This window comes from Narcine bancroftii, chromosome 8, assembly GCF_036971445.1.
Source record: "Narcine bancroftii isolate sNarBan1 chromosome 8, sNarBan1.hap1, whole genome shotgun sequence".
NCBI classification, from domain to species: Eukaryota; Metazoa; Chordata; class Chondrichthyes; order Torpediniformes; family Narcinidae; genus Narcine; species Narcine bancroftii.
In genome coordinates, this window is record NC_091476.1 from 141,505,514 (window position 1) to 141,793,871 (window position 288,358).

At 44.1% G+C, this 288,358-nt stretch overlaps 2 protein-coding genes across 9 annotated transcripts; one reads left to right on the forward strand and one right to left on the reverse strand.

Moving 5' to 3' along the window:
• The first annotated feature begins 9,055 nt into the window (after nucleotides 1-9,055).
• Nucleotides 9,056-224,071, forward strand: LOC138741282 (proto-oncogene tyrosine-protein kinase Yrk-like). Of its 8 annotated transcripts, XM_069895097.1 has the most exons (14): nucleotides 57,513-57,612; nucleotides 62,143-62,214; nucleotides 107,624-107,684; nucleotides 178,600-178,857; nucleotides 187,102-187,201; nucleotides 191,523-191,621; nucleotides 191,880-191,983; nucleotides 196,963-197,112; nucleotides 201,907-202,071; nucleotides 208,459-208,638; nucleotides 213,035-213,111; nucleotides 216,038-216,191; nucleotides 221,173-221,304; nucleotides 222,287-224,071. In XM_069895097.1, exons 4-14 carry the CDS (start codon nucleotides 178,611-178,613, stop codon nucleotides 222,493-222,495), a joined length of 1,617 nt encoding a protein of 538 aa, XP_069751198.1. In that variant the 5' UTR covers nucleotides 57,513-57,612; nucleotides 62,143-62,214; nucleotides 107,624-107,684; nucleotides 178,600-178,610; the 3' UTR covers nucleotides 222,496-224,071. The 8 variants fall into 8 exon arrangements, with proteins under 8 accessions (XP_069751204.1, XP_069751202.1, XP_069751198.1 ...); XM_069895103.1 differs by lacking the exons at nucleotides 57,513-57,612; nucleotides 107,624-107,684 and adding an exon at nucleotides 9,056-9,171; XM_069895101.1 differs by lacking the exon at nucleotides 107,624-107,684 and having other exon boundaries at nucleotides 57,512-57,612.
• Nucleotides 224,072-244,794: 20,723 nt separating this feature from the next.
• Nucleotides 244,795-246,653, reverse strand: LOC138742125 (probable G-protein coupled receptor 139). Its single transcript, XM_069896311.1, has 3 exons — nucleotides 246,614-246,653; nucleotides 246,467-246,544; nucleotides 244,795-245,768 (listed from the first exon to the last, which is right to left on the reverse strand). Exons 1-3 carry the CDS (start codon nucleotides 246,651-246,653, stop codon nucleotides 244,795-244,797), a joined length of 1,092 nt encoding a protein of 363 aa, XP_069752412.1.
• Between the last annotated feature and the right edge of the window lie 41,705 nt (nucleotides 246,654-288,358).

Below are 288,358 nucleotides of genomic sequence, written 5' to 3' on the forward strand. Positions count from 1 at the left end.
TCACAGTTAGGCAGGCAGCAAACTCCTTTGAAGAAGACCGCAGAGCCCACCTCACTGACAAAAGACAAAGGAGGAAAAACCTAACACCCAACCACAACCAACCAATTTTCCCTTGCAACCGCTGCAACCGTGTCTGCCTGTCCCACATCGGACTTGTCAGCCACAAACGAGCCTGCAGCTGACGTGGACATTACCCCTCCATAAATCTTCGTCCGCGAAGCCAAGCAAAAGAAAAGAGAATTAAACGAATAGCATATAGAACCATAGAACATTACAGCATAGAAACAGGCCCTTCTCGTCTGTGCCAAACCATTTTTTGCCCCTTTTCACTGACTTGCACCTAGTCCATAGTCATCCATACACCTCCCATCCAGATACCTGTCCAAATTCTCCTTAAATTTTAAAATTGAGCCTGCACTCACCACTTAAGCTGGCAGCTCGTTCTACACTCTCTGTGAGAAGAAATTTCCTCCTCACTTTCTCCCTAAACTTTCTCCCCTTTCACCCTGAACTCGCGTCCTCTGGTTTGTATCTCACCTACCCTTAGAGGAAAAAAATCTTATCTCCTTTTCTCTGAAATATTTTTAAATACCTCTATCAAATTTCCCCCTCATTCTGCCACTTTCCAGAAAATGAAGTCCTAACCTTTTTAACCCTTACCTGTAAAGAGAACTTTTGCCATATTGACCTTCATAAATCCAAGTATTGAGTCTAGAAGTTGGGATGTTGTATAAGACATTGTTCAGGCCAAATTTGGAGTATTTTGTGCAGTTTTGGTCACCTAACTATAGGAAGGATATCAATAAGATAGAAAGAGTGCAGAGAAGATTTACTAGGATGTCGCCTGGACTTCAGGACTGAGTTACCAGACAATATTGAGGTAAGGAAAATCAAACCAAATCAAACTTCAATTAAATCAGAATTAGGAATTATTTTCATGATCCATATGTCATGAAATTCGTTGTTTTGCAGCAGCATCAAAAATCTAAATAAATTAGTGCAAAAGAAGAGAGAAAGTGAGATAGTACCTATGGTTCATTGCCCATTCAGCAATCTAATAGTGGAGGGGAAGAAGCTGTTTTTTATAAAGTTGGGTTTTCATCCTCAGGCGAGCTTGACGGTAGCAGTGAGAAGAGGGGATGGCCTGGGTGGTGATGGTCCTTGTTGATAGAGGCTGCTTTCTTGAGACACCACCTCTTGTAGATGTCCTGAATGGAGTGAAGACTGATGCCTGTGATGGTGCTGGCTGACTTCACCACTCTCTGTAGTTGTTTCCTGTCCTGTGCATTGGCACCTCCATACCAGACAATGATGCAACCAGTCAGAATATTCTCCATGGTGCACCTATAAAAATTTGCAAGAGTCTTTAGTGATATCAAATCTCCTCAAACTCCTCACAGAGTATTGCCACTGGCGAGCCTTATTTGTTAGTATATAGACAAGAGGGCCCCAGGATAGATCTTCAGAGATGTTGACACCCAGGAAATGAAGCCACTGCTGACCCTTCAGCAAGGACTGGTTTGTGATATCCTGGATTCCCCCTCGTGAAGTCTCCAATCACGTCCTTACTTTTGCTTATGTTAAGTACAAGGTTGGTGTTGTGTCACCACTCTGTCTCTTTCCTGCATGATTCCTCATTGTGATACTGCCAACGATTCGTGATAATCCAAACTGCGCTATAATGTTAGACATGTTTTAAAATTCTTACTTGTTGGACTGACATAAAATTTGAAGGAATACACAGAAAACTTACCAGAGTTCAGAAAATTAAAACAGGAGGTGAAATGATTGGTTCTCCCAAGAAAAGAAAACAGCAAATATTGGAAACACTCAGCAGTAATTTTGGAGAGAGAAACAGAATTAATGTTTCACCCAATAACTCTTGATCAGCATTGAATGTCAAGCTGAGATCAGACAGGAAATTAATTGTATCCTGGCCCATGGATATGCACTCTTCAACAATGGAAAGGAGCTTCTCCAGTAGTTGGCAGATGTGAACAATTCCTTGGTGGCAATTCATGTAGATTCAGGAAAATGACTGGAGGTCACGGGTGAAAGAATAAGCTGGCTATGCACTGCCTCAATGATGTTCGGATTTAACATTTGGAACAAGAAATACAAATTTGAAAGGATAAAGTTGATCACACGTGCAGAAGCCTTCCTGCTACGTTTAACACATTGCAAAGTTGGATGTGAGCAAACTTCACTTCTTGAATGATTTCAACAGTTGATCTACCCGGAACGGGAATAGGATTGATTTGTCAAGGATGGTGCGCTTGCACTGGAGAAATGTGAGCACCAGTGATGTGCCAACTTTGGTTTGGAAGGACGAACACTCAGCTCTGAGACAGAAGGGCGAAGATAGCAGCTGTACTTCAGGGACTGCAGGACATGATCCTGGGTGACACACCAGACATATTGCTGAAGATGTTGTCGGGGTGATCAACCATTTCATCAAGGACCATTCAGGAAGATTGGCAGAGCTTAGCTTTTACACAGAATGCCGGCTCCTGATGGTCTCAGCAGTAAGAAGAGGGAGGCATTTTAAAGGGGATCTGAGGTGGGGGGGGGGGATTTTTCACATAAAGAGCAGGCAGTATCTGGAATGATCTGCTGGGTGGTTGAGGCAGGAACAGTAACAATATTTCCAAGGCATCTGGACAGATGGTTGAAGGATCATGGGTGGAGGGATATGGGATTAATTCAGCAAGAGTGCTTCTTATGGAGAGCATGGTTCCAGATTCATTAATTTATTGACAAGATTTGGTTTATAGCACCAATTGTGGTGAAGAACTTCTTTTTTATATTTCCAGAGGACACACGAGAAGTTGCAGAGGCTGGACTCGGGAGCAAAGTACACTTTGCTGGAGGAACTCAGCAGGTCGACCAACGTCAAGGGGAGAAAAAGAACAGCCGACGTTTGAGGTTGGAACCCTTCATCCAAACTGTTCAGACTTGATGAAAGGTTCTGGCCCAAAACGTCAACCTCTATTTTATGTTTCTCCCATTGATACTGCTCGACCCACTGAGTTTCTTCTAATTTAAATTTAAAATTTATATTGTAAAAAATTTAGACATAGAACACAGTAACAGGCCCTTTCGGCCCACGGTCCTGTGCCGCTCAATTGCACCCAATTAATCTGCACTCGCGGTACATTTTTGAATGGTGGGAAGAAACTGGAGACCCCAGGGAAAACCCATGCAGGCATGTGGAGAGTGTAGAAACTCCTCACAGACAGTGCTGGATTTGAACCCCAGTCGCTGGCGCTGTAACAGCGTTGTGCTAACCAAAACGAAAACCGTGCCATCCCTATCCTCCAGCGAAGTGTGTTTTTATTTACAGGTCTGATTCCAGTGTACCAGAACATTAAAATACTTTGTAGTGCCCAGTTACATAAAAGTAGTGCTACATGGCTTCATTCTTGGGGCCAAAGAGTTCCACTATTTATAGCAACAACATCACATGCAGAATTCTCCCCAAAATGTTTTGAAACATAAATACTTCAGGCAGACCAAGGTACCCAACAGAGGGCAGTGCAACATTGTGTTAAAGTGTAGTTACAAAGTCTTCCTGCTTTACACTAGCCATTCTCAATCTTCTTTCTGCTTTGGCATCCCGAGGACTCTGCACAAAGTTTAAGGGCCCCTTTCTTTGTGAAGAAGTCAAGTTGTCGTTTCTTCTGTACTCCTCTCGTATTGACTGCATTAAAAAGTTTTTTTTAAAATAATGCAACGCGCGGAGGAAAGAAAACAAGGCTTTACTTAAATGTGCTGTGGCCCCTGTTGAGAGTGGCTGATCTACACTCCATTCTCAGAGCAGCAAAAGCCATCTGTGATGAAACCTCAGTCAAACATTTTGAATGTTGAAAGGCAAGGACAGGATTATTTCCCCATGATGGGAGAGTCCAGGACAAGAGGACACAAGAGGATTGAAGGGCATCCGCTTAAAAGTGATGCAGAGGAATTTCTTCAACAGAGGGTGGTAAATTGTGTGGTTGGCTTTGAGCTGTAATAGCCCAAGTGCACAAAAACAATGCAGAAGCTTTAAGGCAGCAGTTCACTACCATGCTGGGACAATTAGCGGGAAACCTTGTCCACAAAAACAACTACATGGGGAAGGTTATCGTGACATGAGTCCAGAATTTGTGCTTTTGGCCAAAGGTGACAGCTTCATTAATTTCTGAGATTTTATTTATTAATTTTAATGATATGGCATGAGAGAAGGCCCTCCCAGCTCATGAAAGCTATCGCACTCAATTCATCTACCAACCCCATATGTTTTGGAGGATGGGAGGGAGGAAAGCCTCAGGGAGAATCTACAAACTCCTTAGAGACAGCACTGGATTCAAACCTAGGTTGCTGGCTGTGTAATACTGTTGCGCTAACCGCTACACTATACCATGCCATCTTGTTCCACTGGAGAAAATCACCCTCGGTCACGGATAGGAGGGAGCAGAATCTGACCCACTGCAAAGATGATGGGGGAGGAGGTTCATCTGAGCAGTTTTAGTGCAGAAATCCCAAATGAAACCTACATTTCACCATTCACACAGAAAACTGAAAGAACTGATGAGGGACTTCAAAATATCATTTCAATATACTTTAAAAAATTCAAACAAGCCTTGACTTATTGCAATATAAAATGTTGCATCAAATGATTCATCACATCCCATTATTTCTGGGTAGGGACAGTACAGGCAGGCAGAGTATTCATGTCATCAACTGCAGCAAAGAGTGAGTCAGATTAATTGCAAGCCTCCATTCTCACTTTTAATTCATCTCAGCTGTTAATCTATCCCATACCTATACGGATGTTGAACCATCCCCGATGAAACAAAATAAGAGAGCAACCATTTCTAAAAGGTTCACAACTTCAGGAACAAAGGGAACCCATTTAAACAGAGATGTGGAGGAATTTCTTTAGCCAGAGAGTGGTGAACCTCTGGAATTTGCTGCCACGAGCAACTGTGGAGGCCAGGTCTTTGGGTGTATTTAAGGCAGAGATTGATAGGTATCTCAATCCTCAGGGTTATGTGGAGAAGGCAGTTGACTGGGAGAATGGATCAGCTCATGATGGAATGGCCTACTTCCGCCCCTATGTCTTATGGTCTTGTTTATTCTGACATTTTATATGCCTCTTTAACATTTTATCCAGTTGTGGATATCGAGGTAGTAAATACTTACTTTGGCATATTGTTCTGTTTGCATAGTAGATTGCTTGCAAAGATTAGCATTTTTACAGTGTCTCTGTATGTGACAATAAACAAACTTCTCATACCCCAATACCCACAGATGCTCTGTGGCAAAGACTCACAAAGTGCTTTGGTGAGCCAGGACCTTTAGAAGACAGCATCACAAACCCATATTGCCTCATGTCTGGGCTCCAATGGGAGGACCCTGGAACATGGAGTGATCTGCTAGAGGAACTTGGTCTGTTTGGCAGTATGTCATCTCGTGTCTCCAAAGGGCAGATCTCCAATGGGATGAATGGCATTTTTTTGACGACGAGAATTTTCTGATGAAAGTTCATGCTTAGAGTGCATCCTGGTCAGAAGCAATAACAAGTCTGTTTTGGGCTGGAGGAATCTTGAGAGTAGAGTCTTACGCCTACCTATATTTTGCTCACACTTTGATGAAGGGCTCAAGCCCAAAACATTGATTATATATCTTTATCTTTGCTACACAAAGTTCACTGTTTGACCTGCTGAGTTTTTATCTCGTCTCTTCCCCAGCTTCTTCTACCTCTTGTTAAATAGACCTTGCCTCTTGATAAACAGTTCCAACCCAAAACATTGACTGACCATTTCTCTCCACGGACGTGGCCTTAGCTGTTGACTCTCTCTCCAGCCTCACGGTTTCCACACAATTTTTACAGGGACCTGGAGATTTTAAAGCGGGCAGGAAATATACAACCTCTGCGGACCCTGGTTCCACCCCCCACTATTGTTCCGTTATCCAACCTCAGCCTCACCCACAGTCCAGACCCCAGACCTGGATGCACTCTGCACCCCCAGCTCACATGCTGCACCAATCAGTGTTTCTGAACAATGGGATACTGGATGGTGAAGTTCACTGTGATAATTTCCTCCCTTCTTTCATGAGATAGTTTTATTTCCCTAGAATGTGTCAGATACTATCTAACCTTTATAAACTTGGGAGGCATGTGTCCAACAAGGCCTTTTTGGGCCCAAGAGGTCCACTGGAACCTGGCAGTATTTTGTCATAATCTGCATTTAAAATAATTTATCATTTGAAAACAGTTCTGGATGGAGAGCAATATTTGATGGACCTCTGAGAGTTATTTGTAATGATTCTGAACACTGAAATGGAAGATCAATAAGATGCTTCATTGTGTCTGTGTCCCTCAGAAGAATTGTTTGGCTTAAATTACTGAACTAACCTAACATTTATTTCTGGGATCTCCAGTTTTTAACATTTTAAATATTTTGTTTTGTTCGGGGAGGGGTGGGTGAGGAAGGTTGAGTGGACCAAGGAGCCCCAGAGTGGACCCTGCGGAAGGTGGAAAGGGACGAGAGGTCAATAGCAGGATTCCATTGCAGCCTGCAGAAATGATGAAGGCAGATGAAGGTTGACAGTGGGAAGGGTGAGCAGGAGGGAAACTCTTTTCATGGTGGGAGCAGAGGTCTGAGAACAAGAGGACTTGCAAGAGGGGATCCAACAACCAGAGCCAGGCTACTAATGGGAAGGAGCAGTACAATCACAGGGGAATGTCAGGTCTGGGTTAATGAATGGAGTTTCTTCTCTGCCACTGATGTATGAAGCAATAACCATCTTCAATAAGAGAGGATTTGTCCTTGGATTAGCAATACCGGGTCCCACACATCTTGGCTGTGACTGTTGAGCAGAAATTCACCTGGAGCAGCGGCATCAATCCCTGGGCTGCAAGATTCAATTAGAGACTAGGCATTCGGCAGAGAGGGTTTCACCTCCCACACCTTAACACCTGTTCACTCTCCATGAGGCACAGGTCAGGAGTGCGTAAGACACTCTCCTTTTGCCTGGATGGTGGTAAAATCTTCCAAGGGTCAGCCCAGGTGGGATGAACCTTTTGGTCAAGTTTATTGTCATCTATTGCACATACAATCTGATGAAACAGTGTTCTCCAGTCCTTGAAGCGAACCACGCACACAACCAGACAGAGCACACCTCCAGAGGAACAATACATACATACATTTTAAGATGTTGGTTGTTTTTCCTATACAGTGGGACACATAATCCCAGGAGCTAGGACCATGCTCTCGTATAGTGTTGTCCCCTCCCCTGTATGGGGTCTGGCTCGGGCACCTGCTGCTGTCTCCACCATCTGTGTTGGTCTCACCCCAGGACCCATTCTCCCCCCTACCACCCCAGGTACCAACTGGACACCAAGAATGGACTCTTGGGTCGCAATGGCTCCTGTCCCCACTGGGTCCCCTGAAACCCTGCTCTGGACCTCAGGTCCCATCCACCCCAATCCCCGCTGGATCCCCATTCCAAGCCTCCTGGGTCCCATTCTCCTCACCCCCCACCAGACCATCACTCTGGACTCCCCCAGACCCCTTCCACCCCAATCCCCCCAGACCCCTTCCACCCCAGTCCCCCCAGACCCCTTCCACCCCAGTCCCCCCAGACCCTTCCACCCCAGTCCCCTTCCACCCCAGTCCTCCCAGACCCCTTCCATCCCAGTCCCCCCAGACCCCTTCCACCCCAGTCCCCCAGACCCCTTCCACCCCAGTCCTGCCAGACCCCTTCCACCCCAGTCCCCCTTCTACCCCAGTCCCCTTCCACCCCAGTCCCCCAGACCCCTTCCATCCCAGTCTCCCCAGACCCCTTCCACCCCAGTCCCCCAGACCCCTTCCACCTCAGTCCCCCCAGACCCCTTCCACTCCAGTCCCCCCAGACCCCTTCCACCCCAGTCCCGCCAGACCCCTTCCACCCCAGTCCCCCCAGACCCCTTCCACCCCAGTCCCCCCAGACCCCTTCCACCCCAGTCCCCCCAGACCCCTTCCACCCCAGTCCCCTTCCACCCCAGTCCCCCCAGACCCCTTCCATCCCAGTCCCCCACTCCAGACCTCCTGAGTCCCGTCCACCCTATACCCCCACTCCAGACCCCCCCTGGTCCCGAACTCCTGGTTCCAAACCCAAAGCCCCTCCTACACGGAGTCCAATCCCTGCCATAACTGTTCCACTTGAGCCCTACCTGGAGCACCCCACATGGAACCCTGAAGCCCAGTTCCTATCTGGAGACCACCCCCCCACCGCCCGCCCACTGGGAGTGCTTAGAGACCTCCCCCAACTCCCCCAGAATCCCGTTCTTGTCCTCCTCTGGCTCCCCCACTTGGAGTCCCCATCACCCTCATAAGCCCCTTTCCCCCCCCCCCCCCACCAGAACACCCCTTCCGGACCCCTGCCTCAGGCAGGCCCCCACCCACTCTCCTTCTTCCCCCAGTTCGCCCCTCAATTCCCTCCCAGGTGCCCCCTCCCTCCCTCCCCCCATGCCCTTTCCCCCCATGCCCTTTCCCCCCAATGCCTCCCCCCCAAGGTGCCCCCACCTACTCCCTACCCTCCACACACCACCCAGATTTTCCCCTCCCTCCACCACCCCCCTCCCTCGCCATAGGATGCTCCTTCCCAGTAGTTCCCCCCCCCCCCCTCACCCTCCCGGCCCCCGGGAGTCATTCACCTTTACCCCTAATTCACCCCGAGCCTCCCGTCTCTCCCAAAGGAACATCCCAGACCCTCAACTACACCACCCCTCCCTGGACATCCCCCTCCTCTACCTAGACCCCCGCACCTGGGAGCCTCCCCCCACCCCTATCATCCAAACCCATCTCCTCCCCCAACCTGACCCCATCCTCAATCCCCGCTCCCCCGGACTCCTCCCTCCCCAGATCGCCATCCCCCCACCCCCGGACCCCCACCCCCACCCCCACCCCCACCCCCCACACTGAGTGTGCCGAGCGGTGCCCGGGCCACAGCTCCTCGCCCGCCCGCAGGTGCCAGCCCCCGGCGCCCCGCTGCCCGGGGAAAGGAAGAGGTAGACGCCGTGCGGCCCCGGAGACCGGGGGAGCAGTGCCGGCCCGGGGCCGTGGGCTGCACCGCGTGAGAAGGGAACATCGCTGCGACGAGCCGCCGCCGCCTCGACCCCGGCCGGACACAGGACTCGAAAAGGTACGGCAGAGCCGGGCTGAAGGCAGGCCGGTGATGAGGGAACCCGACTGGTCACGCCGCACGGCTGGGCATGTCGGGGCGGAGGGACCGGGGACCCGGAGGGGCTGGGAGGACCAGATCCGAGGGGCTGGGGGACTAGGTCCGGGGACCCGGAGGGGCTGGGACCGGGGGCTGGATGGACCAGATCCGAGGGGCTGGGGGGACTAGGTCCGGGGACCCGGAGGGGCTGGGACCGGGGGCTGGATGGACCAGATCCGAGGGGCTGGGGGACTAGGTCCGGGGACCCGGAGGGGCTGGGACCGGGTGCTGGATGGACCAGATCCGAGGGGCTGGGGGGACTAGGTCCGGGGACCCGGAGGGGCTGGGACCGGGGGCTGGATGGACCAGATCCGAGGGGCTGGGGGACTAGGTCCGGGGACCCGGAGGGGCTGGGACCGGGGGCTGGATGGACCAGATCCGAGGGGCTGGGGGACTAGGTCCGGGGACCCGGAGGGGCTGGGACCGGGGGCTGGATGGACCAGATCCGAGGGGCTGGGGGGACTAGGTCCGGGGACCCGGAGGGGCTGGTGAAACGGGGACCACGCTTTCCTGTCTCTTCCTTTGGGAACATTTTCGGATCAGAACCGGCCAAGTTCTCCAGCTAGGACGGCGCGTCCGGTCCCCTATTCCTCCGGGCACTGGACAGCGAGGGCATCCCTCCACCGGCCGAGACATCCCACCAGCAACGCCCGTGCCATTCACATTGTCGCTGCTCACAGCGGAGATGTACAAAGACAACACTCAGCCCATCTAGCTTATGCTAACTGCCAGAGCATATCACCCCTATTCCTGTTCTGTCGCCTATCAGCTCCCACGCCCCCGACACCCCCTTCCATCCAGTCACCCCCCACCTCCCCTGACACTCCCTTCCATCCAGTCACCCCGCACCTTCCCCGACACCCCCTTTCGTACAGCCACTCCTCACCTCCCTCGACACCCCCCTTTCCATCCAGTCACCCCCACCTCCCCTGACACCCTTCCATCCAGTCACCTCGCACCTTCCCCGACACCCCCTTCCATCTAGTCACCCCTCACCTTCCCCGACAACCCCCTTCCATCCTGTCACCTCTCTCCCCTAGTCAAAACACCCAACTAGTCACACCCCTCAGCCCCATCGCACCCCCAGTCACTCAACTTCCCACTCCTGTCACCACCTCCCCATCACTCCCCTTTGCCCCATCACCTTCCCATCCCCAGTCATCCCCTACCCCTGTTACCATCTCCCCCAATCACCCCCTCCACCCTGGAACCCCCACCCCCCAGTCACCCAGCCCTCCCCACCCACCAGGCACCCACCCCAGTCCTGCTCCAGCAGATAAGGAGTCCTTCCCTGGATCCCTGCATGGATCATGGGGAGGTGAGGGAGCAGCTCTGCAGACTACACTGTGTGGCACAGGCTGCTATAAGATGGACAGGCTGTTGATTAGCCAGGTTTTGGGGAGAAGGGCTGAGTGGGAAAATGGATCAGCTCATGATTAAATGGTAGGGAAGACTTGATGGGCTGAATGGCCTATTTCTGCTCCTATGTCTTATAGTCTTAACCCAGAATTCCAATGCATCTGCACATTGCAGTGATGTACATGACAATACACACCTCACTTCTGGCTGAAGGGATTTTGCTTCCTCTCCAGTTCTATGACTTCCCTTGCAAATGATCACCTATACAGGTGGGTAGGGCGTGATTTGACGGACAGGTGAGCAGAGTGATGTGGCTGGTAGGTGGGCAGGACCTTGGTAATGGGCTGGTGGGCAAGGATTTGGCAGTGGGTGGGAACTTTGTGACAGGTTGTTGTGGATGGGGTGTGATGTGACAGGCTGATGGGCAGAGTATGGTGTAATGGACAGGTGGGCTGGGCACGATGTAAAGGACAGATGGGAGGGGCATGGTGCGACAAACAGGTGGATGGTTTGGGACGGGTCTTGCTCCTCTTCTTGGCTTTGCTTGCCTGTGCCAAGCTCCTGTTGGAACTCAACTCCCTCCTTGATGTTCCTTCCCAATGTTGAGTCACGTGGAGCAGTGTCCTTCTGTAGTGGGAGAGTATCAGACCAGGTGGCACAATGAAAGGACTCCCCTTGAGAACACAGATGTGTAAACATTTTTTTTTGCCAGAGGGGAGTGAATCTGTGGAATTCATTGCCACAGGTGGCTCTGGAAGCCAGGTCTTTGGGTAAATTAAGTCATCCATGATTGGCTTCGATGGGCTGAATGGCCTAATATTGCTCCTACATCTTCTGTTCTAGGGCGGTGCAATGGTTAACAATGTTCCCTTACAGTTCCAGCAATCCAGGTTCAATACTGCCATTGTGGTGTTTGCATGTTCTCTTTGTGACTGCATGGGGTAGTCCACATCCCACAGATGTGCTGGAAGGTGAGCTAGTACTACTATTGACCTGTCATCTTGAGTAGTGGCAAAGAGTGTTAAAAGGAAGTCGATAAGCATGTGTTGAAGAGTACATTGTAGAGTGCAAAGAAATATGGAGAGGGGGAATAAGATTGGTAGCTTTATTCAGTGGGAGCTTTATTCATGTTGGGCCACATGGTTGCAAGATGTGTTCTTCCTTTTTTCAAGTGGACTTTGAGAATGTTCTGGAAGTATATTCTTTGCACTTCTGGAAGTTTATTTCCATGATGGAGCATAGGGATCTAAGGAGGATATAGACAGAGCAGTACAGTATGGAAACAGGCCCTTTGGCCCATCTTGTCCATGCCAGATTTTTTGCCCAGTTACACTCATCTCTGCATTAGCTCCGTACTCTCACATGCCTCGCCGGCTCAAGTGGTTGTCTAAAATGTCTCTAACTTTCCTTGCTCTTGACAACACCACCAATTGTCACGTCATCCAGACTTACTAATTAATGTTCCCACATTCTGATACCAGTGTTAACATGTATCACAAACTACAAAGGTTCCAGTGGAGCACTTTTTTTTTTGCCTCCTGTCACCAATAAGCCAATTTTGGGATTCCTTTAGCCACCTTGCTTTGGATCCTGGTGGTTTCAACCTATATGTGGGACCTTTTCAAATATTTTATTGAAGTTAGTAAAGCCTTTTGTGTTGGGGATGCTGACCTGGGCTGCTGTCGTCAGTTTGTGTATTCTGCCAGCTCATTGGAAGGTGATGTGGTGATACTTTAGATGGCATCTCCCTCGTGCTTTATGATGTTTATGGTTCAGAATCAGTTAGCGGTAGGGCCTTTGGTGTCTGGTCATCTGTGACTTCCCTGCTGTATCTGTTTTGCTCTTTGAACCCCTACTCTCATACGGCTAAAGACTGTGCTGGTGTTGATCATCAGTATCAATGCCTACCTTCCCAAGACAACGTCAGTGAATTTTACACATGAAAACAGGCCCTTGGCCCAATTTGTCCACACTGACTGCCATGTCTACCTATTTACAATACATAGAATGTGATCCAAATGTTTCCAAATCTTAACTCTTCTGCAACAGGGGTTGATGGAGCATCTATTGGAGTTGGAGTCTGTGTAAGATTGGGGTATGTATATCTTCACGAAACAGGCTAAGCTTAATCATGAAATTCTAAGGGTGACCAGGCTTGAGAAGAATTTTCCATGTCCCTTTGGTTAACTGCATCATACTCTTTTATGAGTTGGAGAAAGACCCATCTCTGCATGTATCCTGAACGTGCCATATGATGGAAATTGTCTCTGTTGTATCGTCTGGATGGGCCAAATCCAACCTGATCCTGAGAAAGGCAGCAAACTATCTGCCTGAGGAACTTGGCCTCAGTGGGAGAAAAAGAATGGCAAATATTTTGGGCCAGAATCTTACATCAAGAAGAGTCTGTAGAAAAAGTCACTGTATATGTGTGAAAAAGAAAAAGTGTATATCATGGCTAACGTGATTTATGGTGTGAAAAATAAAAAAATTTAAAAAAAAAACAAAAAAAACTTTTTCGGTCTGGAGATTTTAGGTTCCAGTCTTCTTCCTCAAATGCTATCATCTGCTGCTCTAGTTCCTTAAGGTCTTTATTGATCAGTTCTTTGGCATGGGAGTCGACTAACTCTGTGACATCATTTTCACTGATGTCTAACTGCAGATGATTACCAATATCAACCACAGCTTGCCTGGCTTAGGCAATGTCTTCAGCTGTAAACCCCTGAAAAGAATGCACAAATTTGGGGCACAATTTGTTCACACTCTGTAATGTTTCTTCTATTACAATAAAGAAACTGGTTCTTTAAATAAATTTAAAAAAAAAGAAGAGTCTGTAGCTTGCTGTTAATTGGTGGAATTGTGGTCAAAGGTTAGGTATGAGGAAGTATCCAAGAGCTGGTACCTGGGTTTTACAGGTAGAGGTCAGTCTGCCAGTCCACTGGGGGACCTGCCTTGGTCTTGATGACCCATAACATCGACTATTCTTTCCTCTCAGCCACGCTGCTTCACCTGCTGAATTCCTCCAATGGTTGGATTTTGGCTCCAGATTCCAGCATCTGCAGTGTTCTATGTGTCCCCTGATTCTGGGAGGAAGTCTTTGGCCACAAGGAGGAAGTTGTTTCTGAGAAGCTATGCAATGTTTTCCCCTGCAGCAGAATAACACTGAAGGCATCTGGTGACTGGGAAAATAACAAAGAGATAGGGATCAGATCATCTTGAGCGATTACATCTCCCTTAGATGCAACAGCAACATGATTATCTTACTGTGTAACGGTGGCGTGGCAATCATCTCTCATCATGGAGCCCCTTGTTAATTCAGTAATGTGATTGGATATCCATCAAAAAGATTCCTGAAGGGGTGAAACCCTGATGAGAGCGCTTTGTTAACAACTGTAAGATCTTACTTCCAGATACAAGAGCCAAATTCTGTGCTGGTGTTGGACATCAATATGAATGCCTACCTTCACTAAATGTTTTCTCAAAACAATGAGTCAGTGAATTTTACACAAAAACAGGCCCTTTGGCCTAACGTGCCCACACTGACTGAAATGTCTACTCTGGTGGCACAGTGGATGCAGCAGTTAGTGCAACACCTTTACAGCACCAGGGATTGGAACAGAATCTCGGTTCGAATCCCGTGCTGTCGTAAGGTGTTTGTACATTCTCCCTGTGTCTGTGTCGGTTTTCTCTGGGGGCTCCAGTTTCTTCCCATCCTTCAAAAACATACTGGGGGTGTAATTTGGCCAAATTGCCCTGTTACCGTGCTGTATGTTTAATTTTTTAAAAATTGAAAAATTAACAATAAGAAGAATGGGATCCAAATGTTTCAGAACCTTAATTGTTCTGTAGCAGGGAGAGGTTGATGGACAAGTAGCAGAATGTATAAACTCTACTTGTAAAATCCATCTCTGTCTTCAGCAAATTGTCTCTGGGATCTCTGGGGGTCAGATACTAATTATAGAGGGGAAGGGTAGTAGTGTGGCTGATGTGCTGTTTAATTCCACTGATTCACAGGAAATGTCAGAGCATCCTGTCATAAGTGAGATAATGCCAAACCAGAAACGTGTTAAAAATGCTGACAGCTTCAGCGATGAGATGAAGTTTGGGAGACCGCATGGTCAGTGAGGCTTGGGTGTCTCATTTCTGACATGCATGGAGTACTTGGAGTATTGTGTTCAGTTCTGGTCACCTCATTATAGGAAGGATGTGGAAACTATGTAGAGGGTGCAGAGGAAATTTACCAGGATATTGCCTGGATTGGAGACGTGTCGTATGAGGCTAAGTTAGCAGAGCTGGGACATTTCTCTTTGGAGTGAAGAAGGATGAGATGTGACTTAACAGAGGTCTACAAGTTTCTGAGGCATATGTAAGGTAGACAGCCAGCACCTTTTTCACAGAGTGGGATAAGCAAACACCAGAGGACACCTGTACAAAAAGAAGGGAGGAAAGTTTAGGGGAGACATCAGGGGTAAATGAATAGTGGGTGCCTTGAATGCATTGCTAGAGGTGTTGGTGAAGGCTGCAACATTATGGACATTTATAAGACTCTAGGACAGGGACATGGATGAAAGAAAAATAGAGAATTAAGGGGTAGGGAGGGTTTAGTACTTTTTTTTAAAGAATATGTAGCTTGGCACAAAATTGAGGACTGAAGGGCCTGAAATGCACTGTAGTGTTCCATATTCTATGCGTACCTCAGCAGAGGGAATATACCTCGTCTGAAGAACAGACAATGCTGAAATTACAGGTGAGGAAGATCCATTGGAGAGAAAAATGGTTGACATTTGAATGGGGCTCTTTTTAAAATATTATCTCCCTCTCTGCCCCCTCTCTCTGCCCACCCCTCTGCCCACCTCGCTCCCCCCTCCCCCATTCCCTCTCCCCCCCTCCCCTCCCTCTGTGTGTGTGTGTGTGCCCTCCCCTCTCTCTGTGTCTCTGCATGTACGTCTGCCTTTCTGTTTCTGTGTCTCTCTATCTGAATCTCTCTACCTCACTCACTCTCTCTGGTTTTGCTCCCCACCCCACACCCAAATTTCTGATGGTTTCTACTTGAATAAAGAGCAAAGAATAAACATAATGAACACATATTCATGTTCTGTCTTTATGGAAGAAGGCACAAATAATTCCTGAAATGTCAGTTGAATGAAAAAGATTTAAAGGAAATGAGTGATAAAAGAGCCACTGAGGAGGTTACTAGCACACCAAAGTGCAGCTGAAGCAACACACATCTCCAGGTCTTGCAAATTGGTATCCCAGAATGTTAAAAGAGAGCTGAGTGAATGTGGATACATTAGATGAGCATCTTCCAGATTTCTATAGATTACAGAATTGTTCCTTCAAATTGGAGGATGGCAAATATAACTTAACAACAAAAGGAGTGGAACATCCAGGAAGTACAGAGCAGTTTGACCAACATCCAGTGGCTTTTGTAAAGGATAAGATAACAGGACATTTATGAAACATCAATATAATTAGACAAAATAAATATGCTTTTACTAAAGAGAAGGTCTGTTTGACAGACCTAGAGGAGTTGGTGACATTGATGTGGGAGATCTGGGGGATACTGCTGCATCTTGATTTTCATAAGGTCTTTGACAAGAGGTTAATGTGCAAAATTTAAACAGTGGGAACTGGTGTTGGTTGAATGTTAGTTGACAGTGTTGGTGGGAATCAATGGGCCTCTTTTGGGGTGGCAGGAAGTGATGTGCAGAATGCAGAACTGAATGAGGGGATTAACCCTGGTCAAACTGAATGGTACCACCTGCTCGAACATGTCCTCATTATTCTCAACTTAGGTGGGAGTCTTTCCAATTTGTGAAGTGTCTGGCTATTTTTGGTAGAATTTGACTATGGTTCTAAACTTAAATTTATACATTGGGTTTCACAGGATTGTGGACCGGAAGAGCCTGTAACCGGACCTAGAAGGGCTGTAATAGGCCCTTCTGGCTCACGAGCCTGTGCTGCCCATTAATCTACAACCCTCATACATTTTTAAAAGGTGGGAGGAAACTAAGGGGCTGATTGTTGACGTCAGGAAGGGAAAGCCTGAAGTGTACGATCCAGTGATCATTGGGGTCAGAGGTGGAGAGGGTGAGTAAGTTTAAGTTCTTGGGAATCATTATCTTGGAGAATCTTTCCTGGACTCAACACACTGATGGCAGCGTGAAGAATGCATGTCAGTGCCTCTACTTCCACAGGAGTTTGCGGAGGTTTGGTATGACACCAGAAACCATGGCAAATTTCTACAGCGGTATGGTGGAAAGTGTGCTGACCAGCTGCATCACTGTCTGGTATGGGATCACCAATATCCCTGAGCATAAAGCCCTCGAAAAGCTAGTGGACACAACCAGGACATCACAGGCAAAACCCTCCCCACAACTGAGAACATCTACAGGGAACACTGCCATTGGAGAGCAGCAGCTATAATCAAGGATCTACACCACCCAGCACACACACACATTGTTCTTGCTGCTGCCATCAGGAAAGAGGTCTAGGTGTCACAAAACTTGCACTACCAGGCTCAGGGACAGGTGCTACCCCTCCACCATCAGCCTCCTCAACAACAAACTCTATCGCAGACTCATTTAAGGACTCTTACTTGTGCACTTTATTGATTTTCTTTTGTTCTCTCTGTATTGCATAGTTTATTTACATTTGTTATCTGTTGACAGTTCCTTTATTTGTTTACTTGTTTATGCTGTGTACAGTTTACTTTTTTGCACTACTAATTAGTAGTAATTCTGGTGCGCTTGCAGGATAAAAGAATCTCAGGGTTGTATGTGATGTCATGTATGTACTCTGACCATAAGTCTGAAACCATAGGAAGCCCACGAGAACACGTGAAGAGAGCACCAACTCCTTACAGACAGTGCTGGATTCGAACCTGTGTCACTGCCGTTGTAATGGCATTGTGCTAACTGCTACGCTAATCGTGCTGCCAAAGCAAAAGGATTTTATTAGGTTCAAGACCCATGGGAGTGACTAGGGACTCTGGCTCCAGTGAAGAACAGAGGGTGATACTGCGGTGGAGATGATTCCTGGTTGCTGGAGGAGGGGCTAAATCAGAACCTCCAGGGCAGAAATGGATAATCCTGGCTCCAATCAAGAAAGAGCCGGGGAATAGTTGCTGATTTCCTTAACCTTCACTCAGGACACTGGAGTAAATGATCTCAGAAAGTCATGGAGTTGCACAGCATGGAAACGCACCCTTTCACCCAATGTCCAGGCTGGCCAGGTTGTCCACCGAGGCTCGTCCTGTGTTTGTCCCACATCCTTTTGAATCTGCCCACTCCACACTGCAGATTGTGGGCGGCACGGTTAGCAAAGTGGTTAGCACAGTGCTGTTACAGTGCCAGCGACCCGGGTTTAAATCCATCACTGTCTGCAAGGAGCTTGTACATTCTCTTGGGTCTGCTTGGGTTTCCGTCCACTCTTCAAAAACATAACTGGGGGTTGTAGGTCAATTGGGTGTAATTGGGCATAGCCCTGTATGTCTGAAAATAATGATAAAACTGCATGACAACTGTGGCTGCACCATTTAGTGGTGGTGAAGCAGTTTGCCAAGGAGATCCTGTAAATTGCTTTGTAATGAATGCCATAAGCCTAGTGTTGAATCATGATTTGGATATCTTGTTTCGCTCATTGTTACAGTGGGATGCATGGATTAAACAAGTTCAGGATCCTCGGTACGTGAACATCAATACAGGTTTTATATTGGATTTTGGAAGTTGTTCCAGCATGCTGTTTTAAGCTGAATTGGGTTTAAGTGAATTGTTCCTGGTTTGTTAAAAGACCTTGCAGTTCTCTGAATTTCTCATGTTGGGGTTAATTATCGGAGAGTTTGGCTCATTTCTTACTTTGGGTGGAGTTTTTTTGGAGTAAGTTCCTCGTATATTTGTGAAGGGCTGACTTTGATACTATTTATGATTTTTATTTTGCAGAAAACTTCTTGTATTATTATCAAATCACGCAGTATCTTCAAACATCAACAAAACTTGAATATAGCAACGTCTGTTTTCTCAACCTGCAGACATTATTTTCATTTTTAGAATAGATTTCCCTTCAATTAGATGCACTTTTCAAGGATTTTTAAACGTAATCTTCCCAGAATAGAGCTGAAGAGATTTATTTGGACATCAATATTTGGACACTTATTTTATAATGGAAACAATGAAACCTGACCAATTTTGAGGAATTATTCATGCAATGGTTGTGAAGATGACGTTTCATTTCATTCCTGGTTTAATTCAGCGTGGTGCAGTTTGGAAGTAAAATATTTAAAAGCTATGTATGTCATCGTCAAGGCAAATTTTCATTGCCCTTGAGAGTTTGTTGGAAAGCATCTCTCTTGAGCCACTAAAGAAGGGCAGGTTACCCAGTGAAAGAGTGGGGCACATCAAGGACAACAGGAGGAAATGTGTCCATGGATTGAGAAGTTAATGGCTTTCATGGGTATTCACTGTGGAAATGACCTTTGTAGTTGAAGGGGAAGATGAAGTTCTGGTGCATCTCTATCGAGAGGAAGTACTTGATGCCTTGGTGCATTTAAAGGTGCATAAATCCCCAGAGCAAATGACATCCAATCCAGGCTGCTACAGGAAACCAGGAAAGAAGTTGCTGGGATGAGGTTGACATTCAAAACGTGCCGGGGATTAATTGGGTGTAAATTGGTCAGCATGAACTCATGGGTGAAATGGCCTGTTGTCGTGCTGTATGTCTAAATTAAAAAAAGAGGTTGCTGAGATTTTAATTCTTCATTGGGCACAGATGAGATGCCGGATGGCTGGAGGTCAGTGAGTATGGTCCATGTGTTTAAGATGCACCAGGGATACACCTGGGAATTCTGAACCTGTGAGTCGGGAGATTATTGGAAAAAGTCTGAGGGACAGGATTAATGATTTCTTAGAAAGGTAGGGACTGATCAGAGGTTAGTCAAAGATAGGTCCCATATGACCAATCGTAGAAGCATTTTAAACGCTGAAAGGCCTGGACAGAGATCTGGCCCCATGGTAGGGGAGCCTAGGACAAGAGGGCACAACTTCAGGATAAAAGGGCATTAATTTAAAACAGATGTGGAAAGATTTCTTTTGGCAGAGGATCATGAATCTGTGGAACCTGTTGCCACAGAAGGCTGTGGAAGTGAGATTGTTGGGTGTATTTAAGGCAGAGATTGACAGGTATTTGATTAGTTAGGGCATCAAGGATTTCAGGGAAAAGGCCAGGGAGTGGGGCTGAGTGGGAGGGTGGATCAGAAGCTAATGGTTAGAATGGTGGGCCAATGACCCTACTTGTGCTCCTATATCTTGTGAATCTGTTTGAAATCTTCGAGGAGGTAACAATGTATGTTAATGAGGACAGAGCAGTTGATGTAATCTCCATGGACTTCAGTAAGGCCTTCGACAAGGTCCTGCAGGAGAAACTAGACCAGAATGCAGGACCAATGGGATCCGGGGAAGGTTGGTGAAGACTGATTTAAATGTTATTGTTTTCTTGTAACCAGGAAAGATCATGTTTGGTGCAGGAAAACTTCCATCATCCGTTTTCACTTCAAGTCCCTTGATAACAAAAAGGTCACTTATTGTTATCCGTCTTGAAGACATCTGTTGACCATTCGTGTTTTATATAATGAAATTTAACTTTTTTAATTTATGGGGCCCTTCCCTTGATTTTTATTTTCATAATTTTATTGTTGAATCCCATTTTATGGTTTGGTTGCTCTTTCTTTCATGCATTAATCGAATATTTGTGTTTAATTATAACTTCACAAGGGAGGGGTTAGATCATTAGAATAGTTTTTGCTTTATATACAGTTTGTTTTTTTGTCTCTTTCATTGGTTGCTTACAGCTATTTGTTAATATATGTTTACATTGTTTGATATATATTCTTATTATTACCTATGCATGAACATAAAATCTCAATAAATTATTGGAAAGAGAACATTACAGCACAGTACAGGCCCTTCAACCCATGACATTGTACCAATCTATATATACCTAAAATAACACTAATCCATTTCTACCTCATAACCTTCTATTAATCCTCCATTCAAGTGCCTGTCTAAGAGTCTTTTAAATCCCCCTAATGTTTCAGCCTCCACCACCATCCATACCAAGGCATTCCAGGCACCTACAGCTCTCTGTGTAAAAAAAAACTTACTCCTGTCGTCTCTACTAAATCATCTTCCTTTTACCATATACAGATGTCCCCTGGTGTTTGCTACTCCCACTCTGTGAAAAAGGCACTGGCTGTCTACCTTATCTATGCCTCTCATAATCTTGTAGACCTCCGTTCAGTCTCCTCTCATATTTCTTTGCTCTGAAGAGAAAAGCCTTAGCCTTGCTAACCTTGTCTCATAAGGCTTATTTTCCAATCCAAGCAACATCCTGGTAAATCTCTTCTTCACCCTCTCCATAGCTTCCACATTCTTCCTGTAATAAATGGCTGGATAGGCTGGGACTGTTTCCCTAGAGTGCAGAGTGGAGATAGCATGTAATGAGCTACCAGTGGTGGAGATGGGTACGGTTGATGTAGTAGTTAGCACATCGCCGTTATAGCAGCAGCAATAGGGACTGAGGCTCAAATCCCATGCTATCTGTAAGGAGTTTGTATGTTCTCTCTATGTCTGCATGGGTTTCCCCTGGGGTCTCCGGTGTCCTCCCAGTGTTCAAAACCTACCGGGGGTGTAGGCTAATTGGGTGTAAATTGGTCGACACAAACTCATTGACAAAAATGGCCAATTACCATGCTGTATGTCTAAATTTAAAAAAAAAGAAATAAAATTTAAATTAAAAAAGACATGGCATTTAGATAAGCACAAATGCAGGCAAATGGCATGAGCTCAAGTTGGCAACCTGGCCATCATAGACGATGGGCAGAAGGGCCTGTTTTGTGCTGTACAATGTTGTGACTAATAACTTCAGGAAGGTTGTGCTGCATGAAGTGAATGTGAATGATTGAAAGCAGTGTGATCCCTGTGTACGTGCAGGGTCCTTGTGGGAGGACTGCAGCAGGAGGGAGTTAAAATGCTCAATAGCTGCCAAGTCCAACCTCAAAGCTTCCCAAGTGAAGTTTGGTTTGTGCCAAAGAAACATGACAAAACTATGGATGAATTTTTGATGCCAGAGAGTCATACCGCATAAAACAGGCTCTTTAGCCCAACACCTCTCTGCTTACCAAGTTGGCATTCCGGGCTAGTCCCATTTTCCTGCATTTGGTCCATATTCTTCTGAACCCTTCCCATCCATAAATCTGTCCAAATATCTTCTGAACTTTAGTATCATCCTTCTTCTACAGCTCATTGCAAATACGAACCCCCCCTCTGTGGGGGTAAAAAAAAATCCCCACAAGTCCCTCGTAAATCTTTCCTCCATCACCTTCAGCTGATTCTCTGTAGTTCTAGAACCCTGGGAAAAGGGCAGTGTGGGGAGAGAGCACTCATTACAGTACAAGGCTGGGGAAGACAGGGACTGTCATCAATACAAACTGGTCCTAAAGGTTTGGTGGAACCCTCATCCCATGGAGTGAGATTTGTTTCCACGTGCAGTTGCAGGCAAGCTTCGGCGCAGAGCATGGGAGACATGAGGAGGAAAATAAAGTCAAGGCAGAGTTTGAGTGAAGGGTGTCTGGTTGTTGGTCAGAACACAGTTTGCTCTCTGGGTCCTGAGCAGTCAGGAAACTTTGCTCGAGTAAAACCAACGAGCAGAACAATGCAGCTGTGGTGGGGTACGGTATGGCTGAGAGCAGAAATAATGTCTGACAGGAAGGCAAAGTGAGACGTCTCGGCTAATCACACCAGGCTGTTGGACAAGCTTTCTGTAATTCTGTTGTATCTTGCCTTCATGCTGGTTATTTTAATGATTCTGAAATACTGAATGTAAACCTCATATTACCATGGGAGTCAAGTTGAGAAAATCATCTGACTTTTATTTAATCCTCAATTTATAATTTGCTGCACAAAATTTGTGGAATAATAATCTTTCAAAACCTAAAGCCACCTGGATATAAAGTTGTTTTCAATCCTTTGATCTTGTTCCTAGTCTCTGTAATCTCCAGTTGTTTCCATCATCTCTGCAATTCTCTGATCTCTTCGTCACCCCAGTGTTTATGCTGCCGCACTCACTGGTGGTTGTGTCTTCAGGGACAAAGCTCTGTGGAGTTCCCTCCTGAAACCTTTCCACTTCTCTATAAAAACAGGCATTGTGGCTCCTCTCCTATAAAATTTTGCAGGCTAATCATTCTGGGGAAGTGACTGGATTGTTTCAGGGGGGATCAGAATCAAAATTTATTGTCATGAACTGTTAGGAAAGTATTTGTTTTGTGGCGGCATTGCAAGTTAAAATATTGCTATAATTTACACTAAAAAATTAGTGCAAAGAGAAAAAAAATGTTGCTTCCATCTACCCCCCCCCCCCCCCCCACCCCATCCCGGGCACTTTCCCTATGACTGCAGGAAGTGCCACTCTTGTGTCCACAACTTTTTCCTTACCACCATTTGAGGGCCCCAAACAGTCCTTTCAAGTGTGGCAACACTTCACTTGTCATCTGCTGCATCCCATGCTCCCCTTGTGGCCTTCTCTACATTGGAGAGACTAGGCGCAGACTAGGAGATCACTTTGCTGAGCACCTTCACTCTGTCTGCATCAGTGACAGGGATCTCCCAGTGGCCAACCACTTCAATTCTGCACACCACTCCCATGCTCATATAACTGCCCATGGCCTCATCTACTAAGACCAGTCGTAAATTGGAGGAACAACACTTGATTTTCCGGCTGGGCACTCTCCAACTGGATGGCATTAACATTGACCTCCGGTTTCTGCTAGCCCACTCTCCTTTCTTCCTCCCTTCCCCATCCCCCTGTCTCCTTTCCTCCAGCTCTCCGCCACTCTTCCCTCTCGATTCACAGAGCCGTCCCCCCTCCCCCTGTTTGCTGGTGTGCCCTCCCTCCCTTATCCACCTAATACCTCCCTGCCTGTGGGACTGTACTCCTCCCCCTGCCCTCCCCACCCCCCCCACCACTTTATTTGGGCACCTGCTGACATTTTTTTTACCTTGATGGAGGGCTCAAGCCTGAAACGTTGGTTATGTATCTTTATCTTTGACATATAAAGCAGAGGTTGACAGCATCGAGTCCACGCTGCTGAAGATCCAGCTGCGCTGGGTGGGTCACGTCTCCAGAATGGAGGACCATCACCTTCCCAAGATCGTGTTATATGGCGAGCTCTCCACTGGCCACCGTGACAGAGGTGCACCAAAGAAAAGGTACAAGGACTGCCTAAAGAAATCTCTTGGTGCCTGCCACTTTGACCACCGCCAGTGGGCTGATATCACCTCAAACCGTGCATCTTGGCGCCTCACAGTTTGGCGGGCAGCAACCTCCTTTGAAGAAGACCGCAGAGCCCACCTCACTGACGAAAGGCAAAGGAGGAAAAACCCAACACCCAACCAACCAATTTTCCCCTGCAACCGTGTCTGCCTGTCCCGCATCGGACTTGTCAGCCACAAACGAGCCTGCAGCTGACGTGGACTTTTACCCCCTCCATAAATCTTCATCCGCGAAGCCAAGCCAAAGAAGAAGAGAAGATAAAGCATTAATTAGTGAGTGATAGAATGTGAGGAAACTTTGTGGGACAAACCTATGTGGTTGGTTTGATAGCAGTGACTACATGCAGTGTGATTTGTTCACAACGAGCTCCAACGTCATGGTACGTGACAACGGCCAGATTTAGTCATTTTGATTGGAATAGCAGAACTAAAATATTGTCAGGGACTCTTAAGTTCAGCTGAGGGAACAGACAGGGCCTCAGTTTAATGTCCCATTTGGAGCATTCTCCCACACCCCCCAACCTGCCTTCAATCTTGTGTTCTGTGCCACTACGTTACCACGTTTGATCTCAAGGAAATTTCTGTTGCTGCTGTACTCTTGGCTTTCTTGAAGTCCCTCCAGGCTGATGAAGATGTGGTTTTCAGATCGCTAGTCTGTCACTGACTTTTGTGAAAGAAACAAGAAAATGAAGCCACATGGATGGGGTTTCATCTGACACTGCAAGCAGTGGTTTAGAAGTGAGTGTAATAACTAGGGTTGCTTTTCCTTATTGTTGCTCTTCATTTGCAGGCAGCAGGTCTAATGTGATGGTTCACACTCCTGCCTGCATTTGTACTGAACTATTTTATTTTCTTAGTGTTATGTTGTTACACCCTCCATTTACTCTCTGAAGCCATGTGGGATGTAACGTGTAATAAATGGGTGGTCATTATCATTTAAATTGCATCCACTAACAAATGTCAAAAAAGGATGTTTAATTCTAAATTCTAATCCCATCGCAAGCCAGCAGTGTCCAAAGGACTGAAGTAACTGGGAAACTTGTTTGGCTTTCTCTTTTATTCATTAAAAAAAAGATGGCATGGTTAGTACAACACTGTCACAGCGCCAGCGACCGCTGTCTGTAAGGAGTTTGTACGTTCTCCCCGTGTCTGTGTCGGTTTTCGCTGGGGGCTCCGGTTTTCTCCCACAGTTCGAAATGTACTGGGGGTTGTAGGTTAATTGGATGTAATGGGCTTGTGGGCCGGAAGGGCCTGTAACTGTGCTGTTTGAGGAAATTTAAAAAAATTAAACTGAACAAGAGGATTATTTCTGCAGAGTTTTCCTCTGTGAGCTGATGTTATAAAATTAATCTTTAGTTTTTCTTTCAGCTTATGGCCAATGGGTTTATTTTAACAATGAATTGCTGGAGAGACTCAGCAAGGCAGGCAGTATTCATGGGTAGAAATGGTCCATCAGTATCTTGGGTTGAGGCCTTCATTACATTTCCATAGAGTGACCATTTCTCCCCACGGTTGCTGACTGAATCCTTTTGGCTTCTCAAGATTCCAATGTCTGCTGTTGTTGTGTTTCCCTGGAAATGGGAGATCTGGATTGAGAGTTCCTGAACTGCGAGCCAACCTTCCAATACAAAACACATAATCATTGATTCCTGCATCATCTGCTAAGTACTATTTCACTGCAAGATTGAATTTCTTGTACCGAAACCACGCACCCTCTCGTATCGCTGCTGTTTATTTCCCCCACACTGCAGTGGGTGAGAAAACATGCTGTGTTTTTAGAATCTGTATGTGAGCGTAGAATAAACATCAAGAGCAATAGTGGTGTGAGTTGTACGTGGCATCCGCAACACCATGTTTCCAAGCTGCGAGGTTCAGATGAGAATTGGTTGCAGTTTCATAAACTTCAATCCATACAAAACTACTTGACCATGACCTCTGGTCAGTTTGTGGTCAACTCTGTCGTCCCCATTCATGTTTAGGATAAAAAATGTGTACCTTTTTTGTGGATGTTGCTCCCAAATTTGTGTGGTCCTTAATTAGATAATTCCCTTCAATACATCAATGAGAAAGAGACGCCCGTGTGAATTTTGGTTTTCACGTAGCAAGTATAGATCAGCTCTGTCCCATCCCTGGTTCTGTTATGATGCCAAAAAGATTTTTTTTAAGTGCAAACTATGACTCCATTCTCCTTGCATTTGTCCTCACCAGCAACTGTGAACAAAGCTCTTTGATTTCAGATTTTGGATCCACTATTTACTCCTTCCCATAGTGAGTGTTGCTGGCACAGCTGGCATTCATTGTCCATCACTGCTTGCCCTGAACTTTGTGGGCTTTATTCAAGGTTCTTCCATGTTACAGTGGGTTAGGAGTGTCTTATGGACTGCTGAGGGCGAGAACAATGTATTTTTTTCCTGCAAGAGGTGGGGAACAACCTGTGCTTTTCTCGGGATTTGATAGTTCAATGACCATTGTTACTTTTAATTGCAGAATGCTCAATTATACATGTGTAATAGTTGAGTTTTTTGAACAAATTTTTTTGGGTCAAATTTGGGCGGTGGTTGACTTTTACAGGGTCATACTTTTGACTGTGGTAAGTACTTGTGCCATTCAAGGTGTTGGGTGCTTGGATGGCCAGGACCAGATGGTGAGTCTACATTCGGGGCATCAGTAGCTCGGATGGACAGATGACCGGAGAGAGGGTCCCCATTCGGGCATTGGAAGCATGGATGTATTGTAGGTGGCAGGGTGAGGGTCCATGGTCGGGGGATTGGAGCTCGGATGGGTGGGTGTTCGGGGCCAAAAATGAGGGGGTTGACTTTGACATGGGATTGACCATTACCCAACTATGTATAGTATCTATCATTCAGTCCAGGATACTAGTTCAGTACCGTACAACCAATTAAACCTGATAACTATCTGAGCTTGTGTAGGTGCAACTGGTAGAAATGAATTGTTTATCCTTCTCTGTGATAGATTGGTGTGGGCAATGGAGAAGCTTTTATATCATTTGCACAAAGGTGCAAAATACCATGTTCCTCAACACTAATCGGTTGGTTGCACTTAGCACAGGAAACAATTGCTACGGGTTATATTATTTTATATATATAAATATGTCTTTAAGAGAGAGATTGTGGGAATTCATTATAGGTCACTTCACAGACAGAGTAACAAAACACATCTCATTTGAAATGTAAGAGCTTTGCTGAAGCTAGATGTTCGGGCACCAGTGACTTTGCAAAAACAATGGAACTGCTTTGGAAGCAATTTCAAAGCAGGTGCAAATGAAAAAGTCTGGGCTCAAGTGCTGATGAAGAACTTTCAAAGATTGGGTTTGAAGCCTTGGCAGGGGGATTTGGTTTTTACAAGCAGAGAGAGAGAGAGGAAAGAAAAACAGGATTCTTCTTTTAGATAGCTTTTGAGGCTGCAACAAGCTGGCAGGCTTGTTCAGAACTCCCTTTCGAAGACAGGTTGTGAGTTCAGAGTTCAGCCTGTTGAAAACCCTTGTAGTCCTTTCAAGAAGAAATAGCTGACTCGAGTGTTTCTCCTGAAAAAACGGAAATTAGGAACTCTGTGGTGACCTGGAAGAAGAAGTTATCATTTGGAAAACCCATGATGGGGCAAGTTTCTTCAGGAAGATACTGAAATGATTGATCAGAAGAAATCAGTTTGTGTGTCCAACGAGCAACAAGTATCTCTCTGAAACCAACAAGAACCTTTCTGAGTGGTTACCATTTACCTTTAAGCACCGGAGCCAGGTAAAAATTCATAAAAGTTGAATTCTGTGCACAGTATAAGAATTGCCTGATACCGGTGAACTTGGAGAAGTGGGAAATGAATGATTGGGCTATTAAAGCAAAGAACTTCCTTGAACATATACACATTACATCTATATGCGCTTAGAATTACAAGGGAGTTAAGTTGGTAGTAATAAGTTTGATCCTGTTTATATGTTTAAAGAAAATTAAAAGCAACTTTTGTTTAAGTAACTATTTGTCTTGGTGATTTGCTGATGTGTTTTGGGGTCCTCTGGGCTCGTAACACTGACATAGGGCAGATTTGTTCCAATGTAGCATGTTAGGACCCTTGAAATAAGAAACCACACAGACTGTTGGTGAAATGAATTGCATGTGATTTTATAAAATCTGCTCCATTGTACTTTATGCGAGTGTAAATAGAGAAATCAAACGGATTTCAAACTGTACCTTCTGTACAGTTTATGTTCCAAGGGTAACATAGTATTTTGTGTAGATGGTGACTGGGTTATATCTTACTTGAGCTTGTTCAGCTTGTGAGCTTGTGAGCTCTTGTGACCACATCATTAGCCTGGCAACTCTGTGCATGTAAATCTTACGCAGCATTGTCTCAAAATGGCTGAAAAGCTACTCAGTCATACCAAAACCAATGTACTCTGCTGGACCACCATCACCTTGCAGTGGTCTCGAGGTGACCCACCACCTTCCCAAGGGCAGCTAGAGATGAATGATACATGCCAGCCTTGCTTGTGAAGCCCAGATCCCACAATGGAGTCATTAGTATAGTTTTTCCAAGTAGATTTACAGTGGGCATTGCATTGGAAACCTAGCTAGAGACTGGTCTAGATGTGGTCACGCGGTCTGGTTTGTGCTCATCTACAGTGCTAGTTGGATCCTGTAGAATTGCTGAGAAAACCAGATGATGCAGTGTCTTTAGTAGAATTCCCTTTGACTGCTTCCAAGAGAAGGATTCCAGTTCACTCAAAATTGGGATTTTTTTCTTTTGCGTAAAATCTTGTAAGGGAATGGCTGTAGGGGATAAAAGTTCTGAAACCCAAATGCCAAAACTTCAAGGCTGTGGTGGCACACATCGCGATGCAAGCGAACCAGCTCCGTGTTTGTTACGGCCGTGGTAGCGAAGCAGCTGTGTAAAGATGGCGCCGCCGGGTTTGGGCTCCATCGTGGGCAGAAGGACTACGCTCTCGGCTGCGTCGTCGCATGACAGCAGACGTGGGGGCATGTCTTGATGGCCGCCTTATAAGGTGCAGCATGGATTTTTGAAATAAAACAGTCAGAAACTAAACTGATTCCAGCATGTAATCTCTGTTCTCGTTTCCTCTTTATAGCTACCGCTACAATTTGTGACCCTGACGAGCCCAGACGATTCTGGACTCTATAACATGGGCACTGCAGCAATTAACACAGTGGCAATGAAACTGCCACCTTTCTGGATGCTTCGCCCATGCACTCGGTTTGGGCAAGCGGAAGCACAATTCCACCTCTGGCAGATCACCTCCGACTCGATGATGTTCTACCAGAGTGGATGTCCTGATTCATGACCCCGCCCCCCCCCCCCCCTACGGAGAAAGGTAAATACCTGGCTCTCAAGAAGCTCCTCTTAAGTACTTTCAGCCTGCCCAGGTGCCACCGCGCCACCAGGCTCATGCACCTAGATGACCTGGGAGACTGAGAACCATGCACCCTCATGGATGAAATGCTCGTGCTAGCATAGGGCCACAAGCTATGCCCCTGTTTGAACAGGCTTTCCTGGAGCAGATGCCAGATGATATTCAGCTGCTATTAGTGGATGAGGATTTCTTGGACCCATGCAAGGTTGTGGTCAGAGCGGATATCCTGTGGCGCTCAAAACGAGAAAACGAGTCAGCCATGAACAAGGTATCACGTCCCAACTCCAAATGGGCACAACCACAGCCCAGTAACCCAGCAGAGGCATCAAACACTATCTGGTACTTTTAACACAATGCTGGGGGGCATAGGCACGTAAACTCAGGCAACCCTGCTCGACTCAGAAAACGGCCAGGCCAGCCACTGCTAATGGCTACGACGACTGGCCACCTGAATAGCCTTTTGCATGACACAGATAGAGCGAGTGGCCGACGGTTCCTGGTTGACACAGTTGCCGAACTCAGTGTCATCCCACCAACTGCACTGGAGATGCGAACGCGACCATGAGGCCCCAGTCTCCGGGTGGAGAACAACACCACCATCAAAAGGTTTCGGCACTAGCAACGTGCAGATTCAGCTCGGCAATGAGAAGTTCCGGTGGAACTTCATTCTAGCACCTGTGGGCACATTGCTCATCGGTGCTGATTTCCTTTGGGCACATAGCCTGCTGGTAAACATGAAAGCCAAGCACCTAGTGCACAGCCGGACTTTCAAAATCGTCTGACTTGAGGCTACCATCGCCCGTGACCCAGGCATGACCATGGTGAGCACCCCTAAGGATGAGTATAGCCACATCCTTGATGAATTCCTGGCTATCCTCAGACTGCAGTTCACTTTCACCATACCACAGCACGAGGTGCTACACCACATACCGACCCAGGGCCCCCCGCTCCACACCAAAGCCAAGAGGCTTCCCCCAGACAAACTTCAGTTGGCCAAAAAGGAATTCTCCCAGATGCAAGAGTTGGGTATAGACCGCAGGTCCAACAGCCCTTGGGCATCCCCACTACACCTGGTCCCCAAATCCTCAGGTGGTTGGTGGCCATGTGGAGATTACCGCTGCCGTAATGACTCCACCACACCCAACCACTAAACAATCCCACACATACAGGTCTTCACGTTCAACCTTCACGGTGCAAAGGTGTTCTCCATGGTCGTCATGGTATGTGGCTATCACCAAATCCCAGTCCACCGGATGAAATTGGCAAAACAGCTATTATCACCCCCTTTGGACTCTTCAAATTCCTCTGCATGCCTTTTGGTCTCAAGAACGTGGCGCAAACCTTTCAGTGCTTGATGGATGCGATGGGCAGAGACTTGGATGACATACTCATTGCCAGCAGGGACCATGGCCCAACTCCACAGACTTTTTGCTCGCCTGTCAGATTTCGGGCTCATGGTCAACATGGTGAAGTGCCAATTCCGGAAATACTCCATGCAGTTCTTGGGCCACACCATCTCCGCAAATGCAGCGGCACCATTGGCACACGGTGCCATACGCCAGTTTGCCGACCCCAACACTCTCAAAGGCCTCCAGGAATTCACCGAGATGGTCAACTTCGACAGCAGATTCATCCCGGCGGCGGCTCGCATCATGAGACCACTGTTCGCCATGATATCAGCCAAAAGCAAGACCCTAGTGTGGACGGAGGAGGCTGAATCAGCTTTCACTGCGACAAAGAATGCCCTGGCCAGCGCCACCTTGCTGGTCCATCCCAGATCCAACATACCCACAGCACATCTGGACCTCAGCCAGCCAATCGTACCAGCACAGCCCAAGTGCCGGGGGTGACTGCCTAAGGGCACGATCCCACAGCGCTCAAGGGCAGCAGGACTCTAGAGCCAGTTCTGGGGAGGGGGGTTGTGTGGCGGCGCACATCGCGACACAGGCGAACTGGTTCCGTGTTTGTTACGGCCGCAGTAGTGGAGCAGCCGCGTCAAGATGGCGCCACCGGGTTTCAGCTCCCTCGTGGGCAGAGGGAACATGCATACGCTCTCGGCTGCGTCATCGCATCACAGCCATTATGGAGGTGGGACTTGACGTCCGCCTTATAAGGCAAAGCGCGGTATTTTGAAATAAAACAGTCGGAAAATAAACTGACATGGCATATGCTTGAAGGAGAGAGGTAATTGGAGGATAGCAGGGGTGAGACATGACCATGCGGAGGTGTATTTCCATCGAGTATCATCGGTTCAAAGAAACCACTCCTGTCACTTCCACCCAGTGGAAACAAATCAGCTCTGATCGTGAGGAAGGAGATAAGAAGCAGAAAGATCTGACTTGACAGATAGTGACCTGACTTCATTATAGGAAGGATGTGGAAACTATGGAGAGGGTGCAGAGGAGATTTACCAGGATGTTGCCTGGATTGGAAATTATCTTATGAAGTAAAGTTAGTAGAGCTGGGCTTTTCTCTTGCCACAAAGAAGGATGAAAGGAGACTTAATAGAGGACTACAAGATTCTGAGAAGCATAGAAAGGGTGGACAGCCAGCACCCTTTTTCCAGGGCGGGATTATCAAGCACCAGAGGACATCTGTACAAAGTGAAGGGAGGGACGTTTAGGGGAGGTATCAGTAGTAAGTGTTTTACACAGAGAATAGTGAATGCATTGCTAGGGGTGGTAATGGAGACTGAAACATTAGAGGCATTTAAGAAACTTGTAGGCATATGGATGAAAAAAAAAATAGAGGGTTATGGGGTAGGAAGGGTTTAGTGTTTTTTATGGTAGGAATATATCGGTCGGCACAACATCGAGAGTCAAAGGGCCTGTACTATGTAGCAGTGTTCTGTGACATAGTTTTGCGATTTTGATATAGGGATACCTTACCAGGGAGAACACCCCTGCATTTTCTTGATTGGAAGGCTAAGTACTTTGTTTTATCATCCCTGGCAAATGATGTTCTCGCTCTAGTTACAAGAACTTTAAACTTTGTTTTCAAGTGTCTGGAGAGAGACTTGAACTTTTGAACCTGATTGCCCTGATTCACAGCGCCTGCACCCACACGTGCAGGGTGGAGTGGGTGCATCATGGCCTGGCAGGGAGGAAATGTGCAGTTTTGTTTGAAGTCCGTTCCATTGCATTCAATGGAAACAGTAGCCAAATGTTCAGCAGGCAGCTGATGTCGTGCTTGCTCATGTACTCTTGCACCTCTGGGTTCACTGCACTGTCACAAGTGCCTGGAATCAGGCTGTTAATGACTTCTCAGTAATGAAGTATTTTGTTGGACTGATGGAAGCAGCAAAACATTATAAAGTCATTTCAGTTTAAACTGAATTTGTGTTCTAACTGCTTGAGCAATGGATCTTGATTCTCTCTAAAAGGCAGAAGCATGATCAACTCTTGGTCAAGTGTGAAAGTTTTTGCGACTTTTCTTTTGAAAAGGCGTGGATTCACAGGGTAACAAATTTATTTTTAAGCCCCAATTTATTAAGTTTACTTGTCCATAAGTTTAATAGATGCTTCAATATTGGGACATCATAAGTTCATAATAAATTTTTATTCCATCAAAACAAAAACTCATGAGAAAATTTTTCTGAAATAACCGCCATTTCTATCTTTGCCCAACTGGGCGGATCATCCATATTCATTAATGCACTAAGAAATTTAAATTGAGCTGCTTCATAATAATGTTGAAAATTCAGTAATCTTAAACCTCCAAATTGAAAATCCCACATCAACTTTCTCATCTCTACCCTCGGAAATTTTCCCTTCCATAAAAAGTCTCTAATTGCTTTATATAAATCCTTAAAAAAACTTTTATTTAAAAAACAAGGAATTGATTGAAACAAATATTGTATTCGGGGGAAAAATATTCATTTTTATAGTATTAATCCTCCCTAATAGACCCAAAGGCAAATCCTTCCACTTAATCAAATCTAATTTAATCCTTTTTATTAAAGGAAGATAATTAATTGAATATAAATCCTGAAATTCCATATTAACATTAATTCCTAAATATTTAATTTATGTGGTCCACTTCAAATTTGTAAACTTTTATACATTGAATAATCATTTTCACAAATTGTTAAAATTTCACTTTTGGTCCAATTTACTTGATAACCAGATAATTGACCATAAATTTCTAAACATTCTTGAATTGCTGGTAAAGAAATACCCGGATCCACCAAATATAATAAAACATCATCAGCAAATAGATTAATCTTGTATTCCTCATTCAAAACTCTCATGCCTTTAACATTTTCATTTTGACGTATTAATTGTGCCAAAGGCTCAATAACTATAGCAAATAAAGCAGGTGACAATGGGCATCCTTGTCTAGTAGACCTTGTTAAATTAAAAGATTCTGAAATCTGCCCATTGCCAGCAATTCTAGCCTTTGGACTATTATATAAAGCCTTTATCAATCCAATAAATGAAGAACCAAAACAACATTTCTTAAGTACTTTAAACAAAAACTTCCATTCCACTCTATCAAAAGCCTTTTCTGCATCCAGCGAAACCACTATTGGATAATTCGTCTGAGATTTAGATTTATTTATCAAAGTTATTAAATGCAAAATATTATCTGACGCATATCTATTTTTTACAAATCCCGTTTGATCACTATGTATTATTTTAGGCAAATATTGAGCTAATCGATTAGCCATAGCTTTTGCTACAATTTTATAATCTACATTTAACAGCGATATTGGTCTATAAGAAGAAACCTGTAAAGGAACTTTATCTTTTTTTGGTATAACTGTAATTATTGCATTGGAACAAGACTCGGGTAATCGAAAAGTATCATAAATTTGTTGTAGAACATCCTTATATATAGGAAATATATCAGCATAAAAAGTTTTATAAAACTCTATAGAAAATCCATCTTCACCAGGTGCCTTTCCATTTGGCATATCTCTTATCGCCGTTTCTATTTCCTTTTCTGTAAAGGATTTATCTAATTCCTGTCTATCTTCTTGATTCAATTGTGGCAATTTATAATTTTTCAAAAAAAAATCTATAGCATCCTCAGTTACATCTTTACATTCCGAAGTATATATATTTTTTATAAAAATCACAAAATTCCTCATTAATTTCCTTTTGACTAAAAGTAATACCCAATTTCTTTCTAATTACTGGTATAATTCTAGATAATTGTTCCTTTTTTAACTGCCATGACAGAACTTTATGAGCTTTCTCACCCCATTCATAAAATTTATGTTTAGTTCGATTCATTAAACATTCAAACCGATAAGTTTGTAATTCATTATATTTAAATTTTTTTGAAATTCTTTTTCAGTAACAGTTAACTTTTTCTCTAAATCTTCAATCTCTTTAATTCTCTCTTTCTTTACTTTAGAAACATAACTAATAATTTGACCTCATAAAAAAGCTTTCATTGCATCCCATAAAACAAAATGACTAGAAACAGAATTACTATTATTACTAATAAAAACCTCAATTTGTTGTTTTAAATAACTAATAAATTCCGGTTTTTGCAGTAACATAGTGTTGAATCTCCATCTTGGAGCTCTCTGAACCTCCTGTGAACTCTAATATTCTAATAATAATAATGAATGGTCCGAAACCAGTCTTGCCTTATAATCCACAGATGTAACCCTATCCTGCTAATGTGTTGAAATTAAAAAATAATCAATTCAAGAAAAATAATTATGTCGTGACGAATAAAAAGAAAAATCTTTCTCTGTAGGATTAAGTCTTCGCCAAATATCAACTAAATTCAAATCTGACATCATATTAATTACTTGAACTGCCATCTCCGATTTCTTAATTACTCTTGGATACTTGTCCAATAAAGGCTCCAACACCACATTCAAATCACCCCCAATCATCACATTAGAATTTGATTGTCCAAGTAATAAAGACATATCCACAACAAAAGCTGTATCCTCAACATTAGGAGCATAAACATCAAGCAAAGTCCAAGCTTCATTAAAAATTGTACAGTTCAATTTTAATAATCTTCCACCATTTTTCTTTTCATTTTGTAACTGAAATGGTAAATTCTTGTGCACCAAAATTGCCACTCCTTTTGCTTTTGAATTAAATGAAGAATAAAAAACTTGTCCAACCCAGTCATGTTTAAGTTTCAAATGTTCCTTATCTGTCAAATGAGTTTCCTGTAAAAAAACCACATCAACTTTTAATTTTTTTAAGTAAGCAGGTACTCTCTTACGCTTAATGGGATTATTTAAACCCTGAACATTAAAAGAAGCAAACTTCAATTTAGACATTCCTTACAACAACTCAACAACTCAACACAAGAAAAAAAAGAAAAGAAAGAAGGAAATAAACCCAAAAGAAAGAAAAAAACCCTTCCTCTTATTCCCTTTTAAAACTACAATCAAAAACAAATAAAAAAAAGAGAAAAAAAAATTTTATTTAAAAGAAAGTAATAAAAAAAAAACTTCACTCCTTAACCCAAAAATTAAGAAAAAAAACCAGACAGGAGGTTACTACTACCCCTTCCTGTTTAAACCGCACAATGCGGTAACTCTCACAAAATACTGGGTGTGAGATAACTTGCACGTAGCTGACGACTTCTGGAAAATAGTGCCCATCCAGTTCCCTCTCCCAACTCCCATTTCATATTAAGCTATCATCAATAATTAAGATCTTCCAAAAAATGTATTTTTTTAAAATCAATTTTATCACTTCGACCACCATTGTTTCCATTTCTTCTTGGAATCTGATTCCCATCTTGTATCTCCACTCTCTTTGGAGACCGAGGAGGACTACGTCGTTCTTGAAATTGCGTGATCGGTAAAGATTGAGCAAAGTCCATAGCTTCTTTAGGATTATCAAAAAACTTTGGCTGATATCCATCCTGAAAAATCTTCAATACCACAGGGTACCTAAAAGTTGCCTTGTATCCTTTTTTCCACAACAACTCTTTCACAGAATTAAATTCACGTCGTTGAAACATAATTTCTTGACTCAGATCCGAATAAAAAAAACACACGATTATTCTGGACCATCAAAGGAGATCTATTTTGCTGAGCGTTTCTAATAGACACATGTAAAATTGTCTTTCTATCACAATAATTTAAACAATGGACCAGAACAGGTCTCGGATTCTGTCCTGAAAAAGGTTTCCTTCTTAAAGCTCTATGATCACATTCCAATATTAAACCTTCAGGGAACTTATCTTGCCCTAACACTCGTGGAATCCATTCGGTAAAGAATTTTCTTGGATCTGGCCCTTCTATATCTTCTAGCAAGCCAACAATTTTTACATTGTTCCGTCTAGATTGGTTCTCCAAATAATCAACTTTTTTTGCTAGATTTTTATTCTGAATCTGCAATGCTTCAATTGTTTTGTTTACATCTTGCAGTTGATCTTGTACATCAACTAACCCTTGATCACACATATCAAGTCTTTCAGTGGTTTCAAGTTTAAATGCTCCATAATCAGCCATCTGTTGAGTATTGATATTCACCAATTCATTAAACTTAGAATGGACGTGAGTTATAGAGCTACCTAGCTGTTTCATTGAAGAATACATCTTAAATTCAAGATTCTTAGCAATCATATCAGCAAAAGTAGATTCAGACATAGTAGGATCCTGCTGTTTCTGAGAAACCAAAGGGTCTTCTGTCCCTTCCTTTGGTTTAGCAGCCTTTCTTGCAGTATGGCTCCATGTAGAAACTCCTGCCACAGCCCCCTCAGCAACATCAGGAGGCTGATAGTCAGGGTTATCCTTATCCTTAAGCCATATGTCATCAAAAGCTTCCATTATATCCATACCTGGGGAAAATGTCATGACTGGTGGTGCATTTCGCAGCGCCACCGCTATATCAATCGGAGATCGGCTCTTTAACTCTCCAGCTGGCGGTGCCCCAGCTGATTCAGCTGTCAAAGTCTCGGTGACAGTGCTCACAGCGGTTGCTGTTTGAAATACACGCACCCGGCCAGCCCTTTGTTCTAAAGGCTGCCGAGTGCCATCTTTAGAGAGCCCTACCGGTACAGAACGGAGCTCTAATGCCGAATCCTGCATTTCTTCTCCTGGATCCATTCCACGCTGCGTCCTGGCCTCTTGTAAACAGGTAGGCTCAGATAATTTCGGGAAATGTAATTTTTTAACAATCTGTTGGTGTTTTCTTTTACTTTTTTTTAAACAAATGTACCATTAGGCATCAATTCAACTTCTCTTACTATTTTTAAACTTTTTAAAGAATTTTAACGGGCACTTTGAAACAAAACAATAAATCAGAGTCAGGAGAGGACTGGAAGGCACGTCTGTTCCTTACGCCATCTTGCCACGCCCCCCAGAAAAATGTTTATAAATGATTTACATGAAGGCATGAGGGTGTGGACCCACTGGGAGAGGAATCACAGCGCTACCACCCAGTCCTACCACCGACGGCTCTGTACAGGCTGTAAAAGGCTTGTTAAAGGAGCCGACAGTGTTTTAAAGTCCTGCGACTGTGGGGTCTTGGCCAAAGATGGTAGGACCTATGTTCAGCGGCAGCCACAAAGGGTTGCAGATTCCAGGAAAGCAGAGAACTGGCACAGGGCACCAGAAAATATGGAGATGATCCTCCTTCACCACCTCCCCACCTCTGTTGAGAGGGAGATGCAGAGGAGACGACACACGAGATGGTGACCATGGTGGCAGATAAGTGAGGGGCTCTGCGGCTGAAGGACACACAGGTGGTGGGCTTTTGGTGGCTTGAGGTGATGAACCCACACAGGCTGCAGGCTGCTGGTGACTGCGGTCAAAGGACTCACACCAAGCTGCGTACTGCTGGAGACTGGCTGAAGGCCTATCAGGTTTTGGAACCAGGATGCGAGAAGGTGCCGAGGGTGCTGAAGGCTTCCTGATCGTGGTGGAGGTTTGGATCTGGATCTTGAGTTGCTGATAACTTGGTCTGGACTCTGTGTGGCTGCGGGAGACAAATCCACAAACGCTCAGCAAGTAATTAGGAAAGCTACCAGGATTTTTTTGAGGGAAAATGAATAGAAGAGAGCTGATGTGTTGGTGAGACCTCACATGGAGAATTATATGGTGTTAGTCTCCTCTGGATGTAAGGAAGGACATTAACATGTCAGAAATGGTCATTGACATACTTGGGCTGTGGGGAGCCTAAACATGTATCCACTGATGTGCAGACTATAAGACATGAGCAGAAATAGGCCATTCAGCCCATCAAGTCTGTCCCATCATTTAATCAAGAGTGGGATCCATTTTCCCACTCAGCCCCACTGCCCGCTTCTCCCCCCCCCCCCCCCATAACCTTTGATGCCCTGGCTAATCAAGAACCTATCAATCTCTGCCTTAAATACCCCCAGTGACCTGGCCTCTACAACATCCTGTGCCAACACATTCTACAGATTCACCACCCTCTGGCTGAAGAAATTCCTCTGCATCACTGCTCTAAGCGGATGCCCTTCAATCCTGAAGTTGTGCCCTCTTAGAACATAGAACACTACAGCACAGTACAGGCCCTTTTGATCCTCAATGTTGTGCCTACCCATATATTCCTCTGCACTCTTCCTGCCTCTTGTCCTCAACTCTCCCATCAAGGGAAAAACCTACCTCTACCTCTACTCTTGTCTATGCCTTTCAACATTTGACATTTCTCAATGAGATCCCCCCATCATTTTCCTAATGAGGTGTGAGAGTTGACTTGATTGAAACATTGAAGATCATGGGAAAACTGGTCTGAGAGAACACTCATGTGGGGCAATCTGGAACTATTTCACCAATAAGAGATAGCCTCCATAGGAGGACAATGAAGTGAAATGTCAGAGAGTCTGGAATTTTTGGAACGCTTCCTTGATGGATGGATAAAGAGTCCTTTATTAAAGCAGAAGTGGATAGATTCTTGATGAGCAAGAAGGATAAAGGTTATTGGGGATGGGGAGGAATGTGGAGTTGAAGTTACAATCAGGTGGGCCATATCTTATGAAATGACAGTATGCTGACTGTGTGGAAAGGCTTCTCCCAATTTCTGATTGTTGTTGGTATCAAACTCTGATTCCCTTGGCTGTTAGTTCCCTTCCCTTCTGATCTAAGCAGCTAAGAATGTGGAGTTATTAGCAAGATTGTCAGTGGTAGAACTGTATTCTTGTGCACACATCCTCGCGCTCTTCCAGCTGGATTGTATAAACCATAGATTCTCAAGGTGGGGTATTCACCCCACTAGTGGGGTGTGGGAATATTTTGGTAAGGTGTGGGGCTTAAGAATATTTTAGTGGGGCCTCGGAATATTTTGGAAAATGATCTTTACAATCATGTCTCCATCCATACCCCTTTACTTTTTCAGTTCAATAGTGAGAAAGACCTGTATCTGTGTGTATCTTTGTGCACTAGTGTATTGATGGGGGAGGATCTGCCCCGAGGGGGACGCCAAAATCGGAAAAAAAATAGGGACCCCAGAAAGTAAAGCACGAGACTAGTGCAGTTTTGATGCACTCTCTGAGAGAAAAAGTGTCAGAAACCATGCTAATGTTTTTTTTCATGTTTTTTAGGGTCAGTATTCTTTCTTTTGATCCAATCATTACTTTTATTACATTTTTCAATTCGAAGACATAATAAAATATTGATTAATCTGTTTCAGGGAGCTCGCGCTGTTGTATTAATCTGTTTCAGGAAGCTCGTGCTGTTTTATATTCAAAATGAGTAGACCAAGCAAGCAAGAGGTTCATCAGTATTCAGTGGAGTTCTTGACGTTTGGGCTTATACCTGCTGTACATGACGAACGTGCACCTTTTTGCCTATTATGCCAACAGACTTTGACAAATGAATCAATGAAAGCAGGCTGTCTTGAAGCTCATTTGAAGGTAAAACATCCTAACCATGTCAATTTGAAATTGAAATATTTTAAATCACTGAATGAGAAGTTTGAAAATAGATCAAAAATCACTTTATTATTTGCTGCGCGAACTACAGGCCTGAATCGTACCCTTGAAGCTCGGTATGAAATTTCTCTGCTGATAGCAAAACATGGGAAGAATCATTCGACAAGGGAGGAACTTATTAAACCCGCAATGTCATTGTTTCTCAAAAAAAATTCTGCAAAAGGATGACACAGATCTCTGACCAATGCCATTGAGTAATAGTACTGTCTGCAGCAGAATAGATGACTTGGGTCAAGCTGTTGAAAAACAGATAGAGAAGTTGAAATCACAAAAGTTCTCAATACAACTGGATGAATCTACCGTACGGGACAGTGAGGCTCTGTTATTGACATATGTGAGATATATTGATAAGAGTTTCAAGAAGAGATGTTTTGTGAATCATTATAAACAACCATCACTGCAGTTGATATCTACAGTAAGCTGAAAAATTATTTGGATGAAAATGAAATACCGAAATGAAACATTATATCTTGTGCTGCAGATGGTGCACCTGCTGTGATGGGTATAAAAAACCAGGATGTTTAAAATTAATGAAGGATAAAGATCCAATTGTGTTATCCACCGAGAAAACGTAGTTGCCAAGAATGTTTCCCCTGTTCTACATGAGATACTGCATTCTGTGATCAAGTGTATCACTGACATCAAAGCTAATGCTAAATGAGAACGTCTATTTAAACAGTTTTGTGTCGATAAAAATGCAGAACACATGAGATTATTGCTTCATACTGAAGTAAGGTGGTTGTCAAAGGGAAACTGCTTCAAAAGGTTTATGGAAGTGTTGATCTCCTCAGCGAGTTTTTGAAGGATAAACCTGAAATGAAGCTCTTGCTAACAACAGATGGCAAAGTTGATGTTGACAGATATTTTTGAGAAACTAAGTACATTGAACAAGCAACTCCAAGAACAGGAAACTTTGCTTCCAGAAGATGAGGAGAAACTGGCTGATCCTTTCAACAGCCAGATTCACTGCTCTCAGAGCTGCTGTCAACATCTGGGAAACCTTTCTCCAGACTAAGCCTCTGGTGAAGAAACAAATGTCCTATGTTCAGATAGTTTAGGGGATGGTGGGTGCGAGGAATGAGCTGCCAGAGGAAATGGTTTAAGCGGGTACAACTGTAATGTTTAAAAGGCATTCAGACAGGTACTTGGGAAGGAAAGATTGTCACAGATAGGGGTCAAATGCAGGTTAATGGAACTAGTTTGGACAAGATGGGCTGAAGGGTTTGTTTCCATGCTGTAGACCTCTGACTATACTTCCCATAAATCCATGCAGTTTAATGGTATGTGAATTAGTTGACTCATGATTTTGGCTGCATCACACTGTGGTACGGTTGCTGCAGAGAAATGGATCGGAGGTCAATCCACAGGACTGTAAGAGTGCAGAGAAGATCACTGGAGTCTCCCTCCTCCTCCATCGATGTGATCTACCGGGTTCAATGTGTGTGTTTATACTAAGGACACCTCGCATCACCCCGCATCACCTCGCATCACTGGAATTTTTTTTTGCCCCTCGCATCACCGTGCATTTTAGGACTACCCTAACTGTTTCTACTGAGCGATGAATACGCGGTGATGCGAGGAATGCGAGGTGATGCAGGGCAATGCGAGGTGACCAGGAAGTCCGATGAGCAATTGAAAACCGCGGGTGAAAAATCGCGACTTCCGGTGAATCACCCGCGGTGTTTCCACTGCGAGGTCGTCCCTCGCATCACCCTGCATCGACCACCTAAAAAGTAGGACGCCAGAGCACCTCGAATCGCCACACATCGACCACAACCGGATGTGTTTACAGTGCAGCCAGATTCGAGGTGTCACCACGCATCACCGCGCTTCACCTCGCATTACCTCACATCACCACGCTTTTTGCGGCTCAGTAGAAACACCCCCATTGGCTGAAGAGGGAATTTGCATGACTGCACTTGAGTTTCACAGATTCTGCTGCAGACAGGAGGCCCTCCGTGACGCATCTCCCGTTGTCTGTGGAAGGACCTGGCGTTGGTTACATAACCATATATGAGGGGTAAGGGATTATGAGGGAAGATGGAGCTGCTTCCTTGCACGGCAGACACTGGGACCTTGCTTAAGTTGTGTTCCACATCAATAGCTTGGCTGAAAATCACTGAAGAACTGCCTTGCATGGTATCCAGGACATTTTTTAATGTTTCCCTATTTTTAAGAATACAGTAAAATCCCCATGATCCTAAATTCAAGCAACCAGTAAAGCAATCGCGGAAAATAAATCGGTAAAAAATACAAAAGTTTAAAATTGGCACCCTTAGCAGACAGTTCATCAGTCACGCAGCATGCAGTCTCAAGCAACCAGCAAATTCCGGCATCTACCAATCTCCATTGGAGCCGGATACCGGGGATTTTTAAAAATTGTATATCAGTGTCTTCATGCTGTGTGGGATTTGAGCATCGACAGAGGGACTGCAGTGGGAAGCCTTACGGCAGGCTTGCCTGTGGGAGGGACCATTTGTTGAGGTCTCACCAATGTGGGGAGGTGGGGGGAAGGGAAGACAGCATGTTCTGTAATAGGGACCTGGCGCTCATGATGTGACCTGTGCCCAGGTAAAGCTTCACACATCTATTATGAAGAAAGGTTTTGACCTGAAATGTTGGCTCTTTTTCTTCCATTGATGCTGCTGAGGTTCCTCCAGTCGATCGTGTGTTGCCCCAGATTTCAGTGTCTACTCTTTCTTATGCCTCCTGTCTGAATCTTCCACCAATGGTTTATGGACAAAACTACACCTTCTGCATATTCATGGGATTTAAGTTTTCCTCACCACATTGGAGAGCTGAATGGGTTCTCCTGGACTCAGAGCTCAGAGCAAGATTTTGGTCATTGTAGTAAAACACAAAAGTCTGCAGACTCCATGATAGTAATAAAAACACAATGCTGGAGAAACTTAGGAGGTCAAACAGTGTAATTTAAATAGAAAAACTATAGGCCCGAAACATGGTTATATACCTTTATCTCTGCTATATAAACTACACAGCTTTAATTTGCTTGTACCTTGATGAAGGGCTCAAGCCAGAAATGTCGGTTATGTATCTTTATCTTTGCTATATAACGTACACGGCAGCTGTGTCCATTTTGCTCATATCTTGATGAAGGACTTAAGCCTGAAACAATGGTAATGTATCTATCTTTGCTATATTAAGTACACTGTTTGACCTGGTGAGTTTCTACAGCATTATGGGTTGTTATACTGTCAGAAGGAAGACTTCTAGGTAAGACATCAATCCAAGTGCATATATATTCTCTCAGATGGATGTGAAAGGCCTCAAGTTGTTGCTTGATCAGGATCTATGACCAGCATCTCATCCAAGTTAATTCCTCAATATTATGTACTCCACATGCAGTGGAAATAAGCCACAACATCCTGGACAAGTCATGCACTATTACCAACAGGCGCTTATTGACCCATTTGCACCAAAACGTAAGCCAATCTCATTTGATGATCTGGTCACTTTCTCACCGCCATCCATGGAGCTTCCTCCCCACAATGTGTCTGCTGTGTTTTCAACATTACAACTGGAATGGCTCTCATTGGCTGTGGGCAATGAGGAAATGTCTATCTTCTTGACACAGTCTGACATGTGATGGTCACCACCTGATGCAACATTTCACAATTCAGGCCAAGTCAACTCCGAGAATCTTCCCGATTTCTCACTGGATCCTCTGTGTTCTAACCTCCAATATCCACATGTTCAAAGAGGTTTGAATTATAAAAATCTGAATGAATTTGTGTAAGCTGTAGTGAATCATGTTGATTGTATTTTTAGTGCTACTACATTGTAGGCAAGGAGTATTATCTTATTTGCATGTGACTTTTGTTCCTGTGAAACTTCGTTCTGCTGGTCAAGTTTTGTTTTGATACTTATCATCTGTTGCATGAGATTCAGTCATCATCTGCAAAGATTTCCCATTATTTCTGACCTACTGCTGCACTGTTCTCATGTCCAGTTTGATTGTTTGGTTCTCCTGAGGCAGCCTAAAAGCGTTGTGAGTTTGGATCCAATCCTGGTAAGGTGCTGGAATGATGGAGGGGCTCTACTAACTTTTCTGCATCAGAATTCAGTCGATAAATATAATACATCCTCTTAAATATTCTAAGAATTTTGTCAATTGAAATATAGCAATGTTTCTACTCTCTGTATTTTATTGGAAGAGTCTGCTGAATATAGATGGGAAAATTCAGCTGCTGCATCTCTAGTATGTTTATTAGTTTTGTTTGTAATGGGTGTTCATTGATGGTATGGAAGGCGCTCATTGATATTATTGTTGACGCCAGGTTTGTTCTTGTGCAAGTTTGGTGTAGAGCTCTTCGAGTGTGTGAGTGAATCAGATGAATGTTAACAGCAGGCTGATCATGTCGTGTTCTCCACCATTGATACCATCTTTTAACTTCAAGTTACCGATGGAATGGAAGCTTAATTCCTCAGCTGCTATGGAGGAAATTGAATTCTTGTTACTTGAGCCCAAACCACTGGGTTATGAATCCAGTAATCCAGTGTTGGTCTCATTGAACGATCGCTGTAGATTTCAAAGCAGTGGTTAAGGAGTTGTCACTACTTTATTGATGAACTTATTTATAAATCCAGTCAATTTATTTGTTTTTATATGACACCTGACATGAGTCAGAAGCAGTACGTAAGTTTTTAATGTTTATTTGTCATATTATACCAAGTGAGAAGGATTCTTCTGCAAGAAGGCTAACAGGTTATGTCGATTTAGATGTAGAACTACACCATGGTATCAGGCTCCTTTGGCCCACAAGTCTGTTCCGCCCAATTACACCCAATTGACCTACAACTCCCAGTGTGTTTTGAAGGGTGGGAGGAAATTGAAGCACCCAGAGGAAAGACACAGGTATGGGGAGAACATACAAACTCCTTGCAGACAGTGCCAGATTTGAACCCAGGTTCCAGTTGCAGGTAGAATTATAGCGTTGTACTAACCGCTATGCCTAACTGTGCTGCTCTAAATCAAGCTTGTGGAAAAATGCCATTTTGAAGATGGGTTTTGAGTTCTTAGGTCAGCCTGGTCAAAGCCCTTGTGCTCCATACAAGAGGAGATGGCTGGCTGCATAATATTTCACTTGAAATAAGGGAAACAAAATGAACTCTTTGGTGACCTGAAGGAAAGAGGTTATTATTTGGAAAATCCTGATGGGGCAAGTTTCTTCGGCAAGACACTGAAGTGGCTGATCTGAAGAAATCAGTTGTGATTCCTGAAAACCAACAAGAACCTTCTGGAGCGGTAACCATTTACCTTTCAAGCACCAAAGCCTGGTGAAATTCATAAATGTTAAATTCGATGCACAGTATAACAATTGCCTGCAACCAATAAACGTGGAGGAGATTGGACTGTGATTAAAGAACTTTTCTGAACTTATACACACATTAGAAGGGGGTTAAGTTAATAGTAATAAGTTAAAGTTTGATCCTGTTTTTATGTTTAAAGATAATTAAAAGTAACTTTTGTTTAAGTAACAATTTGTCTCGGAGAATTTCTATTGCTGCTGGGTTTTGGGGTCCTCTGGGCTCATAACAGTATCTACTGGGTGTGGTCTCTTTCCCCGCTCCCTCTTTAGTTCCACTCGCTTGACACCATGCCACTAGACTTTGAATCTCTGTTTTGTGAACTTTTTGTGTTCCCATAAGACATGAGAGCAGAAATAAGCTATTCAACCCATCGAGTCTGCCTTGTATTTAATCATGAGCTGATCCAATTTCCCACTCAGCTCCCCTACATGGCCTTCTGCCCATAACCTTTAATGCCCTGGCTAATCAAGAAACTGTCAGTCTCTGCCTTAAATCCACCTAATGACCTGGCATCCTCAACTGCCTGTGGCAACAAATTCCACCGAGTCACCATGCTCTGGCTGAAGGAATTCCTCCACATCTCTGTTCTAAATGGATGCATTTCAATCCTGAAGTTGTGCCCTTTTGTCCCAAACTCTCTCACCATGGGAAACAATCTTTCTACATCTACTCTGTCCACGCCTTTCAACATTTAATGCTTTTCAATGAGAACCCCCTCCTCTCCCCATTTCCCTAAATTCCAATGAGTTCAGGCCAAAAGCTGTCAAATGCTTCTCACCCTCGTGAACCTCCTCTGACCTCTCTCCAACATCAGCATATCCTTTCTTAAATGAAGAGCCTAAAACTGCTTACAATGAACAGCAATGGATTAAAAGTGTATGAAGTAAAATATTAAACTTTATCTGTTTGCATGATTGCTGAGTTGTGGAAGCATAACAGGAAAATTTGGAGGTGAGGATTGTAATTGACCCTTCTCTTTTGAAGGCTAATGCATTGACTTTGACATCATGGAAGCAGAGCCTTTGGCCCAAATGGCACATGCTGACCAAACTGGTCTCATTTCTCTGTTTGCCACAGCTAGGAGGTAGGAATGCTAGTGCAATGGGAAAACTACCTGCATTAACCTTTGAAGAGTTGTCATCAACAGGGCCCTGGATTGAGAGATGGAGAGGATCAGAAACCTTTTAGGTAGCATGGATATGATTGGCCACCTTCTTTGCCATCAATCATGTGATTTGATACATGCTGCACTCCATAGGTTAAATGGGGAACTTTTCTCTCCCCAGGTTGGATTTTGGCCATCAGTGTTCCACAGACTGACCCAAGGCTTGTGGTCATACAATTCTGGGCCACTCTCTCTCATGGGTTGTGTAATTGATGGAGGAATTGGTGAATCTGGCCTGAGAACTGGCATGATGTTACTTTTAAGTATGCAGTTTTTTTTCTTATAGAGATTCAGTCTGTCAAGTCTTTGATAATGCGCATGGAGCTTCTTAATACCAGTCCTTGTGTCGGCTCTGCTGCTCCACTACTGTGCAGCACTGGTGGTATTTCCTCTGTTGCTGTGCAGACTGAATCTTCTGCATTTGCCTGTTCCTGCTTTCAGCAGGCTCTTTTGATTCCTCCTCAGAATTTGACCCCCTTCTCTTCTGACTGTGTAGGATCTTGGATTTACTTCCACCAGAACAGTAACCTTTCTGTCCCAAGTGTTGGAATCTCTAAGTCTCACTGTGTCATGTTGTGCCAATGGCCCTAAGCTTCTTGCTGACTTATTATAGTTTGCTTTTTGTCTCTATTTCAAGACACTTTTGTTTTCTTTTGACATCTTTGACATCTCTGTTCTTGTTTGGGTCTGCAGAGTTGTGAAGTGTGGTGTGTAGTTTACACCCCATCAGAAGCTCAGTGGGTGATGTGCCATGTTCAAGTCTCAATAGAGCTATGATCGAATCTGAATCACAGGGTCATGTTTTCTTGAGCAACTGTTTAACTATGTGAACTCCTTTCTCTGATTTACTGTTTGATGCAGAGGACTTGCCAAAATCATACTCTTTTGCAAAGTTCTGGAATTTTCTAGAGCTGTAGAGAATTGTCATTGTAGACAATTTGAGGAATTCCATGTCTTGCAAAAACTAATTTCATATATTTGATCACACAAGCCACAGACATATTAGGAAGCAGTGCAATCTTTGGTTAGTTTGATAGTTATTAACCAGCAAGTAATTCTTTCTATCCATGTGGAACAGATCAGTCCCAACTTTCTGCCACGGTTCTGCAGGTAAGTAGGTTATTATCATGGGTTCCTTTATCTGCTTTGGGTGATGTTTCAAACAGATCTCATAGCTTGAAACCATCCTGTCAATGTCATTGTTTATCCCTGACCAATAAACAGCAGTTCTGGCCCTTCTCTTACATTTTTCCATTCCAAGGTTCCCCTTGTGTTCCCTTTTCAGCACCTCTTGTTGCAGTGATTGAGGAATGATAATTCTGCTCTGTCTGAGTAGAAGCCCATTGACATCACTCAGCTCAGCTCTGATGTTGTAGTATGGCTGACATTCACCTCTAGGCCACCCTTCATTCAGATTCTTGATGACATTCTGTAGAATGGCGTCCTTTTCTGTTTCAGCTATGATCTGCTTGGATTTCATGTCAGATATAGGAAGAGATTCAGTGATCAGGTTCATTCACATCTGTTTCTGTGGAACTCTCATTGTGTGCTTCACTCTGCATTGTTGGCCTGGATAATGCATCAGCTAACACAATAAGTTTTTCTGGTGTGTACACTCTCTTGAATGGGCTTAAGTTTTCCCATGCTTTGTCACCAAGCATGAGCATGGTATTGCAGTAAGATTCTAAACCAACAGACACTCAACATGTCCATCTGGGACTACTGTGAACCTGAGATGGTGCTCTTTATCTTTAACTTTCACCTTGAGTTTACATGTACCTTTTGTGTTGATGCTCTGTCCATTGTAGGCTTTGAACTGTACAGGACTTGTATGGATGTATGGCTTTATCTTCATTGCCTTCATGTCACGTTCACAGATCAAATTGACCTTTTCCCCTGTTATCAGTTGAAAGGAATATTTTTTCCATTTGTATGTAATGACACAGTTCACTTTTCCTGCTTGATTCTGTTCACACTTGGCTATTGAGTGTCTGTTGGTTTAGAATCTTTCTGCAATACCATGCCCATGAAAAGTATATCACTGAGAGCAATTTCTTTGATAGTGTGTATATTGTCTTCTATAGTGTGCACATCTTTAGTTTTGGTTCCTTTTGGAAAAACATTGCTTTGCATAGTGATTCTGCCCTTTGCACTTATTACGTACTTTTCCACAGATGGGCATTGTTTCAATGCATGTTTGCACTTGAATGTTCTGCCATCTTTTTGTTGTTTCCTATATTTCATTTTTTGTGTGTGTGTGTGTGTGTGTGTGTGTGTGTGTGTGTGTGTGTGTGTGTGTGTGTGTGTGTGTGTGTGTGTGTGTGTGTGTGTGTGTACTCACAATGTGGCTATATCTATCCTTCGTTTTCACTGGCTTTTGCACTCTCACGCAGAGCTAATACACTGGTGTGGCATATCTTCACAGCTCCAGCTAAGGTAAGCTCTTGTCTCTAGCAGCATCTCTCTCTTTCACTTTCTTATCAATAATCCTGAGCACAATTTGATCATGGGTCCTTGAATCTTGCAGTGATTGAAAATAGCACATTCTTAATTTTAGTTTTAAGTCCGTTAAGAAATTATCAAAGCTTTCTCCCTGCAGTTGCATGTGCGAGGGAAATATGTAAATATTTTTTCATCTTGGCTGGCACATTATTTTTATGTGACTTCCCAAATGAAATATTTCTCAAGCCAATTCTAAATGCACACTCCTATCAATTCCTGACACATTTTTGGTTTGGGTTCGCAGACTGTAACTGAGATGAGCTTCACCGCTGTGATATCTTGGCTACTTGATTTTTCCTTAGTGAACAGTGTTCATCAAACACCTCCAGAATCTTGCTCTGGTCTTCTGCCTTGTCAAAAACAAATGTATTGAAAGCCTCTAGGGCTTGAGTTCCTGCCACAGTAAGTAGCAGTGCAATCTTCCATGCATCAGGTTTGCTGTCGAGTCCAATAGCTTGCAGGTACAGTATGAACAACCTCATAGCCGACATTTCCAGTCTAATTTCCAACATCAGGAGTCTTCACATTTTCCATTTCCCTGCTGATAACGATTAATGCACACTCCTGATATCATGTGATGTTTCTTATTGTAATAAAGAAACTTGGGTTATTTTAAAACAACTAACTCATGACTGTGTGGAGGCATCCAACCTATGCTGCAAACAAATTAGTCTCCAACTCCCTCTAGTGGTCTGGAGGATCACTAGTACTCTATCATTACACCATTTCACTGTGACTTGGTCACAGTACAGATTCTGGTGAGGCCTCTCCTTTCACTGTAAGCTTCACTAGCCAAGTTGGAAAGGATTTCAGTGTTTGAAATGAGGGGCACTCTTGTTTGCCCCTTTCCCAGCCTAATCAGTATCTCTTCCTTATCAACAGCACTGCTGGCCATTTTCCTAATGTTATTAAAATTAGCTTATAAATAAGTACCTTTATGACACCATGTTTGATCTTTTGAATAAAAATAACCTTAACTATTGCAATCTCACCCATCTGGAAAAGTGCGTGTATCCTGTCATGGGAAGAGTTCCTGTATACTTGACAACTAAGTAAGTGTTTACAAAGACCAGATTTGATTTCACTGAGTTTCAAGAGGAGATAAATATTTTTTCATCTTGGCTGGCACATAATTTTTATGTGACTTCCCAAATGAAATATTTCTCAAGCCAATTCTAAATGCACAGTCCTATCAATTCCTGACACATTTTTGGTTTGGGTTCACAGACTGTAACTGAGATGAGCTTCACCGCTGTGATGTATAACCATATAACCATATCTTGACTTCTTTATCGTCACGAATGTTTCATGAAGTTCGATGTAGCAGCATCAAGGTGCAAATATTACTATAAATTACATTTAAAAATAAATATATTAGTATAAAAGAAGAAAAAAGCAAGGTAGTGTGTGAGGTTTATTGTCCATTCAGGACTCTGATGGTGGAGGGGAAGAAACTGTTTTTGTAGTGTTGGGTGTTCATCTTCAGCCACCTGTTCCTCTGACTTGATGGTAGAAGAGTGAAGAGGGCATGGCCTGGGTGGTGAGGGTCCTTGAGGATAGAGGCTGCTTTCTTGAGACATCACCTCTTATAGATGCTCGTGATGGTGCTGGCCAAGTTTACAACTCTCTGTGGCCTTTTCCTGGATGCACACTAACGTTTTCAATGGCTGCAGGTGCTGTGATTGTAGTAAAAACACAAAAAATGCTGGAGGAACTCAGCCAGTCGTAGCATCCTTAGGAGGTACCTGGTTTTTGCTCATACCTTGAAGGGCTCAGGCCTGAAATGTTGGTCTTTCTGCGGATGCTGCGAGACCTGTTGAGTTCCTCCATCACTTCTGTGTTTTTTATGTGTTCAATTGCTGGGGTTTGATGTGTACCTCACCACCCATGGAAGGTAAATCTCACTGATCTGTTTAAAGGAGCGGAAAACAGTTAATCGGGTGGAGGGGGGCTTTGTGGTGGTGAAGGGATGGAGTGAGATAATGGTGGAGTGAGCTGTAAATAAAACTACGGGTTTGGGTGTGTGGACCATTAAATCCTGCAAGAGCAGATGCAATCCCAGAATCTTTTTGATGTAGTAACATTTGGTGAGGTGTTATCAAGTGTTAAATCAGGAACCCCACAAATGGCAAAATTGGTGATCCACGAAAGTGGAAGAAAAGATCATGGGGTCTGCCCTGGGAGAAGTGCTGAATCAGAACCTCTGGGGTCCAGAGGGAGCAGGCTTTCAGCGTGGTTCTCTCAGGACTGGCATGCAGCTTGCACTCCACAATTCCCCAATGCAGCAGGAGTGGTGGGAGGAGGAGACGGGAGAGGGTGGAGAAGCATGGGAGAGGGCCAATGCTGTTCTCCGCATTTCCCCAAGATATAGGAGCAGAAAGAAGCGATTCAACCCATCATTTCAATCATGAGCTGATCCTTATTCCCACTCAGCCCTACTCTCTGGCCTTCTCCGCATAATCTTTAATGCCCTGGCTCATCACGAACCAGCTCTGCAGCATCTACTTCCCTGCAGGTTTGTTAGCCAGGCTCTCCCCTCACCTGTACTGTCTCTGGCCCACTCACAAAGACAATGGCTGTCATTATCAGATGGTAACAGCTTCTGGGAATCATTTCCATTTGTTTCAGTCCCGAGAATGGGTGTGAGCAGCCACGGGTCAACAAAGTGATGCATAACTTGACCCATGACTGCTTGATGAAGGTTGTTTGAAGATGCAAGGGTCTGGTTGATTTTCTAATCCATAACAAAGTCACAAACTGCCAGGGGAGGATCTGGTTGTCCACAGCTGATGGCTGTTTTCCTGACCTGCAAGCTCCAAGCCATCAAAAGGGCTCAAAACATAGATGCCCAGTGAAGAGTATCATTCACCTGCAAACTCCAATGTTGTGATTAATCCAAAATGGTCACTAATACTTTTGACTGCAGGCAGTATTGATTTTGCATAACGTGGCACTGAAAAGAACAGTGCCAAGGGCTCCCATTTCTGAGTTGCGTCTCCCATGAGGGAGGTCATGTCACCTGTCTGACCAAGTGTGCTGCTGCTACTGTCATGGATAAATGGCAAGGAAATGTTTTTAAGGCCACCGAGAATGGGAGGGGTGGGGTGGGGGGAGGGGGGGGTGCAAGAGGAACCAGTGAATGTGTGTGGTGGAGATCTGGCATGGACACTATGGGCTGAATGTCCTCACCTGTGGTGTTGTTCGATGATCTGAGTAGCTTTCACCAGAAAGCGAGCTTCTCCTCTTTGAGGGTTTTTCAATCGTGAAAGTCTATGTTCCTTTGGCAATGCTGTGGGGTCTGGCGATATTAACAGCACCATAGAAAATTGAAGTTGTTGTTCTTGACTGATGTCCTCAGAAATTTCCAGAGCATCTGGATACAGAAGGGGAGATTAGGGATCTGACTTGTTTTGTAGCTCCTGCTTAGGTGATATCTCAGGGTTGTGACTTTCTTCCAACTCCCAGTCATGTGCAATATGCACATGCACGCACACAACATGCACACATATCCACGTGCACCGTTCCTGGGCTTGCACATGCATATCTCCACTTGTAAGATATGTAAATCTGTACACGTCCACCTGTGCACAATCCATGCGAGTTTGCACACGTTCACTGTGTACTGTTCAGGTGTGCATGCACACATTAACTCAGGCACCATCCCTTCGCTTATTCCCCTCCCTCCACGGGGACCAAGGACTCCTGATTAATTGGTGCCTGTAAACAGCCACAGAGTCCCGCTGTAGCAGGCCTGAAAGCTAGTGGTTGTACGTGTGGGAGAGGACATATCTTACAAGCGCGATGGCGTTGCCGTGGCAGCAGCTGCGTTGAGAGCGTGGGTGTGTGCAGCCCTGAGATTACTGGAATCACTGAAGAGTGACGCGAGGCTCAGCAAGCTGTGCATCAGTGAATGGCTGCCCCCGATGTGCTGTCACGTGATGTGCAGATTAATGAGACTCCCCACTCCAGTTTGTTATCCTTGGGGGAAGGGACAACTGCTTACGTCAAAACGGATGCATGTGGTAAACAATTTCACCCGAACATCTTCAACTCTCTTCATTTGTGAGTTGTGATTCCAGTGTTATAATTCCACTAACGTGGATTGTCAAAGGCACTGCATCATCCAGCATAATGTGTGCAAGGTTTACTGTCTTTAAGTCCGTATTATCAATTTACTCATTCGACAAACATGATCATCAGGCTGGACCACACGCCAACAATAAACAGAAATAGAAAATATTGCCAACCATTTTTCCTGAACAAAGATGATAACATCACTTGTTTGTGACTTCAGAGAGATTTTGCACATTATTTATGACAGACTTCAGAGAGTGATTTTTTAAAAAAATATTGAACTTATGGAAACCATTGTGACGATGGCAGTGGAGCCTCCCTGTGCCCTGAAGAGTCTCCCTTCATCACTGGTGTGACAGAGGGATGTATTTTCGGACTGGAAGTCTGTGACCAGCGCTGTACCACAGGCATCAGTTCCGCAACCCTTGTTGCTTGTGGTCATGTATTAATGGCTTGAATGTGAAGGAGGAAGTGTGACAATTAAGTCTGCAGACGATGCAAAAATTGGTAATTCAGATTTAAAGGGTTTGGGGCTGTAGCAGGATATGGGTCAGATGGAAAATTGGCCGAGTGTTGGCAAGTCCTGACAAGTGCAGCTGATAGAGTCACTTCAGCTCAACTCATCCATGCGGCCCAAGTCATCATACTGGCCTCCTCTTATTTGCCTGCATTTTCCTTCCTATCTATATATCTATCTTTAAGCATTGTGTCCGCCTCTACAGTTTCCACTGAGACAGACTCCTTTGAAGTTGTACATTTTGGAAATGTTGGGGTGTGAAGGAATGTTGATGGGGTTCATGTTCACGATCCCCTGAAAGTGGCATCACGAAGTGGTGAGGACACCTTGTGTCATGCTTGCCTTCAGAGGTGGGTCAAATGCAAAAGGGTAGGGAGGTCATGTTGTAGCTTTCCCAAACAGGTTGCTCTGGGAGGACTGGCTTCTGTTCTGGTCACTGTATCGTGGAAGGATATGGATGAATTGGAGAGAGCACAGAGGAGAGAGAGGCCAACATAACATTGTGTGCCAAAGGGCCTGTACTGTGCTCTTCTATGTTCAATGTCGAATGCAGAAGTTGATGATTTTGTGTGTAATTTTAATGGCCTGACTTGGCTCCTTGGATATCCCTTTACACTGCAAGACTCTTGTCTACAAACAGATGCAGGCCCTTCAGCCTGGTTACTGTGTGCTGCAGGCAGACACACTCCTCATTCCTCATACACAGGTGGTGAGCTATTATCAAGTTGCGGCCAAGGAACCAACACAGGCTGCTGGAGACTGGCTCATGGGAACCAGGTATCGGAACTGGGATTCGAGAAGATGCTGTGGGCAAGGCAGGATCCCAAAGGGCCATGGGCACTAAAGGCTTCCTCATCATGTTGGAGGTTTGGATCTGGGCTCAGGCTGCTGATGGTTTGAACTGAACTGGAGTCTGTGTGGCTGCAGAGGCTGTGTGAGCGGCGAAGGTGAATCTAGCTTCTCTTCTTCTAACTGCAATGGGTGCCAGATAATGCTGATGCTTTAACTGAAAATCTTTGCTTGCTGCATGGCAGACGAAAGGCAATTTCACGTAATGTTACATTATTACATGACAATAAATAGCATCTGTGTTCATGTGAGTTTGCTCCATCAGTCGGTAACTGTGGCAGTAATGGCACTGAGGGAGCATTGAAGATCAGATGGAGGGGTTGGGGCCTCTTCTGGCTTGCCATTGCCTTTTCTGAACTCTTTGATTGTTTCAGGAGGTCTCGCACTGGAGGATCCTGAAACGTGGGCTTGGTACTGAGGGTCAGCAGCGTCAGGTGGAAAGCACATGGTGTTACAGCAGTCCGATCTTTACATCTCCCCATCTCCCGCCTGCTGTTAACTCTTCATTCCACTTTTGTGCACCAGAACTTCTGCTCACTCTGCATGTTCCTTTCCTAACGGCTTGTATGATCTGGGCAAGTGAAAGGGAAAGATGGTTTCAGTCGTGCGGTCAGGATATGGCCTCCAGCCCTTTTTCAAATACCAGTTTATCATCCAGTTATACTGTGCTTCAGGTCTGGGACTGGCATCAGTGAGCTGTAATTCACAACCGGCAAGACTCATTTTGTACAGGGTCAGTGTTCGTCTTCATTGGGAGAGAACTCAGCCTGTTAACGTGGGCCTGCTTGCTGGCAGCCATCCTTGATTAGGACTTTGAGGTACTTGAAGCGACTGGTGATCCACGGGAGAGGGAGTTGCTGAAAACTGAGGGGACTGCCATGGTGCAACCCCTCGAAGGGGGTGTCACTCAGCCTCATAACAGCTGTCTGCCCATTCAGTGATACTACTTTACACAAACTCTATTGCATTATCACCACAGTCCCATTGCATTGTTTTATTGATCACAGGAATTAATTATTGTACTGGACAAACAAAATCTATTTGGAAACAAGAGCTGGTTTGTATAACTATCCAATATAAATTAATCTGTAGATTTGTTTATTGACTTGCTGAGTTTCTAACTACACCTCATCAACAGCCTGGTATAAAACCTTCCTAATTAATCTGTGGGGAGAGCTTTAACAAGCCAGTAGAAATTATTCTGGACATTGTGAATCACAATGGAAGCTATGACTCGGAAACCTGCTCTCTCTTTTGAATTTTTTGTTTTCATTCATATTGTTGTCTGAATGTTCATGTTGATAAGTAACCTAATTTTTAAAGAAACATACAGTGTGTTGCATTAAAGGGCACTCATTTGCGCCTCCTCCCCATGTTATGTCTCGGCATGAGGTCCAAAGTGGGGTTCTTTAAGCTGTTTGTTTTGTGATCTACATCTGTGTTTGATTTTCTCTTTCTCAGCTCCTTCTTTTCCCTCTCCCTTCCTCCTCTATCTCTCTCTTTTCCCCTTCTAGTTCTCTTTCCCCCCCTCTCTCTCTGTCCCCCTCTCTCCAACACCCTCCCTCCGTCCCTCTTCCCTCATCTCACCCTCTCTGCCCCCCTCTATCTGTCCCATCCATCACCCTCTCTCTCTCCGACCCTTCTCCCTCTCCGACCCCTCTCCCTCTCCGATCCCTCTCCGACCCCTCTCCCTCTCCGACCCCTCTCCCTCTCCGACCCCTCTCCCTCTCCGACCCCTCTCCCTCTCCGACCCCTCTCCCTCTCCGACCCCTCTCCCTCTCCGACCCCTCTCCCTCTCCGACCCCTCTCCCTCTCCGACCCCTCTCCCTCTCCGACCTCTCTCCCCCTCTCTCCATCTCTTTCCCCTTCTCTCCCAACTCCCTCTCCCCCTCTCTCCCCCTCCCTCCCCCTCTCTCCCCCTCTCTCCCCCTCTCTCCCCCTCTCTCCCCCTCTCTCCCCCTCTCTCACTCTCTCTCTCCCTCTCTCCCCCTCTCTCCCCTCTCTCTCTCCTCTCTCTCCCCTCTCTCTCCCCTCTCTTTCCCCTCTCCCTCTCTCCCCCTCTCTCCCCCTCTCTCCCCCTCTCTCCCCCTCTCTCCCCCTCTCTCCCCCTCTCTCCCTCTCTGTCCCCCTCTCTCCCCTCTCTCCTCCTCTCTCCCCCTCTCTCCCCCTCTCTCCCCCTCTCTCACTCTCTCTCACTCTCTCTCTCTCCCTCTCTCCCCCTCTCTCCCCCTCTCTCCCCCTCTCTCCCCTCTCTCCCCTCTCTCCCCTCTCTCCCCTCTCTCTCCCCTCTCTTTCCCCTCTCTCCCTCTCTCTCCCTCTCTCTCCCTCTCTCCCCCTCTCTCCCTCTCTGTCTCCCTCTCTCCCCCTCTCTCTCCCTCTCTCTCTCCCTCTCTCCCCCTCTCTCTCCCTCTCTCCCCCTCTCTCTCCTCTCTCCTCTCTCTCTCTCTCCCCCTCTCTCCCCCTCTCTGTCTCCCTCTCTCCCTCTCTCTCTCCCTCTCTCTCTCCCTCTCTCTCTCCCTCTCTCTCTCCCTCTCTCCCCCTCTCCTCCTCCCTCTCTCTCTCTCTCTCTCTCTCTCTCTCTCTCTCCCCCTCCCTCTTTCATTCTTTCTTCTGTTTCCTGCAATGACTATTTTACAAAATAAATACAGAAATTTTAAAAAATCCAGTCATAACAGTTTAAATTTCTCTTCAATGTGTGATAAGAAATCATTAACCATTTTTTGGAGCTATATTTCAATGGTGATCTGCAGGAAGTTGTGCCTCTAATAGCGAGCATTCGATCAGCTGGAGCACTGGTGTTATTTCCAAAATTATTACATGCAGAAACAGCGAGACCTCACCGTGAGTTGCTGCCTTGGTTCGCGTTGTCTCCGGTGTAAATGAGACCATCTGAGCGTGATATTTGACAATGAGGCCGTTAAGCTGTATGTGTGTCTTCTAAAGAGGCTGAAATTACTGAAACCTCGGGCATGGGCTTAAGGTAAGAGGACAAGGATTTAAAGAAGAACTGAGGGCAACATTTTCACACAGGAGATAGTAGATGCGTGGAAGGAGCTGCCAGATAAAGTGGTAGGGGAAGTACAATTACAACATTCATACGGCATTTGGACAGGATTAGGATTGGTTCAAAGTGCTGTGGGCCTCATATGGGCAAATGAGACAAGCTGAGGAGTGCATCTCAGTCAGGATGGACATTAGGCTGAAGGACCTTTTTCCATGCAGTATGACACCTGTGACTCTATGACTTGGTTAGGTGAACCATGGCATTTGCTAATGCCACCAACCTAAGTAAGTTTTTTTAAATTGATGATTGATCTTTTATTTTGACCTGTTCAGACTGCATCTTCATATGCAACAAACTCCAAAGACTGGAGCTGCTTTTCAGATTACTGAAGCAAAACTCCATGGTTAAAACACAATCTTAAAAGAGAACAAGCACATTTGAAAGATTTGTGCTGGAAGGCAAAGTGGAAGACGTTGCTGTTGGTAACAGATTGTTGTAAACATTGCTCAGTTCAAAATGAGTAGAGTTGTTGATGTCATCGAATTGGGTTTTTAGACCAGATAAAACCAGCCAAGGATGGACAAAAGCAAGGGATAATCTCACAGTCCTATGCACCATAACTCGCGCGGGTTTCTGCTACAGGGGCAGTTAACCCTTTGTTCAGTGAAGAAGCTGCTGCAGCCAAATGACGAGCGGTTTCTTTGCTGTGGAGGCTACATGTTGTGGAGTGGTGAGCAGTAACTGCTGAAACCTAATTCTTTTTTTAAAAATCCTGGTTCCTCAGCTCAGGATCTTGTACTGGTTACAAAAGCAAGGTTCTCAGAATCAGAATTTATTGCCATAAACATGTCACAAAATTTGTTGTTTTGTGGCAAATATTGCAATGAATTGTGTTTAAAAATAAATAAATTAGTGCAAAAGAAGAGGAAAGGTGATGTAGTGTCTGTGGTTCATTGTCCATTCAGAAATCGGATGCCGGAGGGGGAAGAAGTTGTTTTTGAACCATTGGGTATCAGCTTCAGGCTCTTGTACCTCTTTCTTGATGGTAGCAGTGTGAAGAGGGAATGGCCTGGGTGCTGAGGGTTCTTCAGGATAAAAACTGGTTTCTTAAGACAGCCCCCCTCTTGTAGATGTCCTCAATGGAATGAAGACCGATGTCCGTGATGTCACAGGCTGAATTTACAACATTCTGTCATTTTTACATGTCCTATGCATTGGCCCCTCCATAACAGACAATGACGCAAGGCAGTCAGAATGCTCTCCACGGTACATTTGTAGACATTTGCAAGAGTGTTTGCTGACAGACCAAACCTCCTCAAACTCCTCACAAAGTCTAGCTGCTAGTCAGCCTTCTTCATGATTGCATCAACCTGAAGGCCCCAGGACAGATCTTCAGATATGTCAACACCCAGGAACTTGAAGTTCTTAACCATTTCCACTCCTGATCCCTCGATGAGGACTGGTTCTGTTTTCCTGATTTCCCCCTCCTGAAGTCCAATGTTTTACCAACATTGAGTGTAAGGTTGTTGTTGTGACACCACTCAACTACTCACTCATCTATCTCCTTCTTGTACACGTCCTCATTGCCGTCAGTGATTCTGCTGACAACTGCGGTGTCATCGGAAGTTTGTACTCGCACAGTCATGGGTGTAGATTAAGTAGAGCAGTGGGCTAAGCACTCGTCCTTGAGGTGTTTCGGTGTTGATTGTCAGTGAGGAGGGGATGTTGTTTCCAATTTGTACTGACTGGTCTTCTGATGAGGAAGTCCAGAATCCAGTTGCAGAGGGAGGTGCAGGGGCCCAGAGTTTGGATCTTGTTGACCAGCACTGAGGGTTTGATGGTGTTGAAAGCTGAGCTTTAGTTGATGAAGGGATAGCCTAGTGTATGTGTTGCTGCAGTCAAGGTGATCTAGATCTGAGTGGAGAGCCAGTGAGATTGCATCTGCTGTGGAAAGATTGTGGCAGTCGGCAGATTGCAGTGGGTCCAGATCCTTACTTAGATACGAGTTAATTCTGGCCATGAGCAACCTCTCAAAGCATTTCATCACAGTGAATATGAATGGGACTAGACAACCATCATTGAGACAGCTCACCCTGTGCTTCTTGGGCATCAGGATGATTGATTCCCTTTTGAAGCAGGTGGGAACCTCTGACTGTAGCAGTGAGAGATTGTAATGGCCACACAGCATTCTGCACAGGTAACCAACACATGCTTATGTACTGGTTACAAACTAGATTTGAGAGTCTCAGCTGGTGAAGGGTGGGTTGTAAACACAGAACAACTGCACTCAAAGCAGGCTGTGGCTAGCAGCTCTAGATTGTCTGCAGATGAACATTCTAGCCCATTGTAGTCAATGGTGAGGCTGATCATTATCCACTACTGAGCACAGGCTGCAGTGAGAGAGATACATCAATGCATGGAGTAAAGTTAGCAGAAGACCCTTGTACATTTCCTGTTGGTTGTACAGTGTGTACTGGTGTCTTTTCACCTTGTGGTTTCTGACTCAACATGTTTTTCATGATTTAATATGAATTCAGTTTTTTAATATTGTCCTGGGCACCTGAAACTTATAATTCAACCCATTTCAATTCCACGCCTATTCCCATTCACATTCTCCTGTCCTCAGCCTCCTCTGGTGAGCAACATCACCTCATGTTCTGTTGGGTTGCAGGAGCGTTCAGCTTCAGGCAAATCACAGCTCTTGTGTTTCCCCATCCCCTACCTCTCCTCCAACCCACACAGGTCCTCTCACACACACCCTTCTTTCCAACCACCCCTCCCCCGTTATCTCTGGAGAAATGATAATTGGTGAATGATGGCTCAGTGTCAAGTGCAGATTGTGGAGGATCGGGTGCCCTGTTCCTTCCCCAAACTCCACCATTTTGTTCTATCTGTCTGTGGCTCTACCCACAGGGCCTCCAATCCCCTCCCCCACTGTTCCCAACTCCCCCATCCCTTCCATCATGGGATCCACATCACCTTCAAGCCTCTGTTGGAATCTTCACCTTGACGACCTGCCAATCACCTGGATCCACTCATCGCCCCATGCCCCACCCACATCCCTCCCTTCTCCTCAACTCCTTACACCAGCCATGTGCTCTCCAGTGGTCATTGAATCGAGTCGAAGCTGGGCTATTTCAAGGAGAAGATGATGGTTCTACAGTTTAGCCCAAACTGGGTAAGGAAGGCAGATTTCCTTCTCTCAAGAATTTTGGAGAGTTTGATGGTTTTTTTTTCCTGACTGTCTCATTCATGGAAACCTATCTGAGGGCCAGCTTTTTATTTCTTGCATTTAAATTCCTTGTCTGCTCTGGTGGGAATAGTCCACCAGTCTGAGTTACTAGAAAAATGATATAATCACTGCTTCGTTTCAAGATTATTTTGTTGTCACGTAATAAAACAGAAAATATGATATTTTACCAAATTGAATTTAGCCTATCGTAAGGCAGACAAAGATCTGCCATCAGCATAAATTGCCCGGCGACCCTTATAGTCAAGGAAAGAAAAGCAAAAGAGAATTTCTTCCTCCCTCACCAGAATCACTGAGAGTCCATAGATTTGCCTCCAGCTTTCTCACAACCTCTGCAGCCATACAGACTTCCGTCCAAACCATTGGCAACCTGAGCTTCAAATCCAAACCTCCGATCAGGAAGCCCTCTGTGATCTCAGCATCTCAGTTCCGATACCTGGTACCTCTTCAGCCAGTCTCAAGTCAGTCTCCAGCAATTTGTAGCCTGATTGTGAGTCCCTTGACTGCATTAACCAACAGCCCGACACCTGTGTGTTATTCAGCTGCAGGGCCCCTCATTGGTCTGCCACCAGAGTCACCTCCTGTGCTTCTCCTTCTCAAACAAGGGGCGGTCTCCATGTTTTTTTTTGGTGCTCTGCACCAATGCTCTGGTTCCCCAGAGTCTGGAACCCCTCATGGCAGCTGCCATTTTGGGCCAAGACCCCTGCTATTGCCTTGGTAATCCAATAATGCCTTGGTTTCCATCTTGCTGGAGGTAAGATGATAAACTTTCATCAGATGATGGGACTCCTGTGTGTGGCACGATCAATGGCCACTTGCAGACATGAAGCAGGTAGTCAAAGGCTTTATTGATCAGAAGACCCAGATATGCCTCAACATGCTGCTGGCTTGCATCCAAGGCAGGTATGAGAGAGGAGACTAGAGCTCTCAGCCTTTATTAGGGGATCTTATGGGTAGGGGCTACAGGTACAGAAGGTGGGCCAGCCTGCCCAGCCCAGTGAGGACATGGCCGCAGTACTCTATTCCACCACAATGTGCGAGGAGGTTCCTGCAGACATGGTGGCTGTCTTTTGGTAAATTGAACTGTGAAATGTTGGCATTTTATAAAACAAATGTGCTATCAGTTCACATCTCAGCACCGTGACTGGTTGTCCGAAATTCCTCCATGTGTCTCACCATTCAAAAACGTGACAGCTGATGGTTTTATCTGCATTTCATGCTTTTGATTTCTTTATTCGGATCTGATTCTTTTCCAGAGGCACCGATTGTTTCGGAGAGAGGAGCGGCTCGGCACCACCTTAGGTCAGGAGACCGTTCACCATGTAACTGTGAGTATTGGCAGCCAAGCTGACTTTGTGAACAAGAAAGATGGGAGCAGGAGCGGAGTTAAACAGGGGAGTCTGTCAAAGCTGGGGTCTGGTGTAGCACACAGACGTGTTGGAGAATCTCAGTGGGTCATCCAGCAGAAGTGAAGGATAACCAGCGAAATGGGCCTGGGGCCTCAGTCAGGTTGGAGCAGGAGTAGGTTAACTAGCCCTTCCTAGTCTGACCAGGACTGACTGAGCTCAGACAGTCCATGATTGCAGGGAGAGACAATGCTGGAATAACATCCCTCCCTCCTGTATTCTTTCTAAACTGTTTAATACTTACACTTGGACAAACTGCTCCTTGTAAACTCAAATGTTGTATCTCATTTACAGGCCTCAAGAGAGATATTTCCTCCTGTTCCACTATAATAGTATTTCTGTAATAATTAGAAGGTAGTAATAAAAATAAGAAAAAAAAGTCTTGATTTGCACAGGGGAAATGTTTCAGCCAAATTGCTTCCATTGTAAATGTTTGTGGGGAAGCCCTTCACCTGAGAGGTGTGATTGGTGGAGAGGTGGACAGTGTCTGGGATGACCACTGGCCATCACCTTTCTCTATAGTGGGTGGGGTGTGGGTGCAGTGAGTCAGGCCTCGAGGTTCAGGATTACTGGGCACCTGATCCTCCACAATCTGCACTTGACACTGAGCCATCATTCACCAATTACCATTTCTCCAGAGATAATTAGCTTATTACTTTGTTTACTGTGACTTGATGACTGTGCATTGAAAACAGAAAAAATAACTATAAGTTTGTAGGATGTTTGTGAAATTGCAGAAAGTTATGGAGCTCAGAAGCAGCTTGGAGGTCAATTTCTCACTGGCATTTACACCAGCCTCCCACCAACACCAGCACCCATTCTCTCGCTCCCACCCTAGCACCTGGTCCCCCTCCAACACCAGCATCCATTACCCTACCCACATCTGCACCCATTCCCCCTCCCATGCCAGAGCCCGTTCTCCTCCCACACCAGTGCCCATTACCCCACCCATTCCCCCTCCTACACCAGCACCCATTCCTCATCCCATACCAGCACCCATTCCCCTCCCACACCAGCACCCATTACCCCACCCATACCAGCATCCGTTCGCAGTCTCCCTCCCACACCAGCACCCATTCCTCGTCTCCCTCCCACACCAGTACCATCAAGCCCAGAATCAAGCATACCCTTTGTTTATTGCTTCTATGACATTTTAATTTGGCCTGTTGGTGAGGGAGTGAGTTGCTTATGAATTGACTTCAGGATTCACCTGGGCTGCGTTGGGTGTGAGGTTTGTATGTTGGAATATGAATGGAGTCATTCTGCTCCAGAGAATTGTTTGGAGATCGATTCTGCAGTTATTGAGCTGGTAGCAACAGCTCAGTGAGATCTGAGTTAATGAAATGTTGTCAAGTTCTTGTCAACTCATGTGGGAGAGGCAGTGAAAATGTTATTGTGACAAAGAACTGACAATTGATCCAATTTATTCACTGTTCAACCATGAATGATGATAGTTGCTTATCTCTTTGAAAAACCATTTAGCTATTTAATGATTGGTTTTCCTCTCCACTTACATTTTTGGGTTCATTGCTTCTCATCCTACCTACGGCTCTGAGTTGGCACAGGTAATGCTGCACTAAAGTCCCACTCAGGCCTTCCAACAGCTTCCAGTTAGGCGATGTGTCTTGTCCATGAGGCCCGTCTGGTGAGGAGAAGGGGTTAAAGAGATCAGGAAACACAGCGTCTGGTCCATCTTGGGCAAAGGCCCCAGCTCCACCCCCACCCCAGCAAGAAGGGCCATCAGTGGTCACCTGTGGGACAGGCTTGTTCATTGTTGTTCCCTGTGTCAACCTTTTGCTGCCCTACGACTTCTTGTCCCATTTCTCATATGTGTTGGGGACAAATGTATGACTAGGTCTCCACACATCAGACCCAGGTGTTTAAACCTTCCAGTAGTAATGTGGTGGAGGTGCCTCAAGAACCACTTGACCACTTTCTTTGTGCTTGTCAGAATCATTCTCACAGAAAATCCTGGGAAGAAAAAGTATCCAGAAACCTACTGGATATGCATTGGCCCCACTGTCCAGCACTGATGTTCATTGTTGGTTGTGGGAATTATGGAGCACTTTAAGTTCAAGTTCGTTTATTTATCATTCAGTTGTACAAATAAACCCAATGAAACAGCATTCTCCTGTCCTCAGTGAAACACACTGCAAATACACATGCAGACCATAACACTAAGCATATGCACAGGACGTACATACAAATATTAAAATAAAGAACTATTTTTGTTCAATGAATAGTAGAGTCTCAGAAGGTTATTGTGTGCAGTTTATCAGTTGTTCAGCATTCTTCTCACTGCCCATGGGAAGAAGCTGTTCCTCAGTCTGGTGGTGCTGGCTCTGATCCTCCTGTATCTCTTCCCCAACAGGGCAGCTGAAAGATGCTGTGTGCAGGGTGGAAAGAGTCTTCTCTGATTTTGCACACCCTCTTCAGACAATGATCCTGGTAGATCATGTCGATGGAGGGAGGAAACTCCATTGATCTTCTCTACCACTCTTATAGTCCTGCGGATTGACCTCCAATTCATTTCCCTGCAGCAACCATACCACACTGTAATGCAGCCGGCCAGGACGCTCTCGAAAGAGCTTCTGTAGAAAGTTAATATAATGGTGGCCAGTAGCCTTGCCTGCTTCAGTCTTCTCTGGAAGTGCAGTCACCATTGTGCCTTCCTGACAAGTGTGATGTGGGTAATTCATGTTTCAAACAGTGCTGCAAACAGTCTTTGATCTGTTGAGCTCTGGTGTAAGGAAAGTCTGGAGTAGGTTTAATTGTGGGGTACAGACTAGTGTGTCAGGCCTGGGGGGATTGACAACTGATCCTTGGATGACCTTTAGCACTTGTTAGCTGGATGCACAGTTTAAATCAACGCTGGAATCTCTGCATAGGACAGTCTACACAGGGGAGATTTTCTTTGAGCTAGCCTCTCACAGGCTGTTAAACAGGACTGTCGGCCAACACTGTGATTGTAGTGCAATGCAAAAAAAAGTGCTGGAGAAATTCAGCAGGTCACACAGTGTCTATAGGAAGCAAAGGTATGGAACCAATGTTTCAGGAGATGGGGAGCTTGTGGAGGCCCTGGAATTGGAGCTTCCCACCCACTTCGCTCTCCATTCAGAGAGTTACCCCCTCCCCCTGTAACTACTCATCCCCTTCTGTCCTCCTGTCCTTCTGGTTTCTGCTCAGACCTTGACTCGTGGATAGAAGGGTTTGTTTGAACGGCATGGGCTGGTGGTTCCTGCCTTTGAAATAGAGGAAGCCTGTTGTCAGTGACTGGCTAAGCAGTAGCTAGAAGGTTAATCGTCCTGTGGCACCCAGTCACATCTGTACCATGGGCCTCTCTGGTTCTCAAACCTGGTGTAACAAAACGAATCAGATCTGAGACACCTGTCTCTTTTTTTACTCATACCTTGAGGAGAAGTTCAGGCCCAAAATGTTGGTAATTTATCTTTACCTCCTATGGACTCTACAAGTCCAGCTGAGTTCCTCCAGCATTTCTGTGTTTTAACTGGAGACAAACCGGGCATGTTGGGAAATAGGGGCAATTTTAACAGAGACAGACGCTCAACCCCATTCCTTCAAATTCATCAGAACACTCAAAAAGAAAGTAAATTAGTTTTTGTTCCTCACACCTTTGTGTCTGCTTCTTGCACTTGCTTCTGGTGAGGCACGAACTCCATTTCAAATTTCTCACCCTCAGTTGCAAACACCTCTTTGGTTTTGCTAACCCCCCCCCCCCCCCCGTCTATAACTTCCTCCACTGTGTGCACAAGCCCAACCATCCATGCTCCAGTGGTTCTGGCCTCTGGATGTCCCTCAGTCAGTGACTATGCCCTTAGATGAAGGTGTGGTAAATTCTGGAACTCCTCTCTCTTCTTCTGACTCATTTGTTCATCTTCTCAGACCATTTTACACCAATTTCTTGTTGGCTGGATGTTCAGTGTTTGTGTATTATTTCTAGGAATGTTGCTGCAGTAAACTACACCTTCACTTGAGCCTCGGTGTCTGCACACCCTGACACGATGACATGCACGCTCTTGCGCTGTTCTCAACAGCTCTTCATACAGAGTCAGAGACAGTCTTCTTGTGATCGGGCTGAGAGGTGTCCCTGATAAAACTCCAGCCGCAACACCATTTGATTCTAAGCTGTGACTTATTGCACACACTGAAGGAGACCATCCTGCCTATCCTATCAATGTTCGCAACCAAATAAGGGCACAAGATCAATCCCTTCCCCAGCTCTAGGCCTGTGGCCTTGATGTCTCTGTCTGAACTGTTTATCCAGGGATGTGATGGTTTTTGTCTCCACTTGCTCCACTCATTGCTGAATAAATAATTTTTTATCTCAACTCATTTTTAATCTTTAAATCTCTGACCAATAATTATTCAGCCCTCTGTTGAAAGAAATAAATCCTTCCTGTTTCCCCCTTTCTGGTCCTCATAATTTTTGCACAATAGTGTTTGACGTTTGATTCTCTGTGTTCAACCGTAGTTCTATATTTCAGCATGCTTGGTGCAGCGGTTAGACAACGTTTTTACACCACCAGCAACATGGGTTTGAATTTGCCACTGTCTAAGGAGTTGGTACATTCTCTCTGTTTCTGTGAAGGTTTCCTCAAGGAGCTCTGGTTTCCTCCTGCATTCCAAAGATGTGCAGGTTTGATGGTGAATTGGTCGGCGGTGTGTGCTCGTGGGACAGAATGGACAGCTACTGAGCTGCACCTCTAAATTGGGGAAAAATAAACTTCAGGGATTAAACTCCATCTGTTGGTTCCCTGCTCACTTTCCAATTGATCGATATCTTGCTGTAACCTTCCTCATTTACCACAACTCCATCAATTTTAGTGTCATCAGGAAACTTGTGAATCAGACCACCTACATTTTCATTCAAATCATTTCTGGGACTTCCTAGAATTTTCCTGGTCACTCTGGTTTCAAGTGAGACGTTGAGCTTCTTTGCTCCCTTCTGGATGTAAAAGGTCCAATGAGTCTATTTTGAAAAGGAGCAAAAGAATTCTTCTTGGTGGGTGCCCAGATCAATATTTGTTCCTCAGCCAATATTACATGGCTCTGTGGGATCTTGCTGTGCAGGTATACATTTCTAGAAAGTAGTTGGTTCACGAACATGACTGAATTCCTTGAGTCTTTGAGACACTTTTGTTCTCAATTTGCACGTAGACCATTTCATTTGGAATAAAAATGAGTGCCGCTTGTCTGAGATCAAAATGGACCTTTGCTGATGGTGTAGATAGGCTGCATATTCTCAGCGCAACTTGAGATGTTTGATGAAGCAGAATGCTCGTGAATCAAAGCAGAATAAGTCTTATGAAAAAGTTGAACTCCATTTCCGGCCTACTCAAGTGTGAAATCTATCTCCAGTAAGCACGAGATCAGAGATCATTGTTTAAACATAGTACACAGTACATGTCACTGTAAAATGGTCTAAGAGGACAAAAGCTTCACTCAACTGCATCTCTCCACTGTACAAAGCTCTCTGTCAGGGTTTCAGAAACTAAGTTTCCAGAATTCGAATCAATGTGTAAGTAAAACCATTGAGTATATTTCCTCTTTTTTTTATTGTTTTTGCAAAATATATTTGATTTTTAGTAGCACAACTGGTTAATAATTTCAGCTGTGTTCATTTGGACAATACAGTGACTTAATGAGTAATATTCTTGCCTCTGAGTCAAGGATTTGTGGGTTTATCCATTGCAGGGTCATCTTGGTGATGCTGGAATGGGTCTGAAGACTTGCTAAGGTGATGTGATATCTTGGGATTCCCTGGAAAGGGAGCAATGATTAGCCTTGGTGTTGGGGCTGATACTTTACTCTCACAATCATTACCATTCAAGCTGATAATCCTTCTGGAAGGTTCCTCCACCGTATCCCTGACTGCTGTGGTATTGATTTGAAAGCATTCACCATTGATGAGAGTTGGATGACCTGTATCTGGATTGTACGTCTCCCCACAACCCTGGAGTCCTCACAGGCTCTGCAGCTAATTTTGGCATCTTGAATGACAGAACCTGTTCTCTGCTGGGTGTCAGGATGTTCTCATAAGATTTTGATGCTATGGGGTGGTGGAAGATCATAAAAAAGTTAGAGTCCTCCTCATCCAACCTGTACTTCCTGCTGTAGTTAGCAGAACTTTGTCATGGTCATAGCAACAGGGGTATAAGTTAAGAGCCCATGGTATATTAGGAAACATATTAGCATGGGTAGAGCATTGGTTAATTCAGGGATCGTATTTTAGATGGCTGCCAGTTGCTAGTTATATTCCACAGGGGTCAGTGTTAGGACCACCTCTTATCTAAAGAACATCGAACATTACAGCACAGTACAGCCTTTCGGCCCTCAAAGTTGTCCTGACCTATATATTTATACCAAAAAAAACCTAAATTATTCCTACCTTGAAACCCTCTATTTTTATTTCATCCACATGCTTGTCTAAGAGTCTCATAAATGTCCTTATTATTCTTGCCTTCACCATCACCCCGGTAATACATTCCACGCACCTACAACTCTGTGTATAAAAAAAAATACCTCTGATATCTCTTTCTTCCCTTCACTCTGTACAGATGCCCTCTCATGTTTGCTATTCCTGCCCTGGGGAAAAAAGATGCTGGCTGTCTACCCTAACTATGCTTCTCACAATCTTGTAGACCTCTAAGTCTCCTCTCATCCTTCTACGCTCCAAAGAGAAAAGTCCCAGCTCACTAAACTTGCCTCAAAAGACTTATTTTCCAATCCAGGTAACATCCTGGTAAATCTCCTCTGTACCCTCTCTGTAGCTTCCACATCCTTCCACATCCTTCCTGTAATGAGGTGACCAGAACTGAACCAGAGATTTGTAGAGTTGTAACATAATCTCTCTTCTCTTGAAATCAATCCCCTGATTAATAAAGCCCAGTATACCATAGGCCTTCTTAACTATCCTATCAACCTGTGTGGCATCCTTGAGAAATGTATGGATTTGGATCCCAAGGTTCTTCCTCACTGTTAAGTATACTTCCATTAACCATTTACTCTGCTTTCAAATTTTGACCTTCCAAAATGCATCACCTCACACTTATCATTATTGAACTCCATCTGCCACTTTTCCACCCAACTCTGTCTATATCCTCTTGCAACCGAAGACAACTTTCAACACTATTTACAACACCTCCAATTTTCGTATCATCTGAAAACTTACTGACTTACCCTTCTACTTCTTCGTCAAGGGTCATTTATAAAAACCACTAGAACAGACCCCTGTGGAACTCCACTAGACACTGATCATCAGGCAGAATACTTTCCCTCCACTTCTACTCTCTGCTTTCTTCAAGTAAACAAATTTTTTATCCACACAGCCATGCCTCATCACTTTCTGAATGAGTCTCTCATGGGGGACCTTGTCAAATGCCTTACTACAATCCAAGAAGACCACATCTACTGTCATATGTTCATCAATTTCTTTTGTTACCTCCTCAAAACACCCTATTAGGCTCATGAGGAACAAACTTCCCTTCACAAAGCCACGCTGACTATCTCTGAGTAGACTGTACTTCTCTAAATGCTCATAAATTCTGTCGTTAAGAATCCTCTCCATTAGTTTGCCCACCACTGACGTAATTCCCAGGATTCTCCCTATTACCTTTTGTAAACAAGGGGACACATTTGCCTTTGACCCCTGTGACCAAGGAGGATGCAAAGATCATTGCCAATGCCCCAACAATTCCTTCCTTCTCTTCCCATTGCATCCTGGGATATATCTCATCTGGTCCTAGGTACTTACCTATCCTAACATTTTTAAGAAGATCCACCACCTCTTCTTTCTTCATCTCAACACAGTCCGGCACATAAGCTCATTCTATTCTGACCTCACCTTGACCAAGGCTTTTTTTCCTAGTGAATACTGAAACAAAGTATTAATTTAGGACCTCCTCAACCTCCTTCGCCTCCAGGTACATGTCTCCTTTATCCTTAAGTGGCTCTCACCATTCTTCTGCTCTTCACATAGGCCTTAGGGTTTTCCTTAATCTGACATGTCAAGGCCTTTTCAAAAGAAAAAAAAAGAACCATTTAGTCAAAACCTCTTCCATTTAGCAAGGTTAGAAAAAAGCCTAACGTGGATATCAAATGATGACAACTTGGAAACTGACAACACAGCATCAAAGTTTAGATCAGTCTTAAAACTTTAAATTATGGTGATGATCCATAAAAGGAACCCATGTCTTCAAGAAATGAGTACAGTATTTGAATCTTTAATCTTTTATCTAATTTTTTTCTAAACTTAAACAGGACATAACATCATTAAACCATTACATACATATGTGTAGTGGAGTGTTATCCTTCCATTTGATCAATATTGCATGTCTGGCTATCAATGAAGTAAAGATAAAATTTGGCTTTGAGAGGAAGTCAATAAAACCACCATCATCGGTTATTCCAAACAGCAATTAAAGAGCAAGATTCCAATTTAACCTTGAAAACCACTGACAGTATGTGAAAAATACCTTTCCAAAATGTTTCTAGAGAAGTTCTTCTCTCAGAGGGTTTTGAATCTTTGGAATTCCTAACCCCAGAGCACTCGTGAAGATGGAGATGGACGAGTATTTGAATCACAAGCAGTCAAGGACAATAGGGGAGGACAAGCGAATGTTGAGGCCCAGATTGGATTAGGCATGATCTTGGTGAATGATGGAACAGGCTCAGAGGGGCGACGTGGCCTGTTCCTTATGTTCTTATTTTATGGTGTAATTTTCATTTGCATAGAATTACTCTGACATTTTGAAAATCACTTCAATATTGAAAAGAAAACTTGCCACTTGCAATTGGCACGATGCCCTTCTGCCGTTGGTTGAAGGAGGTGAAGAACGATGAAGCTTGGAGAACCAGTGAAGGAGAAAGGTCCATGAGAGAAGCCTGTGGTTCCTGCTGCTTGGTGACCAAATGGACTCTCACTCACCTGGTGAACACTGGCTGGAGATTAAATGAATAACATTCGAAGTCCTCACCAATATACAATTGTTTTTCTGCTCACACAACAGTGGTCACAATAGAGGAGCTTGAACAGATGCCACAAGAAGTTGTGAGTGGACACTGGCAGCCTGCAGGGACGGATGTTGTGGTATTTAGTTGGGGGACACACTTAGGGTATCTTAGAACATTATAGCACAGAAATAGACCCTTTGGCCCTTCTAGTCTGCTGAAATAGTTCTACCTAGTCCCACTGACCTGCACTCAGTCCATAGCCCTCCATATTCCTCCCATCCATGTACTTGTCCAAATGTTTCTTATATGTTAAAATTGAGCCTGCATTCACCACTTCAGCCGTGTCCTCTAGTTTGCCTACCCTCAGTGGGAAAATGCCTATCGACATTTAGTCCGTCTACCCCTATCAAATCTCCCCTCGTTCTTCTACGCTCCAGGGAATAAAATCCTAACCTGTTTAACCTTTCCCTGTAACTCAGATCCTCAAGTCCCGGCAACATCCTAGTAAATCTTCTCTGCCCTCTTTCCTGTAGTTAGGTGACCAGAACTGCAAGAGGGAGAGAAAGGGAGCAGGAGGAGCCTTTGAACTGATGTGAGGAATCTGAAATGAGATGCCTGCCACAAACAACTGGAATACTAAACAGGCCTGAGGGTGATCAGTGTTTCAAACTGACTTCAGAACAGATTTTCTTTCACAGTTTATTCACTACACATCTTTCTTTTCTTTGGCTTGGCTTCGCGGACGAAGATTTATGGAGGGGGTAAAAAGTCCACGTCAGCTGCAGGCTCGTTTGTGGCTGACCAGTCCGATGCGGGACAGGCAGACACGATTGCAGCGGTTGCAAGGGAAAATTGGTTGGTTGGGGTTGGGTGTTGGGTTTTTCCTCCTTTGCCTTTTGTCAGTGAGGTGGGCTCTGCGGTCTTCTTCAAAGGAGGCTGCTGCCCGCCAAACTGTGAGGCGCCAAGATGCACGGTTTGAGGCGTTATCAGCCCACTGGCGGTGGTCAATGTGGCAGGCACCAAGAGATTTCTTTAGGCAGTCCTTGTACCTTTTCTTTGGTGCACCTCTGTCACGGTGGCCAGTGGAGAGCTCGCCATATAATACGATCTTGGGAAGGCGATGGTCCTCCATTCTGGAGACGTGACCCATCCAGCGCAGCTGGATCTTCAGCAGCGTGGACTCGATGCTGTCGACCTCTGCCATCTCGAGTACCTCGACGTTAGGGGTGTGAGCGCTCCAATGGATGTTGAGGATGGAGCGGAGACAACGCTGGTGGAAGCGTTCTAGGAGCCGTAGGTGGTGCCGGTAGAGGACCCATGATTCGGAGCCGAACAGGAGTGTGGGTATGACAACGGCTCTGTATACGCTTATCTTTGTGAGGTTTTTCAGTTGGTTGTTTTTCCAGACTCTTTTGTGTAGTCTTCCAAAGGCGCTATTTGCCTTGGCGAGTCTGTTGTCTATCTCATTGTCGATCCTTGCATCTGATGAAATGGTGCAGCCGAGATAGGTAAACTGGTTGACCGTTTTGAGTTTTGTGTGCCCGATGGAGATGTGGGGGGGCTGGTAGTCATGGTGGGGAGCTGGCTGATGGAGGACCTCAGTTTTCTTCAGGCTGACTTCCAGGCCAAACATTTTGGCAGTTTCCGCAAAGCAGCACGTCAAGCGCTGAAGAGCTGGCTCTGAATGGGCAACTAAAGCGGCATCATCTGCAAAGAGTAGTTCACGGACAAGTTTCTCTTGTGTCTTGGTGTGAGCTTGCAGGCGCCTCAGATTGAAGAGACTGCCATCCGTGCGGTACCGGATGTAAACAGCGTCTTCATTGTTGGGGTCTTTCATGGCTTGGTTCAGCATCATGCTGAAGAAGATTGAAAAGAGGGTTGGTGCGAGAACACAGCCTTGCTTCACGCCATTGTTAATGGAGAAGGGTTCAGAGAGCTCATTGCTGTATCTGACCCGACCTTGTTGGTTTTCGTGCAGTTGGATAATCATGTTGAGGAACTTTGGGGGACATCCGATGCGCTCTAGTATTTGCCAAAGCCCTTTCCTGCTCACGGTGTCGAAGGCTTTGGTGAGGTCAACAAAGGTGATGTAGAGTCCTTTGTTTTGTTCTCTGCACTTTTCTTGGAGCTGTCTGAGGGCAAAGACCATGTCAGTGGTTCCTCTGTTTGCGCGAAAGCCGCACTGTGATTCTGGGAGAATATTCTCAGCGACACTAGGTATTATTCTATTTAGTAGAATCCTAGCGAAGATTTTGCCTGCAATGGAGAGCAACGTGATTCCCCTGTAGTTTGAGCAGTCTGATTTCTCGCCTTTGTTTTTGTACAGGGTGATGATGGTGGCATCACGAAGATCCTGAGGCAGTTTACCTTGGTCCCAACAAAGCTTGAAAAACTCATGCAGTTTGGCATATTGTGCATTTAAAACATCATAATCCAGAGGATCAATGGGATAATTCAGTTTCAGGATGAATCTGGTGTTTTCCTGTTCCAGACCTGCGCAGATGCTGTGGACGCCCACATCATCCATGAGTCACACACTTCCAAACTGACAAAACAATGCCTGAGCTGTCTCATAAGAATTAATTAGCCAAAGGATCCCTGGGCAAAGCCCTGTGCTAATCCTGTAGAACGTTGATCCTTACTGTAGCGATCAGAGGTCACGGTTCATGTAATTGGAATAGCCATCTCTTTGTTCATTTTACAACATACAGAATAAACTGGGTCTTTGTAAATGAATTTCGTAGGCAGATGCAGGGATTAAGCATACCATGCGCGTGAATCAATGGTGCGAGTTAGGGGGAGAAGCTGTCATTTTTCTTGACATTGCTTTAAATCTATGACGTGCCCAATTGAGCACAGGCATCCATTTCAAAAATAAAACAGACAATGGTGAAAATTCTCCTTGGGTCAAACAGCATCGTTAGAGTTAACGTTTGTGAAGTTAAAAGCACAATGCAGGAGAAACACAGCAGGCCAAACAGTGTACTTTATATGGCAAAGATAAAGATACATAACCGGTGTTTCGGTTTTGAGCCCTTCATCAAAGTATAAACAAAATGTAGCCAGGCAGCTGAACATTTCACATTTGTAAATCTTTTTGTCTCCCCACAGATGCTGTCTGACTTGCTAACATTTTCCAGAACTATCTACTTTTATTTCAGATTTCTTATGTTTGCAATAATTTATTTTCTGACCCAGAGCTTGGTTTTAATTTAAAACTGCCTTGCCAGTAAGGTTTTTGTTTTGTTGCAACCTTACAGAGCCTCAATTTTAGGCTCCATGCTTTGAAGGCCTGGCCTTGCATTCCCTGTAGTCGTCCGGAGATGTTCAAGTTGAAGACAGCAATGTGCAGCTCGGAGATTTTGAGATAATGAACCTGGTACTTTTGGGGGAACCTTTCAGAGGGTGGGGCTCTCGATTGTTCCAGTGGGCACATATTTCCTCCGGAGTTCCTGAGAATGTGGCCCTGTGCAACCAGAGAGGGAGCAGTTCATTACCCTCCATATCTCGTCCCCTCTCCCAGAGGCCAATTAATGAGCAGCTGGAAATCTATGGTTCTTCTGTTGCTGATGTGTGAACCTACAGGAAGGAAGAAAAATCCAAGAGAAAGCCAGCTTCGTTCTTCTTTGGATTGACTTCGTGGATGAAGATTAATGGAGGGGTGTGTCCACGTCTGGTAGGCTCATTGGTGGCTGACAAGTCCGATGCGGGACAGGCAGGAACGGTTGCAGCGGTTGCAAGGGGAAAATTGGTTGTTTGGGGTTGGGTGTTGGGTTTTTCCTCCTTTGTCTTTTGTCAGTGAGGTGGGCTCTGCGGTCTTCTTCAAAGGAGGTTGCTGCCCGCCGAACTGTGAGGCGCCAAGATGCATGGTTGGAGGCGAGATCAGCCCACTGGCGGTGGTCAATGGGGCAGGCACCAAGAGCTTTCTTTAGGCAGTCCTTGGTCCTCTTCTTTGGTGCACCTCTGTCTCGGTGGCCAGTGGAGAGCTCGCCCTAGAACACGATCTTGGGAAGGCGATGGTCCTCCTTTCTGGAGACGTGACCTGCCCAGCGCAATTGGGTCTTCTACAGCGTGGATTCGATGCTGTCAGCCTCTGCCATCTCGAGTACTTCGATGTTGGTGATGAAGTCGCTCCAATGAATGTTGAGGATGAAGCGGAGACAACGCTGGTAGAAGCGTTCTAGGAGCCGTAGGTGATGCCGGTAGAGGACCCATGATTCGGAGCCGAACAGGAGCGTGGGTATGACAACGGCCAGCTTTGTACTCACTCAGAAAATATCTGGTGTAAAAAAAACAAATGAAGTGATTTGAGCTCATGAGCCTACACTGTTCAGTAGGACACCGGAAGATCCTGAGCCTCAAACTTAATGGCATAATCTCTGAAATTTTTTTTAGTAGGAATATGTAGGTGGTTAAAACATAGAACACCACAGCACATTACTGGGCCAAAGTGCGTGTAATGTGCTGATGCATTCTATGTTTTGATGGCCAGGCACTGATTCGAGTCCTCTGGATCAGAATCAGAATTAGGATTTATTGTCATGAACAAGGCATGAAATTCAGTGTTTTGTGGCAACGTCCTAGTGCAAACATTCATATTACAACTATCTTGACGAAAAGTAAGGCAGTGTTTTTGGTTCATTTATTATTCAGGAATCTGATGGCAGTGGGGAAGAAGCTGTCCTTGTGCCACCGAGTGCTTGTCTTTAGGATCCTGTACTTTTTTTCCCCAGTGGTAGCAGAGTGAAGAGGGCATGACCTGGGTGGTGGGGTCTTTGAGGATAGAGGCTGCTTTTTTTAAGATTCCGCCTCCTGTAGATGTCCAGATGGAGTGAAGTCTGGTGCCTGGTGAACTTGCAGGCTGGTGAACTCGCAGGCTGGTGAACTCTCAGGCTGGTGAACTCGCAGGCTGGTGAACTCGCAGGCTGGTGAACTCGCAGGCTGGTGAACTCGCAGGCTGGTGAACTCGCAGGCTGGTGAACTCGCAGGCTGGTGAACTCGCAGGCTGGTGAACTCGCAGGCTGGTGAACTCGCAGGCTGGTGAACTCGCAGGCTGGTGAACTCGCAGGCTGGTGAACTCGCAGGCTGGTGAACTCGCAGGCTGGTGAACTCGCAGGCTGGTGAACTCGCAGGCTGGTGAACTCGCAGGCTGGTGAACTCGCAGGCTGGTGAACTCGCAGGCTGGTGAACTCGCAGGCTGGTGAACTCGCAGGCTGGTGAACTCGCAGGCTGAGTTCACAACCCTCTGGAGTTTATTCTTGTCCTGAGAGTTGTCGCCTCCATACCAGGCAGTGATGCAACCAGCCAAAATGCTCTCTATGGTACACCTGTAGAAGTTTACAAGAGTCTTCAGTGACATACTGATCCACTTCAGGCACCTCACAAAGGGAACCTTAAGCACTCTGTACTTATGAAACACCCCCCCACTATCAACCTGCTGACCCCTTTCTGAATGATAAGTTGAACCATTGAGAAAGACCCATGGTTCACACTCATCAATTCCCCGATCATATCAAAGGCAAAAGTCCTTTAAGATTCTGAAGAGAAACCTGGCTCACTGGAACCATTTTACCTGGATCCCTTGTGTGGCTTTATTCTGCAGGAGAGATGTGGGCAGGGTTCAACTGTCTTTCTGAGGGTAGGGAGAGTTTACAGATGGTTTGCACTTGGTGCTGGGAGAAGGAGATGTAGGTGCCATCTCATGGTGTACCTGTCTGGGCTGTGGAGATAGTTTTAGCTCTATGCCTAGTCTAGACAGTTCATGCCAGCTCCATTAACTTACTAATTGCTGTACCACTGACCCTACGGAGCTCCCGGATGGCAATTGCACTTCCTCAACTGATCTGGGCATTGCAAGCAAAGCCATTGTTTGCTGTCATCCCCAATTGCCAACTTTCCTGAACCTCTGCCATCCTTCTGGTGAAGTGCTGTCAGGGAGGGAGTACCAGGATTCAGACCCAACAACCATAAAGGAACAGCCATGTGTTTCTATGGCCGAAAGGTGTGCCACTGGAGGAGAGTCGGTGTTTTCAGGCACCTGCCTGCCTGGTTCTGTGCTGGAGGTGGCTACTTTGGGCTTTGTCCATGAAACAGCTGAGGCATATAACTGTGGTGAACGTTGTTGCTGCTGTACTGAAGGGTAACTGGGGAGCATTTCATCACATTCCTGAGGTGCCCCTTGGAGATGGTTGGAAGGAGTGTCAGGATCTACGTTTCTTGCCCATGGGACCCAGCCTGTGTGGAACCTCACTTGAGACACTTATTTCTGCACTTTATTGATTTTTATTCTCTATGTATTCCACAGTCAGTTTGCTTACATTCATTATCTATTTACGGTTCTTTATTTGTTTACGTGTAAACGTTGTGTAGTTTTTTTTGCACTAATTCTGCCACACCCACAGAAGAAGAATCTCAGGGTTGTATGTGATGTCATGTAGGTACTGGACAATCAATCTGAAATGCAACACAGGCACAGACATTTTCCTATCTTGTCAATGTGACAAAGCATAAGGAAATCCATTTCTGCAAATATTTCCTGTTTTTGGAACTGGCTAGATATAATTGCAAAGGAAGTGAACACAGTTGAAGTTGTAAATAGGACCTTGTGTTAAACCTAGGAGAAAGCTGAGCCCTTTAAGCAACGACTACCTAGCATCAAACAATAATGGCATTCAGGTTGATTTGGGATTGGGACATTTCATGTTTAATTCCTCTATCCCGACTGTGGGAAAGCTCTGTCAAGTCAAGTCACTTTTATTTATCATTTATACCATGCTTGCACGATAAAGATGCAATAGCCAGGACCACGGAGCATGTTTACATAAACCTAAGTTAGAATAAAATTTAAACTCATTAAAATATTAGAATATTAAGATGTATAGAGTAACAGTCCTTGGTCTCTATCCAAAAATGTTCTGGGAGTTCAGGAATCAATTGGCTTGGGGGAAAAAGCTGTTGCCTAATCTGGATGTAAGGGCCCAAGTGCTGCAGTACTTCCTACCAGATGGCAGAAGGGAGAACAGTTTACATGAGTGGTTTGTGGAGTCCTTCACAATGTTTATTGCCTTTCACCTGCATCAAGTGTTGTAGGTGTTCGTCATAGTAGGAAGAGAACCCCCAATGATCTTTTCCATTGACATCACTATCATCTGCAGGGCTTGGAGGTACAGCTTCAAAACCAGCTAGTGATGCAGTTGCACAGGATGCTCTCAATACATCCTCTGTAGAATGTAGCAAGGATAGAGCGTGGGAGATGAACTTTCCTCAGCCTTTGCAGGAAGTAGAGGCGCTGCTGGGCTTTCTTGGATATGGAGCTGGTGTTAAGGGTCCAGGTGAGATTCCGAGCTAAGTGCACTCCAAGGGACTTGATACTCTTGATGACCTCAACGGTTGAGCCATCAATGGTCAGCAGAGTGTGGACCCCCCTCGGGCCCTTTTGAGGTTGACAACCATCTCTTTTGTTTTTATTAAATGTTCAGATACAGGTGGTTGAATCTGCACCAGTCCATTAGGGCATGTCATTGTCTGTATGCTGGCTCATCATTCTTACTGATCAGGCCCACCATGGTTGTGACATCAGAAAACTTGATGATGCGGTTCGAGCTATGTTTAGCTGCACAGTTGTGGGCCAGCAGAGTGAACAGCAGTGGACTCAGCACACAACCCCAGGGTCTCACCAAAGATTTATAGAGATGCAACATGACCTCTCTACTCTTGAATTCAATCCCCCTATTAATGAAGCCCAGCATCTCATAGGCCTTCTTAACTTCCCTATCAACCTGTGTGGTGACTTTGATGTCAATATCCTCTTGTAACTTTCAACAACCATTGGGTGGCAAGGTTGGCATAACGACTAGTGTAACGCCTTTACAGCGCCAGTGATCGGGACAGGACCAAGATTCGAATCTCCATGCTCTCTGTTGAACATTCTTTCCACGTCTGTGTGGGTTTTCTTCGGTGGTTCCAGTTTCTTCCCACTGTTGAAATCATACCGGGGTGTAGTTAATGGGGTGTAAATTGGACGGCACAGACTTGTAGGCTGAATGGCTTATTACCATGCTGTATGTCCAAAAAAAAACAAAAAAGCCTTCAGCTCCATCCACAACTCCTCCAACCTTTGTATCATTTGCAAACTTACTGACCCATCTTTCTGCCTCTTCATCCAGATCATTTATAAAAATAACAAAGGTTAGGGGTCCCAGCTCTCCACTAGTCACAAACCTCCAGGTAGAATAGTTTCCTTCCACTACTAGTCTCTGCTTTCTACCTGCCAGCTAATTCTTTATCCACATAACCAAAGTTCTGTCGATTCCATGCCTTTCCATGATTTTCTGGATGTCTCTCATGGGGGGACCCTTGATAAAATCCATGCAGACTACATCTACCTCACTCCCCTTATCAATTTCTTTTGTTACCTTCTCAAAAAAATCTCCATTAGGCTTGTGAGGCACGAGCTTCCCTTCAGAGAGCCATGCTGACTATTCTTGAGTAGACTGTTCTTCTCCAAATGCTTATAAATCCATCCACCATTATTCTAACTTTATCTAGATTCTGTTGTAAACTTAGACACCTTCTTAACAAAGAGGTCCAAGATATTGGAGAATAAGAAATTAAAATGGGCAAATAATCTGGTGGGAAGCATTATGAAAAAGCATCAGTTGATTTCTTAAAGGTGAAGGTCAAGACAGAGGTGCCTCACTTCCCAAGGAGGTTGAGGAGGTCAAGGCTACTGGCCCCCATAATGACAACAATTTACAGGATTGAGAGTGTCCTGTCTGGCTATATCATAGTAGCTGGAAACCAACAGCCTGGAGGTAAATACAGTGGATCATTGAAATGGCTGAGAAGAATACTGAGATCTCCCTTTCTTCCATTGACAACATTCACTGGAAGCGATGTCTAAATAGGGCTCAAAGAATTATTGAGGACCTTTTCCATCTTGCACACAGTATCTTTGACTCACCACCATCAGGAAAGAGGTAGAGGGGCATCAAAATCAGGACTTCCAGTCTAGGAAATATCTTCTTCCCACAGGCTGTGGGATTGACTAAATACTATGCTGTAACTGAGTAAATCATCCCAAAATATTTTAAATTGTAGCTGCATGTGTATATGTGAGCACACTGTGCACCGTGTATTGTGTGTGCAGTGTGGTCTGGCGAAATGTGGTTTAATCTGGTTTTCTATATCCATAAAGCAGGTTGTGACATGTCTGTCCATGGTCTCATGCACTGCCAAACTGAGGCTACCTGCAAATTGGAAGAACGATACCTTCTATTCCATCTGGGCACTCTTCAACCAAACGGCATTAACATCGACTTCTCCATTTTCCATGAACCCCTCTCCCGAGTCTTTCTTTCTCCCTATCTCCTTTTCTCCATCTCCCACCCCTTCCCTTTCCTTTCCTATCAGAGATCTACCCTCTCCCTATCACTTTTCAGCTTATCTCTCTATTTCCATCTGTATCTGCTATGACCTGTTAGCCTGTGCCCCTCCCCTTCCCTTCCCCTTCCCCTTCCTCCCTCCTCTCCTCTTCGCCACTCCCCCCCCCACCTTTTTATTCAAGCACCTGCCTATTTTTGCTTGTACCTCGATGAAGGGCCCAGACCCGAAACTTTGGTTACACTTTACTTCCTGTGGATGCTGCGTGACCCTCTGAGTTTCTCCAGCACATTGGTGTACAGTGTTCAATCAAATGATAATAAACTTCAACTTGATATGGGTCACCTGCTGTTGGGGTGTGAGAATTTATTGCAGAGAATAAGGAAATGGCAAAATATTTAAAAAAATACTTTGTGTCTATTTTCAAAACACACAAAACTTTCAGAAATACTGGACAATCAAAGGCTTAAAAAGAATAAGGAAATTAGTATGATTAAAAATCTAGAAATACACAGTGTGGTGCGAGTGAAGGCCAATGAATTCCCAGAGCCCCATGAACTTGCCGCAGGGTTTCAAAAGAGCTGATGCTCTGGTTTTCATTGTTCAAAGTTCTGCTAATTCAGAAATGCTTCCTGCATAATTGGAAGGTGATAACTGTGACCCAACTGTTTGGAAAGGAGGGGAGAATAACCATGGGCAGCAACCCAGTGATACTGGTGGGCCATTTGCTGGGTTCTGTAAGGAAGGATGCATTATCAGAATGCCTTCTAGAAAACAAGGGGTGAAAGCAGAGTTGACCACTTGACTGCATTTCTTTCCAGATAGTGCGGGGAGGGGAATGAATTAGCGTAGCTTCTCCTGCTAATGCTGCCCGACCTGCAGAGTTCCTCCAGCTGGTTGTTTCTTGCTATGGGCTATTGTGTAGAGCTTTGGTTTCATAACAGGGAGAAGGATCTGCTTGCCACAGAGGAAGTGCTGCAAAGAGCCACGAGCAGTTTGATAGATGACTTCTCCGGTTTCTGCTGGCCTACTCCCCTTCTCCCTCCCTTCCCCATCCTTCTGTCTCCTTTTCTCCAGCTCTGCTCCCCCTTCCCTCTCCATTCAAGAGCTATCCCTCCTCCCTCTATTTGCTGATGTGCCCTCCCTCCCTTATCCCCTTATTACCTTCTGCCTTTGGGACTGTGCTCCTCCTCCTTCCATTTTATTCATGTGTCTGTCTGCATTTTGTTATACCTTCATGAAAGCCTGATATGTTGGTTTTGCAACTTTATCTTTGCTATGTAAGATATACCGTTTGACCTGCTGAAATTTCTCCAGCATTGTGTTTTTACTTCAATCGCACAGAGAGATTGAGTCAGTTCCAGACCTCAGAAAAGAGATCTCAGTGCATCTTAACCAGTTTCTTGCTGGGTTCAAAAGAGTAGACCCAAGGGGACCACCCCCAGCTGCAGAGATCACAGAGTCAGAACTGGAGATGAACAATTTAAGAGTGAGATGGGGAGACACTTCTTCGCAAGGAGGTTTGTCAATTCTTTCTCGAAGTGGGCTGTGGAAGCTCAGACATTGAGTTTATTCTGGATGTTAAGGGAATGAGGGCATGGGAGGATAGGGCAGGAAAATAATGAAGATATACAATGCCTGTCGTGACTGTGGAGTACAATGGAGCAGGCTTGAAGGATTGCGTGACCAATTCTTTTCATATCAATGTTACATGTGTGCAAAATATGTTCTGTGCCCTTGTACTTTCGCTCTGGTTTAATGTGTGGGGGCGCGATGGATTGTCATTGAGAAGAGGTTTTCTTACCTCTGTTTGACATGATACTATGAGAGTTGATGAGTAATCCTTCATCCTCCTCCCTCAGCCCCACCACTGTCAAACCCCTTCTGTTGCGTTACTCCTGCTCGAAGGCACAATGTCCCAGGGATTGAGATGGAGGTGTCTGCATGTTGGTTGTAAAGTAGGATTCTGATGGTATAACATGGTTAGGTATTGGTTTGTCTGGTGCAGGTGGGAACTCTCCCATCGCAGGCACCAGGGCCCAGATTTCTGCAGGGTTCACTGGGCTGGAAGTAATGTTGATCCGCGTGGCTGCATGCAGTTTTATTCTTTCTTGTTCCAAAGCAACAGTTAAGGTGGAATTTAAAGCAGCCATTCTCAACAGGGGCCATATGCATCCCCCCCAATATCTGCGGCGGTCACAGCACATTTAATGGAGGCCATGAACTGAAATCATAAAATATTTTTGATTTTTTTAAATGTAAGTCATAGGTGAGAAATGTGAAAGAAACCAACTAAACTTCACTGGGAAGGGGGACCATAATCGTTGAGCAGAGGCCTAAGGGGCCCATAGCTGAAAAAAAGGTTGAAAATAGCTGAGATAGAGGCTTGTTAAGGCAAGGCCATCACAGGCTCAGACCTTCCATCCATTTCAGACATCCATGTGAGATGCTGCCTCAAGAAGGCAGCCAACTTCATAAAGGACCCCCATCACCCTGGTCACAACCTCTTCTCACTGCTACCTTCAGGCACAAGGTACAGAAAGCCTGAAGGCCAGCACCTCTCGGTTTGGAAACAGTGTTTTACCCAACAGCTATCAGTTTAGCTCAGGGAGGTTTCATGGAGCAGACTTGATGGGCCAAATGGCCTGCTTCTTTTCCTTTTTCTTGTGATCTTGTGAACCTCCCCATACAACCCTAATCCTAAACTACTTCTCAACCTCCAAAAGATCTGTCTGCACTGTTGAAATCTCAATTTTATTTCTTTTTTCTTTTTAAGATATTTTTAATAAAGTTTACAAATAATGCAAAAATTAAACAGTATAATTATTTAATCAATTACAAATTACAAAAAAAAACAGAACCCCATAAATTTAAAACCCCTACCACTATACAAGGTTGGGGGAAAATAAAACTAATGTGTGGTTATCAAATGACAACAACTTGGAAACAGACTGCACAGCATCGGAGGGTATTGACAACCCTAAAACTTTAGATTATGGTAATGGTCCATAAAAGGGCCCCAAGTCTTTATGAAAGTAATATTTGAATCTTTAATGACATATTATTTAACCATTGTGTGTGTGTAGATGGAGTATTATCATGACACAGCTTATTGCAATTTAAAGTGGTCCATAGAGTACCTATGTCTTAAGTTAAATTATCTCGTTTTTACTCTGGTAGAAACCATCTATGAGATAAATGTAAAATTGCTGAGGTTTCTTTGAATCACATGTTTTGGATTTGCCTTAGTTTAGAAAAATTTTGGAAAGATTTTTTTCAAACATTATCAGTCATTCTTAAGGTTAAATTGCAACCTTGCCCTTTAATTGCTCTTTTTGGATCATTTCAAGTCAAAATCAAATTTTCTCTTTTACTTCATTGATACCCAGACGTGCAATTTTGATTAAATGGAAAGATAATACTCCACCTACACACACACAATGGTTAAATTTTATTTCTTGTGCCAACTGCAACTCTGAATATTTATTTATCTATCCTTTTATAATTATGACCTATTTTTCTGAATTAGCATATTTGCACTGTGCATCTTGTGTACCTGTGTGGCTGCAGCAAGTAAGAATGTCAGTGCTTCTGTGGATTGTACTTGTGTGTATGACAATAAATTCATATAGCATCGCTCATCTTTACAAGCCAGATTGGATAGGTGATAGCAGATTTCCTGATGAACGTTAGCGAACCACTTGGGAGGCCAGTAGTTTTATGACCACCAGGATTACCAATGACTAGTTTTTTTAAAAAAATCTGATTCGTCGACTTAACTGAAAATTAAATGTGTCTGCGGTGGGATTCGAACTTTGGACTCTGTATTTTAGTCCAGATCACTGGTTTGCTCTGTATAAGTAGCAGATGTGAAATATGCTAAATTATTTTTATTAATTTGTTTATTCATAATTTACAAGGCATTTGTTGTCCAATCAAAATTGGGTTTATTGTCCTGAATGTGGCAGCAGTATAGTGTAGAACCAGGCGCAAAATTATTATAAATTACAATTCCTTAAATACAAGATTTTAAAAAATAAATAACAATTCCAAAAAAAATGAGAAAAAGTGATCTCGTGGTTCTGAAGCAATGTAAACATTGGAACCTCAGTTGCACAGGCATCCATGGTCTCTGGGTTCAGTCAGGAAGTGATGTGGTGGCTGAGATGGGTACTGGTACTGAGGGTGGAGTGTAGATAGGACGGGCATTAGGAGCAATGGATGGCACTGGGATGGGGGGAGAGGGGTTGACTGTTGAATTCAGGGCAGTGGAATGTCATCCTCTATGCAAACTGATATATATGCTGTGTGCTTGCATTTGCATCAAGTGCTTTGTTCCCTAAACTGGGGGCTATTCAAATCATTGGAAGGGCTCTGAGCCTGGGTGACATTAGGTGCAGAGATTTTGACGTTCCCTGGTTCATATTTGCAAATGAGAAGGAGGTGCTCTTCTGTCTCCAGAACATAGAACATTACAGGACAGTACCGGCCCTTCAGCTCTCAATGTTATGCCAACCCAATAAAAAAAATACTAAATCTTCTCCACCTCATGACCCTCTATTTTTCTTTCATAAAAACATCTTTGTTCAATGCAGACCAGGCTGCTTGCCTCCTATTCACGGGGTGAGAGCAGGGGGCTTTGATGGGGAGAGGGGAGAGTTTAAAATGTATAGCTGCAATGGCCCAGAGCTTGTGTGAACAATGGCAATTTCAGTTGTCCTAAAATTTGGCTCCTCATAAATATCTAGCCAATTCCGTTGATCAAATTTCCCTTTTTCCATGGTTGAATGTTGGAGACATTCAAAAGACTCTTAGATGGGCACATAGACACAAGAAATAGAGAGGGTTATAAATGTGAGGTGGGAAAGGTTTAGATTATTCAGTAGGTTCATAAAGGGTCAGCACAAGATCATGGGCCGAAGGGCATGCCTTATGCTTTAATGTGCTATGTTCCATCTCAGGCACCAATCACATTAAACTTTCTAAGGGAACAATCAAATTGCAGAATTCTTGCAGTTTGCAAGCAAGGATGGAATTGAAATAAACATCGCCACATAAAGGTTGTAATATAACCTTCATGTATGGTTAAATTAAAAGTTGAATTATCACAAACTTCAGTGATTAAAACTCCATTAATCTCTGACTTTGAAATTTTTATGTAAAGCAATTGCATTTCACTAAGGAGTGTCATTTTGGGCCAAGTAAATTAGTAGGCAGGAAGGTGTGTGTTCTGTAAAACTGTTCTGCATCTGAGTACAAGATTTGCAAGGTATTTGCAATGGGATTGGTCTGTAGAAATCTTAAATTTATGCTAGCTTGAGTAATCTCACCTCAGTTACAAAGAGGCAGCTGTAACCAGAGCAACCTGTGACGGTGCCCTGGATCATCAACCACAGCTTCCTGAGGGCAGAAATCCCTCTGTCCGCAGCACAGAATGACACTGGTGAGTTCTATTACTGTGGATCTCCAGTGTGTAGCTCTCGGCCACGTCAGAAAGATCTCTCTCTCTCTATGTTTGTTGTGCCATCACATCAATACATTTTCCACCCATACATGCACTTTGTCCACCTGACCCTCTCTCATATAACCACCTCATCTTCCTTGCTCAGATTGAGGCAAGCTGCAGTGGTGATGGGCATATGCACTCACCCATAGTCTCCTGAGGCTGGAACCTGAGAGGGACAATTGGAACTCAGTGGGCAATTGTAAAGCCATGTTGAATTTTCACTGCTTAGCCTGTGTTAAACATGAGCCTTCAGTAATTTTTTGAAAGATAATTTGCTATTTTATTTTCACAATTTGATAGGTCTAATATTTAAAACCAAACACACCTGTATTAAATTGCAGCTCCCTCCCAATGGTTCTTAATTCATCTGCCCTATTTTTACTGTTGCGAGGTGATAACAGTGCAATTTAATCTCCCATTCATGGCGAGGATATGTTTTATCAAAGCAAATTGAGGAGGGATTTAATTTGCTTTTTCTGTGCTTCATTCCTTTATTTCAATGGATTTTTAATGTTGTGAATGTTGTAGAAATGTGTTAATTAGCATGGAATTATCAGACAGATGTACCAATAGAAGGAGGTAAGGTGTGTGAGAGAGACATTGCTGGTGATCTGAAAACAGATGATTTATGATTGCAGTTGTTTTGGCCTTTTCTTTTACATTTCCTACACTTACATGATAGACAGCTTTTAATTCAGGATCAGAAGATGAAATGTTCTTTCTGGAGCCTCATTAGAGCAGTAGACTCATGCAGTGGGTCCCAGGTGAGTTTGATGTGATGTTCCTTCGTTGGCTGTTCTTGTAAACTTGGATAATGTTTGCATTAAAATGTAGAGACAACAGGACATCAGAAATAGAAGCAAGAGTTAAACATTTGGCCCCTTGAACCAGCTGCACCATTCAATAGAACATAGAACAGTACGGGCTCTTCGGCCCACGATGTTGTGTTGACCCATATATACCTACCAAACAAAAACTAAACCTGCCTTAGATCATAATCCTCTATTTTTCTGTTATCTATGTGTCTAAGAATCTCTTAAATGCCCCTACTGTTACAGCCTCCACCACCACCCTTGTCAATGCATTCAAAACTGTCTGTATATATATATATTAAAAAAAAACACCCCTGATGTCTTGCCTAAACTTTCCTCCCATCATTTTGTTCAGACGTCCTCTGGTGTTTGCTACTTCTGCCTTGAGAAAAAGGCACTGGCTCATCTATGCCTTTCATAATCTTATAGATCTCTGTTAAGACTCCGCTTGTCCTTCTTCGCTCCAAAGAGAAAAGACCCAGCTCCTCTAATCTTGCCTGATAAGATGAGCTCTTCAATCCAGGCAGGGGTGCAGAGCTAATTTTTTAGGTGCCAGAAAGAAGAAGGATTTGTGAGTCCTGGCCTTGGTGACCGCCATGTTGTATTTGGTAGGACGAAGAAGGAGGACGTGAAAGGTACAGGTTGCTTGTATGTCTGGAATAGCAATCAGCGGGGTGGGAGGAGGTGAGATGCCGGAGTGGCCCCATGAGGAGTCAGAGTGGAGCTCCAGGAACACTGCACCCCTGAATTCAGGCCTCATCCTGGTAAATCTCCTCTGCACCCTCCCAATAGCTTCTAATAAGACTGTGGCTGATCTCATCATGATCTTGGCTCCACTTTCCTGTCTTTTCTGCATGACCCTTGAGTCTCCTGCAGACCAAAAGTCTGCCATGAATATCTTCCTTCTCTCCTCCAAGATGGACAGAACTTTTTTTCTGAAGAAATTTCCCTAATTTCTGATTTTCCCCAACAGTGACAGAGGACTACTTCTGCCTTGTTACACCTCCCTGCATGAGACTGCCGGCAGCAAGTGCCATAATATTGCCTTTCGTTCAAAAACCTGGAAATACTTGATTGTATTTTCAGTGGGGGATTTTGGAGTCTATTTTGGGAAAGGATGTAATGATATGTGGCTGCCGCAGATTGGTTATCACTTCATCAGCTACCAGTTCTGTGCTTGGGTTGTTAACATCCACAATATCATCATGGCAGAATTTGGATCTATCACCATTTCCCTGACAGCCAGAATAGAGGCAGTAAATTCATTCAATGAGAGATAGCAATCAGAATCCCTTGCACTTTTGGAATAAAAATGCTCCAACACATTATCCATCCTGATCTGATTTATCATTCGAAATAGGAGACTCTCATGGATCAGAATCAGAATTTATTGTCATGAACAAGTCATGAAATTCGGTGTTTCACAGCAGCGTCACAGTTCAAACTCTCATAACCTTCTTACAACATTACAATTAAAAAAAATAGTGCATGAAAAGTAAGGCAGTGTCTTTGGTTCATTGGTTATTCAGGAATCAGCTGTCATCTGATGATAAATCAGAATCAGGTTTATTGTCAGGAACGTGCGTCACAATAGTCATCATTTTGTGGCAGCGTTACAGGTACAAAGTTTATATAAATCACATTTTTATAAAATAGGTAACAATGCAAGAGAAGAGAAGGTGAGGATGTGTCTATGATTCATTGACCATTCAGAAATTTGATATCTGAGGGGAAGAAACTGTGTTTGTGCCATTGGATGTCATCAGGCTCCTGTCCCTCCTTCCTGATGATAGCAGAGTGAAGAGGGCATGACCTGGGTGATGAAGGCCCTTGAGGATAGAGGCTGCTTTTTTGAGCCACCGCCTCTTGTAGATGAAATAAAGTCTGATGCCCATGATGCCACTGGCTGAGCTCACACGTCTCTGCAGCCTATTCCTCTCCTGTGCATTGGCACCAGTCAGAATGCTTCTCCATGGTACGCACGTAGAAATTTGCAAGTCTTTGCTGGCATACCAAATCTTCTCAAACTCCAAATGAAGTAAAGTCTCTGGCAAGCCTTCTTCATGATTCCATTGATAAGAGGGCTGGAGGATAGATCTTCAGAGATGCCAACACCCACGATTTTGAAGTTCCTTACCCCTTCCCCTGCTGATCCCTCGATGAGGACTGGTTTGTCTTCCCCTTCCTGCAGATCAGTCTGACGAAAGTCCCACACATGTGAATACACAAAAGTGCTGAAGGAACTCAACAGGCACTGCAGAGTCCACAGGAGGCAAAGATATTTAACTAACATTTCAGCGCTTGATGAAAGGCTCAGGGTTGAAACGTTGGTTAAATATCTTTGCTTCCTATGAACACTAAGGATCTGCTGAGTTTATTCGGCACTTTTGTGTATCAACTACCATCACAGCTTCTTCACATTTTTTTGTTTCACTCCCATGTATGGCCCTTTCCCATCTACAGCTGTCATTTGACTGGAATATTTTGGCATCAACAAAATCCCTGTTGCTATTTCCAGCAATTGTTCAGATGAAACATAGATGCAGCTGAGGTAAAGAGATCAAAGCTCCTGGCCCTTACTCTAACAGGTCAGTAATGACTACAGGAACCCACAAGATGAGTATCATTTCTGCTCAACCAGCTTTTCACTGGTTATTCCGGTCACCTGAATGTCTGAAGAATCAATTTTGGCCTCTGCACATTTTTGTTTCAATCCTGTTAACTAGAGATATTTAAATCTTCATTTGATTTAATGTTAATGCATAAAGGCTTGAATTTTCGTTATTGTCGACATCTGAAGTAAAAACACAATGCTGGAGAAACTGAACAGGTCAAACAGTGTACTTTATGTAGCAAAGATAAAGAGGCATAACCAACATTTCAGGCCTGAGTCCTTCGTCGAGGTATGGGCAAAATGTAGACAGGCGTTTGAATAAAATTACATCTAAATGTGTTTATTGAATGATTTTGTTGGGTATTGACACACCCACTATTCATCATTTTATTTGTAGTTAAATTATGCTTAATCAAATTCTCCTCCAAGAAATTACAGTGCATGCAGTTTGAGTGAACAGCAGGGCAGGCTCTGAACCCTGGGGTACTGTATTTGCAAAGTTTTTGACCAAAGTACACCCGTGAATGCCATTTGGAGGCTGTAGTCTCTCAGCAATGAGCTGAAATTATTACCTTGAGATATGAGAGAGGGAATCTGAACTGAGGACAGGCTTTTTCAGTCTGTGATTTGTGATTTAGTTCAGTAGAATGTTTATAAACCTTCACCACAGGCAAGACACGGAAGAGCATTGGATCTTGTGGGTCGTTCTTCTACCAAGCTGTTGCCTGATAATTTCCAGTGTGTGAAGAGCAACATTTAGTTAAGGTTTTCCTTTAGCAGGTTGAAATGCCCTTTTTCTCAGCTTTTCCTTCTTGCCAAGCAGTATGAAACAAATGGGAACATATGAGTCATTGCGTGAATGCAGTTTCTATTTTGGAAGCAAGTTTGCCTTTCAGCTGTGGGGCAGGGTTATCTCACAGAAGGCAGTCTAACACTAAAAGGCAATATTCTCTCTTTTCTTTTTTATATATTTTTAATCAGTTTAACATAATAATAAGTATACCTAATAAACGTCAATTACATAATGAATCAATGGTATACAGGTAAATACATACCGAAGGGAAAGAAAAAAACTATAATGATTAAATAATAAAATATCCATAACTACATTAATAGTTACTTGTAATAACAATCTAGTAATAAAGATAATATATGCACCCATCTCAGACCCATTTATTCGACTGTTATATTAAAATAATAAAAAGAAAAAAAAAACTAAAAGACTAAACTAAACTAATCTGATCCCCTCCCTCTAATCAAGATGACCTTTTTGGAGAAGAAAAATAAATTAATAATGATTTGGAATCACTGGTGACCCCTGAAAAACAGACAAATTACAGGAACATATAATTCTTATTGACTCTTCCAATTATATAAAAATATTCTAAGAATGGGCCCTTTAACTTCATAAATTGAAACTTTCTATCTTTAATATTATATCTAATTTTCTCTAAACCTAAACCTACATTATTATAGCCACTGCATATGAGTAGGGGATGAATTTCCTTTCCATTTCAATAAAATAGCTCGTCTGGCAATCATCATGGTAAAATCTAAGACTTTTTCTTGAGATCCTGATGTAAGTTCATCTGAGTGGCGAGGAACACCAAACAGAGCAATTAATGGACAGGGTTCTATTTTAATCTTGAAAATTATTGATAGTGTTTGAAAAATCTCTTTCCAAAATCTCTCTGAATTTGGCCATTCCCAAAACATATGAATCAGAGATGCTTCAAAAATTTTACATTTCTCACAAAAAGGATCAATATCTGCATAAAAACAGGTTAAACTGTTTAGACATAGGAGTTGTGTGCACCACCTTAAATTGTAATACACAATGTCTTGCCCAAAAATGTGGAATCATGAATCAAACTGAGAGTAGAGTAGCAATCTTAATCTGAAAATATTATATTTAAGCCTCTTTCCCAATCTTTTTTAATCCCAGCCAGTGGACCAAATTTAAGTCTAGTAAATTATTATAAATACATGCTATTAATCCACCATGAAAATAAAATAATGCATCTAAAAACAAATCAGGAGCCTTAGAATTAGAAATAAGCAGAAAATCAGCCAGTGATGCAGTTGTACAGGATGCTCTCGATACATCCTCTGCAGAACATAGAGAGGAAGGAAGGAGGGAGATGAACTTTCCTCAACTTTCGCAGGAAGTAGAGGCGCTGCTGGGCTTTCTTGGCTTTGGAGCTTGTGTTAAGGGACCAGGTGAGATTCTCTGCCAAGTGCACTTCAATGAACTTAATACTCTTGATGACCTCAACGGTCGAGCTGTAAGTGGTCAGCAGAGTGTGGTTCCCTCTCTTTTGCTTTTATTAACATTTCGATACAGGTTGTTGGCTCTGCACTGGTCCATTAGTGACTGCACCTCATCTCTGTATGCTGAGTTGTCATTCTTACCAAAAGGCCCACCATGGTCATGCCATCAGAGAACTTGATGATGTGGTTTGAGCTGTATTTAGATGCACAGCCGTGGGTCAGCAGTGGACTAAGCACGCAGCCCGGGGGCCCCCGTGCTCAATGTGATGGTCTTGGATGTGCTGTTACCAATCCGGACTGCTTGAAGTTTCCCCAACAGAAAGTCAAGAATCCAATTGCAGAGGGAGGTGTTTAGACCCAGCAGGCTCAACTTCCTTGTCAGATACTGAGGTATGATTGTGTTGAATACTGAACTGAAGTCGATAAACAACATTCGAACATATGAGTCCTTATTTTCCAGGTGGGTGAGGGCTAGGTGGAGGCTGGTGGCGATGGTATTGCCTGAAGAGTGACTGGATCTGTATGCGAACTGTGGGGGTCCAGTGATGGGGGCAGCAGGAGCTTGATGTGGCCCATCATGATGGGCGTGAGTGCGACAGGCGATAGTCATTGAGGCAGGATGCAGATGACTTCTTCGGCATGGGGTCAATAGTAACAACTTTCAAGAACGTTGTGACCACAGCATTTCGCAGGGAGATGTTAAAGACATCAGTGAGAACATTTGCTAGCTGAGCTGCACATCCCCGAGCACTCTGCTGGGAATGTTATCTGGTCCAGCAGCTTTCCGTGGGTTGACCTTGCCTAATTCTCTCTTCACATGGGCCACTGCAAGGCACTGCACCAGATGATTTGGAGGAGAGGCGGTCTTCTTCACCACCATATCATTTTTTGCCTCAAAACACAGATAGAAGTGCCTCTGGAAGGGAGGCATCACCAGCACAGGCAGATGGTGTAGGCTTGTGGTTGGTGATATCTTGGATGCCCTTCCACATGCGTCACGTGTCCTTGCTGTCCAGGAAGTGACTATGAATGCGTTGGGCATGTGCACGCTGTGCTTCCCTGATGGCCTAGGACAGCTTGGCTCTTGCAATAGCTTGGTCTACCTTGTCACCCATGTCATGGTTCCTGAGCAGCACAGGCACTTCTGCTGTCATCCATGGCTTTGGATTAGAGCATGTAATGATGGTCTCAGGCACAGTGATGTCGTCAGTACACTTACTAATGTAGCTGTTCACGGATGGTGCATACTCCTCCAGATTGATGTAGACACCATTGGTTGCAGCTTCCTTGAACATGTGCCAGTCAGTTCACTTAAAGCAGTCTTGAAGTGCATGAATGGTCCCCGCCGGCCAGGGTTTAACATGTTTCAGAACTGGTCTGAAGCATTTGATGAGTGGTCATCGGCAAACTTACTGATCCATCCTGCTGTCTCTTCATCCAGGACACTCCACCAATCACCGAGCTCGAGACAGAATACTTTCCTTCCACTTCTACTCTCTGCTTTCTACCTGCAAGCCAATTTTTTATCCACACAGCCAAGGTTCCATGGATTCCATGTTTCAAGACTTTCTGAACGAATCTCTCATGGGGAACCTTGTCAAATGCCTTATTAAAATCTGTATAGACCACATCTAACCCCTACCATCATCAATTTCTTTTGTTACATTCTCAAAAAACTCAATTAGGCTTGTAAGGCATGACCTTCCCTTCACAAAGCCATGCTGACTATTCTTGAGTAGAATGTACTTCTCTAAATGCTCATAGACCCTAACCTTAAGATAACTCTCCAATAGTTTGCACACCACTGATGTAAGACTCAATGGTCTATAATTCCCAGGATTCTCTCTATTACCTTTTTGTTAAACAAGGGGACAACATTTACCATTCTCCAATCCTCCAGCACCTTCCCTGTGGCCAAAGAGGACCAACACTGAGATCAAAGCATCTCTTCCCTCACTTCCCATTGCAACCTGCGGTATATTGTATCTGGCCCTGGGGATTTATCTATCTAATGTTTTTAAGAAGATCCAACACTTCCTCTTCCTTAATCTCAACACTGTCCAGCACACAAGCCTATTCTGTTCCGATCTCACCCTGATCTAGGTCCTTTTCACTTGTGATTACTGAAGCAAAGTATTTATATAAGAACTACCAACCTCCTCTGCCTCCAAGTTGCCTCCTTTATCCTCTAGCGCCCCCACCTTCATTCTCATCATCCTTTTGTTCTTCGCATACACATAGAACACTTTGGGATTCTCCTTAATTCTACATGCCAAATTCTTCTCATGGCCCCTTCGATCTCTTTTAAGTCCTTTCTTAAGTTCCTTCCTGGCTACCATATGATCACTTCCTGTTTCCTGCTTTCTATATCTAATATATGCTTTCTTCTTCCTCTTGTCTAGCTGCCTCACCTGTTACATCAACCATGGTTCCTTTTTCCTACCATCTTTTCCTTGTCCCAGTGGAGCAGCTAGAGTAGGTTGTGACCAGGGTGATGAGGGTCCTTTATGATATTGGCTACCTTCTTGAGGGAGCGCCTTAATGGACAGGAGGATGGGGGCTGTGATGGAGCTCTGGCTGTGCTTGCCACTTTCCAAGCCAGGCTGTGATGCTACCCAGTCAGTGTATTTTCCACTGTGAACCTGTAGATGCTTGAGTGTATTCGACAACACACCACATCTCCTCACACCTGAGGAAGTAGAGGAATTGGTGTGCCTTCTTTATGGTTGCCTCAATGTGCTGGCAATCCACAACTGCATTTTCAGCAAGATCTGCAGAACATCAGGTATTTTCAATTCTGATGATCAACATCTATCTCCAGCGACAGCAGAGCCCTGCTCTACACGCCCCATTCAGTGTCATTGAAACTCTTTGTTTAAAATTCAACCATAATAAGATCATTGAAGCTGCATATCTCATAAACTTATGAGATCCAACAGATTTCTAACTGACACTGTACTCTGAGGATTGACTATCTGAACAAAATAATTTCTTTTTTTTTTAAGCACGTTAACAGGCCCTTCTGTCCCAAATACCAGAATCAACCTACAAGTCCTGTATGTTGGGAAGGGTGGGAGGAAACCAGAGCACCTGGAGGAAACTCATGCAGACATGGGGAGAATGTACAAACTCCTTATAGACAGTGCCGATTCATACTTGCGCTAATCACTACACCATCCATGCCACCCCATAGTATGTCACTGGAGTTAGATAAGGGTGCCTGTGGGATTATTTGAAGAACTCTGGGTCATTCACAGTTACTCTGGTTTCATACCATTTTGCCCTCGTTGTCAGAATCCTGTCAAAAGTCCAGGGACAGTGGGAGATTCCTGAATACCATCAGTGGAAATTGCTCGAATCAGAGCTCCTTCTTCTTCAAGAGCTGGATGCTTCCAGTTCAGATCAATCTGAATTTTTACCAAGACACAGCCATTGGTGCTGAAATAATGATCAAATGAATTTTTTCAAAAAAGCTTTTCATCTCAGTGAAGCCGTCAGTAATTAACAGGCAACTGTATCAGGGACTGTCAGTGAGCTGTTGGTGATACAAAGCTACCCTGCTCCGGAGCCGACCGAGATAAATGAAGATGACTTACAGACTGAAGATTTCAAACTGCAGGCAATATTTAATTAGGTCAAAGTGTGTGTTAGTTTTGGAAGAAAACGGGAAAGTGAGATTGTGAGAAATTGTTACCTCCCTATGCTATAATGTTTATATTGTTTCTTCATTGAAGTAATTTTTTTTTCCTTCAACGTTCAATTAACTTGTGGCATATTGACTTATGGTCCCATTTATTGATGTAAAGTGGTGTGTCATTGAAAGAAAAGTACTTCTATTTTTCATTTTATCAATTCTAAGCACAGACGAAGCATTGACTAGTGAGATCATGTGCAGACTAGGGAGGCCGAGCGCGGTCTGTTGTGGCCAAGCACGGATGGGCGATGGCTAGCACGGACTAGTGAGGCCAAGCACAGAAGGGCGAGACGGATTGCAAACTGGCGAGGCCATGCGCAAACTAAAGAGGCCAAGCGCAGACAGGTGAGGCCAAGCACGGATGGACGAGGCCAAGCGCAGTCGGGCGAGGCCAAGCACGGATGGACAAGGCCAAGCATGAACTAGTGAGGACAAGCGCAGACTGGTGAGGCCAGGTGCAGACAGGCAAAACCAAGCGTGAATTGGTGAAGCCAAGTATGAACTGGCAAAGCCAAGCACAGACAAGCAAGGCCAAGCACGAACTAAAGAGATCAAGCACAGACTGGCGAGACGAAATGCAAATGAGATGACCACTTTCCCTTGCACCCGCCCACGTGCCGGCCAGCTGGAGCTCCTAGTTTCCAGTCATTTTAATTCCCTTCGTAAGGCTAAATGCAGATCTGAGAAACAGCTCCTCATGTTCTCCCAGTTTATCAGCCATTATTGACTTGGAGAATTAATCATAAAGCTTTGAAGATCAAGTCAAGTCACGTTTATTGTCGTCTGATTGCACAAGTCCAACCCGACGAACATGCATTCTCCAGCCCTCAGTGCAAAAACATGCAGATACACAACCGGACACAGTCAAACAATACATATACAGGACAAGTATTATATCTATAAAAATAAATATTATTTTGTGCAAATGAGAATCTTGGATGGTTAGTGTGAGCAGTTCCTTTGGTCGTTCAGTATCCTTACTGATATTTGATATCAGTTTAAAATTCCTTCCAGGCCACAATCTAACCTCTTCACACTTGAGTAAGTTGGAGAATAATGTTAACTAGTCATTGCTGAATAACTAAACCACAGAATTCATTTGAGCAGTCATAATGAAATTTTGAAAATTAAAACAAACAGTACAAAATGTTTAAAATTGGAAAAAGAAAGAAATATTGGGCATTGTCATCTGTTCATTAATTGGGTAAATTGGCAGATCACAGAGCATTAGAGAATGTTGAAATGTAACGTTCATTATTTTGCAATGTTTGTGTCACGTAAATGTCTCGAGACCACAGCTGGTTTCTGTGTTAAAAATCGTAATGCTTATATACCAACTTGGAGATGTACAAATTGGAATGGTTTAATTGCTTCTGAATTAATTAATTTCACTTTAAATTGACTCAAGCATCACAGCTGCTCGGTTCTGAAGCAAGCTATTAACAAAGCCCTGCCATAGTGCATAATAGGATTCATTCAGACAGCGTGTGATTGGACCAGTTTTAACTAGGTCAGAAGTCGAGCTGAATAGCTTCACTTTGGATCTGAGAGAATGAGTTTTGCTCTTGGGCCACACGCAGAGAATGCTATTGTCATTCGACAGCTGGGAGCTTCTGTGTAGGGAGAGTGGCTGTAGTTGGATCAAACCAAGGAAACGAAGGTGAACAGTGTATGAGCTTGGTGCAGTAATAACACTGGACGTTGCCCGCAAACAGAAATCCATTGACAATGCTGGACTTGCGCACACACTAAATTTGACCTCAGCCGGAACTCCGATGATGCTGGCTTCAATATCCTGAGATTAAAAGCATTTTGAATGCTGTAATGCCTGGAGAGAGTAGATGTGGCAAGGTTGTTTCCCATGGTAGGGGAGTCTCGGACAAGAGGCCACTACTTCAGGATGAGAGAACATCAATTTAAATCGGAAACACAGAAAAATTTCCTTAGCTGGACATTCGTGAATCTTTGGAACTTGGTGCAGCAGGCGGCTGTGCAGGCAGGTTGTTGGGTTTATTTAAGGCAGAGAATGACAGTTATTTGATTAGTCAGGTAATCAAGGGTTACGGGGAGAAAACCGGGGAATGGAGCTGAGTGGGAGGATGGATCAGTTCATGATTAGAATGGCAGAGCAGACTTGATGGGTCAAGGGGCCTACTGCTTCTACAATGTGATTTGTTTGAGATATACAGCATGGTAACAGGCCCTTTTGGCCTAAGAGTCTATGCCGCCTAATTATACCCAATTGACCTACACTCCCATGGTTTTTGAAGGGTGGGAGTAAACCGGAGCCTCCGGGGAAAACCCACACAGACATGGGGAGAATGTACAAACTCCTTATAGACAGCGTGGGGTTTGAATCCCGGTCCCGATCGCTGGCGCTGTAACAGCTGTATTGTACTTACTGCTGTGCTAGCTGTGCCACCGATCTTGTAAAGAGAGGACATTTTTTGTCTGCCATAGGATTTGTGTCTGTCTGAAGGCCGTGGGATCAAATCTCACTACAGATATTAGAATGCAATTTTTAAGAATCTAGGCCATCCTTACAGCTGATTACTCAGGGAGTGATGCACGGTTGTAAATGGCTTTTGGGTGACATGCTAAAGTAACTTCCTCTCCATATGTATATATTGTCTCTTCTAATTTAACTCACTTTCTCTTTATAAGCACCTGTTGGTTGCAGTAAGTAAGAATTTCAATGCTGTGTACATTGTACAATGTGTATGAAAATAAATTTATCATCATAATTCAAACAATGTATACAAATCCCCATAGCAATTAACTTGTTACCACCGTGATTGGCCTTCTATCGCAGCCATTCTCAACCTTTTTCACTAATGGCTCCTCAGGACTGTGCTCAAAGTTTATGAGCACCCTTCTCTGTGAAGCAGGCAAGTTTAGTTGGTTTCTTCCAGACTTCTCTCCTACGGATTACACACAAAAACAAAACAAAGACTATTTTATGATTTTTGGCCTCTGCGGAGGCTGTATGGTGCCCGTTGAGAAAGGCTGGAAAACAACACTTCATTGATTGCAAATTGCTTTGAGGCAAAAAACTGCAATAGAAAAATAAGTGATTGTAATTTCTTTGGTCATGTGCTCTGAGATGAAGATCCCTTGGTGAAGTAGATCTCCAAGAAACATGAAACTCTACTGTCCTTGTCCCATTTCACTTCAAACATCCTTGGACATGAAGGGTAAATTTTTTAAATAGGGATATTTGGATATGAAATTACCTTGTCTTGAGCAAAGTATATTTGGTTTTTCTGTTCAGTTAAAACCAAGGAAAGATTTCTCATCCTGTTTTGTAATAGAATTGTGAAATTTCTTTTGTAAAGCAGAGAGAAAATTTCTTCACAGACCAGACTGTCTGCATAATCCAACACTGCACCACATCCACAGACCAGACTGTCTGTGTAATCCAACACTGCATCACATCCACATACCAGACTGTCTGTGTAATCCAACACTGCACCACATCCACAGACTAAACTGTCTGTGTAATCCAACGCTGCACCACATCCACAGACCAGACTGTCTGTGTAATCCAACGCTGCACCACATCCACAGACCAGACTGTCTGTGTAATCCAACACTGCACCTCATCCACAGACCAGACTGGTTATATGGTTATATGGTTATGGTTATATCTGTGTAATCCAACTCTGCATCACATCCACAGACCAAACTGTCTGTGTAATCCAACGCTGCACCACATCCACAGACTAAACTGTCTGTGTAATCCAATGCTGCACCACATCCACAGACCAGACTGTCTGTGTAATCCAACGCTGCACCACATCCACAGACCAGACTGGTTATATGGTTATATGGTTATGGTTATATCTGTGTAATCCAACTCTGCATCACATCCACAGACCAGACTGTTCTGTGTAATCCAACACTGCATCACATCCACATACCAGACTGTCTGTGTAATCCAACGCTGCACCACATCCACAGACTAAACTGTCTGTGTAATCCAACGCTGCACCACATCCACAGACCAGACTGTCTGTGTAATCCAACGCTGCACCACATCCACAGACCAGACTGGTTATATGGTTATGGTTATATCTGTATAATCCAACACTGCACCACATCCACAGACCAGACTGTTCTGTGTAATCCAACACTGCACCACATCCACAGACCAGACTGTTCTGTGTAATCCAACACTGCACCACATCCACAGACCAGACTGTTCTGTGTAATCCAACAGTGCATCACATCCACGGACCAGACTGTTCTGTGTAATCCAACACTGCACCACATCCACAGACCAGACTGTTCTGTGTAATCCAACACTACATCACATCCACATACCAGACTGTCTGTGTAATCAAACGCAGCACCACATCCACAGACTAAACTGTCTGTGTAATCCAACGCTGCACCACATCCACAGACCAGACTGTTCTGTGTAATCCAACACTGCATCACATCCACAGACCAGACTGTTCTGTGTAATCCAACACTGCATCACATCCACATACCAGACTGTCTGTGTAATCCAACGCTGCACCACATCCACAGACTAAACTGTCTGTGTAATCCAACGCTGCACCACATCCACAGACCAGACTGTCTGTGTAATCCAACGCTGCACCACATCCACAGACCAGACTGGTTATATGGTTATATGGTTATGTTTATATCTGTGTAATCCAACTCTGCACCACATCCACAGACCAGACTGTTCTGTGTAATCCAACACTGTACCTCATCCACAGACCAGACTGTCTGTGTAATCCAACACTGCACCACATCCACAGACCAGACTGTTCTGTGTAATCCAACACTGCACCACATCCACAGACCAGACTGTTCTGTGTAATCCAACACTGCATCACATCCACAGACCAGACTGTTCTGTGTAATCCAACACTGCATCACATCCACAGACCAGACTGTTCTGTGTAATCCAACACTGCACCACATCCACAGACCAGACTGTTCTGTGTAATCCAAAACTGCATCACATCCACATACCAGACTGTCTGTGTAATCCAACACTGCACCACATCCACAGACTAAACTGTCTGTGTAATCCAACGCTGCACCACATCCACAGACCAGACTGTTCTGTGTAATCCAACACTGCATCACATCCACAGACCAGACTGTTCTGTGTAATCCAACACTGCACCACATCCACAGACCAGACTGTTCTGTGTAATCCAACACTGCATCACATCCACATACCAGACTGTCTGTGTAATCCAACGCTGCACCACATCCACAGACTAAACTGTCTGTGTAATCCAACGCTGCACCACATCCACAGACCAGACTGTCTGTGTAATCCAACGCTGCACCACATCACAGACCAGACTGGTTATATGGTTATATGGTTATGGTTATATCTGTGTAATCCAACTCTGCATCACATCCACAGACCAGACTGTTCTGTGTAATCCAACACTGTACCTCATCCACAGACCAGAAAGACTGTATAACTGAACTCCACACCACATACCCACCAAGTTGAATTTCAGACTGAGTGAAGATTATTAGGCAGAGGTAAGACATCATCAAACTGCCTCATCCATTAGACAGTGGACACAGTGAAAGCTCAGTCCCAAAATGCCGACTGCCTATTGCTTTCCATGGATGCTGCTTGACCTGCTGAGTTCTTCCAGCACTTTTCTGTGTGGTAGTGTTCTGTCTTTGAATGCCAACTGGTGGTAGAGCAGAGTGGAGGCCATACTTTCTGCAGTGTAAACCGCATTTGCCCACTGTAAACATGCCTCCTGACAGCTCAGCATTGAGCCTTCCTGCCTTCATCAGTGAAGTGCGCAAACCTGAAATTAAACAGGTGCAATCCATCAGAGAAAATGTTCATGCTTCAGGTTCTCTGCCTGAAGTTCTTTTAAAAAAAAGCTTGCCATTTGAAAATGTTGGATCATTGTAAATTCTATGCTTGAGGTCGAAGGACTGAGATTTGGTTGTGGATGAAAGAATTGGCCATTTGGTTTAGGTAATGGACAGCTGTTGCAAGCTGGTTTAACTGCTCACAAGTGAGTAGGACTCCTCTAGTTCTTCAAAGCTGAGCGTGTGGAGAGGCCAATCCAGAGTTCTGGAACATGGTTATGCACAAAGCCTGCATCCAAAACTCTTTTGCAAAATACTTGATAAGATCAGCTTATAGTATCAGAAAGGGCCAATTACTGATTGTTATATTTTTCTTGGCTTCACTTCAAACAGTTCTTGGTTTGGACAAACAAATTACTTTTGTCATTATGTATAATTTTGAATTGCAAACCGAGATACCAGTGATAATTCAAATTTCCGTGATATCTTTACATTCTCCCAAACTTATCAATTATAAAGAAAATTTACAATAAAACAATTGGCTGCCATAAATTGACGTTTTTAATTTGGGAGCATTACAATTGTGAATCAAAACTTAAAAAAACATTCTGTGGAAGCTGTTGTCAAACACTAATTCAATTGGAATGTTAAGGAAAAACTACTGAGCTTTATGCTCAAATATTTTCTTTATGTTTGCTTCAATCTCAGTGTTATCACCTTGGATGGATTGATTTACACTGAAATAGTGACCAGGCCACTTTGTAATTCTATTGGACCTCAACGGGTCTCAATCCCTGACAGGCCTTTTTATACGCTTGAAATAACAGTTTACCCAAAAACGAAGAATTATTGATAATTTTTTTTATCTTGAGCTCCCTTGCTATTATAAATTCAGTCCCTTATTATTAGATCCAGCAAGTGACTCAACACAGTTTTAATCTTGAATTGTTTGCATCTTTCCCAACAGAGTTTATATTGAAAGCATTGTGGAAATGACTTTGGGTGGGTCCATTTCCTCAATTTCTCAAGGAGATATTTATGGTTAAGCATTGTACAAGAAATATTTTTATTTACAAAAAATAGGATTTAATCTTTTGCATTTTCCTACATAGCTCTTGTCATGATTAAACTTTAAACATAACTCTACTCTGTGCATTGCCCTCTTGTTAGAAAGAACTGCAAAGCTCCAAGTGGTTGCTAACAGAGAGGAGGCTGGAGTTCCTGATGTATTAACTGAGAATTTGGTATTGGTATTTACCAAGGATAAGGACATGTGGGGACCGCTGTTCGGAGATTGATAATTTTAGGGCATGGTGCTGGGTGTTATCACCAGCATTCAGGTGGTTAAGTCCCCAGGACCTAATGGTTATTAAAGGAGAAAAGTGGGGTGGGTACTGGGGCCCCAGTGAGGCGTTTGGAAGGATAACTGGGGATCCAATTGACAAATTTGATTGTTATTTGAAGAAGTGGTGAAGGTGTTTGATGAGGGTCGGATAGCGGATGTTGTTGGATTTTAGGAAGATATTGGTCAAGGGTAGGCTGATCTAGAAGTTATCAATGCACAAGATCGGTGATAATTCCATTGGATTCCGAATTGGTTTGGCTATGGAAGTTAGAGGATGTAATGCTGCCTTCAAATTCTATGTATGTCTTGGTGGCAAAATATGGAGAAGTGTCCTTTGGTTTTGCCAAGTTATAAAATGTGCTTTTTTCACAATGAGCTCCATATCAAACAGTGGCTTCTCCAATCTGACTCTGGCTTCTACATCAATCTGTCTTAGCTGAGCTAAATAAAATATCAATTATTGGCTATTTTTTCATTGGGCTGCCTCACCTCTCACTGGAAAATTGAATTATAAATCCTTCCTCATTTTACACAACTCCCTCCATGCTGATCTCCGCTTGTGCAACTTGTTCTGAGCTTGTACTGCTTCTGTGGCTTTTGATTCTCTTAACACTCGTGTATCATGCACCCAGTTTGCTTCATGTCATGACTGTGACAAAGTTTGCAAATTCTTCTTTTCAACCTTCTGAAACTCTTTCCCTAAACCCTAAGGCTTGTGTAGAGATTGAAGTTTGTCGCTGTCAATGTGGACTTGCTTATGGATTAAGATGATTATTGGGGTATGAAAATTCCCAACTCTGCATCCCTCTGGGGTGGGTGAAGCCCTTCCCTCACCCCGATCCCCCCCTCCCTCTCTCTCACCCCGACCCCTGCCCATTCCCTCTCACCTCTCCTGACCCCTGCCCGTTACCCCTCACACCTACCCTCCCTCCCTCCCTCATTCCGAACTGTCCATAACCTCCTACCTCTCTCCCCTTCACCCCAATCCCTGCCCATTCCTCCCTCAGCCTTACCCTCCCTCCCTCACTCCGACCCTTGAAAGTTCCCCCTCACCTCTACCCCTCCTTCCCTCCCTCACCCCGACTCCTCCACCTCTCACCCTGACCCCTGCCCATTTCCTCTCCCTGACTCCTCCCTGTTATACCTACCCCTCCCTCCCTCATCCCGACCCCTGCCTGTAAGCCTCTCCCCTACCTCTCACCCCTTCACCCCAGCCACTGCCCGTCCCCCTCAGCCCTGCCTTCTCTTGCTCACCTCGACCCCTTCCCCACTCTCCCTGACCCTTCCCTCCCTCACCCTGACCCCTGCCCTTTACCCCCCCACCCCTACTGCAGCCTCTCCCTCACCCCTACTGCAACCCCACCTTTAATGCAGCCCCTCCTCCACCCCTACTGCAGCCCTTTTCTCCCTTATCTCCTCAAAGGTCATTGTTATAATCAACCCTGTTTTTGACTTGGAACTAAGTTTTTTCTAAAACTGGTTGTGAAATGTTCAGGAATAGTCTTTGTATTAAATGTGAATCTTTGATTGTGTTGGATGCTATTCATAGTTCCATTGTGCTGTGTTAACTGTTGTTGTATCAAAGAAATATGATAAAATCAGCTTGTCAATGTGTTTGGGTTCAGCCCATTTCATGTGGTTCATCTGACCCGATGAGGATAAAGGAACAGTAATACTGGAGGAACTCGGTTGGTCTTTACAGCATCTATAGGAAACAAAGATATATTGCTGACGTTTCGGGCCTGAGGTCTCAAGAAGGGCTCAGCATTTCTCACGACGATGCGTCTGTAGCCTATCATGTTTCAAAAGGAACAGTGATGCATTGTCTGGTGCTACATTCTGCTGTAGAAATGGCCATTGTTTGTGTGTTAAACTAATTAATGAGTGAAAGGAAGGAGAGAAGTGTAGGAAAGCAAATAAAAGTAAATACACAATGCTGGAGAAACTCAGTAGACCAAACAGTGTACTTTATATAGCAAAGATAAAGATTCATACCATGCCTACGTTTTGCTCCTACCTTGATGAAGGGCTCAAGCCCAAAACATCGGATACGTACCTTTAGCTTTGCTACATAAAATACATGCGGTAAATTGAATCAGCAAGTTTGCAGATAACACGAACATTGGATATGTTGTGGACAGCGAAGGAAGTTTTCAAAGCTTGCAGTGGGACCTAGACTAGTTTGAAAAATGGACTGACAAATGCAGACCAGTGTGAGGTGTTGCATTTTGGAATGACAAACCAAGAAAGGGCATACACAGTAAATCGTAGGGCACTGAGGAGTGCAGTAGAACAAAAGGACCTGGGAATACAGATACATAATTCTCTGAAAGTGGCGTCACAGGTTGGATAGGGTTGTAAAGAGCTTTTGGCATATTGGCCTTAGTAAATCAAAGTATTGAGTACAGAAGTTGGGATGTCATAGTAAAATTAAAGACATTGGTGAGGGCAAATTTGGAGGATTGTGTGCCGTTTTGGTCACCTAACTACAGGAAAGATATCAATAAGATAGAAAGAGTCTTGAGAAGATTTATTAGGATCTTGTCTGAACTTCAAGGACTGAGTTGCAGGGAAAGGTTAAACAGGTTTATTCCCTGGAGTGAAGAAGAGTGAGGGGAGATTTGATAGAGGTATTTAAAATTATGAGGGGGATAGACAGAGTAAATGTAGATAGGATTTTCCACTGAAGGTAGGTGAGATACAAACCAGAGGACTGGGGTTAAGAGTGAAAGGGGAAAAGGTTAGGGGGAAGATGAGAGGGATCTTCTTCACACAGAGTGGTGCGAGTGTAGAACAAGCTGCCAGCTGAAATAGTGAATGTGGGCTCAATTTTGACATTTAAGAGGAATTTGGTCATGCATGGAGGCCTATGGACTGGATGGAGGTCAGTGGGTCTAGGCAAAAATATGGTTTGGCACAGACTAGAAAGGCTGAAGGGGCCTTTTTTCTATGGTTCCACATAGTGCCTGCCTACATTTTTCTCATACCTTGATGAAGGGCTCAAGCCTGAAATCTTGGTTATATATCTTTATCTTTGCTTTGTAAAATATATTGTCTGACCGACTGAGTTTCTCCAGCATTGGTGTCTGTAGACTTTGTGTTTTATTTCTGCAATTAAAAGCTTTCTCATCTTCTCCTGTCAAGTGAACTTTAAGGCCAGTGTTAAATACAAAAAGATTTTTTAAAAATACTTTATTTTGAAATACAAAAAGATCTTGATGAAGCCTGTTTCGGAGTAGTGTGTTGCATGCTATCAGAATTTGTCCTGGTTTCAGTTGACCTGCCGTGTGCTTGCAATGCTTTGTCTAGGATGGCTCGATATAACCATATAACAATGGCAGCACAGAAACAGGCCCTTCTAGTCCATTCCGAAGACCTTCTCCCATCTAGCCCCAATGACCTTCAACCAACCCATAATCTTCCACACCTCTCTTGTCCATATACCTATCCAACTTTTCCTTAAATATTAAATTGAGCCCACATCTACGATTTTGGCTGGCAGCTCATTCTGCACTTCCACCACCTTCTGAGTGAAGAGATTCCCCCTAATGTTTCCCCTATACTTTTCCCTCTTCATTCTCAGTCCATGTCCTCTGGTTTGAATCTTCCCTGCTCTCAATGGAAGAAGCCTATCCACATTTGCTCTATCTGTCCCCCTCAGAATTTTAAAGACCCCTATCAAATCACCGCTCAATCTTCTATGCCCCAGGGAATAAAGTCCCAGCCTGTTTAACCTTTCCCTGTAACTCAAACCCTGAAACCCAAGTAACATCTTTTCTGCACTCTCTCTATTTTGTTGATATCCTTCCTAAAATTTGGCGACCAAAACTACACACAATATTCCAAATTTGGCCTTACCAATGTCCTATACAAATTCAACATGACATCCCAACTCCTGTTCTCAATACTTTATGAAGGCCAACATACCAAAAGCTTTCTTCACCACCCTATCTACACGTGACTCCACCATTTAAGAATTTTGTACTAGAATTCTTAAATCCTTTTGTTCTATGGCATTCCTCAATTGTCTTCCATTTAACGTGTATGACCTTTGCTGACTGTGCTATTTAAAGGATTCAGAGGCATTGATGAGGGTACAGAAAGGTTTAGAACATCAATTTAGAAATTATAGATGTCTGGTAACAGAGATGCCCTGATTTGAAAGGGGTGGAGACCACTGCTGGACCACTGGAGGAGTTTGATTGGGTTTTGTAGCAATTGATAATCAGGGTTTGTAAGAGTGAATTCATGGAGAACGATGGAGAGAATTATTTACCAGGAGAACAAAGAACTCACGATCACAAGAGAAGATTTAATTTTTTTGTGTTCATTTCAGGATCTGGGTGATATTGGTAACTCGTCATTTTATTATCATCTGATCATACAAGTACAACCAGTGAAACTGCATTCTGCAGTCTTCGGTGCAAAACACGCAGACACACAACTGGACACAACACATATATAGACAAATAATACATATGCAAGACCAAAATTCATATATACAAATAAATAAATAAATAGATAGATACATAGATGTGGTTTTGTAAATATGAGATTCTCAGGTAGTTAGTTGTTCAGCATTCCCACTGCCTGGTGGCGCTGGCTCTGATACTCCAGTATCTCTTCCCCATTGGGAGCAGCTGAAAGATGCTGAGTGCAGGATGGACGGGGGTCCTCAATGATTCTGTGCGCCCTCTTCAGACAACAATCTCGGTAGATCACGTCAATGGTGGGGGGCCACTCTTATTGTCCTGTGGATTGACCTCCCTATCTATTTTTTTGTAGCAACCTTACCTCAGTGTGATGCAGACGGCAAGTATGCTCTCAATAGTCCAGCATTTATTGCCCATCCCTCCAACAGTGAAACTGTGAAATTATTGTATTAGAGAAGTGGAGCTGATATGTTGCTTTATTTTTGTTCCAGGTTTCCTGGTCAGATCAAAAACTCTCTTGGAGCAGTTGATGTGCATGCGGTTGGATATTTGGTAAGGTCAATTTAATTACAGATCTGCTATGGAAACAGTGCTGCTTCCAGAACAATGTATCCTAATGAATGTGATCAGCCTTTGCAAATTTTGGCAGCTCAACTGGTTGAGTCAGAGCTGGCTATTTCTCATTGTCAAAAGAAGGCGGTTGACTTTTAATGCAAAGGTTGTGATGGTGTTTGGCTACTTTGAGCCTTGGTTTGTAAGATTTTCTGCTGGCCTAGATGGAATATAGCCTGTCGGGTGTATCACTGACCTGTTGGACGTGTTCTGCGTCAGCAAGGACGTGGCAAATGTTCCTAACTTGTGTGAAACAGACAACAACATGTCTTGTGATGCCCTGGAGCCCTTTGATGTACCCACTGAATGTGAATGGTAAGAGAATTTATCACTAACTGACATTGAGATTCACATTGCAGTACGGTTAGTCAAGTTTATTGTCATCTGATTGTACAAGTACGCCCGACGAAACAGCGTTCTCCGCTCCTCAGTGAAAAACATGCAGACACACAACCAGACATAACACACGTACAGGCAATCAATACATATGCAGCACAATTATTTAATCTATATGAATAAATAAATAAATATTATTTCATAAATCTGAGAGTCTCAGATGGTTAGTGTGAGCAGTTCCTTTGGTTGTTCAGCGTTCTCACTGCCCGTGGGAAGAAGCTGTTCCTCAGCCTGGTGGTGATGGCTCTGATACTTCTGCATCTCTTCCCCGGCGGGAGCCGCTGAAAGATGCTGTGTGCACGGTGAAAGGGGTCCTCAATGATTTTGCGCACGTTCTTCAAACAACAATCCCGGTCAATCACGTCGATGAAGGGATGGGAGACTCCAGTGATATTCTCTGCCACTTTTATTGTTCTGTGGATTGACCTCCAATCCATTTCTCTGCAGCAACCGTAACACACTGAGGTGCAGCCGGCCAGGACGCTCTTGATAGAGTGCCCTCAATAGGCCACTAACTAAGTGAACTTGATACACTCCACTCTCTCCACCTCAAAGCTGTTGATTTGTAGTGGAGGATGGTTGTTACTGGTCCTCCTCAAGCCCACGATCATCTCCTTCATCTTGTTCACATTGAGATTCAGGTTGTTACTCTCTCACGAGATTTTCCATAGTGGTTAGTGCAACACTATTACAGTGCCAGCGACCCGGGTTCGAATCCGGCGCTGTCTATAACGAGTTTGTACGTTCTCCCTGTGTACTACATGGGATTTCCCCTGGTGCTCCGGTTTCCTTCCACCCTCCAAAATGCACAGGAGTAGGAGGTTAATTTGGGTACAATTGGGCGGCCGAGATTAAATGGCCAGAATTGGCTTTGACTGTGCTGTAAATAAAATTCTAAAATAGTTTTACGTACCTCTGCCCCGAGCCTCTTGAACAGGTCTTTGCTAACTCCAGGTTTTACTTCACAATTTCAACTTGCTTCTTGTCTGCTTGTCTTGTTCAGTCCAGAAATGAGATGGTGTAAAACACTGCTGCCTGATCTTCACTTGCCCAAAATCCCATTCCTTCTCCCTGTTGTCTCACCTTCCTCATTTCTGTAATCATCTGCGGCCCAATAAATCTTCACCGTGTCTGCTCTCCATTAATTCCAAACCCTTGATCGTGTGAATTTAATCGCATTAGCTTTCAGCTGTCTGGCCCCTAAACTCTCAGATTCCCTCAATATATTTGTCTCTTCTCTCCCCCCCCACCCCCCCCCCCCCCACAGCCCCCTTCTTCTTGAAGCCACTGATTAATATCCACCTCTTGGACAAAGTCCTGAAGATGAACTGTCGGCCACTCCATCCATAGATGCTGCTAGACCTAGCAATGTGTTTAGTCCTTTGCTTTGCATTTTTAACTTCAACTACGGTGCCTGCATATTTCAGTGTTTTACAAATTTGTTTAGTTTCCTGTCTGACCAAGCTTTCTGCTGCCTGCCCAATATTTTCTAACATGACTTGGCGCCAGATTTTTTGCGATAATGATCCCATGGGACACCTTGGAGCGCTTTGTATTAAAGATGCTTTGCATGTGGATGCCATTAATAAGTGCTCTGTTCAACTGTGAAGAGCCCTCCTGAGTTCTCAGAGGCAGCGGAGGTACTGAATGTAAAATCTTCCACTTAGATACATAAATACATAGAGAGCGAGAAAGAGAACCAGAGCAAAACAACCAATCCCTTGCCGACACCCTCCCTCTCAATACCATCAAGACCAAGGAGCTGATTGTAGACTTTGGGAAGGGAAAATCAGAGACGTACAATTCAGTGATCATTGAGGGATCAGAGGTGGAGAGGGTGAGCGAATTTTAATTCCTGGGGGTCACTATCTCAGCAGATCTCTCCTGGACCTATCATACTAACACCAGAAGAAAACATGTCAGCGCCTGTACTTGGTCGGAATTCGTATTTATATGCTGTTATTACCCAATTTTACTACTGGGATCATGCTACATTATCCAAGAAAACCAACCATGTAAAATACAACCCAACTCTTTCATGGTTAATCCAGGACCATTGGCCCATTAAATCTGTGCTGACTGCCAAGCTTTAGTATTCAACAAGAGCTACATCTAACATTGACAGTCAATAACTGGTGGAGGCTTGATGTACCTGCCTAAAAGTCTCATTGAAATTGACAAGATAGGTTGGTAGGTTTCCCTTGGCTGCCATGACCTCTCAGGTGAACAGCTCTTTTGGTTGTCCATTCAAAATTCCAGTTGTGAGAGGCAAGAGCATCTCGGGAGTCCTTAGTGGTTGCAGTTTGATCTCTGTTGTAAGCTAATTCTTGAAAATGGACAATCCAGGATTGAGGTATCGAAGTCACCCTTCTCGAACCCTGGTTCCCAACCCCTGATACAATCAGGGGTTAGTGCCTGGAGCCCTTGGGGACACTGAGGCATCCTGGTGTGAAGCCTAAGACACTGAATGCCATGCACAGTCAGACCAGTCATCAGGCAGTTAGTCCAAGGTTGGGGATGAAGAAGGGACAATTTTTCACCATCTCGGGAGCACCTGGTGACATTGTTCACCTTGGAGGATGGGAGGTCACACCTTGCACATCTCTGTTAGAATATTCCAGCCAATGAAGAGTGTATGTGTGTGCACTTGTGAGAGTTTGTGTATGAATGAGAGTGTGCACGTCCGTGCATGTGCAAAGTCCTTCTGAAGGGTTGTCATGGTTATAGAGTTGGAAATGCGACAGGTGATTAATGCACAGCAAGATGAAAGAAGCAGCTATTTCACAATTTCTAGATGTCTCCAAATTATGGCTGTGGGATAGATATTGATCAGAACATTGGTGGAAACTCCTCTCTCTCTCTCTCCAGAATAGTGCAATGGTGTCTTTTGTATCTTCCTGAGAGAGTAATTGTGACTGTGGTTTGAAGTTTCAACCAAAACATGTCATCTCCAATGGACCAATGTGCCCTGAAAGGGGCTCTATGGTTTCAGGTGGAATGTTTACACTCTCGAGTGGAACAGGAATCAGAACTCTTTGACTCAGGGGCCATTGCTATCCATTGAGCCAAAGTGGGTGGTGTTTCTGTGGTGGGTAGGTTGGAGAGAAAACAACATGTTGACACCTTTCTGATATGGGACAAGTTGACAGTTTGATCCCATGAAGCAGCTGTGATGGTTCCCAATTTCTTCATCTGAGTTCCTTTGGCAAATGGTATCGTTCATAATTGGATGGATTTAAAATGCTTTAAAACAGATTTTGGAAATGGCAGCAAAGTGCTTGAGGCAATGCATCATGGACTAAGAATGGAATCATTAACATACATCATACATTAGTGGAGTGCTGTCTTAAAACTGTCAATTGGCAAAATTATTCAAGGCATTTGAAATGTTGGACACGTTTTTTTTTAAAGTGTGCTTTTCATTGGAGATGTAATTTGAGGAAAGCACAGAGATCAGTCAATCAAAATCAAGGGCTAAAATTCAATTACATAAAACTAGGTTTCTCTACACCAGCCATTTTCAAGGTTTTTTTCAGCTATGGCACCCCAGGACTCTTTTCAAAATTTATGGGCCCCCTTCCCTGTGAAACAGTCAAATTTTGGTTTCTTCCATACTTCTCTCTCTCCGTAAACTATATGAAAATATTGATGTTACGCGAGGTGAAAAAAAGTTGAGGCTTTTACTTAAATGTGCTGTGGCCCCCAGGAGGTCCATAAGGCCTCCATTGAGAATGGCTGATCAACAGCACCAGAGCTTTATGTGCTACAGAGTCATATCCCAAAGCACATCCGTGTTCATGTTGCTTAGTCTTCACATGGAGTGAAGACTGGTAGCTGCCCATGAGTTTGGTATTGGGGTGTGGTTAGGAAACGGATAAGGTGTGCAAAGCCTGTGAGTTTTCTACACTTTCTGATGGACAGTGTTCATCTGATGAGTCTGTGGTTTAGAACGGGAGGGCATAGGTTTAAGGTGAGAGGGTGAATATTTAAGAGGGATTAGAGAGGGATTAGAGGGGCAATTTTTCCATCCAGAGGTGATCCGTACCTGGAACGGTCTGCCAGAGGAGACTACAGAAGTGAGTACAATGAAGACATTTGGGCAGATGTATGGATAGAAGGATATAGGTGAATGGGACTTGCCCAGTGTGCTAACTTGTCAACAGGAATGAGTTGGGCCAAAGGGCCTTTTCCGTGCTGTAGATCTCTGATCATCTGTTTGGTGGACTGACTCAGTGTATCGGAAGGGAAAATGAGAATAAAGTGTGCATAAAGCAAATGGGAGACAATGGACTGGTTCCACACACAGTTCCTTGAAGTCAAAGGAATGGTCACACTGGAGAGCAGTGGTCAGCATTTGCTTTGATTTCTGTGCTAGCAGTCCAAAATAAACGTCTCCGACTCAGCAAAAGGTGCTGTGCTCAGCACCAATTTGTTGGCTCATTGATGGGCTGACAAGTGCTGATGTTACCTGGGGCCTTTTTACATCCATGTATTTGGTGCTTTTCATTTGGAGCACTCTGAGCCTGCTCTTGTGCTGTGCCAATGTGCAGAAGCAGGGGTGGTGCGGGGGTTGGAGCCAGAGGGAGTTGGAATGGAGATGTGGTGCTTATTTTACTTAGAAATGCATAATGTTGGAGAAGGTGCAGAGGGCTGCCAGAGATCTCCATCCAAATGGTTACAATTTTCCAAATGCAATTTGAAGTTTATCTCCTAAATGATACGATTGTTCTCTGTCAGCTTGGAATTCAGATTAACAGTTAGACTTCCAACGAACAACAACTCAACATTAATATAAATTGTCTCAGGCCCAAATCAAAAATAGGAGAGATGTGATGTTTATGCACAGGTATATCTTGAAATATGTGCTCCAGACACATTTAAGACATCATGCTGAGTTGGTACAGACCACTCAGCCCATCATTTGTGTGCTAACCTTTTTGGCCATCTCCACTAATCCTAATTTCCTGCACTAGGACTGTATTTTTTTTATACTTTGCCAATTTAAGTGCCTGTCTAAATGTCTCTAAATCACAGTAAGTGTATCTGATTCCATTGCCTCCTTTGGCCATTAGCTCCAGACATCAACCACCCTCTGTGTAAAATTCTTCCAGCTTCATCCAGTCCAAGACCTTCTGATTTGAGAACCATAACTTCTGCAATTATTAAACTCAATCATTAGCTTTCACATTTAATTGTGTTATTTGCTGAACTAATCACTGAACATGTTTTAAATGGTGATAAAGAATTTTAACCACCAGGACCAAATGATGAGAATATTTTGCAGTCTAGGTTATTCTGGAATGCCCTTGATCTCCAGCAGATACCTTTTTCAGCTCCATCACCTTTACACTGGCTGACAGGGGGAAAGTTGGGGAAGCAGTTCCCTGGATGGTTCCTCATTTTCTGAGCCTCAGGATTGCATAGTTGTGTTGTCTCACACTTGCTGTATTGGAGATTCATTACATTTCCTGTCTGCTCTACTCTTAAAATCTTCACAGTTGCTTTTATTTCCTTGTAGTTCACAAATTTACATGCCATTCTGCACGGAGTTCAGGCTAACTCTGTCTCATTTTAGTACATGTGCAATACAAAGATGCAGTACATCTTTTATGTATAGATTTCAGAGAAAATCGCTCTGGTGTCATGGGAGTGAACCCACTCTACAAATGTACCATCTGCCAGCATTTGATTTATATTTTTCTCTGCACCAAGGGCTGACCAAGGGGAACATACACAGGGCTGAGGCCCCCCTTCCCCCTGACCAGATCTGCAGCTGCTCATGACAAGATGCTATCCATTTGTGGAGCTGAGGTTGTGGAGTATTCAGGAGCTCTTATGGACATTTCAAGAGGAATAGAATCTAAGAGCAGGAATATACTCTTACTCTTTGGCTTGGCTTCGCGGACGAAGATTTATGGAGGGGTAAATGTCCACGTCAGCTGCAGGCTCGTTTGTGGCTGACAAGTCCGATGCGGGACAGGCAGACACGGTTGCAGCGGTTGCAGGGGAAAATTGGTGGGTTGGGGTTGGGTGTTGGGTTTTTCCTCCTTTGTCTTTTGTCAGTGAGGTGGGCTCTGCGGTCTTCTTCAAAGGAGGTTGCTGCCCGCCGAAATGTGAGGCGCCAAGATGCATGGTTTTAGGCGATATCAGCCCACTGGCGGTGGTCAATGTGGCAGGCACCAAGAGATTTCTTTAGGCAGTCCTTGTACCTCTTCTTTGGTGAACTTCTGACACGATGGCCAGTGGAGAGCTCGTCATATAACACGATCTTGGGGAGGCGATGGTCCTCCATTCTGGAGATGTGACCTACCCAGCGCAGTTGGATCTTCAACAGCGTGGATTCGATGCTGTCGGCCTCTGCCATCTCGAATACTTCGATGTTAGGGATGAAGTCGCTCCAATGAATGTTGAAGATGGAGCGGAGACAATGCTGGTGGAAGCGTTCTAGGAGCTTGTTGAGGCTTTAAATGGCATTAACGAGACCTCACTTGGAGTATTGTCAGCAGTTTTGGGCTCCTCATTTAAGAAAGCATGTGCTGACCTTGGAGAGAGTTCAGAGAAGGTTCACTTGGATGATTCTGTGAATGAAAGAATTATTAAATGAGGCGTGTTTGATGGAATGAGAGGGGATCTTCTTGAAACTTTTTGAATGTTGAAAGAATGGACAGAGTAGATGTAGAAAGGCTGTTTCCCATGGTGGGAGGATCTAGGACAAGAGGGCACAATTTCAGGACTGAAGGGTGTCCACTTAGAACAGAGACGTGGAGGAACTTCTTCAGCCATAGGTGGGTAAATCTGTGGAATTTGTTGCCACAGGCCATTGTGGAAGCCAGAGATTGATGGTTCTTGATTAGTCAGGGTGTCAAAGTGAAAATGCCGGGCAGTGGGGCTGAGTGGGAAAATGGATCAACTCATGATTAAATGGCAGGGCAGACTTGATGGGCTGAATAGCCCATTTATGCTCCTATGTCTTCAGATCTTATGGTCTTAAGATGCTATTAAGGAAGTAGAGCTCCATTTTGTGTCCCCAAGCAAGCAGTATGGTGGTTGAAAAGATGGGAAGGCTTGGTTCCAAATTTGTAAATTTTCAGAAAGTTGTAATTGTCAGAAACACGAAGCTACGAAATCTCCTTTTAGTGTTGTAGCTGAGGTATGGACAACCTTCTGGTTGGAGACAATACACTTGGTAATGTACATTCTAACCCAGCTGTCCAAGATGAATGTCATATTTGCATTAAATGCATCTCTTAAAAATTGTAATTCTCAGCCTTTGCACTCGTGTGTCAGCCACTGTGGTTTCAAGATCAGTGATCTGAGGAGAGATGACTGCTGGCTTACGATTCCTTAGCAGAGTATCCAGCTTGTGTATGTCCATCAGCTTGTGTATCTGGAATATTGACTGACGTGCCTTCCGATAAAGGTGCCGATGCACCTTCTTCACAGAAGGAATGGGTCTGACACTTGTGGAAGTGAAACCCAGCAAGATGTGGCTTCTTTAGACAAAGAGGTTGGAGGGACTCAGCAGGTCAGGAAGCATTGTGGACACCAACAGAGAGTGCAATACATTAAATGTAAAAACACAAAAGGTTCTGTTGTCCTGCTGAGTTCCTCCAGCACATTTGGGGCTTTGCACTTAACCCCCAGCATCCGCAGACTTTCTAGTTTTATAGAGAAATGGAGAGTCAATGTTTTGGCTTGTGATCCCCTTTTAGCACCGAGCAAAGTTGGTGATCGTAGTCTTAGCTTGGGAATCCGTGGACTGTTAGGTTGCTTGGAAATTCCCGGCTGGAGATCCTGGAATCCTGGCCACAAGTGTAGTGGCTCAGGCAGACACAATGAGTTAATTCTTTCAGCAAGTCACTTCATGGATCTGTTGCTAGTGTATAAACCTCTTTCATCTCAGCATCTTTGTTGGCAGATCTCTACAGTCAGCAAGTTTGTCAAACCCCTCCCTCCCACCCAATCTTGTAACTGTTCTGTCTCTCTGTGTATGAATATTTGAGAATGAATCCAGGGGTTAGACTTGTTATTCCAGTTTAACACTGGGAGGAATTTACAATATCCTTCATTGGAGGAGAAGCTGAGGAGATTCCAAGGATGTTGACAGCAGTGAGGTGGTTTCCTTTTATGTATAGATATTGGGAAGCGATTTAAATGAGGTGCCTAAATTTTTAGAATCCTGCTGAGACCAAATAGGACTCACCGAGGACCCCAGTAATTGATAGCAGAGATTTAATTGGAAGCGGGAAGGAGAAGGGAATTGAGGAAAAGTCTATTTTTCTCCACAGCTCCCTGTTAATAAGGCAGTGCAGGCGAAAACTTTATTGTCCTGTGCACCAAGCTACAGTTGGAAGATTTGTTTCGTGAGCAGTTCCGCTAGTCATTCCATGCAAAGTACTGCAAGTAAAGCATGCAATACAAAGGTACAGAGAGAGATCAGTTTGTACAGAGCAGAAGCAACATTATTCTTGTAGTGTGGGGCTCATTTAGAAGTCTGATAATGGTGGTAAAGAACCTGTCCTTGAATTGGGAGGTGTGTGATCTCACACTCAAGAATCTCCTTCCTAAAGGGTGGATGGAGAAGAGAGTGTGGCTTAAGTGGGATGAGTCTTTTAATACATTGGCTCTCTCTGCCCAAAGCAGCAGGGTGTGTGAATGGAGGAGAGGGTGTGTGTGTGACAGTTTAAGCTGTGTTCACAGTTCCCTGGAGTTTCTTGCAGTGTTGGCTTGAGCCATTCCCAAAACAAGCAGTGATGTGTCCTCACAGCTTAGTTGTGGTGGTGCACATATATTGAGAGATGCACATGGAATGAGTATCCCCATGTTAATGAGATCATCAGATACAGGAGCAGAATCAGGCCATTCAGCCCATTGAGTCTGCCCCGCCATTTAATCACGAGCTGATCCATTTTCCCATTCAGCCCCACTGCACGGCTTTCTCCCCATCACCTTTGACGCCCTGGCCAATATAGACCTATCAATCTCTGCCTTAAATACACCCAATGGTGTGGCCTCTCCAACCCGCCTGTGGCAATAAATTCCACAGATTCACCACCCTCTGGTGGAAGAAATTCCTCCACACTGTCCTGAATGAACTCCCTGTTATCCGAGGGCTGCAGTCCAGAAGCTGGGAGTGCGAGGAATCCAAGATCAATTTTTAACACATGGATGTGATGCACCTTTTCCCTGCTCTGGGTAACTCCCTGCCTTTATTGATAGGCTGATTGAACTGCTGCCACAGCGTTTGTAGTGGCCTCCAACTCAGAAAGTTGTTCCATAGTCCAACAAACAACCATGAATTTCCAACTACATTTCAAGATATGGCAATGATGTTTCACCTTTAATGTGGCAATTTTTTCTGAAGTAAATCATTTAACTGTTTTCTGAATCAAAGCCACATCTAGACATAGCTGGTCAGTTAGAACCATAGAAGTATAGAGCACTACAGCACAGAAACAGGTCCTTTGGCCTGGCTAGTGTATTATTCTGATGTGACCCATTGACTTGCACCCAGACCATAAATCCTCCATCCCCCTCCCAACCACATACCTAGCCAAATGTTTCTTAACCCAACTTGATTCACCACTTCAGCTGGCAGCTGAAATCACTCTCATCACTCTCTGTGTGAAGAAGTTCCTCCTCATGGAACTTGAGAATTGAGAATGTCAGGGCAAAGACGCAGCTTTGTCAGCATCTGGTCTTCACTAAAGGTGGCTCTGTGATAGAATCACTGGTTAACGGAATGATGGAGTGGTCTCAATGGCCTAATTCCCTTTAACTGTTTCATCTTTCACCCTTATCCCATGCCCCATATTTCTTGTCGCAAACTGCTAATATGGCCTTTAAGCCATAGGAGTGATCTACAAGAATATTACTGGAATTGGAGAACTTGAATTGGAAAGAGAGACTGGTCGGCTGGGGAATTTCTCCCTAGAGTGAGAGGGACTTCATTGAGGTCTTTTCCCTGGGAGAGGAGCATCTAAACCCAGAGGGAATAGTTTGAAAGTGAGATTGGAAAGATTATAAAGGGACCTAAAGAGCAGAGGATTTTCTCCCAGAGGATGGTGGGATTGTCGAATGAACTGCCAGAGGAAGTGGTAGAGGTGGGGACATTTGGACAGTACATGGATTAGAAATATTTTGAGGGACATGGGCCAAACCCAGACACGTGGGACAACTTGATCAGCATGGATGAGTTGGGCTGAAGGGCCTGTGTCTGTGCTGTGTAAGACTCTAACCCATTTGGTTGATTTTTTTACAAGAATTAATTCGCAGCAGTTCACTGTGAGAACCTTCAATATGACAATGTGCTGGCATTCATTGATGAGCAGCAGTAATCATCAAGGATCCACACCACCTAGCACACACTCTGTTCTCGTTGCTGCCATCAGGAAAGGGGTATAGGTGCCACAAGACTCACCCCACCAGGTTCAGGAACAGCTGGGTTCTTCACGTGCAAAGCATTAAACCATCGTCTTTTGTCTGAGACCAATTCTCACTCACTGATGTGGCATCTTAATTAGAAGGGTTTAATTTCTTTCATTCTCTCTCATTTGTAACACAAGTTGTATCAATGGTCTTATTTGTGATCTAATTTCACAAAGCACTCAGCACAGACAATCAGAGGCTTATTTGGATTACTAGATAGAATAAAATGCCTCAGATATATGCCTGCCTGCAAGGTATCTGTCTAACCAATGGCTTTAATACAAGATTAATTGAAATCCAGCCCTGCTGTGGTGTTCCTGAGGAGAAGGATGTTGGGTTTTGGGGTTGTCGGGGTAGACAGTAGTGTGTCAGTGGAATTACTTCCTTAAATTCAACAGCTCACAAAAGTTGTTCTTTGTGTCATGTTTGCTCTCTGATAGCAAGCAAACCACGCCAGTAACCAGTGATTCGTCCTCCTTCAGTGTGTCCCATATACCATATCACCATAAGATATAGGAGCAGAATTAGGCCATTGAGACCACTCCATCATTCCGTTAACCAGTGATTCTATCACAGAGCCACCTTTAGTGAAGACCAGATGCTGACAAAGCTGCGTCTTTGCCCTAACATTCTCAATCATTCTTATCACAATGTTGCATTCCTGTGGGATTTCAACATGAATGGGAAGCTGCTCTCTCTGGAACTCTGCACTCTGTACTGTGTATGGGATGTCTATCTGAACTGCTTGCATAACAAACTTTCCCACCTCACCTTGATACATGAGCCAATAAACGAACTCATTGGCGGGCAACTGGACTCCAGAACCGAGGTTATCCACACCTCGTTGGTCAGATTGCAGTGTTTAGAAGGAGCGTGGTGTGTCCACACTGCATGTTTCAACACCAAGACATCATCCACTGCCCAGTCTGTCCTTCAGTGACTGAGTGCCGCTTCCATCAGAGGGAACTGGTAACACTAGGCTTCGGTACTCCAATCCATTGCGCGTGTGGCAGCCGGCACTAATGCATGCGCGCAAGAAGAAACATGGCTGCCTACAGCTTATGGACCCTAGGATGGTGCATTTAACTTGTTAAGTGCCACTCCCCCCATCAAATTGTCCCCCCCCCCCCCCACACCGGTTATCTTAATGTCCCTTGCTAAGACTTGTTCTGGCGTCAACCCTGCAAGGGGGGCTCCCTAGTGGAGACCTCCCCCTTTACATTGGGGACCTGGGGTGGAGAGTGTTGCACCGAGCGGTGCCATATAACAGCTTCCTGAGTCGGTTCAAAGACACCCCAACCACCTGTCACTTCTGAGACCGGGAAGAGACGGTGTACCATAACTTTGTGGAGGTTGAAGCCCCTCTTCGCCGACTTGCTCCTCAAGTTCTGGCTGCACTTCAGCCCCACACTCCTAATCTATGGCTGCTCAGTGCAGAAGGAGGTCGGGCATTTGGAGGATGTCCTTGTGGGGTTCTGTTGGGTCTGGCGATACTGGCTACTCGCTGGCCAAGGAGGCGGGTGGTCGAGGGGATGTGGTGAGCTGATTGCCTGTCTCTCTTTCGGGGTTACATCTGGGCCTGTGCAGTGTTGAAGTGGAGCGTACAGTGTCCGAGGTGACAGTGGCCGAGTTCTTGGACCAGTGGGCCCCCCAGGAGATCCAGCGAGTGTGGATGATGATGAAAATCTTATTTTAATTTGATGTGAAATATTGGGTAATAGAGAGGTGGGCGTAATTACTGCTTCTCACAATTTTGTTGCCATATGTTAATAGTGATTTTTAGTTGTAGCTCTGAGTGTGTTTTGTGTCTTGTAATGTAGTTTTAAATAAAGTTTGTATGTTTAAAAAAAGTGTCAAACTATTGACTATTCACGGGGTTAACCTCGTGCTGAACAGAGACTTACGTGGCATGACTTACTTTACTTATCTCCAACATTTTGTTTCATTACCATTACCCGGGATGAAAACAGGCTCTCTGGCCTGACCCAGTAGTCTCCCTGAGCCAGTCCTATTTGCCTGTATTGTTCGGAACCTTTTCTGTTCGTGTACTTGTCTTTAAACATCATAAACATCCCCAAGTCTAGCACTTCTTCCTTCAGCGTGTGCCACATATCATATCACCATAAGATATAGGAGCAGAATTAGGCCATTGAGATCACTCCATCATTCCGTTAACCAGTGATTCTATCACAGAGCCACCCTCGGTGAAGACCAATAGCAGACAAAGCTGCATCATTGCCCCCCTTAGTCTGAAAAAAGGTACCCCTCATGTCCCTTTTAAATGTTTCTCCTTTCACCATGTCTGTTTGCTAACCCCCCCACCATTTTCAGACTCCCCTACCCTAGGTAAAAGACTGTACCATCCACCTTCTCTGTGCCCCTCATAATCATATAATGGGCCACTCCTGCCATCCAGGGATTAAAGCTGTAATGGCTGTTTCCATTCACTTGGTATTTATGCAGAGTGGGCTGAGCTGTGGCATTAAATGTGGAAATTTTTTCACCCTTCTGCATCCCTCCATCAGCCTGTGAAACCCCCAAACCGTCCGTTCTGTTTAAAGGTGAAGCCATTGCATTATGAAACCTACGTGGAAGATTTTGACAGGGCGAACTAGACTTTCTGCCTGGGGAGCTGGCCTCCTTCTGCCACCCTCTCAGCTGGAGGCGAGCCTTTTGTTTTCCTGGAACCTTAAATTAATTTCATTTAATTTAGTGATACGTCACATTAACAGGCCCTTCCAGCCCACAGACCCACACCACCTAAATACACCCATGTGTTCAATGAACTGACTAATCCTGTATGTCTTTGGAGGGTGGGAGGAAACCAGAACATCCAGAGGAAACCCGTGTGGTCACGGGGAGAGAACATACGAACTCGTTTCAGGCAGTGGTGGATTTGAACCCGGGTCGGTAGTACTGTGACAGCGACGTGCTAAATGTTACACCAACTGTGTCGCCCCGTAATTGGGAGCAAAATAATCATCTGGCTGACACGTGGCATTGGGAAATTATGACCTTGAATTTGCTGAGTTAATGCTGCTTGTTAATTATCTGCCATCATTCTGATGGACTTTGATTGGGACATGAAGTGAGTTGCAGTTAATTAAATGTTTGCATGCCCCTGAAATCTCAGCTTCAAGCGGCTCTTTGGTACACCCAGTCTCTTTCTCCAATTCCACTCCATGCTTAGCACAGTGTCAGAGTTATTTGGCAGCTGTTCCCAGCAGCTGGTGAGTGCTTCACTTGGCACCTGGAATGGTATGAATGCCATGCTTTGATTCAGCAATGGTGCATGCATGTTGCTCTCTTAACTTAAATAACGAATTGTCTTTGCGAGAGCAGGAACGCAGAGAGTGCCGTAGGCTCCCTGCTACTTCTGCCTCCAATGCTCATATATCCTCCCGACATGCTCCACTCCCCCAGCCAGCTGTCTGGAACAGCCATGCCCTCTGTTTCCCCTTACTTTGATGGTCATTCAGCGAGGAGCGGAAGGGGAAGAGGTTTCCTTGACCTACGCCACCAAGCTTCGCCATCACAGACACTGACTTCCCTTGTCTGCTTTGCTTCATTGAAATGCAGCCTGTAACAAGTCATGCATAGCCAGCATTCACTGGCCATGAGAAGATGCTGATGCCTTGCCACCTTGAACCTCAGCTTTCTGTCTGCTGAAGGACCTCCCAAGGTGTGGTTGGGAGGGAGCCCGAGGATCTAGTCCTAGCTATAACAAAGATCTGGTGATGTGTTTCAAAGTCAGCATTTTGTGTGACCTAGAGGGGAACCTGCTGGTGACAGTGATACCGTGTGACTGCTGAACTTGTTCATGAACAAACTATTTAAGAGCAGGACTTAGACTACTTGGCCCATACGTTGCACCATTTGAGAAGGTCACGGTGATCCTGTTCCATCCCCAAGTTAGTGACGGTGGCTCCAGGAGGTACAGAATCCTCGGTGAGTAACTGAATCCCTGAGGAACATTTTCACATGAAGAATCAAGGTTTTGGAATGTTCTTTCCCTGCACATACACCAATGATGGTCAGTCCTTCATGTATTGTCAAAGATTACAGCAAGTAAAATATAGCTGCAATTGGAAATCTGTTATAGATTCCTTTTCTAAAGTTGGGATTGGCTCAGCCTTTCAGGAGGAGTTTGACCTGCAGATAAGAAGCTGACTGGCAAATGTTGTAATCGCTAATTTAAAGGTGGGCCTCAGCAGGTCTGCCCTCCCACTCCTTGACCCTGACTGGCCAAGGGGATTGGAACTGTTGCTTGTCAAAGCCTCTAACTTTCTGCTCCAGATGTCGGTCCCTGAATGAAATGGAAATATGTTTGCACTGAATTTATTCTGTTTGATAATGTAAGCAGGACATCAAAATGAAGTGACTACAAAATGTAACAGTTCTCTCCAGTCGTACAGATCCTCTAGGTTTTTTCCAACAGCTATCAGGTTCATGAAACCTCCCCATGTAACATGAATAGTAGACTGTTCCCTGTCTTGGGTAAACTTATACCTCTCATTTTGTTCATTTTAGATTGGTCACAGTGTTTGAGCCACCGAAAGAAAATAGACACACACACCGAGAGCAGTTCAGTTTATACAAATGTTTATTACTAATTCAAAAGCTGATTTCACACTACAATATGCAAGCCCTTCCCAACTATACTTATCAACGCTTGGACTGGTCCCAACTGCCGAAGCGAGGCAATGACTGCACACTTGTAGTAGGTTGTCAGGGCGCTGGTAGCAGCTTCTCCACCTCCCCCGACCGGGACGTTGCTCGGACTCTGGCTGTTCTTCCTTCTTGACAAGGGGTGTTCCCACCCCTCAGAGAGTCTAAACTTCAGCAGCAGGACCACAGGCTTATATACCCCAAAAACAATTAATCATGCGCTTACTCCTTCTAATAATTGTCAGTCAAAATCAAAACTGAACATTATATTCTACAATTTAGAAGATTAATTATTATGGAACCAGGATGTTATGATTTCCTGATTTATCTCGTAGATACAAAGACTTATTAAAACTTCTCGAGCAAGACAGGTTGTGACCAATTCGTCAATTTCAGAGTGTTGCATTTGACAACTGCTTTCCCTGGGCCTCACAGTGGAATTCCATTTCAAAGTGTATCTTCAGATAAGTCCCCATGGCTGAGTTTAATTACATCTGCTAGTTCTGAAAGTAAGGTGACCTGCGTGTGGACCCAGTGTCGTCAGTTCCACATAAGCAAAAAGCATCTGGGTACATGGTTTTAATCCTCCATTACACTCCCACATCATTAAAGGGCTGTCTGCAGCATTGCAAGCTTATCTTTGAACCAGAAAAAAACATGGATGCTTATTTCTATCTCCTATACAGTATTTACTGTTTCTTGCAATTCAATGAGTTGACTCTTACAGTTTTTCTTTACAAGTACCGGTTTGGCTACAGGGAATATGAATGTTGGTGTAAATGTACTTGTGCGATCTTCACGCGAGCAAATATTGTGAGATATTATATAGTAAAGGGGCCTGAAGCTTAGTTAAGGAAAGAAGAATTCAGGGGGAAACCCTGAAGTTTGGCGCTAAGTCAGCTGGAGGCATGGATTCTGATACTGATGCGATTAAAATCAGGGAAAACAAAGCTCCCGTGGTGAGTGGAGCTGAGAGATCTCTCAAACCAGCCTTTTGAGGAGGCCAAATAATTGCTTGATATGTGCTTGACAGCATGATAAATAGTATTTCCCCTCAGGTTCTTATGTCCTTACATTGAGTTTTGAAGTGTATTGCAAGAGCTCCCTCTTTATTTTTAATTGATCAGCAATGTGCGAACAAATTGGAGAGCAGGTTGTAATGTGAGCTGCTTTTATTGAATTGATATTGAACTGATCCGTTGTAAGGGCTTGCACTCTACCCTTGCTGCTGAGCCAAACGTGGAGAAAGCATTGAGAAGGATCATGAATGGAGTGGAACGATGTTAGACAACTTTGGGTTTCCAGTGGATGACAGCATTTCAGGGCAAATTGACCTGACTACTGCCTATTTCCAACTCAGGTTGGTTAAGCTGGGTGACTGCTTAACTGTGTTTGAGGTATGAGTTGTGATTGTATTGGCCCTGTAGAAATGAGGAGGAGGTTATGCAGCTTTACCCGCCACCATATCACACCGTTAACAAAACTTTCCTTAAAACCATAGAGGTGAGTGCAACACTGATACAGAGCCAGCTATTGGGAGCTGGGTTTGAATCCCGTGCTGTCTGTAAGGAGCTTGTACATTCTCCCCATGTCTGAGTGGGTTTCCTTACACCATTCAATCATTCAATACGTATGGGGGTGGGGGAACGAGGGCAGAGGGTATAGGTTTATTGGGTGTATTTGGGCGGCACAGACTCATGGGCCGAAAGGGCCTGTTACTGTGCTGTATGTCTAAATTAAAAAATCTAAATTTTAAACATCCAGAAGACATGCTGCAAAACAGTCTCTGACCGAAAGGCCCCGTTTAGTTTTTGTCAGAGAACATTCTTACATTTGCTCTCTGAACTTCATCCAGCAACATTCTGCTGCAGCAGAGATGTGTCATTCCCAGAGAAAACATTCAAGTTTGGACATGAATAAAACATAACACCAATTAGGAAAGTGTATTATGCAGCTCTGACATTTATAATGGACACACATCAGCATGTCCATGAGAAATGAAATTAGCCCAGTTAAAGTGGCAGAGTCCCACTGTGTATTTGGCTGAAGACGATGGCTGTATTTTTAAAAGAAAATTCAAATGTAAACTTGTGTCATGGTAACACAGAACAGTACAGCATAGGAACAGGCCCTTCAGCCCATGATATGGGTCGCAACCATCTCACCAATCTAATAATCCTACCTGCCTGAACATTGACCTGTGTCCCTCCATTCCCAGCCTGTTCTGGTGCTTGTTGAAATGCCTCTTAAATCAGAATCAGAATTTATTTTCATGAACAAGTCACGAAATTCGGTGTTTTGTGGCAGCGTCATAGAGCAAACATTCATATTATGAATCATTTAAAAATATATTTTAAAATGTTTCCATATAAATAATTAATAAACTTTAAATAAAAGAATATTGATTAAGTTTAAAATTACAATGATTGCATGATGGTTTTTACCCCACCCTTGCCTGCCCCTTCCTCCCTCTTTATACCCCCCTCCTGCTAAAAACTATGCTAAAAAGATATAAATGCGATATATAATTTTATATATAAAGAGAACGATAATTTCCTGGATTGTAGGAAGGTTTGCACACTGAGACCCTACAGTATTTGTTTGGCCGTTTTAGGGAAGAAGATTAACACAGGTCTTAAGAGGCTGGAAGTACATTTTTACTTATTCACCCCTAAACTTTGCATATCCGGGCTCCAAATCTGCAAAAAGACAGGATATTGATTTCTTAAATTATATGTAATTTTCTCCAAAGGAATACAACTTTGAATTTCTGCATTCCATCTTTCCATATCTAAATGTGCATCTGATTTCCAAGTCACTGCAATATACTCCCTTGCCACCGCTAATGTTATTTTAATAATTTTCACTATACATTGATAATTTTACTAATGTCTTGTTCCTTCTATATTTCCCAATAAAAATAAGTGGATTTTGTGGAAATCCTGCATGTGTTATTTGCTCTAAAAGGTTTTCTAAATCCACCCAAAAAAGGCCTTACAGTAGAACATGACCAAATAAAATGTAAAGACGTTCCCATCTCTTCACCATATCTAAAACATTTATCTGATAAATCTAATTTTATTTTATTCAATTTTTGCAGTCCTAAATATAATTGATGTCAGCAATTATATTGAACTAATCTATACCTTTCATTTATAATGTTTGTTATACAATCTCAACAAAGATCTGACTGGCTTTTCTCATCAAATGCAATATTTAGGTCTGCCTCTCCTTTCTGTCTAGATTTATGAACTCCCTGTTTAATAGTGCCTGCTTGTAATAAAATGTACATTGAAATAAATTTATTAATATTATCTCTCCTGATAAGAATTTCCAACTCACTGCAAGCCACTAGGAACATTGTTGGAACTCATTTTTCTCGCAGGTTTCCTCCCAGTTGAAGATAGCAAAAAAAGTGTATTCCAGGTTACTCCATATTTATTCCTTAATTGTTGAAATGACATCAGTTGGCCTTGTTCATAACAATCTTCGATATTTTTGATGTCTTTATGAAACCAAATATTTAAAAATTGATTATCTTTAGTGAAAGGTGTAAGATTATTTTGAATCAAGGGTGTCTTGGGTGATATACTTCCTTTTGTTCCAATTTCATTATTTATCTTGTTCCAAATAGTAATTAAATGTTTCAACAATGGTGCTTTTTTCACACTAGTTATTAACTTTGAATCCCATGTATATATAAATTCCTCTGCTAATTCCTTTCCTATTTGATCCAACTGTATTTTAGCCCATGCCGGTTTTCCTAATCCCTCAAAAACAGAAGTAAGAAATCTAATCTGAGCCACTTGATATAGAGGAAAGAGGAAGCTGTAAACCTCCCAATTCATATTACCACATTAATCTTTCTATAGAAACTTGACACTTTACCCTTCCAAGAAATTTCTTTACATGTTTATTTAGTTCTTGAAAAAACTTCTGTGGAAATAATATTGCTAAGGTTTGAAAAGATATTGTATTCATGGAAAAATATTAATCTTATTACAATTAACCCTTCCTACTAATGTTATTGTCAAGGTCATCCATGAAACATCTTACAACAATAATAAAAAAAAATAGGGCATGAAAAATAAGGGAGTGTCTTTGGTTCGTCGATTATTCAGGAATCTGATGGCAGCGGGGAAGAAGCTGACCTTGTGCCATGGCAGTCTCTTCAATCTGAGGCGCCTGCAAGCTCACACCAAGACACAAGAGAAACTTGTCCGTGAACTACTCTTTGCAGACGATGCCGCTTTAGTTGCCCATTCAGAGCCAGCTCTTCAGCGCTTGACGTCCTGTTTTGCAGAAACTGCCAAAATGTTTGGCCTGGAAGTCAGCCTGAAGAAAACGGAGGTCCTCCATCAGCCAGCTCCCCACCATGACTACCAGCACCCCCACATCTCCATCGGGCACACAAAACTCAAAACAGTCAACCAGTTTACCTATCTAGGCTGCACCATTTCATCAGATGCAAGGATCGACAACGAGATAGACAACAGACTCGCCAAGGCAAATAGCGCCTTTGGAAGACTACACAAAAGAGTCTGGAAAAACATCCAACTGAAAAACCTCACAAAGATAAGCGTATACAGAGCCGTTGTCATACCCACACTCCTGTTCGGCTCTGAATCATGGGTACTCTACCAGCATCACCTACGGCTCCTAGAACGCTTCCACCAGCGTTGTCTCCGCTCCATCCTCAACATTCATTGGAGCGCCTTCATCCCTAACATCAAAGTACTCGAGATGGCAGAGGCCGACAGCATCGAGTCCACGCTGCTGAAGATCCAGCTGCGCTGGGTGGGTCACGTCGCTAGAATAGAGGACCATCGCCTTCCCAAGATCGTGTTATATGGCGAGCTCTCCACTGGCCACCGTGACAGAGGTGCACCAAAGAAGAGGTACAAGGACTGCCTAAAGAAATCTCTTGGTGCCTGCCACACTGACCACCGCCAGTGGGCTGATATCGCCTCAAACCGTACATCTTGGCGCCTCATAGTTCGGCAGGCAGCAACCTCCTTTGAAGAAGACCGCAGAGCCCACCTCACTGACAAAAGACAAAGGAGGAAAAACCCAACACCCAACCCCAATCAACCAATTTTCCCCTGCAACCGTGTCTGCCTGTCCCGCATCGGACTTGTCAGCCACAAACGAGCCTGCAGCTGACGTGGACATTTACCCCCTCCATAAATCTTCGTCCGCGAAGCCAAGCCAAAGAAAGAAGAAGTAGAGTGAAGAGGCCTGGGGAGTGGGGGTCATTGAGGATAGAGGCTGCTTTTTTTTAAGACACTGCCTCATATAGATGTCCTCGATGAAGTGGAGTCTGATGCCTGTGATGTCACAGGCTGATTTAAGAACCCACTTGAATTTTCCATGATCCTGAGATTTGGGACCTCCATACCAGACAGTGATGCAACCAGCCAGAATACTCTCCACAGTTCACCTGTAGAAATTTTCAAGAGTCTTTGGTGACATACTGAATCTCCTCAAGCACCTCTCAAAGAACAGCTGCTGGCTGGCCTTGCTGCTTTCACCACCTCTCCTGGAAGTGTGTTCCTGGCACCTCTTGTGTGTAAAAAAAATCTTGCCCCACAGTCTCCTTTAAAATTTCCTTCTTTCAACTTGACCCTATGCCCTCTAGTATTTGTTCTGTCCACCTGGGGAAAAAAGAGGCTGAGGGAAGTCCTGATAGAACTTTATAGAATTATGAGGGATTTATTGGGTAGACAGTCAGAATCTTTTTCCTGTGGTAAAAATGTCACATAGCATTAGGTGGGGGCGGAGGGGGGGGGGGTTGTTTATGGGAGATGTATGGGGTGATTTTTTTATACAGGGAATGGTGGGTGCCTGGAATGGGCTATCAGGAATAGTGTTGGAAATAGATACAATAGTGATGTTAAAGAAAATTCAAGACAGACACTTGAATATGCAGGGAATCGAGGGATATGCATCATTTGCAGGAAGTGGTGTTTGAGTTTATTCTGGGCCCCATTTTCAGCATATACTCTGTGAGCTGAAGAATCTGTCACTGTTCTTTTGTTCCTCTATGCTCCATGTTCTATGTTCTTTTTACTGTCAGCAAAAACTTTTGATAGGTGGTCCATTAATTATTTAAGACAAAAATTGACAGGTTCTTGATAATCCAGGGCATCAGATGTTATGGGGAGAAAGCCGGGCAGTGAGACAGAATGGGAAAATGGATCAGCTCATATTAAATGGTGGGGCAGACTCGATGGGCTGAATAGACCAATTATGCTCCTATTTTTATGATCTTATGGTTTATTAATGCCTCTCATAATTTTCCATCAGCTCTCCTCTCTTCTGTCACTCTTGAAAAAAAAATACAAGTTTGTCCAACTTCTCCATATACGTAATACTCTCCAATCCAGACTACATCCTGATAAACCTCATCTGCACCTTCTCCACAGCTGCCACATCCTTCCTGTAATGTCGTGACGAGAGCTGCACACAATACTCCAGGTGTGGCCTATATCACCCATCCAGTGTTGCTCTGGAATATTGTTTGTTTCATTATTCACAGACTCTGACAAGACTAGTGATCAGTGTTCTTCTCTAACTGTGTGTTTTGCTGGACTATTTCAGAGGGTAGTTGAGTCAATCGTATGGTTGAGTCTGGGAACACAGACCTGGTCAGGTGAGGCCAGCGGATGAGCTTTTCTTTAACAATTTAGCCAATTATTTTATTACTATTTTAATTCCATATTCATGCAGCTTGAATTCCCCAGAGTGTGTGGTGGGATTCAAAGTGCTGTCCCAGTATGTCTGTCCAAACCTTTGGGTACTAATGCACTCTCCACCCTACTGTATGAATTGCCTTCATAAAGATGCTCGCAGAGTCACAAAATTTATATTTATAATTTCCTTTTCTGTTTCATGGTATATTATGGCAATTTAATGTCGATGATTGTCGTTGATGTATCTTATGTACCTGTGTGGCTGCCGCAAGCAAGAATTTTGGTGCATCTGTACATTGTAGAACCATAGAGCCACAGAACATTACAACACAGAAAACAGGCCCCTCTAGTCTGTGCCAAACTATTATTCTGTCCAGTCTCACTGACCTGCACCCAGTCCATAGCTCTCCATACCCCTCCAATCCAAGTAATTAAAAAAAATTAGACATACATTTTGGCCCATGAATCCATGCCACCCAATTTATACCCAATTAATCAACATCCCTGGAACAATTTGAATGGTGGAAGGAAACCGGAGCCTCCAGGGAAAACCCATGCAGACATGGGAGAACATACAAATTCTTTACAGACAGCGCAGGATTCAAACCACGGTCTTGATAGCTGGTGCTGTAACGGCGTTGCGCTAACTGCTACACTAACCGTGCCACCCAAATTTTGTATCTGTCCAAATGTTTCTTAAATGTGAAAATCAAGCCTGCATTAACCACTTCAGCTATAAGCTCGTTCCATATCCTCACCACTCTGTGTGAAGAAGTTCCCACCAAAACATTTCCCCTTTCATCCTTAAACCATGTTCTCTGGTTTGTATCTCACCTACCCTCACTGGAAAAAAAAAGCCTGTCTACCTTTACTCTGTCTATACCCCTCATAACTTTGTATGCCTCCATCAAATCTCTCTCATTCTTCTGCACTCCAGGGAATAAAGTCCTAACCTGTTTAACTTACAGATATAACAATAAACTCTTATTACTCAGGCATGTGCCAGTCCATCCTGTACATCCTCAGCAGTGAAGCAACCGAGAGTAGATCTGTGGGCAGAAACTTGCAGTGAGACAATGTCCTTCAGGTGTTCTTTCATGCTTGCACTATTTTGTGCCACATCTAGCCTGAGCACAGGGTCAGGGCTGACATACTAGTGCTGTTGAATGGTGCCCTGAGCATGGGAATCAGGGCTGACATACTAGTGCCATAATTTGAATGAAATATTAAACCAAGCCTCTTTAACCCTTAGCTTATCTGAAAAGATCACTGTGTCACTGCTTTCAAGTAGAGCCAAAGTGCTGACCATTATTTGTCCTATTTCTGTTTGTAGGAGCTTTTCTGTGCACAGATTGGATACCAAGTCTCCTACAGTGCAACAATATCCTTAATACATTTTTAATATTTCAGGGAATGTTTAATAGAAACACATCTTTCTCTTCATTTCACTCCCAACCTTTTTGATGAGGATATCTTTAGGCGGTGTTATTCTTGATTTGACAAATGACCTTTTCTCATGTGCTGTATATTTTGACAGCTACGGTCACAGCTACAGTCACTGAAGGAGGGTAACCATGGGAGCAGAGAGTGGGCAAACCTCAGTTCTGTTCAAAGGTTTGGCCATCACTACCTGTCAGTTTAAGTCCTGCCTAGATTTAAACAAAATAAAACATGCTTTATTTAAAATGCATGATCAACGATGGACATTTGTCAAATAACCATTGTAAAAGATTGAGAGATGGTATGCGGATGCACTCAATTGGAGAAACTCAAGCTGGTGGGGGTGGCGAGGAGGGGTTAAAACTGCAGACATACTTCATCATGTGACAAATAAAAAAACAACGGGATCAGTGTTGGGATGAGGAAAATGTGGGCATGATGGGTCGACATGCTTATGGGGTCCAAACGGATTCAGGTCCAAGCGTTCATGAAAGATCTTAATTTAGTAGATATTTGGAGACGTCTTAATCCGACATAGAAAGATTTTTCCTTTTATTCATCTAGACATGAATCGTTTTCAAGGATTGATTTCTTTTTAGTATCAGCACATTTACAAGGGAAAATACAACGGGGAATATAAAAGTAGGGTGATTTCAGATCATTCTCTGTTATATTTTACATGTGAAATTTCTGAGACAATTCAAATAGCTTATCGTTGGAGATTTAATACAATATTGTTAAAAATATGGAATTTATTGATTTTTTGAAAGAAAATTCTATTTCTGTTCAAAGTAAGTTTGTATTATGGGATGCTATGAAAGCCTATTTGAGAGGACAAATAATTAGTTATACTTCTAAAATAAAAAAAGAATCAATTAAATCAGAGTCTTGAATTAGAGAAACAGATCGATGAGTTAGAAAAGGAATTTCAGAAAGATGCTGCAGAAGATCAGAAAATAGAATTATCTCGGCTGAAATTGTAATATAATACTTTGCAATCTTATCAATTTGAATGTGTGATTAATAGGACTAAACAATAGTATTACGAATGGGGAGAGAAAGAACATAAGGTAATGGCGTGGCAATTAAAGAAAGAACAGATATCGAGGACTATTAATGCTGTTAGACGGAACTCTCTTATTACTTATAAGCCTCATGAGATTAATGACTTTTATTCATTTTATAAAAAGTTAAATACATCTGAAGGAAAACAGGAAACTGGATCGATTGATTTTTTTTATCACAGTTGAATTTACCGATATTAGAGGATGGAGATGTACAGGTGTTAGAAGAACCATTTACTGATTTGGAAATTAAAATGGCTATGCTGGAAATGCCGAACGGTAAATCGCCTGGTGATGATGGATTTTTGGTTGAATTTTATAAAATTTTTTATAATGATTTATCTACAGTGTTTGGGGATGTATTATGTCAAATTGGAGAACATTATGAATTACCAGAGTCTTGTTCTAGTGCTTTAATTACAGTAATTCCTAAAAAAGATAGAGATCCTTTGAAGGTATCTTCATATAGACCAATTTCATTGTTAAATGTAGATTATAAAATAATAGCTAAAATTTTAGCGAATAGATTGGCTAAATTTTTACCAAAGTTGATTCATATTGATCAAACAGGTTTTACAAAGAATAGATATGCTTCAGATAACATTTTGCACGTGATTAGTTTGACTAATAGATTTCAACAATCTTTAGATCATCCGATGGTGATATCCTTAGATGCAGAAAAAGCATTTGATAGCGTTGAATGGAATTTTTTGTTTAAAGTTTTGGAGAAATTTAAGTTTGGTCCTTCTTTTATTGGTTGTATTAGGGCTCTATATAGTAAACCGGTAGCTAGAGTATTGACGAATGGTTTGATTTCGGAATCTTTTAAGTTAACTCGATCAACTCGTCAAGGTTGTTCTTTATCACCAGCTTTGTTTACGTTAGTGATTGAACCTTTAGCACAGTTGATAAGACAAAATACACAGACACAAGGTATGAAAGTTTTAGATGAGGAGTGTAAAATTAATTTATTTGCTGATGATGTATTGGTGCATTTAATAAACCCAGCTTAGTCACTTTTGCATTTGAAGGAATGTTTAGTACAGTTTATAAGAATATTATTAATTTGAAGTGGACTGATTGAATTAAATGTCTGGGTATAATTTTGAATGTTAATTATCAATCTTTATATAAATTAAATTATGCTCCGTTAATGAAAAAAGTTAAAACTGATTTGATTAAATGGAAAGATTTACCTATTAATTTAATGGGAAGGATAAATACAATTAAGATGAATACCTTTCCATGTATACAATATTTGTTTCAATCTATTCTGTATTTACTTGATAAAATTTTTTGAGATTTAAATAAAATGGTTAGGGAGTTTTTATGGAGGGGTAAATTTTCAAGAGTAGCTTTGAATAAATTAACTTGGAAATATGAGTTAGGGGGACCACGTTTACCACATTTTCAAAATTATTATGAGGCAGCCCAATTTAAATGTATTAGTTCATTGATGGATTTGGTACGGCCTCCTAGTTGGGCTAAAATTAAGATGGCAAGTATTTCTGAATTTGAAATACATCAATTTTTGTTTAGGTGGAATATAAATTTTTGTTACAACAATATCATGTGCCAATACTAGAACATTTAATGAAGTTATGGATAAAGAAAAATAAAATGATAGGCTCGAGGGGTAAATTATTAGCTTTGACTCTGTTGTATAATAATCAACATTTCTTTTTCAAAACATAATCAAAGTTTATTGCATTGGAGATTTAAAGGTGTGAAACATTTGGGAGATTGTTTGAGACTTTTCTTATGAAGATACCAGAGAAGGGTTATATTTCATTTCATTTATGTATCAAATACTACAGGATGGTATGGATAAAAGGGTTGGGATAGATCTAAAATTAAATGGGAAGCGGATATTGGTTTTATTTTTTCTGAAGATGATTGGTTAGATATATTTTATGATAGTGTAACTAGATTGATAAATGGACGTTATGCAATGATTAATTACAATTTTTTACATCAATTATATTTGACACCTGAAAAATGAAAAAATATGGATTAATGAATCAGATTTGTGTTTTAGATGTGGTGATATGGTTGGAACTTTTTTTCATGCTGTTGGTTATGTATACATATACAATATTTTTGGAAGAAAATTAATTCTTTTTAGAATATCTGTATAAGATTAAAATAGTTTTAGATCCAACAGTATTTTTATTGGGTTGTTTGCAACCTCTGAAAGGCTTGGGATTAGATAAGTTCCAACTTGCTTTTGTATATTTAGCTTTATCCATAGCGAAAAAATGTATTGCTAGTACTTGGAAAGATACAAATATGATTGATATTAATAGATGGCATAATGAGATGAAATATTGTTTATAATGGAAAAAATTACATATGTTTCGCATGATCACTATAATTTTTTTATTAATAAGTGGCTGTTATACTCAGAATATTTACATTTCAATTTATATTGATTAGATTTTAATATATATTATTCTTTTTTTTATGACTCTCCTAGGAGAGTTGGCTGAAGGGGGGGGTTCTTCTTTTCTTTATATATACACATATAAATGTTCAAGTTTAATTGCTCTATATATCATATATTGTTTGTTTTTTGAACGAATAAATAAAGTTTAAAAAAAATGGCCAATTTCTGTGTTTAATATAAAACAGAGGGTGACAAAGTGAGTGGAGCCGCTTACTTTGATGACCCCGGTTCAATCCTGATCTTGGGTGCGTACTGTATGGAGTTTCTTCGTACTCCCTGTGGGTTTCCCCAGCATGCTCTGGTTTATTTCAATGTCCCAAAGACATGTCATGTAGTTGGATAATTGGCTGCAGTATGTGGATGAGTGATAGGTTCGAGGTGGGAAGAATAGAATGGAATTAGTGTAGAATCAGTGTGACTGTGCATCTGATGGCTGGTTAGACTCAATGGGTATACATTTTTAGATTTATACATTCAGCACGGTAACAGGCCCTTCCAGCCCATGAGCCTGTGCTGCCCCAATTGCACTTGATGAACCTACAAACTAGAGCACCTGGAGGAAACCCATGTGGACACAGGAAGAAAGTACAAACTCCTTACAGACAGCACTGCATACAAACCCAGATCACTGGTGCTGTAACAGCAGCTAATCGTGCTGCTTGTTGAAGGGCCTATTTCCACACTGCATCTCGGGGGCTACATGAAAGGTGCCTATGATCCCACACCACATCTCTGAGGGTGGAGAAACTTTTCCTGAGTTTCATTGGTCCATGATCTGGCTTGGTTTCAGCTCTGGGCCCATGATCTCTCACACAACCAATCTTCAAAGAGATGTCCAAGCACAGTTTTAACATGACGACGGTTTCTGTGTTCACTATCCTTCCAGGCCCATTTTTCCTTCACCTCCCACTTTACCACTCCCACTCTACTTCTGGCCTTAGACTACCAAGCCCAGAATGTATTGCCCACCCCTCCCTCATCACCTTTGAACTGTCTGATTTGCTGGCTACATTTACTGACAGTGACCCACAATGGTGAACAAGTAGGGTTTGTCCGATTATTCAGTCATTTCATGATCATTGGGATTTCTATTTCTTTGGGATTTAGATCATTGTTTGAAGATCACACTTTAATTATTGTGTGCCCCTCTGGTGTGGAGGCTTTGGAAAGGGTACAGAAGAGTTTTAACTAAAACACGAAAGTCAGCAGACAAGCTCGAAACGTTGGTTAAGTATCTTTATCTTTGCTCTATAAAGGACACTGTTGGACTTGCTGAGTTTCTCCAGCAGGAGGTTTAGCAAGACCTTGTCTGGATGAAAGAGTCTGTGTTGGGGGAGAGATTGGACAAAAGTGGATTATTTTTTCTGGAGCATTGGAGTCAAAGGTATGTCCTGAGGGATTGATTGGGTTAACAGTCAGAATCCTTTTCCCAGGGTAAAAATTTCACCTATCAGAGGTGGGGATGGGGGGAGGGGGTGGAGTTTATGAGCTGTATGGGGCAGGTCTTTATACAGAGAGTGGTAGGTGCCTGGAATGGACTGCCAGAAATAGTGCCGGAAGCAGATATGATTGTTGGGTTAAAGAGAATTCGAGACAGAGACATGAATATGCAGGGAATAGAGGGATACACATCATGTGCTAGAAGTGGTGTTTTGAATTTAATTTGGGCTCCATTTTCAGGACAAACTCTGTCACTGTTCTGTTGTTCCTCTATGCTCCATGTTCTATGTTCTTTTAACTGCCAGCCAAAACTTTGATAGGTGTTCCATTGACAGGCTTTTGTGCTCCCACTTCCCTGGAATTAACCCATTGATGTTAAGCACCAGTAGCCCTGTGGCAAGCCCATAGCAAGAGGAGGAAGGGGTGACTATCTGCTTTGCATCTCTGTCCATGCAATAGTAAGAAGTCAGGTTCAGCAACAATGGATGGTGAACAAAGTAAAATGTAAACGAGAATGGCAGAAAAATATTTCTTGATGAAATGTTCCGGCCCGAAACTTGGACCATTCTTTTGCTGCTCAATCCATTGAGTTCCTCCAGCTGATTGTATTTAGCTCCCAGGTTCCAGCCTCTGTATATTCTCGAGTGACTTTTGGATTTCTGTCGCTCCTTTCACATCCCATTCAGGAAAGGCACTTCTAGCGCAGGGAATGTGCATTTGCAGGGAGAAGTTTCCAACTGTCAGTGTCATCCTACAGGAAGAACTTCTGAAACAACATTGGTGTTGCTAACTTTATCACAACTTTACACGTGATCAACATTTCACAATGCTGGCGACTTTCAGTTCTGTTCCTGGCACTCCAACCAGATGCTTAAGAATTGCTGTAGTAGTTTTTGTGAAGGAGGAAAGAGGAAAAAAAAGATATAACCAACACGTAAGTAACTGCAGAGGATAGTTTCATCTTCTGTTCTACTTCCTATTTTGAACCTTGTTACAAAGCTTTCACAAAACTTATCTTGCAATGAAAACGCTCCAGAGAGTTAAACTTGACTCCTTGAGAATTTCTTTTTATTTATTTTAATGGTATGAGAATAGGTCAGGAGTATGTTGAAGGTTTGAAAAAAAAGAAAGCAGATTTATAGTAAAAATCCTTGGTATCCCGCATCTATGGCAATTGGTAGATGCCAGATAAGTGAATTTTTTCAGTTGCTTGAAATTATGAGTTGCTTGATTGGTGAACTAACAGTGAGCAATGCCAATTTTAAACTTGCAGATTTTTAAAATTTTTGTACTATTTATTTTCTGCGATTTTTATTTACTTTTATTTTTTTGTTTTTGCTGATTCCTTGAATTCTGGATACCAAGGGATTTTACTGTATATAAAATATAGCCCAATTGGATCAAGGAAGAGGGTGAGTCATTGTTCTCAAGAGGCTGACGTTGAAGCTATAAGGGATCTTTTCTCACTAGAGCGATGAGCATTTCACATTGCTACAATGAGGAACTTGTATTCATTTATTTACTTTTAGAGATAAAGCACGTTACAGGCCCTTCTGATCCATGAGTCTGTGCCAGCCAAGAACACTAATTAACTTACCAACCTCATTTAACCATTTTAATTCTGTGCCACACTCCTACGCCGTAAATTGGAGGAGCAACACCTCATAATCTACCTGGGGGGTCTCCAAGTGGATGCCATTTGACATAGATTTCTTTGGTTTCTGCTAGCCCCCTCCCCGTTCTCCCTCTCTTCCCCATCCCTCTGTCTCCTTTCCATCAACTCTCCATCCACTTCTCTCTCTGTTCACAGAGCCACCTCCCGCCTTTGTTTGTTGGTGTGCCCTCCCTCCCTCCTTTATCCACCTCTTACCTCCTGCCTGTGGGACCGTGCACCTCCCCCAAACCACCTCCCACCATTTAGTTCAGGCACCTGCCTACATTTTGCTCATACCTTGATGGGGCTCAAACCCAAAGCATGAGTTCTTTATCTATATCTTTGCTATATAAAGTTCACTATTTGACCTGCTGAGCTTATCCATTGTGTTTTTACTTCAATCGTGGTGTCTCCAGACTTTTGTGTTTTACTCCAATCTCTAAACATTTTGGATGGTGGGAGGAAGTCCACATAGGTCACAGAGAGAACATACAAACTCTTGACATAGAATGGCGATTCAAACATGGGCTTGGGCACTGTATTAGCATTGTGGCTACCGCTTGTTGGAAATAATTCTGAGGACAGGATTAATGGGAAAGGCAGGGAATGGTCAAGGAGAGGAAGAGGAGATCCTGTGCATTTAATTTAATGGAGGCTCTTTGAAAGGGTAACTTCTTGGCTATCCCAGTTGTTGCCTTAATGCCAGGGACAGATCACTTTGAATTGAAGGCTACATTTGATATTGGCAATCATTGTGAAGATTGGGACCTGTTATCCAACAACAATAACTGTCATGTTTGATGCTGTGTATGACTCCAACTTTGAGAGTGCTTAGTATTAAACACAGCTCCACCAGGACTCCCTGCTGCCACAAATTCATCCAAGGTGTTGATGTCAATGATAGTTCCAGTTCTTTGATTGAAGGCTGAGATGAGGTCTGGAATTAGGGTGATCTTGATGAAACGCAATGTGGGCACCAGTAGACGAACTGTAAATGCCACTGGATAATTTGATTGAAGATACCTTCGTTCACTTTCCTGATGATTGACAGCTGAGTGGATCATCATTGACTGGATGGGATTTGGCAGGACCCAGTCAGGCAATTATCCACACTATTGGGAAGATGCCGTTGCTATAACTGCACCGGAGCCATTAGCTCAAGGTGGCCCTGGTTCTGTAGCCGGTGTGTCCTCCCAGATGCTCCTCCATCTCATGGCTGGGAATCACATTGGCTAAATCTGGCTTCACAGCGGGTTAAGCAGCATTGGTGGGAGATAAAGAATAGTCGATGTCTTCAGTTGGAACCTTGTGGCTGAAACGTCGGCCGTTTTCTCTCTCCCTGCCCCACCCCTCTCAGGGTTCCTCCAGCAAAGTGTGTTTGCTCCAATTGCTCCAATTTCCAGCGCAGTTGCAGTGCTTTTCTCTACTGGAGACTTGGCTATTCTGCTCAAGTCTCTGTACCTCTGGTTTCTCTGAAGAAGCTGTATTGGATCACATATTCAGACATCTGGCTGCTGACACCTTTTGGACAATTTTAGTGGTGGCCACTGGTTCCCTTGCACATTGTTCACTGACCATCAACACAGGCGCACTTCAGAGATGTGCGCTTAGCCCACTGCTCTACTCCCTCTACACCCATGACTGTATGGCAGGGCACAAATGGCATCCATCTACAAATTTGCCGATGACGCCACGGTCATAGGCAGAATCACAGACGGCAATGACGAAGCAAACAGGAGGTGGATAGATCAGCGAATTGAGTGGTGTCACACTAACAATCGTAGCAAAACCAAGGAGCTGATTGTGGACTTCAGGAGCAGGAAATCAGGAGAACACGACCCAGTCCTCACTGAGGGATTAGCAGCGGAAAGGGTTAAGAACTTCAAATTTCTGGGTGTCAATATCTCTGAAGGTCTGTCCTGGGGCCTCCATGTCAAGACAATCACAAAGAGCGCTTGCCAGCAGTTATAGTTCATGAGGAGTTTGAGGAGATTTGGTATGTCATCAAAGACTTGCAGATTTCTATAGGTGTACTGTAGAGAGCATTCTGACTGGTTGCATCACTCTCTGGTATGGAGGTGCCAATGCACAGGATAGGAAAAGGCTACAGAGAATTGTGAACGCAGCCAGCACCATCATGGGCATCAGTCTTTACTCCATCAAGGACATCTACAAGAGGCGATGTCGCTAGAAAGCAACCTCGGTCCTCAAGGATCCTCACCACCCAAGCCATTCCCTCTTCACACTGCTACCATCAGCAAAAAGGTACAGGAGCACCCAGCTGTACAAGGACAGCTTCTTCCCCTCAGCCATCAAATTTCTGAATGGACAATGAACCTTTGGACACCACCACACTTTTATTTTGTGGTAATTTATTTTTAAAAATTGTAATTTATGCACCTATAACATTGCTTCAAAGCAACAAATTTCATGACATGTTCATGACAATAAATTCAGATTTTGACATGTTGTGCTTTCTAGTTGTAAATGGGACACAAGACCAGAAATGTGGCTCAGGTTCATTTGGCCATTGTGGCAACACTTGAACTCTTGTTACAGATAGATTCCAAACTGTGGAGGTGAATTGGTTTCAAAATGCCTCTCTGTATCTGTAATTCATCTTCTTCAGAGGTGCCTTATGGAGTGGAAAACCCCACAGTGACCTGAACATATAATTTGAAGCAGTGCAGAGGGATTTATTCCAGCTGCCTACCACAGTGTATTCTCTTGCTGCTCACATCCAGCCCTGCCTGTGACTACATACTGAGAGACTAGCAGCAGGAGATGGGCTAATGCATGGCACCTGCTGTTGTCCGTCGACTGGAATAAAATGTCATTTACTACCTCCCAGAGCAGGAACCCAGTCACCAGGAATCTGCGTGGCCCAGCAGTCAGATCAAATTATTTTGACTGATTCTGCCTGTGCTCACTTCATGAGTGACTTACACCAGGCCGCCTGCTGCTGGCGACCGGCTTCTGGGAAAAGGGTATCGTGACCGGTATCTGTGAAGCTGCTGAGAGCGAGTAGGGTTCCCGAAGGGTCTTGGGCACTGACGGCTTCTTGATCGTATCAGGGATTGGGAACCAGGAGGGAGAATTGGACACCCGAAGTTCAGGTTCACCGCTGTACTGGACAGGTGACCGTGCAGCTATGAGGGTGCAGGAGGTAATGGGAACCATGAAAACTCTGAGTGGACTCTCGTTTGCTTCTCTTTTTTGTCTTGTCAGAGGCACTAGGCTAGTGGCTCCTCTTTGTGTGGCTTTACAAGACAGACAAAGGAAAACTAATCCTGTGCATGTTGTGTACATGACAATTAGGGGATCTTAAATCTTCTAAGTATGTGAGGTTATTGCAATGATGGGTAGTGGACGTAGGTTCAAGCCCCACGGCAGAGACTTGAGCACAACAGTGAAGAGGATACTTTGGTGAAGAAAATCTGCGGAGTCAACGGGTCAGGCAGCATCCATGCATAGACATGATCAGTTAACATTTCAGGTCGAGACCATTTATCGAGATGAAGTTAAAACAAAAAAGGCAGTGTTATGTTTATAAAATGGGAAATAAGTTGGGGGTGCGGCCAAGAGGTGATTGAATATTGGAAAGAAGGTTTGAAAGATGGGGTAAGGGGGAGGGGTGAAGAAAAGTTCAAATGGAGCAGGTGAAGAAGATGAGACATCTTCTGGGACACCTGGATACCACTTGGAACAAAAGGGCAATGAAGACTGGTTGAGAGGAATGGAACATGGCTAGGGTAGTGTGTTTTGTCTTGTTCTCGATAAAGGGTCCTGACACGAAACTGGTCTCTACATCGGAGAGAGATGGTGAGAATGGGAGATCGCTCCGGTGAGCACCTTGGCTCTGTCTTCCGCAATAGCCTGGATCTCCCAGTGGCCACCCATTTCAATTCCCCATCCTATTCCATTACTGATATATCTGTCCATGGTCTCATGCACTGCCAGACTGAGACCAGCTGCAAACTGGAAGGAGAACACCTCATCTTTCATCTGGGAACCCTCCGACTGGATGGCATTAACCTCGACTTCTCCATTTCTATTACCCCCATCTTCTTCTCCCTGTTACCTTTCCTTTAGTTTTCTCTCCCCCCTTCTCTTCCCTTTCCCTCTGTCTCCTTTCACAGAGCCAAAATCAATTCTCACCTTTCCTCTCTCCAGTCCTCTGGTCATAGCAAATTAGCACCTTTTGCCTGTTGGTCTGAACTCCTCCCCCTCCCATTCTTCCCCTTTCTTTCACCACCCTTTAATACAGATGCCTGTTTTATCACTTATTCCTTGAGAAATGGTTCAGGCCCGGTGTCAGTAATATATCTTTGCCTCCTATTGACGCTGTGAAACTGGCTGAATTCCTCCATCTTATCATTGTTTGTTCAGGATTCCAGCACTGTGTTTCACTAAAGCTGCAGATGCTGGGGTCTTGACCAAATGATAAGAAGTTGGAGGGACTCTGTGAATGAGGGGAGGGTCATGAGCACTGCAGCCCTGCAGAAGGGGATGTTGCAGGACAGGTGACATCCATGGAATAAGAAACAGTCTTTGTTTCAGTTGAAGACCCTTCACCAGGGAAAAATGGCAATTATGGAGAAAGTGGGGAGGGAGAGAAGGAGAGAGAACAGGACAACCCTGACGTTGCCTGGATGAGGGCAGTTAGAGAGAGTGAAAACAAGCTAAGGGATGTATTTGAGCAGAGATGTTGCAGAAACCAGAAACCAAGATTCTGGAAATGCCCAACAAATCAGATGGACTGTCGAGAGATTGCTCAGCTCCGGTTCAAACAGAGAAGGCAAGGTAGCTGAAATTGTTGAAGTCGGTGTTGATTTTGGAGTGATATCTCATATCTGGACAGAGATGTGGTGCTGTTCTTCAAGCCTTACAGAGACCAGAGACGGGAAGGTCACAGTGGCAGAGGGAATGAAGGATGCCTCACTGGTGGCTAGTGATGGATGGATGGGATGTTGAAACTCCATCCCCACCCAGTCTAAAGCCAAGAACTACCTAATGCTGGAAATCCCAGTGAAAGGAATGGTAAATATTGGGAGCACTCAGCAGGGAAGGCTGCATGTATGGAGAGAGAAACTGCTCATGTTGATGTGCTCAATATCCTCCACCCATGGGTCAACATTAAAGCATTCTGTAGTGTCATTTTGAAAAAGAGCAGGGGTAATTTTTTGGCAATCTGGTCACCTTTCTTCGATCCACATCACCTCACATGGTTGGGGGTGGATTCCATCTCTGCACAATTTAGCTGTTGTATTTCCCAAGATCTAATGAGGTGCATTGTTCATTTGCTTAATGTCTTGTATAAATGCAATTCTTGCTTTTTCTGAGGGTCATTCCTGAGTGTAAAGCCGTCCAAAAGGTAGTGGACACAGCCCAGGATGTCATAGGCAAAACCCTCCCCACTATTGAGAACATCTGCTGTCGCAGCACCAGCAATTAGGACCAGGTTTCAAATCCCGTACTGTCTGTAAGGAGTTTGTAAGTTCTCTCCGTGTCTGCATGGTTTTACCCGGGGGCTCCAGTTTCCTCCCACCATTTGAATCGTACTGGGGTTGCAGGTTAATTGGATGCAATTGGGTGGCACAGGCTTGTGGGCTGAAATGGCCTGTTACCATGCTGTATGTCAAAATTTTTAAAAATTAATCTAGAGGGAACTCTCACGTCAGAGAGCAGCAGCCCTCATCAAACATTCACACCACCCAGCTCGTGTTCTGTTCTCATTGCTGCCATCAGGAAAGAGGTCTAGGGGCCACAAGACTCACACCACCAGGTTCAGGAACATCTGCTACTACTCTGCCATCAGACTCCTCAATGACAAACTCAATCAGGGATTCATTTAAGGACCTTACTTTGTACTTTATTAAATTTTTTTCTCTCCATGTTGCACAGTCAGTTTGTTTATATTTATTCATTCGTTTACACCTGTACAATGAGTACAGTTTTTTTTTCACCACCAATAAGTGGTAATTCTGCCTCACCTGTAGGAAAAAAATCTCAGGGTGATATGTGATGGCACATATGTACTCTGACAATAAATCTGAAATCTGGTTTACAGTAATTCCGTGTTAAACCGTCCACCAGTGCGTGTCTGAATCGTATCCTTGATATGTCCAACACATGGGGCTGGTCCCACTGAATCTTCCGGTCAGCTAACCCAAACAGAACTGTGATTCTCCAGAGTTCCAGAGAGATTGGCAAAGGTAGAGTGTTGCTGTGAACAAGCAGTGATGCCGTGTATACATACACTTGCTTCTTAACATTCAGCAAGTCCTATCTGAGAGCCACAAATTGACAGGAAGTCCGGCTGAATGTCGATATTCTCAACATCATGAAGGAAGCTGCACTGGAAATGCTGTTTACTGAGTGATAAGGATAAGGTTGTTCCATAATAAAGGCTACACTGCAGAACCTAACTCGCAGCTGTAATTTGGAGTCAAATCAGTCCTGTTGTAAAATATTGCTTCAAAAACCATTTGTTGGATCTGTTAGTATAGTGGTTCGCTCAATGCTGTAACAGAGTCACAGACCCGGGTTTTACTCAGGTGCTGTCTGTAATTGGATGGTATGGCTTCGTGAGCTGGAAGGGCCTGTCAAGCTGTACTGCAACCTTGAGAGATGCATGGATTTGGGCCCCAAGGTCCCTCTGTTCTTCCCCACTATTAAGTATCTGACCATTAACCCTGTACTCAGCCTTCAAAGGTAGAATTTTGTCCTTCCAAAGCCAAATTCACCTCACACTTAACCAGATTGAACTCCATTTATCACTTTTCTGTCCAACTCTGAATCCTGTCTGCATCCTGTGGTAACCTACAATAATCTATCCAACACTATCTACAACAACTCCAACCTTCGTTTGGCCTGCAAATGTACTGTCCCATCCTTCCACTTCATCTAGATAATTTGTAAAAATCGCAAAGAACAGGGGTCCCAGACAGATCCACTAGTCACTGGCCTCCAGGTAGAATATTTTCCATCCTCTACTGCTTTCTGCTTTCTGCCGGCAAGCCAATTCTGAATCTACACAGGCAAAGTCCCGTGGATCCCATATCTGGCAAACAGGAAAGAAAATGGAGCTGGGGGCAACCCTGGAGCAATGTGATAACTGAGTGGCAGAGAGGTGGTGATAGGAGGGCAACCTACTCCTGCTTTTCAATCTGAGTTCTTCAAAATATCATAAATGGATCACCTCTTCCCGTGCAAGCACGGTCACGTGACCCTCACCTCAATTTGATTAAAATAACATCTAGAAAGAGGATATATTTTCTCCTTAATGACGAACAATTGGTACCTGAGAAACTGCCAGTGAAAGGCAGTGCCAGACTTGAGAGTTTGGCATATGGGCCAGGATTTCTGTTACACTCACATTCTGCCTGGAGGCTTTCGTAAAAGATGTGTGTTGCTGCAAACCCTTATTTGTAAGGGAAAGATTGTTAATGCTGTAAACATTCACAAAGTGTCTACAATTGATACAAAGTACTGCTAACGCAGTGAGGGCAGATCAAAGTGCAGAGGGCATGTGCACCATGCTTCATTTAATTTAATTGGAGTTGGATAAGCAGAGAATGATTTTATCCCTTTTTATTAATTTGATAGCTTTGAATGCCAATCAACAGAATGCGTGAAATAGTTTGTCCATTTCTTTCATTCACAATTTTCAGTACAGTAGCTTTCTTGTGAGATTATCTGCAAGTTTGGAGATAGACAAGTTCTCTTCTTCGTACGAGTTGAAGTGGCAGGTTTAGCACAGATGGTTTCCAATCAATTGCACAGCCTCACTATGTTTATCCCCGTGACGACGTGACTGCAGTTGTAACTATTCTTTGCACTTACCCGCAGTTCCTGAGGCAGTCATGTTTCTGCTGAATGAAACCTTTCCGGAGCATATTGCTGAATATTCTGGTTGTGAAGCAGCCACTATACTGGTGTGGCCAAGACCAGGAGTGTGTAACAGTGTGGAGCCGTAGTCTCCAGATCCTAAAATAAACCAATGGAGAGGTCAGCACTAAAGGGTTTTGTTTCTTGTGGTAAAGAAAGACCAACAAACTAACATTTCTAATGGACTTACTCATCACTTCAACACTTTTGATGTAGATTGGGAACCACAGCATTCAATTTACTCAGAGCAAGCTCAAACTCACAGCTATTTTCAGGTTTATTGTCACATGTATTGAAGTACAGTGAGAAAGATTATTTTGATAGCAGTCTAGCTAGCCAACCCATACATACTGTAATACAGCAAATTAATACAACAGATGCAGTTACAGAGAGCAATCAGTTAGTGCAGAGCAAAGGCACCATATGTTTAATAGCAGGATCACGATAATGGCGGGAAGGAAACTCTCCCTGAATTTGGTGATGTGTGATGTCATGCTCATGTATTATCTTCCTGACGGGGGGAGGGGGGATGAAGAGAGTGTGGTTGGAGTGTGAGAGGTAGGAGCAGAATTAGACCATTCAGCCTCTCAAACTGCTCTGCCAATCGAGTCGTGGCTGATATATTATTCCTATCCACCCCATTTTCTTGCCTTCTCCCCATAATCTTTGACACCCTGACTAATCAAGAACCCCTCACTTTAAATATGCTCACTTCCATCTGCGGCAACAAATTCCACTGATTCACCACCCTTGGCACCATTGCAATCGTCTTCTGTATCTCTGCGTATCATGGTATGCTCCTCCAAGCCAATCTCTTCAACTGAGGATTCATTCATTTTCTGAACATCTGCTATGTGACTTGTCCAATCAGAGAGCAGCGAAACATTTTCAGATTTTTTTTTAAACCATATTGAAGGTCCAAGATAAATACAATGGCTTTGTGTTAAACATGTCCCATATTCTGTACACTGGAACAAGTTTTATTGATCCAAAGTGTGTGACAAAGCCCAAGAGGAGAAATTCAATTTCCAGTGAAGGCAGGTGGGATCACCAAGGGGGTTGAAGATAAATAGAAGGAGGGACATCAGGGAAGATCTCAGGGGGTCTGTGCACTGTGGTGAGACTGTGGAGATGCTAGCTCTATGATTTGAAATAACAGTGCATGGCCCAAATAGCCAGTGAGAAAAAAGAAATAAACAATGAAAATATATAGTTTCTTTCCCCCCCCCCCCACCCCCAACTACCCAAACAGACATTTAACCTCAGAGAAGTTACAGAGGTAATGATGACAAAGTCCAGGAGAGAATCTGGAGAGGTCGAGATCGATTATACGTGGTTAATACAGTGCAGGTTGACAAGCCAGCACCTGAAATGATGTTTCTTTAATACATGTTTTAAATGCAGAATAACAGAGAGAGATGCATTTTGTATGTTGAATGATCCAGACAGAGAAGATGTGGCAAATTTGTTTCCCAAGGTAGGGGAGTCAAGGACAAGAGGGCACAACTTCAAGGGCACCAATTTCAAACAGAGATGTAGAGGAATTTCTTTAGCCAGAGAGGGGTGAACATTTGGAAGCTAAGTTGTTGGGTGTATCGAAGGCAGAGATTGTTAGGCATCTGAATAGTCAGGGTATCAAAGGTTATGGGGAAAAGGTAGGGGAGTGGTCTGAGTAGAAGAATGGATCAGTTCATGATAGCATGGTGGAGAAGACTGAATGGGCTGAACTTCTGCTTCTATATCTTATGGTCTTGTGGAGGGGGGGAGGGGGAGAAGAGATAGAGTGTGAGGGACCACTGGTTGAGTTATTCCGAGAGTCAGAGTGAGGAATTATTTTGGTACCAAGCTCAGTTCCCCCATTATCTGTGGGGGTGAGACAAGTTTGTACATTGAATTGGGCTTTACCTCCTGAAGCCAAGCCAGATGTGATGACATTAGTTTTACATGTTAACTGCCTGAGTTATTCCTTTAATCCGGATATAAATCTCTTATTTCTTTTGTGCTTAACCTCAGGTCATGATACAAATTTATCTGACTGGAAGTCCCATCCTGTGAAAAATTAATGGAAAAATTCTAGAGTGTGTATTTGTTTTCCAGAAAACACTTGGAGTCATTTCTTTGAGAAATATTTTCCAGTGCTACTTCCCAATGTTGCAGGGATTGGGCATGGATAAAAGATAGAGGTGAATGTTTGGCATTGTTATAGTTTGGCACAGACTAAAAGGGCTGAAGGTCCTGTTTTTTGTGCTGTAATGGTTCCCACAGCAGAGCACAATCCAATCTCTCTCCTGTCTTTTAATATCAACAGTGTTATGAGCCCAGAGGACCCCAAAGCCCAGCAGCAATTGATATTCACCAAGACAAATAGTTACTTAAACAAATGTTGCTTTTAATTATCTTTTAAACATGAAAACAGAATCACACTTTAACTTAACTAACCTAACTTAACGCCCTTCTAATTCGCATGTGTATGTAATGTGTGTGTAAGTTCAAAAAGTTATTTGGTTCACAGTCCAATCTCACTTCTCATTCCTCCAGGTTCACTGGTTGCATGCAATTCTTATACTGTGCACAGAATTTAACATTTATAAAGTTCACCAGGCTTTGGTGCTTGAAAGGTAAATGGTTACTGCTCAGGAAGGTTTTTGTCGGTTTTCAGAGAGTTTTGTTTTTCCAGGACATCCACAACTGACTTACTTACATCAATCACTTTAATGTCTTGCTGAGGAAACTTCCCCCTTCAGGGTTCTCCAGATGATAACCTCTTTCTTTCAAGTCACCACAGAGTTCCTTTTTGTTTCATTTATTCTAAATGAAACATTAGACAGCCAGACCTCTCCTCTTGCATGAACCACGAGGTCTTTGACCAGGCCGTCTTCCAAATGGGGCTTTCCACAAGCTTGCCAGCTTGTCCTGTTCCAGTTTCAGCTGTTCTTGCTGGCTGTAACACCGTAGAAATGATCTCTGTGTCTCTCTCTCTCTCTCTCTCTCTCTCTCTCTCTCTCACACTCTCTCTCTCTCTCTCTCTCTCTGAGAGAAAGCCTGTTTGACTCTCTCTGCTTGCAAAACCACATAACACTCTTAGAACAGCAAGCTCTCTTCCAAACAGAAAGCAGCTCCGACAAGATCTTTCATCTGTTGCCTTTTGTAAACAACAATCGATTAGTGAAGTTGCATGAGCACTCTCCAAAGCTCTTGCAAAAGCTGTGGAGCCGATATGTCTAGCATTAGCAGAGCTCCAGTATTTCAAATAAGATCTGTTTTAAAGTGTTTGTATGTGACCTACTCTAACAAACCAAAAATATATCTATATACTTTGTCACAGTTGTCTCAGATAAATATCAAATTATTAAGTGCAACAAGGACATTTTCTGACCACCTAAATGTGATTTATGCCTGTCATGACGTAAAATCATAAAAATAGATGAAGTCACAACAGTTGAAGGCAACGTGGTTTTTGCGTTGTTTTAGTGGAGATGATTTCAGTGTGCCCATACGTTGATGGATCAAGTGTTTTTTTTTAAAGACCATCCAAAGATTTGAAGAATGAATTAGGTCCACTTTTGGTGTACAACGACTGGTCTTCCCAACGTTACTGTGCAGTGGAGAAACCAACCATACATCCATACAACCAACCATAACACTAGAGATGTGTTACCACATCGAGGGATGTCTATCCTGAGGAAGTTTTCCTCCTTGTGCCTGCTTTTCACTTACACCTTGAAGAAGGGCTCAGGCCTGAAATGTCATTTATGTTTACCTCCTATGGACGCTACGAGATCTGCTGAGTTCCTCCAGCATTTCTGTTATTTTATTCCAGAAAGATTAGCATTTCAAGTTCAAATTTACGGTCGCATGTAGCTAGATGCCGTGAGAGGGTTTGTTTAACGAGCATTCCAGCTGGACATTCTATACATAGTACAGCCAGTAAGACAGTACAGAAGTGCAGAATTGCAGAGAGAGATCAGTTGAGGTGGAGCAAAGACAACATTGTTTAACGAGTGTGAGGTACATTCAGGAGTCTGGGCAAGAAAGAAGCTGTCATTCTAGCTGGTGGTGTGTGATCTCACACTCATGAACTTTCTTCCTGATGGGAGAGGGATTGAAGAGAGCGTGGCTGAGGTGGATGAATCTCTTAATATGTTGGCTGTTTTTCCAACAAACCTGGAGTTACAGATGAAATTGATGGGGGGGGGGGGGGGGCGGTGGGATATGTGAGATGGCCTGTGCTGTGTTCACAATTTTCTGTGGTTTCCTGTGGTCTTGGGCTCAGCAGTTCTGGACCAAATGGAAAAACATGCTGGAGAGAGGTAACATTTTGTGTGCTGAATTTAGATGGGGCCTTTCCTATCACTTTCACAAACTTCTCAAAATGCTTTGCAAGCAGCTGGTCGAAAGGTTGGAAGGACACTCGATGACTGGGAGGCTCTCTTTTGGTTCTCTTTCTCTGACTTTAAGATGCACTTTAGGCAATTTGTGCTGATGGCGAATCTGTCTGCCTTACAGCAGATGAAAATGAATTCCATGTCTTATTGCACTGTCTTTATTACATGACAATTAAGGAATCTTGAATCTTGAGTTGATCTGTAGCACGTATCTCCGAATTGCAAAGTGACGCAAATCAGGTCATTTATTTAAAAAATATGGATTAAGATTTAGGTATAGGGCAGGACTCAGGGATGCTGACCCAACCATCATTCAGGGAACCTGGACCTGTTTGCATCCATACAAGCACCTGGTTGACTGTTTAACTCGAGGCTCAGGAACAGTTTTGCAGAAATACATTAGAGTCTAGTCTCCAGTGGAGCTTCAACCTTTGACTTCAGATTCAGAGGTGAGTGTTGTCACTGAGCACCAACTTTTAAGTGAAAGCCACTTCCTCATTCCTCCTCTCTCAGCCCATATCTGCTTCTACATGGTAAATAAATTAAACAATTTCCAGCCTCCTTTGAGAAGCTGGTAACTGCATACGTGTGTATGCCATACCGACATTGAAGGTATAAATCTCAAATAAAACTGTTAAAGTTTATTTGAAGGTTGAAATCCAGAGTACAAGGCATGCAATGTTTTTAATCTGCCATCATCCTTCATGCTCATTCTGAGTTCTGTAATGATGGCTGTTCAGTTGCAGGAGAGATGCTGTTTTCATGCAAGTCACTGAGGAGCTGAACTCGTGGAGTATGATGTTCTATACAAGGGAAGTATACTCTTCCCCATTCTCCGAACTGTTCCATCATAAATAGAACCTCCTCCCTCAGAGCTAATTAGGACTTCAGTCCAAATTAACACTTTAGGTTGGTATTTGTTCTGTTTTAATCCCTGATGTGCAAATATCTCGACAGAAAAGGCTAGTTAGGAAATTAAATCCTTATTTACATGGCTGGAAACATTTGTATAATTTATTAAAATAAGGAAATGGCTTTCACTATAGACAATGGGGTTACTGCATGCATCTGCGTCCCTGACCCGAGCAGATTGTGCTGTGGCTTGACTTTTTCCTGTGTGTCCAATGGGACTCCCAGCCAGTTAAACACAACAAGCAAGCCTACGGCCGAGCCAAGTTTCTTCCTGTTCTCAATGTGCGGAACAGCAGGATTTGGAGAGTCAGAAAGTCCAGCTGTTTCCTGGTTGCAGATCCACATCCCTTGCACTTTGCAGAAATTTTGTCGAAGGGTATTTACCATCTGCTGTCGTAATCAGCAGTACTTCATCTTCCTTCCTAACATTCTACAAAGTGCTGGAATTCGCAGATCGGCGTATGGATTGGAAATTGAAAGAAGCATTTGTTTTACTGTGGGGAATATGAGTGGGTAGGACGTAACGACTGACCGCACAGTAAGGGCTCCAAAAACCAGCCACCCAACCTGTCTGAGCCAGGCAGAAATGTGCAGGAGCACCAACACATTTATAGTTAGTTGTCTGTGGGGTAAGTACACCACCTTTTAACTTCCTTATCACAGTCAACACCCAGCTGAATCGACGACAAGTGGTCATATTAACGGGGTCTCTCTATGCCAAACCTTTAAATAACCTGACTGGCTTTCTGGGTTTGTGACCATTTTAAGCTCAATAATTCTGTCATGGATTTGAAACGAGAAGTCTTTTTTTTTAACTTAATAATTTTAGTAGAAGTCAAATGCAACCTTTAAAGTTATGCAAAATTTTTCTGTTTTCCAGTACAGGGTATTTTGAGAATGGACAAAGAGATCTCTGCAATCTGCATTTGGTTGTATTTATTGCTTATATTGTTATATGTTGTACAGTCCCTGCATTTCCTTTTTGGAACTTGATTCTGAATATTTGCATTACGCTACATTGAGAGATTGCATTGACATTCCGACTCATCCAGTCTAAAAAATGCTCCAGCTGCCTTTTTGAATATCAATGATCACTGTTCCCATAATCCTGATATGTAATTGTTTGATATGTTTATTAAAAGAGGAACGGTTGAATTCCTTCGACAGTTTCCTTTTCGTATATATTTATCTGTTACATTTCTTCAGTCTCCTTTCCAATTCTTTCTCGTTCCTGTCTTATTGCTGCTTTTTTTCAACCAATTATATTCCCCAGTTCTCTCCATGGCTTTGGTTTGACCACCCACTCCCATTTCTTTTATCCAATGCACTAAAACATCAAGCGATCCTCTGAGGAAATTTGAAGGTTTCAACCAGCACAAAACTTGCTGGGTGAATTGCCTGAAAATCCATGGCGCCCTCAGTGTGTGGAGGAACCCAGCAATAAAGACCTCTTCAGTTTTGATTCACCCCAGATTGCAGCACAACAAACCCAGAAACAATTGCTCACACTTTCATGCATTAAAAATTAAAACAAGGTTCAGAATCAGCATTTAGTGTCATGAAGGTCATGAAAATTTGTTGTTTTGCAGCTGCATCACAGGTGCAAATACTGCAATAAATTAAATTAGTGCAAAAGAAGAGAAGGTAAGGTCGTGTCTGTTTCATTCTCCATTCGGAAAAACCTGTTTTTGTACCATTGGGTGTTCGTCTTCAGGCTCCAATGGTAGCAGAGTGAAGAGGGCATGGCCTGGGTGGTGAGGGTCCTTGAGGATAGAGGCTGCTTTCTTAAAATGCCGCCCCTTCAGAATCAAACAGAATTTATTGTCTTGAACAAGTCATGAAATTCGCTGTTTTGCGGCAGCGTCACAGTACAAACATTCATATAAACCACATTTGAACAATAAATTTAAAAAAGTGCACGAAAAGTCAAAGTAAGGCAGTGTCTTTGGTTCATTGATCATTCAGGAATCTGATGGCAGCGGGGAAGAAGCTGTCCTTCTGCCATTGGGTGCTCATGATCAAGCTCCAGTACCTTTTTCCGGAAGGTCGCCGAGTGAAGAGGGCATGGCCTGGGAGGTGAGGCTCTTTGAGGATAGAGGCTGCTATTTTTAAGACACTGCCTCTTGTAGAGGTTCTCGATGGGGTGAAGTCTGATTCCTGTGATGTCGTAAGCCAAGTTAACAACCCTCTGGTGTTTTTTTTCTTGTCCTGAGTGTTGACACTTCTTTACCAGCCAGTGATGCAACCAGCCAGAATGCTCTCCGTGATACACCTGTAGTAGAAGTTTTCGAGAATTTCAGTGACCTCCCGAATCTCTTCAAACACTTCACAAAGTATAGCCGCTGGTGAACCTTCTTCATGACTGCATCGATGGACTGATTCTCAGAAATGTTGATACCCAGGAATTTGAATTTATTGACCCTCTCCACTACTAGGCCCTCATTGAGGACTATGTTGTGTTCCCTTGACTTCCTCCTGAAGTCCTCAATCATCTCTCTTGGTTTTGCTGACATTGAATGCAAGGTTGTTGGCGTGACACCATTCAACGAGCTGATCTATCTCCCCCTGTATGGTTCCTCAGTGCTGTTTGTGATTCTGCCGACAACTGTAGTATCATTTGCAGTTGTGCCCGATGGTGCTGGCCGAGTTAACAACTCTGTGTAGTCTTTTTCCATCCTGTGCATTGCCACCTCCATACCAGATAGTGATGCAACCATTCAGAATGCTCTCCACAGTAATCTGTTGAAATTTGCAAAAGCTTTATACCAAGTCTCCTCAAACTCCTCACAAAGTATAGCCACTGGCGAGCCTTCTTCGTGATTGCTTTGACATTGAGGAGCCAGGACAGATCCTCAGAGATGTTGACATCCAGGAATTTGAAGTTCTTGACCATTTTCACTGCTGACCCCTCGGTGAGGACTGGTTCGTGTTCTCCTGATTTCCCCTCTTGTAGTCCATAATCAGTTCCTTAGTTTTGCTAATGTTGAGTGCAAGTTTGTTGTTGCAACACTACTCAACTTGCTGATCTATCTTACTTTGTGCCATTCCGTTGTATACACTGACATTTCTGTAATGATGGCGTTTATCCAAATTAATTTTGCCACTGTCGTTGGCACTGATCCCACACTCAAAGTTGAAAGCCAAGAAGGGGAAGAAGACGTGAATTATTTATCTTCGGAAGATGTCTGAACCTTTGACTCTCTTTCTCCAGGTTGGCTGCAAGGAGTCACTCTTCAAATTTATTCAGAGTTAATATGGATAGATTTCTTATTACTAAGGGAGTCTGGGTGTCAGACAAGGCAGAGAGAGAGAGAGAGAGCCATAAACTTTCTGACAGCCCAAAGATCTGCATATCTCTGTGAAGGAGAGAGGAACAGGAAGCTGTGTCGATGTGTACAGAAGTCAGGCGGCAGGTGAAGGAACCGCTGAGAGAAGAGACAGGAGAGGATGAGGCCATCTGCTCCAGTCCTGTGCAGGAGATGGGGGAAAGGTCTGCGTTGTAACAGATTAAGGTAACGATCAAGTACAAAATCACAGAGCAATGATATCTACCCTGCTGTGATTGCTGCAGTTCACTAATTGAGAGAAAAATCCAAAGAATTGATACTGACAGCCGAAATGATCCTATTTGCTGGAATAGAGAATTCTTAGTTCTAGCCCAGAGGGTTGTGGAGGCTAGATCATTGGTTATTTATAGCTTGAAGTGAATACATTTTCAAAATACCTGGAAATTGAGGGGAGTTGGGAGCTAGCGCAGAGGAGATGAGGCCTGGCGTTGATCAGCCATGGCTATGTGGAATGGTGGGACAGGTCAGAAGGTGCCTTCTGTGTGCCTTATTCCTGCTTCTATCATCTAAGAGTGTTAAAGATCACATCACTCTGTTGAATACTCTGTTCATCTATTCATTAATGTGAGGTGTGTTCTCAGTTCTTGTGACGATGTAGAAGGCAATTTGCAAATGTGGTTTTATTAACAATTCTGGTGAACCAAAGTGGGAATGCTTGTAATTTAGCACTTTTAATTGTGTAAAAACAGAAAGTAGTACCTTCAAAAGAACAGGTTACGGTCATGGTATTTTACGAAAGGTAAACAGGCCATTCAGCCCATCTAGTCTATGCTGACCGAGTCCCATTTTCCTGCGTTTGGCCCAGATCTCTTGGAACCCTTCCTATCCATGTACCTGTCCAAATGTCTTCTGTACATTGCAATTTTCCCTGCCTTTCCCACCTCCTCTGGCAGCTTGTTTCACACTCCCACCATCCTCTGGGAGAATTGTCTCTCAGAGCCTTTTTAAATCTTTCCCACCTCAATTTAAATCTATGTGTTGTGGTTTAGTCTCCCTAACCCTGGGTAAAATAGTATGACTATTTATTTTATTCACACCCCTTGTGGTTTTATTGAGTGGCAGTGGTAGTGGTGCATGATTGAACTGGAACCTGGCATTTTTCAGAGATCTTTTTTAATTGTCACGTGATCCATTTGTACAGCTTCCATTGGTGGTCTGGGTGGCTTGATGACAAACACTGGTGTGCTGCATCCTTTTCCTGAATATCCCTTCTATGAGAATGAAGGTGATAGAAGGCAGGTGCAGGAGAAAGCCGACCAACCCTTCGGACCACCATTCAATACCGTCAAGTTTCATCATCTGACCCTCAGACCCTAAGCTTATTCAAGAGTTGGATTAAAGTTAAGAGACATAGGGCAGAACTTCCTCAAATACAAGAAGGGACTCTGAAGGGACTCTCTTTTGCTTCTCTTTCTCTTGTACTGTAAGGGGCCCTGGGTGACACTAATGGTGACTCTTTGTTTACCACATGGCAGGCAGAAGTTAACTTTGTGTAATATTACATGTTCTTTGCTATTAGATGACAATAAGGGAATCTTGAATTTCCACAGCACTTTACTGAACTTAAGATCTCACCAAATGTTTCAGAGAAGAAAATATTTAAAGTGTGGATTTTGCTGTGTAGTGGGAAATGCAGCCATCAGCAAGGGAAGAGAAGTGTCCACAAATAGTAATGTCGTAATGATCAGCTGATCATCCGAGAGATAGTGTGTGGTGACCAGAACTGCACACGATGCTCCGTGCAGCCTCGCCAGTGTTTTGTGAAGCTGCCACATCATGCCCCAACATTTGGATTCGGAGATCCTGCCTCTGAAGGCAGCATGCCATGTGCCCTATCTGCCTGTGTCACAGGAAACCATTGACTTGAAGCCAAGGTCACTGTTTATCAAAATTCCATGGTGTCCCGCCATTTACTGTACATGCCCTGCACTACTTGACTTCCAAAGAGCGTCACCCATTAGCTCTGTTTCTCTCTCCACAGATGTGACCTGACATGTAGAGTACTTCCAGTACTTCCTGTTTATATTTTGGATTTGCAACATAGACCACTTAGCCTTCATATTGCTGGTAAATCTATTTAATACAGATGTGAACCTCAACACCAACACTTCACAAGAGCAGAGAAATAGAAGCAGGAGTAAACCTTTCAATTTGTGTGTTTCTACTGGGACACCTCGTATCACCCCGCATCACCTCGCATCACTGCAAATTTTTGTCCCCCGCATCACCGCAAATTTTTGTCCCCCGCTTCACTGCGTATTTTACAACTACCCGAACTGTTTCTACAGAGCGATAAATACGCGGTGATGCGGGGCGATGCGAAGTGATGCAGGGCGATGCGAGGTGACCAGGAAGTCGGGTATTTTAAGGTCACATATCAGGTCGTTTTGTTTTCCCATCCAAAATGCCCTTCACCATCATTTCCTGCCACTTTGTGATCAAGAATCGCTGAAGATCAAATGTCCAGTTGATACTGTCCGACATATTCCAACGAAGAAATGAAAAAGTTATTATAACGACAGACAAGCTTGATATTTGTCCAGGGAAATTACTCCAATTTAACGATACACAAAGGAACAGCGGCGGCGATATGAACGCAGTATAGCTAGCTAGTAGGTAGCTTGTGCAGTATATATACGCAATAAGGTAATGCGCTGTGCCGGTGCGTGCATGCGATGATCAATTGAAAAGCGCGGGCGAAAAATCGAGACTTCTGGTACACCGCGAATTCGTTACTCATTGTGTTTCTACTGAAAAATCGTCCCTCGCATCACCGCGCATCGACCACCTCAAAAGGTGGACGACGAAGCACCTCACATCACTGCGCATCGGCCACTACCCGATCTGTTTCTACTGAGGAAAAATTCGAGGTGTTACCTCGCATCACCTCGCATTGCCCCGAATTTTCATCGCTCAGTAGAAACACGGCCATTGCCACCCTGCCTCAGTGCCATGTTTGCCACTAACCCCACACCCCTTGGTTCTCGAGGAAGGGATCAGGGCTGCTTTTCATGGATGCTGCCCAACCTGCTGAGATCCTCCAGCACTTTTGTGTGTTGTTCTCTTAATCACCTTAACACCTAAAAATTAATTAATCTCTCTCCTGAATGCATTTGGAGACTGAACTATCACAGCCCCTTTGAGTAGCAAATTCCAAAGGTTCACAGCCCTCTGGGTAAAGATGTGTCTTTTGATCTCTCTCCTGAGTGGCTGGCCCCTCATTTTGAGTCTGACCTGTAGCTCTAGACATAGCAGCAAGGGAAAGCTCAATCCCACCTACACCCTGTCATGGCCTGTAGGAACTTTGAATGTTTCATTGAAGTCAACTCTCATTCTTCTTCCTGGTGAAGTCTGCTTAATTTCTCCTCAAACAATTAATCTGGTGCATCCTCAAAGTGCAATTTGAACGTTCTGTTGTGAATATGTGGGGCTCGTCATGCGTCCCAGGGAAGTGCGGGAGAGTCATTTCTTTTTAAATATTTTTATTGAGTTTAACATATAAATTTACATACAAAATTTAAAGCAAAAATAACAAGTCATCTCATATACATACCAGTTCAAACAAAAATGGATGGAACGACATTAAACAGTTCCTTAATCCACATGAGAAACGAATTCGAAATAATCGATGATATCCATGTTGAAACCCATATTTGCCAAATTAATCCAAATAAAAATTGATAAAAGAAAAAAGAAAGCAAATTTAAAAAATCTAATCTACCCACCACCCCCCCCCCCCCCCCTAATCAAGGTGGAGAGAGTAATTTCAAGAGGAATAGAATATAAGAGCAAGGATGTGATGTTGAGGCTTTATAAAAAAACTGGTGAGATCTCACCTGGAGTATTGTGAGCAGTTTTAGGTTCCTCATTTAAGAAAGGATGTGGTGATGTTGGAGAGGGTTCACAAGGATGATTCTGGGAATGAAAGGGTTTATCATATGAGGAGCTTTTGACAGCTCTTGACCTGTACTTGGAATTTAGGAGAATGAGGGGAATCTCAATGAAACATTTCAAATGTTGAAAGGCGAGGACAGAGTAGATGTGGAAAGGTTGTATCCCATGGTGGGAGAATCTGAGGCAAGAGAGCACAGAAATACAGAAGAATTGCTTTAGCCAGAGGGTGGTAAATCTGTGGAATTTTTTGCTAGAGGCGGTTGTGGAGGCCAGTCTTGATTAGCCATGGCAGTGGGGGTGAGTGGGGAGAAAAAGATCAGCTCATGATTGAGTGGCAGGGCAGACACGATGGGCTTAATAGTCTATTTCTGCTCCTATGTTTTATGGTCTTGAAGGTTAATTGGACACTGTAAAGGACCCCTAGTGTAGTTGAATAAGGCAGAGTTGAAGGGATGCGAGAGAGGATAAATACCTAGGAAAGAACTGAAGCAGTGAAGCTCAAATAAAGACAATCCAGGAAATTGTCAGCCAGTGAGCTTCATCAGTGGTAGGGAAACCAGTGGAAAGGCTACTTTGAGATAGGATTTATAAACATGGGGAAAGTCATGGTCAGATTAGGGACAGTCAGCATAGGTATGTGAGGGAAGTTCATATCTTATCATTTTCATTGTGTTTTTCAGGAGGTGAGAAAGGTGGTTGATGAGAATAGGGCATTGATTGTTGTCTACAAGGACTTCAGAAAGTATTTAACATGGCAGGCTGATTCACAAGCTGCAATGCATGGGATTCGTGGTGAGTTGATGGTTTGGACAATTAATTGGCTGGCCTATAGAAGACAGAGGGTAGGGTGGAAGGGTGTTATTCAGGCTGGAGGCATGTGACCAGCAGTGTTCCGCAGGTTTCGCTGTTTAGGTCATTTATAAATGGCTTGGACGAAAAAGTGAGAGGATGGGCCAGTAAGTTTGCTGAGGAGTCAAAGGTAGGTGGAGTTGTGGAGAGGGTGGAGGAAGATCAAAGAATACAACAAAATATTGATCAATGACAGAAATAGACAGAAAAATTGCAGATGGAGTTTAATCCAGACAAGTGTGAGATGTTGCACAGTTCATGGCAGTGTGCAAAGGGATCTGTGGGGTCAAGGACCATGCTGGGTATACACAGAGCATTGAATTTAAAAGTGAGGAGGTCATGTTGCAGCTGTATAAAACTTGTCATGGCTGCACTTGGAATGCTGTATGCGATTCTGGTCATCCCATTCCAGGAAAAATGTGGAAGGTTTGGAAAGGTTACAGAAGTGGTTTAGCAGGAAGTTGCCTGGTTTAGAGTGTTGTGAGTTATGCAGATATTGGACAAATTTAGGGGTTGAGGAGTTTCCTGATAGAGGTTTATAAAGTCATAAGAAGCAGTGGACAGCAGTCAGGATAATTTCCCCAGGGCAATAACATCACACACTAGAGTTCATGTGTTTAAGGTGAGGGGGAGGAAGTTTAATGGACAGACTTACATATGGGGCAAATATTTTACCCAGTGAATGGTGGGTGCCTGGAATAGTTTGCTAGGAGTAGTGGTGGAAGTAGATAGAATAGCAGTGTTGAAGAGGCATCCAGACAGACACATGAATCTGAAGGGGATCTAGGGATATCTATCAAGTGTAAGAAACAGAGGTTGAGTTTGATTTGGGCATCTTCTTCAGAACAGACTTGTGGGCCTTTTCCTGTGCTGGACTGTGTGATGTTCCATCTTCTAATTTTTCCAAAATGCTCCATTATCTTTGAGACCTGAGGCTATAGTCATCAGGTTCTGGCGATCTATTGGATTTTGGAATAAATGAAACAAGTTGAGCTTGATTTGCATTTATCTCATTTGAAAGACTTGACATCTTCATGTTCTCATTCATCACATGACCAGGAGGGAATATCAAACCTGTTGGCTGGGTTGGAAGGTGACAGCTGTTTTACGGCTGTTACTTTGTTTGTAAAATGAAAAATGAACCTTGAAGAAGGGCTCAGGCCTGAAACATTGGTTAAGTATCTTTACCTCTTCTGGATGCTACGAGACCTGCTGAGTTCCTGTGTGATTGCACTACAATCAAAATGAATGCAGATGTTTGTGTTTCACTGCAAAAAAACAACCGGAGAGTTGGTAAAGAAGCAGATTCATGAACTTTCCTGCACATTAGTGTTTCTAAATAAGCAAAACTTCACAGTATAAACCACTTAGTAAATTAGTGGGTGTATCCCATTGTGTACAAAGTATTTCCAATACTCTGTTTAAATGGCAGATTGAGCTGAGGGAATTCTGTGGCACTGCTACATTTTGCCACCAAGTCCTCTGACATAATCCTGCTTCTGTCCTGACCTCGCCAAGATTATTTATGAAACAGCTTATTCCCTCTCAGAGAACTGTGCTGCACTAGTGGTTTATCACTTTATGTTCCAATCAGTTCCTGTGTAAACATATTTTTCTCTCCTCCCGTTTGTTTCTTGTGACAATTATTTTTGTTGCAGAAAATATTTGTAACTCAATTGATTCCAGGCTTCCACTGAATCAGTCGATTCTTCCGGAGTCCAAATCGTTGCACAAACAGTTGGCATTCCAGCTGGCTATGCAGCCTCCACAGAATAACAAGAAATTAAAAGTATTCCTTGAATGCAGAGAATTCAGTTGTTCACAGTTGCTGCCCAGATTTTTGATTTGACTGCCCCTTGTCTAGTCATTCCCTTTACTGTATTCTTCCAGACTGCTGACAAGGACATTTTAATAGGAATCTGGGTGATCTTGCATTCAAACTCTTTCTCCTTGGGTATTCCCTCTGGTTCTGCATTTGACCTCTTTTTAAAATATTTTTTTCAGGGTTAATCATAGAAACCAGGTTGCAATTTGCTGGACTCCTGAACTGGTGACCCCTTTGTTGCAAACCTCCCCCAGCTTAGTGTCATTTCACTGGGCAGGGGCAATGGCAGTGTACCCCAGGGCTGTGCACCTAACAGGTGACCCCTTGTTGCAAACCTCCCCCAGCTTGGTGTCATTTCACTGGGCAGGGACAAGGGCAGTGTACCCCAGGGGTGAAGACCGAGCAGCAGATGGTCCATTGTTTGTGTCCCATCACACATCACTAGGTTGCTATCAAGGCAACCCACTCCTGCATTGACGAGATTGATTCAGTGCACAAGTTATTAAAGAGTCTGCTCAGCCCATGGGCTCCCATATGAAAGGGTCAATAAATCAACCATGATTTTTTTTCTCGCACCTTTCTCATCCCCAAACTCTTTATTGCCACTGAAGTATCTTTGAGATGTGCTTGATGTTGTCAGGTTAAAAAGTGGCTGCTAATTTGAACTGAGCAACCTCCCATAGACCGTCACATGATGCTGATCAGAGTGAAGTTAATAAAAACCCCAGATACTGGAAACCTGAAATAACGATAGAAAATTCTGCAAACCTCCTGCTGGTCGGGCGGCATCTGCGGAGAGAGAAACAGGATTAGTTTTTCTCTTTGAAAACTGTCAAAGGGTCTTTGACCTGAAGCATTACCTCTACTTCTTTCCCCCAGATGTTTTCTCATTTGCCGAGTATTTCCTGAGATGTTGGGAGATTAGTCGAGAACCAGAAATGAGGGAGAACTTCGCTGTCCTTACAAAGAATTCTGTGGGAGATTGAGATAGGCTCCATTTCCATTAGTTGCAAGTTGAAACCAATAAGGCAGAGTAAGAACATAGAACATTACAGACCAGTACTTGCCCTTCAGTCCTCGATGTTGTGCCGACCTATATATTTCAACCAAAAAAAACCTAAACCCTCCCTAGCCTGTAACCTTCTATGTTTCTTTCATCCATGTGCCTGTCTGAGTCTCTTAAGTGTCCCTAAAGTTTCATCCTCCACCATCACAGGCACTCACAACTCTCTGTGTAAAATGTCTACCCCTGGTGATTCCCCTAAACTTTCCTACCTTCCCTTTATTGCGGTGTTTGCTATTCTCACCTTGAGAAAAAGGGGCTGGCTGTCCACTCTATCTCTGCCTCTCATAATCTTGTACACCTCTATTAAGTCTCCTCTCATCCTTCTGCGCTCCAAAGAGAAAAGTCCCAGCTCTGCTAACCTTGCCTCATAAGACTTATTTTCCAATCCAGGCAACTTCCTGGTAAATCTCTGCACCCTTTCCAATGGCTTCACGTCATTCCAGTAATAAGTATAAAGTCACTGGGAGAGCATTAGAGGGAAGAAGAGGGAAAGGTTTCTCGCACAGTCTGATGGGCAGCTGAAGCTCACTGTGGAATGGGTGTCTGTCTCCCTCACAGACAATCTGATCATATTTAAAAACAGTAACTTGAACCAGAACTGGAAGAGCTGTGGCTCACAGTGAACAGTGCCGGAAGGTGGGATTGGGCTGGATGCTCTCTTATTGGCTAGATATGATCCACTGTTGTGTTATAAATATTCCATGATCTTTTGCAAACAAGTGGGATTAAACACAAACAGGGCTGCAGTTTTGTTGCAAAGGCAGCACCTCTGACCGTGAAGTGGTTACTTCTCGATGAACTGGAGCAGCAAGGGAATTGTGTCCTTGGCCAGATGTTCCCGAGATGAGTGGATCACTGTTTCACATTGATTGATGCTGGAAGCTCTGTCACCAGGGGTTCAGCTCTGGGTGGCCACTGCCTGTGTTCCTGGAGGTGTTAACCCAGTGACAGGAAGTTGTCATTCCATACCCCAATTTCCATTCCCCCCCCCCCCCCCAACCTACCACAACATTGAGTCAGAGACAAAGCAAACGTGACTCAAGGGTGCGATTTTGTTCTGGTCATGCATCTGGCCTGCAATGAGTTGGAATTCCATCATGGTAGCTGAGAATTTAAATACAGTTAATTAAATAAATCTGGAATAAACATCTCAGCCTAGTCCTGGTGACCAGGGCTTGTTGTAAAAACCCATCTGGTTCACTGAAGCCTTGAGTGGAAAATGTTTCTGCCCATTTCTGTTGGAGAAGATTGTGTGCAAGGCCCAAATCTATGTGATCAACTCTCCATGCCCTCCCGCACTGTACAGCAAAAGTCGGAATCAGGTTCATTGTCATGAACATGTGTCACAAAATTTGTTGTTTTGTGGCAGCAATACTCTGCATTACAGGTGGAAAATTGTTTTTCCATAAATACAAGATTTTAAAAATAAGTAATTAGTGCAACAAAAGAGAAAGCAAGGTAGTGTCTGTGGTTCATTGTCCATTCAGAAATCTGATGGCGGAAGGGAAGAAGCTGTTTTTGTACCACTGGGTGCTCGTCTTTAGGCTCCTGTACCTCCTCCCTGATGGTAGCATTGAGAAAAAGGCATGACTTGGGTGGTGAGGGTCCTTGAGGATAGAAGCTGCTTTCTTCAGGCACTGCCTCTTAAAGATGTCCTTATTGGAACGAACACTGGTGCCCAAGATGACATTGGCCGAATTTACAACCCTCTGTCCAGTCCATACCAGGCGCATCAGGTTTTCGTGCAAGGGCAATGAATGGGTTATACATAGAACACTACAGCACAGAACAGGGCCTTTAGCTCTCGATGTTGTGCCCACTGATATATTCCTTAAAAAAGTATTATATCCATCCTATCCCATAACCTATTTTTCTTTCATCCAGAAAGTCTCTTAAGTGCCCCTAATGTTTCAACCTCCACCACCATCCCTGGCAAGGTATTCCAGGCACCCACAACTCGGTAAGAAATCCGACCCTTGATGTCTCCCCTAAACTTCCCTCCCTTAACTTTGTACAGACGTCCTCTGGATGAACTTGATGGCTTGGGGAGGGTAGTGTAAGGGTCTGAGTCATGTTCATATCGCTCTGCAGTGGCCTTGGATGGAGCTGTTCCCGTCCGACACAGTGATGCACCCCAACAGGATGCTTTCAGTGGTGCACCTGTGAAGATTGTTAAGGGACACAGGCAACATGCCAAATTTCCTCAGACTTCTAAGGAAGTAGAGAGTTTGGTATGCTCCCTGGCCATAGCATCAACGTCATGGGTGGGGCATGTCACTGGAGATGTTTACCCCAAGGAACTTAGAGCTGTCCGCTATCTCTATCTCTATATCATTCTCCAACAAGTATTAGGACCTCTGACAGTGTAACTGTCCCTCAGTACCCCCACCTCAGTGACAACTTTCTGCTCCACATCTGCGATAAAACGTCATCTTTACCATACAGAGGAGAGAGGCACACCAAATGGCTGCACAGCTGACCCTCAGCGCCGTGATGTGTGTGGGAGGGGGGAACCAGAGCGCACTGCGATTCCAGCTATTGGTCAGCCAGGAAAGGAAATCTTGGGTTTCATGCTAATTGAACCGTCTAGAATGTCAGTTCCACAGCCTCTTATTGGAGCTCATTCTGCACAATTGCTGCTTTGGGGATGGTGAGTACATAAGTGAGAAATCTCAAGTGTGTTGCAAAGTGTGTTTTAAATAGCTGTGCTCTATATTTAGTTGTCTATTCTCAATGTTTAATCGAGGTTGAGTTTGGCTGATCCACTAAATGGCTATCCCATTGATGTGACTGATTCTGTCCTCACTCTTCTTTGAAGCCTCTGCTACCTCCACTTCTACCATTGACACACACCCTCTGCATTGCGTGAGATAGGTGGACAGCCGCCGTTCCCACTGCTGCTTAGAGAGGGAGAGGGAGAGCCACATTGGGCCCCACTCTCTGCACCCCAGCCACATTCCTTAAGACTGTTAGGAGCAAAATTGGGCCATTCAGCTTGCTCCGCCATTCGAATCCTGGCTGATGCATTCTCCCTTTCCACCCAATTGTTAAAGGAAATGCGTCCCGCAGTGGGAGCAAGGTTCATTCTCAGGTGTGATCCTCAAAATTGTCTTCACAATATTTCTACGAATAACAAAGAAATATTCCATGTCGGTTAACTGATGGCATCACTTCAATCTCTACCCCCATTGACGTGATCTTCTGGGATCGTTGTCTGAAGAGGGCATGCAAAATCATTGAGGACCCCTTCTACCCCGCACATAGCATCTTTCAACTGCTCCCATCAGGAAAGAGATACAGGAGTCTCAGAGGCAGCGCCCCCAGGCTTCTTCCCATGGTCAGTGAAAATGCTGAATGACCATAGGAACTGTCACTGACCATCTGAGACTCTCATGTTTACAAAACAATATTTATTTGTATTTCTGAATAATGATAACTAAAGCAAAATTTTAAAGCAAATATTAATTATAATTATCATAGCATTAAATAAGTGGGTGTTGCAGATGGCAACTGGTTCTCACTATTGTGGACCCCAGACTGGATCTGTCTGCTCTTATCTTCCTCATTTATTTTCTCCAAGTGTTTTGAGTGGTAAATCTGTGGAATTTGTTGCCACAGGTGGTTGTGGAGACCAGGTCATTGGGTGTATTTAAGACAGAGATAGATAGGTTCTTGATTAGCCAGGGCATCAAAGGTTATGGGGAGAAGGCCGGGCAGTGGGGCTGAGTGGGAAAATGGATCAGATCATGATTGAATGGTGGGACAGACTTGATGGACTGAATGGCCTTTTTCTGCTTTTGTGTCTTATGGGCTTGTAGAGCTTGTTGAGGCAATTCAAGGGAAACTGTTCCTCCCTCTCAAAATAAAATCAGGCTACCTGTTCCAAATTCTTGGCTCCTTGTTTCTGATTGATGATGCCTGTTTGTGTTCATTTTTGTGATGTGAGTATTGTTGGGAGGACTAGTGTCAACACGTGCACAGCCCAAACATTTGGCACATTTACAACATTTTGGCGATGAGGATTGGATGCAATTCACTGTAGCCAGCTTGGATTTTCTTTGCAAGTAATATGGCATCATGCATATTCGCTCTCCTCCGTATCATTCTCAGTCCAATGGTCAAGCACTCGTAGTCTTTGATGCAGGACAGAAGGCAATCAAAACAATCAAACAATTCTCGAGCATGTGCTTCCATTAGCATTACCGCTTGTGGGGTGTGTGCTACTTACAACTTGAAGCCAGTGCAGAAGGTTCAATCTTTCAAACCAGTTGAGACCCATGAGATCGAAGTTAGGACATTTTACTAGATAACACATTCCATTTTCTTCTACGCTGTTTAAGCTGATGGAACAGTCAACTGAACCTAACAACTCCAGAATTCCCTCCCCGCCCCCCCCCCCCCCCCACCACCCAACCCCAGAATTGTTCTGTGCTGTGTTTTCAGTTGGAGTCACCTCTGGCTGACCAATCAGATTCCACATTTTCTTTGATGATAGGGACCCTATATCAATTCGAAGCCTCACTGGGATGCCTATAATGTGCACTTTCACATATTTCCTGCTTCGTTAGCCACCTTGAAAAGTCACTGTGATAGGTTTCACTTCTAAAGGTAAAGTGAACTTATCAGGTGTTTTCCATCTTCAAGCTCCACAGCATACTGCTTTATGCCCCAGGTGCTTGCAACGTTGATGTCTGTATGTGCAGTCAGGAGCATAGTGCGGCTCTTAGCAGTATTTGGTTCAAAGACAGGAATTCCAATTTACACGGCAAAGTGTCGGCAAAGATGGGCAACTATGCAACTTGGTTATGATGCATTGCCATGATTCATAAGCAAGCAGGAAGCAGAGCCAGAATATATTCTTGTCACAGAACTCTGTCGAGGCAGAGGTCAACCAGGTATTCAAAGATGCTTTTAACTCACTGCCAGTCACAGCAGAAGGAGTCAGACAAGCATCGAGCGAAGACAACCTCCTACAAGAGATAATGTGTTATCATCGTTCAGGGTGGCCAAAACTTCCAATGGAAATCCAGCCATTCTTCAAAAGACGGGAATCATTGGGCAATCACTAATGATTGTCTCCTGTTTGCAGAAAGGATTGTGATTCCCAAAGCTCTGCAATCTACAATCCTCAAACAGTTTCACTGTGGACATCCTGGAACAAATCGAGGGAAAGCACTTGCATGAAGCTATGTTTATTGGCCTCTCATGGATGACCAGATCGAACAACTGACACAGTCATGTATCCGATGTGCCTCAGCTCTGAAACTTCCTGTTAAGATCAATCTACATTTCAGGTCTCAACCAAGTGGCCCATGGAATCATTTTCATATTGGCTATGCAGGACCCATTAAAGGGGAGTACTACCTAATCGTAGTGGACGCATACTCCAAATAGCCTGAGGTCATCAAAGAAGCCCAACCAACTGCTTCGGCTACAATCATGGAACTCAAGTCTGTATTCAATCGCTTTGGTTCTCCTGTAACGTTAGTTTCAGACAATGGGACAGAATCCACTGCAGCTGGCTTCGATTTTTTTGCAAGCAAAACAGCATCACGCATATTCGCTCACCTCCAGTGGTCAAGCAGAACATTTTGTGGATACATTCAAATGAACTCTGAACAAAACGAAGGGGGAAGGTCCAATGGAAGAGATTATGCAGACATTTTTGTTAAATTACAGGATCACTCCAAACCCATGAAGTCCAGGTGGCCCTTCCCCTGCTGAAAACCTCTTTGGTAGGAAAATACAAGCCCCACATGATGTCATATTTCCACAAGGACCAGAATCAAGACTGAGAGGTTCTGAGATGGAGCAACAGTACAATCACTAACATGGATCCAAACAAAGCACATTTCATGAGGGCCAATGTGTGTTGGTGCAGAAATACAGAGATAAGTCAGATCTATGGCAGCTGGGAAGAATCCTAAGAAAAACTGGAGATGTTCTCTCCCATGTACAAGTTGGACTAGACATGCCAACCAGTTGCGACCAACAGAATGCAACCTCGCTGAAACAACACCTGCGCAACTCAACCTTGATGCCCTGTTGCACACATTTGAACTTCAGAAACCATTGAACTACCAATTACACCCATCACACAGAAATGAGCCTCTACCCTCTACATCACTGGAACCCATAAGGACATCTTAAAGAGTTCGGAGATCAATGAAGCCCTTCCAAGTGGATCCCAGACTCCACTCATACGAGTAACCAGCTCAAAGGGGAGGTGCTCGGACACCTTAAACAGAACATCCCCACCGTTGCCAGAAGTGGGTATTACCAGTTCTCAGGACTTGAGCCATCAATCAACTAATCCAGTCACGAGTGTGAGATGGCTGGCGAGAGTTCCTTCGGGACCAAGAACATTGTAAATACTATAAGTAGTTCTTTAATTGTAAATAAAAGGTTTTGGTCTTTGGATTTGGGAACACACTGGTGTCTGTCGTTTCTCTCCGGGTCTAACGAGGTGGAAGCTTGTATTCCACACAACACGTGCACAACACAAACATTCTGCACATTTATCAAAATCGAACTGACTTTTGGACGACTTGTGGATATGAGGGGTTGGAGGTAATGGACCAAATAGAGCAAATGGGACTAGCCCAGAAGCTCTTGTTGGTCAGCATGCCTGAACTGAGTGAAACATGAAAGAATGCAGACGTTGTGATTGTAGTAAAAAGACAGAAATGCTGAAGGAACTCAGCTGGTCTCGCAGCGTCCATAGGAAGTAAAAATATATTACTGATGTGTTGGGCCTGAGCCCTTCTTCAGGGAACCAGCAAAGAACAGGAAGGCATCAGAATAAAGACAGGGCTGGGTGTGGGAGGAGTCCAGGCCAACAAAAGGTGCTAATTGGATATGATCAAGAGGAGAAGTGAGAATTTATTTGGCTCTGTGAAAGGAGATAGAGGAAAAAGGGAAGAGAGAGAGAGAGAGAGATCTGGGGAAGATGAAGGATGGGGGTGGGGGGGGGGCGGTGGTGGGGGGAATGTGTTTAATGGAAGCTGGAGAAATCACTGTTAATGGCATCTGTTGAAGGGTGTCCAGACAGAAGATGAGGTGTTCTTGCTTGTTCTGTGCTGCTATGAGTCTAATTCCAATATTTACTGATCAGTAAATGTTGTTTCAGCTCCCTCCTCTGGGTGAAGGCAGAGAGCAGCAGAGCTACATAGAGGCAGAGGGAGCAGGCCACAACCCTGATCCAACCCTGGTCAGTCACTGAGCCATGTGGCCCTCAGTGACCCAGTGATAAGCAGGCTTATGGCAGCTGGCTTCTCTGCAAGACAGCAACTTTGCAGACTGTTTTGAAATTACAGGGTGCCCAGGAGTCAGGCTGAGATGCTGCTTGTCTCAGTCATTTACCACAACGCACATTCTGGCTCCAAAAATAGAAAGAGTAAAAATTGATGTGAGCTGCATCTCAGCACATAATCATGTCTTTGTGGAGACCAAGGATCCAAAATAATGGGATTTCGGCCTGTACTGGCCATTAGATAACAATGACTGTAGTTAACATGTGCCTGCTGATTTGAAGGAGGCCATTCATCCCCTCTAGCCTATTCTATTACTCTAGTTAAAGGGGACTTAAGTGTGACGGAGAAACAGGTGGGTAGGTGGAGCCGAGTCCATGGTCAGAGATCAACGGAGCAGGCTCGACGGGCCAGATGGACAATTCCTGCTCCTATTTCTTGTGTTCTCAGTATCGGAAAATAAAATACTGGAGGAACATCTCTCCAACCAAGTCTGGGGAAGCGGGATCCGAGGGCTGGGGCAGAACCAAGTTTGGATTTGCTCAGCCCTCTGAATCTAGATCCCAGATAACAAAGACTGATAATTATTTGTGAGTTAATCCCTATTAAACTGCCAAGTGTGTGATTTAGCCAAGGCAGGTGTACTTGAAGCTTCCATCTGGCGTGGGTTAAGATTCGATGAGAAGATTAGTCGGTGGCGATATGATTGGAGCTCAGTGAGCGCTCTAGCCCTCCACAATGCCTGACTTGGGAAACTGCCATTTAATTAAAAGCTCAGTATCTCCCAGAAAGTTCCTGCGTAAAAATCACAAAGTTGGATCAGGAGTAATTGCTTCCATCCCTCTTGGATGTTCCAGAAGCTTCTGCATCCTGTTTCAGCTCGATTACTGATACTTTCATCATAGTCTTGCTCATGAGCACAACAGGATGGGTCTGCACTGTTGCAAGTTACTTTTAGATTGCCCAAGATTACTGAGAATATTTATTATTTATCTTATGTATTTATTATCTCTTTTAATTTATTTCAGTTAAGTTGCTCTGATGGCTTTTCTTTACAAGTACCTGTTTGACTGCAGCAAGTCGAAATTTCGGTGCTGATGTACAATGTGTATGACAATAAACAGAGTTTTGCCGCCAGCCTTCCAGACTTCTGGGGGGATTCCATCCATACCTGCTGCTTTGCCACTTTTCAGTTGTTCGATTGCCTTATATGTCTCATCCAGGGTGGGAACCTCATCCAGCTCTAGCCTTAGGGGCTGTTGAGGGAGCTGGAGCAGGGCGGAATCTTGGACTGAGCGGTTGGCACTGAAAAGAGATTGGAAGTGTTCTGACCATCGGTTGAGGATGGAGATCTTGTCGCTGAGGAGGACTTTGCCGTCTGAGCTGCGCAGCGGGCTTTGGACTTGGGGTGAGGGGCCGTACACAGCCTTTAGAGCCTCGTAGAAACCCCTGAAGTCGCCAATGTCCGCGCTGAGCTGTGTTCGTTTGGCGAGGCTAGTCCACCACTCATTTTGGATCTCCCGGAGTTTGCGCTGAAGATGGCTGCATGCGCGACGGAAGGCTTGTTTCTTCTCTGGACAGGACGGCTTTGTAAGGTGAGCCTGGTGGGCAGCTCGCTTCTTTGCCAGCAGCTCCTGGATTTCCTGGCTGTTTTCGTCAAACCAGTCCTTGTTTTTCCTGGAGGAGAAGCCCAGTACCTCTTCAGTGGATTGCTGTATGGTAGTCTTCAACTGATCCCAGAGGGTTTCAGGGGACGGGTCCGTGAGGCGGGTTGCAACGTCGAGCTTTGCTTTGAGGTTTGCCTGGAATTTTCCTCTCGCTTCGTCTGACTGCAGGTTTCCAACATTGAACCTCTTTCTGGGGGCTTTATTGTTCCTGGGCTTTGGCTTGAAGTGAAGGTTGAGCTTGCAGCGAACTAGCCGGTGGTCAGTGTGGCATTCCGCGCTAGGCATGACCCTGGTGTGGAGCACATCTTGTTTGTCACTTTCTCGCACCAGGATGTAGTCCAGTAGGTGCCAGTGTTTGGATCGGGGATGCATCCAGGTGGTCTTAAGGCTGTCCCTCTGCTGAAAAAGGGTGTTTGTAATGACAAGTCGCTGTTCTGCGCAGAGCTCCAACAGGAGGCGCCCATTGTCGTTGCACTTGCCGACGCCATGCTTGCCCAGGATTCCTGGCCAGGTTTCTGAGTCTTTGCCGACACGAGCGTTGAAGTCGCCCAGGATGACAACCTTGTCGGCTGTAGGGGTACGTTGGATGAGGTTGCGCAGGTCGGTGTAGAACTTGTTCTTTTCTGCTGGTTCCGCCTGGAGGGTTGGAGCATAGACACTGATGAGGGTGATGTGACGCTTGTTTTGAAGTGGGAGTCGCATGGATATGATTCGGTCCGAGAGGCCTGTCGGAAGGTTTTCGAGTTTGGAGGCAATGAAGCTCTTGACCATGAAGCCTACACCAGATAGGCGTCGTTCATCCGAAGGCTTGCCAGACCAGTAGAGTGTGTAGCCCGCGCCGCGTTCTTGGAGGCTGCCTACATCTGCCAGGAGGACTTCACTGAGAGCTGCTATGTCGATGTCAAGTCTGAGGAGTTCATGTGCAATGAGGGCAGACCGACGTTCAGGTCGGTGGCTGTCAGCCTTGTCTAGCATGGTTCTGATGTTCCAGCATGCTAGCTTGAGTTTGTGAGCATCTTTTGAGGGGGAGGACGTGGAGGGGGAGGACGTGGAGGGGGAGGACGTGGACCTGTCCTCGGGCCTGCGCAAAGGAGCTTTTAGGTGGAGTGCAGTGCGCGCAGTACTGGCCCCACCCTTTACACCCATGGTTCGTGTGCCGTGGCCGAGCAAGCTGGGACGTGGCAGCGAGGTCCTTGGGTCGTAGGTTTTATATCGGAGTGGCCTTCTCCTATGCAGGTTTCTTACCCGGGCTGGAGGGGCCTGCCTGCCCTCCTAGGTCGGTCCATACTGCCCGGACCGGGGCCGAGGCCGCCGCAGTTCACCCTGTGCCTGGATTGGGGCCGCCGCCTCCCACTCTCTGCCCGGATCGGGGCCTTCGCCTGCCTCACTCGACCGAGGCCGGGGCCGCCGTCTCCCCCTTGCTCCTGCCCGTATCAGGGCCGCCGCCGTCTACCCTTCGCCCGGACTGGGGCCGGGGCCGCTGCTGCTCTCCCTGTGCCTGGACTGGGGCCGCCGCCTCCCACTCCCTGCCCGGACCGGGGCTTCCGCCTGCCTCACTCGACCGAGGCCGGGGCCGCCGTCTCCCCCTTGCTCCTGCCCGTATCGGGGCCGCCGCCGTCTACCCTTCGCCCGGACCGGGGCCGTGGCCGCTGCTGCTCTCCCTGTGCCTGGACTGGGGCCGCCGCCTGCCACTCCCTGCCCGGACCGGGGCCTCCGCCTGCCTCACTCGACCGAGGCCGGGGCCGCCGTCTCCCCCTTGCTCCTGCCCGTATCGGGGCCGCCGCCGTCTACCCTTCGCCCGGACCGGGGCCGGGGCCGCTGCTGCTCTCCCTGTGCCTGGACTGGGGCCGCCGCCTCCCACTCCCTGCCCGGACCGGGGCCTCCGCCTGCCAAACTGCATGAGTTTTTCAAGCTTTGTTGGGACCAAGGTAAACTGCCTCAGGATCTTCGTGATGCCACCATCATCACCCTGTACAAAAACAAAGGCGAGAAATCAGACTGCTCAAACTACAGGGGAATCACGTTGCTCTCCATTGCAGGCAAAATCTTCGCTAGGATTCTACTAAATAGAATAATACCTAGTGTCGCCGAGAATATTCTCCCAGAATCACAGTGCGGCTTTCGCGCAAACAGAGGAACCACTGACATGGTCTTTGCCCTCAGACAGCTCCAAGAAAAGTGCAGAGAACAAAACAAAGGACTCTACATCACCTTTGTTGACCTCACCAAAGCCTTCGACACCGTGAGCAGGAAAGGGCTTTGGCAAATACTAGAGCGCATCGGATGTCCCCCAAAGTTCCTCAACATGATTATCCAACTGCACGAAAACCAACAAGGTCGGGTCAGATACAGCAATGAGCTCTCTGAACCCTTCTCCATTAACAATGGCGTGAAGCAAGGCTGTGTTCTCGCACCAACCCTCTTTTCAATCTTCTTCAGCATGATGCTGAACCAAGCCATGAAAGACCCCAACAATGAAGACGCTGTTTACATCCGGTACCGCACGGATGGCAGTCTCTTCAATCTGAGGCGCCTGCAAGCTCACACCAAGACACAAGAGAAACTTGTCCGTGAACTACTCTTTGCAGATGATGCCGCTTTAGTTGCCCATTCAGAGCCAGCTCTTCAGCGCTTGACGTCCTGCTTTGCGGAAACTGCCAAAATGTTTGGCCTGGAAGTCAGCCTGAAGAAAACTGAGGTCCTCCATCAGCCAGCTCCCCACCATGACTACCAGCTCCCCCACATCTCCATCGGGCACACAAAACTCAAAACGGTCAACCAGTTTACCTATCTCGGCTGCACCATTTCATCAGATGCAAGGATCGACAATGAGATAGACAACAGACTCGCCAAGGCAAATAGCGCCTTTGGAAGACTACACAAAAGAGTCTGGAAAAACAACCAACTGAAAAACCTCACAAAGATAAGCGTATACAGAGCCGTTGTCATACCCACACTCCTGTTCGGCTCCGAATCATGGGTCCTCTACCGGCACCACCTACGGCTCCTAGAACGCTTCCACCAGCATTGTCTGCGCTCCATCCTCAACATCCATTGGAGCGCTTACACCCCTAACGTCGAAGTACTCGAGATGGCAGAGGTCGACAGCATCGAGTCCACGCTGCTGAAGATCCAGCTGCGCTGGATGGGTCACGTCTCCAGAATGGAGGACCATCACCTTCCCAAGATCGTGTTATATGGTGAGCTCTCCACTGGCCACTGTGACAGAGGTGCACCAAAGAAAAGGTACAAGGACTGCCTAAAGAAATCTCTTGGTGCCTGCCACATTGACCACCGCCAGTGGGCTGATAACGCCTCAAACCGTGCATCTTGGCGCCTCACAGTTTGGCGGGCAGCAACCTCCTTTGAAGAAGACCGCAGAGCCCACCTCACTGACAAAAGGCAAAGGAGGAAAAACCCAACACCCAACCCCAACCAACCAATTTTCCCTTGCAACCGCTGCAATCGTGTCTGCCTGTCCCGCATCGGACTTGTGAGCCACAAACGAGCCTGCAGCTGACGTGGACTTTTTACCCCCTCCATAAATCTTCGTCCGCGAAGCCAAGCCAAAGAGAAAGATGACAATAAACTCATAATAGTTCAGGTTTTGAAGGATCCATTGATCCAGCTTTGAGTGAATTTGCTGACTGGGGAATTCTTACACCTACACTCCAATCTTGGACTGTACTTGTTGGAGTACAGAAGGATGGGGGGGGGGTGGTGGAACCTCTTAGAGGCATTTCAAATGCTGAAAAGGCTGGACAGAGTAGATGTGGCAAAGATGTTTCCCATGGTCGGGGAGTCTAGGATAAGAGGGCACAACTTCAGGATAAAAGGGAGTCAATTTAAAATAGAGATGCAAATAAAATTCTTTAGCCAGTCTTGCGTCTGTGAAACTTGTTGCCACAGGTGGAAGTGAGGTGTTTGGGTTTATTAAGGCAGGGATTGACAGGTATTTTGATTAGTCAGGGCATCAGGGGTTATGGGGAGAAGGCCAGGAGTGGGGCTGAGTGGGAAGATGGATCAGCTCATGATTAGAATGGTGGAGCAGACTCGAAGGGCTGATTGACCTCCTTCTGCTCCTATATCTTGTAATCTTGAAGAAACTCCTGTCCTTACTTCTTTGTTACCAGAGAACCCTTGGTTAATATCCTTCAGTCACACCCTGCCGCTGCTTGCGGATGCCTTCAGATTTCTAGCATTTATTGGTATATTTGCCTCTCAGACTGAACTATCTGTGAAATAGGAATGTGTATTAGGTCGGTAGGCTGTGGATGCCAGGACAAGTCAGTTTTATGGGAGCTAAAGACTCTCACCTGATAGAATTTCGCCCCCTGTCAATTTACCTTGAACCTTCACACTTTCCTACAAATACAAAAGGAAAACTTATCACAATACTAAAACAAGTAACTATTATACAATACTGAACAAGGAAAACTTAGCGCAATACTAACAAAAAACATAACTATTATGCAATATGTTCACTAAATCCATTTGGCCAAGAACTCTAACTTTTATATCTATGTTCTACTAGGGGACTCTAACCCCTATTTCTCTAGGGGGACTCTAACCCCCGTTTTTATTCCAGGGGTCTCAAACCCTTGTTTTTTCAGGGGCCTCTAACTCCTGTTTCTCTAGGGGGCCTCTAACCCCCATTTTCTCCAGGGGACTCTAACCCCTGGGTTTTTCAGGGGACTCTAACCCCTGTTTTCTCCAGGGGACTCTAACCCCTGGGTCTCCAGGGGACTCTAACCCCTGGTTTTTTAACCTTTATTCCTTGGCTTCTACTAGGGCTTTCGCAGAGTAGTGACAACACACAATTTTATCATTGCCAATCGCAGAACTTTGTTTAAACAGGCGTCTGCTTACCTCCTTTTGTTGAGTGGCCACTTGTTGTTATCACCACACCACAATCGACCGTTGATTCGTCTCTTTCTCTTCCGTCACTTCTCCATCTTCATCACGTCGGGGTCACCAAATTGTCGGACTCTGGCTTTACCCTACCCTTAATTTAGTCTATATGTCGTCTGAGTCCAGCGTGCTCGTTAAATGAAGTGAGAGGAGAAGGTATTCGGTTCAACAATCAGTTTATTACACAGCACAAGAATAAAGCTTAGCAGAGCTCTGGTTCAGTCGTTAGTTCATAGGTCTCCTGCACAGTGGGCAATTCCCCAAGACTGACCTCTACTGTTCAGTCTCTACAGTTTATATAGCTCAACCTTATCATGCAGAACAAAAGTTGGCTTCCTTTGCTAGATTTCATTATCATACAGAACAAAAGTTGGCTTTCTTTGCTAGATTTCTTGCATAAGATTTATCACAAATAATTTCCTGCTCTGCAGATATCTGGGGTGTAGAGCTCCCATCTTAATCCTCAAGTCCAGAATACCATGTTGTTTTGATCAGAAATCAATTCATACCCCAGATATTTCTAATTATTTCTTTGTTCTCATCTGGCCATATTCTTCTATTCTACTCAACACCTCCTTCTGTCTTAGCCTTCTTACTGAGTTAGTTTCCATTCTCTTTGTTTCTGACAGTCTCTGTCAGGATTCTCCTTGTTCTTGTCTGGCCATCGACTCCTGTGCTAATCAACACCTCCTTTTGCCTTAACATTCCTACTAAATTGTTTCATACATATTCTCTCTTTTGTATTTGGGGAGCAGGCAATTCTAAACCTACTGTAATCAGCCAACTTTGCTACATCCTGTGGCTGCCCCTTACTTACATTACTCTTTCCCTTCACCATGAGGTAAATATTAAATAGTAACATAGTACTGGATTCATGTATACAAAATGAATAGTACATAAGCATATATTCTACATATTTTCTATGATTAATTAACCCCTAGATTCCAACAGATGCCAGTGGAAAAGGGGCTTATGCATCACAGAATCTTGTGGACCTCTTGCTCCAGATTCCAGTACTTGGAATCCCTTGTGTCTCCTGATCAGTTGCATTGATCGGTCCCTTCGTTAATTGCACACTCTCTCATACTTTATCGTTAACTGACGATTAAACCATGGATTTCACCCTGTCTCTCTTTGGTTGATGTCCACTTGAAATATTTGTGAGTCGACGGGGTTTGCCGTTACACATCTCTGCTTTGCTCTATCTATCAGTTCCTGCTGCACTTAGTGGCTTGGAGAAAATCTGGGTTTTGTTGTGATGCTATCTCCAGTCACTCAGCCCTCTGGTGTGCTGACTTGTAGTGTGAACCATAGCAGTCTTCAGGAAAGGATTCAAGAAAAATGCACTCAAAAAAGTACTGAAAACATTGATAGTACAAATTATTATTTTTTCCACACAGACTTCCAACAAATCCTTTTGCACTAGGTATTGTGTGAATATTTATGATCTATTTATCTTATTTATATTTATTGTCTTATTTAATTCAAGTACTATAGTTCTTTTTACAAGTACCTGTTCGACTGCAATATTTAAGAATTTTGATGGATCTGTATATTCTACAATAAACTCATCATTACCTTCCGAAAACCTTCATCAGTCCCTACTGTGGGGAATACTGGCCTCGAGAGCAGCGTTGGAGGACCATGAAGAGGCCCTTAGGTAAAGGAGGCATGGGGTGGAGACAGAAACTTGGCCAATGGCAACCAAAGCCAGGTGACTCCTGCTCTTTCCAACGTCACAAACTCTGTCTTCGGAAAGAAGTCTTGCCAGCACCGTGACAGGTCACAAAACAAGGGGGAACTGTCTTCTGCCGATTCCTCGAAAACCTCACTGCCTCCTGAGTTGTGGAGAGAGCATTGTCCGAAAGTGCTTCAGCTGCCTGTGGAGGAACGAGCGCGAGACACCTGGGCTCCGGTGATCTGGAAAGAGTCACACACTGAGATGGGGCAGAGGCAGGGAAGATTTGATGATCACCCCCTCCAAGGTGAATTAACATAACATAACATGCATCACCCGCAGAAGGCTGATGTAATATCAGACAAGTATGTTAGTTTCTAAGTTAATTCAATTTGGAGGGGGTGATCATCAAATCTTCCCTGCCTCTTCTCCATCTCAGTATGTGACTATTCCAGGATCACCGGAACCCAGGTATCTTGCGCTCGTTCCTCCACAGGCAGCTGAAGCACTTTCAGATAATGCTCTCTCCACATGACATGATGCAGTGAGGTTTTCGAGGAATCGGCAGAAGACAGTTCCCCCTTGTTTTGTGACCTGTCACAGTGCTGGCAAGACTTCTTTCCGAAGACTGAGAGTTTGTGACGTTGGAAAGAGCAGGAGTCACCTGGCTTTGGTTACCATTGGCCTAGTCTCTCCTTCTGCCCCATGCCTCCTTTAACTAAGGACCTCTTCATGGTCCTCCACTGCTGCTCTCGACAGCCAGCATTCCCCTTTCTCTGCCCTGCTATAATGAGGGTGGGCATTGGAAGCTGGAAGGAGGTTTCAGGCTTGGGAATGGACTGCTGAGTGGTCATCTCTCAGCTACACTTCTGGAAAAAGATGCATGAATTAATAGACTGGCGTGCCAAATCCTGAGGCAAACATTTAACCACCTTTCTCCTTTTTTTTGACAGACTTCCAGATAATGGGCTGCGTGCATTGTAAAGAAAAGGGAACGGCAAAATCCCAGGCTGATGATGGAGATGGGTTGTTCAACCAAAATACAAACCCACGCTATGGACCTGACCCGACCAACCAGGCCCAGACCGCGGTCTTTCCCAGGATTCCTGACTTCAACAGCTTCCACAAGAATACCAGTGCTGCCCTCAATCCCTTTGGGGGTCCGGTGGGGTACCCAGCCAGCTCGTTGCCCAGCAGTATAGGAGTGACAGGTTAGACCCTGCCTGCGCATTTGGCTCGGAAGACGCAGATTGTAGCTTTATTGGAGCCCCTCCACCCCCAATCTCTGCCCCTCACCTGTGATCTCCAACCCTGCAACTCCACCCTAGCTCCACAACTCTCCCAGCTCCTGATCTAACCCCAGCCTACACCTCTACACAGCCCTCCACCTCCACCTGCCCCCCTCCCCTCAGCCTCCACCAAATCCACAGCTTCGCACCTTCCCCCAGCCCCCGGACCTTCCCCAGTTCACCCAGCCCCACCTTCCCACAACTCCCCCAGCCCCACAACTCCCCGTCTCCATCTACTACCCCAAGCCCTCACCATGGATCCCAGTTCCCCATCCCTGATCCCAGCTTCCACCCCCGATTCCAGTTCCACACCTCTGATCCCAGCCCCCCAACTCCAATCCCAACCCTCAACCCCAATCCCAATTCCCCACTTATGAACCCAGTTTCCAACCTGCCATCCCAGTTCCCTACTTATGAACCAAGTTGCCCACTTATCACCCCAGTTCTCCATCTACAGTCCAAGTTCCCCACCTATGATCCCAGTTCCCCATCTAAGATCCCAGCCCCACAGTTAGTCCAAGAGTTCCTCTATCTTGGTGTTCATCCTCTGTGTGTGTTGTTGAGGAGCTCTTATGGATATTTCAAGAGGAATGGAATACAAGAGCAGGGATGTGATGTTGAGGCATTATAAGGTATTGGTGAGACCTCACTTGGAGTATTGTGAACGGTTTTGGGCTCATCATTTGAGAAAGGATGTCCTGATATCAGAGATTGTTTAGAGGAGATTCACGAGGAAAGTTATCACATGAGGAGCATTTAGCAGCTCTTGGCCTGTACTCCTTGGAATTTAGGAGAATGAGTGGGGCATTTCATTGAAACATTGTGAAAGTTGAAAGGTATGGACACAAGTAGATGTAGAAAGGTTGTTTCCCCTGGTGGGAGAGTCTAGGACAAGAGGGCACAACTTCAGGATTGAAGGGCATCCGTGTAATTAAGGCAGAGTTGTTGATTAGCCAGGGCATCAAAGATTATGGGGAGAAGGCCGGTCAGTGGGCTGAGTGGGAAAATGGCTCATGATTAAATGGCAGGGCAGACTTGATGGGCTGAATAGTTGGTTTCGACTCCTATGTCATACATTCGAAGAATACAAAATGTTTCTTGCTACTGAACAAAAGTGTCAAGGCTTGGATCAGACTGAGGGCTTTCAGATCCAGTTTGGAACTCGTTAAAAGTAATGAATGATTATACCAAGAATATTGATGCAGACACTTTGAATTTCCTTCCCCACATCGCTAAGTACGTACAAAGCAAATTGTTTTTTAATGGACTGACTAGAAGTCTAATTTGCGCTATTGAAATAGATAATGTGCTGTCAGCTTCTAATGTAAATATTGTCATATTTATAGTGAGTATTTCATCTCCTTGTCTCTCTAGCAACCTAAAGGAGATGTGCAGCAGTTCCACAGAACAGAATCTCCGGTATTAGTGTGACTGGCCTGGTTGAGATGGTGATCAGTGGGAGCAGTTCCCTGGATACTGATGGCTGGAGACTAGGCAAGGTCAATGTCAGGGTGGGCGGTTACACCCAGTCCTGTAGATGGTCTCGTATTTATCCGCTAGATCTGAATATTTAAAAAGATATTTCTTAGACATGCAGCACAGTAACAGGCTCTTTCGGCCCATGAGCCTGTGCCGCCCAAATACATCCCATTGACCTACAACCCCTGTATATTTTTGAAGGGTGGGAGGAAACCCACGCAGACACCGGGAGAGTGTACATACTCCTTAGAGACAGAGCAAGATTCGAACCGTGGTCCCCGTCACTGGCACTATAACAGCGTTGCACTAACCATTCCACCCTTATTGTTGGGTTTTGCTGCATACAGGCTTAGACTATTGATTTTCTGAGCAGTTGTATGGAAATCATAACAGGATGAGAGCATCAGGTCTAGCTCACACTCCACAGGAGAAATTTAACAGGTCAAGCAGCATCAATGGGAGGAAAGAAATGGTCATTGTTTTGTCAAGTCCAGTGTGTCCCTGACAGTAGAGAAAGGACAGTGTCATCAAGTCATGTTTATTGTCATCTGATTGCACAAGTACAACCTGACAAAACAGCATTCTCCGGTCCTCAAAGCAAAAACACACAGACACACAACCAGTCGTAACACGCATACAGACAAACAATACATGCACAGGACAAGTATTCATAAATACAAATAAATAAATAAAAATGAGAGTTTTGGATGGTTCGTGTGAGCAGTTCCTTTGGTTGTTCCACATTCTCATTGTCCGTGGGAAAAAGCTGTTCCTCAGTCTGGTGGTGCTGGCTGTGATACTCCTGTATCCCTTCCCAGATGGGTGCAGCTGAAAGATGCTGTGTGCAAGGTGGAAGGGGTCCTCAATGATTTTGCGCGCCCTCTTCAGACAACGATCCCGGTAGATCATGTCATGTTGTGCAGCTCCACCCCTGGTCATCTGCCCGTGACCCTGCAGACTTCCTATGTCACCTCTTTTTTACATCCTGTGCCTTGAATCCTGAATCTTCTGTTTTACTGGCTTAGTGGCCTGACCTGTTGAGTCCTGAGTCTGTGCCCCAGGCCCTCCTTGTTTCTCCAGCTCCCTTCAAGATCCCATTCTTTATATCCATTCTTGGTCAGGGGTCTCACAGGCTGAACCACAGCACTCATGCCCCTTCCTAATTACAATTTGGAAGCTAACTTTCCTCTTCTCGGTCCTAAATGCCAATTCCTTATTCTTGATTTTAGACTCCTTATATTGGGGTAAACACCCTCCTTGCATCTACCCTATTGAGCCCTCAAAGAACTTTGAGCAAAATCATTGCTGGATGAACTGAGCAGGTCAGGCAGTAGAAATGGTCAGTCAATGTTCCGAGTCAATGTCCTTTATCAAGAATGAAAATATAACAGGCATAATTATCCAAACGAGGGAGAAGAAAGCAGATGAGGGGCCTGGAGGTGTTGAAGGTGAGAGAGGTGGGCTAACAGTGGATAGACAGGTCGAGATTTCAGATTTATTGCCAGAGTACATACATGATATCACACACAACCCTGAGATTCTTTTTTCCAGTGGGTGTGGCAGAATTACCACTTATTGATCGTGAAAAAAAAAATATACGCATGTGGACACACATACATACGGACACACACGCACTGTGTACAGTTTTTTTGCATGACCAATAAGAGGGAGGAGGTTTTTTTTTCTTTGAATATTTAAAATTTTAAAAACATAATGCATTAATGAATTAATAATGACATATATATAAGACAATACATGTAGTATTTGTAGTATACATGTAGTATATAAACTAATCCCTCCCTCCCTACCATGCCTCTTTCTCCCCACCAACCACCTCCCTCCCAAATAACCCTAAGAAGAAAGGAGAATATCAATGGTTATATAAATTCAAATCAACCGTCATGAAACCGAGAACCACCATCAGGACGAGCTACTGAGAGCTTAAATTTTCAAACCAATGTTGTAAATATGGGCTCCATATTTTCAAAAAGAAATGACATTTATCGCATACATTGTTATTTTTTCAAAAGGAATACAAGATTTCATTTCAGTATGCCATTTCTGCATCCCCAAATCCATATCAGACTTCCAAGTAATAGCTACACATTTCCTTGAAACAGCTAAAGCCAGTCGTAAAAGTTAAATTTGATACATGGTTAACCTTAATTTTAAACTAAACATTTTAATATTTCCTAATAAAAATAGCATTGGATCTAATGGAAGTTTAACCTTTAACACTTTCTCTAAAAATGCTTTAATTTATATCCAAAATGACTTAACTTTAATACAAGTGAAAAAAATGAACCTATCTCTTTCTGACATTTAAAACATAATTCTGAAGTAATTAAATTAAATCTTTTAATTTTTGAGGTGTTAAATATAATTGATGTAAAAAATTATATTGTACTAATCTATATCTTACATTAATAATTTTAGACATATTATTTTTACATAACATTCTCCAATCATCTTGATCTATTGTTCTACCCAAATCATTTTCCCACTTTAATCTTGATTTATGAATATCTAATTTAGGCATTTTCCTTTGAAGTAATTTATGCATTTCTGAAATAAATTTATTAATACTTCCTTTAGTAAGTAAAGTTTCTAACTCAGATTGTCTCGGTCACACTGCTAAGTTCCTCCAACAATTTGTTGTCTCCTTGAGATTCCAGCATCCGCAGCTTTTGTGTTTCCATGGAATGTTCCATGTGACAGTTTGATCTTCTCTCATTCTTCTCAACTTTGCTCAATTGTTCCTCTCCCAGGAATGGTCCAGGGAATCTCTGGTGTACTCCCTATGCGGCAGGTGTAGTCTTTCTCCGGAAAGGTGGAAGGAGAGGCAGAGAGGTTTCGTGTGGGAATCTTGGACTGCAAAGGCCCAGCAATGAAACGTATGGCTGAGAACAAAGACAGAAAGGCAGGAGACCAGATGCCTGCCAGGGTTACAGAGGTGGAAGAGGCTGTCTCCACTACATCCAGCTGAGAGAGGGAGGGTCAAGGTGACGACAATGGGAATAGGTTTAAAATTAGTCTGGCAGGGAACATTGACTGTCAATTTCCTTCTACAATGTGCTTGACCTGCTGAGTTCCTTAAGAAGCTCATTCTGTGCTTAACATCAGGCTGTGGTGTCTACAGTTTAAGTCACCAAGCTCCTGATCATCTCATCCTGATCTTTAGGATTGAAGATGTTTCACCAAGTTTTTAAGCACGAACCATTAAAGTCCGTGTTTTCCCTGGCTGGAGAAAAAAAATTAATGGACATTCCTGTTGTTATCAGCACCCACTGTCACGGGGAACTCCACTCGTTCTGACTGTCCGGACTTTTGGAATAAAGGAAACAGTCTAGAGGCAGGAAGGATGTAGGAGGCTAGGGTCTCAGAACCAAGCTCTACCACCCTCTCCATCAACACACAATCTGCTGAACAGCTTTCTCCAAAGACCTGCTGAAGTTCCGAAACCCTTAAAACTGGAAATCATTTAACTGTGACACAGAACTATTCTAGTTGTTGATGAACATTTCTGTCATTTCCTGACACATTTCAGACTGCAAGTGCAGTAATAAGGGGCTGAGATACTTGTTTGTTTTGTGGTTAGAATTAGCCTGTCACTTGCAACCATTAAAATCCTGTTGATTTATGATGGATGCCTCACTGACCAATGATTAATGATTCTGTGATTAAAATATTCAAAGCAAATGGCAATGGAAGCTCTTTAAAAAGAAAAGAATGATGTGTCTTGAAATTAAAATTTATGCAGCATGGTCATGGGCCCTTTCGGCCCACGAGCCCATGCCGCCCACTTACATCCAATTAACCGACAACCCTGGCACATTTTGAACGGTGGAAGGAAACCAGAGGACCTGTAGAAAACCCATACAGACACCGGGAGAACATTCCTTACAGACAGCGCGGGATTCAAACCTGGATCATTGGTGCTGTAACAGCACTGCACTAACTGCTACGCTAATGGTGTTGAGGAAGGAATGTACACATACATTCTACCCACTACCTCACCCCCCCAAAAAATGGAGATCATTTAATTTCATAAGTTGTTTGTTTATTACCTTTGAAACAAGAGGTTGGTTGGTGATCCTGCAAAAATAACATCGCTACAGGTCCAACAACGCAAGCAGTGGAGAACAGAAAGATTTGCTGTTCAGTCTATCCCAAAGTGCTTCAACCCTCTTTGAGTGGATCTTGCTGTTGCAATGCAGGGTATCTGCCAACTAAATCTCACAAACTTTAATGTTTCACTGAGCAGAAAATCTGTTGGCAAAGTGGTGTCATGAGGTGATCCACTGCCTCGCAATTCCCAATGCCCAGGTTCAATTCTGGCCTCTAGTGCTGTCTGTGAGGAGTTTGCAGGTTCTCCCAATGACTGGTGTCTCCTGCGGTTGCTCTAGCATCCTCCTGCAGCCCCAGGGAGTGAGGGTCAGTGGATTGATTTGACGTGTAGAGGAATGGAGTGGGGAAGCGAAGATGGGGTGAGTGTAGAATTAATGGAGATGGGCAGACACACTGGCAAGTCGTGCACTGGATCTCTTACTAAGAGCGGAGACAAGGTCTTCGTTCACTCTATCAGCCAGAAGATGTCACTCCCTCCCTCCATGTACCCAGCTCCTCCTCACAGAGAGTACCTTTCTCAGCAGCCTGTCCATCCCACACTCCCCCCACTTATCCCCTCCACCCACATTGTCATTACTCCTTCCCTTCACCTGCCCATTATCCCCTCCCCACATGCCCCCAACCCATCTTCCCCACATCCCCTTACCTCTATTCCACACATTTCCCCTTACCACACACCCCCACACATCCCTCTTACCCCACCCCAACATCCCCCTTAACCCCCACACACCCCCTTACCCACTCAACATCCTTTTACCCCCTCATCCCCTTACCCCTCTTACATCCCCATTACCCTCCTAATTTCCCCTTATCCCTCCCCCAATCATCCTGGTTCTCCTCCCCGACATCCCCCCCACGTCGCCCTTCCCTCTGCCCCACACATATCCCCTTACCACACCCCTCCTCCCTTATACATCCCCCCTTACCCCTCACCACACGTTCCCCCAATCCTCCCACATCCCCTTACCCCTCTCCCCCACATTCCCCACATCCCCCAACCCCTTCCCTTATGTCCCTTACCTCCTCCCTGCAAATTCCCTCAACCCCCTCACTCCCCTTTACCCCTCCCCCAAACATCCCCCCTTTCCCCTCCCCTCTCACATGTCCTCCTTCTCTCCCTTCTTCGCCTCCCAGTGAAAACCTTTCTCAGCCCCCCCACCCTCCCACTCCCAGCACACATCATTGAATTTTCAGCACTTCTGAAGACGGGCTCAGGCCCGAAACTTCGACTCCACAGATGCTGCGTGACCTGCTGAGTTCTTCCAACATGTCTTGCATGCTGAACAGATTTATAATGCTGCTGCTTTTGTGGAATGACTTTTCTTCCCGCAGAGAACTCCCCCTTAAAGAACATAGAACATTACAGACAGTACAGCCCCTTTGGCCCTTGATGCTGTGCTGACCTGTATATTCCTATCAAACAAAAGTACCCAACCCTCCCTACCCCATAACCCTCTATTTTTTTTCCATGCATGCACCTGTTTAAGAGTCTGTTAAATGCCCCTAATATTTCAGCCTCCATCACCATTCCAAGGCATTCCAGGCCCCCATAACTCCTGATGTCTTCCCTAAACTTTGCTCCCTTCATTTTGCAGAGATATCCCCTGGTATTTGCGACTCCTGATCTGGGAAAAATGTGCTGGCTGTCCACCTTATCTATGCCTCTCAGAATCTTGTAGACCTGTTAAGTCTCTCATCCTTCTTCGCTTGTATAGCTGTAACATGACCTCTTGATTCTTGAACTCAATCCCTCTATTAATGAAGCCCAACATCCCATAGGCCTTCTTAACTATCAACCTGAGCAGCAATCTCGAGGGATGTATGGATTTGGACCCCAAGGTCCCTCTGTTTATCCACACTCTTAAGTAACCGACCATTAACCCTGTACACCACCTTCTGGTTGTCCTTCCAAAATGCATCATCTCACATTTACCGGATTGAACTTCATCTGCCGCTTTTCTGCTCAACTCTGCTTTCTGTTTCTATCCTCTTGTAACCTTCGAAAACCTTCAGCTCCTTCCACAACTCCTCCAACTTTCGTATCATCTGGAAACTTACTGACCCATCCTTCTTCTTCTTCATCCAGGTCATTTATAAAGATCACAGATCCTTGCAGCTCTCCACTAATCACTGACCTCCAGGCAGAATACTTTCCTTCCACTACTACTCTCTGCTTTCTACCTGCAAGCCAATTTTTAATCCATAGAGCCAAGGTTCCGTAGATCCCATGCCTCATGACTTTCTGGATGAGTCTCGTGTGGGGAACCTTGTCAAATACATTGTCTAAACCTTGTCTGAAATCCATTTAGACCACATCTACAGCCCTACCCTCATCAACTTCTTTTGTTACCTCTGCAAAAAAAACTCAATTAGGCTCATGAGGCATGACCTTCCCTTCACAAAGCCACACTGATTGTCCTTGAGTAGACTGGACTTCTCCAAATAGATATATTCATAGATCCTATCCTTAAGAATCCTCTTGTTTGTGAACTTTTGCCTTGCTAGCTTGCGTGATGAGTTTGGATGGAGTAACAACAGTGTTGTGTTTGTTTGCAACAGGGGGAGTGACGCTGTTTATTGCATTGTACGATTACGATGCCAGGACGGAGGACGACCTAACTTTCAGGAAAGGGGAGAAGTTCCATATCATCAATAGCTCGTGAGTACAGCTGGAGGGAGGGTCGTGAGCAGCTGCACTCTGCCAGGATATGTGACCACAGTTCAACACAGTGCAAATACAGTGCAAGTACAAGCACAACGCTGGAGAAACTCATCAGGTCAAACAGTATAAAACACAGGATTCTGTTGACACCATGGTTAAGTGAAAAAACACACAAATGCTGGAGAAACTCAGCAGGCCAAACAGTGCCTTTATTTAGCAAAGATAAAGCTACATAACCAGCATTTCGGGCTTGAGCCCTTCATCAAGGTATGAGCAAAATGTAGACAGTTGCCCGAACTCGGACGTACAGATAGAGATACATAATCAACGTTTCAGGCTTGAGTTCTTCATCAAGGTATGTACAAAGTGAAGGGAGGGAAGTTTAGGGGAGACAACAGTTAAGTTTTTTTTACACCGAGAGCTGTGGGTGCCTGGAATGCCTTGCTTGGCATGGTGGTGGAGAATGAAACATTAGGGGAATTTAAGAGACTCTTAGGCACATGGATGATAGAAAAATAGAGAGTTACAGGGTTGGGAAGGTTCAGTACTGTTTTTAAAGGAATATATGGGTCAGCTCAACATTGAGGGCCAAATGGCCTGTACTGTGCTGTAGTGTTCTATGTTCTAAGATCTGAGCAAAATACTTCCTATTGTTAAGCTGAAATGTTTTGTTGAACATCCTTGTTATTTCCATGCAACATATGATAGCAGTCCCAAAGGGGATGTGGAAATGTGGACTATGCTTGCCCCCTGCTGGATGAATATATCTTTAATAAACCTTTACTCCTTTGGATGCTGCAAAACCTGCCGAGTTCCTCCAGCATTTCTGTGATTTTACCTGTGGGATGGATGTTGCTCTTTTTATTGCCGATGATGGGCAGTTAGCCCAGACTTGGCTGGAAAAATTATTTCTATAAAAATCGATGACAAAACAATCCTGGAGCCAGAAATTCCAAGAGCTCAGTGTTGTGCTGTGCCAAAGGCATTGTTCTTCTCTTGCAGTCATTGCCCTTGAACATTAACCTGCTAAATTTGTGCAGGGAGCACTACTCTACCAGCCCGATGATTGTTAATGTTGGCCCAGATAAGGAGCAAGACCATGTGGACTCTCATTGCTTCAAGTTGCGAATTTTTCCACCTCACCCACACACTCTTCCCTTCCACCTCCACCCCATCAAGTGTGAGATCACACACCACCGGCTTCATGGACAGTTTCTTTCTCACTGTTATTAGGTTCCTGAATGAGCCTCACACCAGTACAATTCCACTCTGTTCCAAACGATCTTTCTCTTTAACTCTGCTCAGCTTTTAACTCCTGAACTATGTATGGGTTGACACCTTGGATTGCTCACAAAAAAAAATTACTTCTCTGTGACAATAAACTCAAAACAATATTTAAATCACTCTTAATCCAGTCCTTCTTCCTTCTATTTTACCTTGACTACCTGCCTTGCTGGTGTGTCAGCTGCCTTTCCCAGCAGCCAGAGATGTAGAGGGAGCTGAGGGAGGGAGGTTTGCGTTGAAGTTCTGACCTGCATTCACCACTTTCTGCAGCTTCTTCTGACCTTGAGCAGAACACCTCCCATCCCATGGAGGGTCACAGTGTTGGGGTCAGCTCTGAGGCAGGGTCACAGTGTTGGAGGGAGTACTGAGGGAGGGTCACAGCATTGGGGGCAGTACTAAGGGAGGGTCACAGTGATGGGGGAGTACTGAGGGAGGGCCACAGTGTTGGGGGGAGTACTGAGTACCATCATGCAGGGTGCCCTTTAACTCACAAACGCTTTTCTCAACTTCATTACCAGAGTGCCAGCAGCGCCAGCCGCAGGTCATGATGCCACCAGTAGGTGGCGGTGGTGGGCCAGTTAATACTGTAGGGATTTGATGTCCCTCCTGCAGGAAACATGCCAGATTTCTGTGGGTCCAAGCAGAATTTCCAGCATTGCCCCTCTTCAGCGTTCTCTCTATATAAAATCCAAGCAGGTTTTGATACTTGGCTGAAATGCCTACAGAGGATAACCAATAAATAGTGGATCATTATTTTCCCCACAAGGATCAGAAGCTTCTCTGATAAGACTCAGTGCAAAGCTAGCTTCATCATACAAAGGGAGTGAGGAGGAGATCACCATGGATCTGCTGTGCTGTGGCTCACAACTCCTAGCCTGGCCCACCTGCTGATGGAACTCCCCAGGACCACTGCTGTCACAGCCAGAATGGAGATGCATCACCATCCTCCACGACATTCAGTGGGTCTCTGCCCCTTGTGACTGCTTCTCTCTGCACACATCACAGTTGTACCAATTTGTTTTGGTATCCTCCTCTTTCCTAAATACTCAGAGCCTGAATCCTGATGAGCAACCTGTCACTGTTCAGTGCAGTGTGGGACACTTCCTGGACTCAGTGGTAGTGAACCACTCCATCTCTCCCAAATAAAATGGCACATGTATTGAGAATCATTTATTCTGTGCTTGGTGGTCACCCTTTTCCAGGAGGGATGTGGAGACTTTGGGAAAGATGCAGAAGAGGGGTACAAGGTTGTTGAATGGCTATGTGTCAAGGAGAGTCCTCGGTTGTTTTCTCTGGAGTGTGGGAGGAAGAGGAAAGACCTGAGAGAGTTATGAATGTATGAGAGCCTTTGATAAGGTGGCCCAGAGTAAACACATCAAGTAGCAGAGGGCACATGTTTAAGGGAGGTGTGTGCAGTGATATTTATACAAAGTAGTGAGTGTCTGGAATAAGCTTCCAGGAGTAGTAGTGGAAGCAGATATAATCGTAGCGTTTAACATCCCATTGCCCCCTGACACCATCATCCCCTGACCCCATCACCAACTGACCTCTCACCCCTTGACTCCCGCACCCCTTGACTCCCCCACCCCTTGACTCCTTCACCCCTTGACCCCATCACTCCTTGACCCCATCATCCCCTGACTCATCACCAATTGACTCTTATCACCCCCCACTGACCCCATCACCAACTGACCCCATCATCCCCCTGACCCCAACATCTCCTGACCCCATCACCCCTGACTCCATCGCCCCCTGACTCCATTGCCCCCTGACTCCATTGCTCCCTGACCACATCATCCCCTCAACCCCATCATTCCATCATCCCCCTGACCGCATCACTCCCTCACCCATCACCCCACTTTACCCATCTCCCCAAATCCATAATAATCCCACACTCAGCACATTTGATTGTCTCCATATCCACAACAACTGGATCCTTGCCCTCCCCCTTATAAGGGGGGGTCACTTACAGTAGGCAGTTGACCAAATAACCCACACATGATTGTGTTGTGGGAAGAAACCAGACTGTTTACATTATCTCCTCCACCCTCTCCTGAATGGACCATCGATGAGACCAAGTGCAAACTGAGTGACCCCCGCCAAACACCATGCTCTGTCTGAGGGTCTAAAACCAAGCACCCCGTAGCCAACCATTCCTACAGTGATGTCTATGCACAGCCTCAAATATAAACCTCAGGAACGACATGTCAGAGTCCTCCTGGTGTTAGGTCTGCTTTGTTCATGAATGAGTGAGACAAACACCAGACTGAGTCGAAATCAGGGTTCTTTGTTCTTTATTACCGGATTGTAACACTTGCGACTAACCATGTTAGTCGGAGAATGCATTCTGCCGTTATCAGCAAAATGGTGATTTTTTATACCCTTGGATACGTGCTTAGAACATCATCATATCATTACTTGTCCAATGACTAAAACTGTTGCTATCCTTTCCCTGCTAGCTTCCTGCCTCTCAATCCATCAATGTCTCTCTTATCTTGTAAGTACAAGGATGCATTCACATCTTGTTACAGCCCTGTACAGGGTAACTCCTTACACATTCCCATCTCATGATGTTTTACCTTACACTGGACAGCCTTAAACCTAATAATATGGGCATTGATGTTCATAACTTCAGGTAACCTCCATCCCCATCTGATTCTGCTGTTTTTATCTCTTCTTTACCTCCTCCCATTCCTATGTTTTTCTCTCTCTCTCTCTCTCTTCCTCTCTCCCTTCTCTCCAAGACCCCATCACCTCCCCCCACCCTCTCCAGCTTCCTTCCCCTCCACATACAAGATATCGCCCCCTTTTTACTTTTGTCTCGGTAAAGGGTCCTGACCCGAAATGTGGGCTGACCATTTCCTCCTGTCCCCTGAGTCCCTCTAGCCTCATATTGCTTGAGATCCGGGTATCGGCAGTTTTGGTTTCTCTACTCAATCTGCGTCCAACAGTTCTGTATTTGAGTGGTTTTCTGATTCTTTTTGAAGTTTGAGTTTAACAACGTTTACAAGTTGTGACATTGATTTCCTTTCAGGGAGGGAGACTGGTGGGAGGCTCGCTCGCTGACCACAGGAAACACTGGATATATCCCCAGCAACTATGTGGCTCCTGTGGACTCCATCCAAGCAGAGGAGTATGTACTGTCCGTGGAGAATGGCTACCGCAGATGACATTACATGTTTATAACTCTAAACTCTGGTTTGCATGCACACTTGTACTTTGGGCTCTGCTCAAACACAGAGATTGCATCCGCCACACAATATCTGGGGAGGAGAGTTTCCGTGATCAAGTACTCCCCGTTCAGAAGGCTTGCACGTCAATAAATTCTCATTGCTCTCGGCAGTGGCAGCATTTTTATGTTTATGCACTGACTTTTATTTTCCATCTGCAGATGGTACTTTGGTAAAATGGGTCGCAAAGATGCAGAGAGGCTACTGCTGTGTCCCGGTAACCCGCGGGGCACATTTCTGATTCGGGAGAGTGAAACCACAAAAGGTGAGGCAAGAAGCCCCAGTGTGGATAAATCTTCCTGTATTTTTACATTTTAAATTTCGACTTACAGCACGTTAACGGGCCATTTCGGCTCGTGAGTCCGTGCTGCCCAATTTACACCCAATTAACCTACACCCACGGAACGTTTTGGAGGGTGGGAGGAAACCGGACCTCCCGGGGAAACCCCATGCAGACACAGGGAGAATGTACCAACTCCTTACAGACAGCGCACAATTCGAAGACTTGAGTGCTGCCGCTGTAAAGGTGTTGCGCTAACCGCTAGGCCCACCGTGTCATCCCTGCACTGTTCCAGAAATCTACATTGAGAGGAGGATAGTGAAGGGTGCAGGCACCCACTTAGCCCATCCGCCCTAGGCAGAGGGTGCGGTTGCACACAAGGCTCTCCCACACCATTATTCAACCATCCTTGGCTGCACATTCTGAGTACAAGTCGATAGACAATAGATGCAGGAGTAGGCCATTCAATCCTCTGAGCCATCACCGCCATTCACTGTGATCATGGCTGATCATCCACAATCAGTGCTCCATTCCTGCCTTCTCTCCATATCCCTTGACTTCGCTCTCTTTTAGAGCTCTATCTAACTCTTTCTTGAAACCATTCAGAGAATTGGCCTCCACTGCCTCCTGAGGCAGAGTATTCCACAGATCCACAACTGGGTGAAAAAGTTTATCCTTAACTCTTCTTAATGGCCCACCCCTTATTCATAAACTGTGGCCTCTGGTTCTGGACTCCCCCAACATCAGGAACATATTTCCTGCCTCAAGCGCGTCAATTCCCTTAATAATCATACTCTTCTTTGGCTTGGCTTCGCGGACGAAGATTTATGGAGGGGGTAAATGTCCACGTCAGCTGCAGGCTCGTTTGTGGCTGACAAGTCCGATGCAGGACAGGCAGACACGGTTGCAGCGGTTGCAGGGGAAAATTGGTTGGTTGGGGTTGGGTGTTGGGTTTTTCCTCCTTTGCCTTTTGTCAGTGAGGTGGGCTCTGCGGTCTTCTTCAAAGGAGGTTGCTGCCCGCCAAACTGTGAGGCGCCAGGATGCACGGTTTGAGGCGATATCAGCCCACTGGCAGTGGTCAACGTGGCAGGCACCAAGAGATTTCTTTAGGCAGTCCTTGTACCTTTTCTTTGGTGCACCTCTGTCACGGTGGCCAGTGGAGAGCTCGCCATATAACACGATCTTGGGAAGGCGATGGTCCTCCATTCTGGAGACGTGACCCACCCAGCGCAGCTGGATCTTCAGCAGCGTGGACTCGATGCTGTCGACCTCTGCCATCTCGAGTACTTCGACGTTAGGGATGAAAGCGCTCCAATGAATGTTGAGGATGGAGCGGAGACAACGCTGGTGGAAGCGTTCTAGGAGCCATAGGTGATGCCGGTAGAGAACCCATGATTCGGAGCCAAACAGGAGTGTGGGTATGACAACAGATCTGTATACGCTTATCTTTGTGAGGTTTTTCAGTTGGTTGTTTTTCCAGACTCTTTTGTGTAGTCTTCCAAAGGCTCTATTTGCCTTGGCGAGTCTGTTGTCTATCTCGTTGTCGATCCTTGCATCCGATGAAATGGTGCAGCCGAGATAGGTAAACTGGTTGACCGTTTTGAGTTTTGTGTGCCCGATGGAGATGTGGGGGGGGGGGGGTGGTAGTCATGGTGGGGAGCCGGCTGATGGAGGACCTCCGTTTTCTTCAGGCTGACTTCCAGGCCAAACATTTTGGCAGTTTCCGCAAAACAGGACGTCAAGCGCTGATGAGCTGGCTCTGAATGGGCAACTAAAGCGGCATCGTCTGCAAAGAGTGTTTCAATCAAATCCCCTCTCATCCTTCTAAATTCCGGTGAATACAAGCCCAGTTGCTCCAATCTTTCAACATATGACAGTCCTGCCATCCCAGGAATTGGGAACCTACGCCGCAGTCCTTCAATAGCAAGAGTGTCCTTCCTCAAATGTGGAGACCAATACTCCAGATGTGATCTCTCCAGGGCCCTGTAGAATTGCAGAAGGACTTCTCTGTTCCTATACTCAACTCCCCTTGTTATGAAGGCCAACATGCCATTAGCCTTCTTCACTGCCTGCTGTACCTGCATGCTTAGTTTCAGTGACTGATGAACAACGACACCTAGATCTCGTTGTACTTCTTTTTGTAACATGACACCATTCAGATAGTAATCTACTTTCCTGTTCTTGCCACCAAAGTGGATAACCTCATACTTATTCACATTAAACTGCATCTGTCATGCATTGGCCCACTCACCCAACCTGTCCAAGTCACCCTGCATTCTCATAACATCCTCCTCACATTTCACACCCACCTTTGTGTCATCTGCAAATTTGATAATGTTACTTTTAATCCCTTCATCTAAATCATTAATATATATTGTAAATAGCTGCGGTCCCAGCACCAAGCCTTGCGGTACCTACTGCCTGCCACTCTGAAAGGGACCCATTAATCCCTACTCTTTTTTTTCCTGTCTGCCAACCAATTTTCAATCCATGTCAGTACCCTACCCCCAATACCAATGTGCTCTAACTTTGTCCACCAATCTCCTATGTGGGACCTTATCAAAGACCTTCTGAAAGTCTAGGTACATGACATCCACTGGCTCTCCCTTGTCCATTTTCATAGTTACATCCTCAAAAAATTCCAGAAGATTAGTCAAGCATGATTTCCCCTTCGTAAATCCACGCTGACTCAGACCGATCCTGTTACTGCTCACCAAATGTGCCACCATTTCATCATTTATAATTGACTTCAGCATCTTCCCCACCACTAATGTCAGGCTAACCTGTTTTCTCTCTTCCTACTTTCTTAAAAGTGGGATATCATTAGCTTCCCTCCAATCCGCAGGAACTGATCCTGAATCTAAAGAACATGGGAAAGTGATTGTCAATGGGTCACACCTTGGATCGGGAAAAGTATCCTGATGCTTTTATGTAGTTCTGAAGCAATGCCACCCTGTGGGAGGGTCCCGGACCATGACCTCTCTCTGTGAAGCTGAGGAGAGAGCTGATGTGCAAGACCTCCCCACACTCACCCACAGAACAGAAGTGAAAGCAAGTGATACCCGATCCCAGGGGAACCTTAGAACCAGAGAACATTACAGCACAGAAACAGGCCTCTTCAGCCCTTCTTGTCCGTGCTGAACCATTATTCTGCCTAGTCCCACTGATCTGCACCCAGTCCATAGCCCTCCATACCTCTCCCATCCATGTACCTGTCCAAATTCTTTTTGAATGTTAAAATTGAGCCTGTATTCACCACTTCAGCTGGCGGCTTGTTCCACACTCCCACCACTCTATGTGAGAAGAAATTCCCCCCCACCCTCATGTTCCCCTAAACCTTTCCCCTTTCATTATTAACCTGTGTCTTCCGGTTTGTATCTCAGTGGAAAATGCCTATCTACATTTACTCTGTCTGTCTCCCTCATAATTTTAAATACCTCTATCAAATCTAACCTCATTCTTCTATGCTCCAGGGAATAAAGTCCTAATGTGTTTAACCTTTTCCTGTAATTCAGTTCTTGAAATCTGGGCAACATCCTAGTAAATCTTCGCTGCACTCTTTCTATCTTATCGATATCTTTCCTGTAGTTAGATGACTGAAATTGCACACAATACTCCAAATTTGGCCTCAACAATATCTTATACAACTTTACTATAATATTCCAACTCCTGTACTTAATACTTGGATTAATAAAGGCCAATATACCAAACTCTCTCTTTACAACCCTATCCAACTATGACACCAAATAAGAGAAAATGGGTGCTGCTCAATTCACACTTTGTGCTCCATAACATGCAGAAAGTCCTTGCCACTCCCTTGTAAACTCACTACTGTACTGTGTTCCTAAAGTGTAAATGGTAATCTGTGTCTGAAAGGCTTGGGGACAGGGAGAGGAGAGAAAGCCAGTGTCATGCGTTGACCTTGGAATCAGGTATTGTTTGAGATCAAACTTATTGCCATGATCCCACGATGCAGTGAGAGTTTGTTTGATGAGCAGTCTAACCAGACACCTCATGCATAGTCCGACAGAAAGACACAGTGCAGGATTGCAGAGATCCATTGGCACAACGGAAATATCTTTTTTATTATTTTGAGGTTCAGTCAGAATTCTGATAACAGTGGAAAGGAAACTGACCATGAATCTGGTGATCTCACACCCCATCTTCTCTTTAATAGAAACATATAGTGTTGAAGCAGACCATCGCTCAGAGACCCATCACCCCCTGACCCCTTCGCAACATGGTGACCTATCACCTCTCTAACCCCATCACCCCCTCAACCGATCATCCCCTGATCCCATCATTCCCCCAACCTCATCGTTGCCTGACCCATCATGCCCCAAACCCCATTCATCCCTGATCCATCACAGCCTGACCTAATCACCCATCTGACCGCATCAGCCCCCTGCCCCATCACAACCCTAACCCCATCACCCCCGACCCATCATGCCCCATTCACCCCTGACCCATCACCCATCTGACCCCATCACGCCCTGACCTCATTACCCCACTGTCTCTAAACCCATCCCCCTGACCCCATAGGAATGATTTCGATGCATGGAAATATTTCAGAGACTCAAGGTCTTTGAGTGATAGAGGATGAGAGGTGACTGAGATTATGAGGGGGCGGACATAGGACGGACAGCCTTTTTACCCAAAGCAGCAGTAGCGAGTATCAGAAGACGTCAGTTTAAGGTGAGTGGAGGAAAGTTTAGTGGAGACACAAGTTTTTTACACAGAGAGTGGTGGGTGCCTGAAATAATTTGCTGGGGTGGTGGTGGAGGCTGGAACAATAGAGACATTCAAAAGACTCTTAGACACATGGATGTAAGAAAAATAGAGGGTTATAGGTGTGAGGGAGGGGAGGGTTAAATGTGGAATAGGCTTGTTTAGGTTGGCAGAACATTGTGAGCCGAAGGGCCTGTACTGTTCCAGAATGTTCTAAGGACTATGTTTCTGCCTAGGTGCGTACTCCTTATCCATCCGTGATTGGGATGAAGTCAAAGGGGACCATGTCAAACATTATAAGATCCGAAAACTGGATAATGGTGGGTATTACATCACCACTCGAGCCCAGTTTGAGACAGTGCCACAGCTGGTTCATCATTATACAGGTATGTACACCACATGATTGAGATGACATGTTAGCATATGTACCTGCGACAATGGGATTCAGTGGAACAGCACACTGACTCTGTTCAAAGGACTGACTTAAACTCAATTATTGAAGGAGCATAAAATGTTAAATAAATTTGGATTTGAAGGAGAAAGCACATTGAACAATCCTTTTCCTGCTATTTGATATTTATTCATGTGTTGGTAAGATCTTTGTAACACTTGCAACTTCGAAATCTCTTTCATTAAAAAATCAGACTGCACTTAATTGGATTGCAGTTAAACTGAGAACATATCATCAAACTGACCCAAATAAATGACCCATTGATGGTCATAATGTCAGGGAGTTTCATATTAGTATCTTGTGTTTGCTGTGGCAGGAATTTTTGGCTGTCACGTTTCTGCTTCATTGATTTTGCTTACACGCAGGTCCTGAAGAGGCAATACTCAGTATTAAACTTACCTTCCTGAGCCATTAAAAATACAAAATGCCCTTGATAGTTAATCTGGGATTGGAAGCTACTTTTCATGCCTCCTGGGACATGTGTGTGTCAATCTGTCAAGAATCAATGAGACTGATCCTGGCTAACATAATGTCCATAAAATGTTCAGATACAAAGGAACAGAAACCTATCCCCCAATGAATGTCCTTAAGTCCACACCGATTATCCTCTGCATCAAGGTGTTCAAAGGCCAAGACAAGGTACCTTGTAGGTCTAATGTGTTGAATCCACTGTTGTCCAAATGCCTTAAATGACTTGTGCAATATGTATTGTTAACTATTAAATTGTATATCATTGCAAATTTTGAGTATCTTTTAATACATTTCCATTCTGCCAGTTTTGTTTAGAGAATGTGGATTTATATGAAATGAGGATTTTGAGGAATTAACATTTCTACTAAAGATGACAGAGTGCAAGTTATTTAGAAAATAAGTTCCAAACAATTAAGCAATTCTTGTTGACCGCAACGTAAAATCTAAAATGTATCCTGACAGTATAACTATTGAAAGTCAAGATGTCTTATATACAATAGGTATCCCAGAGTCATCACTTGCATCTAGCCAATAATGGGAAGCAATGCTGCCCAGTCGTGGGATAGATCCAATCCAGTTATTGAACAGCCAATCGTTCAACATTCCACTGTCAGTGAAAGGATGGAAGGTCTGGTCCTTACTTGCCAACAACCTCCTCACTGCCTGGCCTTCACCTGGACCACTCAGTTCCAACCCTCATCTCCATGTGGAGCAGGGAACTGAACTCCAAAGATGAGGTGGGAGGGACTGCACTTGACATCTAGGCAGCATTTAACCAAATTGTAGCATCAGGGGAAATTTTCTGGCAGTGGTCTCCTCATTTCATCAAAGCATGTATTACAAATAATATGTAATTTTTAAGATGCTGTTCCCCAGGGTGAGGGAGGAAACAGGTGGGGTGCCTATCACATGACAATTTCTGGAATTCCACTTGCTATATGTTTAAATAAATTGAATATGGAGTTAAAATCTCAAACCCGACCCCGATCCAAACTCCATCTGAGACCAAGGACATGGAATTTACCCACCTAACCAATGCCATGGGTATAACAAGGTCAGGGTGGCTATAGAAGTGTTTGACAAACAATCACCAAACATTGATCAAGGACTGAGAAGATGTGGGATAATACCAAGCACATCACCCTGACCTTGGTAATGCACCAACCTGACTTCTGACCATGGCAATATATTGACCTGACTCCTAACCTTGGCAATGCACTAATCTGACCCAATCACCCTGACCTTGGTAACACTCTGACCTGACCCCTGATGTTGGTAAATTATTGACCTGACCCAATCTAAGCATGAGCCCACCTGAACCCAATACCTAGAGTCAGGCACAGCAGGTTCTATTCCCAAAGCACATTCCAACTATTCGCTGCAGACCATCCAGAGACCCATCTTACTGTGCCATCATATTACCACATGATATGTCAGACATGAATGCACATCAGAGGAACTCTAATTATAGTTTCAGTTTATTTGTCACAAAATACCCAGTACAGTGGGAAGGGTTCTTCTGCAAACAGCTCATTTCTAACATTCATACAGCTGTGTAAAGAGGACAATTTACAAAGGAAAGGAAGATCAATTAGCACCAAGCAAGGGCAGTGTGAGAGTACTGTTGTGGGTTCATTCAGGAGCCTACTGGCTGATAGGAAGTAACCGTCTTTAAGCCTGTTGGTGTACACTTTCTCACCCTTGAACCTTCTTCCTGATGGGAGGAGGGGGACGAGTGCATGTTGGAGTGGGGGTGGAGGGGGGGGGGAGGGTAGTGTTGCATCCTTTAGTACTTTGACTGCCTTTCTCAGGCAGTATGAAGTGTAGCTGGTGTCCAATAGTGGGAGGAGAGTTATTGTAAATAGAGAAAATTATGTTATGACATCTTGCTTTTCAATCTATCAATAATGATTTTCATTGAATTGTTTTTTAAAATCTTCTGTCAAGAACATTTTATGTCATATATTTGCACCTCTTGGGTCACCAGCCATTTCGTGAGCGGCACGAGTTAAAACTGATGATGAAATTGAATGTCCCTTTATTGCATATCTATTGAAGATTCAATGAACTGATTCTGAAATATCATATTGATTTTGAAGACCATTGCCTTGCAGTTTATTTACAGACTGATAAGACCTGCCTCTCTGCCATGTGTTTGCTTGAATACTTGTTGCATGTATTCAGAGTTTTGCTCTGTAGAATGGTGCAGTGTTTATTTCCCAGTGTGCCGGAACATTATATGTCATGTGATAGAAAGTCAATGTTGACCTGGATATTTACATCATGAATCTTATGGGATGGCAAGCTGAACAATATCACATGTCTCTCAGATGCAAGCTTCTCATTTCTCCTTTCAATGTATGCTCATGGTTGCTGACATGGCCATTTATAGTGATTGGAAGCATTTTAAAATAATGCGTAACAATTTAGGTCCCATTTTTGAATTTCAGGCACTGTAGCATTCTGCAAGCATTTCCAAAGAATTTTTTTTAAAATATTCTGCGCCCTTGTGACTCTCTGGGAAAGTTCCAACACTGTAGCTGTGTTGCTGTTGTCAGGCTGAACTCAACTTCATTCCCATCTATTTAAATCCAGATGGAAGTATGCACAGCATTGGCACCTGTTATCTTGGAAAGGCCTGCAATTTCTCAGGAAGGACTCAGGCCTGAAATATCAACTGCTTTTTGTTTTCCATGGATGCTCTGTGACCTGCTGAGATTCTCCAGCACTTTTGTACTGCACTCGATTCCAGCATCACCAGATTTCATATTTACCTGCAAATTTGTTCAACAATTTAACCAGAAACAAATATCCCTGTTCCTGTTCTGTGCAAACTTTACACTCCTCCTTCACAAGTGAATGGAAAATATTCCCTCAGATAATGAACTGAAAGATCATTATGATTTGGATTGTTGAAGGATCATTTGGTCTGTTGGTGTTATATATTAATTATAACCAACAGTTTAAACCTTTAGCTGAGAATGGAATATTTCATTCTGTTTTCTGGTGAGGGGAGAGAATCTGTTCAAATTGTAACCATGGAATTAAAAGCAAACTTTAGGTTTGCATCCAGCTCTGAGTCAGGAACAAAATGGAGAGGCCAGGAATGATGGGGTAAATATTCTGTCACTCAGTACTCATCCCTCCAAACACAGCCAGAGTAATAAATGCAGACCTCACAACCCAACAAAAATCACTTTCTCCCATTTGAAGGCAAAGGGAGTTTGCCAGTCTTGCGTCCCACCACTTCTCATGGGAATGTAGACTAGCCATTCTCAACCAGGGGCCACAGTAAATTTAAGTAAAAGCCTTGGTTTCTTTTCACCTCAGGTAACATAATTTTTTTTTATATATAGTCAATAGGGGAGAAGTAAAAAACCAAAAACTTGACTGCTTCATAAGGAAGGGCGGCCATAAACTTTGAGCAGAGTCCAGGGTGGGGGAAGGTTGAGAATGGCTGATGTAGACCATGTGCAGGCAGATGGGATTAGTTGGCTTGAGGACAGAGGTTGTGGGTCAAAGGGCCTGTGCTGTTCTATATTCTATATTTAGGGAATGATTTACAAAAGCAGGTGTGAGGAGAGTTGATCATGACATGATGCTGTTTCACTGTATAGCATAAACGACCTGCTTCAACCTTCCTAAAATCTGTTAGCAGATGGACAACCATCTGTGTGTCTTTGAATTGTGTGGCTCAGTGACAAAGAGCTGGTTGTTGCACTGGGTTTGACAGTTCCCATTCCTAGCACTGAAGGAAGAGGCAAAATGATGACAGAGAAAAATGGCAGCGAGAATATTAAAGGGAAATATTTTTCAATCACAAAGTAATTTTTATAACCCATCTAATAACTTTAGATGGATAACCTGCTGTTATTATATTCTGTTCCAGCCTCATCGTATGTTTCAGTTCTCATGGCTGGCCAGTGAGAACTTCAATCCTTGCAACCTTAACCCACTTATCCCGATGGAGTATTTCTGTCATTTCACTGTGTTGGCCTGGCCATCTATGTTCTGAACTAAATTCAATGGCAGAGCAGGTTCATACATCTGAACCAAACAAGAAGTCTCTGATTGAAAATCTGAGAACATGGGATTTTTGGGAATTCAAGAGTTTTCCAATGGAGAAGCATCACGTTTCCTGCTTTGGTTAAAAGGATGTCATTGTGCATGTGTTTCCTGTTGGTTACTACTGTCGTGTGATTAACTCTTGTCTGCTCTCTCGCTCCTCTCCTGTGTCTCTGGTGTTTCTTCATGGCAGAACGAGCTGCAGGCCTGTGCTGTCGATTGGTGGTGCCATGCCACAAGGGAATGCCGAAACTGGCAGACCTCTCGGTCAAAACCAAAGACGTGTGGGAAATTCCTCGCGAGTCCTTGCAGCTGATCAAGAAGCTGGGCAATGGACAGTTTGGGGAAGTGTGGATGGGTAGGAATCGAGCCATGTCAAGGACTTGTAGCAACTGCGGTGACCAGCGAGATGTCGATGGCTACTTGTTTCAACAATGCCCCAGTCACGCGTTACATGGGAAATGGAGGCCTGGTCTTGTCTCCTGAAGCTGTTGGTTCCCTTGTGCAAAAAGCAAATTATTCTCTGAAATTGGATTGAACTGTGAATTTGGACATAATTAATTTGGCCCAGATGGATTAATGCAAATGACAGTGTGGAGCAGTGGGGGAGGGGATGATTCAATCAGTTATCTGTGGTAATGCAGCCAATTAGTGTGGAATTATGCGCACTAATCACATTTCCCTGTCCATTCCACTAATTCCTTCTATTGTGCTCCTTTATCTTTATTTATCATTCAAAAATATGACAATGCCATGTTTGGTGTTTTAATGGCAAAGTGGTTAAATGCAGATAAAAATCCATGATTTTCCCCCACCATTCACTTCCCTAACTTTCTCTCCCAAAATTTTTAATGCTTTGTAAATTTATAACAAATTCCCAGCATGTCTTTTTTTTTGCTCAGAAAAGCAATAAGTTTCCAGTCTTCTTCACTTATGACAGAAACCTCTCTGTTGTGGCATCATTCTGTTGGTTCTTGGCTTGGAGTTATCCTTTGTAGTTTTCTCCTTGCATTCGCTGGATGCCCAGAATAGAACCAGCTAATGTCTGTTCACTGTCTTTTGCCATCTCAACATCCATTTTATACATTGGATCTATTGCTCATGTGTCCTTATTGCTAAAAATACAATTAGCTCTCCTAAATGATGACTTAACTTCGCAGATGATAAGAAAATGTTCTTTAAGGATCAAACTTGCAGGTGCCATTTCGGAGACATTCACCTGAAAAGCTCGGTTAATTAATGGTAATCTTTTATTGGTTTATCATCACTCCATAGTCACTTAGTTTTTAACATTCATAGTAATTCTTCAAGTTGCATTGAAGACCTATGAAATGGTTACACTTGTTCCATCTACAAAATGCTCAGTGATTGTTTGCTTGGGCAAGTCTCCTTCCAAAGCCATCAATGAGTCACATGGAAATCCATCATTTTCCCTTTGTCACCACTGGGCTTAAATTCGAGGGCCCCTTCCTCAGAAGGATTGCGGTGGGACAAGAAGGTGGCTCTCTGCCACCTTCCTGAGGGTAGTTGTGGGAAGCATGGTTAGCGTAGCAGGTTAGTGAAATGCTGTTACAGTGCCAGCGAGCAGGACCAGGCTTTGAATCCCACACTGTCTGAAAGAAGTCTGTACGTTCTTCCTATGTCTGCGTGGGTTTTCCTCCCCAGGTGCTCCGGTTTCCTTCCACCGTTCAAAATGTACCAGGGGTTGTAGGTCAATTAGGTGCAATTGGGCAGCACAGACTTATGGATCAAAAGGGCTGTATGTCTAAATTTAAAATTTTTAAAAATTGCTGGTGATGCCAACATCCCAAAACACCGATTGTTTTGCCCCTTCAGTTAACCTGGTAGCACTTAAAATATTTAACAAGCACTGGGGAATCAACACACCTCACTCAATTTGCTGCTTTTTAAGATCTAAATCTATTCATGCCTCCAGACTGGGTCACAATTTATCTCGAGTCCGTGAGCTGAGAATAATGTGTCTTGCACAAGACACCAACAGCGTCTGCAGTTGCTGCAAGTCCAATCGGCACCTGTGCATGTCAACGTGTTTACATTCTACCTCCATTGCATCCATTCCCTGCAGATCATACTGATGGCTTGTGCCAAGTGTTAACCAAGGTTTGTCCGAGTGAGATACCACAGACTCTGGGACTGGGTAAAGATGCATGGGAGATAAATCGACAATCCCTGAGCTTGGACAAAAAACTTGGTCAGGGATGTTTCGGAGATGTGTTTATGGGTAAGGTGATGAATTATTTTCACGATATTATCTTTGCATAAAGATCCTGGAAGAAGTAAGAGTTGCAAGGCTGGGGCCAAGCAAGATGTGGACATTGAACTTGGAGATGATGATCAGTGTGCTGCCAAGCCATCAGTATACATTAACCTGTTCAAAGTTCACTGCATGCTTCCTGTTCATTTAATTCACATCAGGATTAATCCTCTCCTATTTAGTATCATTGTATCTCGGCATAGATACCCCTCATGTGGCTCTATGGATTAATAACCAATCATACTCTGTTTATACTGGGACTCCATTCAAACTTCAGGCAAAAGGAGCAACAAAAAAATACAATAGCAATTTAATCAAACTGTCAATTTGTAAAGTCATGAGGAACAGGAATCAAAGGGGGTTATTGGTTCATTGGGGTATTGGATGGCACAGTCTCAAGGACCAAAAGGCTGAATGTCTACATTTTTGAAAAATATATTAAATTTAAATTAAAAATAAAATTTAAACATTTAAATTTAATAATGACTCCCTGAAATTAATAACCAGGAGCTCTGGGGTAATAGTGTTAAAGAGGATACACTGGCACCACTCAATTGTGCATAAAATACTTAGGATTTTAAAGAAAGGGACATTTTTGATTCTGTGTGTATCAGATGAATTAACAGATTTACATATTTACTGAAAATGTAATATAATTTGTAATTAATAAGTTGATGATGGAGGCTCTTTTGCCTAAGGTGGGGAATTTAGGCAAAATATTCAGCATTGAAGGGCTAAATTAATTCTAGCCATGTGTTGACCAACACTCTCACCTCCCCAACACTATCACCCTGACCTCTCATCTCCAACACTCAGCCCAACCTCACCTCCCCAACACTCTAACCCTGACCTCACATCTCCAACACTTTCACCCTGACCTCTCATCTCCCACACTCACCCTAACCTCTCATCCCCAGCACTCTCACCCTGACCTCACATCTCCAACACTTTCACCCTGACCTCTCATTTCCCACACTCACCCTAACCTCTCATCCCCAGCACTCTCACCCTGACCTTTCATCTCCAACACTCAGCCCAACCTCACCTCCCCAACACTCTAACCCTGACCTCTCATCTCCAACACTTTCACCCTGACCTCTCATCTCCCACACTCACCCTGACCTCTCATCCCCAGCACTCTCACCCTGACCTCTCATCCCCAGCACTCTCACCCTGACCTCTCATCTCCAACACTCTCAGCCCAACCTCATCTCCCCAACACTCTCACCCTGACCTCACATCTCCAACACTTTCACCCTGACCTCTCATCTCCCACACTCACCCTAACCTCTCATCCCCAGCACTCTCACCCTGACCTCACATCTCCAACACTTTCACCCTGACCTCTCATCTCCCACACTCACCCTGACCTCTCATCCCCAGCACTCTCACCCTGACCTCTCATCTCCAACACTCTCAGCCCAACCTCACCTCCCCAACACTCTCACCCTGACCTCACATCTCCAACACTCACCCTAACCTCTAATCCCCAGCACTCTCACCCTGACCTCACATCTCCAACACTTTCACCCTGACCTCTCATCTCCCACACTCACCTTGACCTCTCATCCCCAACACTCTCACTTTTGACCTCACCTCCCCTACACTCTCACCCTGGCATCACATCTCCAACACTCACCCTGACCTCTCATCTCCAACACTCTCATCCTGACCTCCTTATCTCCAACACTCTTACCCCATTATCTCATCTCCAGCACTCTCAGCCTGACCTTTTATTTCCAGGCCACGTTCAACTCTACCACTTCTCTGAGGTGGGAATGAACAAACCCTAATACCATCAACTCAGGAAGAGTCAGTGATCCCAATGACCATGGTTATCCTCTTCAGCTTAATGAAAACCAATCTGGTCATTACTGCTTTGCAGGTATTGGGATCTTGCTGTGCTCACACTAAAATTTCTTCAAGTTCCAACTGTCTTAAACATGTCTGAGATAGACAAGCCAAAAAATGCAAATATTGTCTTCCTCCTCTCTGGCCCAGACTAGGCCATTCATATGGCAGCAAGTAGTGGCCTATCTGAAAGTCCTGGCCTTTGTGTCTGTGTACTAGTTTTGCTCAGGCTGAGGATCCAACAAATATTTGCTTTGCCTCACCACTCTGAGCTTGGATAAGGAAACCAGCTCAGGGATGTTTCGATGGATAGGTTAGTGAATCACTCGCCTGTTCTTTTTCTTCAAAGATAGAAAGAAGTGTAAATGGGTGTTAGTGAACTCCCATTCCTTCTCCACACATCATGTGATTCGAAGCTAGAATTCGGGATGACATTCCTCCTGCTTAATCTACAAGCAAGGAATCATTGAAAGAATGCAGTGGACAGGGTGATGCCGGCCAGAATTATGCTGATTACTGTCAGTGTCAGAAAATCTCTCTCTCTAATTCAGAAGCATGTGCACGGTGAAAATCTCTCTGTGAGTTAGGTCTATATTGCAGGGTAGTGTCGCAGAAGTTGCCAGAAAAACACTAGTGCCATCGTGTTGGAAAGAAGGCGTGAATTTCTGCAGCAATGTTTACGTCCCTTTGAGACATGCTAAGTGCTATGCAGCCAAATTTTGACATACAATTACTATTGGAATGCAAGCAACGTACACATAACAAGATCCCAGAAACTGCAAAGTGAAAGCCTGCTCCTTAACAGTGTTCAATGAGAGAGAAATATTGTTCCAGGGACCAGGAACAACCCCCCACCCCTGCTCTTCCACTTGTACCATAGACAGATAATCTTTTATTTCACAGTAAAGCAAGCAGATTCATTTAAAATGTGAGCCGTGGCACCCTCAGTACTGCACTGGTGTGCTGGCCTGGATAATGGTGCTTAGATGGAGTGGAATGGGACTGCAGTGGAGGTGAGAAAGGTTAATGAAAAATTTAAAGTGGGGATTGTTAAGATGTTTTAACTCCCAAGCACTTGAATTGTAAAAGATAGTTTTGTAACTCCAGATACCTGTTCTTGGAGCAGGAGTTTGCTTTTACATTTGTCATGTGACCAGCGTGATTGCTTATTCCAGCACCCAATTCTGAAGTCGATGACATGACGTTCTGTGACAAAAAAATTGTTTCCCGCTCACTTCTGAAATTAGTTTAGGTGTCAAGTACTAAAAGTATGAACATTGAAGCATTCAAAACTTCCTTTGATTTTGAAAAACTGGATCTTGAAATTATGTCATGAAAGGCAGTGCTCACATTTATTGAGTTCCTTCAGTAATTTCAGTGTATTAAGGTGCTTTTCAAGTCCAGACCTGGCACTGATGGGCCTGAGAAGATCTTAGAGCAAGGACAAAGAATCAGGAAGAAGGGGAGAGTTGTAACACACGTTTTGGATGAATAAGAGAGAGCTGGTGAGGTTTGGTGGGAATAGCAGAGCACAAGGCCCTGGCGACTCTAGGCACAGCTGTCAATAGTGGAGAGTTTAAAAATACAATGCTGGAGAAACTCAGCAGGTCAAACAGTGTTTTTCTTATATAGCAGATAGAGATACATAACCAACATAGCCAACCACCTGCCTACATTTTGCTCACACCTTGATGAAGGGCTCAAGCCAGAAACATTGGTTATGTATCTTTACCTTTGCTACATAAAGAACACTGTTTGACCTGCTGAGTTTCTCCAGCTTTGTGTTTTTATTTCAACCACGGGGTCTGCATACATTTGAGTTTTACTGCAGAGAAATTAAAGTGACATGAGGCTGGAATCGAAGGAGAACCGAACTCTTGGAAGATAGTGGAGTTGGAGCTGATTGCAGGGGGATCTAAATGAAAGAGGGAGGAATTTAAAAAAAGCTGCAGCACAGCTTTAACCAGAAGCACAACTGCGAGGAAGGGAGATGGGAATCCAGTCAGGAGTGTTCTGGAGGTGGTAAATGCATGAATGTCCAAGGTCCAACCTTGAGGAGGCAATAAAGAGTCAAGACAGAGTGGCTTGTAACAGAGGTTGCGTGCACTGTTAGTGAGGACTGGGGCAGGAGGTCATGTGACATCTCATAGGTGAAAAAGGCAGGAGAACATCTGGGTGCAGGAAAGATTGAATGTGTGTAGCTCTCCTTGACTCCCCATGAGGAAAGTTGAGGCTTCCTTGCCTGGAGTCACCCCTCCCCCAGCCCTCTTTCCTGGAGCAGACCCTGGGAGGATACATGTCTGCCCACTGCCATGCCCCAAGAGAGGCTGGGTGTTACAATGAGCACGAGGTCTGAGGCCTGGCAGGTCACATGACCATGTCAGGGAATGGTTCCAAGTCCAGGGTTTTCCATCACTGGATCAAACATTGACTCAGTTACCTCATGGTGTCAGTTCAGGCCCTTACTTTGTTGAGAGTGCAATCAATAGGAGAGGGTTAAGGCTATAAAAGCATGGTGCATCATCCCTTCATGTTGCCCTCATCACCACTCTGCTCCATGCAGACAGTTTCTTGGGGATAACTTGGCTTTGTTGATCTCTGTGTGTCAAATGGGTTTAGGAACTTGGAATGGCACCACCAAGGTTGCAGTGAAGACACTGAAGCCAGGGACCATGTCCCCGGAGGCGTTCCTCGAGGAAGCCCAGATAATGAAGAGACTGCGGCATGACAAGTTGGTTCAGCTGTACGCCGTGGTATCTGAGGAGCCCATCTACATTGTTACAGAGTTCATGACACAAGGTAAAACCATGACTTCCCAATATGCTGTCCATCATTAAGGCCACTTGAGATTTAAGGGCTGAGATGACTACTCTTGGACTTAGTTTCCTTGATTGTTGAATTGTTTGTTGTCACGAGTAATGAGCTACATTGAAAAACTTTGCTTTGCGTGCTATCCATGCTGGTTAACTTCTACTTATTGTTCAGGTGCCTTGGCGTGGACAATCATGTCTCTCCATCCATCACAGTCTCTGAACCTCCAAATTGCAGATGTTTCCTCCCGTTTCTAATCCATCTTATCATTTTCATTCTCTCTCTGTCTCTGCTTCTTCTTCTGCATTTATTTATTCATTTGTGTGTGTGAGAGAGAGAGAGAGAGAGAGAGAGAGAGAGAGTGTGTTACAAAGATAATGTGTTGGGCATACAGAAAAGTGCAGTTGAATAGTTGAAGATTACCAACAATGGGTTCATTTAACAGCAGGAAAGAAACTCTGAATGTGGGATTTTATGATTTTAAATGCATGTGCCATCATCCCAGCAGAAGGGGTGAGTGGAGAATGTGACTGGGGTGAACAGGTCCTTTATTAGGTTGAGGGCTTTCCTGAGACAGCAGGGTGTGTAGATGGAGTCGATAGAGAAGAGATTGGATGGAGAAGTGGCCTGTGCTATTGTTAGCAGATCTTCTTCACAAGACAGAAGAATTCAGTTCGTCTTCAGGATGGGATAACGAGAAGATCTCAATGCGAGAAACTCAGCGTCGAGCAGCATCTGTGGGAGACAAAGAATGTTAAAATAGAATTGATTATAGAGATTTTAAAAGGGAAGGAGCTGCATTAATGAGCCCTCTATAAATACCTGAAGAGGTGACAAATTAATTTAGATTTCCTGTAAATGTAGAAGTCCAAAATCTTTGCATGGACCCTTAACAGACAGCAAAGCAGGTAGAATCAGGGACTGGTGGTAGGATGATGACTAACATGGGCATGGAGAGATGGGTGACAGAGAGCCTGTCAGAGATGCAGGAGGTGGGAGGAAGGTCCAAAGGCATCGGCCCTGGGTCGCCATTGTTCAAACGTTTAGCAGCAATGTACACTTTGGAACAAGACACTGAATGTCTGTATTTACCAATGGCGCCTAATTGGAGAGAGGGAGGGAGGGAGGGCAGGAGACAGTCAACATAGGTGGTACGTTGTGTGGAGGGGAGAAACAGTTGACAAAGGTAGAAAGTTTGATTGAAGCATTAAAAGAAATGACAGAAATTTCCAGCATAGAGTTCCCAATCGATCATCAGAATCCACTCCTAAACAGTCACAGGACCCAGATGAAAGCTGAATAATAAACAAAAGAAAAGAAACATTGGGAAATACTTTGCTGCACAGTGAGTGATTCTAATATAGAATTTGCTTCTTGGAAGCAAATTCTACAGAGTCTTCCAATCAGGAGTTTATAGCCGTGAGAAAGCAGAAATATATTGCAGGGCAGGGAGGAGACACCAGCAAATGGGATTAACTGGATAATAGAACCATAGAACATTACAGCACAGAAAAAGGACCCTTCAGCCCTTCTAATGTGTGCCAAACTATTATTCTGTCTAGTCCCACTGACCTACACCCAGTCCATAGCCCTCCATACTCCTCCCAGACTTTTCTTAAATGTAAATAAAATCTGGAATAAATTCAGTCCAGACGACCCTCTCCTGTGCTGTGACAAATCACAACTGCAGGTATATTTAAAGGTTGTTTCCAGAGCTCAAAGCTGAATGAAAATTAGCATTATGTTTGTCGGGCTGTGTAAATCTCCAAGCATGGGTCACGAGCAGTGTCTGGTTCTTGTGTCCCTGCTCGGAGACTGAAGAAGGGCTGTGGGAGGTTCAAAGTGGACACTGCATTAAGCTTCTAAAATGTCAATCAAGCCAATAGAAGCAGCAAATATAGAAGAACTTGCAGCAAGGTAATGGAATCCCATCTGTATATCCCACCAGCAGGAGCAGACTATATTTACCAGAAAAAAGTAACATTTATATCTGAGTGTGCCCTTAAATCTCAACCACTCAAAGTCTTGGAAGTTACGGTCATTTCTTTGAAAAAAAACAAATATTCTGTGAGATTTGTAAAGAGAAAAATGTCTAATTCAAACTGATATCCTTTCTGTTTTGTGAGGGACTCCACCCTGAGATGTTTTTTTATGTTTAAATTAAATTTGAATTTAGACATACAGCACAGTAACAGGCCCTTTTGGCCCACGAGCGCAATTACACCTACAACTCTTGGTATGTTTTGAAGGGTGGGAGGAAACTGGACCCCCTGGGGAAAATCCACACAGACATGGGGAGAACGTACAAACTCCTCACAGACAGCATGGAATTTGAACCCCTGTCCCAATCGCTGGTGCTGTAACAGGGTTGCACTAATCACTACACTAACCAGCCACCCAGTCTGAGTTGTTTTCCTAAAGGTATTCCCCCTTGATGCCCCCATTGCCCATTCCATGACTGCTGCAGGAACTCAGCAAGTCTGCGAGAGAAAAGCAATCCTGATAAGGGTTCCAACCCAAATTGTTGACCATTCTTTGTCTTCCATGAATACAGCTCAATCTACTGAGTTCCTCCAACAGATTATGCTTATCTCCAGAGTCCAGAGTCATCTCTCTCCTGTGTCTTCAGTCTAATTTCCTCAGTGAGTTCGGCAGTTGCAGTGCCCAGTGTTGCTCTTGGAATAAGTCGCACTCATTGGTGAATGGTAACCTGGAACAGGCACACAAATAGGATTCACACTTGCCATCATGCACTGGCAGTTCCATGCTTCTAAACTGGTACCGTTTCATTCTTGGATCCATAAGTCTCTGCCTTCATTCAGAGTTCTCAGCATTTCAATGTTCTAATGGACATGGTACATGAAGAAAAACATGAAAGTTGAAGTAAAAATAATGCTGGAGAAACTCAGTAGGTCAAACAGTTAACATATAGCAAAGATAAAGATACATAACTGACGTTTTCAGGCTTGAGCCCTTCATCAAGGTATGGAAAAATGTCAGCAGACGTCTGAATGAAAAGGTAAGGGGGGAGGTGTGGGGTGAGGAGCATGGTAGCAAAGGTGGAGAAAGGAGGGAGGGATCCTCGCCCCATGCTTCTCCCCTTACTTTGCCATTCCTTGATGAAGGACTCAAGTCTGAAACGTCAGTTATGTATCTTTATCTTTGTTTTATAAAAAACCACTGTTTGACCTGCTAAGTTTCTCCAGCATTGTGTTTTCACATGAAATCAAAATTTCTGTTCTTGTGTTTTTTTTATGAGAAAGTTATATACAAATTCAGGGTTAGTGGAGTGGTTAGCGCAATGCTGTAACAACACCAGCAATTGGGATTGGAGTTCGAATGCTGCGCTGTCTGTAAGGAGTTCATACATTCTACCCATATCTGCATGGCTTTTCCCCAGGGGCTCCGGTTTCCTCCACCCTTCAAAACGTACTGGGGTTGCAGGTCAGTTGGGTGTAATTTGGTGGCACAGGCTCGTGGCTGTAAAGCTAAGTTAACGTGCTGTTCGTCTAAATTTAAATGCATTCTAATATGAAGTTAAATATTTGGTGATGGTCAAATGTAGAATTGGTAAATTAAAGACCAGAGAAGGAAAATAATAAGAGACTGAACACTTACCCAATAGGATCAAGATGAGTCTATTCATCTTCACAAAACTGCTGTACCAGTCAATGAGCTCAGAACTGACAACAAACCATTCCATGTCCCTGTCTGAGCTGTGAGTCCTTTCACACACTCACTGTCAAAAGCTCATTCGATCTCAACCTGAAAGCACTGAATGGGTATTGGAGGAAGAGACCTCACTTGGAGTACGGGAAACAATTTTGGGCTCCTTATTTAAGGAAGGTTGTGCTGGCATTGGAGAGGGTTCAGAGAAGATTCACAAGAATAATTCATGGAATGAAGGGATTAGCATGTGAGGAATGTTTGACTGCTCTTGGACAGTAGTCCTTGAAGTTCAGAAGAATGAGGGGGACCTCATAGAAGCATTTTGAATGTTGCAAGGCCTGGACAGAGTAGATGGGGCAAAGTTGTTTCCCACGATAGGGGAGTCAAGGACAAGAGGGCACAACTTCAAGATTGAAGGACACCCATTTAAAACAGAGATGTGAAGGCATTTATTTATCCAGAGAGTGGTGAACATCTGAAATTTGCTACCACTAATGGCTGTGGAGACAAGGTTGTTGGGACTATTTAAGGCAGAGATTGATAGGTATCTGAATAGTCAGGGTATCAAAGGATCTGAGGAGAAGGAAGGGGAGTGGGAGAATGGATCAGCGCATGATGGAATGGTGGAGCGAACTTGTTGAGCCAAATGGTTTTATTTATGTCATAAAGATTTTGAAAGTTTAATTAAGTGGTAAATTAATTTATTCACTTTCAGGAAGTTTGCTTGATTTCCTAAAGGATGGCGATGGAAGAATATTAAAGCTTCCGCAGCTGGTAGACATGGCAGCACAGGTACTGGGAATGGCTTTCCTGCTGGGATTAACTCAGACGATTGTGTGTCATTGCTGTGAGACTAGGTACATGTGTGTCCACAAGCAGCACCTTTGGACAAACGTCGTGGGCTGCTGGTATTTTCAGTGTGGATCCTGTCGAAGGACTCACTCCCTGAGGCAAACCTCACTGCTCACACACACTATCCCACACTTGCCATGCTTTTCCCACCTGATCACTTGGTTGGAATCTTTTGCACCCTCCTGACAAGTCATAATATCACCCAATTTTATGTCCTCAACAAACTTCAAAATATTAGACTTGATTCCCTTATTGAAATTAGTATTATTTATTGTGAGTAGCTGAGTGCCATCTGTGGTAATTTACCAGTTAATCAATGGCTTCTCTCCGGCTCCTGTCTCTCGACAGTTTTCAATCCCCGCTGATACAATAGACCCTTTTTATTTTTGCACACATAACTTTGACGTGGGGTATTATCAAAAACTTTCTGAAAATCCAAGTACATTATGTCCACTCTTTGTTGATGCTGTTTACATCCTCAAAAGATTCCAGAAGGAAACATATTTTCCTTTTAAGACTTCCCTTCTGATTTGGTCAGCTTTATTTTCTGCATCTTTGGCCTTTTTCACTATTGCATGGATTTTCTCTGTCACCGACATCACCAGCTCAGCTCCTTCTCCCTGTGTCAGTGCTCCCCCCATAAGGAATACCCCTGAATGTCCATCCTCCACCCAGATCACCCTCACCACCCCCATGTTTCCAGAGAAACTGTATCATTTCCAAATTGCTGCAAATGCTTCTGACGTTTAGATACATGTGATGACTGAACTTTTAAAGTTGTTTAGACATCTCAGCACTTTTAGTTTGTACTGTAGACTTTAATGTCTTAAAGGAAGAAATTATCAGTTTTCCTTGAAAGTTGACCAGAGATGTTTTTTTTCTTCTATTTTTGCCTTTGCACCTCTCTCCATCCATCATTTCCCTCCCTCCCAACCACACCTCTCCCCTACATTAGCACAGAAGTCACTTGGAACAGAGCAGCAAGTGATTCACTTGTCAGTTAGTAGAATAAAAATTGACCTTGTTTTACCCTTTCTTGCATCTCATTTTGAATGCCGATAGGTTTGGCTGACATCATTGGAGTTTGGCAATACTATCCACAGTCAATGTCAAAACCTTCCAGACAAGGCAGACATGGGCAAAAACAGCTGTAGCTGACCCCAGCGACATGGGTTGACACTGAAGCGCACGTGAATAAGCTGACATGCGGACATCCTTGTCTGTATTCATTCCCAGGTTGTAGCATGGTCAGCATTTATTGCCCATTCATTGAAAAGGTGGTGGTGATGAGCCACCTTCTGAACTGTGCTTTGGAGTGAGTTACTACAGTGTTAGTTCTCTGAGCATCTGTGAAGTTGACTGTGACAAATGCAAGCACTTTAGAAGCATTATTCTTGGAAGAATGAAAACCAGCTCCTAAAGGTGAAGTGCAGAAGACAGTGGTTTTCAACTTTTCTTTCCACTCGCATACCAATTTAAGTAATGTCTTCCTCATCACAGAGCACCTATGGCATCCAATGTCTTAAGATATAGGATCAGAAATAGGCTATTCAGCCCATCGAGTCTGCCCTTCCATTGAATCATGAGCTGATCCATTTTCCCACTCAGCCCACAGTCTTCTTTCCATAACCTTTGATACCCTGGCTAATCAAGAACCTGTGGCGACATGCCACTAGGCAGGCGAACCAGCCCTGCTTCTAATCCACGCGGCGGGGCAGCCGGCCAAAATGGTGCCGTCGGGGGGGGTTTTCCCTTTTTCTCAGCACCGGGCTCAGAAGCCCACGCTGGAGGACCACGTGACGCCCGAGTGACGTCAGGGCCACCCAGCGCGTTTCTCAGCCAGGTCTGGGCTGGGAGTATAAGTCCAGCCCGGCAGCCAGCAATAAACCAATTTTCTGCTTACTGAGCTCAACCCGTCTGGTTGTGTGTTCTTTCAGTAGCAGTGTAGCTGTTATTACAAACCTATCGATCTCTGCCTGAAATATACCCAATGACCTTCACAACCGCCTGTGGCAACAAATTCCACAGATTCACCACCTTCTGGCTGAAGAAATCCTCCTTATTATCTGTTCTAAGCAGACACCCTTCTCTCCTAAAGTTATGCCCTCTTCTTCTAGTCTCTCCCACCGTGGGAAAACCTTTCTACATCGACTTTGTCCATGCCTTTCACCATTAGAAATGTTTCAATGAGATCCCCCTCATTCTCCTAAATTCCAGTGAGAACAGGCTAAGAGCTGTCAAATGCTGCTCATATGATAACCCTTTAATTTCCTGAATCATCCTAGTGAATCTCCTTTGAACCCTCTCCAATGTCAGCACATCTTTTCTTAAATGAGGAGCCTAAAACTGCTGACAATACTCTAAGTGAGGTCTCACCAGTGCCTTGTAAAGCCTCAACATCACATCCCTGCTCTTATATTCTATTCCTCTTGAAATGAATGCCAGCATTGTATTTGCCTTCTTCACCACCGACTCACCCTGCAAGTTTACCTTCAGGCTATCCTGCATGAGGTCTCCCAGGTCCCTTTGCATCAGGATAGTCTCAATTTTCTCCCCATTTAAAAAATTATCTGCCTGTTTATTTTTTTCTACCAAAGTGCATGACTGTACACTTTCTGATATTTTATTACATTTACCAGTGAAGTGGGGGGGGGGGGGGTTGTATATGGTAGGCGACTAACTTACAGCAATGCTCAGTTAAAGAGCTGGATCTGATCAGGAACACGAGCATCTCCATTCAATTAGCTCTAAATTAATCACAGTCATAACTCACCTTTCAGTTCACCTACTGTGATCATTTTGATCTGTTTGATCTTTGTGGTACTTTGCTAAGTGCTACCTCATTAATCATTCCCATTGCATGCAGATTGCGGCAGGGATGGCCTACATTGAGAGAATGAATTACATTCACCGAGATCTAAGGGCTGCCAACATACTCGTTGGAGAAAATCTTGTGTGCAAGATAGCAGACTTTGGATTAGCAAGACTCATTGAAGACAATGAGTACACAGCCCGGCAAGGTAAGGTGTTCACCCAGCCCGGCTTTGTGTGTGTTCTTGATCTTCAATAATGCATACACTACCATATATACTTGTGCAATTGTCAAAATTATTGGGCCATAAAAGGAGAGGGGGGGGTCGACTTTTACATGGGTCAAACTTTTGACCTTGGTAAGTCATTCAAGGTCAATGACCTGTGTCATTCAAGGCTTTGGGGCTCGGATGCCCAGGACTGGATGATGAGTCCACATTCGGGGTTTTGGGAGCTCGGATGGGTGGGCGGCCAGGGCAAGGATCTGTGGTTGGGAGCTTGCATTGGTGGGACCAGGTGGTGAGTCCACGTTCAAGGCAATGGGAGCTCAGATGGACCGGTGGCTGGGGCAAGGATCCGCATTCGGGAGTTCGAATGGGCGGGCAATCAGGGCCAAAAATAGTGGGGGGGTGGGGTTGACTTTAACATGGGTCATAAAAGGTGGGAAGGGGGAGTCAACTATTACACAGTATCGACAATTACAGTAATTCTAAAGCAATATTTTGCCAAATTTTACCTAAGCTTGTGGCCATTTTGTACTTTAGTTCTCTGACGATTTCACCGAATATTTGCTACACCTCTACTGCAGCATCCAGGGGCAACGTTCTTTGGAACAAGGAATGGGAGTTGGTGGAAGTGAAAGGCTTGTGACCAAACTTGCACATCAGTAAATGCACTTGAGTGGTCGTCCACACAGCAAGCGGAACCCACTGGATGGGTTTCGCCCAGACCATGGAATGTGCCACATGAGGACCTGGAGTCAAGGGTTGGCCACTCACCAAATCTGGGCCCAGTCAACCAACTGGAACTCCACTAATGTGGGGGTTTTTGTTGGAATCTCATTGCAGGATGTAGTGGAGGAACCTTATGTGATAAGAGTGCAGCTGATAGATTCACAGAATCCCCCACATTCTTATCGAATGGTCACATCCTGACCAACGGTGCTGAGCCCAGCCTGTAATTCGTCTGTAGGTCTTCAGAAGTACTGCTTGCGTTTTCTGAAATGAGGCCACTCAGTGGTGCAACTGGGAGAGTTGGCACCTCACAGTCCAGGGACTCAGTTGAATCTGCACTTCAGCGCTGGCTGTGAGGAGTTTGCCTGTGACCGCAGGGGCTTCCCCTGGATGCTTTGGATTTCTCCCACTTCCCAAAGATGTGCAGGTTAGTTGGTTCAATGGGTGCTGGAAATTACTCCTGGTTTGGGAGAACCTGGGTGAAGCTGTTTGGAAAACAATGGCAGTGCTGCCGCTGGTGTGAACCCGAGGAGAGCAGAGACACCGTGGTGCTCCGAAGGGTTCAACCATCTAATGCAGATGGCCCTGCACAGAGTAGATGTAGAAAGGTGCTGAGTGCAAAAAGGCTACTTGATGAAGGGCCTCAGATGCTGAGGGCTTCCTAACCGTGTCGGAGGTTTGGATCTGGAGCTTGGGTTTCCGATGGATCGAAAAGGGGTTTCTGGGGCTGCAGAGGCTGCGGGAGCACTGGAGGCAAATCAGCATACACTCAGTGACTCTGAAGGGACTCTCTTCTGCTTCTCTTTCTCTCTTATTGTAAGGGGCGCCGGGCAACACTAATGGTGACTCTTTGTCTGCCTTATGGCAGGCGGAATATAATTTTGTGTAATATGACATGTTTTGTGCTATTACATGACAATAAAGGAATCTTGAATATTAGGAGAATAAAAGAAGTATGGTTGATGTTGAATAGTCAGTGCAGACAGGCTGGGCCAACGTGCCTGTGTCCACGATGTTATGACTCTATTAGTAGTTCCAGCACATGTTAAGTCCCAACATGGGAATTCAAGGTGTCCGGGTGACACCAGTGATAAGGAATTCAGAAATAAAAATGCAAAACACTGGAAAAACCTGCATCCCAGGCACAAAATGTGGAACCACAAACACTACAGCACAAAAACAGGCCCTGCGGCCCATCTAGTCCCTGCTGGACTAATAGTCAGGCCGAGGGGCCCTTTTTCTGTGCTGTAGTGTTTGCAGAAGAGGAAAGGGTGAATGTTTTAGACCCTTTGAGGAAGGAATTCAGGACCCCCCCCACCAGTTGCTCAGTGAGAACCTGTGTGGAGAAGGACATTGAGCTCAACACCTACTCAGGCTCTTGCAGTCCAGGGATCTGCCCCTTCTTGCTCCCATTTTCTGCTATGAAATTCTCTTCAAGCAGAGGAAGTATTGCCAAGAGCCCAGATGCTTAATGAGAACCCCCCCCCCAAAAAAAAAAGTATTTTTAATTTACAAAAGGCAGTGAAGTAGCTAAAATTTTAACTTGTGATTTGTCAGGGCAGAAATATTTTGATGCTTAATTTAGCAAGTCAGGGACCAACATATTGCATTGTTGAAAATCAATTTCCGTCACCTCATGTTGAGCTGTTTGGTGAATTATTGACTTAATTACTTCTTTCATATCAGTTCCCTGAGCAAGATAAACTTTAGTGAGGCAAATTATTTGGTACCCAGCACCCAGACTGTTTCATGTTACAGAAACTATAACAACCCATGTTCCTGGTTGATGATAATGAGTTTATTGCTGTATGCTTAAATACAATGTACCCGCACTCTGGAATTCTAGCTTGCTGCTGCCTAACAGAGTCATAAGTTCAGAGCCACACAGCGTGGAAACAGGCTCTTCGGCCCAATCTGCCCTTGCTGACCATAATTTCCCACCCACACTAATCCCACCTGCCTGCATTTGGCCCGCATTTCTCTAAAGCAGCCATTCTCAACATGAGCCCTACGTACCCACCCCCTTCCCCCCAACCCCCAAACCCACCCCCCCAGGGGGGAAGCCACAGCACATTTAAGTAAAAGCCTTGTTTTCTTTTCACCTGATGTAACATGATTTTTTTAATGTTTCTTATGTCATCGGTAGGAGAGAAGTACAAAAAAACCCAAAACTTGACTGTTTCACAGGGAAGGGGGGCCCCCCATAAACTTAGAGAAGAGTCCTGGGGTTGGGGGCATTGCCGAAAAAAGGTTGAGAACCCATTCTATTGAGGTATATCTTTTTTCTTAAGCTTTGCAGTAGACCCTGACTCAACCCCCTCCTTCAGCAGCCCATTCCATATACTCACCCCACACTGTGTAATAAAGTTTTTCTCAGGTTCTTGTTAAATCTTTCCGCCCCCCCCGCTTCACCTAAATCTACATACATCCTTTGTTACAGATTCCCCAACTCTGGGAGCTTTGCCTCGGCATCCTCACGGGTGATAGGAGAGGTCCCAGAGGACTGGAGAGTAATTGATGTTGTATGTTGTTCAAGAAGGGAAAAAGGATAATCTGGGAAATTACAGGCCAGTGAACTTCATAACAGTGGTAGGGAAACTATTGGGAAGGATACTTAGGGATAAGATGTAACACATTTGGAAAGTCATGGTCAGATAAGGGACAGTTAATGTGGCTTTGTGGGAGTCAGGTCAAATCTTACCAATTTTGATTATTTTTTTGATGAAGTGACAAAGTTTGGTGAAGTAGTGGACAACATAGAGAGCCAATTAAGATACAACACGATATAGATCAGTGCTCAAAATGGGCAGAGAAATGGCAGATGGAATTTAATCAGGACAACTGTGAGGTTTGGGGGGGATGGGTAAAATATAAGGGGAAACATAAATAGTTAATGGCAGGGCTCTTGGGGGGTGTGGGGGGGGGGTGTGCTTCATATCCATAGCTCACTGAAAGTGGTAAAGAAGGTGTGCAGCATGCTTTCACTGAGCACAAAAGTGAGGGAGTCATGTTGCAGTTATGTAGAAGTTTGGTTCTACCACACTTGGAACTGAGCTGTTCTGCTCACCCCATTACAAGAAGAATGTGGAGCCTTCAGAAAGGGGACAGTAGAGGTTCACCAGGATCTTGTTCGGAGTATGAATTTTGGGGAGAGGTTGGACAAAAAAGAGTTGTTTTCTCCAGCGTGTACGAAGCTGGGAGGAGAACAGATCGAGGTTTATAATATAATGAGAGGCTTTGCTTGGTTGGGCAGTTCGAATCTTTTCCCAGAGCAAAAGTATCACACACTCCAGGAAGTGGATTTAAGATGAGGGGAAGGAAGTTTAAGAAAATGTGTGGGGCAAACACTTTGTAGAGAGATGGTGGGTGCCTGGAACAATCTGTCAGGTGTAGTGATATGGGCATGTACAATAGTAATGTTTAAGAGGCCATGAATATGCAGGGGGTGGAAAGATATCTACCAGATGGAAGCAGTGGACGTTTAGTTTGATTTGGGCATTATGTTCAGTGAAACTCATGGGCTGACGGGCCTGTTCCTGATTTGCACTATATAGATGTTCCTCTGGCAGCATTTTCCTGATAAGGACCCTCCCTCTGAGTGAAAGGTTTGCCCTCAGGCCCTTCTTAAATCTCCCTTCAGACCTTGAATCATATACATGAGAGAAAAGGCCATGACCATTCACTTTACCCCCTTTATTGTATACATCTGTAAGGCCACCTGTCAGCCTTGACGCAGCAGGGAATAAAGCCTCAGCCTATCCGTTCCCTCCCTAACACTGGCCCTCAGTAACATTCACAGGATCACAGTGCAGTACAGTGCTCAGCCCACCCAGTCTGCACGACCATCAAGCCCATCTGTATGAATCCCACTTACCAGCATGAATTCCTTATCCCTCTGTGCCCTGCGCTTTCAAATACCCGTCCATGCTTCTCTCAAACCTCATTTCTGCTCCTGATGCCGCCAACTCCTCTGTAGCTCAGTACAGAGACCATTCTTGCAACCCTTCTGCAACCTGACAGAGTTGAAGAGCCAAGTGTTATGTTCACTCTTTCTCCGGCGCCACTGTGCCCTCTCTGGACAGGACCAGACTGCGTTACTTCTCCTGCGGATAACTCCAGCCATCTTTGAAACAAGTCGCTGAACATGGTCGCATGACCAGTGCAGTCTTACAGATCAGAGGGGCATGTAAATCCAAATCAAATTGACATAACGTGTTTCATTCTGCTTCCCATACAGGAGCCAAGTTTCCCATCAAATGGACGGCACCTGAAGCTGCCCTTTATGGAAAGTTCACAATCAAGTCTGATGTGTGGTCGTTTGGAATCCTCCTGACAGAGTTGGTCACCAAGGGAAGGGTTCCATACCCAGGTAAGAACAACAGTGCATATCCACCGGCCTACAAAACTCAGGCAATTGGTCTTCTCTATGATATTCTCACATTTCACTGTCTGCTGCACTAACGTTGGTCCTGAACAACAGGAAACAGCGGCTACCTCTTGTTGCCTGAAACCCAGATCTCTAGGGGTGTCTGTGTGGAGTCTGCACACTCTCCCTGTGACTGCATGGGTTTCTCCCAGAGAGAGGGAGATGGTGGGAAAGAGAGAGGTAGAAAGATAATGAATCACGTGGGCTTTTATTTTCATATTGGGGCAGAATAGTTAGTGAAACACTATTACAGCAACAGTTACCTGTGTTCGTATCTGGTGATGTCTGTAAGGAGTTATATGTTCTCTCCGTATCTGCATGTTTCCTCCAAGGGCTCTAGTTTCCTCCAAAATGTACTGGGCATTGTAGGTTAATTAAGGTATTAGGGGCAGCACGGGCTCTTGGGCTGGAGAGCCCTTTACCGTGCTGTACGTCTACAGTTCAAAATTTAGGTATTTATCAAGATTATTTTTACATGAAGCTCAATGCAGTGATAGAGGTTGTTTTGTGAGCACACCAGTTAAACAGTTCCTATGTAGTGCAACAAGTAGTCATAGTGCAAGTTCAGAGTTAAGGAGAGCAGTCAGTTGGTACTGAGCCAATTCTGGAGACTGATAACAGTGGGAAAGAAACTGTCCTGCATTTAGGCGCTGTGTGATCTCACACTGGTGAATCTTCTTCCTGATGGCAGGGCAGTGAAGGGAGTGTGGCCAAGGTGGGATGGGTCTTTTAACACATTGGCTGCTTTTCTAAGGCATCGGGAAGTATGGATGGAGTTGATGGAGGTAAGGGGTTGGAGTATGAGCTCTTTTCACAACCCTCTGCAGTTTCTGGGGCATAGCAGTTCCTGCCCCACAGTGTGATGCACCCTGACAGGATGCTTTCCATGGTTTTCAAATGGTTTTGTGTTACCTGCCTCTTTTAGGAATGAATAATCGTGAAGTTTTGGAGCAGGTGGAGCGAGGCTATCGGATGCCATGTCCAAACGCGTGCCCAGCCTCTCTTCATGAACTCATGATACAGTGCTGGAAAAAGGATCCAGAGGAGAGGCACACCTTTGAGTACTTACAGTCCTTCTTGGAAGACTACTTCACGGCTACTGAACCCCAGTACCAGCCTGGAGAGAACCTGTAACTGGCGGGGAGGTTAGAACATTCCTTCACCAATGTCGAATTACATCTCCAACCATGTGATCAAGCTGTCCACAGGATGATGGAGAGTTAGCTTTAATGGGACTACAGCTGAAACCTTGACAAAATCCATCAGAAGTGTGAAAATTGACAAGAAGCCAGCCATCTCCCCATGTACAGTAGATTCATGGCAAATGTAGAAGGCAGCAAAATGATTGCATTGGGAGGAGAGTGATTAGGGGTTGGAGTGAATATGACTGAAATTTACTGATGCTATTGAACAGTATTGGGGCTAAACAATGAGATAGAGAGCAACTGGATCTGAACGCAGAGCAGGTCCAGTGTCCCAGCCTGCCTTCGTTTCTTGGATCGTCGCTTCCCGGAAGGCACACTTCTACCATGAAGGAGCATTGACTGATCTGCGATGCTTATTTAACAACGTCACATCGGACCATACTAAAATGGCTGTTTTCTTTCTAGTTAATATTTCACTGAGCTTTTGTATTTGATTTCGCCATATTCCAGATGTATTTTACGTTCTTCTTTGTACAATTTTGTAGCCCCCGGGGAAAAAAGAGATCCATTTAAAACGGCTACTTTTTAATGCAGAATGCAGCAATGTAAAGCCAATTTGTCGAGTTTAATCACTGAATAACCTGTACTTTGGTTGTGAATGCAGTCCAATATTTTGTGAATCCAAGTGGTGGGAATGGAGAAGGAACAAGAGTGAGTAATTTACAAGATAATGTGATGCCTCACTGTTTGTGTCTCTGCAACTAAAAGGTACATGTTCCTGCTCCAAAATATGGGCATATTGTAAAGAAACTGTGCCAGGGAGGACATCAAAAACGAAGCTTCATTTAATCACCATCAGATGGAAGACTACCCTTGTTCCATGGCATTAACAGTGGACTATGGTGTGTGGGAAAATTCAGCTCACCCACACCCAGTGAGAAGGCCAGGGCTCCTCTGCCATGGTGATGGGTTGTGGCCAACAAGACTTCCATTTTCGTCAAGCGCTACTTTTGACACCAGACTGGTATCTTTCCAACTCCCATTGCTGACCAAACTTTGGCCATGCCAAAGGCAGCATTGGTGGGCTGATATCCAGGGTAGCTCTGAAATCAATGAACGTGACTTATTCCACCATGGGAACTGTGTCCGACAGTTCTTCACTGATGAAGATAAGACTTTGCTTGGGACACAAGAGAAGTTTGAGGATCAGGATCAGTCCAAACCTCAGCAGTGCTTTGGAGCAAATGCAAAAAGAGAAACAAGGAACTGCATTTTTTACAGAAGTTTTAATTTTGCATTATTTAAATACTTTATTCACTCACCTAACATGATCCCTGTTGCCAGTCTGATTATTTTCTCACTGTTACTTGTGCCAAAATTAAGTTTCTGCTTGCTTTGTCTAAAACCTGCATTATTCCTTCGCATGTCTCAGAGTAGAACATTGTTTTAGTGGGTTTGCTTACCTGAACAGGGCTTTATAGCTTTTGTTGCACATTATGTAAATTTGTTGTTTGATGTGTTCACAGTTGACCAAAATACAGCAAAATAAAATGGAATTCAAGTTACTTTTCCAGTTAGTCTCAACAACCAGGGTCCAATGTAAAGTGGACATTTTTTTTCTGTCTTTTCTTTTTCTCTGCTAAATGTCATGACTCTTGCAAAATGCAATTTTACACTTTCGTGATTCCTGTCGTACATATGGAACACTCCCCCTTCAGATCCACTTGGAGCACAAGGGCAGGCTTCTTATGAGAGTGGCCCTATTGCACCCCAGTTACAGCAGGAAGATATCAGCCCAATGTACATGGTTGGGTTGCAGTGACCCTGCCGGATGGGAGCCCAAGCTGACAGCTCTCTATAGGTAAGTGTGCTGCAGATTTAAGCAGCCCTTGGTAACGTGGGTCATACTGAGTGATGGACACTGGCACACTCCTTGTGGACGTGACCAATCGGTACCCAGCAATTGAAGGGGCATGAAGTAAATACACAAAGCTGGAGAAACTCAGCAGGTCAAACAGTGTATTTTATAAAGCAAATATAAAGGTATATAATCAACATTTTGGGCTTGAGCCCTTCATCAAGGTGTGAGCAAAATGTCAGCAGGTATCTGAACAAAATGATGGGTGGGGGGTGCAAAGGGGGGAGAAGCACAGTCCCATAGGCAGAAGGTAATAGGTGGATAAGGGAGGGAGGGCACGGCAGCAAGCAGGGGGAAGGGTATGGCTCTGAGAATAGAGAGGGAAAGTGGTGAGCTGAAGGAAAGAAGCCAAAGGGAAATGGAAGGGAGGGAGATTGGAGAGTTGGCTAGCAGAAACCAGTGAAGTCAATGTTAATGCCTTCTGGTTGGAGGGTGCCCAGGCAGAAAATCAAGTGTTGTTCCTCTAATTTACAAGTGGTATTAGTGGGACAGTACATGAGATCATGGACGAGCATGTGAGTGGGGCGCAGAATTGAAATGGTTAGCCACTGGGAGATCCCTGTCACTGGTATGGGCAGAGTGAGGGTGCTCAGCAAAGCAACCTCCCTGTCTGCATCCAATCTCTCCATTGTAGAGAGGGTCACAACGGGAGCACCGGATGTAGCAGGTGACTCCCGCAGATACACAAGCGAAATGTTGCTTCACTTGAAAGGAAAGGACTGTTTGAGGCCATGAATGGTGGTGAGATAAGAGCTGTGGGCTCAAGTATGGCACTTCCTGTGGTCGTATGGGTAGGTACCAAGGGAGTGATTAGCGGGAAGGGATGAGTGGACAAGGATGTCTTGGAGGGAGCGGTCCCTCGGAAGGTGGAGTGGAGAAGATGTGCTATCTGGGGAATAGGAAGAAGGTAAATTCCATTTTCTATTATGTTTTCACATTTTCTTTTTAAAATATTTTTATTGAGTTTAATAGAAAATACCCTATGGACATGGCCTTCTAATTGAATATAAATCACATCATATCATGAAAATTGTAAAAGGAGGTAATAACTATAATGATTTACTTAACTTGTCCTACTCAAAACATCGAATTCTATGATTATATTGAATTAACAGTTAATCCATTCGTCATAATGTAGCCAAAATTAATGTTGAGTAGAAAATAGATAAGATATATTGATTCATTTATTTAAAAATAAGGGATTACATACTTCTTAGGTATAGTCGTCTTATTCTGTGATATGATCAATATTAATGATCAACAGTTAAATTTACCTTTACCTAGTTTATCTCTACTAATAAAAAAAAGGAGAAAAAAACCCTGATAATCCAACCTCTCCTCTAAACTAGGTTAACTTGTATAAATTATATAGATATGAATCGAATAACGACTTTCGGATATAAGACAGGGAGTCTCTGGAGCATCTGTACACCTTAAATCTTCAAGTTGTGCTAATAATCCATGAATGAGCCTCACATCTTATCAAATTCAAACTTCACATCTTTGATATTAGATCTAATTTTTCAAATTTTTATCGATGTCTTTTATCAACATTTTTCATTTCCCAATCATTTTTCATTGTTTCATTATTTATACATTTTTTAAAGTTTTTAAAGTTTCTAAGACTCTCTCCATCCTCTTTGTCTTGCCAAAGTCCCTCTGGGTACTCCAGGAGGCAGCACCTCAGGGACACCGACTGAATCCCATTCATCCCTGAGGCCTCTCTTCGTCTCGCGGCTTGCAATGGGATCAGCAGGACTGATTTTCAGTGTATCTCAAGAAATGCTGGACATTCTGAGCAGAAACCAGCAGAAGCATTTTCAAATTAATTCTGCCTGCACCAATAAGGTGAAAACATTCTCACTTTTCCTTATTTCAAACATTTTCTGACATAATAATGTAGTTTTTAATCAGATTTCTTTTCTATGTTTCTAATGTTGGATGATAATTCCCACTCTAATGTCTCCTGGATGTAGACAGAGCTGGAAGCACTCAGCAAGTCATGGGGTTACAACAGCAGATTTCTCTGTCTCAAGGCCAGTGAACTCTCCTTGTTTTTGTGACTTCCATAGTCATATTATTAATGTGTTATTTTACAAATGAATTCTGTTTCTTTAATTGATGGATCTACATCCCACACCCATTGTAAAAGGATTTGAACTCTTGTTTTCCTTGTTCCAGATGGTTCACCTTGGATATAGACGTCCAATCCCTCGACCTCTTCACCTGCATGAAAACAGTAGTCACTCCCCTCATGCTACCACCCTCTTCCACCCAGAAAAACATGACTCAGCATTGAACAACGATTCCCTACTACACTCACTTTCTCCAAATCAAAGACTTAGCCCCATCGGGCTCAGGCTACATCTATTAACAGCTATCTATTTTGAATGCTCTGGATTTAACCTGATACTGAGTGGGAGAGATGAATATTTCACTGTAATTGCCTGTGCCTATCTCATTTGCATCAAACTAAATTCATTAAATCAACATTTGAAGATTGGTATAACTGAGATAATCTTAATTGAACTGTTCCCCACTCACCTGGTATCACGGCGCCTGAATCATATTTCAGCATAGCTTCTGATCTTAGTTCTGTGATTAAAATGTTGCTTAGATTTTGATTAGGCTAAATTAAACTAAATTCATTATCAATAGATTAAAGATAATTAGCATGAAATGAATCTTAGAATATTCTGTCTTTTTAGATCACTCAAATGAAGAGGTCATCATTTGGAACCAGTCAAGGGGGTAGATTATGAGTTTCATAAAAAGGTAGTTCCGGTGATTTATTTCATTTCCTCAGCAATTAACTCTTAAGTTCCTAATTTCTTACATCATTTTTATTTGCTATTGATCTGGTTTATTTTATCAAGGATTAACATTTTTTTTAAAGTTAGGAATAAATACATTTGGGTTTAATGTAAAATACTCTTAGTGAAACGCTCACGTGGAAGTCATTTAATATTCTAGTGCAGGTGTCAACCTTATCTGTCCAGGTCCACTCCCTGACACAGTTCATAACATTCCCTTCAAATGGAGCTAAAACACCCAGACATATATTATGAATTAAAATGTAAATCATTTAAGTAATAGCATTATTATGTCTTTGCTGTGTTATGCTCTGATTTCACTCCAAAGCTCTTCAGTTAATTTAGGTTAAATTCTCCACTTTAGCCTTACCCTAATTGTTGTGGGAGATAACTTAAGTTCTGCATTGGATTAATGTCCATGGCTTTGTAAAAATGCAAAATCACAAAGTAATACATGTTAGGAAAGGCCATTTGCCCCTAGTGCTAGCTCATCAATTGGTTCTCTCCCTTCCTGTTCCTTCCACAGCTCACTTTTTCTTGAAGTAATTATCCAATCCAAGTTCAAAATGCAATGTTAAGTTATTTTGTCACATGTACAGCAAGAAAGTTTGTTTGGTGAGCAGTCCAGTTGTCAATCCATACAGAGTTACAGAGAGAGATTAGTTTGTACGGAGCAAAAATAATTTTATTTTTGTGGTGTGAGGTTCATTCAGGAACCTGATAACGTGGGAAAGAAACTGTTCTTGAAACCCCTTTCAGAAATTCCAGTCGAATCTGTTTCTACCATCTTATCAGGCCAGTAATTCACGACGCCACTGCTCACTGTGTCAAAAGAAAATGTTACCTTTGCTTTTTTGACCAATTGCCTGGAATGTGTGGCTTGTGTTACTGTTGTTTCTGCCATGGGGAGCAGTTCTTCCTGCATATTTAAGGCTGTTAATTCCCATTATCCCCCAATGAGTTTCCCTTCTGCTTAAGCAAATTGAGCTAGCTTTTGGAATCTTGAGGTTGTTCGTCCCCAGGTTGATTCCAATGAAGGGCTTTGATGGAATGGTGATGGATTAAATGTTCCCACTCTGAGGATGTGCAGAACCACAGGCTGTCAATATCCCCAAGATATCCAAAGGGGAATTCATGAGAAATTTTATCACGTAAATAATAAGAGCTCAATCCTGCAGCCAGTGTTTGATTGTTTTGTTACTCATGCCACAGGCACGACTTGCTTTCACTGCCCTTTCTTACTTCAGGTGATGGTAGTGAGCTGCCTCTTTGAACTTTTTGTAGCCCTCCTGGTGAAAGTGCTCCCACTGTACAATGGAGAGGGAGTGCAAGCATTTAGATACAGTGACAAAGACTGGGAGATATTTCCATGACAGGACAGCGTGTAGCTCAGAGCATAACCACAGATGATCCGTGCAGATGTATGAGAGGGGAGGTGGGTATGGAAGAGGATGGAATCAATAGATTTGGGTGAACAAAGACAGGAGACAGTAGTGAAACATGGACCCCAGCATGGAGTGGTTGGGATGAATGGGCTGCTTTTTAATTTTTAAAATAATATTTAGACAATGGTCCGTGACACCTAATTTACACCCCATTAACCTACACCCCTGGTTTGGTTTGGATGGTGAGATGAAACCAGAGCCCCTGGAGAATACCCGTGTAGACACGGCAAGAATGTACAAACTCCTTACAGAGAGTGTGAATTCGAACCCTGGTCCAGTCCCAAACCCTGGCGCTATAAAGGTGGTGTTACACCAACCGTACCATAAATACCATCTCCCCAAGATTCCTACCTAAAAGATTGTTTCCTTAAAATTATACACCCACAACCTGGAGCTCAGGTAGAGAATTCTATAAATGTTCAGCTGAACTGCTTTCCTTCACAACTCCAGTGGAAATTTTAGATTAGCAAATTCCATTTATTTTTGTCTAATCTCCATCAGTACCGGAGCACTACAGGGCCATGTTCTTAGCCCCCTGCTCTACTCTACATCTACGACTGTATGGCTCGGTACGACAATAAAACCATCTACAAATTTGTCAATGATGCCACGGTCGTGGGTTGTATTAAAAAAAAGGAGGGAGATTGAAAACTTAGCTGAATGATGCACCAATGTCACCAAAGCTAAGGACCTGACTGTTAACTTCAGGAATGGAAAACCAGATGTGTACAATCCAGTGATCATTGTGAGATCAGAGGTGGAGAGGCTGAGCAAATTTAAATACTTGGGAGTTATTATCTCAGAGGATTTCCTGGACCCAACACATCAGCGTCTCTAGTTCCTCAGGAGTTTGCGAAGGTTTGGTATGTCACCAGAAACCCTGGCACATTTTGACAGATTCATGGTGTGCTGACCAGCTGCATCACGGTCTGCTATGGTGGAACCAATACTCCTAAGCATAAAGATCTGCAAAAGGTAGGGGACACAGCCCATGACATCACAGGCAAAACCCTCCCAAGCATCAAGATCATCTACTGGGAATGCAACAACAATCATCATGGAAACACACCACCCAGCACAAGCTCTGTTCTCGCTGCTGCCATCAGGAAAGAGGTCTAGGTGCCACAAGACTCACCCCAGCAGGTTCAGGAACCTGAACCCCTCCACCATCAGACTCCTCAATGACAAACTCAGTCAAGGACTCATTTAAGGACTCTTGTGTATTTTATTGATTTTTGTTTATTCTCTCTATTGCACAGTCAGTTTGTTTACATTTGTTATCTGTTTTTCATTTTTTATTTGTTTCCATGTATATGTTGTGTGTACAGTTTTTTTTTGCACTAGCAATAAGTGGTAATTCTGCCATGCCCGTAGGAAAAATAATCTCAAAGCTGTATGTGATGTCATGTATATACACTGGCAATAAATCTGAAATCTGAATCTAAAGTTTTAAACCAACTCTTTCCAATACTTCAGGCGAAGATTAGAGTGGTTCCCACCAATTGCCTCTGGAAAGGTTCTCGGATTGCTTCCCCTCTTTCTCCTTTGTCAGTTTTATTGCTGAAATTTCAAAGTGAAACTGTGCTGAGGGGGGAAAGGTATCTGTGAACACATGCAATGATGTGACAGTACCCTGACTCTAAAGGGTCTCTCTTTTACTTTCCTTCCTCTCTTACTGTAAGGGGCACTGGGTGACACTAATGGCGACTCTTTGCCTTACAGCAGGCAAAAGGAAATTTCGAGTAATATTACATGTTCTGTACGATTACATGACAATAAAGGAATCTTGAACGCACCTGAGTTTAGACAGTAAGGACTGGAGGAATATGGATCATGTGCAGGCAGATGGAATTAGTTTAAATTGACATTATGGTCTCCACAGACTTTGCGGGACAAAGGACGCGTTCCTGTGCAGAATTGTTCTCTGATGAATGGGATTTGAGACTCAATGAAAATAAGAGCATTTTAGTAAGATAGGTGAACTTTACAATGAAGTGAATTTATTGCTTGGACTGTGATTAATCTTCAGTTGATTAAATTTATTTAAATTAAAAGACTTCATATTTAATGCAACTGTATGAAATGTTCATTGTCATAAATATTGAAAATTCATGTATATCACAGGAGGACTACATATCAGTGAGAGAGGTCTCTTAGAGCATTTCTATCCGGACTGTCAGCACTCAGTTCTTCACACAGGCAGTACACCTGCTCACCACTCTCACACCCCATCCCTCTCATTCCTTTTAAGATGCTCCTTAAGGCTTTTTATCTTTGACCAGGTTTCTGTCATTTCTCCATTTGAAGTGCCTTTGGATCTTGGTTAAAAATACAACGAACCTCACAAATTTCCTTCATCCTATCTGTTAATAATACCCTCTCTGTGTTGATTGAAGTAACAGCCATTCTTAACCTAACTTTCTCATTCTCATCAATAAAGAACCAAGGATGAAGCTTCTTGCCATTGTGGACCTCCTTAATATCACATGGCCCAGTTCCTTCCTCAGGTTATTTGCTGTTGAATCCCCCATTATATGTACTCTGTCCCTATCACTGCCATCTGTTTCCAAGCCCTGCCATCCAACCTCCCTCATTTTACTCCACATGTCCCAGCTTACACTCAGGTCTGTTCCCAAACCATGTTGACATCCAGAACTTCTCACCCTCTAACTGTGCTTATCTGCATGAAGCCTCTAGTTTGTGTGTTCTCCTCCCATCCTCCTTACACAAGGTCACCACTCTCCCCATTCCTGCCTCTTGGATGTTCCCAAAACTACATCAGCGCCTCCCATTGACTAGGAAAGCAATCCAGCATATTGAAGGGATTTCGACATAGCCATGCTTGACCCCCCCCCCCCCCCCGCCCACTCTGATATCTAGCTCATCATCACACTTCCTCAAGCCCTGGTCCCAATTCCCAGAAGCCATCAGGAACTGTGGGCTGACGGAAGGTATTTGGCTGCCAAGACCCGTGTGGATTCTTGCCGTGTCCAGTACTACTGGCTCCTGACTTGACCATCCAACCTCTTTTCAGTGTGCACCCTGGATAAACTCCAGACCCACAAATACCATTTCCCTTGAATGGAGTCACTTCATGGAATAGATATCAGGTGTTCCAGCAATGCCCAGATCCTCTGCATTAATTTTCTGGATGGTTCTGGATTTCAGAGGTTGAGGCTGGAAGTACATCAGTATGCAAGTCATTATCAAGAGGCCTCAAATCAAGAATCAAGTCTTCATCCACATGGTTAAGAGCGTTGGATGAGACCAGTTTTTAATCCGCTGCTGATTAGAAGTTAATAATCTCTTTATCTGTTAATCACCCAGACATTCATTGAGGAGATGTTCAAACATTGTGATATCAGATCATATCTATAGTTTTATTCATTCCTACAGATTGATATTGTTTAAATGCAATGAATTTGGATGTGGGATTCAATATGGGATTCAAAATGTTCCAACTTTGGTTATTTTGCATCTTAGCAACAAAAGCTAATCGTATAAATCTTTGTGGAAAGATTGTGAATCGACTATTTGGAATACTTTTCTTCTCTTTCTCTCCCTCTTACTCCCCTATTCTTGCTGTATCCAATGGTATAAAAACTGCTTCTTCCCCTCCATCATCAGATTGAATGGACAATGAACCAAAGACACTACCTTACTTTCTCTTCCTTTTTGTAATCTATGGCAAAATGTTTGGAACTGTAAATAGTGCTGGAAAACAATGAATTTTGTGACAATAAATTCTGATTCAGATCACAGCTTTCTAATTGGGAGGTTATTGGTGTCAGATGGCAGGAGAGAAAGAAAGAGGGCCTGACACTTTTCCTTTGGAGCTTAAAAGGGATTTGCTCAGGTCTCTTACTTGTAATGCAGTTTAATCCTTTGAAGTTCATATTTCCCTTGAGATAAGCTTTTACCCTGAGTGAAATTGCTGTTTATTTTGACAACTCAACTCTCAGACATGAAGTCACCACAGAGGGTCAGAAGCAAAGAGTAGTTTTAAAAAACGGAGTCCAGTTATTTTTAGCATTTAATTAGCTTCCTTCCAAATCACGTGTTACTCTGGACTGACCCTGTACCTACCAGTCCTTCAGCTCTGAGATTAAACTCCATGCCCCAGATTGCTCAATCCATCTTCAGCGATTTTTCCTCCATGCTAGATTTCATTAGTTTGAAGAGACTGGGTCTAATTTTTCAGGATTAGTGATGGATGTTTCCGACCTGGCAGGGCAGTTGTGGATGAGAATATTGATTGGGAATGCCCTGAATTCTCCCTTCCTGGAATATCTGTGAAATTGTGTACTCTTTTATAAGTGGTAGATTCTACAAACATCAAGGTAGTACAATAACCTTTATAATTACTGGGAATAAATTAATTTGGAAGGAACAATTGATTCAGACACTGGCCAATTAACAATGTAATCAAACTATTTAAACAAGGCATTAAAATAGGCAGATCTGGAAATATGGATCAGATAAAGCTGGAAATTTTCCATGGGTCAGGAACCAGCTGTGTGGAACATAAAAGTAGTTGGCGTCTGGAACTTGCTAATATTATTTGGGTCTTTTTTGAATTATCGGATCCTGCAGTGCATGTGATATTTGTATTTAGATTCATGCAGTACAGTGACATAATGGTTGTTTCATCAGATGAGTTTGCCAAAGTTGATGATGAACAGAGTTATTGTCATATACGTATGTACAACCTACGGATGCACCGACTTTCTTCCTGCTGCCGCCACACAGAAACGTAAAAGCAACTGAACAAAGAGAGACTGGAGGGAGTCAGTGGGGCAGGAAGTATCCATGGAGGGAAGTGGTCAGTCCATGTTCTGGGTCATAATCCTATAAACAGTCTCCATAATGGGTCCCGACCTGAAATGTTGACTGGCCACCTCTCTCCATGGATACTGCCTGACCTGCTGAGTATCTCTTTGTACATAAAATGCACTCACTATCAATGTAAAACTACATGGCCACATGAGAGGAAAAAAGGGCAGTAAATATAACAGGAGAGGTAAATATCCACGGGTGCACTTTGTGCTAAAATTGTGATGTTTGATGATCCCGGAATATAGTTCTTGTTAGGGTAGTACGATGAGGTTCAAGAGCCGGATTGCTGTTGATAGAAAAGCTTGTTGAATTTAGACTTGCCAGACTTAAGGTAGCAGAGAGAAGGGACCATACCCAGGGTTTATGATGTTGGCTGCCTTCTTGAGCCAGTACCTCATGTAGATGTCATCACTGGATGGAAGGTCAGTACCTGAGACAGACTTGTTTCAGATTTGTCACTTCCTAGAGCCTGGGCTCTCAAGTTTCCAAGCCAGGCCGTGATGTAATCAGTCAGTGTACTTTTCACAATATACCTGTAGAAATTCAATAGTATACTTGAAGACCTGCCAAAGCTCCTCAGACTCATTAGAAAATAGAGGGTTTTTTGTTGTGTCTTTTACATGGATGCCTTGTGAGCTAATCCCACAATAATCCAGTGTCAGGAGCTCAGACTGATGCTTGTGTTGTAAATTACTTCCATTTCATGATTTGCATGAGACTCGACTCAAACTCCTTTTCTTTTAATTTTTTTTAAATTCTCTTTTTATGCTTGTTATGTATTGTGTATTTTATGTACTTTGGAAGCTGAAGCAAGTAAGACTCTCATTGCACCTTACATTGTACTTAGGTGCATGATGAACTACTAATGCTTGAAACTTGAATCCTGATCTCCTTGTTTGCAAAGGAAAGGGTATGGATGTTGCTTACATGGACTTTGACAAGGTCCCACAAGGGAGGTTAGTCAGGAATGTTCAAATGCTTGGTATTCATGGTGAAGTAGTGAACTGGATTTGATAATGGTTGGATGGGAGAAGCCAGAGAGTAGTGGAAGATGATTGCTTCTTAGACTGGAGACCTATGACTTGTGATGTGCCTCAGGGATCAGTGCTGGGACCATTGTTGTTTGTCATCTATATCAATGATCAAGTCAAGTCAAGTCACCTTTATTTATCATTCATACCATGCTCACATGGTAAAGACAAGATAGTATTTCTCCAAGATCACGGAGCATATTTACATAAATATAAGTTAGAATAGTTAAACACATTGAAATATTAAAAATATTAAGATGTATACAGAAAAAGACCATGGTACACTATCCACATATGTTATCGGAATTCAGGAGCCTGATGGCTTGAGGGAAAAAACTATTGCCCAACCTGGACGCGAGGACCCGAGTACTACAGTACTTCTAGCAGATGGCAGAAGGGAGAACAGTTTACATGAGAGGTGTGTGGAGTCCTTCACAATGTTTCTTGCTGTTCACCTGCATTGAGTGTTGTAGATGTCCATCATGGTAGGAAGAGAGCCCCTATGATCTTTTCTGCTGACTTCAGATTCTTGCAGTCTGAGGTGGTACAGCTTCCAAACTGGGTGGTGATGCTGTTCCACAGGATATTCTCAATACATCCTCGGTAGAATGTAGTGAGGATGGAGGGAGGGAGGTGAGCTTTCTTCAGCTTTTGCAGGAAATAGAGGCGCTGCTGGGCTTTCTTGGCTATGGAGCTGGTGTTAAGGGACCAGGTGAGATTCTCCATCAAGTGCACTCCAAAGAACTTGATACTCTTGAAGACCTCAATGGTTGAGCTATCAATGGTCAGCAGGGCATGGTCCCCCTGAGCTCTCCTGAAGTTGACAACCATCTCTTTTGATAATGTGGTAAACTGGATCAGCAAATTTGCAGATGACACTATGATTGGAGTTACTGTGAACAGCAAAGAAGTTTTTTTAAAGCTTGCAGAGGGATCTGGACCAGCTAAAAAGATGAGCTGAAAAATGTCCTTAGTCACAAGGGAGGTGCCAGAGGCTCATGTTGTCCTGTTGTTTAAAAAAGGCTCCAAAAATAAACCAGGTAATTATAAGCTGATGAACCTGATGTCAGTAGTAGGTAAATTATTGGAAGGAGTTCTGAGAGATAGGATATATAGATTTTTGGATAGTGATGAGCTGATTAAGGACAGTTAGCATGGCTTTGTGCATGTTAGGTCATGCTTAACGAATCTTGTAGAGTTTTTCAAGGAGGTTACCAAGAAGGTAGATGAAGGAAAGGCTGTGGCTGTTATCTACATGGACTTTAGTAAGATCTTTGATAAGGTCCCTCATGAGAGGTTAGTTCAGAATGTTAAGACACTAGGTTTTCATGGAGAGGTTGTAAACTGGATTTGAAATTGGCTGAATGGGAGAAAACAGAGAGTGATAGTGGATAGTTGCTTCTCTGACTGGAGGCCTGTGACTAGTAGTGTGCCTCAGGGATCTGTGTTTGGACCATTGTGGTTTGTTGTCTATTTCAACAAATTGAATCAGTAAGTTTGCTGATGTCACAAAATAGGAGGGGTTGTGGAGAGCGAAGAAGATTTTCAAAGCTTGCAGAGGGATCTGGACCATCTGGGGGAATGGGCCAAAAAAATGGCAGATGGAGATTAATGCAGACAAGTGTGAGGTGATGCATTTTGGAAGAGCAAACCAAGGTAGGACATACACAGTAAATGGTAGGGCACTGAGGAGTGCAGAGGAGCAAAGAGATCTGGGAAATCAGATACATTGTTCCCTGACAGTGGTGTCACAGGTGGGCAGGGTTGTATAGAAAGCTTTTGGTATCTTAGCTTTTACAAATCAAATTGAGTATAGGAGTTGGGGTATTATGTTGACGTTGTTTAAGACATTGATGAGGGCACATTTGGAATATTGTGTGCAGCTCTGGTCACCTATCTGTAAAATTGAAAGTGTACAGAAGAGATTTACTAGGATGCTGCTGGGTCTTCAGGAGTTGAGTTATAGGGAAAAATGAAACAGGTTAGAACTTTATTCCTTGGAGTGAAGAAGAATGAGGGGAGATTTGATAGAGGTTCACAAGATTATGCGAGGTATAGACAAAATGGATGTGGATAAGCTTTTTCCACTTAGATTGGGGGAGATAAATACAAGAGGACATGGTTTTAGGATGAATGGGGAAAGGTTTAGGGGGAATATTAGGGGAAAGATCTTCACTCAGAGAGTGGGGGGGGGGGAGTGTGGAATGAGCTGTCATCTGATGTGAATAATAAATTGGATAGATACATGGATGGGAGAGGTCTGGAGGGTTATGGAATGGGAGCAGGTCAGTGGGACTAGTGGAATGATGGTTGGCACAGACTAGAAAGGCTGATTGCCTGTTTTCTGTGCTGTAGCATTCCATGTTTCTATGGAATTTAATGCAGACAAGTGCAATGTGTCGCATTTTGGAAGGACAAACCAAGAAAGGACATACACAGTAAATTGTAGGTCACTGAGGAGTGTGGTAGAACAGAGGAATCTGGGAATACAGGTATATAATTCCCTGAAAGTGGCTTCACAAGTGGATAGGGTTGCAAAGAGAGCTTTTGGCACGTTGTCCTTAATAAATCAAAGTATTGAGTACAGGAGTTGAGATGTTATGGCAAAGTTGTCTAAAACATTGGTGAGGTCAAAGTTGGAGTACTGTGTGCAGTTTTGGTCACCTAACTACCGGAAAGATATCAATAAAATAGAAAGAGTGCAGGGAAGATTTACTAGGATGTTGCCTGGATTTTAGGAACTGAGTTACAGGGAAAGTTTAAACAAGTAAGGACTTTATTCCCTGGAGCATAGAAGAATAAGGGGAGATTTGATAGAGTTATTTAAAATTATGAGGGGTATAGACAGAGTAAATGTAGATAGGCTTTTTCCACTGAAGGTAGGTGAGATACAAACCAGAGGACATGGGTTAAGGTGAGTGGACTCTTTTTGAATTACTTTTATAATCCTTGATTTGTAATTAAGGTAGAACTGTTGATTAATGAGGTAATTTATTATTCAGTCAAGAGTTCTGTCTTTATTTTTGGCCAAACAGCATCTTTCAAAATATCAGTACACTATAATTGTTTGATTAAGACGTGGGGACCCTTTGAGGAAAAGATGTGATTTAAATATAATGTATATTTTTGACTTTTGACATATATCCATATGTACTCTATTTTTCATGAAAATTTCAATGTTAATAAAAATATTGAAAAAGAAAGAGTGAAAGGGGAAAAGTTAAGGGGGAATCTTTTCACACAGAGAGTGGTGAGAGAGTGGAATGAGCTGCCAGCTGAAGTAGTGAATGTGGGCTCAATTTTAATATTTCAGAAGAATTTGGAGAGATACATAGATGGAAGGGGTATGGAGGGCTATGGACTGGGTGCAGGTCAGAGAGCCTAGGCAAAAAAAAAAAAATGGTTCGGCACAGACTAGAAGGGCTGAAGTAGCCTGTTTCTGTGCTTTGTGTTCTATGGTTCCTTCAGTCTAGAATTCTGCTATCTTTACCTGGTCTGGCCTGTATGTGATTCCAGACTCACTGCCACATTGATAGTTTCTCTCTGAAACAGCCCATCTCAATAAAGAGTCCTGACCTGAAAGGTTGACTGATCATTTCTCCCCACAGATATTGGCTGACCCACTGACTCCCTCCAGCAACGTAATGTGGGCAAGGAATGCCTGCCTTGCCTGTGTGTTAGGTGGCAGGGGTGTGTGACCTTACTGCATTCTGCCACAGTAATGCTGGGGAATGTCTGCTGAACCGATGCCAGTTAACAGAAAGTTTTACAGCTCTTGGTTGGCCTGTACTCATTGGAATTTAGGAAAAATGTGGGAGGATCCCCTTTTTAACATTTTGAATGTTGAAAGGCATGGACATAGTCGAACTGGAACAATTGTTTCCCATGGTGGGAGAGTGTTTGACAAGAGGGAATAACTTCAGGATTGAAGGGCATTCACTTAGAGCAGAGATGAGGAAGGATTTCTTCAATGAGAGGATGGTGAATTTGTGGCCACAGGCTGTTGGGAGTCCAGATCATTAGGTGTATTTAAGGCAGAGATTAGTAGGTTCTTGATTAGTCAAGTCATTAAGATTATGGGGAGAACACCAGGCAGTGGGGCTGAGTGGGAAAATGGTTCAGCTCATGAATGAATAGCAGGCAGACTCAATAGGCTATTTCTGCTCCTGTGATTAATTGTCTTCTGATCTAACAGCTGAGTGGCAACTGCAAATCCAGTCACTTTGTAATCATTATTTATAGCTCTCAAACAATAGTTTTCAAAGTGTTCTTGAACAATTCGGTATGTCATGTACCTTTGGGAAAGTCCTTGGTGGATTTGACAGATGGGGGTGTGGCTTAGCCAGTGGTCATTATGTTTCTCATCTGTTTTGTGGGTAAGGCTAGCCCTGGGATACCCAAGTGACTGCGTTGCACCTTGCATGCAGCCCTAGGTATGTTTGGCTGGGACAGCAGTGAGCCAGCCTGCCAGAGATCAGCAGTTGCTTACTTGGTCACTCAGCAAGTGGCCTTGACACGAGACAGTGCAATCTACGGTCAGGGTGTGGCCCCACGAAAACTAGAGGAACAACACCTCATATTCCACCTGGCTAGTCTTGAATGGCATGAAAGTTAAATTCTCATTCAGATCACCCTCACCTTTCTCCCTCCACTTCACCACAGGTATGGGACCTCCCGTTTTTGTCCTCTTCCCACATACCCCTTCATCGCCTTCATTCCCAACCTTCTTTTGGTTCTATCTGCCCATTACCCACACATTACACTCACCAGAGCATCTCCCCCATCGGGTTCTGTCTGCCCTTCATCTTTTCCCCAACAGTTCCCATCTCCTTCCATCCATCACCCCTACCCCCAGTAGTGTGTCAATATGACCCAATATGGGTCATCTGTCTCATATTTCACCCCTTTGATCACCTATCACCCAATACCCCTTGTCCCACACCCCCTCTGCTCTTTCCCCCTCCACTTTCAATCCTGATACAGGACCTTGCCTCAAAAAGTCAACAGTTTCTGTCCACCATAATTCTGCTGGGAGTTACCAGCAATTTGATAATTTGCTGGGAGTGGAGTAAAATCCCAGTTATTGAAATCTCTCTATCTTCTTTCATATCCAATTTAAATTTTAACCTTAAATTTAGACATACGGTAACAGGCCATTTCTACCCAAGAGTTCGTGCCTCCCAATTTAAATGCAATTAACCTCCACCCACAGTATGTTTCAAAAGATGGGAGGAAACTGGAGACCCGGGGAAAACCTACAAAGACACGGGGAGAATGTACAAACTCCTTACAGACAGTGCAGGATTCCAACCCTGGTCCTAATCACTGGTGCTGTAAAGGCAGACTCCTGTTTTATTTATCAGCAACCCAAGCTCCAGATCCAAACCTTCAACACAATCTGGAAGCCTTCAGCACCCAAGGCTATTCAGGAGCCATTTGTGCCCTCAGCATCCTCTTAAATCTTGGCTCTGATATGTGGTTCCCTGGCAACAAGTGGACAGCAGCCTGTGTGGCTTCCTCAGCCGCTGTGCCCCTCGCTGGTCTGCCATTATGGTCACATCCTTGGTATCATCCCCTCTGCTTCACCTTCTCAATGGGGGAAGTTCTCCTCATTTCTGATGCCCTGTGCCAGTCTGCTGCTGCCCGGAGCTGAGCACTGTTACCACCAACTTGGGCACAGACCCCAAGTTTTAGTTTAAAAATACCTTCAGCTCCTTTAGCAAGCTATTTAATGCCAAAACAGAGGCATTAGGACTGGACACTTGAACTCTTCTTAGCAGCACTGTGTCTCCACTCTCCGAACATTGCATTTCTCCCCCCACAGATGCTGAGTGTTTCCAGATTTTTTGTTTGTTTTTATTTCTGATTTCCCATGCCTACAAAGTTATGATTTCCGAGCAGCAGTCCCTCTGCCCGACTTCTATCCAGTGTCAGAGGTAAAACTCAAAAGTCTGCAGACACCATGGTGGAGGTAAAAACACAATGCTGGAGAAACTTAGTATGTCAAAGAATGTACTTTATAAAGCAAAGATAAAATACAAACCTTGATGAAGGGCTCAAGCCCGAAACGTGTCTGTTCAGAAACAAAAGGGGAATATTTTCTTCAGGGAAAAGCCTGTCCCTTTAAATATCTGGCATCATCTCCATTCATTCCAAGAAGCTCTCTCACATCGGCACACTCTTTGCAATATGTGGGTTTCCTGTCTTTCGACACTTCTGCCAGTGGTAAATTTCAGGGACCATCACTGACAGACGATCAGACATATCGTGAGCACAGCAAGTGACAGGTGAAATGATTATGATACAGTCAACATTCTCAGCCGAAATCCCTCCCCAAAAATGCACTGCCTCTAAACTCTAATCTTCTGAGTTTGTGTATCTAGCAGATGGCAGTGTGCTATGTGGCAGGAGATAATAAATTCTGTCACAGGCAGTGCGTTATTAAAAACAATCTGGCAGAGGGAAGATTACCCGTTCTTGCAGTAGCGTGTCAAGCAGATGGCACCTGGGATCTGCTATTATAAATCCAACTGCTGAGCTGAGCTTTATCATTCCTCTGTTAAGCTGCTGGTGGTAACCTTGCAGTTGCAGTTCCACTGAAATTAGATTGCCCAGTGCCACCATGACCCGAATGCCTCCCACTGAACACTACACCCAACCATCCCCACATGGTAATTGAGAAAACCTTGACCTTGCACAGTACTTAAGGATTTTTTTTTGAAAATTTGGAGGAAAAATAATGAACACTTACCTGCTGGTAACCATGGAAAAGGCAAAGCAAGAGTAATGCTGATGTCATAAAAATATCAACAAACTAAGTGACACTGCTGTTCTCATCCAGACTAGGGAAGGTTGGCTCAGTCCCCGTCAATCAAGGTTGGAATTTAAACTGCAGTGAGGACAAAGACTGATCTTATGAATAAAAGTTAATGCATTACTGTCCTCCACTGGTTTCACTTCCCCACCCTTTTGCTGGGAGAAGTTACTGTTTCCTTTAGTATTTATGTTGACTTGGTTCTCTGAGTATTTTGTGTGCAGTAGATTAGCCACAGTTACATGTCACAGGTAAGAGATAGGAGCAGAAATAGGCTATTCAACCCATCGAGTCTGCCCTGCCATTTCATCATGAGCCGATCCATTATCCCACTCGGCCCCACTGCCCAACCTTCTCTCCATAACCTTTTACCATGTGGGGATGGTTGGGTGTAGTGTTCAGTTGGAGGCATACAGGTCACCGTGGCACTGGGTAATCTCATTTCAGTGGAACTATAACCAGCAGCTTAACAGAGGAATGACAAAGCTCAGCTCACCAGATGGATTTATAAAAACAGATCTCACTCGCCATCTAATCAAGAACACATCAATCTCTGCCTTAAATACACCCAATGACCCTGCCTCCACAACTATCTGTGGCAACAAATTCCACAGATTCACCCCCCTCTGGCTGAAGAAATTCCTCTGCATCTCTGTTCTAAACAGATGTCCTTCAATCCTGAAGTTGTGCCCTCTTGTCCTGGACTCTCCACTATGGTAAATATGACACTCCAACTCATTGGTTGGGATGGGACTGTCAATAAATACACTGAATTAAATTTTGCATTTTGTTCGGACACCCGCCTACATTTTGCTCATACCTTGATGAAGGGCTCAAGCCTGAAACATTTTATGCATCTTTATCTTTACTATATAAAGTACATTGTTTGACCTGCTGAGTTTCTCCAGCGTTGTGTTTTACTTCAACCATGGTGTCTGCAGCCTTTCGTGCTTTAACTCGGAATGAGATCATTGTTTTATTAGAGGGTGGGGGAGAGAGAGAGGAGAGAAGAGAATGAAAAGAAAGGTCTGTGGTGGGATGGAGATCAGGAGAGATTGAAATGGCCATCGGGATTTCTGTACGATGCTACAACTGGAAGTATTAACTCTGTTTCACTCTTCATGTCACTACCCTACTGCTATTACCACAATTTTCTGTTTTTATTCATTATATAAATGAGTCTTCCTGCATAATATTTAATGTGTGCCAATAATTACTTTCTCTTAGTTGTGTAATGTGAAGATTCCTGTTGTACACCACCAAACTACCCAACAACCTGATGACAGAAAAATTATTTGCATCACTTTATGCCAAGTGATATTAACGCTTTTAAATCATTCATGATATTTTCAGCAGAGAGTAATGAAAATAATGAATTTATTGTCATATACATTGTACAACGTACATATGCACCATAATTCTTACTTGCAGCAGGGATTTAAGAGAAATAAAACAATTGTATCGAATTAAATTAACAAGAGATGATGAATGCAAAATATATTTAATAAATATTCACAGTGCCATAGTGCAAAACAAAAAGTGGTGTTACAATAATTCCTCCCTTCCCCACCCCCAACTCTCCAGAGAGAAAGAAATTTACTTGCTGTTATGCAAGGGCAAGGCTTGGGTCAGAGCGATGCCAAGGTCAGGATCAGAGAACTGGCTAAGGCTGAGGTCAGCAAGTTAGGGTCGCGGAGGTAGGGCAAGGTCTGAATCAGGGAACAGGGTAAGGTCAGGGACAGGGAGCAGAACAAGGTGAGGGTTAAAAATACCAGTCAAAGTCAGGATTAGAGAGACCGGGCAAGGTTAGGGTTCAGAGAGCAGGGCAAGGTCATGGTCAGGGAGGCAGGCAAGGCCAAGGTCCGGAGGCAGGCGAGGTCAAGAAGCTCCCAGGCAAGGTCAGGATCAGAGACAGAGAGACTGGGCAAGGTCAGTATCAGAGACACAGAGCTGGGAAAGGTCAGGGAGACCAGGTAAGGTCTGGGTCAGAGAGCAGGGCAAGGTCCAGGTCAGGGAGCAGGGCAAGTTCATGGTCAGAGAGGCAGGCCAGGTCAGGGTTAGAGAGTAGACCAACTACTGGCTTTTAAGCTGCACAAAGCTTTAAACTGTGGCTCAATTAAGACTGAACTACCAACTGCAGAATTTGGGGACAGTATAACTCCCAAACACAAAGAATAATTTTACAAGGCAGATACTTAATAATTTTTCCACTTTACAAAGAACTTAAATTACATTTGTTTATGAGCCAAGATGAGGACGTCAATGTAGGAGAAAGGAGCAGTTATTCAGACTGGGCTTGTAGAGTTGTCTCGGATCCAGAATACACTGCTCCCTCATGTTAATCATTACATGGTGCCATCATTTAGCTTTTCCCATTTTCCACACAACTTCTCCTCATCCTTTTATTAGTTTGAGTTTTTCTTTCCCAGCCCGCTGAGCTTATGCCCAAAGGACACAAATGAAGGCTGGCAGAATTCCTTCTTGCAGGCCACTCTACCCATCATGTTCTGGTAGCGCAGAGAGAGAGAGAGAGAGAGAGAGAGAGAGACGCAGGGTTAACAGAAGTCATTGATCCTCCATCCGAACACAAGTTCCGACAAATGATCATCAACCAAAACCATGAGCTCTGTTTCATTATATGCTACCTGACCTGCTGCGTGTTTCCAGCATATTCTGTGCCTGTTTTTTCTTTAAATTTAAGTATTTTAATTTAGACATACAGCACGGTAGCAAGTTCCCTTTGGCCTCTGAGCCATGTGACCAATTAACCCACTAACCCCTTATGCTTTTGGAGGATGGGAGGAAACTGGATCACCCAGAGAAAACCCACACAGAACCGGGGGAAAAGGTACAAACTCCTTACAGACAGTGGTGGATTGGAACCCGGATCGCTGGCGCTGTAACAGAGTTGCACTAACACTTTTCTTTTTATTTAAATCTTAAATATAAATTAAAATTTTAAATTTAGACCTACAGACCATTTCAGCCCATGCTGCCCAATTTACACCCAATTGATCTGCAACCCCCCCCCCCCCCCACCTCCTCTGGTACATTTTGAATGATGGGAGGAAACTGGAGCCCCCGGGGATAACCCACACAGACTCAGGGAGAGAGAGCAAATTCCTTAGTGCGGGATTCCAATCCAGGTCACTGGAACTATAACAGCGTGGTGTTAACCGCTCCTCTAACTGTGCTACCCAAAATGCCAACAGAAAAAAAAAGGTCTGGATTAGGATAAGAGCCACCATCTGAACAACTGAGCCAAATTCATTTTTTAAATGCAGCAGGAAGTGAGATAAATGGGATGCTGCATTTTGCCGCATATTGAATGCCATTTAATATCCTCCAGGGTCCCATGACAGGGAAGTGTGATCTGTGAATCTTTGGCCTCTGCCCTTCTGCGGCTGGTGGAGTTTGCAGGGAAGAAGTCCTCATTTCCTGAAGCCGTATTTGCTCTGGAAAACCGTCTTGAAGGTGTTGAGAGGGACAGTCGCCACGGCCCCTGGAGGCTTCTTCTGACAGCTTCTGGGGATGAGTACAGCTACACACTCCCGGCGAAAGGCGGAGGAAGCAGAAGAGAAGAGCCAAAAGTTGATGGCCGAATTCAACCACTGGAGCATGAACAGGATGTCCGGCACCAAACTCGTTACCATGCTGTAATCAAAGTAATTCACCCCGTTCAGGCTGCTGGGCAGACACTCGGCGATGAACCTGGGCAGGCCAAGAGCAATGGCAGCAAAAGACACAGTGAGCATGATCTGCGCGGACCTCCTGCTTTTCACTCTGGTGAATATGAATGCTGCGCTTTCAAATTCTGAATGGACCCTGGTTTCATGGTGCAACCTGTAGACGATCAGGATGCTGAACAGCAAGATCAGCAGGTAAGGAATTCCACCAGATAAAATGGTGTACAGCCAGACTGATGTTGGAAAGAAGTGGTGCTGATAGAGTCCACATTGCTTGTGACAGTCACTAGTGAAGTTCCGTGAAACCCAGATTGCTGTTGCCACTGAATGTTTTGCAAATTTATTGATCAAAAAACCAATGGTGGTCAGTATATAACAGGTTATTGCTACTGACAGGATGATCCACCAAGTATTCTTTGGTTTGGCTACGTGAAATTTCAGTCTCTTGTTGAATAAGACGACATACCTTTCAATGGTGAAGGCCATGATGATCCAGACAGAGAGGAGAATGGTGCCATATTCCAAAACGATGGATGCACACCACCAGGTGGTGTACACCCATTTGGAGTTTGGACCCAGCCACAACTTGGTTAGGTTCAAAACTCCGGCCCAGATAAGGCAGAGGGTGTCCGAGACAGCTAGTGCAACCAAATAAATAGTTGTAGTTTTTGACAAGCTGCAGGATCGGCAGCAGATAATGTAGATCGCAAACAGATTTCCTGCAAGAAATAAACAGAATTTGTTAACAGCAGTGAGAATGAAACTAATTATTATTCCACATTCAATTCTAAATCAATGGTGCAGATAAACAGATGATGAATCGCAGTCTTTAGCCAGACCTGCCCACAAATCTGTTGATGTGAATATTCTGCCGAGGGGAAAGCTTAAGATGGCAGGATGGTCCAGCCAATGGGGCTGAAAAGGACAAAGGGAAATTAATGAAGAATAGGGAGGATTAAAGTAGTTGGAGAGAGGTGAGAAGAGAGGGCATAAGGCGTAGGAGGGTGTTCAAAGGAATGAATGAACAGACTGTCGAATACCTGGTCAACTTTTCTTAAAGAATTCAAGAAAGAATGAAAAAGATCGTTAAAAAAGCATCCCTTCTCAGCCAAAACAAAGGATAAAGGAGCAAGGATGTATGCTAGTGAGTACCACCAGAGTTGTACCACCAATTGAACACAACCCACACTCTGGTCACTGCATTAAGGGAAAGGATTGATTAAGCAGAGAGGATGTAGAGTGAAATCAGGGCTGTGAGGAAAGGTTGAATCAGCTGGAGATGATTTCTTTGAAACAGAAAAGACTGAGAGGGAAATTGGTGTTCAAGATTGAGGGGGCTTGGAATAAATCTGGAAGGGGTCAAAAGGATGAAGTAATTGGCAGAGAAATTGGAGGGGAGATAAATGAGGGAACTCACCATGGGCAAGAGGAGGAGAGACAGAAACCCTCTTCATGCTTGAACAGGATTTGGACGTTTTTTTGAAAAAAATGTGACCTGCAGGGCAATGGACCCATTATGCTTAGCATAATGCTATTACAGCTCCAATGATGGGTTTGAACTCACCACTGGCTGAAAGGAGTTTGCAGGTTTTTCCCATGACCATGTGGGTTTTCTTCAGGTGCTCCAGTTTCCTCCCATGTTCCAAAGAGGTACAGGGTTGGAAGATTAATTGGTCACATGGGTGCACTTGGGGAGCACAGGCTTGTGGGCTGAAAAGGTCCTGTTACCATTGTTGTATCTCTAAACTCTGGAAAACTGTAGTCATTCTGAACTGCATAAAACTGGTCAAGATCCTGGTGTGAGGTTGAACCCTCATCCAGAGCAAGACTGCAACCTGAGAAGATGGGAAACAGATTTTTACATTGTCTTCTCCATGCAAAGGGCATTGTCCAAACAGCTTCATTCTTTTTCTGTTCCTCACACTGCGCCACACCAGCTAACCAAGAACGTTCACCCATCGTCACTGTCGCCTGTGTGTCTCATCATTCTGAAACCTCCTGACTGGTTGAAGTGGACACCTGAAAAGCAGCCCAGTGACTGATGCAGGCTTTTCTGCTCTTTAAGTCATCTGGACTCCTGGAGATCTGAGGTGGTCAAAGGAAGTCATCCATTTCACACGTGGCTTCACCTTCAAATCCATTTCAATGCCATTCATTCAGCTGTGTTTCTAAATTCTGGCAGCACACTTTCACTGCAGAAGACATTTCTTTCCAAAGAATCAGAACTTAACATAAAGTTTTACTTCTCAAGATCTGTATTGTTCTTTAGAAATTAAGAGCAAATCTTAAAAGTATGCCTGCTGATGTTAGAATTAATCACGCTATCTCTTCTGTGGAAGTTCTGACTGCACCACTTGTTCAAGAAAAATAATCATTGCTGATCATTGATCTGCTTTAATCTGCCCTGGTGTGAATCATTACGATTTAAATTGTGATCAACGTGGATTCTCATAAAAGCAATCTTGCACAATCATTTCTGCTCAGGGACAATAATCGCTGACTAAATGTCGTTTTTACACGATATAAAACCCCATCAGTTGAGTCACCATCTTAAATGGCTTCTCCTGACAGATTTACTTGCCACACTTTTCTTTCACCAATATCAAGTGCTTTCCTAACATTTCTCTTTTATGATCATTTGGAGGTTTTATGGTTTAGAAATATTCCCAAGAATAAGAGAAGAATTTCATACCTGGAATTCCAAGAGCACACAAAGCGATGTAATACACTTTTTGCAGCTCAGTGAACAGCTGTCCCCAAATAGTGGTCATTTTTTAAAGGATTTGTAACACTGAGATGTATTCCACTGCAGTGTTTGCCCAGATAATGATCCACATAGCATCAGCAAGTCTCCAGCATGGCAGAGATATACTCTAGCTGTTAACATTAGGATACAGCTGGACTGTTAAAGGGTGAGAACTCCCCCTCCTCCCAAGTTTCATTGGAGAACGCTGTTTGACTTCACTAATGTAGGAGGTGTCTACTTAATTGTTATTGACACCATGACTACTTCTGACAGAAAGAGCACTGTGCATTGTGTATGTTTCTGCAGATCTGATGAGGTTCTGTGAATAAATTATCTCTATCAGTAAGCACATCTTTGCGCAAAGGACGATAGGAATATGGGTTAAAATGTGTTAATTTGCATTGAAATCTGAGTTCAATAGATCTCTGGGGATCAGGAACTGAGGGAGATTGGGATAGATCAGGAAAATGGGGTTGGTAGAAGGTCAGCAGTGAATGGTGGTCCAGGCTCAAGAGCTACATGGCCACCTCCTGTTCCCTGTATTATCTTTTCAATTATTGCACACATCTGTATGAACTGGGATGGTGACCAAAGTAGAAAACTTTGTCACTCAGAGAGTTGTGAACTCCCTGAGTTGTTGAGGCTGGTTCATTGGGAGTACTCAAAAAGAGTTTTGAATGTGGCCCTATTCGTAAAGGATAATGGACCTATTCATCCCCAGCAGATTAGCAGGGGCTCTAAGGTGGGGAGGGGTGCTGATAGTTCCTGAGGTTTCTGGTTGAACATGACTCAGCCCAGAACCCCATTCTTCACTGATATATAATTGGAATAGCTGAGCCTTAACTTAATGAAGGAACATTTTCGGTAGAAAATTGTCTGTAATTGAAAGCACTTTGTTATTGGATGCCTGTCATACTTCATTTTTACATTTGGTTACAGGATGTAGCTGAGCATCTGGGGAGGGGCTCGACCCAGCAGCTGACGGTAAAGTTTCACCAGAGAATGAAGATGCTTGAATCTGTCGGAAAAAACAAACTGCTGGAGATATCTGGTTGGTCGGCCAGAGGGATAGTCCTCGGTATCAGGATTGAGAGAGAACATCCAGAACCTGATGTTGGATTTTGACCCCACTGATGTTGCTCGGCCCGCTGCCAGCTTCGTGCAACTAACAGTAAAGCTCTTGATTCACACCAAAGATGTCACCAACCCTTCGGTTCCTCTTATTGAATGTGAGGATTGAATCTGCATCCATTCCACCCCCCCCCCCCCCCCACCACTCCACCCCACACACCTTTCAGGTAAAATCAAATCATGCTTCTGAAAGGAAATGGAGAGAATGTTACATTGAACAACAAAATTACTGCACATTTAGCGCCATCTCTTGGTCTTTGGTAGTCTCTGGGAATGGCTGGGGGTGGGGTTGGGAACATTGTAGAACTCATTTGGAACATACTAAATCAGCGGTCCTACAGGTTGGTGACTTCTGCCCTTCTGGACACGAGTGTGGGCATCTCTCCTGCCGCATTGTTTCACCAGCAATGAGGAGAGGCAGAAGTTAGACTGCTCCGCCATTCAGTGAGATCACTGTGGATCTGATCTTGGCCAAGATGGAACTGCGTGAAATGCAAAAGTCTGCAGATGCTGTGATTGTAGTACAAACACAGAAATGCTGGAGGAACTCACCTGGTCTCACAGCGTCCATAGGAGATAAAGATATATTATTGATGTTTTGGGCCTCAGGCCTTCTCCAAGGAAAAATCAGAAAAAGGCAGAAGCAAGATATATCAGAAAGTCTCAGAATTCAAACAATGGGGAGGAATCCAGTCCAACAAAAGGTTTTAATTGGATGCGATAAGGGACTTGATTGTGTCTGTGTGAAAGGAGACAGGGAATGGAGATACAACAGGGGAAGCGGATGGTGGTTGGGGGGGGGGGGGGGGGAGTGTTTTAACAAAAGCCAGAGAAGCCGATATTAATGCCATCCAGTTGGAGGGTGCCCAATTGAAGGATGAGTTGTTGTTTCTTCAATTTATGGTTGTTCTCAGTCAGGCAGTACACAAGACAATGTCAGTAATTGAATGGGATGGAAAATTGAAATGGGTGGCTTCTGGGAAATCTACACTATTGAGGTAAACTGAGCTGAAGTGCTCAACAAAGTGAACTCCCAATCTGTGTCTTGTCTCTCTGATGTAGAGGAGATCATAGTGGGAGTACCAGATGCAGTAGACGACTCTTGCAGATTCACAAGTGAAATGTTTCTTCATTTGGAAGGACAATTTTTGGGCCATAAATGGTGCTGGGGGAGGAGGTGTGGACATAAGTGGAGCATCTCCTGCAGTCACAAGTGTAGGTCCCAAGGGGACGATTGGTGGGGAGGGAAGAATGGACAAGGGAGTCATGGAGGGAGCTGACCCTGAGGAAGGCAGAGAGGGGAATATGTGTCTAATGGTGGGATAACATAATAGATGGCAGAAATGGTGGAGGAGGATGTGTTAGATTTGGAGGCTGGTGGAATCCTTGCTGAGTTCCTCCAGCATTGCGGTGTTTTGGCCACTGGGAAATTCACGCCATTGCTCAATATGGTGGAAAAGGCCAACTTTCCATTGCATTCTCCATAACCCTTGGCTGTCCTCTCATTCAAGCATTTGTCTACATCCATCTTGACTACACTGAATTACACATAACTCTGAAGAAGAGAATTCCAACCCCTTGAGAGAATAAATTCCTCCATGTCCCCTTCTAAAATGGATGTCCCCTGAATTAATGCCCCCAATGTTTTGGCTTCTCCCATAACACCTAAACACTGGTATCACTCGCGTTATTATGGAGCAAGTGCTGGTAAATGTGATTGAAGGGTTTGTTTCTGTGGTGAATGATGATGTAAAACAGGCAAGTCTGCAGGTGCTGAGATCTAGTGAAGTACACAATTGTGCTGGAGAAACTCAACAGGTCATGCAACATCCATGGGAAGTAAAGGGTTTTACCTCTGATGAAGGGCCCAGCCAGACCCCAAATGTTATCTACCCTTTACTTCCTGTGGATGCTTCATGACCTGCTGAGATTCTCCAGCATTTTGTGGATTGCACTATGTAATTTAAACTTTAAAAAAATGTAATTTAGTTACATTTTAAATGATTTAATTGTGTTAATTGTCATTAGTTTTTTCAAGATCTGAGCATTTAATGCTAATCTCGAATTGCCCTTGGGAAGTACTCCATCAGGAGTCTCTAGTGGTAGAAGATAGTGGGAACCTGCTGTGATGGGCTATTGCAATCCCTCTGGAGAAGGTGCTCCCTGGGTGATGTTGGAAAGGAGTTCAACCCAGCAGGCAGAAGATTGATGAGTTTGAAATAAGCATCACCAAAGTCTAGGATAGTTCCTTCCCTCCTATTATCAGACAATTGAACAGACCTCACCCGTAGGAAATAGAATCTCATGGTTATATGTGATGTGTATGCACTAACAATAACTCTGAGGTCTAACTCTAATTCTACTTCTCATCAGTGAAGAAACACTTCACTTTTGTTTAATTTTGCACAATCTGTTGAATCCGAGGATTGGTTGACTTGCCTGGATAGCACACAAAACCCAGTTTCTCACTGTTCCTTGCTACACTTGACAATAAACAATACAATCACAGACTGATGAGACTTTTCCAAATCAGATGGTGTGTGGCTTGGAGGAGCCACCAGGCGGCAGTGTTCCCACATACCTGCTGCTCTTAAAGATTCGGCCCAAAACATCACCTGTTAATTCTCTCCCATGGATGCTGCTGGACCTGCTGAGTTCCCCCAGATGATTGCGCCAAATCCCATCACCTGCAGTCTCCTGTTTGCATGCTGCTGTTGTTCTTCTTGGGTTAGGTTGGGAAGTTTTGCTGGAGTGGCTGGATCTTTTGGTTGTCATGGCAGCAGAATACTGTGCACCAGTGGGTGGGTACAGAGCTGTTGATGGATTGCCCTTCCAGTGAGTTGCTCCGTCCTGGTTGGCACTGAGTTGCATTCACTGAGACTATGGACTATGGAGGGATTAATGTATTAATTAAGATTATCTATTTTACTAATATATTTTTGTAATAATGGGGTTTGTATTCTGTTTGTATTATCTTTCTTTATAAATATTATAAATAAAGTTTAAAAAAAAAAGACTGAGGCCACCCACAAATTAGTGAAACAGCACCTCATCTTCTGTCTGGGCACCCTCCAACTGGTTGGCATTAACATCAAATTCTCCAGTTTCCATTGAACCTTGCCTCTCTCTTCTTTCCCCTGTCTCCTTTTCTCTTTCTCTCTCTCTCTCTCTCACTTCTCTTTTCCCTCCTTTCACAGAAACAAAATCAATTCTCACCTTTCCTCATCATATGCAATTAACACCTTTTGTCTTTTGGTCTGGACTCCTCCCCCTCCAATTCTTCCTCCTTTCTCCCCTTTCTTTCTCAGTCTTTATTGAGATGCCTGCCTGCTTTTTACTCATACCTTGAAGAAGGGCTCAGGCTTGAAACATCGGTAATATACTTTTACTTCCTATGGACCCTGTGAGACCTGCTGAGTTCCTCCAGCATTCACTGTGTGTTTTTACTACATACTCCTGAACCCAGCTGAGTCCATCACACAAAATCTTCCCTCCCCTCCACTGACTCTGCCCACACTTCCTGCTGCCTTGGAAAAGCAGCCAACATATTAAAATACTCATATCACCCTGGCCACTCTCCCTTCACGCCCCTGCCTGTCAGGAAGAAGATTCATGGGTGTGAGTTGACACACCTCCAGATTCAAGGGCAGTTTATTTCCCACTGTAATCAGACTTCCGCCTGAACCTCGCACACTAAAATTAACCTACCTTTGTTCCGTACCATCTGATCTCTCTCTGCAACTCTCCATTCTGCACTGTCCATTACTTGCTGTGCTGGGAATGATATGTCCAGCTGGACTTTATCACTGCAAACTAGTGCATGTGAAAATAAACTTGTGTATTGCGGCTGGTGAAAGGGCTTTGTGGGGATTCAGGAGTTGAGTCATTCCCTGCTGGATACTCATTTCCTTCCTGCTCTGGTAGCCATGCTGTATATCCAGATGGGACCAGTTGAGTTGCTGATCAGTTGTGACCATGGGCTGTTCATGGTGGTGAACATCGAGGTCAGATGGCCGGACACTCTCTTGCTGTAGATGGTAATTTTGTGGCATGATTATTAATACTAAAGATAACAATAATAAGTTTATTGACGTAAACATTGTACAATGTACATATGCACCAAAATTCTTACCTACTGCCACTGAACAGGTACTACGTAATGGAAACAAATCAACCACAATAGAAGACATTAAATTAAAAAGGGTCAATAAATACCAGAGATAGATAATAAATATTCACAGTTACTATATAGTGCAAGAAGCCACAGTGGTACTGCAAGGGGAGAGGTGTTGCCAGCAGCAGAATATCTATTAGCCTTTGTTGTCTCATACTTACTGCTTACACACATGGGCATCTTCAGTTGCTGAGGAGTTGCAGATGGAATTGAACATTGTGGAGACATTGGTGAGATTTAATTCTTGGCCTTCTGTTGGAAGGAAGGTAATTGGTGAAACAACTAAAGATGGTTCAGATTAGGGTTCTGCTCTGAATGTCCTGGGAATGAGCATCTGGGACCAAGACTCTGATCTGGGTCCTGAGAATGAGCGATTAGGGCCAGGACTCTAGTTTGAGAGCCCTGGGACTGAGTTGATTGATCTCTAACTGCAGTCTTCTTCCTTTGTGCTTGCAGATATGACTCCAAGTGAGGTGATTGCTTTCTTGATTCTGATGGTGCCTTGGTGTCAAGGGCAGTCACCCTCTCATCATTTCTGCTCTCTGGCCCATGCTCGGACCAAGGTTGTGATGAAGAGTAGCCCTGAAAAACTGACTGGCTATCACTGAGTATGTCCTGATGGGTTCTCACCCCAAAATATCAACCATCCCTCTCCCCCCAACAGATGCTGCCCGATGTGCTGGGTTCTTCCAGAGGTTTAAGTTTTCCAGTTGGTGAGTGTCTTGCTTTTTTATGTTTTTTCTAATGCCTGAGGTGTTTATTAAATGATTCATATTTCAGATATGTTGTCAGAGTACATACATCTCATCACATACAACCTTGAGATTCTTTTTCCTGCAGACGCGGCAGAATTACCACTTATTGGTCATGCAAAAAAATACTGTACACAGTGTAAACTTGTAAACAAAGAACTGTAACCAAACTGATTGTGCAACACAGAGAGAAAAAATATCAATAAAGTGCAAAAGTAAGAGTCCTTAAATGAGTCCCTGATTGAGTTTGTGGTTGAGGAGTCTGATAGTGGAGGGGTAGCATCTGTTCTTGAACCTGGTGGTGTGGGTCTTGTGGCACCTGTACCTCTTTCCTGATGGCAGCAGCGAGAATAGAGCGTGTGCTGGGTGGTGTAGATCTTTGATGATTGCTGCTGCTCTCTGACGGCAGCTTTCCCCATAGATGATCTCAATAGTGGAGAGGGTTTGCCTGTGATGTCCTGGGCTGTGTCCACTACCTTTTGGAGGGCTTTACGCTGAGGTGTATTAGTGTCCCCATACCAGACCATGAGGCAGCTGGTCAGTCCACTTTCCACCACACCTTTGTAGAAACTTGCCAGAGTGTCTGGTGTCATACCAAACTTCCGCAAGCTCCTGAGGAAGTAGAAGAGTTGGTGTGCTTTCTTCACAATACCATTGGTGTGTTGGGTCCAGGAAAGATCCTCTGAGTTAGTGACTCTCAAGAAATTAAAATTGCTCACCCTCTCCACCTCTGATCCCCAAAAATCACTGGATTACATATCTCTGACTTTCCTTTCTTGAAGTCAACGATCAGCTCCTTTTGAATAAATTGAAATAACTCTCATAACATGATGTATCAATGTTAATCGCGTATCTATCTTTGTGAATGCCACCCTGATTTGATAACTGGCTCAGCCCGGGGGGGGGGGGGGGAAGGGGAGTGGCTTCATCTGCTCTCAATGTCTTCCTGGGATTAATGATTGGAAGGGCTTCAATCATATTGAAGTGGGGAGGAGGTTCTCGGCAGGTGCTCCTCAGGTGAGAGCGCTTTCAGCCAGGAGTAGGCAAAGCTCAGGTGGTCTTCTTTCTGAGGGAATTCAGGGCAATCATCAGCTTACAACAGGATTTAGATCACACATTAATTAGTTTTTTTCTAAATCCAGCCACAGCATTCTGGATTGGCCCGAACTTGATGGTTTATTCAAAGAATGGAGGGAAAATTACTGTTTCGGAAAGAATTATGTGTGCAATTCTACTTTTCTTTGCTTAATTTATTTGTCAGCCATTCAAAATCAACAATTCATTGATCTTGGACATGAGAGACTGCGGATGCTGGAATGTGGAGCAAAAATAAACTGCTGGGGGAACTCAGTGGATCGAGCAGCATCTGTGTAGGCAAAGAGATGGTTTTGGGTTGAGATCTTGGATCAATAGTTATTCAATAGAATCACGACAGATTTCATTGGACAACAATTTTTTTCAAAAGTGTTGCTGCCTGGAAAAAAATGGGGATTATGATAGACAACCTTAAGATGAACACAAAAAATAATTTCAGATTTGTTGTATTACATAGGATGTTGCAGAAAGATTAAATTAACTTTTATTGAATTTAGCATTAGAGAAGGCAAGGTTAACAAACAACCTTTTCCCAGAATTATACTTTAGAACAGAGTGACGATAGTTAAGTTGCATCCCTCTAATTTCAAACAATTACATTTGGCTAAAATCATGGACTTTGCAATTTCTTTGGCTTGGCTTCGCGGACGAAGATTTATGAAGGGGTAATGTCCACGTCTGCTGCAGGATCGTTTATGGCTGACAAGTCCGATGTGGGACAAGCAGACACGGTTGCAGCGGTTGCAGGGGAAAATTGGTTGGTTGGGGTTGGGTGTTGGGTTTTTCCTCCTTTGTCTTTTGTCAGTGAGGTGGGCTCTGCGGTCTTCTTCAAAGGAGGTTGCTGCCCGCCGAACTGTGAGGCACCAAGATGCACGGTTTGAGGCGATATCAGCCCACTGGCGGTGGTCAATGTGGCAGGCACCAAGAGATTTCTTTAGGCAGTCCTTGTATCCCTTCTTTGGTGCACCTCTGTCATGGTGGCCAGTGGAGAGCTCGCCATATAACACGATCTTGGGAAGGCGATGGTCCTCCATTCTGGAGACGTGACCTACCCAGCGCAGTTGGATCTTCAGCAGCGTGGATTCGATGCTGTCGGCCTCTGCCATCTCGAGTACTTCGATGTTAGGGATGAAGTCGCTCCAATGAACGTTGAGGATGGAGCAGAGACAGCGCTGGTGGAAGCGTTCTAGGAGCTGTAGGTGATGCCGGTAGAGGACCCATGATTCGGAGCCGAACAGGAGTGTGAGTATGACAACGGCTCTGTATACGCTAATCTTTGTGAGGTTTTTCAGACTCTTTTGTGTAGTCTTCCAAAGGCGCTATTTGCCTTGGCGAGTCTGTTGTCTATCTCGTTGTCGATCCTTGCATCCGATGAAATGGTGCAACCGAGATAGGTAAACTGGTTGACCGTTTTGAGTTTTGTGTGCCCGATGGAGATGTTGGGGGGGGTGGCTGGTAGTCATGGTGGGGAGCTGGCTGATGGAGGACCTCAGTTTTCTTCAGGCTGACTTCCAGGCCAAACATTTTGGCAGTTTCCGCAAAACAGGACGTCAAGCGCTGAAGAGCTGGCTCTGAATGGGCAACTAAAGCGGCATTGTCTGCAAAGAGTAGTTCAGGGACAAGTTGCTCTTGTGTCTTGGTGTGAGCTTGCAGGCGCCTCAGATTGAAGAGATTGCCATCCGTGCGGTAACGGATGTAAACAGCGTCTTCATTGTTGAGGTCTTTCATGGCTTGTTTCAGCATCATGCTGAAGAAGATTGAAAAGAAGGTTGCAATATTTGGACTTTGCAATATTTTGTGAATAATACCATGATATGTGATGCCATCAGCCAAGAAATTAATAATGAAATAACTTTAGTTAAATAGCAGAGCTGAATATTTCTTACACATTTTTATCAGCCCCAATTGTGAATATTATGATTGCAGCAGATTTGAACCTGCTGTACCTTCTGTAACATGTGGCCTTGTAAGTGATCTGCAATAATGAGTCTTTGTGTGTTGATTGCATTCTGCAGTGGGAAGAGTGGCCCCTGAAATCTTGTGGGGAAGTTCATGATCAGCTGTCTGAAGAAATGATAACCATTCCCATGTCTGACAACTCATCAGATTGCCGTCCATGTGATGGAACAATGGGAAGAGCTCGAAATTTCATGAAAATGATACAGATATGCTTATTTCATCATGAGTGGGTTTATTGATAGACTTGTTATCTGTCGAGTGGTGTCACAACAACAATCCTGAACTCATCATCAGTAAAGCTAAGGAACAGATTATGGACTTCAGAAAGAGAAAGCCAGGAGAACACAAACCAGTCCTCATCGAGGGGTCAGCAGTGGAGAGAGTAAGAAACTTCATATTCCTGGGTGTCAACATCTCTGAAGACCTATCCTGGGGAAGGCTCGCCAGTGACTATACTTTGTGGGGTCAGCAGTGGAGAGAGTAAGAAACTTCATATTCCTGGGTGTCAACATCTCTGAAGACCTATCCTGGGGAAGGCTCGCCAGTGACTATACTTTGTGGGGTCAGCAGTGGAGAGAGTAAGAAACTTCATATTCCTGGGTGTCAACATCTCTGAAGAAACTTGCCAGTGGCTATACTTTGTGAGGAGTTTGAGGAGATTGGGTACGTCACCAAAGACTCATGCAAATTTCTACGGGTGTACTGCGCAGAGTATTCTGACTGATTGCGTCACTGTTTGGTACGGAGGTGCTAATGCACAGGACAGGAAAAGGCTACAGAGAGTTGTGAACTCAGTCAGCACCATCACGGGCATCAGTCTTCACTCCATCAAGGACATCGACAAGAGGTGGTGTCTCAAGAATGACCCTCGCCACCCAGGCCATGCCCTCTTCTCACTGCTACCCAGTGAGAATTACCCTGCTACAAAGTATAGTCACTGGTGAACCTTCCCCAGGATAGGTCTTCAGAGATGTTGACACCCAGCAATAGGCAGGAAGTACAGGAGCCTGAAGATGGACATACAGTGGTACAAAAAGCAACTTCTTCCCCTCCACCATCTGAATGGGCAATTAACCACAGACACCACCTAACATTTTTTTTGTTGCACAAATTATTTATTTTAAAAAAATCTTGTTTTTATAGAATAGTAATTTATAGCAATTTTGCATGTTCTGCACCATAATGCTGCTGCAAAACAACAAACTGCATGACACATCTTCACAACAATAATCCTGACTCTTGTTCTGTATTTACTCTCCATTGTTAAGATGTTGAATTCATGAGATTGCCCAATGATATAATATGTGGGAGTTTTGGCCAACTTTGGGACAGTAGGGTTGGACCTTGTCACACCTTGGTCCTGAATAATTCTCCTCCATTGCTATTTGTGCCTGGATCACTAACCATAGTCATCCTTCACTAACCTCACTGGCTACTAAGGAACATTGGGAAGAAATCTCTTCAGCCTCACCCTTGGTTTTCTTTTGTTGTGTTTTGAGATGTTGCAGTTTCATATCAGCTTATGACATAGATGGGAACCATTCAGCCCATCGAGCCTGTACCAGCTCTTGTTGCATCTCAAATAGACTGATTCCCCCCCCCCCCCCATACCCCTGTCACAATTTTCTGCACCCGCCTACATTTGAGGTAACTTACAATGACCAATTAACCTATCAGCAAGGCTTTAGGACATTTAAGGAATTTGGAGTTCCCTGGGCTCACAGGGAGAGCATGTAAGCTCCACTCAGAAAGTACTGGAGGTTGGAATCAAACAGGTGTTGCTAGTGTTGCACTCTGTTCATGGAGGAACAGGCTACATAAAGCTGTTTTATGTTACTCAAAGGAATATGGGATACAGTGGAGCCATTCAGCTCCACTATTCCTTCAAAACATTTGCTGATCTTTTATTTGAAGCCCCATTTTCCAAAGCTAACCCCAGACCATATCAGTACATTAGTTTTCCACACTACTGAACGCATCAGTGATTAAAGGAGGTTTCTTGCCTTTGCAAATATGAATTTTACCTTCATGCTGTATATGGTGACAACACCACAGAGAACCAGAGGAGGGATGATTGGGACATTCCCCTATCCATCATGCTAGCTGATCACATAAGAAGACTGAGGTTGACTCCGCATGTAGATCTCCTCCACTCACTATGTTTGTCTGGAGAAGTGCTGCAGGAACTTGCTTCTATTTCTCGTTGCGGCCGCATGCTTACCTTCGTCAGGTGGAGGAGAGTGAATGTCAGGATCACCCTTGTGGTAGTGAGCCAACGAGAAGGTCAAAGGTGTTTAACTGGGTGGTCTTTGGGAGTTGAAAAGCTCATTGTTGTGTTGAGTGAATAATATAAAAAGAAAGTTGACTTCACGGTGTGCTGAAAGAAACTAGTGAGTGTATTCTTTATTTGTTTGTAAGCGGTGGTAAATCCGTGCCATTACATTCTCTTTCAATTGGATGTACTTTCTGGTGTAATTTGCCGGCTCACATCCTCCACACTGGCTGATGGGCTGATTCCTCAGATGGGTAATTAGATAGGCAAGATGATGGTGAAAAAACATAGAAATGCTGGAGGACTGCAACAGGTCTCATATCATCCACAGGAGGTAAAGATGTATAGCTGATGTTTCTGGTCTGAGCCTGTTCAGTACTAGACCAGCAGCAATAGAAATTCACCAAGACAATAATGGTATGTTCAAAACAATAATATTTATTAATAACATAACACTTCTTATTTAACTCTCTCAAAATTCTAATAAACCCACTATGTGTTAGTGTGCGTGTGAGTGTGTATGTGCGAGATAACCAAAACCATTACAGTTCAGGCTTAATTCTGAAGAGATGATTTTAAAGTTCAGTCAATTTTGTTTTGAAACTCAGATTCTGTTCATTATTGTGTCTGAAATAATGACTGGAGCCAGCGGGTGTTGTGAACCAAACACTTTACTAAGTATAAATCAAATACGTTAGCATGGCATTTGCAGCTCGGCATTTGCTCTCTTCACACTACTCCACTCTAGTGACCTCACAGTCCCTGCACATACGCAGTACATCCTTGTAGGTACGGAGGCTGCAGCGCGATTGCAGTGGGAGTAGGATAGCTGATAGCAGGATGGCTGTTCACATCCCCTTCCTTGAGCCAACGCTCCCACACATCATATTAAGTATCTGCATTTTCTCTTCCAATAACAAATATACAAAATATATACAGCAACCCAGTTCAGTCCTGGTACTTCTGGTTTGGCTTGCAAACATCCCCAGCGTGCATTTTGTGGAACCCCCCTTTGGAGGTGGAGGCTTTAGGCAACTCACCTGGAGGGTCTCTCTCAGTCGCGGTTGCAGGGGCAATGTCTCTGTCGCTCATGTCTTCCTCTGGGGCTGTGGCTGGGTTCTCTGTGATTCTGGGCTCGTCAAGGAATATCGGTCCATCTGGGTTTTGCGATGACAGAGGTTCTTTTACAGAGAGGATGTGCCTTATGTTCCTCCTGTAGGTTTTCCCCTCTGAACGAATGAGGTATGACCTTGGCTCTTGACAGCTTTGTTCCACTGTGCCTGGATGGTCGTATCCCTCTGGCATTGGAAATCTTACAACCTGCCCTTCAGTAAGGGGCATGAGTGGCCCCCTGGATTTGTCATAACATTTCTTTTGTGCCAGCCACTTGTTTATCAGTTGGGTATTGATGTCTTTGACATGAGGCTCTAGGAGCCTCCTTGCTACTGGATGGGTTGTCCTGGTTTGGTGACATCAGTCACTGCGCTGGTGAGCACAGGGTGTTGTCCAGAGGGACATTCCTCAGATTGAGCAGGCTGAGGAATATGTTCATCTCCTCTCTGTGACAATGTTCCATGAGCTGTTTGGCACTCCTTACTGCTCTTTCAGAGAGCCCGTTGGATTGGGGGTAGTCCGGGCTGCAGCTAATGTGGGTAAAATCCCATGAAGAGGCAAAAATTTGAAATTTTTGGCTGGTGAACTGACTGCTGTTGTCAGAGAGGTGTGTGTAGGGGGGGCTCCATGCACCGAGAAGTGGCATTTGAGGTTCTTGATGACTGCCTCTGAGATGGTGACTCGTAGTAGGTGTATCTCGAACCAGCCTCAGTCCGAGTCAATCACCACCAGGTAGTGTTGTCTGTGTCATTGAAAGATGTCGGTTGCTATTGTCGACCAGGGTAGGGTGGGCACCAGGTGTAGCTGTAGGTGTGGCCTGGTACTGTTGCAATGGCCTGGCACTGTTGCAGACCACACAGGACTGTACCTCTTCATCTCTCCGGCCGGATATACCTGGCCAGAAAACAATGTCTCTTGCCTTACGTTTTGTCACTTCCATGCCAGGATATCCACTGTGCAAAATTTCTACATACATGTTCTGCAGTGCAGTGGGGATAACTGCTCTCTGGCCTTTCATAATTATCCCCTCATCAATGATTAGTTCTTCCTGATAAGGAAAAAAATGGTTGTATTGCTAGTGGCAGGCTGCGCTGTTTGGTTGGCCAGCTGCCTTTAATGAAGTTGCCCAAGCAGCTTAGGGTTTTGTCCTCTGCAGTATGCTTACTCAGTTCATCGTTGGGCCGAGCAGATGTGGCTCACTGTCATGACATCAGAGACATCTTCTTCCTTGACCTGCCACATTCACAAGGAACAGAAGCAAGCCACTAGGCCCATCAGGTTTGTTCTATGGTTATGCACTAAACTAAACTAAAGTAACCCTTGGTGGTTCGTGAAAGGGCATCCACTAGGTGCATTTCTTTGCCGCATTTGTGAATTAGGGTGATTTATTTTGTAACAGAAAGGTCATCTGTTGAAATGTTGGCAGAGCTGCGTAGATGGGTTTGTTGATGATAGTCTCTTGAGGTAAATGGTCAGTTTCGACGGTAATCAGTCTGCATACACATAATCATTGAATTTGAAGCAGGTGAACACCACAGCCAGAAGCTCCTTCTTGATTTGGGTGTATCTCTTCTCTGTGTCCGTAAGCAATCTGGATGTGCAAGCCACTGGTTTGCTGTCCTGCAAACATGCTGCGCCTAGACCACACATGTCAAACTCATGCCCGCAGGCCAAATTTGGCCCGTGATATAATTATAATAGGCCCGCAAGATCATATCAAATATGCATTAGAGCTGGGCCGCTGGCCGCCGCGCCAGTATAGCGCATGCACAGCTAATACTACAAATCCCAGAATGCTTTGCAAATGCATTGGTGGCGGCCCGTCAGCCCGCTAATCGCCCCCACATCCTCTCTTTACTTTCATTGGCATCTGCGACCTGTCGCCCAACTCACATGTAATAAACCCCTTACGAAAAATGGCCATTTCGCTGATGACCCTCGTTTTCGAAGGGTCCGCCTTCAGCCCCTCACTAGTATACAATGACCCACATAAGTGACTTTGTTGAGGCGGATCCTGCACTTATTGGGGTTAAGACAGGTGGGAGGCAAACTCTGACCCCAGAGTTTGATGAACTTGCATCTAAGAAGAGATGCCAAGTATCTGGTTTAGACCCACCAGGTGCATCAGAGTAAATCACAGTGTAGCAAGCTAAGCTTGGATTAATATTTTCTTTGGTTAACTTTGGACTGTTCATAGTTGAAAGATTGGATTTTCATTGAACCAAGTTGTTATTTTTTTGATTTGTTGGCTTGTGAAAAAAAATACATTTAAAAGGAGCTTAACGGCTATAGAGAAATATTATTTATTGAATATTTTATTTCTCATTTGTTAATGCTTCTTCTGGAAAGAGTTTAACCAAAACTATTATTAAACACTTATTTTAATAAGAAAAAGTTTAACATTACATATGATGAAAGAAGAGAAAACATGCAGATGTTGTTGAAAATTTTCAATAAATATTTAGTTTGGCCCACGACTTAGTCCAAGTTTTTAATTTTGGCCCTCGGTGAATTTGAGTTTGACACCCCTGGTCTAGACCATACTGTGAAGCATTGCAGGTCAGTAGCACGGGCCTGCACACGTCAAAGTAGGAGAGGACAGGTGGGCAGGACGTATGTCGCTTGAGGGCCTCAAATGCATCCTGCTGCTGCTGGTGCCAGGCGCACTCAGTGTCCTTTTGGGTCAGCTGTCAGAGTGGGGCCATTAGTTTGCTGGCATTGTTTATAAATTTACCCAGGTAGTTTACCATGCCCAGGAATTGCTGTAGAGACGCCATGCCCTGAGGTTCTGGCATTTCGCTGATGACCCTCGTTTTCGAAGGGTCCACCTTCAGCCCCTCACTAGTATACAATGACCCACATAACTGACTTGGTTGAGGTGGATCCTGCACTTATTGGGGTTAAGCCGCAGGTTTACCTCCTGTGCGTGGTTGAGCATCCTTCTCAGGTTATCGTCATTTTCTTCTTACTACGTTCCACCCACCAGTATATCATCAACAATAATGGCAGAAGAGTATCCAGAGAATATCTGTTCCATAGACCTCTGGAAAACTTCACTTGCCGAATGGTATTCTCAAGAAACTGTACCGGCTGAACGCCGGGCTGAAGGTGGTCAGCAGTGTCGAGTGACGGTCAAGTGAGATTTGCCAGAATGAGTTCTTTGCATCTTGGACCAAGAACACTATTGCATCGGCCATCTGCATGGCCACTTCCTCTCTTGTCCACATGGGATGATGCGGTCTCTTTAGGCTGTGTTGCGGTCCTGCCAATTGATACAAATGGAGATTTCTTGTCCATCCTACTTCTTGGCAGCCACCATGGATGACACCCACTCTGTCGGTTCTGAGACTAGGGTTATGATGGCCAAATAGTTCAGCCTTGACTCTTTCTTTCATGGCCATGGAGATGTGATGTACTGGACAGACCACGGGTCTCACCTCTGGGTCGAGCCACATGGAGTACGTCACTGGTTGCCTCCCTAGCTCATTTCTGAAAAGTTCTTCATACTCCAAGAGGATTGCTCGCGAGAAATTGTTTTCGGACAGACTTAACTGGTAAACTAGTCCCATGTCCATGCTTGTGATAAGGCCAAGCAGGGGCCTGACATCTTCACAAACTACGAAGAAAGACAGCGTATGAGGCCTCCTTGTACCCTGCACCACAGCTGAACTGTGCCATTGATCTGGATTTTGCTGCCTACATAAGCCACCAGGCTTGTAGATTTGATGCATGGTCAGATCTGCTCCTTGTTTCTTAGCCGGTGGAATACATTGCATTTCACTCCAGTATCGATTTTCATCTCAGCCACCTTGAAGCTGACCTCCATGGACACGAACACCTCATTATTACCTCTGATCTGGTCCACCTGTCACTCCTGGAGAAATTCCATCGATGTAGTATTCGTTGTCTGGATTGCTCCATCTCTGCTCCGGTTCCATGTGATTGACAGCTATCTTGGGTTCAGTCCGCATAGAGGTCTGCTGTCTGGACCTGCAGCACCTGCTGTAATAGTTCTGTCTTCTGCAGCTCCAGCTTTGCTGGCCATACGCCGGGCACATCTCTCGCCTTGGAATGTGGTCCCCTCCGCAGTTTCCACACCTCATCCTGGGTGTAGAGCAAGCTGCTTTTGAAGGCAGGTATCTTCTCCAGTCCTCTGGCCATTGTTTGCTCGCCAGTCCCGCCTGCACTGTATCGATACTCATGGTCGGCTGTTGGGGAGCAGTCACTCTTTTAAGTTCTTCTCAGTAGATTTATAGGCTAGACAAATGGTGATGGTCTTTTCCAAAGTTAGCCCAGTCTCGCAGCAGCGCTTTTCTCATGTTATCGTCACAAATTCAGTAGACCAACCGGTGTTTGACTAACTCATCACAAAGCATACCAAAGTAGCAGGTTTTGACTTTAATTTTCAAATTGCTCATGTAGGAGTGCATGGACTCACCAGGCTTTTGGTCCCTCCTATTAAACTTGTGCCTTTCCATTGTGACATTTCTCTAGGGATTGCCCATTTCTCTAAACTTGCATTTTAGGCACTCAGGGTCCTCCCTCGTTTTGGCTGGACGGGTCACAAGATTCCCCTCACGCACCTCACCCACATAAACGAATGACCTCTCTCTCTCTTTCAATGGCTTCCGAGCCTGCCAAATTCAACAGCATATACGTTCTGGTATGGGCAGGCTTATTGCCGTGTGCATCCGCTATTAAAATGTCATACTCCTGTTCAAACACACACCAGTTCTCGACCACGTTTCCTTCGAACACCTTAGGGTCAGGCCATCTGAACACGGTGGCCATTTTGAGGTCTCACAAATGTGGTTTTAGTTCTTCAGTAGTGAGGCTTCACTTCTGACACCATGTTCATTATTGTCTCTGAAATAATGACTGGAACTGGCGGGTGCAGTGAACCAAACAATGAACTTTACTAAGTATAAATCAAATACACTAACATGGCAGGGAGAAAGAACCTGCAGCTCGGCATCTGCTCTCTTCACACTACTCCACTCTAGTGACCTCATAGTACCTGAACATGCACAGTGCACCTTGTAGGTACGGAGGTTACAGCATGATTGCAGTGGGTGTAGGACAGCTAAGAGCAGCGGCTGTCTACAGATTATTTAAATTGTTGCTAACAGGAATTATGGAATAGGCGTGAAGCATCAGACTTCTCAAACCTCGTGAGATTCTTATAGAGCAGTTTTCAGAGAATTCATTCTTCATACGGATGATTTCCCCCTCTTGTATGGAGGTTTCAGTAGTTGTGATCTCTGTACAATGATTTCACAAACCCAGGCAAGGGTTAAATGAAGTGCCCATGTTGAAATGGACACAGCAAGACTGCCCTCTCTCTCTTAAAGAGACAGTCAGAAGTGGTCATTCTCTTTCGAAAGCCACTTATTCTGTGTTCTCTTTTGGCCAGGAGAAACAGGTAGCAATACCTTTCTGGTTACTGTATCTTCAATCCTGTCTTACTTACAAGATGGCCAAGCAATTCCTTCTGGTCTCGAATGTCTCTGGTTTCAGTAATATGTTCTCTGAAAATGTCTTTAATCATGTGACGTGATATCATTGCTGACTTTGAGGTTACTTCATAGTTACTTCTTATTTATATACTAAAAGCATACGACTTCATCTCTTCCAAAAGTTTTACGAGTCTATACCTCCGATCTGTCTGCTGACCAACTAGAAAATGGCTTCCTTGTATAGACAGCTGTTTCTCTGAGTAAACATTCATTGCCTTCAATATTTCAATGGACAATTGCTTGCTTTCTGGCTCTTTACACAGTTTCAAGCAAACATTGAACTTAGTAGACATTTCGACTTCCAAAATGGTTTCTGTGTGTAAGTGTCTGTGACTGTGAGTGTCCCTGTGTCCAAACTCACAAAATAACTTTACTAAAAATATATATAGAATTTTATATTCATAAAGATTAATAACACCATTCCGTCATGGAGCCTATCTTCAAAGTATGATTTGAAAGCAGGCAGGCACCTGAATTAAAAGGCTAGGAGAGAAGGGAAGAATGGGAGGAGCACAGACCAACAGACAAAAAATGTTATTTGGACATGGATAGGATGAAGGGAGTTATTTTTGGCTCTGTAAAAAGTGACAGGGAAAAAGGGAAGAGACAAAGAATTAGAGGAAAGGAGACATAGGGAAAGATGGTGGGGAGGGGAGCTAATGGAAATTAGAGAGGTCGATGTTAATGCCATCCACCTGGAGGGTTCCCAGATGGAAAATGAGGTGTTGTTCTTCCAATTTGTGGATGGTCTCAGTCTGGCAATGCATGAAACCATGACAGACATGTCAACAAGCGAATGGGATGGAGAAATGAAATGGGTGACCACTGGGAGGTCCACACTATGGCGAGGTGCTTAATGAAGCAACTTCCTAGTCTGCATCCAGTCTCTCTTATGTAGAGGAGACCACAATGGGAGCACCTGACCCCATGTAAATTCACAAGTTAAATGTTGCTTCACTTGGAAGGGCTGTTTGGGGCCCCAAATGGTGGCGAGGGAGGAGGTGTCGTCACAAGTGTGGCACCTCCTACAGTCACAGGAGTATGTGTCAAGGGGATACTTGGTAGGAAGGTGATGCCACTCACCTTTTGAAGTTTTGGGAGAGTCTCACATTGTCTTGGGAATGACCAGCTTCAAGGACTCCCAGTACATGCTGATCTTTTCAAGCTGTACTAGTGGTGAGGATGTGGGGGTAGGGGTTGGAAGGAAGAGATGCTGAGAGGGAGAGGGTGAAATTGGAGGTGGTCTATAGGAGCAGTAATGAGGACTTCACAAAGGGTGGAACTAGTTTACAGCCTTCCGTCTCCTGCGATAATTTGGTCTGTGATCATGGGGTTTTCTTTTTGTTTCAGATTTCAGATTTATTGTCATATACATGACATTTCATACAACCCTGCAATTCTTTTTTTGTAGGTGAGGCAGAATGACCACTTATTGGTTGAGCAAAAACGAAAATATTGTACACAATGTACACATGTAAATGAATAAAGAAATGTAAGCAGACTGACTATGCAATACAGAGAGAATTTTAAAAATTCAATAAAGTGTGAAAGAGTCCTAATAAGTCCCTGATATAATTTTTCATTGAGGAGTCTGATGGTAGAGGGGTAGCAGCTGTTCCTGAACCTGGTGGTGTGAGTCTGTGGCACCTATACCTCTTTCCTGATGGCAGCAGTGAGAACAGAGCATGGGCTGGGTGGTGTAATCATCAAGATCCTTGATGATTACTGCTGCTCTCCATCAGCAGCGTTTCCTGAAGATGTTCTCGAAGCTGGGGAGGGTTTTCCCTGTGATGTTCTGGGCTGTGTCCACTAACTTTTGGAGTGTTTTATGCTCAGGGTTATTGGTTTCCCTGTTCCAGACCATGATCCAGCTGGTCAGTACCCTTTCCCCCGCACATCTGCAGAAACTTGCCAGGGTTTCCAGTGCCATACCAAACCTCCACACACTCCCGAGGAAGTAGAGGCACTGACAAGATTTCTTCATAGTGCCATTAGTGTGTTGGGTCTTGGAAAGATCCTCCAAGATAATGACTCCCAAGAAGTTAAATTTGCTCACCTTCTCCACCTCTGATCCTGATTGGATTGAATACATTGGTTTTTCCCTTCTTGAAGTCAACAATCAGCTCCTTGACTTTGGTGATATTGAGTGTGAGGTTGTTATTGGTGCATCATTCAGCCAAGTTTTCAATCTCCCTCCTGTATGCTCACGCTTCACTCCTTTTTATACAACCCACTACTGTGGTATTGTCATCGAATTTGTAGATGGTGTTGTTGTACCACACAGTCATAAGTGTAAAGTGAGTAGAGCAGGGGGCTGAGAACATAGCCCTGTGGTGCTCTAGTACTGATAGAGAATGTGGAAGAGATATTCTTGCCAATCCTCACTGACTGTGGTCTGAAGGTGATGACATCCATGATCCAATTAAACAGTGTGGTGTTGAGTCTCAAGTCTTGGAGTTTGCTGATCAGTTTTGAGGGCATGATGCTTTAACAACAGCAGTAGGGACTGCCACTCATTTTAGTAAGCATTTCACAGTCTTTCCCCCAGAATCGGGGAATCTAAAACTTGAGGGCACAGATTTCAGATGAGAGAGGCAGGACTGAAAGTGGTCCTGAGGGGGACCTTCTTCACACAGATGGTGGCGGATGTTGGAATGAGCTGCTGGAGGAAGTGGTGGAGATGATGACATTGTAACACATTTGGTCAAATATATAGATAAAGAAGGTTCATAGGGACATGAATGAGACCAGCTTGGGCAGACATCATGGTTGGCATGGACAAGTTGGGTCTAAGGGCCTGTTTCCACACTGTGTGAATTTCGGTGTGCTGAATTAATGTAGACCATGAACCATTGTTCCGTGACTGTCACTTGTGCCATGAAGTCAGCACTCTGGGCTTAAGTCACAGTGAAAGTAATCGAGCTTGTAAGTTCTGGCAGACACCCCTTTCTACTTTCTACTTCTGAGCTTGAGGCACCATCTTTCAACAAAGGGATTACATTGCAAATGAAAGATCTCAAGGCGTTATTTTGAAAAGCAGAGGATTTCTTCATGGTGCAAGATGTCCAAGACCAATGACCAATAATGAGAATAAATTAGCTGTCATATTACATACATTACAGAAGTGACTATTCTTCACCACTCTGTGTTTAGCTATAAATTGTGTTCAGCCAAGTGTCTTCTTTGAGCTGTCTGCCCTTGACTGCAATCAACATCCAGCTCTTCGTTATCTACAGGTCTTAATTGAAATAATGAATAGGAATCTTTATTTCACTTGAATGTCTCACAAGCACTGGAAAATTAACAATTGCTTCATCTTCAATTATCCTTACAAAATAAAAACATTTGCAAAAGGTTTTTCAAACAGTCTGCTTCAAGTGGCATCATTGGGAACGACACCTCTTGATGATAAGAGCTATTCCTGCCTTCAAACGTTGATTGTGCAGAAAAAAACCTTGAACTGCTTGCTCGCAAAGTTTCGCACGTTAAATTGTGTGCGAGGATCTGAAAGTTTGCTTTGATGGATTTTGTAAGATTGAATTTGGTTTCATTATAATGTAGTCACGAACACTGGGGAGGTTTTCAACTTTCAAACCATACAATATTCCAGAAAATATATACCTAGCTGCTCAATATCAGTTCCTGCCTGACATTAACCATTCCAATTTGGCTCCTGCAGCAACAGGTCTACAACAGATGCCATCTCACTGGCTCAATACAAAACCCTGGAACACCTGGACTGCAAAGATGCATCTCTTGTAGAATTCTGCAGAAATCTGTTCTAGGACAGATGGAGAAATTGAATGTTTTCGGATGATATGAAGAGTTGTGGATAGAGCTGAAGGCTGTCGGAGGTTACACAAGGATATAGACAGGATGCAGTGTCAGGTGGAAAAGTGGCAGATGGAGTACAATTCAGATTAGTGTGAGGTGATGCATTTTGGAACGGCAAACCAGAAGGCTGAGTATAGGGTTAATAGTCAAATACTTAACAGTGTGGAGGAACATAGGGACCTTGGGGTCCAAATCCACACATCCCTCAAGACCACTGCACAGATTGACAGGATAGTTAAGAAACTTATGAGATGTTGGGCCTCATTAATAGGGGGATTGAGTTCAAGAGTCGAGAGGTCATGAGGCAACTCTACAAATCTCTGATGAGACCACACTAAGAGAATTGCATTCAGTTCTAATCACCTCATTAATGGAAAGATGTGGAAGCAGTGGAGAGGATGCAATGGAGATTTACCAGGATGTTGCCTGGATTGGAAAATAAGTCTTATGAGGCAAGGTTAGCAGAACTGGGACTTTTCTCTTTGGAGCAAAGAAGATAAGAGGAGATTATTTTGGTCTACAAGATTCTGAGAGGCATAGATAAGGTGGACAGGAAGCACCTGTTTCCCAGGGGCAGGAATAGCAAACACTAAGGGACATCTCTACAAAGTGAAGGGGGGAACGTTTAGGGGGAGACATCAGGGAAAGATAATTTTTACACTGAGTTATGGGCGACTGGAATGCCTTGCCTAGGATGGTGGTGGAGGCTGAAATATTAGGGGTATTTAAGAGACTCTTAAACATATGAATGAGGTGGGAAGGGTTTAGTGCTTTTTTTCTTGTAGGAATTTATAGGTCAGCACAACATCGAGGGCTGAAAGGCCTGTACTTTGCCGTAATGTTCTATATCTGGATGCTTTTTACTGATGACAGTTCAGCATTCTACTCCATCATCCCCTCAAAACTAATCAACAAACTCCAAGACCTGGGCCTCAATACATTAACCAAAGTGCACATTGAACAGAGAGAATTATAGCCCTTCTCTTGCAGTTGTGCAGGAGGCAATGCAAACATTTTAAACTATGAAAATGATACTAGTGCCAAATTCAGTAATCTAATTCTGCTACTTGCTAAGCTAAAATGTGTTCACTTGACTCTGCTGTGCCCAGTGTTGCCAAGACTGGCTGGGGCATTAAGCTGCTGAGAATATTGGGCCTGAAATCCATTTTATAATCTGTATATCCTGCACCAAAAGCTATTTAAACCTTATTTTGTTTTGTTTGTCATGAGATTAGTTTCTTCTGATATTTGTACAATAAATGCCAAATACTCGTGTAGAAATGTTATCATTTACATTTTGGACTTAAACTGATCAGGGCAGCCTGGATAAAATAGCAGTGAGTGCCACACTATTAGAGCGCCAGCGAACGGGACTGGGGTTCGAATCCCGTGCTGTCTGTAAGGAGTTTGTACATTCTAAAAACACACTGAAATGCTGGAGGAACTCAGCGTTGAAAGGAGATAAAGGTGTTTCGGGCCTGAGCTCTTCTTCAAAGAATAAGCAAAAATTTGTACCTTCTCCCATATCTGCATGGGTTTTCTCTGAGGGCTTTGGTTTCCTCCCTCTGTTCAAACCATACTGGGGTGTAGGTCAATGGCTCATGGGCCGAAATGGCCTGTTACTGTGCTGTATGTCTAAATTTAAAAAAGAAAGATCCCTTTTTAACTGCTGAATTCAACTTGTCTGCATTTATTTTTTTCCTGTTTCTTTCTGTATTCCTTTCACTGATTGACTGATGTGCCTTGAAACCAGAATCTCATTGTAACGGAGCCCTGGACCCTGTCCACAAGGATCACATCCCAGCCAAGTTTGTCTTTGTATCATTTGCTTAGGATTTGTTTTCCAAGCACAACAGAGATTGGATAGAAGACATGTTGCAGCTTTAACTGAGACGCAAGGTTACATTCAGGCATATTCCTGCACTGCTTTTATGTGATCTTTGATCATCTACTTTCATGGTGAGTTGAAAATGTGGAATTATTTGAATCATCTGAAGACATCAATTAACATCTGAAGATTGTTCCACTCTTCAAGGATTCTGCACTGGCACTGCATTTGAATGCTTCACGCCACCCCCCCATCCCCCACTCCTTCTGCCTAGTTCTTCAAGCCTGTGATATATTTCAGTGCATGAGTCTCTTTTACTGTGAGCTCTGAGTGGTGAAGTAGAGTGGCATGCTGAAAGAGAAATAGATGTTGGGGTCACCTTGGATGACATCTGAGCGATACAAGTGCATTGCACACAGTCGGATGAGTGACAGATATGAGAAGGATTACTATGGAGTGAGCTAGTCTGAGTAATGTGGACCAGTCTGTGATGAAGTCCGGGCTCCAGTCAGCTTTGCATGCAGACACAACGGCTGACTCTTCGAAAAGCACATCTTGCTACACTCCTGACAGTCAAGAATTGATTGATTCAGAAAATAAACGTCTACGCCGGCTTCTCTGCTTACCTAGAAACTTTGGCAGCCGTTTTACATTCTGCAGCGAGAGAAGGTCAGGCTGAGGCACTTCAGCCCTCAAATATCTGCTGTCCTTTGATGAGATTATGGGTGACCCAGATCTGCATAGTCACACTTTTCACACATTTGCAATTGACAGATGAACCGTATATTGTATTTGGAAGAGTGGTCCCAACTGCCCACTGTGTTCTCTCACTTCACTCCTGAAACTTTGGGCTTAATGTTTAGATTTTCTTCCCCCGATCCCCCACCCAGCAACCACAGAATGTGTCTCTCCATCTCTTTCCGTCCATGCTTTCAGTTCTCCTCCCTGTCTTAAAAGCACAACATTCTTCTGTTTGCACTCCCACCTCTGGTGAAACGTCTGAAGCATTGGCAATTCCTTTCCTTCCACAGATGCTCCTTGACCTGCAGTTAGGTTTTTTTTTGTGTCATATTACCTTCAAACAGCCAGGTTCCAGGGAATGAAATAGAAACACAGAAATGCTGAAGAAACTAGGCCAGTCTCGCAGCATCCATAGGAAGTAAAGATATAACTGACATTTTGGGCCTGAATCCTTCCTCAAGGTATGAGTAAAATACAGGCAGGTGCCTGTATTAAAAGGCTATGGCAAAAGTGATATGCGCTGTGGTGCAGCAAGCAAACACTGTACTACAGGCTTTAATAGACTTGAACTTTGTATACACCAGTTGTCATATCTTGATGGCTCTACATGTGCCCGACTGTCCTCCACTGACTCCACGTGTATGACTGACCCAGGAGGGGCCGGCTCGAGTCTATATCCAGGCCGGTGATTGACAACCGGCCAGGTGGGGCCATCCTCCCAGGTTGCCTACCTGCAAGTACAATGCTTTCCCCCTGCAGTAGGCTGGTGGGAGTGCAGCCAGTGTAGTAATTGTATCATCACAAAAAGGGAAGAATGAGAGGGGGAGGAGTACAAACCAACAGAGAAAAGGTGTTATTTGGATGTGATAAGAGGACAGGAGAGAGGAAAGGTGAGAATAATTTGGGGGAGAGGGTCGTTTTTGGCTCTGTGAAAGGAGACAGAGGAAAAAAGGAAGTGGGAGAGGGAGAGAGAATTAGAGGAAAGGAGACGGGGAAAGATGGGATGGGGGGCTAATAGAAACTGGTGATCAATATTAATGCCATGCGATTGAAGAGTGCCCAGGCAGAAGATCAGGTGTTGTTCCTCTAATTTGTGGGGTTCTTAGTCCATAAGACCAAGGGCAGACAGGTCGACAAGGGAATGGGGCAAGGAATTGAAATTCTAGGAAATCCCTGTATTTGCAGTGGACAGAGCTGAGATCATGACTATCTCTCGAGGTCAAGGATGTTGGCCTTCATTCTTTTGATCCACAGACCGAAGAAGCCTGTGTGTATTTGTACATGATGCTGCACTCCAAGAAGCACACGGTACTTCACAAATCAATCAACTAATTCCAATGGCATGGAAACCATGGTGATTGGAGCTAATGGATTTGTTGCAGCCTTCGTCTCCCTTCACAGCTGTTGAGTTCATAGTAACTTCGTCTGGCTGTTCCATCATTGAGGGCGTGGTTGGATTGTTTTTTGTCGGGGGCCTCACCTTTGACCTTACCACCATGGGTGACCCTACCAGGAGCATAGCTCCAGACAGCATCACTCTCAGGATCACAGGACCACAGAAACCTCTGCTCCACAACAAGATGAAAATCCACAGAGAAGAGAGCCGAGATGCTTGACGAAGCGATCACCCAGTTTGCACCCAGTCTCTTTGATGTAGAGACCACATCAGGGAGCAGCGGATGCAGAAGATGACCCCTGAAGATTCATAAGTGAAGTGTTGCTTCACTGGGAAGGTCTGTTGAGGCCCCGAATGGTAGTGAGGGAAAAGGTGTGGGCGCAAGCGGAGGGCCTCCTGCAGTCAGCGGGAATAATAAACCCCATTTTGTGTCAAGGTGCTTTCCCCTTGGAGAGTAGCTATGCTGGCAATCCTCTGGAGCCAGAGTTCCCATCCCAGATGTGTGAGCCGGGAGTGCACTTGATGTTCCCAATGTGATCGAATGCAGATCTAATCCACTTCACTAATTTCACTCCATTTAAATGCTGTTCCATTTCTACTTCTAGATGAGCCTTTGATGCAAGATCGAAAGTTATCAGACAACAGACTGAATACTTAGGTTATTAAATTTGACATCTATGAGTAGTTCTTTGAAATGTAGTAATTAGTGGCTTCCCTCATGACAAGTGCAGTACCTTTTGTATGATATTTAGTCACAAGTACGGCTGTATCCAGTTTTTGTTACAAACAAACCTTTGAAGTACATTCTGGGTATAATAAAGCCACCATTGTAGCATGTGTGCTACTGAGAAGTTTTGAAAGAAGACACACACCCGAGGAGTCGAAGGCTGATTTATTTCACTGGCAGCTCTGCTTATATTCACTCCTCACTGCTGACATTGGGAGTGACATCACGGCAGCGGCGATCTCCAACTGGGCAGCGTTCCCACCATTGCTCGCTCTTTCCCGCCATGCGGGTAGTCACCTGGGATGAAGGTTGGCCCCTGTGGGGTCTGCACGGTCGCCGTGTTCGTGTACTGGGTTGCATCCAGGCTAGCGAGCCGCTATACGACTCCCCCTCCCCCCAGAACCGGTGATCAGAGCACAGTGTGCTGCTTTCAGTGGCCAACCTCTGCGTCACAGAGGCTGTAGGAGATTGATTGGCCAATGGCCAGATGTGCTGCTTTGAGGCAGTCAATAGCGAAAGTCTTTTCCTTACCGCCGATATCCAGCACACATGTCGACCCGCACATTAGGGTCTCATACGGTCATTGCAGAATTGTTCAGTGTGCCCCACCCCCCACCCCCCGAATGAAAACATACTCACACGTCTCTGTCTTTGGGAATATAGGCTTTAGCCTGGCCTTGCGGCAGAGGCTGTGGAGGTGCAAGAGTGCCCAGTTTTTCCCTCAACTTAGCCAATGAGGCTGTGGAGTCCTCCAGGTCCCTGGCGGTGGCCAAGAACTCCCCCACTATTACCAATGGTGCGCTGTATACCATCTCGGCTGTGGAGGCGTTGAAGTCCTCTTTCAGCACGGTGTAGATCCAGGGTAACTCATCCACCCAGTTTGGCCCCTTGAGTCGAGCCATCAATGCCACCTTTAGGTACCTGTGGAACCTCTCCACCAACCTGTTGGCCTGAGGGTGGTAAGCCATGGTATTGTGAAGCTGGGTTCCCAGCAAATTGGCCAGTGCTGCCCAGAGTCCTGAAGTGAACTGTATACCTCTATTGGAGGTCATATACTCCAGGACTCCAAATCTTGACATTCAGGTATTCATCAGTGCCCTGGCACAGGTCTCCATGGTTGCATTGAGCAGTGGGACCACCTCTGACCACCTTGTGGAGTGGTCAATCATGGTAAGGAGATATCTCACTCCATAGGAGACCAGCAGTGGCCCTACAATGTCAACATGGAAGTGACTGAACTGACACAGTGCTGGCTCAAATGTCTGCGTGTATCTGTACTTTGGAAGTCTGGCAGAGCATGCAGGTCTTGGCCACTGACTGATCATTTTCTTTAGGCAGTGCCAGATTAACCTACTGGCCACCATTTTAACAGAAGCCCTGATGGCTGGGTGCGCCAGGTTGTGCACAACGCTGAAGACCTGCTGCCTCCACGCTGCTGGTGCAATAGGGCAGGATGGCCAGTGGAGATGTAGCAAAGGAGCATCTGGTTACCAGGACCAATGGTGACATCCTTCTGCCTGAGGCTGGAAACTGCTGTCTGTATGCTTGGATCTCAGGGTCTTCCTGCTATGCCTTTGCTAGGGTAGAATAGTCTATTCCCTGGGACAGAGTCTAGATGGACTCAATTGTTCTATGTTCTATGATCGTGGAGCGGGACAGTGCGTCGACTACAACCTTGGTCTTACCCGCGATGTGTTGGATGTCCGTGGTGAATTCAGACACGTATGAGAGGTGTCACTGCTGTATGGCCAACGCAGGTCAGATACTTTGTGGAAGGCAAAGGTCAAATGTTTATTGCACGTGAAGACCTTGAATTGCCTGCCTTCCATAAAATACCAGAAGTGCCTGACTGCCAGGTGCAATGCCAATAGCTCCCAGTCAAAAATACTGTATTTGAGTTTCAGTGGCCAGAGGTGCCTGCTAATGAAGATCAGGCTGCCATTACCCCTCGATGAATTGTTCCAGTACCTCTTTCCCCCCCCCCCCCTGCCCCCACCACTGTACCAGAGGCATCTACTGTGAGGGCAGTTGGTGCCTCTGACCTGGGATAAACCAGAAGGGTGGCATTGGCCAGACCATCTTTGGCCTTCAAGGAGGAAGCCTGGCAATTATCGGCCCGTAAGTTTGACATCTGTGGTAGGTAAATTAATGGAGAAAGTTCTTAGAGATAGTACATAAATATCTGGATAGACAGGGTCTGATCAGGAGCACTCAACACGGATTTGTGGGCGGAAGGTCCTGTTTGACCAATCTGATTGAATTTTTTGAAGAGGTGACTAGGAATGTGGATGAGGGTAGCGCGGTCCTAGAGAGGAGTGTTTGGTTCGGTGCAGAATAGAAGGGCCTAATGGCCTGTTTCCGTGCTGTAATTGTTATGTTATGTTATGTTATAATGCCTCTGAGGCCTCATTATCCCAAGTAATGTTTTTACCCTTCCCTGCCATGACCTTCAAAAGGGGTTGCATGATGCAAGCTGCTGCCTGTATGAATCAGTGATAAAAGTTAATCATACCGGCAAATTCTTGGCAACCTCTTCACTGTGAGGGGCTTGGTGAAATGCCAAACAGCCTCTACCTTTTTGGGCAGGGGTCTCACTCCATGCCTGTTGATCCGATGCCAAAGGAAGTCGATCGTTTCCAACCTGAAATGGCACTTAGCAGGTTTATAGATACCCTGAATTCCTGCAGCTGGGTACACAGTTGCCTCAGTTGGCCCATGTGCTCCATGTTGTTGCAACTGGTGTTAAAATATCATCTGAATAGATGAACGCGAATGGGAGATCTCCACCCACCACATTCACCAACCTCTGGAAGGTCAGGGCTGTGTTCTTAAGTTCAAAGGGCATTCTCAGAAATTCAAAGAGTCCAAAAAGGGTAATGATGGCAGTTTTGCAGATGTCATCGGGATGGACTGGGATCTGATAATAGCTCCTGATGAGATCGACTTTTGAAAACACCTGCACCCCTTGTAAGTTAGCAGTAAAGTCTTGGATATGGGGCATAGGGTACCTGTTGGGTGTGGTGGCCTTGTTGAGGTGGCAATAGTCCTGGAACCATGTGCAGGGGGATATTCTTGGGGGAGGGGGAAGGTGGCGTGCCCTTGTGTGGAGCGGGGGGCCCCTCGGTGAGGATGTGGTGCTTTACTCCATGCTTCGGCTCGATGGCATAAAATTGTGATGCCACAATCAAAGGGAACTCTGCTATGATCCGTGTGAATGCATTGTTGGGCAGTCGGCGGGGGGGGGGGGGGGTGGAGATAACTTAGCTTCCCCCAACGGCATGGTTTGAAAAGTCCTGCCATGTACCAATCGCTGCCCTTTGAGGTCCACCAGCAGGCAGTAGGCTCGCAGGAAGTCTGCTCCCAGGAGCAGTTGCGCCACCACCATAATTGTGAATGTCCACATGATCCAGTTGCTGATGAAGTGGAGGGGGGCGGTGCAGGTGCCGAACGTTCGTATGATGTTGCTGTTCACTGCCTTTAGTGCCGGGCATGGTTTGCTGTTCTTATTGACATAGGCCGAGGAGGAGAGGTCACTTATTTTGGCGCCAGCGTGAGGAAGCACCTTCCTGACAGAGAGTCCAACACATGGAGGAAGCTGTCAGGTTGGCCAACTGCTGCAGCCATCAACAACGGTTAGCCATGGCATTTTCCTGAAACGTGTAGGGTGGGCGGCATTGGTAGGCCCCCGCACCCCTTTGTTGATGGTAATAGCAATATTGTTGGATCAAGGGATCTACTTGCCTCTCTGTTTGTTATAGGCTTGTTGCTGGCTGAGTGCAGGGCCTAGCAACCTGCTCCACTGAGGTGCCATTTTCTTTCTTCGCTCTCCAGAGCACGTCCACCTGGGCTGCAACTTTCCCGGTGTCGCTGAGCAAGAGTCAAATATTTTTGGGCAGCTGCTCCAGGAAATTCTGCTTGAAGAGCAGGCAAGGCCTGTGTCCAGGCAAGAGCGAGCATTTCGCTCATGAGGGCAGATGGGGCCCTGTCCTCCAAGCTGTCCATATGCAGCCATTGGGCGGCAAGCTTGTGCAATGAGAGCCCTAAGTTATGGGTCAGTAGCTCCTTGAGGTCATTGTATTTTCCTTGCTTGGGAGGCTGCCGTAGGAAATTGTCAACCATTGCTGCCGACTCCTGGTCGAGCAAGCTCACCATGTATTAGTAACGTGCTTCGTCAGCGATGATCTGTCAAAGATGGAACTAGGCCTCGGCTTGTTCAAACCACATGTGTCGCTGTGACACCCAAAAGTCGGCAGCTTCAACAAGACTGCGTGAAGAGCTGCTTGTTCTGTCATCTTTGGGTCCAAATGCCGGTTCGACCTATCGGGGTCACCAGTGTAGCGTGTGCAGTATTGCGAACTGTTGAAAGAAGACACACACATGAGGAGTCGAAGACTGATTTATTGCACTGGCACTCCTTGCTGCTGACGTTGGGAGTGACATCATGGCGGCGCTGATCTCTGACTGGGCTGCGTTCCCGCTGTTGCTTGCTGTTTCCTGCCATGCGGTGGTCACCTGGGATGAAGGTCGTTGACCTCCATGGTGTCTGCGCGGTCCTGCATTCATTAGCCATTTTGTGTACTGGGTACATCCCGGTTAGCGGGCTGCCACACCATCATATTTAGCACAGAGCAGCTTGTAACAGCACAAGGTCTGGACGGGTGTTAAAGGTCACAGCCTCTTCATTTCACTTAAACTTTCATTCCACCAACATGACCTCCGTTCCTTCCCTGTCACACCATTGCTCAGTAGCAACATTGCACCCAGCAACTTAAACACCAAACTTCAGGGGACTCCGGAGCTGGGAACAGAAGTGTAAGTACTGAGGGAACTCTTTGGCTTTGGCCATTCTGCTGCTAGATGAGCTTTCTGAGGCAGACATGAACCTGCTCATAATGTTGATTTTATGCTAGGGAGACATTCCTGACATCTTCAATGTTTCTGATGAATTATAAATAACTGGGTCATTAACACCTTGCTATTCATAGGGACCAGTCGCTAGATTTCCTGTATGATGATGCCACATCATCGCTGTGAAGTGACAGGAGGCCCAGAAATGCAAGTCTTTCATCCAATTTTCTTTCCTACTCTCAAATATATCAATGCCATTTGAATCACACTCAGCCTGTGGGAGCATCCTCATTACTCTTTGGGTAAAGCAAGGTTCTGCTGGATTTATTATAGACTCTTGTATTGGTAGTTCCGGCCTTTTGGTTAATCTTGTGATCTGCCACAGCTGGTCTACCTCTGCCTATCAATCCTACACCTGTATCTCTCACTTTCAGCTACACAAGAATAGCCTAAAAATTAAACTATCAGATTGCCAAACGTAAGAATTTACAGGGAGATTCAGAATATCAGAAAAATATGTAACATTTTGCCCAAAGAGAAATAAACCTGGAGATTGGGAAAATTTCAGAATTCTTGAAGGAAAATCTACTAAGAGGTGGTATGGTTAGCACAACATTGTTACAGTGCCAGCAATCTGGGTTTGAATCCTGCACTGTCTGTTCGGAGTTTGTTTGTTCTCCTCGTGTCTGCATGAGTTTCCTTTGGGTGCTCTGGTTTCCTCCTTCCCCAAAATGTATGGAATTTGTAGGTTAATTGAGTATATTAGCTCTTGGGCTGAAATGGCCTGTTACCATGCTGTACGTCAAAGTTAATAAACCATTATAAAGGAAAGTGGAAGTAGAATTCAAAGCTAGAAAGAGACAATGAAAACAGACAATTGGTTTCCTCAGCTATTTAAAAAGGCAAAGGTGAGCAAAATTTCAGACTCAGGTGAAAGGATCTTGGGAAATAAAGATATAGAAATAATCACAGAGGGCACAAAAAACTTAAAACTAGAGGAGAAATATAAACGGGCGAGGAGCTGAAAGTAATGAACGTGAATGAGGAGCTCATATTGGAGAAGTTAATGGGACATACAGATGAAAAATCATAAGTCAAGTTTATTACCATCTGATTGCACATGGCTTGGCTTCGCGGACGAAGATTAATGGAGGGGTAATGTCCACGTCAGCTGCAGGCTCGTTTGTGGCTGACAAGTCCGATGCGGGACAGGTAGACACGGTTGCAGTGGTTACAAGGGAAAATTGGTTGGTTGGAGTTGGGTGTTGGGTTTTTCCTCCTTTGTCTTTTGTCAGTGAGGTGGGCTCTGCGGTCTTCTTCAAAGGAGGTTGCTGCCCGCCGAACTGTGAGGCGCCAAGATGCACAGTTTGAGGCGATATCAGTCCATTGGCAGTGGTCAATGTGACAGGCACCAAGAGATTTCTTTAGGCAGTCCTTGTACCTCTTCTTTGGTACACCTCTGTCTCGGTGGCCAGTGGAGAGCTCACCATATAACACGATCTTGGGAAGGCGATGGTCCTCCATTCATTGCACATTGCAATGTATATTGCACATGTACTACCCGACAAAACAGCGTTCTCCAGTCCTCGATGCAAAACATGCAGGCATACAGCTGGACATAACACACATACAGACAAACAGTACATTCACAGGATAAGTATTCATTTGTACAAATAAAAATTGTTTCATGAAGTTAGTGTGAACAATCCCTTTGGTCATTCAGCATTCTCACTGCCTGTGGAAATAAGCTGTTTCTCAGCTTGGTGGTGTTGGCTCTTGTACCTCTCTATCTCTTCCCCGACAGGAGCAGCTGAAAGATGCTATGTGCCCTACCATTTACTATGTATGCCCTTTCTGGGTTTGTTCTTCCAAAATGCAAAACCTCACACTTCTCTGCATTAAATTCCATCTGCCATTTTTCATCCCATTTTTCCCTCTGCAACCCTTAAAAATCTTCTTCACTGTCCACTGCACCTCCAATCTCAGTGTCATCTGCAAACTTGCTGATTCAATTTACCACATTATCATCCAGATTATTGATATAGATGATAAATAACAATGGTCCCAGTACCAATCCCTGAAGCATAACACTAATCACATGCCTCCAGTCTGAGAAGCAATCACCCACCACTACTTTCTGGCTTCTCCTATCCAGCCATTGTCAAATGCAGTTTACTACTTCATGATTAATAGCTAGCATTTGAATTTTCTTGACTAACCTTCTATGTGGGACCTTGTCGAAAGCATTGGGCGTGTTTAGGGGGCCATGGTGCTCTGTATATTTTGAGATAAAATTTAGCCAACGAGATAACACGCAAACAAGAGACCGCATGGAACATGATATGACGTTGGATGTTGGTGTCTCGTATGCTATCGAGACTAGAAGTCAATGTAGACACATCCATAGCCTTTCCTTCATCAACTATAAGATTGGTCAAACACTATCTACCACTATCCATACTCAGTTCCTGGCTATTCCAACAATCAAATATCTGATCACTTAGAATACCTTCTAATAATTTACCCATTACTGACATTAGGGTAACTTTTGGAACCTTTTTTAAACAATGGAACAATGTGAGCTACCCTCCAATCCCCTGGCCCCACACCCATGGCTAAGGGCATTTTAAATCTTTCTGTCAGAGTCCCAGAGAAACACTGCCTTGGTGACAATGGCAGTCACTCTCACCCCTCCCCAGAATCCAAATCTTTGGTCTGTGTTTGGACCAAAACTGTGATGAGAAATCTCAGCAAAACCCAGATTACGTTTGAATGTATACCACCTGACTGCATCGTGAATGGCAACTTCCATCACTTTGCTGACGGTTGCAAGACTTATTGGGCAGAAATGAATCAGTTTGAGGTTGTCCTGATTTTTGTGAACAGGACGTACCAGGGTGATTTTCAACATTACAGCATGGTTAGTGCAACACTATTACAGCGCCAGTGACCCGGGTTTGAATCCAGCGCTGTCTGTAATGAGTTTGAACGTTCTCCCCATGTCTGCATGGGTTTCCTTTGGGTGCTCAGGTTTCCTTCCATGCTCCAAAACATACAGGTGTTGTAGGTTAATTGCGGTATATTGGGAGTTACGGGCTCAATGGCTGGAAGGGGCTGTTGCAGTGTTGTATGTTTAAATTAACTTAAAAATGTTTTACAAATTAAATCAATGGGTAAGTGAGGTGCGCTGTTAAACAGAATCAGACACACACAAGGTAAAGACTGAACAACAGGTTTTAATCCACAGACTTCCACAGAGCCAAGCTGGCTGTGGCTGTAGCAAATCAGTGTGAGGCCTCGGGAAGCCGGCGTAGGCTGATATCCTGGATGGTGATTGACACCCGACCGGGTGGGGCTTGATCCCTTCAGGCCGACTGATTGACAGCTGGCCAGGTGCTGTCCTGTCCCCTTACACTCCTGCAGATACAGAAGTTGCCCCCTGCAGTAGGCCGGTGGTGTACCACCACAGTAAGTGCTGGTAATGTGACTATGCTGGAGCATCTTGGCTGATGATGCTGTTAGTTCTGGTGTGCAGGTTTCAACACAACACCACAGAACACACCCAATGCCACACAAGCTGGATTCTTGGCAAATCACCTTCATCCTTTCGGAAGCTTCCATCCTCGTAACACTCAAATATACACCTTTGTTCAATAAATAAGCCATAATTTTCCCAGCCGTGTTTAACCTCTCCTAGTTTTTATGGCACTCTCTCCAGTGTGAGGCAGAGAGCAGAATTGCTCTCAGTGCTCCAACTTGATCCATCTGAGATCCTGGATACACTCAATGTAATGGTTCTGCTCTTTGTTTCCCGCTGCATTGATGGGAATGATTTGTACCTGTGTCCCAACATCCCTCTGCACCCCTTGTGATTTACAGTCGACAAAGAACTTAGCCTCTTTTCTCTACCTTGTAAAAACCCCAGGAGTACAGCCATGACTTGACTTGCGCCCGACAACATTCTGGAAGTGGAGACACAAATCAATTTGGGCGTAAGTTGATCATTAAGGGTGAAATATACTGTAGAATATAAGATATCATGACACACATACATATTTTACAGTTTTACCACTTTCATATTGCTTTATCACCTTTAGCTTCTCTTCCAAGTTGATGGCACACCTTTTCTTCGTTGATTCTGCCAGAGGCTTGCTTTGGGCATGTTTAGGGGGGCCATGGTGCTCTGTATATTTTGAGATAAAATTTAGCCAACGAGATAACACGCAAACAAGAGACCGCATGGAACATGATATGACGTTGGATGTTGGTGTCTCGTATGCTATCGAGACTAGAAAAATGTTATACAGTACAGTGTACTTTTCTCATAGTAAATAGAGTACACATTAATATAATAACACAATAACAATAAGAAGTACATACATATAGGTTTCAATTACGTGTATGTACTGTACTCTAAATTAGAGTGTACACTGTGAACCATTATATGGCTGTCAGCACAATCGCTTTGTTTTGATTTTCGAGACCATGTGTGAAATCCGTGATGTGTTTCAGCTAATACCCACCAATGTTGGTCCCGGCGTAAATTTTTAAAATGTTATTCAGCCCTTATGGTGACCTCAGATGTAGTGGGATCAGGCATTGATTAAGGTGTAAATCAAGGTATGGCTGTAGTTACATTGAAATCAGTTTGACTATTATATGGAGAGATAATCTGGGGCTTTGACCCCTGGAGTGTAGGTGGTTAAGGGGTAACTTTATAGAAGTTTATAAAATTATGAAGGGCATTGATAAATGAATAGGTCATTGTCTTTTCCCCAGGATAGGAGGATCTGAAACCAGAGGACAAAGGTTTGTGTGAATGAAAAAGATTAAGAGGGTATTAAATCAAGTGGAGCCACATTTTACACAAATGGATAATGAAATAATGGGTATATGGAACAAGCTGCCAGAAGAAGGGTTAGAGATGTTTACAGTTACAGTGTGTAAAAGATAGGTAACCTGTACATGGATAGGAAAGGTTTTGAGCGATATGGTCAAATACTGGAAAATTGGACAAAACTCTGCTCCATCAACCACAGGGGAGGCATTCACAAACAGTTTGACTTCAAATTAAATGTCTTTCAATCACCACATGGAAACGAATGCTGAAAAAATTTCCAAGCAAAAAAATCTCTTTTTGTTCTTAACAATGCTTCTACATTCCAGGTTGATTTCAGTATGGTTCACTAGCATGGTACCAGAAATGAAAGTGTTATTGTGTAAGAAGCATTTGGTAGCTCTTGGCCTGTACTTGCAATTTAGGAGAATGAGGGGGGTGGGGGGGGGGGATCTCATTGGAACATTTGAATGCTGAAAGGCATGGTCAGAGTAGATGTAGAAAGGTTGTTTCCCATGGTGGGAAAGTCTAGGACAAGAGGGCTCAACTTTGGGAATGAAAGGCATCCATTTAGAATATAGATACAGAGGAATTTGTTTAACCAGAGGGTAATAAATCTGTGGAACTTGTTGCCACGGGCAGTTGTGGAGACCAAGTCATTGTGTGCATTTAATGCAGAGATTGATGTGGTCTTATGAGCTGTATTTTGTCACTGTTACTTAGTCTGTAGGACAAAGCTGAATCAGCTCCAATGCCAAAGAGAATTTCAATCCTTATTTGGGATCTGTAGAGCTGGTATGGATTCAGGTCGATGTAAATTACATTATAAACACCACAGCATTTTTAGAGACATTGTTGTTTATGCCATTTCATTTTTATATTCTGCAATAAAGTTAAAGGTTATACCTTTATTTCTGCATTTTCAAAAGGTCTTCGAGAAGGGTTCGCACAGAAGGATTGAGACCGTCAGAACACGTTGAATCTGGAGCAATGTAGATTGCAAGCTGCACTGCGGAGATTAAAAGCAGTTATTCAAACTAGCAAAGGTCCTGGAGGTTTTGCACAGAGTTCAGTACTGGGACCACATTCACCAGTTACCCATGCGAAGTAGAATCAGGAATAAGAACTGCTTCATAATTTGTCATTAGGGATGAGAAAGGCATAATCAAAATGCAGACTGTCTAGAAATTCCTTTGCATTTTCATTGTAGGAGAAATTCAGAGGCTTGCTGTATGTTAATGGAGACACATGAGAGACTGCAGAAGCTAGAATAAGAAGCAAAACACAACCTGCTGGAGGAACCCAGCAGATCGAGTAGCATCAGCAGGAGAATAAGAATGCTTGCCACTTCAGGCTGCAGCCCTTCATCAAGACCGTCTCGGGGAAGGATTTGCCTAACAGATGTTTTTATTTGTTGCTTGCTACATGTTGCTTGGTTTGCAGTGTTCCTTCTCAATCCTCGTGCACCTGATGTGTGAATCTTCAGTCGAGGCCAGATATATGGTGGCCACACCTGGGCACTAGCTCGGAATTTCAGATCATGCAAACCAGATTGTCACCTTACATTATTTTTCAGATGACCCAGTATGTATGTCAGCTGGGATGAATTTCTTTGGCTTTTGTTTGTAGCATTGTCAGCTAAGTAACAGAGTGATGGGAATACATTCAGGCATGTACCTGAGCAGGTCAAGACTGCAGACTCCAGTCCTGGGATCTCTCCTCAACCAGATCCTCTTTCCTGTGGCACCAGCTTTTTTCTTGGGTCTTGAGCCCAGACCAACCATAGCAATGATGTACATAATACAATCATAGAGTTAGATAACAGGGAGATCAAGCCCTTCAGTCCAACTCATCCATGCTGGTCAAGTTGTATTTGAGCTGATTTAGCTTTGCCCTACAGACTAACTAACAGTGACAAAATACCATACTAATCTCTACCTTCACAACCTCCTGTGGCAACAAATTCCACAGATTTACCACCCTCTGGCTGAAGAAATTCCTCTGCATCTCAGTTCTAAGCAGACACCCTTCAATCCTGAATTTGTGCCCTCTTGTCCTAGGTTCTCCCACCGTGGGAACAAACCTTTCTACATCTACTCTGCCCATGCCTTTCTACATTAGAAATGTTTCAGTGAGATTCCCCCTCATTCTCCTAAATTCCATTGAGGACAGACCAAGAGCTCCTCATATAATAACCCTTTCATTTCTGGAATCATCCTTGTGAACCATGTCAAAATCAACTGGAAATGCAGAACCATTGTTAAGAATAAAAAGAGAATATTTTTTCTGGGAATATTTTAAGCATTTGTTTTTTTGTGGTGATTGAAAGATGATTAATTTGAAATCAAACTGTTTGTGAGTGGCTCCATGTGGTTGATGAAGTAGAGCTTTGGAGGGGAGTTTGGAGGGAAGATTTGGGGCAGAGATAATTAGTGCAAACCCTCAGAAGTCTGACTTTGTTTTATTCGTAAAATTAATTTCAAGACCTGAAATAGAAGTATAGTTTGGACTGTCTTTAAAAATGTGCAGGTCAGAATAATGTTCATGTTTCCATAAAACATTAAAGACCTTCCTGAAAAGGAACTAAACAACATGCTTTGTGATCCTGCTGGAAGGCAAGTTGAGAACTTTCTTCCTTCATGAAATTTTACTTCCAGCCAGGATTTTAAACCAAAATCATGTCCGTCCCCTCAAATGGAAATAAAGGATTTTGTGAGACTTTCTTAGGGCAGGGTATCTTCCAGGAGCCTGGAGCCAATACTTGTCCTTCAGTTCATGTGATGAGAATACAAACATATGACTGCCTCACACTGTTGATGGCTGAAGAAATCAGTTGTTGCATTTGCAACAGATTAACTTCGACTGCAGTTCAAAAGCACATTATTTAATGTGAAGTGCTTTGGATGTCCACTAAGGGCATTGAGCGTTTTTAGAAAAATGGATATTTTTATATTTTTTACCAATTAACAAGGTGGGCTTCTGTAGATTATAAACAGAGCTGCCCTCTGTTATGGCTGCTGTTTTGGACCTTTACTCATTTTTTTTAAATTTTAGAGATACAGTACAGCAGCAGGTCCTTCTGTCTCACAAGCCCATGCTGCCCAGTTAAACACATGTGACCAATTAAACCTCCTAACCCTGTATGTCTTTGGAACATGGGAGGAAACTGGAGCACCCGAAGAAAACGCACGTGGTCACGGGGATAATATACAAACTCCTTACAGACAGTGGTGGATTCAAACCCGGATCGCTGGCGCTGTAATAGTATTATACTAACCGCTACACTAACTGTGCTGCCCTCTGGCAGTAGTGCAGAGACTTGGTTGGCAATGGTTGGGGATATCTTGTCTTCTTCACTCCAGCAGAAGTAAGTTGGTGAATGAACAAATAGAACTCAGGCTCACAGAATGTGAATAGTGTGCAAGAAGTTAAATCGAGAATTGGTTTATAAGCCAAAACAGACTGCATTCTGGCTAGTTCTCCTCGTGTGCTTATATAGGCAGTTGATAGACATTGAAGCCATCTATTTGAATGTTCTCCATGCAGAGTTGGGTGAGGTTGCTCATTGATTTTTAATGCCACCTGCTCCTTTTCTATCTCTCCACACTGGAGAGAACTTCACAATAAAAATGGTCTTGGACCTGGAGATGTGCGCTCTGGGTCAACGTGACATCCACACAACAAATGCTGAGACTGCGTTGCAAACTGACTTCATCCAGAGGACTCCCTCAACTTCCAGTCTCTTCATTCCACATCCAAGAATTCTGACCTGTCTTCCCATGGAAACCTTTCGATCTACCACTCATACCTTGAGGAAGGGCTCAGGCCTGAAACATCAGTTAAATATTTTTACCTCCTATGGACGCTGCAAGACATGCTAAATTCCTAGAATTTCTGTGTTTTTGCTTCAATCGCAGTATCTGCAGAGACTTTCATGATTCACTCTTTACCTTGAATTGACCCATTGTAAGATTAAGTACCTCTGTCATTTCTCCTACATGTCATTCTCCTCATGTCCAATAGCACACCTGCCCTATCCCCATAACCCACCTCTCTGTCCCTTGGCCACCATGGACTTAGTGTTGCTCCAAAGCCAGTGGCCTTACCCACCAACACTCATGGCCCCTGCTTCATTATGGGGGTGGGGGCCTGCTGAAACCATCCTGCATGTTCTATTTCAGCTCATCCTCGCTCTCCTTTGGTTTTGGCATGGGGTTCAAATTTCCTGCAGGCTTCGCACACTCTGATTTATTGTCACGAGAACTGGGAGAAGAGAGCGGCCACTCAGTACCTCACTATGATCCACAATTCAATCAGTGTAAGCCCAATTGCACTCTCCC

Bases quoted from the DNA above. Each gene is read 5' to 3' on its own strand.
- LOC138741282 (XM_069895095.1), top strand. From the start codon at position 151,746: ATGTGCAGGAGCACCAACACATTTATAGTTAGTTGTCTGTGGG. The intron at 151,789-178,599 runs GTAAGTACACCA...TTTTTTTGACAG, and splicing joins TATAGTTAGTTGTCTGTGGG to ACTTCCAGATAATGGGCTGC. The intron at 178,858-187,101 runs GTTAGACCCTGC...TGTTTGCAACAG, and splicing joins CAGCAGTATAGGAGTGACAG to GGGGAGTGACGCTGTTTATT.
- LOC138742125 (XM_069896311.1), bottom strand. From the start codon at position 246,653: ATGGTCATGGGAAAAACCTGCAAACTCCTTTCAGCCAGTG. The intron at 246,545-246,613 runs GTGAGTTCAAAC...ATTGCCCTGCAG, and splicing joins CAAACTCCTTTCAGCCAGTG to GTCACATTTTTTTCAAAAAA. The intron at 245,769-246,466 runs GTGAGTTCCCTC...TATTTCTTGCAG, and splicing joins CTCTCCTCCTCTTGCCCATG to GAAATCTGTTTGCGATCTAC.